Source organism: Podarcis raffonei, chromosome 11 (assembly GCF_027172205.1).
Source record: "Podarcis raffonei isolate rPodRaf1 chromosome 11, rPodRaf1.pri, whole genome shotgun sequence".
NCBI lineage: Eukaryota > Metazoa > Chordata > Lepidosauria > Squamata > Lacertidae > Podarcis > Podarcis raffonei.
In genome coordinates, this window is record NC_070612.1 from 48,959,290 (window position 1) to 49,247,647 (window position 288,358).

The 288,358-nt window shown below is 43.8% G+C and overlaps 2 protein-coding genes and 4 long non-coding RNA genes across 9 annotated transcripts; 4 read left to right on the plus strand and 2 right to left on the minus strand.

The window, feature by feature from the left end:
* Positions 1–21,352: 21,352 nt before the first annotated feature.
* LOC128423301 (uncharacterized) lies at positions 21,353–22,704 on the minus strand. Its single transcript, XR_008332720.1, has 2 exons — positions 22,131–22,704; positions 21,353–21,902 (listed from the first exon to the last, which is right to left on the minus strand). It is a non-coding gene; the product is annotated as an uncharacterized LOC128423301 (long non-coding RNA).
* Positions 22,705–25,944: 3,240 nt separating this feature from the next.
* On the plus strand, positions 25,945–50,023 carry LMNB1 (lamin B1). Its single transcript, XM_053407853.1, has 11 exons — positions 25,945–26,362; positions 38,015–38,171; positions 39,596–39,721; positions 40,760–40,930; positions 43,048–43,173; positions 44,735–44,955; positions 45,654–45,879; positions 46,834–46,938; positions 47,639–47,758; positions 48,020–48,136; positions 49,341–50,023. Exons 1-11 carry the CDS (start codon positions 25,992–25,994, stop codon positions 49,380–49,382), a joined length of 1,782 nt encoding a protein of 593 aa, XP_053263828.1. The 5' UTR covers positions 25,945–25,991; the 3' UTR covers positions 49,383–50,023.
* A 5,383-nt stretch (positions 50,024–55,406) lies between these two features.
* Positions 55,407–58,441, plus strand: LOC128423497 (uncharacterized). The gene is made up of 2 exons (XR_008332770.1): positions 55,407–57,117; positions 58,119–58,441. It is a non-coding gene; the product is annotated as an uncharacterized LOC128423497 (long non-coding RNA).
* Positions 58,442–60,224: 1,783 nt separating this feature from the next.
* Positions 60,225–234,998, minus strand: MARCHF3 (membrane associated ring-CH-type finger 3). Of its 4 annotated transcripts, XM_053407994.1 has the most exons (6): positions 234,801–234,998; positions 212,340–212,441; positions 117,711–117,954; positions 110,779–110,983; positions 84,891–85,100; positions 60,225–60,683 (listed from the first exon to the last, which is right to left on the minus strand). In XM_053407994.1, the coding sequence occupies exons 3-6, from the start codon at positions 117,896–117,898 to the stop codon at positions 60,525–60,527; spliced, it is 762 nt and encodes a 253-aa protein (XP_053263969.1). In that variant the 5' UTR covers positions 117,899–117,954; positions 212,340–212,441; positions 234,801–234,998; the 3' UTR covers positions 60,225–60,524. The 4 variants fall into 4 exon arrangements, with proteins under 4 accessions (XP_053263969.1, XP_053263971.1, XP_053263970.1 ...); XM_053407996.1 differs by lacking the exon at positions 212,340–212,441 and having other exon boundaries at positions 234,805–234,998; XM_053407995.1 differs by lacking the exon at positions 212,340–212,441.
* Positions 176,406–177,577, plus strand: LOC128423164 (uncharacterized). Its single transcript, XR_008332693.1, has 2 exons — positions 176,406–176,437; positions 176,975–177,577. It is a non-coding gene; the product is annotated as an uncharacterized LOC128423164 (long non-coding RNA).
* A 33,183-nt stretch (positions 234,999–268,181) lies between the features above and the next one.
* Positions 268,182–274,679, plus strand: LOC128423465 (uncharacterized). Its single transcript, XR_008332762.1, has 4 exons — positions 268,182–268,607; positions 269,614–270,818; positions 271,418–271,598; positions 274,100–274,679. It is a non-coding gene; the product is annotated as an uncharacterized LOC128423465 (long non-coding RNA).
* Positions 274,680–288,358: the final 13,679 nt, after the last annotated feature.

Sequence of the window (288,358 nt, forward strand, 5' to 3'; positions counted from 1 at the left end):
TGAAGCACCACTGTAGCTAATGGGTCTCCTGCTGTTGCCGTGCCGCCGGAGCACGATTTCTGTTCTCATCCCGAAGCAAAGTTCTTAACCCGAGGTACTATTTCTGGGTTAGCGGAGTCTGTAACCTGAAGCGTCTGTAACCCGAGGTACCACTGTACAGGCGACTCCCCCCATACGCAGGGGTCACGTTCTGGGCCACCTTAAGTGAAATTGCGTAAAGTGAGGAGCATGTTCTAAATACCCTTTCAATGCCCTCTCTGCTGCTCTCTCCTCAACCCATACCAAAAACACTGTATCAAAAAATATCCACACCCAGAATTGAAGCTCTGGGGCTGGCAGGAGGCTGGAGGACACGTGGGAAAGCAGCTGCTGCTGCTGTGCTACCCCACATGTCAGCTGTTAGACGGGGAGCGTGAGCAGCATTAAGAGGAGAACCTCTGCTTCTTAATGGCACTGTTGGAGGGTTTTCGCAAGGCGAAGTGTTTTTGCACCCAGCGCCTCCCTGCCTTCCACATTCCGTGCTGGAGCAAGAGTCAGGTTCCTGAGATGAACTGTGAGTGAAGCCCGTTCTGCCTGTCCCTGGGGAGAATTTGCAAGGATAATTACCCTCAATCATCCTTGTTTTTCCTTCGCCAATGATCTCCCGGTGTTGTGGGGGCTGCCTCCACAAAGTCAGAACATTTGTCCATCTATCTCTAGCCTCTCCTGGTATGTCCCACGGAGGACCTTACGGTCTTCAAACCAAAACATCTTGGAGGTTCTGGGCCACAGAGAGGTTAGAGCCAGGGCTTTTTAGGCTGTGGCTCCAATCTGGTGGAACGCTCTGTCACAGGAGACTAGGGCCCTGCGGGACTTGATATCTTTCTGCAGGGCCTGCAAGACAGAGCTGTTCCACCAGGCCTTTGGCCAAGGCACAGTCTGACCCCCTCCTTTGGTAATCCTCACAGAACTCTAGCCCAATGGTTGCCATCAATTTGAGTTGAACTGATTTTATAATGAATTGATTTTAGAATGCTGTATTATTTTACTGTTGTTAGCCGCTCTGAGCCTGGCTTCGGCTGGGGAGGGCGGGATATAAATGAATATTATTATTATTGTTGTTGTTGTTGTTGTTGTTGTCTCAGTATTACCTATGCTGAGGTAGGGAACACCTGAGGCCCTTCAGTCTGTTGCAGGACTGTGACTCCCACAATCCCTGGCTATGCTGGCTGAGGCTGATGGGCATTAAGAGACCAGCAAGGGCCATAAGTTCTCCATCCCTGGTTGCGCAGTTTCAGACAAGCATACCTAGAGGGCTAGAGAGTGAACCTGTGACCTTTTGCACCCAATGTCCTTATCCACTGTGCTTGAGTTCTTCCTACAACTACATATTGTGGCCTGCGCCAGGAATAGTTTAAATATTTTTTTATAGCATCGCAGCCAATTTGAATTTTGGCAGCCATCATTTTCATACTCCAACAGTGGGTGTAACAAAGTGATAAACTGAGGAATGTCTTCCCTGCAGAGGTGTGTCTAGACTCTTCATTGCTCAGCTTTCATTGAATGGTGTACCACAAACACTGGAAAACCCCAACAAACATTCTATTAACTGCATTTGTTGAGGAATAAAACCCTACTTTGCAAGGCATTCTCTTATCTTATGCAAGCTCATAAATCTCTTCTTTTGGCACAGGAATACAAGAACACAATGAAGCTGTCATTCCATATCTAAGCAGATGACATCCTTGCAAAGCAAACTCAATAGAGAATGAATTCAACATCAAGGTAGTTGTGAAGACTTGTATTAACTTGTTCAAGACATGCATAATACTCCCAGTATGTACTCCAACACAGCAAATACCTCTGTGTTAATAAACATTACAAAGACCAAAGTCTTTCATCAGTTGCAGGCAGGTCAATTTCTCCGAAAATACAGCTGCCAAACATACCACGATGGAATCTAACCCTTCATGAGATGCCACATTAAATTATATTCTTATCTGCTTAGCCACAAAAAGCTAATTTTTAGGATTCCAAACATTCTTTTGGCACCAGCAAAGCCTGAGTGTAATCCTTTAATAATTCAATGAAAACAGAAATATAACTCTGGCAGGGGAGGAAGCAGAAATATTAAAGCTGTATTTCATTAGCTGACCTAGTGTCAGGAAAACCTAGCAGAAACATCTGCAGAATGCTCTGCATACGAGCAAGATCAAAGCTCTGTAAGTAGACAGTTGAAGCAAATTTTGGAGGGGCGTACGGGGGGGGGGGAGAGTGTCCCATATTGATAAAAGCATCAATTCTTCGGCGATCAGCCTTCTTTATGGTCCAGCTTTCACTTCCATACATCACTACTGGGTCTTAGCCCCCTACAATTTCCAGAGTTCACTGCGAGGGATTGGTCGTTAAACACCCCGAGAATTGTAGCTCTACAAAGGGAGTAGGGGTCACCCATCAATTGTCAGCTTCCTATGGCAAATCAAGTTGATGGACTATGCCGAAATGGCAAAACTAACTGGGAAGCTCAAGAATCAAGAAGACAAGAAATTTAAAAAAGAATGGGAAATGTTTATAAGGTATATATGAAACCATTGTAAACAGGTCAAAACATTGGCAGGATTTTAAACACAGAACGTATAGATAACCTAGGAAGATGAAAAATTGGAGAAGTATTGATATGCAGTTGAAAACAGAATCAATAGGACCCATGGAAGGGATGGAGGGAATTCAGGAGATTCAGAGTAATTTCGATAATTAGATTGGGAATTGTTTTTGTTGTATGTTTATATTTTGGAAAATCAAATAAAATTTATTTTAAAAATAATAATTGTCAGCTTCCTTAACAAACTGCAGCTCCCCAATTTTTTTTGGGGGGGAAGCCATGATTGTTTAAAGCGGTAACATAGTGCTTTGTGATTATGATCTGGAAGGGGCAAAACTGGCTAATGAAGGAAATGGAATGACTGGAAAAGAGAAGGAGACAGATTTTTAAAATATAAATCTAGAAAAACAATCTAATTGTCTGGATAGTCACTTCCTGGTTCACATTTTGCTACAGATCCCACTTGTGAATTTCATTCCCAAGTAAGTGTGTCTAATACTGCAGCTTAATAGTGCAAAAGATTAGTAAAAAATTCCTCCTTGCTGCAGGATCGGAGAGAGACAATTTCCATTTTGTTTTAAATGGTTTGACTTATTTACAAGAGCAATGGGAGGAGGGATGCTATTTTGCATTTTTTAAGTTAATTCTCAACGGCCATCTAATCAAATGCAGAAGAGTTAATCTTTCAAATATGACTCTAAAAGCATAACTAAGCAGTTTCAAATTGCTTCATTAGACATACGCCTCAAAAAAATGGAAATTCTTAACTATCAATCTTTTATGAAGCAAGAACTAAAAATGGAAAATCCAGAGTGTCAAAAAAGGAAAGTTTGGAACATCAACATTTTGGGACATCCTTTTAAGATTGGAAATACATTACATTCACCATTTGTACTCTTCATCAAAGCATTAAGTATATTAATTTTGACACCTGATAACAGCAGAATCGTGTCTTACATGGGTCGTCCAATCATTTATTTGCCTGTTTAAGGCACTTCTGTACTGACATTTCTGTTGTCTATCCCAGAGCTGTATATGACACAAGTTAAATCAATTGTAACAGAAAATGTACAATTAAACCCAAATCCCAGCTGTTAATTGGAAAAATCTGAAAAGGTTTTCCATGCAAATTTGGGTAATTTGCCTAGAGAGATTGACAGTTTGTGCTGGAAAATATTTGGATGCCCTCCTAGAGAAAGTGACAAGGAGATAAGTAACTAGACAATCTTTAGGGAAGTTTTTAAATGTTTTATTATGTTTTCATATATGTTGGAAACCTCCTAAAGTGGCTGGGGCAACCTAGTCAGATAGGTAAAGGTAAAGGGACCCCTGACCATTAGGTCCAGTCGTGGCCGACTCTGGGGTTGCGGCGCTCATCTCGCTTTACTGGCCAAGGGAGCCGGCGTACAGCTTCCAGGTCATGTGGCCAGCATGACATAGCCGCTTCTGGCAAACCAGAGCAGCGCACGGAAACGCCGTTTACATTACCACTGGAGCGGCACCTATATATCTACTTGCACTTTGACGTGCTTTCGAACTGCTAGGTTGGCAGGAGCAGGGACCGAGCAACGGGAGCTCACCCCATCACGGGGATTCGAACCGCCGACCTTCTGATCGGCAAGCCTTAGGCTCTGTGGTTTAACCCACAGTGCCACCTGCGTCGCAACCTAGTCAGATGGGTGGTGTATAAATAATAAAATTATTATTATTATTATTATTATTATTATTATTATTATTATTATTATTGGAATAGGCCATTCCTATTTTCATTGGAGAAATGTTGTCAGGTTTGATATTGTATGTGTAATTGGTAGCCATTCATTATTAGTAGAGAACTTAGGAAACAGAAAACTTTCTGACCATGACACTGTCTACACCTGAGCCGCAGTCCTTCCGCTGAATTTACCTTGAATCGATCATCTTTATTGTTATGGAATAAGTTTGCATTATTTAGTTCAGTGTGATATTTTGTTAGTTAAATAAAAACAATGGCCTAGAACTTATGGTAAGCTAAGTTAAGGATCCCCTTACCCTATATATGCCTAGTCAGCTGCTTCAATCTGCGACACGGGCACTTTTACAAGTACCACATAATGCTTGTTCTGCACTTGCAAGAAATTGATCCTTCCACCTGGCAGACCGTACACGGTGGAATTCCTGTGCATTGATATCAGGAAGGTGCTTTCTCTGTACTGTTTACAGCGCCCTTTTAAAAAAATTGTTTAGGCAAGCCTCTCCAGACATGTCTCTTTCAATAAGTAAATTTATTTTATTGTGTGTTCCCTGTGACCATAGAAAAGGTTCTCCAAACACTTTGGATTGGGGCCATTCTTTATACAGTGGTTCCTTGGGTTAAGAACTTAATTCATTCTGGAGGTCCATTCTTAACCTGAAACTGTTCCTAACCTGAGGTACCACTTTAGCTCATGGGGCCTCCCGCTGCCGCCACGCCGCGAATTCTGTTCTTATCTTGAAGCAAAGTTCTTAACCTGAGGTACTATTTCTGGGTTAGCGGAGTCTGTAACCTGAAACGTCTGTAACCTGAAGCACCTGTAACCCGAGGTACCACAGTATCGGTTTTGCTTCCCCACACAATGAGTCAAATACTTTATTTTGTTTTATTATTGTTATGTAATGAAGTTCTCACCCTGGGCCAGCAGGGGGATACTGTAGATAGTTATGCAAATAAGGGATTGAAAGTGATGTTCAGTGATTGGATAGTTTTAGGAAATGGTTACTGTTGCGTCCTAGTGGAGTTCTATATAAACAGGCTGGCTGAAGCCTTCAGTTCAGTTCTGTCCTGGCCTGTGAATAAACAAGAGCTGTTTGAAGAATCCCTGTGTCGTCTGATATGTTCACCCACAACTGAACAATTATGTTTTTTATTCTGCATGGAGCAGGCCGCCACAATCAAGTGTAGCAGTCCAGGGCCAAAGGAACTTCAGCCTGTGTGGAGGCCTTGCAGTGCAGAGCACGCCTGCAGTAACCTTGACGCAACCACCACAGAGGCAAGCGAGAGCCTTATACTGCTTTCTCGAAGATCTTAGTTCTGGCTCCTTAGTTTGAATCACCTGGATCTAGATTGCCAAGAGCATTTTTCACAATTGGTTACAAAGAAATTCAGTCTTGCTCTGTCAGGAATCAGCGACATTGCTCAGCACAGCATAAGGATCATCCAGACATGTTGGTTATTCTCAGATTTAACTTCAGCCAGAATTGCGCCAGCATTCAATATGATACCGCTAGCAGTGAGAGATTGAAAAAGGGAAAGGACTCCTGGACGGTTAAGTCCGAAAGGCGACTATGGGGTTGCAGCGCTCATCTCGCTTTCAGGCCAAGGGAGCCGGCGTTTGTCCAGAGACAGCTTTCCAGGTCTTGTGGCCAGCAGGACTAAACCGCTTCTGGCGCAACAGAACACCGTGACAGAAGCCACAATACACAGAAATGCTGTTTACCTTCCTGCCACAGCAGTACCTATTTATCTACTTGCACTGGTGTGCTTTCGAACTGCTAGGTTGGCAGGAGCTGGGACAGAGCAACAGGAGTTCACCCCGTCGTGGAGATTCGAATCACTGACTTTCCAATTGGCAAGCCCAAGAGGCTCAGTGGTTTAGACCACAGCGCCATCCGCATCCCTAAAAGTTAGCATGCACTATGCTATACAGTGGTACCTCGGGTTACATATGCTTCAGGTTACATACGCTTCAGGTTACAGACTCCGCTAACCCAGAAATAGTGCTTCAGGTTAAGAACTTTGCTTCAGGATGAGAACAGAAATTGTGCTCCGGCGGCGCAGCAGCAGCAGGAGACCCCATTAGCTAAAGTGGTGCTTCAGGTTAAGAACAGTTTCAGGTTAAGTACGGACCTCCGGAATGAATTAAGTACCCGAGGTACCACTGTATAAAGTGATGTGCTTCCCCTCAAAAAAGTCATTTTTTTCAAAGTGCCCAAAGCCTTTCTTCATTTGCAAAAATGTTGCTGTAACGGGCAATGATATAGTCCTATAAAAGGCCAGAAAACACAACCGTTTCCATTGCCTATTGTCAACAATGAAGCTGAGTTAAAAACAACAACAATTAATCATTCTCTGAAAGTCTGAAAAACAGGGATAAACCGTTTCAGCAAAGAATTAAAAGTAGCTGAGACTAACATTCATATTGGGCTGTTTGCTGATATTTTTTAGTATCACAAAAGAAGGAAAAACAACCCCTTACTGAATTTCTGCTCCAGGAAGCTACCCAACCAGAAAGTGCCCTTAACTTTTTAAATGAATATTACCAGCTGCAGTGGAACCAAACATGCAGAAGGTTATTAATAGCAGGTGCATTTGCTTTGTTAGAAGTGGCTGATTGCTTCTGCACTAGCTATTAAATGGCTGCATTAACTTTATGTACTTCTTAATTAAAAAGCAAACAGGTTTTAGAAAAACTGTTTCACTGGATGCTGAAATGTAGCACTAATGTGAAGCCTGGAAGGAATGGCCTATAATATTAAATTAAGAATATACTGGGGATTAACATATCCATTTTTAATTAAAAGATTATAGTCTTGTGAGACTCCAGCACACGGCCAAAAATGCAGCAGAAGAAAAACCGCCATCTGCAAATATACTATTAAAAAAAGTGTTTAGCATTCCATAGATATGGTAAATAGCATCAGCAGAAACTCCATGATCAGCCTCATTTATCAATCAAATTCTAAATGTACTGTTGCAACCCATGATTCTAAACCTATACCAATTAGCAGTACTGAATATTTTATCCACAGTACAGAATTCCGTAATGCATACGATTGGATTTTGAATTCATTTGTGCATTGCAACAACAACAGCAAACATTGATGCAACTACTGTTATTCCTTTGCCTTTAAAGTCTCATGGCATAAAATATTTGTTCATCTTAACAATCTTCTTAAATCTTACCCATCAACTTTCTAGATTACTTAATCTGTTGGACAAAGTCGGTTTTAATCCGCACAATATTGTCTCACAGGTCAATTCTATTATTTCATTTTCATAATTTTATTACGGTCAAAGACCAGCTCGAAAAGCACAACTGGGACAGCTTTCACAAGAATAAAATATGCATTTAAAACATTGTACAACATCAGTTTAAAGATTAAAATCTGAGATAAATGCATATACACACAAAGACCTAAAATTTGGGCTACCATACAAATTGGCCCTGCCACCATGGAGACTGACTTCAACTGTTTTCCTAGTGAACTAATTTGTTTCAGGGGGTGGTCTGTGCCTGCAAATCTGCGCGCAGAATCTGGCAACCATCCAGGTTGTCTTGTGGTCTTTGCCTAAGAGGAGAAAATTGAGTTTAGACCTATCCGAAAGGTTAGCAAGCCTCCCCAGCTGAGGGTCAATGGTATCTCTGCGTATCTTGGGTCAATTCTGTTAGCCTTCACTTGGATGTAAATGGGATGTGCAATGCACTCCTAATCATATTTGCTGAGACTGCATACATACCATACATTTAAAGCACATTATTTCCTCCTACAGAATCTATGTATGGTGGGTACATAGCATAAGATGTGAACCGGGCCAGATTTAGGTTTGATGTGGCCCTAAGCTACTGAAGGTAATGGGGCCCTTTATATGTTCAACTCTGCTGCACTGCAGTCTGCAGCTGCATGCTGCATGTTGCCATGCAACCAGTCCATGCAGAATGTAAAGCCTGACCATTAGGTCCAGTCGTGACCGACTCTGGGGTTGCGGCGCTCATCTCGCTTTATTGGCCGAGGGAGCTTCCGGGTCGTGTGGCCAGCATGACTAAGCCGCTTCTGGAGAACCAGAGCAGCGCATGGAAACACCGTTTACCTTCCCCTCAGAACGGTACCTATTTATCTACTTGCACTTTGATGTGCTTTCGAACTGCTAGGTTGGCAGGAACTGGGACCAAGCAACGGGAGCTCACCCCGTCGCAGGGATTCGAACCGCCAACCTTCTGATTGGCAAGTCCTAGGTTCTGTGGTTTAACCTACAGCGCCACCCGCGTCCCATGCAGAATGTAGGCACCCTATATATAGAAATGAGCAAACCAGGGATATTTTAGGGAGCAGGCGGGGCCCATTACTTACATCATAGGAGCCTACACAACACAAAACACTGTTGCAGTATGTAGGTTTTATTTTATTTATTTTTTATCTTATATTTTGGAAATGTACATCCAGTTTTTTTCCTTTAAGTTTTTGGGGGCCCCCAAGAGAGTGGGGCCCTAAGCTAGAGCTTGTTTAGCTTATATGTAAATTCGGCATTGGATGTGAACTCCCACTGCATTCAGACACACTCTTTAGTTAAGTGTTAGGATTGCAGACCAAGGAGCTACAATGGTACCTCGGATTACAGATGCTTCAGGTTACATACGCTTCAGGTTACAGACTCCGCTAACCCAGAAATAGTGCCTCGGGTTAAGAACTTTGCTTCAGGATGAGAACAGAAATCGTGCTCTGGCGGCGCGGCAGTAGCGGGAGGCCCCATTAGCTAAAGCGGTACTTCAGGTTAAGAACTGTTTCAGGTTAAGAACGGACCTCCAGAACGAATTAAGTTCTTAACCCGAGGTACCACTATACTCCCAAGACAATTTGCAGACGGTCACAGCTTTTCAGCAAAGCTATTTGCATTTTACTCATAAGTAAGTCCCACTGAGTTTAGTTATTAATTTAATCTTGGAAGCCTTACTATACCACAGTGATATGCATCCTTTAATTAATTACATTCCTGCTATTTGAAATTTAGCACCGAACCATGAATTATGGGTTATGTATGCATTAGAGTCAGCCAAACACATGATGTTGGCACACTAGGAGAAGAGATCGTAACCTTTCCTACAGCAATGGATTAATGATTTGCACTCCCTGCGCTTATTTGAACTGGCAGTGTATCAATATGTATGCAAAGAGAACAAGTATGAAAACATTTGCTGGGCTTGTTTTGAGATGCATGTATCATAGAGGAGAGAGAAGTATAGGACAAAAAACAACGTAAGCCATTGTCACATCATGGGGTGCAGCCTGCACCACGAGAGGGAGGGAGAAAACCAGTTAACTGTGTTTTCCTTGGTTGCCTCCACTAAAACAGCCCTTAACCCTCTGTAACTTTGTCATTTCCTATCAACTTCCTTATGGACTGAGCCAATTCACTAAACTAGATAAAGAGGTGAGTAAAGTCCACAAGGTACGGAAATGAAAACAAAGTCATTAAGCGAAGGTGAAACCACAACAAATTTAGTTTTTATCAAAGGTCTTGAAAAGCAGCAGTTAAACAGTTGCTGTCTTAACATTTTCTAGCAAAAAGTAGGTCTTGAAACAGTTTAACCACAAGAGCAATTATAATATGAAAATCACAGTGGGGAAACCCACATCCTTTGAAATGTAGAACCAGATATCTTGGTTCACTGCAAATCCTACTCTGATCGAGCCAACTTTATTTCAATCTGGCTCGTATTACTAACTGGAGTTTGTGATCAACCACTCTCCCTGGTTCGCAAGAAGAGGCGAAAGGGAAACTAACCTGGACAAAGTCCTCCTGGAAGAGGCATTGTGTGACCCCAGAGCTTTCCATGGGTTCATTCCAGGTCGTGCATGTAGTTCTAGACTCAGGGGTGGCTTCTTAACCAGTGGCCCTTTAGATGTTGATAGACTACAAATGAGGTGAGGCAAGTCCTGGACCAATGTCTGGTGTTAGTGACGGGCTAAAAGGTAAAGGTAAAGGACCCCTGACCATTAGGTCCAGTCGTGGCCGACTCTGGGGTTGCGGTGCTCATCTCGCTTTATTGGCCGAGGGAGCCGGCGTACAGCTTCCGGGTCATGTGGCCAGCATGACTAAGCCACTTCTGGCAAACCAGAGCACGGAAACACCGTTTACCTTTCCGCTGGAGTGGTACCTATTTATCTACTTGCACTTAGACGTGCTTTCGAACTGCTAAGTTGGCAGGAGCAGGGACCGAGCAAAGGGAGCTCACTCCGTCGTGGGGATTTGAACCACCGACCTTCTGATCGGCAAGTCCTAGGCTCTGTGGTTTAACCCACAGCGCCACCCACGTCCCAGTGACAGGCTACATGACGGTTAATACAGAGCCGTCTTTCCCATTGGGCTTACTGGCGCATTGCGCCAGGGTGCCGGCCTGTGATGGCCTGGGATTCGGACTCGGAGGCTGAACCTGAGGGATCCCAGCCTGCACAGGAGTCCCCGCCTCCAGAACCAGCTGAGCCGGGGCTGGGGCTTGAGCCTGAAGGGTCCTCACCTGTGCTGGATCCTCAGGTGCAGGCACCAGCTGAGTCTGCTCTGGCTCCTGAGGTGATCGAGGACCCATTGCCTGCAGGTGCTCCTCTCCCAGCCCTGTCAGGGGAAGGTGAGGTTGCCTCTGGGTCTGGTAACCCTCCAGCCTCTCCTGAGCTGCAGAGGCTCAGGGCAGAGAGGCGGAGGGAACTAAGTTCCCGCAAGAGGAGTGCTCGCCTCCAGGCCAGGAGAGGCAAGTCACCTGAAGATTGGGGACACCCTATGCCTCGGGGCAGATAAAAGCCAGCCAGCCCCAGTCCCAGGTTGTGGGAGCAACATTGTTGGTAGCCTGTTCCTGACTGCACCCTGTCCTGCTCTTCTGCCAGAGTTCCTGACCTCACCCGACTCCCTGCCTTGGACCCAGCTTCAGCTCTGACGGACAGCCTCCATACCCCACCCTTGACCTCGGACTGGACCCATACCCTGCCACACGGTTAACCCTCGGGGCCAGCACACGACCTCTCAGGGGCGCCCCAGCGAGTGGGGGAGCTGTGCGGCTTTGCCGGCGGCCTCCCCTTTTCCTCCTGCACACCTGCCAGCTGTGCCCCGTCAACCATATGGCTGGAAGGCATGCAGCTTCCTTCCCAAGCCTCCACAGGAGGAGAGCGATCCCCGCAGAGGCTTGGGAAAAGGTCGACAACTCTGGGAAATGGGGGGTGGGGTGGGGCGCCGGAGGGATCTTTGCACCACTGCACCGGATATGCTTAAGATGGCCCTGAGTCAATCAATAAACTGAGGCTGAATTCTGGTATGATGTAAGCCCTGTGTGAGTTGTTCCCTGTTGCTTGCCTGTTCTTGGCACTGTCTTGTGAAGGAGCAGGTATGCAGCTTGGGAAATCTCTTAGATCCGTCACTGTCAACGGAGGCACAGGTGTCCTTAGTGCTGCTGAAGAGTCCTTGCCGTTTCATCTGCTACAGCTGTTCCTGACAGAGGCAGTGAGGCAGCAGGTTGCTAACCTGTAGTCTGAACTGCTGGCAATGTGCTCTACGCTGCGCTTGTCTTTCATTGATAAATTGTAGCTAGTGCAGAATGCAGCAGCCGCCGGTACATTCCTGAGCAAAGTTCAAGCGTATAAAATCCTAAATGACCTGGATTACCTTGTCCCTTAGGCAGATCACTGTGGTTATCTGGAGGAGTCATCCTGATTACCTAACATTGATTACATTTGTTTAGCTTCTTTCTACACAAACTAAACCTTTGCTTTGGGTTTTGTTATATTATTGTGTTTTTTTAAAAAACATTTTTATTAACCAATTTCCACATAACAATATTTTTTTCCTTCCCCCCCTCAACCCTCCCTCTCTCCCCCCACGGACTTCCCTCAGCTCCCCCTGCCTGATTTCTTTACGTATATTGTTTTCTGCATGTTATAAAATTCTACATATCCTTACTTTGTCTATCATAAGTTCAGCTAATAAATTTGTGAATGTCCAGTTCATTTTGTTGTCTTTTTAGATAGCTTGTAAAAAGCTCCCATTCTTCCTTGAAGTTGTCCTTTTCACATAGTTTATATGTCAATTTGGCCAAATTCCGCATAGCTCATCAATTTTTCTTGTCACAGTTCTTTCGTTGGGATTTCCTCATTCTTCCATCCTTTTGTTAACAAGACTCTTGCTACTGTCGTGGCATACATAAATAAGTTCTTTACTTTTCTTCGCAGATCTTGTCCTACAATCCCTATTTATTGTGTTTTAGGGGTTTTATGATTTGATGCTGTTTTAATGATTTTATTGTGGAGGTTCCATTATATTATTTATGAGTTTGCCGTTGAAACACACACAAACACACAAACGAATGAAGATGCTTGCTTGGACCTTACGAGTAAAAAGAGTCTCCCTCAGGGCTGACTCCCCTGTATCTGCTGGCTCAGGTGTTTGCCTCTTTCTGTCTGATAATAGTCATCCCTGATCTTCCTTTCCTTGGTGGGTAGAAGAAAGGTCCATGGCAGACAAGACATATTTTGAGGGAGAGCAGGGTTTGGAGTGTTTGTTGCAGTGTCCGTTTCAAGTGGAATTAATTTTAAATATATGCCTGATTCGCACATCACCATGATTGCTACTTCTGCTGATCTTGATTCCACAGCAAAACAGGGACATTTATGAGGTGAAATCATAATGTAAGTTTCCGCAACTGTGCCTCCAGCACCGATGGTGTGCGAAACTCAGCACTTAAATATAATTGATATTCTGAAACATGTTTAGGTGGCTGATTTATGGTTGTCAGGGTAGAGTCTGAAAACATATGAGGACACCACCTTGCTGAAGCTAAGAAGGTAGAGCAGCCGCTTACATACAGTGGTACCTCGGGTTAAGTACTTAATTTGTTCCGGAGGTCCGTACTTAACCTGAAACTGTTCTTAACCTGAAGCACCACTTTAGCTAATGGGGCCTCTTGGTGCCACCGCGCCGCCAGAGCACGATTTCTGTTCTTATCCTGAAGCAAAGTTATTAACCTGAAGCACTATTTCTGGCTTAGTGGAGTGTGTAACCTGAAGTGTATGTAACCTGAAGCATATGTAACTCAAGGTACCACTGTATTGCCAGAAAAGGAAGAAAACGCATCTCTGAAAGGAGGGACAGACGAGGATATGGATTTGCATATATTAATTTATATGTCATGGGGCAGATTTAGAGTTTAAAAAGAAAAAGGTAAAGGTAAAGGACCCCTGACAGTTTAGTCCAGTGGCGGACGACTCTGGGGTTGTGGCGTTCATCTCACTTTACTGGCCGAGGGAGCCGGTGTTTGTCCGCAGACACTTTTTCTGGGTCATGTGGCCAGCATGACTAAGCTGCTTCTGGCACAACGGAACACCAAAACCAGAGCAGCGTGCAGAAACACCGTTTACCTTCCCGCCGGAGCGGTACCTATTTATCTACTTGCACTTCGTGCTTTCGAACTGCTAGGTTGGCAGGAGCTGGGACTGAGCAACAGGAGCTCACCCCGTTGCGGGGATTCAAACCGAATAGGACAGTGTTCTGGGATTTTAAATTGGCCACAACTTTTATTGATTACAGATGTAGGTAGGCTTTTGATCAGGCATTGGGTGTATATCCATTTTTGTCCTCCATATGGAGGGCTGACACTTCAGCAGTGTCGCTTCTGACAGGGCAAATTCGAACCTTGCGATGCCGGCTGGCTGGGAGGCATTCTTGGCTGTGGCAAAGTCATTTCTCCCTCTGGGGATGTGAAGGGCTTCTGTGCCAGGCCCGTCATGGAATTTTACTCAATATTGATCCAGAGGAGATTCCAATATGTAGTTAGCAGAGTAACAACTTTAAACACATTGCAGAATTCCCAGAAAAATAGACCAGAGGCAATTAATATTTCATCCAGCAGAGCTTTACTGCTACTGAAAGCAAATGGGCATAATGGTCACAAATCCAGTACATTCAGGATTGGCACTGTCCATAAGAAATCCAGTTTCAGCAGATTTAACTTAAACTTACAATAACTTGTAATAAGTCTAAACCTTAACACTAAGCAAACTATGTACCAGAAGGAAGAGATAGAAAAAGAAAATGAAACCCAGGCTCCTTCTGGCCTATTACAGTGGAACCCCTACTTACGGACATAATCAGTTCTGGAGGTCTGTCTGTAAGTCGATCTGGGTCGCGGGTAGAAGTGCCGTTGTGTGCAGGCACATTTGGCGGCAGCACGCTTCTGCGCATGTGCAGACGGTGGCAGCCGCTTCTGCGAGTGCGTAAATCGCAGCAAGCCCAGTATTTTTTTTCTGGATTTGCCATGGTCACGACTTGGATTGGGCCCAAGTAGAGGCGGTCGTAAGTAGAGGTTCTACCAGTGAAACCTCTACTTACAACCGTAATCTGTTCCGGAAGTCCAGTCATAACTAGAAACATACATAAGTAGAGGCTCACTTTTCCATAGAAAGTAATGGAAAAGTGAATTGATCCATTTTAGACGATGAAAACACCCCCTAAAACAGCAATTTAACATGGATTTTACTGTCTAACGAGACCATAGATCCATAAAATGAAGGCAATGATCAATATACTGTACTATAAAATAAATAAGAAATTAAAAAATGAAATGTAAATGAAAAAATTAACATTTATTTTTTTTCTTACGTGCACTGAGGGTGGGTGGGCTTACCTGGCTACAACCTGGGGGTGGGGCAGTAAAGTGCTGATTCACTTCGGCCAGGGTCACTTTTTTTTCTTGCCAGGCCAGGTTCTTCTTTGGAATTCCTCAGGTTAGTTTCTCGGTGGGTTTTGGGGCTGCAGTGCACCCTCTGTGCCTCTTGCAGGTGGCACCTCTTCCACTGCTTCGGGGGTGGGATGGGGGCCCTCTCCCTAGCAGCAGAGGCCTCAGCGCTGCTCCACAGCCGGCAGGGCGAGCTCCGGGCTGCTGGCAAGGCCTCTGTTCGTATCTAAAGGAAAGTTCTTAAGTCGAAGCACCTACTGAAGGTCGTAACTGGAATCGTACGTAAGTAGAGCCATACGTTAAGTCCAGGTTCCACAGTACAGTGGTACCTCGGGTTAAGTACTTAATTCGTTCCGGAGGTCCGTACTTAACCTGAAACTGTTCTTAACCTGAAGCACCACTTTAGCTAATGGGGACTCCTGCTGCTGCCGTGAGGCCGGAGCACGATTTCTGTTCTCATCCTGAAGCAAAGTTCTTAACCTGAAGCACTATTTCTGGGTTAGCGGAGTCTGTAACCTGAAGCGTATGTAACCTGAAGCGTATGTAACCTGAGGTACCACTGTAGGCATAAGGTTAAAAAGGCAGCATATGCATAAAGAGTAAAATACATACATTGCAGAAATCAAAAGTTATGTAAAGTGATCGTGTTCAAAATGAACAAGATATAATATTGGCTATTGCTTTACTTTCCTCATTCCGGCTGAAAACTGGTTATACAATAAAGATGGAGAACTGGTCATTCCACTTGCTAAAGCTTGGAAGTGTTGTTTACGTGACTTTAAAAGTTCTTAAACTTTTTCTTCCTTACTAAGTTACCTCTGTTATAAGAAAAAAACTGCTCTTTTTCCCTTATGGGGTACCCAAGAGCCCATACAGAGTCCTCTTTTTAGGTTCTCTATCTATAGGAAAAAATAACAGAGGCCAACCAGAGAATATTGAGAAGCAAGGCAGCTAGTAAGCCTGATCTTTATTAAAGCTGTTGCAACAGGGTGCTCCCCCCATACACTGGGCGGTGGGGGAGGAGACCTCGAGCACAGGCGCACAAGTCCTTATATAGACATTTGAAATTGCCCACCCTGGAGAACAAGACCACCCCCAAAAGCATCATAAATACATCACAGAATACATCACAGAAGGGGTGTAGCCCAGACCACTCCCTTAACACATCAGAAAAGGAGCAGAAATCTGGGTGTGTTGTTTCTTCCTGTCTGGCAGGTTACCTGATCGGATGAAATGGCATCCTGGCCACTCTTTTGTTATGATAACGAATTCCTGACTCTAGGTCACAGGCTCACACCCTGATCATATCTTGAATGTGCCCTTAAGACAGGATTTGTGAGGGCAGGATTTGTGAGGAAAGAGACAATGGGGAGGTTTCCCACTTTGACCTTGCAGAGAAATATTTGAGGTCAATTTGTTCAGGACCTTTTCTATGGGGTTTCAGACATGTGGTTTATATATACAGTTATGAACATTTATTTTTTCATATACGATCTTAAAATTCTTATAAAACCTCCTACGCCTATTTATGTCTGCAATTGTTCATATGTGCAGTAGGCAAGACAGCGAGAGAGACGGGGGTGGAATCTAGACGCGTATTAAAAACGTTGTGAAAATGTTTCTTTAAAAAAAACGTTTTGAAAAAATATATTGAATTTGCTATAGCTCACCATCACCGTAAAGTGTCTCATTTGTATAATGCCCTTTACAGTACACTTAAAACGTTTTATTTGCAGCTGTGTAGCTGAGTCCTGGGACGCGGGTGATGCTGTGCTCTAAACCAATGAGCCTAGGGTCTTTATATCCACTCAGTTGCCAAGTGCTTTTGTGACATCATAAGAAACCCACAGCCAATGGCAACAGCTGGGGAGGCATCATCTTCATTGCTTTGAGCCTCACAATGGCAGGTGGACCTATCAGTGATTGTGTGCTTGTTTATTTGGGACATGGGTGGTGCTGTGGTCTAAACCACTGAGCCTCTTGGGCTTCCCAATCAGAACGTTGGCGGTTTGAATCCCTGTGACGGAGTGAGCTCCTGTTGCTCTGTCAAAGTTTCTGCTAACATAGCAGTTTGAAAGCATGCCAGTGCAAGTAGATAAATAGGTACCACTGCGGCAGGAAGGTAAACGGTGTTTCTGTGTGCTCTGGTTTCTGTCACAGTGTCCCATTGCACCAGAAGTGGTTTAGTCATGCTGGCCACATGACCCGGAAAAACTGTCTGCGGACAAACATCGGCTCCCTTGGCCAGTAAAGTGAGATGAGCTCTGCAACCCCAGAGTCGTTCACGACTGGACTTAACTGTCAGGGGTCCTTTACCTTTACCTGAGTCCACTGAAAGGGCCAAACTGAAGCTATACCTCCATGATAGCTGACACTCATCTATGGAAACAGATCCATTGATTGATTTCACTCCATTTCCCAATAGAGGCATTGCAGTCAGCTAACTGAATCCATCTAGTTTTGCCATGACCTGAAGATAATCAGCAGGTGCGCCAAGGGGGGTGGGTGGGTGGGGACAGGCCCCCCAAATTATGCAGTGGCTGTGCGCACACGCCACAGGGTGTGCTCACATCACATGTGCAAACACGGGGCATCCACATCACAGATAAGCACGCCCAGTGCTCTGAGATAGCCACAGAACCACCCACATTTCATATTTATTTATAACATTTCTCATCACAGCACGGTGTTTTCCTTGCTTCCTACTCCTCCTTCGCAGAAAACCTTGCAAAAAACCCAAAAAACAAACCCCATGTAAAAGGACTTTTATGACATCACAACCCCGTTGCCCTGGGAACCTCCTCCTCCTTCTAGGCTTGCCATACATGAGGAAAATTCCTGCCATGTCCTGGTTTTTGGGTGTAAAAATGGTGTCGGGGGGAATCTGCAAAATGTCCGGAAAAACTCAGGTGTATGGAAAAAGCAGCTTAAAATTACAACAATTTTGGTGGTTCTCTTAAAAAAAAGCCCAACAACTTTACGGGTGTCAGGAATTTTACCTTTTGAAATATGGCAACCCTACCTTGATTACCTGTTGGGCCTTTTGCCTTGTAAGATGGCTTAATGGCATGTTTTTTGGATATCCCCTTAAATTCTACTCAAGGAAAAAATGCCTTTGGTTTTTCCCAGGAAATAAATATTTGTTAAACTGTGAAACCTTTTATATATATGTACCCAGAAGTAAGCCCCATTGAGCCCGGGCGGCTGCCTAAGAAAGGGAATTGAAGCCAGCACGAAACATCTGGAGGGGACCTCAACTTCCTCAGCACCGCACACAATTTTATTCTTTTGGCTCTGAGGTTATGTGTGCACACAGACTCTTTCACTTCAGTGCCAGCTGCTACACAGAGCTGTTTAATGCTGTAATCCTAACTCTATGGCAACTTTATATTGTGGCAGGTGCAGCAAGGCAGCTTGTTCTGTAGCTCTTGTTCTTAAGGCATCCCTTCTGATTACAACAGACTGGGGAAAGCGGAGAGGAAAAACCTATATCTTTAAAGGCCTGAAATGTGTAAAAAAAGAGAGGACACTGCTCTTTAATGTTTTTATAAAGCACCAATAGGGTGTGGTATGAATGTATACTGTACATAGCAGCAGTTGCTACAGTTTTAAGTCTCCTCTGAGGTGTGCCTGGATTCCTCCTGAATATTTTTCCAGAAACTCCAATGATCAGACATGGTTCAGGTAGACTTTATTTCTTTACCTTTTCAAAGGACTACGTACATGCTCCTTTATTCAATTTAGCATTCATTGGTGCCTTGTCCTTCCTTCCTTCCATCGTCTTTTTCTTTCTTTCTTTCTTTCTTTCTTTCTTTCTTTCTTTCTTTCTCTTTCTTTCTTTCTTTCTCTTTCTTTCTTTCTTTCTTTCTTTCTTTCAAAAAGCACAGTGCATTTTTAATTTTCTCAAACCTCTCCTGGATTGAAGGATGAGGAAGACATTGTGACATCACAGAACCAACCAATCAGCATCATGTGCACCAGAGGCCAGCTTCTGCTGACAATGAGTCGAATTAGTTTCCTGAAGCTCAACTCTGGAAAGCGATAGGGATAGCTGACCAGAGCATGGTGAGTATGCTTTCAGAGTTGTTCTAATGTAAATTTGCAAATTCCAAACTTAAAAATGGAAAGCGTAATGCTGGTGGTCAACAAAAGAGGTTCAAAGAATCTCTCAAGGCAAATCTTTAAAAATGTAGTATAGACACTGACAACTGGGAAACACTGGCCTGCAAGCACTCCAGTTGGAGAACAGCCTTGACCAAAGGTGTCATGGACTTTGAAGACGCTCAAACTCAGGACGAAAGGGAGAAACATGCCAAGAGGAAGGCACGCTTGGTAAACCCTCACCATGATCAACTCCCACTCGGAAACCTATGTCCCCACTGTGGAAGGATGTGTGGATCCAGAATTGGCCTCCACAGCCACTTACAGACTTTGTTAAAAGCCTTTGTATTTCAAATTCTTTTTTAACATTCATCTGCTGGGGAGGAGGAATTTTCTCTTTTGATTCAGAATTGACCATGTTGGCTTTTCTTGGCAATTGGCCATGTACATGTATATTTCATTTAATAGCACTATGGCTACTGCTTCCAACTGGCTTAACAGCACTTCTTATACCTCGTGCCAGATTCTAGGGTCACCACCCCTTTGATCAGTTCCATGAGCAACTGTTCTAGGGCAGAGTCATATTAGGGTATCTAGAAATTTTTTCTTTTCATTGTGACTGGTGCACATATGTAGCCAATCTACGTGAGACTAGTTCTAGTAGCCTATTACCATCTTAATCAACATTTCTTCTTATGGATGCTTCCTTGATTTCATTCTTCATCCTAATATTTCCTTGAGCATTTTCATCAGTGATACGATAGCACACCCCCTGTACTATATTATTCTTAGGGCCTGGTTCACCACCCACAATGTTTCTGTGGAGTAGTCTGTCCCTTTTGGGATTTCTAGCATGTTGGGCTCAGTCAATGACCTCTTTAATATACAGAATGATACCAGCTACAGTACATTCTTCTCTGACCTTCCTAAAGCATTGTATCCAGATATAACAATGTCCCAGTGGTTTCTCTATTCCTCCAGTTTTGCATTATTCCTATTATATCAATGCAGTCCTCTAAGACTAAGCACTCTGTTTCACCCATCTTGGCTCAGAGGCTTCTAGCATTAGCATATAAACACTTGTATATTCTCTAAGGGACTATGTTTCTTGCTTTTGGACCTGTGGTGCTTTGGCCTTGCTGAATTACTGTCCTTTGCTCCTGCACTCACAATGCCTAGTTGTAGTCATTTGCCTCCAGAGGCATTTACTTATGAATTACATTCCATTTCTATTACTCCAGAACATGAGATGATACAGTTAATCTCGTATAATTTCCTGATTTTTCTCTATAACCAATGCTTCCTGACTTCATTTTATCTGCAGATTTCACCACTCCACATGTACTTTAGATTTCTAGCAAATGTTAAAGACTATATATTTCTGTCCGTGTTTCCTTGAAAAAGCACTCTCTTGAAGTCAGGGGGACTTCTTCCAAGTAAACATTCCTAGGTGCAAAATGTGGGTTGCCACAGCTCTCCTGAGGTTCTAATGCTGAGATTTAGATCAGGATTAGTGCTTGTGAGAGGAAGCTGGTTTGCACTGATGACTAACAGACGAAAGAGGAAGTCTACCAAATCAGTGTATGGTGAGTCAAAAATGGAAAGCTAGATTTATTGTGAGCAGTGTGAATAAGGAACAAAGGATTACCACCTTTTCCAATGTAGGGAGACCTACATTGGCTCCCAGACGTTTCTGAGCACAATTCAAAGTGTTGGTGCTGACCTTTAAAGCCCTAATCGGCCTCGGCCCAGTATACCTGAAGGAATGTCTCCACCCCCATCGTTCAGCCCAGACACTGAGATCCAGCTCTGAGGGCCTTCTGGTGGTTCCCTCACTGGGGAAAGTCAAGTTACAGGGAACCAAGCAGAGGGCCTGCTCGGTGGAAGCGCCCGCCCCGTGGAACGTTCTCCCATCAGATGTCAAGGAAATAAACAACAATCTGACTTTTAGAAGTACTTTATTTCAAAAATACTTTTTGAAAACTCTGTATGCTAAAATAGGAACTTCAAAAGAGCTTCAAAATTTTCAGTTATGATAAGGAAAAGCATAGTACATAAAATATTAGCCATAGCTCTTCTGCCTCATGAAATATTGTTTTGATTCATTTTAACCCAAACTAGTTTCAGTATGAATTGAAAAAAGAACTTGACTATATTTTAAGACCATAATGTAGACATGGCCTTATATGCCTATTCAGTTTGCCCTGAATTACTTTGCAGGTGCAATTATGTAATTCTTAATCCATATCATTTTCTGAATAAGCTGCCTGCCATTTCCTCTATGTTGCTACATTTCCCTTCAAAGTTCATCAAATTTGTAACATTAGTTTCTGAATGATGCATTATGCATCAATAAAACAAGTGATTTGTTTCAGTTACCTTTTCGTGTGTGTAGTCTTTTATACATACAGTACTGGGGTTATGCTTTACCCCAGGGGATGGGAATCTCTGGCCCTCCAGAGATGTAGTTAAGACTGCAGCTCCCATCACCCTTGACCAATGACTATGGTGGCTGGGGCCAACATCTAAAGAGTCCCAGGTTCCCCATTGATGTTCTACCCTCTGCCCCCATGCTAAAGTGCCAATTCAAACCCAGTTAAGATCTTTATTATTAAATTTTTACAACACCCTTCACCTAAAAATTGCAGGGCTGTTTGCAATATAAAACCATAAAAATGCATACCATAGCAACAAACAAAAACACCCCCCTACAGTTTAAAAAGCCATAGATTATTTGTGGGATGTAAAACTGCAGTCAAGTACAGTGGTACCTCGGGTTACATACGCTTCAGGTTACAGACTCCGCTAACCCAGAAATAGTGCTTCAGGTTAAGAACTTTGCTTCAGGATGAGAACAGAAATTGTGCTCTGGTGGCGCGGCAGCAGCAGGAGGCCCCATTAGCTAAAGTGGTGCTTCAGGTTAAGAACAGTTTCAGGTTAAGTACGGACCTCCAGAACGAATTAAGTACTTAACCCGAGGTACCACTGTACATTCCTACAGTAGACATGTGACTTGAAGAGGGTGTGGTCTGTTGTACTAGCATGGAGGAGCACACAGCCTCCATGTTCTGATCAGTGTGTGTGTTCTCCATTTTGGATGTTGCTGTATGTTTGGAGAAGTGACTGCTTTGCCACAGTCACTTGGGACTAACTTCTTTATGGAATAGTTCTAGTTGTTAAGTAACCTAAGCCAGCCTTCAGGGATATGTCTGTGAACCTGAATGAATCTGTGAGTAAACTATTTTTATATTAACGTTAATCAGATTCTTGTGTTTATTCTTTTTAAGAGGTAAAGGCAAGAGATTTTACCAGGAAGGAATCTTTAATAGTAAGACTCAGATGAGTCAGCAACAAGCTGATCGCTGCGTAATTTAAAAAGAGAGATGTTTGGAACTCTGCTAGAATATGGGACTTGCTAGCGCAAGTTCGGAAGGATATTATTAAATAATATATTCTCTCCTGCCTCCCTATTCATCCCATTATTTAGCGTATTTACTCGAGTCCAATACGCCATCAAATCTAATGCACACCTCAATTTTCAAAGCCAAAAAAGTATTTGCTGGCGAAAGTAAATGTGCCATCGAATCTAATGCACAACTTAAATTTTTGCAATGTGATTTGGCAAAAAAAAAAAAAGGTGTGCATTAGATTCAAGTAAATACAGTAATTAGTCAAAGGCCTGGGAGACGGGGAATGTTTTTGCCTGGCACCTAAAGATAATGAAGGCAGCAGACGAGCCACCATGGAGAGAGCATACCACAAATGGGAAGCCATTGTAGAAAAGGCCTGTTCTCATGTTGCAACCCTCTGGAGTGAGCGCACAGAAAGGGCCTCAGATGGCGATTGCAGAGTCCAGGTTGGTTCACATGCGGAGAGGCGATCCTTGAGGTATTGCGGTCCTGAGCCATTTAAGGCTTTATAGGTAAAAGCCAGCACTTTGAATTGGACCCGGAAACTAATTGGCTGCCAGTGCAGTCCGACTAGGATTGCTTAAACTGTCTTGCCCCAGTGAGCAACTTGGCCTCTGAATTCTGCATGTGCTGAAGCTTCCCAACCATGTTCAGAGGCTGCCACACATATTATCGCACGATAATACATTTCTCTCTCTCTTGGTTTTTAGTCTCCAAGGAAAGGTGCACAAGAGATCAGAACCCAGCTTTCCTATACAGTCATACCTTGGGTTACAGACGCTTCAGGTTGTGTTTTTTTGGGTTACGGACATGCCAAAACAGGTTACTTCCAGGTTTCGGCAGTCGCGCATGCGCAGAAGTGCTAAATTGCACTTTGTGCATGCGCTGAATCGCAACCCACACATGCACAGATGCGCCACTGGGGGTTCTGAACACTGCGGGTTGCAAACATGAATCCCGCCCAGATCACATTCACAACCCGAGCGTCCACTGTATGTCGTGTACAGGACAGCCGTTGACAAATAATGTTAGCAGTGGCTTACCAGCCCCTCTTCAGAATTGCATATTTTTTATCGGAAGAGAACCTGCCAATGAGTTTTTGTTTTCCTTACGGGGGATACAACATTTAGATCTGCTCAGTATTGACTTATAAATCTTAGTTCGTCTTGTGTCCATTGCCTCCAAGCAAAATGCCAAGAAAACTCCACCTGTTGCAGAATGGAGGCCTCTCTTCGCTGAAGCAAGGGGAAAATTGTAGCTTCGCAGAAATGGGAGTACATATTTACAGGGGGCAGAGGACCTGGTAGGCTGTAACGAAACGGCCACTTGCTCCCACTTTCCTGGCAAGGTAGGACAGGTGGGGAGGCACTCCCTTCACAGAATTTCCTAAATCTGAATACATGTCATCTGAATTTATTTGCGGAGAAAAGGCAGGCCTTTTTTTAGAAGACTCCCCTTTTCCTCCTCAAACCTTGGAGCGCGGATTGAAAGGCCAGTTAGCACTGCAACAGTCAAATACGTTTTCATTTTCTTTATGTTGTGAACTGCCCTGTGAGGTTCAGCTGAAGGGAAGTGTACAAACGTAAGAACTAACAAGACAGAGAGCAGCAAAAGGCGTCCCTGTCAATGGAGAGGTGTACGGCCAAGTGACTTTATCATTATCTTTATATTTATGATTTTCAGCTATTTCAATAGTCATTTTACATTCAGTTTAACATTTCGAAACCTGACTTCCTTCTTCCTCTTTGTGCCGTTCCTTAATTTATTTTATCATTTCCTGCCTATTCTAAATTCTTTTATTCATCGACTTTAACTATTTACTCTTATGAAACTGCTGGTTATTACAATAATCCTGCCAATGCCATTATCTGTCTGCAAATACATAAACCATTCCCATTCTTTCATTAAAAGTTTGCTATGTTGTTGCCGGGAATATTTCTTCATTCCACTTTTCGGGTGCCTGCAGAAGAACATCCTTGGCAGAAAAGGACAAGACCGTGTGTGTGTGTGTATATATATATATATATATATATATAGATAGATAGATAGATACACGTACATCTGTATACACAAATTTTCAGTTTTGCCATTTAAAATACTCATTTAAACATCCTTAAAATATCATTGACTTCCCTTCTTCTCTTTCCACTATTCATTTTGCATATCATAAATCCCAGCATATTTTACAAAAACTAAACCATTCAGTATTCCATTATTGTATCCATCAAAACGGGACGAGACCCTTTCGACGGGGCGCCTGAAGCCCTGTCTGCCCAACGACAGGGCTGAGCCCGCCTGTTTGAAAACCTTGGCCTTCCCATCCCCGCATCTTGGACGCCACCCTGAGCCGGCCACCGCAGCCCCCTCGGTTCCCCTCAGGGTTTTCCCGCCGAAAGCCAACGGTCCGCGCGTTCAAACAGACCGAATGGAAGAGGATGCGTAACAGCGGCCAGGGGAAGTTTCATGCCGCTAGCCCTCACATATAACCGGGAAAGACAAGTGCGTGTGCGAGGGGAAAGAAAAACAACACAGCGGCTCCTTCCAAGCGCTCCAGAGCCCGAGAAACAAGCAGCCCGCCCGCTCCTTTCCTTCGCCGCCTCCTCCACAAGAGATGGCGGAGAGCGAGGGAGAGAAGAAAGGAACGTCGGCGGCCTAACCGCGCACGCGCACTTGGGGGGTTCAGGCCCAGCGAGCTGTGGGTGGGTCGGTGTGTTTGTGTGTAAGAGAGAGAGAGAGCGCGCGCGCGCCGCTGCCTCGCCGGCAGTTGCGGGTTTTGAATTTAGCGTCTAGACCTCGGCGAAGAGCCCCGCTCGGCGCCCTATTGGTTGAGCGCGGGTCACGTGCGGTGGGGGCATAGGCGAGCGGAGGAGGAGGAGGAGGAAGGGAAGAGAGGGAGGGCCGGCGCTCGAGCGCGCGACGGCCATATTGGTTCGGAGCAGAGCCCGCCTGTTTTGTGTGTTCGGCCCGGGGAGGAGCGGCCGGAGGCGGGATACGCGAGGCTGGCCGGGCGGGCGGCTCCGCTCCTTGCAGCAGCGCCGGGTCCCAGCTGAGCAGGAGCCGCTTCTCCTCGCTCCCTTTCTTTATTTGCTTGGAACATCCATTTCGCCTCAGCGAAGCACCTGCAGAGCCGCCTTCGTTTCTTTTCGCTCCTCCTCTTTCCACCCCTCTTCTCCCTTTTTTCCCGCTCGCTCGCTTCCTCACCCTCGCGGGTTATTATCTTTATTCATTCATTTCCATCCTCGGTTCGTTCCTTTTCGCGCTTAACTTTTCCCTCTCCTCGCTGCTCGTTTGGCAATTTGCTTTTAGTATTCCTGTGGTGATTTTTTTTAACCTTTGCATTGCCAAGTTCTCCGCTTTTGAACCCCCTTCGGGCTCTTTTTTCCTCCTGCCTCCCCCTCTCCCCCCTTTGAGCTTCCTCCCCCCCCTTTCCCCGCGCGTTTTTTGCGCGCCATGGCGGCGGCGGTGGCGGCCATGGCCTCGACGCCGTCGGGGCAGCGCTCGCGGGGCAGCGCGGCGAGCACCCCTCTGAGCCCCACGCGCATCAGCCGCCTGCAAGAGAAGGAAGAGCTGCGGGAGCTGAACGACCGCCTGGCCGTCTACATCGACAAGGTGCGCAGCCTGGAGATCGAGAACAGCGCGCTCCACCTCCAGGTCACCGAGCGAGAGGAGGTGCGCGGCCGGGAGCTCACCGGCCTCAAGTCCCTCTACGAAGCCGAGCTCGCCGATGCCCGGAGAGCCTTGGACGACACGGCCCGCGAAAGGGCCAAACTGCAGATCGAGCTGGGCAAGATCCGCAACGAGCACGACCAGCTCCTGGGCAAGTAAGTGGACGACAAGGAGACGGAGGCCCCCTCGAATCTATCTTCCTTTCTTGGCTTCAATAAGAGTTCATAGGAGCCAATTCCTAGGGCTAGCCCCCTCCCCCCATCAATAAAATATGTGAGAGGGCCTGCCCCCCCTCCCCAAAGCTGATGGGCATTCAAATGTTGCGCGTGCACAGCATCATGTGATTGTGTGAGGCGGGGCTTCCCCCCCCCCCAATATTTCACTCCATTTGGCACTCGGTGTTCCAAACTCCCATTGTTCTGGGCGCGTTTTGCGTGCTGTTTCTGAGCCCTGGGCACAGCACTGCGCCTTAGATTTCCGATTAAAATTGCAGAGTGGAAGGAAAAGAGGAGCTTTTCCTGCCTCCCCACTGCCACCGGAGAAGAGACCCTCTTAAGGATATTAGGGGGGGTGGGCTAAACCAGCTGAAAAATGAACATAATATTTTAGCTGCCGTTCATTCATTTTCAGCACTGTATTCTTGTTATAGAAAGCATGTGCCCAGACATTCCCGTTGTTGCGCCTGTAACCTCGTTTTAAGGTGCCGTTTAGCTCCTAGCTTTCATATCCCACTTTCTAACACTGGCTGGCACCCTTGATGGGGTCATCAGGCCAGGAGCATGTGGCCTCTCTTGGTCCCCAAGAAGCTCCCTTCTCACATTGCACCACATGACTGAGGCTGACTGCCTGCTGGGGAGACCAGGGTCTGGGTCTTACTCCGCTGCTTGCATGTTGACGTCATAGACCCTCTTCCATTTCCTGCCTCCAACCCCACCCTGTCCCTTGGAATCTCCACACCATACTTCCTCATGCCTTCTCTACTCCTGCTTGGGGTGGCCACCTTAGATTTGCGTGCCTCCAAAGCAGTTAATATAGGTCAGCGTGGAACTGCTCCATGAAGCTCGTTTCATAAGAGGGTTTGATAACTTCCCCTCACTTTCATGTTTGGGGAGATACCATGTCAGAAGTTAGAATCATGCTATCTACGTAGAGATTTTGGTGTGAGAGAACTCTTTATTCATGTGTTTCCCTCGGCAACACTTTTCATCCTGTTTTATAGAGGTGCGCATGATGTTCAGTTCCTCCTTTCTGGTTCCTTCTGTTAATTTATTTGTATTTCTGTCCATGCATGTTCTCTATGCTCTATTTGTAAAGGTGAGCAGTAAAGTAAGAGCATGTTTTGTAATCTTCACTTTAAAACAAGGCAAAGCTTGAGCTAACAACAGATTCAAAATCCACATTTTACTCCATTGAGAGATGAGAATCAGGCATGGTTTGAGAGCGTGTTATTGTCTCCTCCCCTTTCCTCCCATTCATTTCTCGAGTAGTGAGCATATTAGTCTGACTCCTCTAGCTGCTGCCATGTGCTATAGCTAGTGTGGTAATATTTGAATGAATGAAAAAGAGGGCTGGGAGGTTTCTTCTTAAGAGCAGTTTCCGGCCTAACTGACAGTATGAGGTGTATGACACTGGGGTGGGCCATGTTTTCATCATCATTTCATATGTTCAGAATTGATCTAAATACACGGGTTATTAAGATGTGATACTTATTTACAAAGTTGTCAACTTACACAATTTGGCTAACTTTTTAAATAGCTTATCTAAAGTGGTAGTCCACTTTAGAGCTAAAATAGGAGGGGAAGTTTTTCTGTGTTTGCTTTTGTTGATTTTAGAAAAAAAAAACGACGAGATATATTGCAACAAGATAGGTACTTATTTTAAATGCAGTTCTTGAAAGAGAAGCACTTAATATGAATTTTTTCCTATTTTGATAAGAGCATTCCTGGTCAAGCATTAACAATACATGTGAGAATTGAAATCACTCCTGTTTATGTTCATGTTTACATTTTTGAGCTTTGCAGAGCTGCCTGCCTAAAGAAATGTGTGTAACTTTGGGAGAAGGCAGATAGCTCCTTTTCTCCAGTGCTCAGTGAATAATTTGGTTCATAACTCCATGGAACCTTTTCCATTTTGTATGCTTTCTAGTATTGGGTATGTTCCTTTTGCTGGCTGGCCTCGCTTCTTTGGAATGAGCAGGTGCTTGCTTGCACTGATAAGCTTGATTCATACACCTCCAGAGCTCTGCAAAGGAATGCTTTCAGGGGTGCTATTAAAATTTTCCTTTAACAGTTGTGTGCTGTCAGTTTGCTGTTGCTGTTGCTTTGCCTTTTTATTTTTTGTTAATGGCATCCAAAATTTGTTTCTTAGGAAGCTTCTACTTGTGCTATTCCATGGTTTTTTTAAACCATTTTCAAATGTGGTGTGTGGCCATATACTTGGGGTGAGAACACAATGAGACTTTTCTCCCTGTAGACCTCTGCCCCCCACTTATTCTGAAACAGAATGGGTGTAGTGGAGGGGGAGCGGAAAGGAGCTAGAAGTCCTGTTGCCTGCCATTTTTCCTGTTCTCTGATTCCCCCTCCCAAGCTCTGCATTTCTTTCTTTGTTGGCAGTGTACTGTTGCAATCGTTTAAGTGAAATTGTGTAAGATGTATTTAATTATATGTTCTAAAAGCTTTTTAAAATTTATTTAGGACAATTTTGTATTTAAGACAATTTTGGATACCTTGAAAAAATGGTTCAGGTGTTGCAGTTTTTGTAGTATATTTCACAGTGAAAAACTATGCCAAGTAATCATCTTTTGCTCACTTATCATCAAAGTTGGCCAACTTCTGTATTCTTATGGCAGTACTCCTGGAATTACAACTCTGAGGGGGCAGTAAACTACAGTTCCAGAATTCTTTGAGGAAAAGAATGTGCTGCAAATGTGCCTCTCCAGTGGCCTAGGAGAAGTAGAATGTTTTTCCCTGGTGCCTAACGATATGTAATGAAGGCACCAGGCAATGTTAGAAACTGGGATAGAAAAGCTAGGAGCCAAATGGCTTCTGGGATCTGGCTTGTGGGCACCAAAACAGAATGTCTAGTTGCGGGCGGGGGGGGGGTCGGCAACAATTTTTATTTATTATTTTGATAAGCATGAACTAATATGCAATTCACATAAGTGACACATTGTTAATACCACATTTTTAGCAGAAATTGTTAATACGTGTTTAATTTGGTGTTTACAATAAAAATATTGGTACCATGCTTTAGTTTTCAAAACACACTACAGTGGTACCTCGGGTTACATACGTTTCAGGTTACATACACTTCAGGTTACAGACTCCGCTAACCCAGAAATAGTGCTTCAGGTTAAGAACTTTGCTTCAGGATGAGAACAGCAGGAGGCCCCCATTAGCTAAAGTGGTGCTTCAGGTTAAGAACAGTTTCAGGTTAAGAACGGACCTCTGGAACGAATTAAGTACTTAACCCAAGGTACTATTGTACTCTTTATTGTGACACTCCTTAACATATTGTCTATCCTTAACGTATACTTCAAGGCTCCATACATTTCAGTAATCCTTGAGTGTCAGCCGGGGGGGGGGGGAATGGCACCCAGACTTTTTGAGGTGCTCACAAATGGAGAATCTTTAGGTGCAAAATGCTCCTGACACCCTTCTAATTTTGAACTCTGGTGCCAGGGGAGCCTCCCTGTGGAGATCATCCCACAAACAGGGAGCCACTGCAGAAAAGGCCCTTTCTCATGTTGCTACTCGCCAGGTGTCTTGTGGAGGGAGCAAAGAAGTGCCTCAGATGATGATTGGAACTCCTTGCGGTCTCTTTCTGTTTTTAATGCTCTGAATAATTTGGTGTCATCAGAAAACCTGGTCAAACCTGGTCAATTCACTGCTCACCCCAACTGCATATTTTAAAAAATATATATAAAGTACAGTGGACGCTCAGGTTGCGAATGTGATCCGTGCGGGATGCACGTTCGCAACCTGCAGTGTTCGCAACCTGTGTCTGTGCACATGTGGGTTGCGATTCGGTGCTTCTGCGCATGCATGACCCCCGAAACCCGGAAGTAACCCGTTCCGGTACCATAACCCGAAAAAAGCGGTTCATAACCCGAAGAAACGCAACCTGAAGGGGCTGTAACCCGAGGTATGACTACTGGTTCCAATACAGATTCTTGAGGGACCCACTTCTTACATCCTGTCCATTTAAGCCTACACTCTGCTTCTTGTTCTTTAAACAGTTACTGCTCCATAAGAGGTTCTGTCCTCTTATCCCATGTGTTAAGATCACATTGGTAAGGGACCCGATAGTAAAAGCTTTTTGAAAGTACCATGTATGCAATGTCTATTGGATCATCCCTGTCCACATATTTAAAGTGGATAAAATTGCTGCAGTGGTTGCATCTTACCTGCTGACTGATCCCTGATCTAAAAGCTTCTTCAAGAAGAAAGTTATGTTCATTTTGCTGTTATGCTTATGGCGTCCTTCTTTGCGTCTGCTTGCATGCTTTTCTTGATTCAACTTGCACGTTTGAACTGCTAACTGGTTTTTTAATGCTATAAATTAGAGTTCAAAGCTTTGTTGCCACCATATTCAAAGCTCTGTTTTACTAATTGTGCCTTCTCAGCAACATTTGCTGTGGTATAATTTGTGGTGGGCAAGTTTTAAAGCTTGGGAAAAGCTACTTCTAAACATGAGTAATAGTCTCAGATAACAGCCTTCTGGTTTTGTGAGGTGTATTAGTATATATAAATATTTGGGAGGAAGAATAATGTGTCTAGCTGCTGCAGCTTAGGGATTTTGTCTTGCAGTGAGGAAAAGAAGGTGATGCTATCATTCTTGTAGAGCCAGGTATGTATCTTTTTGTGTTAGGAGATACGTTGCACATCCATCAATCCATATGTGGTGGTAATGGAGTCATGAAGGATAGATTTGTAGAACCATCTATCTGTACACACAAAAACACACACTCGTTAATTTTTTGCTGGGCACTTTCAAATTGACTAGAGTGCTTGAGATAAAATTATGTTTTCATATGTTGGCAGTAGAATAGGAGAATCCACAATAGTTGGTTGGAGTTACGGTGTTCTGCTTTTGTGAAGACCATTGCTTGTGGCTTGGTGGTGGTTCTTAAATCTTGAGGCCATCTTTACTGAGTTTCTGTTGCCTTGCTCTTTTCATAATTAGGTTTCTATGTAGCAGTAACTTCTAGGGTTTTGTATAGCTGGGCTAAATTGTAAGGGTGAAATTAAGTGTGGGAATTATGCATGTGAAATGGCTTTTAATCCAGCAGAAGTGTCTGCTAATTAAAGAGATTTTTTATTACTTCTCAGTCCACTGCATTCTCTCCAATAATGTTCTAGATGGTTTTGGGGGACCCTCCTGTGGTAAGTGGCATATAGAGGAGGGATAAAGAGGGAATCAGCAAAAATGCCTCCTCTTTCCTTAAGTTAGCAGATGCCTCTGCTGGATTTTGCCCTAAAAACTGTTACTTGAAAAAGCAGTGGATGGGTCCAAAAATGATTGCAGGAGGATGAACTCATTCATTCCTTCTGTCTTGAGATAGAGCTCAATACAGGAGAGACATGTTCTATTGCAGCTGGGGCAGATGAAGGTGTCTGGTTTCACTGCTACAGATGCGTCATGACATCTCTCTGTGCCCCTCTAGCGGTCATTTCTTCTCTGGTCACTGCTGTGGATACATGACCTGACTGTGTGTCTCCAGGCACTTCATCATTTGTCAGTCAATTCCAAATTGAGTAGCTTTGTTAAATCTGTAGCAGAATGAAGTTGAGAAGTATTGTGCTTAACTGTTGCCCCTTTTCTTGTTGCTTCTGTTTCTAAATTACATTTATTCGTTTTTAAAAAACCGGGAAAATAAACTAGTGCTGTGCATGTGTTCGCTTGTCATAATTAGCTCTGAAGCATCTTATAGTAGAAATATGTGGTTTTCTGCCTAGTGAGTGAATAGTGTAACTCTTGATATGGATTCTATTTCTCTGGGAACTCCAGCTTACCACTGAAAAGCTGGATTTTCAAATTGCTAGAATAATTATGGTGAATGGGATACTTTGAGATCAAAGTAAATGTACATCTTTTGAAGGGACAGGAATTTCTGTGCAGACTACCCTCATAAAGCAAAGCAGTTTATCTGTTCCAAGCCCATGTGGGTTATTTAGATGTCATGTTCTAATTAATTGGATAGTGGTTGAGTTATTGTATTCCTACCTCAAAAACGAGTTGAAACCTTTTGGGGGGGGGCAAAGGTTTTGAGCTAGAAGCAAATTTTGTGTGATTTAGAAGTAGGGCTTGGATTAAAGTACATCTGTGGTAACTCCTGTTTGAGCTTGTGAAATGTGCACTTACACGTAAGTATAATAATTAAGTATAATATAATCACTGGTTCCTTTGTTACTTCTTATATTAGCTTATATTAATAGCCAGATAAAATGCAGAAATCTGTGATTCCTAATCTTGGATGGTGTGTTTTGACACATCTCTTAAGGTTGTATTCAACTTTAAGTAGCAGGTTGGCTTTCTGGAAGCTAAGAAGGGAAAAACCAATATTATAGAGAGCTGCTTTCTCCATTAATGTTAAGAACAATCTTGTTCTGGGTGGAATACTTAACTTCTGCTGTTACAATGAGTAACAACCCAGTGAGAAAGACCCTTGTAAGAGATATTACTGTATACAGGTGAGCACCCTGGAGAACCATAGTGGCTTGCGAGAAAGCCCACCTGAGATCCCAAAGAGGACCTCTTCGGGCCCTGGGGAGGATCTCCTTGCAAGCTGGAGGGCAGCGGGGCTTTATTGAGCTGCTCAGCCTCACTGCCTAGCCTCAGACGTGTCCCCAGAACCCAAAGAAGATCCCAGCGTGAGCTGGAGGGGCAGCAGGGCTTGCTCAGCTGATGCACTGGGAAGCGGCTGCTGCTGCGCTACCCTGCACACAGTATTACAAACTGGGATAGAAAAGATAAGAGCCAAATGGCTACTGGGACCTGGGTTGTGGGTGCCAAAACAGAATGTCTAGTGGCCATGGGGGGGGGGGGTCGGCCACACTTTCTATTTATGATTTTGATAAGCATGAGCTAATACACAATTCACATAAGTGACACGTTTTTAATATCACATTTTTAGCAGAAATTGTTAATACGTGTTTAATTTGGTGTTTATACTAAAAATATTGGTATCATGCTTCAGTTTTCAAAACACACTACTCTTTATTGTTAAACTCCTCAACATATTGTCTATCCTTATTGTATACTTCAAGGCTTCAAAGCACATATAGTTCAGTAATCCTTTAGTGTAAGCCAGGTGCAAAAAATGGCACCCAGACTTTTTTGAGGTGCTTGCAAATGGAGAACCTTTAGGCGTGAAATGTGCCTGGCACCCTACTAATTTCGAACCCAGGCTGCACATCAGTTGTTAGGCAGTGAGGCTGAACAGTTCAACAAAGCCCCGCTGCCCCTCCAGTTCACGATGAGATCCTCTGGGGTGAATTTCCTTGCAAGCCAGGAGTGTGCTCCCTATTTCCGGATACCCGGCACCACGCATGTGTGCAGTCACATACAAATAGATCACATGTAAATGGGAGTTGCCTGCATACATATAGCAGTAAATAGGATGGATTTGTCTCCTTGGTAAGTGTACTGCCTATTACCCTTGTGCATTCTACTGTAGGAAACAGAAACCTAGCTGCTTGTTAATTGTACCTCAGCTTTGCTTCATTCCTTGTGCTGCTACTGCATGATTTTGAATATGGTCAAAATAAGTTTGACAGGGTTGGAAAAGTGAAATGGATATGTGAAGTTCTGTGGTATAATACTTAATGCTTGTTAGTAAATCTCAAATCAGATGCTTGTAAAATCTGTATTGGGTGGCATTACCTGAAACCAAATACATCAGTTTCAAATTGCTTGCAAGATTGTGAAATCTTGCCTAAGAGTAAATTGTAAAGCATAGTACTTTTGCCATCTAAATATTATTGTGGAAAACTAGACTTCATATCAGTAACAGGGGCTTCTGTAATCTTCAGACTTTGTGTCTTAATTTTCCTCATATTATTTAAATGTGATGAAAAGTAACTTTTAAAACAGTTAAATAAATTAGAACACAATTTAAAAAGAATATACTGCATGTAGTGCCAATTTCACATTAATCAATACAGTAGTGTTTGAAAGTTTTGTGGTGAATAAGTGTATAGACTATATTTTGGAACTACTAGGTTGAGGATTGCCACAAGAGAAACTCTTAAGCACACAGCTGCAGACGTGAAAGGTTGTACAGTATCTATTAGCTGTCAATCATTTAGCTTGCATAGTAAGATTGCCAGCAGCTAAGAGGAACAGAATCTTGTACAATTTTTTTTTCTGTTACTATCATCCAGTTCCAGGAACAGAAAATTTCTTTTAAGGAAATAACGTTTTTTTCATTCTTACTTTCCTGCTTCCTTTTTAAAAAAAGGCATATTTATGAAAATGCATTGAAAATCTACATCCCTATGGGCCTGTTATTAAGACAATGACTTGATTGATTCAGCAAGTGTTAAGTATAGTTCAGCTGGTGCACAGGGCAACTGTTCAGAGGGTAAACATAGTTGAAACAGCTGTCCCAAGGCCATATTGCTGTGTTAAAGTATGGACCTCAATAGGAGAGTTAGTATAATCTGATTTAAATGAATGTTTCTCCCTCAGTTGCAATTCAGACTATTATCCAAATCATCCCTTTTGCACATGGCCGTTGTACTGTTGGCACAATGATTATTTTCAGTGTTTGAATCCTTGTGCTTATGAAATCAGACTATAGGTAGATGAAGCTCTTGTCTGTCATTTACTCTGATTCAGCATACAACTACTATAATTGTAAGCTTTTCAGTGATTTGCCAAATGTGCCATATGGTTACGGCAAAGTAAGGCAGCTGGGTCACTTCAAGTATTTACTGAAAACTGTCCAATTTGTCATGTGCTGGCCCCACGTGTTTGGTGTAACACAGTACTCTTAAATCAAGAGTTTTTGAACTTTCATGAATTTAATATGTCTCAGATACTCCTTGGCATACCCCCCCGCCCCCAAATAGGGCATGGATGTAGAGTGGCATTCTTTTCAAGATAAGATAGGGTGCACACTATCTGAGCTTTCTAGAAACAGAGAATTTACCAGCTGGGTGACTGGGTCTCTGCCATGAGTGTCTATTTTGTATTGTTTTGATTTAAATACATCTGCTGTTTTTGTGTGTTTAACTGTGTTTTTGCTGGTTTTATTGTACATCATCTTGAGCTGATGGTGTAAATAGCCATTGATAACTAAGGACAATAATAATGCAGAGAGAAAAAGCTAGTCAATATTATTCTCTTAAGGTCATTGATGCTGAATATTACAGCCTGTAAATAAGGTACTATACGTTTTTAAAGGCTGTGCTTGAAATCTTAAAACTAAGTTACTTTTCACTGTATTTTTTTTTACTGCCTTATCACTTTTTAAAAGCATATATGGGGTAGGGGTGGGGAACAAACTTAGGTTCCCAGGAAAGAGAGAACAAATCACCATCTACATTACAGTAATTGACTGTTTTTTGAATTGGGTGCCAAATTTAAAAAAGCAGTGAATTATACCACCAGCAGCAAAGGAAGACTCAAGAGTGCCCTTCGAATGCACTCCTGATGCTTGGTGATTAATTTGCCCCACAGGATTACCTGTGCTGCGCCTGATGCCAGGTGATAACAGGTGGGCATAGTTCAAGCCAAATCATGTCATGGTCCCAATGGGGAGGCCTGGCAGACCTAACCCTAATTAGGCTCCAGACTGGAGGTTTCCTAGTACCGAACAGTGGCTCGGTAGCATGTGTGAACCTAGCACCCCTACTGGTTTGTTTGGCCAGCAGCTGCCTGCTTCCTTTACATTCAGTCTAGCCCATTGAATTGCAAGCCCTAGCTGTGGTGAAATGGCTGTAGTGGCCCTGAAGCTCATGTTTTGTGAATAGTGTTGTGGCAAAGGGTTTGAGACTACTTGCATTTTTACCTAGGAGACTCAGAAACTGCCCTTTACTAAGCCAGACCATCTTGCTCAGTATTCTGGAAACCCATAAAGGTAATAGTAAGTAAAAGAAAAGAAACTCAGTTTTGCCCAAGAGGTAAACCAGGCTCCTGGTAAAAACGAATAAATGTGTGCGTTCTTAGTATGTTCCACCTTTTGTTATCTCTTCCGGGTCAGACTAATCTGTTCCTGAGCTATTGTATTTGGAAACCGCCTTCCTTGCTGAGAATGGAATTTCTGTTTCTTCCCTGTAGCCCGGACTCATCTTGGTGACAGTATGGAGAACAATGGATATTCCAGTTATGGGGTATGGCACCCCACAATAAGGAACTGCATTATAACATTACACAGCTTTGATAGCTTTAGCTGTGAAGTAGTTTATAAATAAACAAATACATAAAAGCCACAGTTGTACAACACTTAAGCAAATAAGCAAATGCTTGGAAAAGTGCTTGTTACATATAGAAACTCTCTAGTATGCTCTCATTAAGACGAGGATTTAATAAGCTGGCTCCCTATGAAACTTATGAAGGCCCACCTCAGTGTTTGCATTGGGAAGAATTGTGGGTTTTTTTGGTTTCTGCTGCAGGCCTGCCCACCAACTTACGTACTGTTGGGGTAGCTTCCCTTCTGGGGCCTGAAGGACCTCAAATCAAATCACTCTTCATCTAAGTTTTCTACCCAAGAGCTCTATAGATGTTGTGATTGTGTAGGACCAAAGAATGTGCAGCAAGGAGAGAGAAAATTATAGGTCATATCCAACCAAGTTTTACTCAGCGTAGACCCATTAAATTTATTCCAGTGGCTGTGAGTGGAGTTTTAGTAACGAGTAGCTGCTTGCCTTTCCCCCATGACTAGGAAAAGCAGAGTAGATTGTACAAATTTGTTCTGCTTATGTATTTTATTCGGCTCACAGAACTGCTTTCCCTGGCACATAATTTGGATTGTACCAAATTCAAAGTTTTTTGAAGATATGCTTTGGGCTTTTACTTTTTACAGTGCTAGTATCCCAGCTGCACAATAACAGTTTTATGATGGTGCTAAAAGCAGTTGAGTGTGCTGAATAACTTGAACTTCAGGTTCTACAGTCATTCAGCAAGTTAATATTGCACTTTGGTTTTTCTCTATAAAATAGAGGCTATACTTAATCTTAGCATCTCTGCAATCTTATTCTTCACTGTTTTGGCATAGAGTGCTTGCGTTGCAAAAATAGCTAAGTGTTTTTGATTGGTTTATATACAGCCAGCAAAATCTTAATCGCTTATGAAAATCTAGCTATGTACTATGATGAAATATTAGTTTAGTGTTACACTGGTACCTCGGGTTAAGAATTTAATTCGTTCTGGAGGTCCGTTCTTAACCTGAAACTGTTCTTAACCTGAAGCACCACTTTAGCTGTTGGGGCCTCCCGCTGCTGCCGCACCGTCGCTGCACAATTTCTTTTCTCATCCTGAAGCAAAGTTCTTAACCCGAGATACTATTTCTGGGTTAGCGAAGTCTGTAACCCAAGGTACCACTGTACTAGTTCTTCACTAGAAAGGATTGCACAGAATAAGGCTTTTATCTTCACATGGCTTATATATTAAGAACTGTAAGATGAAGTAAATTACATCTCACTAGAGTTTCAGTCTTTTAGCAGATTTTCCATTCCCCACAAACCAGTGGAATCCAACTATAGTCATACAGCTCTTTTTAAGTTTCAGATTGCATTGAAGAAAATATCTGAGGCACCCTATTGAACTTCGCTTTCCTGTTTTTTAATTATTGTTGTTTTTAGCTATGCAAAAAAAGAATCTGATCTAAATGGAGCAATGCTTAAGCTTCGAGAGTTTGAAGCTGCTCTGAATGCTAAAGAAGCTGCACTTGCCACAGCACTTGGTGACAAGAAAAGCCTGGAGGTGGACCTTGAAGATTTAAAAGATCAGATTGCTCAGGTAAATATATAAGTTACTACACAGTGTGCTTCAGGCCAGCTTGGAATAAGCAGCAACAGCATCTTACAAATGTGGCTACAGCTCGTTGAGCTCGTTAATAATGCTCACTATTTTAATTAAAACAAAACTGGTGAGTGTGTTGAGAAATTACAGGGTGGGATCTGCACACCAGAGCAGATTTTGGGGCGAACAGGAGGCTACAATGGGTGGGAAAGGAAGGTGAAGTCTGTTGTGCAACCTGAAGTCTATTGCACTTGTGACACCATAGGAAGCAACTTAGTTTCTCATAATAGCCTAGTTTGGATGTAATGATAATGGTTACTGTAATGTACAGTAGTCTAGATCTCATGCACTCGCACCTCAGCTGTTTTGGTGCAGCCAGGAGGCAATCAAAACCTTTAACTTTTGATTTAAGTCAACTACAGTTTAGCATTGAGATCAGACTGTAAGTTAGTTAATCCTAACTATGGTTATTTGAAGCAGATCCGTTTTCCTAAACTATGGGTTGAAATTTACTTGTTTTGGCCAATCATTGCTAAGACCAGTATTTGACACTAGCCAGGTGCCAGGCGCATTTTGCAGCTAGCTTTTACCACTTGCGACCATGTGAAGATTTTTGGGTGCCAGGATGGCATCTGGCATATCCACCATCTGGGGATCATTGAATGGACTGTTTTCACACACTAAGACCCCATCTTGTAGAATTCTATTAGTTATATGTTATCTGCACAATCAGAATGAATTTCTGGAACCAAATTACTTTTTCTGTGCACCCTGAGCAGGGACAGTCACCATTAAGAAAAAGAGGTTGGAATAGGCCAGTATATATGTGGACTGCTGCTGAATCAAGTGACTTTTCTTCTTTAAGTTTTCAATGCTCTTGACCTAGCCCAGAGTCGTCATCTGAACTAGCCATATGTTTAACTGATAATCACAGTCAGTCCATTTGAACAATAAGGCTATAGAGCTGTCTTGCCCCAAAATGGCAACTAGACATTCCATTTTGGTGAGTGTAATCTTGGTTTAAGGGGAGCTATTTGATGCCTAGTTTATATATGCATTTTTCACACTGGCTAAGACTAACTCTGGCTTGTCTGGGTTCACTTACCTAATGTTAGTTTTGAACTGAAGCAAAAACCTCCCAGCTCTTTATGCCAGGCAAAGGGGTGCAGTGTGTAAGCTCCAAGACTTCCCGTTGCTTGTTCCCATGATGATAAACCAAACAACAGTATGTGAGACATTGTGGATCAGTAAATGAGCAGTACTTAATGAAGAGTGAACTTAATTTCAGTGCATCAAATGTGCTTTATTCTATAATTAGCCAGCTTTATGAAAACTTTGCCAGATGGCACTTAGTTTTTACTTGTGATAATTATTTTATGCTGGAATTGTGTTTTTGCTAATTTCTAATTATTTCTTTTAAGCTTGAAGCCGCTTTAGCTGCTGCTAAGAAGCAGCTCGTGGATGAAACTTTACTGAAAGTGGATCTTGAAAATCGCTGTCAAAGTTTGATTGAAGACCTGGAGTTCCGAAAAAATATTTATGAAGAGGTAATATAGTTCAGGGTCTAAGGTAATGTTATGCAGTGACAAGCCAGTGTGCACCCTGGCTTCAAATCAGGTCTCTGTGTCTGCCTCCAAGTAGTGATAGATGGATCAGTCTATTTCTGATCTGTGTCAATTTTGCACATGTGTGTATCCCAAAGTCTGTCCTGTTACAGCACTAAACTTCGATTTTAAAAACAACAACACAAATTGGTGTTTTGATTTGAACTTAAATTTAGATGTGTGCTATGTCTCAATGTATGTATTTCTAAAGGTGATTTATCCTAAAATACATGTTTTATGCATTTTGGTAAAAAAATTGAGTAGAGAACTATCGTAACATTTGGGAAAGCATGCTGTCCGAAGGATTATTGTGTTTTGATCCATGTATAAGTATGGGAAGTGAGTATAAGGTCAGTTGTTTATAAAAGCAAACCAAATACATTTCTCCATCTTTACTTCAGACTCTCCAAGACTGTGGGTTTCTTGTGCTTGTATCCCTGTCTGTCTCAGCGTTGCTTCCAGTCAGTGAAGGAGGAGATATACCCTCCTTTTTCTATACCTGAAGCTTCTCCAGCTATTTCCTGTGCCAGCCCATTGCCCTAGCTTACATGGCGAAAGGGGGTGCTGAAGAGACATGGCCAGGACTGTTTACTTAACAGAAGAACTGGTTTGACCCTTTTAGCAATATTCTCAGATCCAGTCATACAAATAAAGAACCGTAAGACTGGAAGCTATCCCAAGAAGATACCCATTCTAATCCCCAAGCTCATAACAGTAATATATTGCAGCACATTTAGTAAGAAGATTTGGAGGGGGGGGCATCCTCGTAAAAGTGGCATATCCAAAAAAATATATTTGGAGTATTTCTCTTAAAAGCTGAGCCCCAAGAAACCTATTTAAGCGAGACTTTCCTTCTTATCAGTACACAAAGCAATTGCAATCTAGCTGGAAAGCCAGTGGGATCATACTTTAATATGCCATCCTTGCTTTTCTTTGCTTAGTGAAATTGTGTTATTGAAAAGTAATGTTATTCCTCCTTAGGAAATCAATGAGACAAGAAGAAAGCATGAGACCCGTCTTGTTGAGGTGGACTCCGGGCGTCGGATAGATTATGAGCACAAACTTGCTCAGGCGCTTCAAGAAATGAGAGAGCAGCATGATGTGCAAGTGAAAATGTATAAGGAGGAGCTTGAAGAGACATACCATGCCAAAGTATTAATATTTACTCTTGCATATAATAAAATCCTGATAGTTGTGTTACAAAAACTTTGTCTGAATAATTGAAATAGAAACTGTTTATGGGTGTGAGCTTAAATTTCACTTCTTCTAGAGATTGATAGGTAGTAATGGGTTAAACACCAACATTCAAAATAGAAATTTCCTTTAACGTGAATGCTTCTTTTAAAAACAGCTTATTTTGAACTAGTGTAGCTGTAGTGAATAAAACTCAACACAATTTTTTTTAATCTGGGCAAAGAAGCAAAGTGGAATATATATTCAGGTCAAGAAGGGTGCATGTTAACATTTCAGAAAAGCTTTGCTAATGTTAAAGATGAGTTATTGTAGACAATTGGAATGATTGAAGAGCAGGGTGTTTTCTTATAGTCAACCTGGGGCTGCAGGCTTCCCTGTGTCGTACTTGACTGATCTAGTACAGAAACCACTTGCTTAAGAAAAGGTAGTGTGGGTTCGCACCATTTAAGTGCTATCCAATCAGTGCAGCCAAAGTTACTGCTAGGCCTCCATATATGGCCAACATTCCAGGCTATCCCATTTCCTTGTCTTGTGCATCCTACTTATTTGCAGTTGAGCAGGAAGGGCCTTTGCTATGCACCTAAAGACTCCTGCTCGCATTTGTAGATTTACTTCTATGGAGATCCTGAAGGTCTTAACATGGTGAATACAGTGGTACCTCTGGTTGCAAATGGGATCCGTTCCGGAGGCCCGTTCGCAACATAAGCAGAACGCAACCCGTGTCTGTGCGGGTCACGATTCACCGCTTCTGCGCATGCACGTGACGGCATTTTGAGCGTCTGCGCGTGCACGATCAGCGAAACCCGGAAGTAACCCTTTCTGGTACTTCCGGGTCGCCGCAAGATGCAACCTGAAAATGCACAACCTGAAGCAAACGTAACATGAGGTATGGCTAGTTGCTTTTCCAAGATGGAGTCATTTGGCAGTCAAATGAATTTCCTGCTTACTGTGTTTCTCTCCTTCATATGTAGCCTTAAAACTTAGCTAGCCCCAGAAGGCCTTATTAAGATACTCTCTGTTAATCTTTGTACTGTCTTGTGAAGCTGAACTTCATTACATTGGAAAACTTGCAACTGTAGTATAGCTGATGTGGATGGTTTTCTTTTACAAGCATTAAGCAACAACACCATTACCTTCAATTAAATTGAGTTCACTTGTAGCTACTGTATTTTTCGCCCTATAGGACGGACTTTTTCCCCTCCAAAAATGAAGGGGAAATCTGTGTGCGTCCTATGGGGTGAATACAGGCTTTCGCTGAAGCTTGGAGAGCGAGAGGGGTTGGTGCACACCGACCCCTCTCGCTCTCCAGGCTTCAGGAAGCTATCAGCAAGCCTGGGGAGCTCGCGGGAGTTCCCGCAGGGCTCTCTAGGCTGCGGATAGCAGCCTGCCGCCCGGCACGCAGGGCGCCCTGAAGCAGAGCACCCCACGCGCTGGGCAGACACCCGCAGCCTGCTGCACGGAGCGTGGGGCGCCCTAAAGCAGAGCGCGCCGGGCAGACATCGGCCAGCCCCACAAGCTCGGGGGACAGCGGGGAGGCGCAGCGCCGCCATACAGCTGTTCCCCGACCTGGTTTGGTTTCCCCGACCTGGTTTTGGGGGGGAAATAAAGGGAAAAAAATAGGTGTGTCCTATGGGACTAAAAATACGGTATATGACTCTGAACAGTTTTGGATCACTGTTGAAAGTTATTGAGGAGCCATTCTATAAGTTCAGAAGGTCACTTTGATGGTTTTTCTAGTAAATCCTTGCATTCCTTTGAACATTATTTGCTATCTTAGTTCCTTTGCTTATTAAATGCTTCCATATTTAGTTGATAAAAGAGTTGAGGAAATGGCATGTGGCCTAAGGGGAAAATAAGGATAAAAGAATCTGAATACTTTTTGTGGTTGTCCCGGAGAAATATTACATATGTTCTTAGCTGTCAGATTTTCAGAAAAGCCTGCATGACAGGTTTCCTGTATTACACGCAATGTGTGCCTTACTTAATGTTGTTGCAGATATTTTAAAGTACAAGCACTTGCTTCTCTATTTGTTGGCAGACCAAATGTGAAGTGTGTTCTGCTTGTTTCCCTGCAGCTTGAGAACGCCAGACTCTCTTCTGAAATGTCTAGCTCTGCAGCCAACACTGTCAGAGAAGAACTTATGGAAAGTCGCATGCGCATTGACAGCCTCTCTTCCCAACTGGCTAATTTGCAGAAAGAGGTAAGGGATTCCACAATCCTGTCTTTATCACCTTAGTAGCTGGTAAGTACTTCTCAGATATTTTATACATTACATTACAAGTAGTTTAGTGGTTTTCCGGGCTACTGTTGTGTGTGTTGTACTTTAATCTTTTTATTCTTTTTTAAAAAAATCCTGCGTTTGAAATAGACTGGGCCAATTTGTTGTCCATTTTTGGGTCAATTCCACCTTTTGTTCCCCTCTTGATTTATGAAACTGTTACTATCCTTCAGTCTGACTCCATTGTATTGATTACCAAAAATGAACAAGTGCTTCTTTTTAGACAAGAGGAATTCATTGTGTGTTTGTGCTGTAATTCTGCTGGAGCATAAAATTCAGTTTCCTGAGATTCTTAGCTTTCATTTCTAATTTTTAAATAATAAACTGTGTTTTTGACCCTTACGTTTATGAAGATTTGCTGGAATGTTTGTAGGGAATACCCAAATTTTGGGTGACTTTGTTTGCCAACTAAAAACTTGTCGCTAGGACATGCCCAAAGGAGTGGGGACTTCTCCCTGACCTTATGCTGCATCTTTGAAACATAGCACTTCAGGAGCAAACAGAAACTCCTCTATTGTTCCTCTCAAACTTGCCACTGGGGAGGGGTGGATTTGTTTGTTTTTGCCTGTCAGTTGGTGCTGCAGCCCCTCAAGGTTTGGAGTCAGTGAGGGGAGGTCAAGGATGGTTTGGGATCTTGTCTTGTATCCAGTAAATACAGAGGTAAAACAAATGGCAGGCTTTCATCCCCCCACCCCATAGCTTTGGTCCCAGGAAGAAGCCTTCGGCTCAATCTCACTCAGCAGAGCCTGGTTGATTTCTCTTACCATGTCAGGATAGGAAGGTAAAATTGATAAACAGTAGCGAAATGTAGTGATACCTCAGAAGATTGGAGGGGCCCAAACATTATTTGCAGTGTCTTGGGTAGGTCTTCAGGGTCCTCCATAGCCCCTTCTTATAACTAGTAAAATAAAAATGGTCCTTCATAGCTCCCTCTTATAACTAGTAAAACCCAGACATTTATGCAAGCTTGCTTAATTTACAGAACTATATGGGTTGCAAAATTTAGATTATTTTGGTTCACTTTCCATTTTCTGTTCAGTGTGCACAACATCACTGATTATCATCAGCTGCATCTTAATGCCATTCTCTTTCTTAAGCCATGCCCTTGCCCTTTTCGTAATATGCTAGCAAATGAGAAAATATAAGAAGTGCTACAGCTTGTCTGTGTTCCAGTAATGAGCCAGTTCTGCAATTGTTCAGTGACTTGCTAGATTTATTCTTGCCCAACATAGGAAGTGTGTGTATGTGTGTGTTCTGTTTGTGCTTTTTTTCCAAAACAGATTCACAACCATAGACATCAGCTTTGTCACTTTAAAATATGAAGCAATAGACACAATAACTTGCACAACAGGCAATTTGTATTAAAAACAGGAATGTAACACTTGCATGGCTCTTCATATTCATTCTATGTCTTTGAATATTGGCTTTTAGAAATTAAAATTCCTGAAGTTGGTGCCTCTGCATTTTTTATTTTATTTTTTAGTCTAGAGAATGGCTAGAAAGGATGCAAGAACTGGAGGATATCCTGGCTAAAGAAAGAGATAACTTTCGCAGGGCACTGTCTGATAAAGAGAGAGAGATGGCAGAGATAAGAGACCAAATGCAACAGCAGTTGAGTGATTATGAACAACTCCTTGATGTAAAATTGGCGCTTGACATGGAGATCAGTGCATACAGAAAGCTCTTGGAAGGTGAAGAAGAAAGGTAAGAAATAGTTGTCATTTTACAGGAGAATGGAAGTTATCCTAAAGATTATGTACTCCAACTACCTGCCCAATTATTCCAGGCACATACAGTCCATGTTTAAAAAGGGGAAGGGATATTGGCTACATGTGAAGAGCAAAATGTTTTGACAATTAGAGATGAATGATGGAAAGAGCTTCTCAGTCAAGTGTAAAACTTTTTTCCAGTCGCTGAATGTGAACACTAATATCTCTCCAGGTATATAATGTCTTATGAAATAGAAGGCAATTAAATTAGGGTTTATAGGTATATCCAGCCAAACTACTCCTCTTACGCTTGGTGTTTTGCAAGGTAAATATTTTCTCTTGAAGTTTTAATGGTTGATTTAAATGTTGCTCTTCACCCTGGGCACTCCCAATTGAAATAGTATAATAATAATTTTAAAAGAAAACTTAATCCCTCATTCCCAGGCCAACCCTATCCTTGAAAACCCTTAGTCCCAGCCCTGGTTCTTCCCACCCACTCTAAATGGTGGGGAAATAATCCAAAATGCACATACTTGCTTGAAATCCAACCTTGCAGGTAATTAATATACTCAAAGTAATTATCAAAGTTCACAAAACATGTTACTAATCCATGCTGCCTGAGAAGGAGAGAGATGAAAGCACACTTGAAAAGTGTGTGTTGATGGGTTTCTTTTTTCTCCCCCCCTTCCACAGATTGAAACTTACTCCCAGCCCATCTTCTCGTGTGACAGTCTCTCGGGCATCATCCAGCCGCAGTGTGCGCACAACCAGGGGAAAGAGGAAGAGGGTTGATGTTGAGGAATCTGAGGCCAGTAGTAGCGTTAGCATCTCTCATTCAGCTTCCGCTACTGGAAATATCTGCATTGAGGAAATAGATGTAGACGGGAAGTTTATCCGCTTGAAAAACACTTCTGAGCAGGTATGGAAACCTGAATAATCAGATGAGGTGGTTAAAATGTAGATGACAGTTCCCTGGATGACCAGAGAAAGAAGCAGCAGCAACAAATAAATGTTCTCCTGTGACTGATGAGAGTGGATCAAGAGTGTAAAACTTGGTCTTACAAGATGTGTCCCAGGTGAAACAATAAGGGTTGCATAGTGATCGAGTTGATAGAAAGGGTTAGATGGCATATCTATTTCACCATCCTCCCTGTGTTTTGAATGGCTTAATGTTCAAGTGTATATAATGACTTATATGGTAAGCCAGCTACTTGGAAGTTCCAGGGATAGTGCCTAAAGCCAAAATCATATCTAGTTAAAAGAAACTGGGTGCCATGGCAGGTGGAATTGCCAAAGCCCTCCCCCTCCAAATGCCTCCCTTCTTTCCGCCCCATTTTTAATTAATATTTTTGCCAAGCTGAATGTGCACATGTTAAACGCATATAATTTGCAAGTGCACTGTAGTGACATCCTATACATTGATATTCAGAAGTACGCCCCATTGAATTCAGCAGGACTTCCTCCCAGGTAACCATATATAGTCGAAGTGGGGTACCTCTGGCATGTGGTCTTAATCATGCCCACCAGAGCATTTTGTCCCAAGCCATGCGCACCTGTCCTACATTTGACATATATGATGGGCTGGGGGGGGGGAGGTAAAAACCTTACTAACTGAAAGGGATGCCTGCAGGAACTGGCAGTTGGCAAAACCCTTTTCAATGTGCTGTGCAAGATCACAGGGATTTCTGAAGACCCCTGCAGGCAAAAAAGGTGATGTCAGGTGATTGACAGGTGGGCAGCCTGTCTGTGTCAAACTTTGCTCATAAGGGGTCGGGTGGGGATAAAAACAACCTGGTTTATAAGACTGCAGTCTTAATGTTCAGAAATAAGTACATAATGGCTTGACATGAAAACATCACCTGCTTTTGTTTAGGACCAACCAATGGGAGGTTGGGAGATGATAAGGAAAATAGGAGACTCTTCTGTCACTTACAAATATACCTCAAGATATGTGCTGAAGGCAGGCCAGACTGTTACAGTAAGTGAAACCTACTTTTTGAGATATCAAAATGTAACGGGATTAGCGTGTTGGAAATGTCCTTGGGGTCTAAACTTGGGTTCTTTGGTAATTGCCGCTACTGCTCCAATCTAGGTGTATTTCATTTTCTGTTAAGGACTCTCAGTGGCTTCCTAAAGAGTTGCAAACTTATTGTTTACACACAGTGATCCTAGTAAATTCATCTCTTGAAAACCCTTTGGTGGAATAATAGGAAAATGGTGGTAGAATATTTATCTGGTTGGAACAGAATGAGCTTTTAACCTTTTCCCTGTGCCAGTCTCGATATTTTTCTCTCAGACTTGGGCTGTTTCTTCTACTGCCAGGCTTTCTGGTGCTGAGCCTGGTTAGAAGTAAAAGGTGGAGATGGGTGGCTGTGGGTCCTGGGTCTGTTTTGGAAGGGCATGACTCCACCCTGCAGATATCTACATTATCTACAGATATTGCAAATGGGGTGCAACTTGTATGGTACTCTATAAATCGCTTTTTATAAAGTTCAGCTAAGAAAATTTAACTTATTACAAATGCAGTTATTATGGATCAATCCCTTTAAGCTGAATGTATTTGTCTAGGTCTTCCGCCATTTATTTGCTTCCAGAACTATTGCTATAGATAGAGCTTGCATAATTCTTTTCTGGAAGACGTATTTTAATCCTGATTGCCGTAACTTTCCCTTTCCCAGATATGGGCTGCTAATGCTGGAGTAACAGCCAGTCCTCCTTCTGACCTCATCTGGAAGAACCAAAACTCTTGGGGCACTGGCAAAGATGTGAAAGTTGTGCTGAAAAACTCTCAGGGAGAGGTAATGTTGGAAACCTGGCTAACCTATGCTCATCACAAACTAATTTGTATAGTGAGAATAGCCCCCAAAGTGGAACAGAACTGTACTTTTTGATTGGATATATAGTGTACTGGTACATGCCACTAGTACAGTCTGTGTCAGATTCTAGATTGACAACAGTCATACTAATATCCAGCAAATGGTCACTAAAAAATGCCAGATAGCTTAACATTACCTTAATGTTGCAGGCATTGAATAACTGAACAGCTGCATTTGTTACAGGAAGTTGCTCAGAGAAGCACCGTCTTCAAGACAACTTTACTTGAAGTTGAAGAGGTGGAGGAAGTAGATGAAGAACCAGCTGAAGCTGTAGAAGAAGAGGATCTATTCCACCAGCAGGTATCTTATAACTTACTTGCACTGGTATGCTTTCGAACTGCTAGGTTGGCAGGAGCTGGGACAGAGCAACAGGAGCTCACCGCTGTCATGTGGATTTGAACTGCCGACCTTCCGATTGGCAATCCCAAGAGACTCAGTGGTTTAGACCACAGCGCCACCCGCTCCCTGCAACTTAAATAGTGATATGGAAAATAAACCTATTTCCGTAGTTACCTTGGCAGGAGAACAATCCAGGTAATTGTTTTTAAAAAATCAAAATATTGGTATTTGAAAGAATTCTGCAACTCTTTCATATTGCCACAGTGAAGTAAAGTTATGTCCATAGTAACCTTCTGTGTATATAAAGGTCTTAAGATGTAGCAATTTTAGTGGCTACTATGAAGTAAGCATTATGTGAGTCCCAAGCAGAGCCCAAAGGTGGGGAAATTAGCCCTCCAGATGTTATTGGGCCAACTTCCATCAGCCCCAGCCAGGATGACTTAATGGTCAGGGATGATGGGAGTTGTAGTCCAACAGCAACAGGAGGACCATGGGTTCCCTATGCCTAACATAGGCTCTCATTGGTAATTTGAGAATCTCGGCTGCAGAGACACTGATGTGCTAGAGAACATGTGGGCCAACTCTGGCTAAAAGGGCTGAAACTAAATTGTATTGCTCATCACAGCTTTAAACATGCATGGCTTGCATTGCACTAGATCAAAATCATGGCCTAGAGCTGTGGCAGGCAATATTATGTTTAACTCATTGTGCGGCCTACACTTTTATACCAAGCATTACATTTTGAAACTTGACTTTCCAATAAGGCACTATATTGTGGAAAGCAGTGGTTTTGGTTCCTCTCTGAGCAAGATCTCTTTGCTCATCAGCCATGAATTTAGAATGTACTGGTAGTTATCCTTTGCACATGAACTCCTGCTCAAGCCCTTCAAAGGTTTCCATCCCTGAACATTGCTCATGCTGGCAGGGACTGATGGGAGTGAACAATATCTGAAGAAAGTACATGTTCTCCACCCCTGGCTCAAAGTGTTTCCTGCTTGATAAAACATGTGCCCATGAATTTGTCCACAAACAGTTCCCATGACAAAAAGCTCAGTGAAGAAGGCAGACGGTTAAAAACAGTTCATCAAACTACAATTATTGAAAGATACTTAAAATGTCCCTACTTTAACCTTAATTAAAGCTGTCTTTCCTCTCTTTGAAACAGGGAGACCCACGAACAGCCAACAAAAGCTGTGCAATCATGTAAACTCGTCATCTGTTTATCCTCAGTTATGTTAATCCCTTCCTGCAGAGGAGAACCTGCTTGGAAGCACAATATTTTTGTATTTCCTTTTGTGAATTTTAAAGCTGTGTCTGGCCTTAATTTCATTTGTCACAGAGATGGAGCTTTTTGTAAGTGAAACCCATATATATAGCTTTTTGAAATGTGAAATATTGACACTGAATAATGTACTGTTTTTCAAAAACAGCCCTCATTTTTATGCTGGTCCTTTTCTAATATCTTCATTTAAGAATAATAAACTACTGTGTGGGGGGGTTGTTAGTTAGATTAGCCATCTACTCTTTGTCCTTTTACATTATTAGATTTTTTTTTTTGAAGGGGAAGTAAAGGGGCACTCAACAAAACCTTTTGTACTGAAAACTTTTGTATTTTAGCTATCAGGTTATACAAGTTTTACTTGGAACATTTGTAAAGAACATTATCCAACAATTGCATCATAAATAGAAGGATGAAGGATTCAATAAAATTCGTTTGCTAGTTTTGCTTCACTTAGAAACTTTACCACAAATCAGGCTTATGATAATGTGTTAGGTGTGTTTTTTAAATTCTAGTGTAACCTGCATACCTTTTCATGTCAAATTAACAAATAAAAGTTACCTTAAGAAGGGACTTGTATTTTTTTTGGCGGGGGGGTGGTGGTACTCTTTTCCTTTAGAAATGAAATGTTGAACCATCAGATTTGTTGGTGAAAGAAACTGTCTTTAATGACTGGTGTACCGTTTGTGCTTAGACCAATTCTTTTTAGCTATGTACTTGTCTTTATTTTTATTAAACATTTATTCAAAAGTTACAATACAGCTTTGTCCACTGCCATAATATCACAGAATGATCACTCCTGTCCTCAATCCCAATTGTACTTGCCTTCAACATTTTACAATATGCTTGTCACTTACACCTTTAAAACATCAACCAGCTTTCAGTAACCACAACAAAATACTGCTTAGATTTTTCTTGGGGTGTTTGTGTGTTTGGAGTTTCACCACCTGATCTTGTACCCAGCCTAGAACAGGTTTTCAAGATGGGGAGCAGTCTTCCTGCTTTTGTCAAGCGACTTGTAGACTGGATGCTTCTGAGGTGCATTTCCCCACACTTTTCTCCAAGGCAAGGAGGTGCCTTGCACCCCGCCTGGAGCATATTTGGGAGACCATCCCTCTGCTTTGCAAACCGTCCAATTTTATTCAAGGTCCGAGAGATCCCTTGCTCCTCCCTGCTCTTCCAAGGCATGAGAACCTCAATGTCTTTCTCCCTTTAGCCTGTTTTCTAAAGGGAAGCAAGAATTGACCTGTAGACCAGGGATTCCTCACCCCTGTAAAGGGCCACCCGCATTTGATATTTAGAAGAAATTATTCTTTCATGCTAATAAAACACTCATAGAAAAGTTTGATATGTGAAGTAGGTAAAGGAGTGTTTTAGTCCTTTACCCAATCTTACACTGCCTGCATCTACCATGTCTCAACCAGACTAGAGATTCCGTGCTTACAGCTGGGTCAGCAAGCATCTCAGAACCATCTCTATTGTTCATAGATGCTTTTCATTTGTTCATTGGTCTTATTACAGATTGCCTTTTCCTTATTGAGTGGGTGTTAACCTTTGGTTATTAGCTGGATTGATTAGAGCTCCTTAGGTTGGCTACAGAGAAGCCTTGATATAGTTGGTTATAATTGGGAAAGTGGAATGTGCCCTTTTTTGTTAGTGTTATCAGTTAATGAAAGTGAAAAAACATATTCTGGCTTGTAGGTGCATTGTTTTAAATGTTTTGCAAGCAGAAATGTTCCTTTGCCAGGATCATAAAATCGAGCTAAATTGGCTTCCAGCCATCAAGAGGAATGTTCAGCGATACATATTTTGAGAAAGGATACGGAAATCAGAAATAGACATGACCTATTCTAAATGCCGTGACAGCCAAAAGGTTTCTCTGGCGATTCGTGTTCTACAGTGATCCATTCCGCCACAAGATGGGAGTCTTGCTATTGGAGTGTTCATTGAAGATAGGAAAAGGGCAATTCACTGATAAAATTGACTTCCACTTTGGCCAGGTTCATTACAGCACCGTATCAAACCCAAGAAATAAACATTTGAGCTGTGCTGAAGTACTGGAAATTAAAATTGCCTAATACCTGCTTAATGTCCAAGAAGGATGCTACATTCGTATGCATTATTAGCTATCATACAACAGTTGTTACCTAAGGATACGAATGTCGTTGAAATGAAATAACACCCCAGAACACTTCCCTTTCACGTCTGTTATCCTTCCCCACAATACCTTTTAATGTGTGAAGATTTGGACTGTTTATCCCCCCAAAGAGGATAAACTGGGTGGTGCTTGGTTCAAGCTGAGGATGGAGGAAAGTAGTCTGTGTTGAACTCAGGTTGATAATGTGTTTGAAATAGGCTACAAGTGTCTCATAGGGCGTGTGAAATAAAAAAATAATGTTGATGACAGGACCTAAAAGTGGCCATCCTCCTGCACCCTTTAATTCTGTATGAGTAATGTTTGGCAGGGAAGTGTGTAAGAAAGTTGGTAAATGTTAACAAAATTTAATGCCCATTTAAAGTTTAGTCTTGTAACAGAAATAGTGCTCTAGCTAAATAGCTCTGAGAAGAAGCCATGAAATTCAGGTTTGTAGACATTTGTTCTTGTTTATCAAAATAGTGTAATGGAGTCATGGGAAATTAAAATAAAATTGGATTTGCTTAAAGATACTTTGAAAATCATTCTAAATGATAGACTTTGTGTGCTGAGGAGCTGAAGTAGAGTTGCTTACATGTTAGATCTTTTGCTCTCTTCAGTACTGTTAGGACACCAGGAAAGGGACAGCTACTTACTGATTAGCATCTAATTTGATAATTATCATTTTTTGCAGTGTCATAAAATATTGTCAGATGGTGTAATGTTATGTAAAGGATCTTTATAGGACAAATTGCCTAATTCTGTGTCTTGGTGTTTGTGAGAGAATCTTGGCAAAAGTAGTATACCACCTTTTTCCACGGTAGAAGAAAGACCGCGATAAGCCAAGAGGTCACTTGACAGTATGCATATTAATAGGATTAAAAGAGATAGGCAGTCGCTAGGCCATATTTTGTCTCCCCCCCCCATATTTATGTACAAGTTCATCTAACACATGCAGGCAGTCCCTCTCCTGTTATAACAGGATACTGGATGAGTTGAACATGTAGTTGGGGAAAAATAAATATCAACCTAGATCGACCTTCCCCAGCTTTGTTTCCTCCATAAGCTTTGAGCTTGCAGCTCCAGCCAGCATATCCATGCTGACTTGGGATGATGGGAGTTTGAATCCAAAACATCTGGAGGGTAAAGGCTGGGGAAGCTGACATAGACTCTCAGAATCATAGAGTTGGAAGGGACCACAAGAACCCTTTTGTCCAACCCCCTGCGATGCAGGAATTCTTTGCTCAGCGTGAGACTCAAACCCATGACCTTGAGATTTAAGAGTCTCCTGTTCTGACCGAGCCATAGTCCCTCTTAGCTATTCTGATGGGTGTCTTTGATGTGCAATTAGGAAATAATTAAATGTACGATTGTATTTGAATGTCAGCTAAAGATGCTGTGATGAGACATGTTCTTCCCTTGGAGGAGAAAGTGTTACATATTCTATTGTCAGCAAGCTCTGCCTCATCTTATTTTTGAAATTTCCTGTTGGGTGACAAGCCAGAAAAGTGAACTTCAGCTGTTCTAATTTGGTTAGTTCTGGTCAAGGCATTTTCTTGGGAGAAATCCGAAGCCTTGCTTGTCAATAACTTCTATACCAAAGGCTGAAGTAGGATTTGCACTTTTGCTAAGTGTCAAGGTGTACAGATCTTACTGCTTTGACAAAGCATCTTGAGACAATCTGTGAATCTCCCTGCATGACGTAGGATGGGGAAGGGGCTTCAGTAGAAAGATTTTCATGCCAAATCAAGCTTGTGTTGAAATAGTATCTAGAACTAGGAACTGTTCATTAGGTTGATGGCTGCTGGTTCCTGTTAGCTGTAAAAAAAAAAAAAGATTTTTTGCTTTTCATATGATAGTTTGAATTCTATCTAGTTTGGGTTTTTTTGGCCAAATCTTGGCATCTTGTTCAGTAGCTGGGAGAAGAAGCTTGGGAAGAAACAAGCAACAAACTTCTTCATTGGCTTTTTAATTCCATTTGTTCTAGACAAATTTCCCTTTACAGCTGCAAGGAATAAATTTATCATAACCTGTATAATTTTTCATCTCAGTTTGTATAAAAGCAAGCCTTTCAAAAAGTGGCACAAAGTTGCTTTGGAATTTAACATGGTAACAAAAATTACAGGATAGGAAAAAAAAACCTTTTTAAAAGCATAGCTTTCTGCTGAGAATCTGTCAGATGGCACAAGCTATTTACCTGTATTAAATAACGCTGATCCTCTTGCTTGAAATGCCTCTCTATATTATATAACTTTCTGTTGGAAATTAATGAATCTGCTACTGTGAAAAGCTGTTTGCAACCACCACCATCCTGGTTTACAAACATTTATTGAAATTGAAGTTTCATTTTTGTTTTAGTAGTAATTTCAGATACGTGGTGGCGGCTAATATTTCGAGAAGGTTCCAATGTTACCTTTCCCTATATAATTGTGAATTGTAGCAAATGTTTTGCCCAAGCCTAGTAATGGATCATTGTGATATGTTTACAATATCTAGCTTCATGGCTTTTGCTCTGGAGGCTGTTTGCACAGAGAATTGGTTCTTCAAGGGAAGCCTAATTGCTTTTTAAAATTACCGTATTTTTCGCTCTATAACACGCACCCGACCATAACACGCATGTAGTTTTTAGAGGAGGAAAATCCGTAGGCATGCCACCCGTAGGCATTCCCTCCATAACACACACAGACATTTCCCCTTACTTTTTAGGAGGAAAAAAGTGAGTGTTATGGTGCAAAAAATACGGTATATCTTTCTCTGCTTTTTTTACTCGGAGTAGCTAAGATTTGCCTGGACTATAGACCCAAAACAATTGTTTTCTTTCTAATAATGTACTAGAGGTAGTTGTTTGTTTTGCATTCTCTCTTTCCCTCAATTAAATATCAGGGCTGTCTTAACGATACTCCGAGTTTCTTTGGATTTGGCAAGTCCTTAAACCTAACCCCATTTTTTTCACGCTAAATTGTTAATTAGACTTGTCATTGCAACATAAGGTGTAGTCTTCGTATCTCAGCAGGTTCGCTGCATTGTGGTATCTGCTAAGATTTTACAATAATGCCTGTATTTTATAACATTCCCGTTCCCAGTTTATTTTACTGTCTGAATGCATCGCAATGGCAAGTTCTGTATCTGTCTGCTTTTTGTACAAGGTTACAGCCAGGCATAGGCGGTAGTCAGATGATAGAGAAGTGGGAGCTACAAAACATCTCCCAAGAAGAAAGCCGTGATGCAGAACCCTTCATAGATAGCTCTAATAATAAGTTGTTTTATCTGAGACACTGTTCTGCCTGCTTTACACCCCAAAAACATAAATTGACCCCGTTGTGACTATATTACACACTTATGTGCTCCCCAACCATTTTATTCTCTGATCACCTTGCTATTTTGTGAAGCTACGAGGTTTTAAGACTTGTTTTTCTTTGGTCGTTCTGTAATGAAGTTAATCACTTATAATCTCCCCTATAATCGCCACACCTCCCCTATATTTATATTGGACAAACAGGCCAAACCCTACGCCGAAGGATAAATCTGACATCAGGAAGCACAAGACAGAGAAACCAGTAGGAGAACACTTCAGTCTCCCAGGACATTCTATACAAGGTCTCAAAGTAGGTGTCATATTACAACAGAATTTCAGAAATAGACTGGAAAGAGAAGTTGCTGAATTGCAACTTATTACCAAACTCAAAACCATGGAGAGACCTGGTGTGAATAGAGACATTGGATTCTTTTCTCATTATACATGATAAAGCTATTTTTAGCCATCTCACCCCTTGCTTTTTCCTGTCAGTCCAATTGCAGTCGTAACTCCAATTCCCACCACCCTTCTGAGTAATACCCCTCCCCACCCTCCCGCTATATATAAGGGTCTGGTGACTTCTGTTTCAGGTTATCTGAAGAGGTGTGCATGCACACGAAAGCTCATACCAATAACAAACTTAGTTGGTCTCTAATGTGCTACTGGAAGGATTTTTTAAATTTTGTTTCGACTACGGCAGACCAACACGGCTACCTACCTGTTACTGGATTACTGTTTTTACATCTTGAATAACGATCCTTCACAGAATGCAACTTCATGCATAAACCAATATCCCCAATTGAGAGCTTTGTTCTGCTTTCTCCCTGGGTTCATCTCTTAACATAATGTTGGTCATCCCCTTAGCTTTCCTGGACCATAAAACTGGTTATTTACCAGATTGGGGTAGTGAAAAAGCTTTCTTGTTGAACCTTTCTGTGTTCTCAGTGAAAGCACTCAGGGTACAGTCAAATGCAGCTATACTTTGAAATTAAGTCTCACTGTCTTGCTCGTCAAATGTATGTATTAGAACTTGAATTAAACTAAATTTGTGATTGCACATTGATCAAAATGTTACAACAGTATCACAAACTCCCTCATCCAATTTTGCATCAGAACTTTGCTACCAATGCTAAATATTTTCTCTTGGTTAGATGGCAAGGTACCCTAGAATAACTTTTTTTGTCACTTGGTGACACAGTTGCTGCTTGGGAAGCACTTCTTTCTGCCTTCTGCTGAGCTAAGCAATAATGTAAAACCTACTTCTTAGATCAGCTTTATTCTAGGATAAAAACCACACAGAAATGTTTCTCTTTTTGATTTCCCTATTGAATGTACTCCTACAATTAAACTGTAAAGTGTGAAGATTTTGGTATCTACTAAGATCAGCCTTTCGGATTCTGAAAGTTAAAAATGGATTTATCACATGTCTAAAATGCTGATATCGGAATTCTCACATTGCAAGGCTGCTGTCCCTAGGGAGCCGCAGGCAGCTGCTAAGGAGTGATAGAAATCCTTTCCTTATGCTTCTCTTTGCTGCCCCATCTCGTATTTTTGCGCCTGAGTTCGGTAGATGAGGAAACGGCAAAACCTGAAAAATGCCTTGCAAATGATTCCCCCCCCATTAAAGTATTTAATTGCATGATTCTCAGTTGCATTAACTAAACAATAGCAAGTTGTTTCTCAAATTGTATAACCCTGAGAGCCTTCTCTACCCAGGTACAAGTTGATTAACAGGTCAACACTCGCATTTGAAGTTCATGTTCCTGTCCTAAGAAAATGGACAGGCTTTTTTTAGTCTTCCCTGTATAGGTTGTGCACTGACAAACAGGAACTAGGCATTTTACCCCTTTCTGGTTTGTTGATTGCACTATTTATGCTTCACTAGGCCAAACACACCCAGAGTACCACTTCACACATTCTCAAAAGGAGTTGATAAAAGATACAGCTTTGCATAAAATTTGTGCATGCTGATTTATAGGTGCCAATCCACTATAAGAAATACACTACATTTTGCCATAGTGGGGAAGACTGGCACCAGGTAGCTTCTGTCCCTGCTAAGTCTGTTGCGCATGTGTTAAACGTTTCATGGGCATCTTCAGTTCTCCCTTATAGTTCCTCATCAACACTTGGATCCCTCAAAATAGAGACTGTCCTTTGAAAACTAGGATACATGGTGATCCTGAATACAACTCATCCTCTGAATATGAGAGCCTACCAGGGCTTAATGAACTTAGGTTTGTTGCTGCATATTATTTATTAGTAGTAGTAGTAGTCTACAACATACAGGGCTTCCTTCAGCTGTCTTCTAAAGGTTGTATAGTTACGCCTGACATCTGATGGCAGGGCGTTCCACAGGGTGGGTGCCACTACCGAGAGGGCCTTATGTCTGGTTCCCTGTAACTTCACTTCTTGTCCAGGCTGAAAAACGGGGTGCAGATGCTCCTTCAGGTATACAATCTAATCAGCGGGCCAATCTATGTGCTTCTCCGTCATGAAAGCCCCCCTTAGGCACCTCCTACCAGTGTTCTGGGAAGGGGCAAGAAACCCTGCATAAGACGTAAGAAGGCCTTCCAGTGCCAAAAGCCTGAGCAGGCATAAATCCTTGGCTCTGGAGTCTTAAGTCACATAGGTGCTATGATGAAGCTGCAGAGCTAATCCTTTGAATAAGCCTCGGGGGCTTTGGCACTCGTTGCTCACATACCAAGCAGGTATAGATTGGGCAGTGGGGGGCCATTTTAATTAGGGTTCTGAGTGAAGGACCTCAGGCTCTGGTGCACTGCTGAAATAAATGAAATACTGAAGTCCTAATATCGTAGCTTTTACTGGATTGTCATTTCGAAGAATTTTGCAGTATATAAAGGGCACCCATGCTCTTGTTTTGAATGTATTCAAAATTATGGAAGGATAAATTCATCTGTTCAAAAAGTCAGGTGGTCAAACTCCTTAGTTTAATTACGTGGGGTTTTTTGTTTGTTTGTTTTGTTTTGCCAAATAACAGTTGCTTATTCCATCTGAAATATAAGCCATATATTTTACATATCCTCCCATTCGACCCCCCAAATGCAGGGCTTGCCCCCTATATATTTGCCATGACTTTGAAAAAGGTACTAAATTGCACATAAGCTACATGTCACTGCCTTGCCAGCGGTAATTCTTGGTACAAGCAAGTCCGTTTGATAGCTTAACTCTAAAAAGGGTAAGGGGGTGAATAAAACAATTCTTTTTTTCTCTTTAGGAAGGGGCAGTTGTAAGCAAGGCGTACCACCACCCAGGAATTTAAAAAAAGAATTCCAAATTGGAATTGGCCACAATTACAAAGCTTGCTGTAAACATTTGTTCACAAATAGACCTGAAGTCTCACTGGTATGAAGAAGTACAGTCTCTTATACTCTCATCTAAATTTACCTGTCAAGCGGAAAATCCAGCAGAGAATTGTAGCTTTACTTGATTGTTATGCAACTCAGGCCCAGGCTTCCTAGAACATGTCTAATGAAGCAGTCCTTTATGTATGCAGAAGCTCCTCTTACAAAATAAATCTGGAGAACTAGGGCAAAACTCTGTTCTGATGTAACGTGGCTCACTCAAGATTTACACCAGTATTTACGGCACTGATACGTGCTTCCTCATATACCACCAGCAGCTTTTTGAAACCAAGCATGCAAAGGGTTTGATACGTGAGGTATGAAGTTACATCATTACTCCGGCCTTCAAGAGTAATGCCGCAAGATGTTCTTCTATGAATCCCGGAAGGAGGGGATCGATAGGAAAACATGCAGAATCTCCTGTATATCCCTCAAGGAAATTTCATCTGGTCAGATACAATATCGGATGTTTTAGACTACAGTGGAACCTGGGGTTACAGACGCTTCAGGTTACAGACTCCGCTAATCCAGAAATAGTACCTCGGGTTAAGAACTTTGCTTCAGGATGAGAACAGAAATCGCCCAGCGGCAGCGGGAGGCCCCGTTAGCTGAAGTGGTACCTCAGGTTAAGAACTGTTTCAGGTTAAGAACGGACCTCCAGAACGAATTAAGTTCTTAACCCGAGATACCACTGTACAACTGTCAGCCCCAGCTAACATTGCTGGGTGGTGTGGGAACTGTAGCTCAAGCTTCTGCAGGGCGTGAGGCTAGCAAAGCCTGTACTATACATTGCCTATTCTCTGCAAACTTGGCATTAATGGTTAGCTATAATCCTATTCCTACTTTCCTGGAAAGAAGTCTCTGAACTAAACAGGACTTATTTCTGACTAAACATGTACAAGATTCTGCTGTTAGCAACCAGTCCATTATCTTTAAAGGTAAAGGACCCCTGACAGTTAAGTCCAGTTGCAAACGACTCTGAGGTTGCGGTGCTCATCTTGCTTTACAGGCCGAGGGAGTTGGCGTTTTGTCTGCTCTGCAGACAGTTTTTCCGGGTCATGTGGCCAGCATGACTAAGCCGCTTCTGGCACAACAACACCGAAACCAAAGCAGCACACAGAAATGCTGTTTACCTTCCCGCCGGAGCGGTACCTATTTATCTACTTGCACTGGCATGCTTTTGAACTGCTAGGTTGGCAGAACCTGGGACTGAGCAACAGGAGCTCACCCCATCGTGGGAATTTGAACCGCCGACCTGATTGGCAAGCCTGAGAGGCTCAGTGGTTTAGACCACAGCGCCACCCGCGTCCCGTCCATTATCTTTAGCATGGCCAAAATAAGTGTTTTCTTCCTTGTTTTTCTCTGCTCTTAAGATGATAATTTTAAAGAAACTAATCAAAATATTTTAACCTTGCATGTGAGGCACATGAATGGAGCAGACCACCCAACATTTGGCAGATTATGCTAATTGCTACCTAATTTGCAGGTTTTAAGCATTTTAAAGCAGGGGAGGGCAGATGCTGGACTCCCTCCCAGCTTTCATCAGCTGCAGCTAACGTGGTCAATGGTCAGAGATGGTGGGAGTTAGAGCCCCATACTTGAGTAGCAGCTACCTTCTTCCCCATTAGCGGGGGAAAGGCACGCAGGAGCAGACTTTCATCTGCCATTGATTGGGAAGCTCTTGTTCCCATGGTGTGCATGTATGTATGCTAACCAAATAAAGGGTGATCAGTAAATAGACTTTCTTTTGCACATTTGGCAAGTCTTTGTGAGGCTTGAGCGGAAAATCTTAAGTCTCTTATGAGACCAATGTGCTGTGTGTGTCAAACCAATACTTCTCTCTCTTTTCAAATGGCATTTCAATTGCAGTTCAATTGCAGCACAACATCCTCCTATTCTTCTCGTTTAATGTGGGTGGGAGAGGAGGAATGCGGCAGGAAACCTGTCAGACCACTTAAAGAAATACCGCCACAGACGTGTTTTGCATTGTTTGCCATCATAGTTTAATAATCTTTAAACAACAATAAAAAAGGATTGCATCCCTAGCAATGCAGCTATCAACATGGGATTGAGGAATTTCATACAGTATCTGCTAAAGTTTAAGCAGGTTTGGCAGCTCAGCAAATATCATATGATTGCAGCATCCATGATTTCAATTCCAACAGTCGTGTCCTCTCTTCGGCGTAAAGAGTCTTGTCTTTTCATAATAACCACTATCAGGTTTGGATGGAATTAGACCCCCGCATGTAGTTCATGGCCCCAGCTCATGATTATCACAATTAAACGATTGTCTCTTTTGAGTTCCTTTTGACCGAATGCAGGCCCAGTAATGACTGCTGGTTTGAAGGGATGCTGACAGACTTTGGGATGAGGAGGATAACTCTTTGATTGGTCCGACGCCATTCATTATATAATCTACAGTGGTACCTAAAGGATACCTGCAGGAAGAACAAGGGGAAAGGGCATATTTGAGATGAGAAGAGCGAAACACGGAGAGCAAAAAAAGAAGAAGTGCATTTCATATAGTGCATCTTCACTCAGCTATAGCATTTCAAGGTCCAGCATTAATCTGAATTTATGATACGGTTTATCTCTATAGACCGTGGCATAAGTATAAGATGAACTCTAATATGACATGAGTCCCTCCATCATGAGCTTTGGTGATCCTGGAATAAGCCAGATTCTAACCCCCTTCTGAAAGGCATTTGGGCATATCCTGAGTTGACCCATAAATGACCAGAAGACAAAGACGTGCAAATTTAGTTTTCAAGTACAGTCGTACTTTGGAAGTTGAACAGAATCCATTCCGGAAATCTGTTTGACTTCCAAAACGCTCAGAAACCAAAGGGTGGCTTCTGATTGGCTGCAGGAAGCTCCTGGAGCCAATCAGAAGCCCCTTGGGAGTTCAGCTTCCAAAAATAGTTCACAAACCAGAACACACACTCCCGGGTTTGCGGCATTCGGGAGCCAAAACATTAGAGAACTGAGCTGTTCGAAAACCAAGGTACGACTGTACATGATACTCAACTCCTCAGTGAGATCTATCCCTACAATGGTAAGGTGATGTAAAGGCAGATCACCGACAAGAGATGGGCAGGTGCAGATACCATCAAAGTCTTTTGATCTTTTGTTAAGCAATCAGGAACAGGATGGCCAAAGTTGGGCAAGGTGAGAACTAGGCAGGAAAGTCTGGAAGGGATTGGGCAAATTGTCGGTCACATTCTACAGCCTCTCCCCTCTCCACTGGCATATCTTGGCAAAAAGGTATACAAAAAAACATTATATACAGGTAAAGGTGAAAAGGTAAAGGACCCCTGGATGGTTAAGTCCACTCAAAGGCAACTATGGGGTTGCGGTGCTCATCTCACTTTCAGGCTGAAGGAGCCGACATTTGTCCACAGACAGCTTTCCAGGTCATGTGGCCAGCATGACCAAACCGCTTCTGGTGCAACAGAACACTGTGACAGAAACCAGAGCACACGGAAGCACTGTTTACCTTCCCGCAACAGCAGTACCTATTTATTTACTTGCACTGGCGTGCTTTCGAACAGCTAGGTTGGCAGGAGCTGGGACAGAGCAATGGGAGCTCACTCCATTGCGGGGATTTGAACCGCCAACCTTCTGATTAACAAGCCCAAGAGGCTCAGTGGTTTAGACCACAGCACCACGAGGTTAGTTGGGTAGCTGCAACAGGACAGCACTTACCCAAGTGCTCCCCAGGACTCAGCATATTTCTGCTTCACTTAAAGGGTAGGTATACTTTCCTTCCCCCCCTTCAAGTTTATGCCCACGTTTTTGTAAGCCTTTCAGAACAGTTAGGGAATCTTCTACTCTTGAATCAAGGTGTGTATGTATCATACAGTGGTGCCTCACAAGACGAAATTAATTCGTTCCGCAAGTTTTTTCTTCTTGCGAGTTTTTCGTCTTGCGAAGCACGGTTTCCCATAGGAATGCATTGAAAAGCAATTAATGCGTTCCTATGGAGACCGCTTGCCAGGCTGGCGGTGCGGAGAAGGGCTTTTCTCCCCACCGCAAGCCTTCAGGACAGGTCCGGGAACAGAGGGGAAGGCGCGCAGCGCTTCTCCTCTGTTCCCGGGGCTTGCGGTGGGAGGAGGGTTTTTCCTCCCCACCGCCAACATTCAGAACAGCATTCTGAATGTTGGCGGTGGGAAGGAAAACCCTCCTCCCACCGCAAGTCTTCAGGACAGCCATCCGAAGGCTGGCGCGGGGAGAAGGTCTCTCCACCCCACCGCCAGCCTTCGGAGGAGCCTTCCGAAGGCTGGCGGCGGGAGGAGGTCTCTCCGCCCCACCGGCAGCCTTCCGAAGGCTGGCGGTGGGGCGGAGAGACCTCCTCCCGCCGCCAGCCTTCCGAGCAGCCTTCCGAAGGCTGGCGGTGGGGCGGAGAGACCTCCTCCCGCCGCCAGCCTTCCGAGCAGCCTTCCGAAGGCTGGCGGTGGGGTGGAGAGACCTCCTCCCGCCGCCAGCCTTCCGAGCAGCCTTCAGAAGGCTGGCGGTGGGGCGGAGAGACCTCCTCCCGCCGCCAGCCTTCCGAGCAGCCTTCCGAAGGCTGGCGGCGGGAGGAGGTCTCTCCGCCCCACCGCCAGCCTTCGGAGGAGCCTTCTGAAGGCTGGCGCGGGGAGAAGGTATGTCCGCCCCACCGCCAGCCTTCGGAGGAGCCTTCCGAAGGCTGGCGTGGGGAGAAGGTCTCTCCGCCCCACCGCCAGCCTTCGGAGGAGCCTTCCGAAGGCTGGCGCGGGGAGAAGGTTTCTCCGCCCCACCGCCAGCCTTCGGAGGAGCCTTCGGAAGGCTGGCGCGGGGAGAAGGTATGTCCGCCCCACCGCCAGCCTTCGGAGGAGCCTTCCGAAGGCTGGCGCGGGGAGAAGGTATGTCCGCCCCACCGCCAGCCTTCGGAGGAGCCTTCCGAAGGCTGGCGCGGGGAGAAGGTCTCTCCGCCCCACCGCCAGCCTTCGGAGGAGCCTTCCGAAGGCTGGCGCGGGGAGAAGGTCTCTCCGCCCCACCGCCAGCCTTCGGAGGAGGTCCGAGGACAGTGGGGAAGACGCGCTGCACTTCCCCGCTGTCCTGGAGATTTCCCTATGGGCTTTCGTCTTGCGAAGGAAGCCCATAGGGAAATTCGTTTTGCGAAGCGCATCGAAAAACGGAAAACCCTTTCGTCTAGCGGGTTTTTCGTCTTGCGAGGCGTTCGTCTTGCGGGGCACCACTGTAATTTGCTACCTGCTTAGAATGTAAGTTTGCTGTCTAAAGCAGCATCTTTATAGAATCTGTCGCTTCCATTTCATCTAATAAACCAAATGTCCTTTATTTCCTTGTGAGAGCATCCTGTGGGCATAACGTTAACACACGTCCATAACAAGCGTACACCATAACACCAGCTAAAGATCCCAAACCTCTCAGCAGTTGTGTATATGAACATACATGTGAGTCCAGGTGCGCACTCATAACAGGACCAGACCTATTAAACGTTACAGAATAAGGTTGAGGTCCAGCCATCGAGAAGCAGTTCTGAGGCTCTTGCAAGATTATAAAGAGCCACCCAGCTGTGCAATGTATAAGCTCACAGTAGGGAGGTATGATTATTTCATTAACTTATTTCCTGCCCCTCCTCTTCCCAAAGGAGCCCAGGGCCGCAAACACATCAATACTGAAAACACTGTTAATAGCATTCTAAAAAAGGGTTAAATACATTTTCTCAACCAGTGACTTCAGTGGGGCCAGGAACGATGGGTGAGATTCACTCAGCAAATCCTGTGAGTTGAAGCCCTGAGCAAAGACTTCTGCTTGCACAACAGGGCTTCCCTCCCTGTATTCCCCCCCCCAAATGGCTTGGGGGTGTTGGGGGAAGAGAGGGGAGATTTTTGCATCTGGCAAGCTAAAATGCTTGCACTGATGGGATGATTGTCTCAGAGCAACACTGAATTTCACCCAATACCTTTCAGCCACCAAATGCCTGGATGTCAGTAAGGGAGACAGATGCACTTCACTAAGGTGGGTCTCCACAAAAGGGGACCTACCACCCAATAGGCTCTGCCATGGGTCAATGCCTATTGGGCAGCCCCCAGTGATGGTACCACCAATCAAAGGTTGGTTCTATGCTCTATGTGAGGGATGGGAGATTTGGCTTTCCAGGTGATATTGGGCTCTAGCTCTCATCAGCTGCAACCAGCATGACCAATAGTCAGGGATGATGAGATTTGCAGTCCTACAATATTCCCCACCCCTGCTCTAAGTCTGTTCCAATCCCAGGTCAGCCAAAATTCTGGCAGGATGTATAGCCCAACTTAGCCCAACTTGTTCTTGTTCCATGTCCATGTATTTTAAATTATTTAATTTAACAACAACAACAACAACAACAACAACAACAACAAATTTATACCCCAGCCACTCTGGGCAGCTCCCAACAGAATATTATTATTATTAATAATAATAATAAAGAGATAAAACATCAAACATTAAAAACTTCCCTAAACAGGGCTGCCTTCAGATGTCTTCTGAAAGTCAGTTGTTTATTTCTTTGACATCTGATGGGAGGGTGTTCCACAGGTAGGGTGCCACTATTGAGAAGGCCCTCTGCCTGGTTCCTTGTAACCTCACTTCTTGCAGTGAGGGAACCGCCAGAAGGCCCTCGGAGCTGGACCTCAGCGTCCGGGCAGAATGATGGGGGTGGAGACGCTCCTTCAGGTATACTGAGCCGAGGCCATTTAGGGCTTTAAATGTCAGCACCAACACTTTGAATTGTGCTCGGAAACATACTGGGAGCCAACATAGGTCTTTCAGGACTGGTCTAATATGGTCTCAGTGGCCACTCCCAGTCACCAGTCTAGCTGCCATATTCTGGATTAATGGTTGTTTCTGGGTCAAATTCAAAGGTAGCTCCATGTAGAGCACATTGCAGTAGGACTTAGTATATTAGCTTTCTACTCCCAGTTCCACCTAACACAACCAATAAATGCGTATCAAGAAACGGAAGTACATTCAATCCATATTGTGGATTGCCACTAGGAAAAAAAATCCCCTCTGATGAGAAACAAATTTTAATTTGCTAGCAGCATCAAAATTGCTGATTATTAGATGCCAAGGGGAGGGGGGAGCTATATCCCTTGATATGATGGAAGGCTTCTAAATAACAGGGGGACCCTCCAGAAGTAGAAAACTTTCCACTTCGTAAGAATGATGGTCAACTGTTAAAATGGAGACTGACAGGCTGGAGTGGGGAGATTTTGCCAGATGTGTGGGGAAGGAATCTAAGAGAAATGAATATGGCTAAGTGGTGTCACTTGTGCCCACTGCTGCCAGTGGTCAGTGGTCACCACTGTCATTGGTCACCACTGTCATGAAACCCCCAGGTGGTGCGCCAATAGGCAATGCAGCACTCGGTTGAAAATGATTCCCCATTTTAAGCCAAAAAATAAAAATAAAAATTAAAGTGATTAGGGTTGGGTTAAAAAAAATATTCAGTGCTTGCAGCTGCTACTTCACAGTGGCCATTTGGCTTCCATGTTCACCATCATACTGATATCCTTTTGTAGGGTGGTGAACAACCACCTGGGTACAATTTAGGATGTAAAATTTTGGCTGGAAAAACCTAGTGGCGCCTCTTGAAAAAGCAGGATTTTCTCTTAAGATCACCATGCAAGCTCAAGCAAGGCTTCTCCAGGAATAGCTGCTTTGTTGAGCCAGGCTCCAAGTGGCTGCTCGTTTGTTTAAGACATTTTCACAGGATATCCTAGTTAAGCCTGACAGCTTGTTTACAACGGGTTCTTGCCTTCAGGCAATCTCCAAGTGATGTCAGCTACTGAAATTTCAGCAGCGGCCAGGACAGCTCAGCCTCGCGTTTTGCCAGCAAGCTCTCTGGGCAGCAGCTGCAACTTGCTCAAGTGTTAGAGAAGTAGTTCACAAACCCAAAACGTGAAGCCAAACCATTTCTAAATTCCCCTTTGAGTTTACTGAAACACTGTGCAGTATCATTGGTGAACTATCAGCCATTCTAGGGAGATGTAATTCTGTGCAATCTTGCTGAGGCGAGGCTCAATGAGCCAAGGAAGGATTTGCCCCTTCAATGCTTAAAAAAAACACACACCCCAGAATCTTGGATTCAAAAGCTTCCCTGTGCAGAACAGAGACGAGGTTTGTGTGTTGATCATAGAAACAATGATGAGATTCATTCAAATGGATAAACAGCAGTCTCTGTGGGAGACAGGATCTTATTTAAGGATGACGGAAAAGAGCTTCTCTGCAAATGTATGGGTCTCTGTTCTCAAAATAGTCACTTCCACTAAACTCTTAAGTTCAATGGGCTGCAGTAGTGCATTGCTTGCCCAGAGGGCAGCTTTTGATATATGCATACCCTCCCTCATACCCTCCAACATTTATCCAATGAAAATACAGTGGTACCTCTGGATACGAACCTAAGTTGTTCTGGGTGTCCATTCTTACCCCAAAACATTCACATCCAGAGGCGCGTTGTTCTGTGCAGGAGCTGCCAGTGGAAACCTTTCCTTTATTTCCAGGTTTGCCGTGTGCGTAGCCTGAAGCATTCACAAAAGGGGTGGTTCATATCCAGAGGTACCACTGTAGGGACAACCTATTCCATAACAATGATGGTGATGGTGATAATTTTATCATTTAAACCCTGCCCATCTGATTGGGTTGCCCCAGCCACTCTGGGTGGCTTCCAACAGGCAACCCTGTTTAGGGAAGTTTTTAATGTTTGATGTTTTATCGTATTTTTAATATTCTGTTGGGAGCCGCTGGGGAGTGGCTGGGGAAACCCAGTCAGATGGGCAGGGTATAAATAATAAATTACTACTACTACTACTACTACTACTACTACTACTACTACTACTTCTACAGGTTGTCTAGTTACTTATCTCCTAGGCTCGGGGGGTCACATGACTCCACACCCTCCAACATTTCTCCGATGAAAAAGTGGGACATTCCGGGATCAAATCAGAAACCAGGATGGCTTCTAAAAATCTGGGTCTGTCCCTGGAAAAAAGGGACCCTTGGAAGGTCTGTGCTAGGGACAAAGTAACGTAAAAAAACCCCTTTTAATGGCATGGTACCCAAATACCATAAATAACCACACCCGTAGTATGGCTATTAACAAATATTGGTTTTCTCTAGCATACCCTCCAACATTTCTCCGATGAAAATAGGGACATCCCATTCCACAATGATAATTTTACTATTTATGCCCCACACATCTTACTGGGTTGCCCACTCTGGGCAGCTTCCAACATATATAAAAACATAATAAAACATTAAAACACCTTCCCTATACAGGATTGCCTTCTGATGCCTCGGGGGTTCATACCATCCAACATTTCTCCAATGAAAATAGGGACAGCCTAAGAAAAAGCAGGACATTCCAGGATCAAATTGGAAACCGGGATGGATTCTCTAAATTAGGGACATCCCTGGATAATAGGGACACTTGGAGGATCTGCTATGGTAACCATTCCTCTAGGCGTTGCCATTACAAAACTCAGAAATGTCCTGAGCAAGTCCTGTGACGCGGCAGCTAAAAAAGCCAATGCAATTCTGGGCTGCATCAATAGGCGTATAGCATCTAGATCAAGAGAAGTAATAGTGCCACTGTATTCTGCTCTGGTCAGACCTCACCTGGAGTACTGTGTCCAGTTCTGGGCGCCACAGTTCAAGAAGGACACTGACAAACTGGAACGTGTCCAGAGGAGGGCAACCAAAATGGTCAAAGGCCTGGAAACGATGCCTTATGAGGAACGGCTAAGGGAGCTGGGCATGTTTAGCTTGGAGAAGAGGAGGTTAAGGGGTGATATGATAGCCATGTTCAAATATATAAAAGGATGTCACATAGAGGAGGGAGAAAGGTTGTTTTCTGCTGCTCCAGAGAAGCGGACACGGAGCAATGGATCCAAACTGCAGGAAAGAAGATTCCACCTAAACATTAGGAAGAACTTCCTGACAGTAAGAGCTGTTCGACAGTGGAATTTGCTGCCAAGGAGTGTGGTGGAGTCTCCTTCTTTGGAGGTCTTTAAGCAGAGGCTTGACAACCATATGTCAGGAGTGCTCTGATGGTGTTTCCTGCTTGGCAGGGGGTTGGACCCGATGGCCCTTGTGGTCTCTTCCAACTCTATGATTCTATGATTCATTTGGCCTCAACCTATCTGTGGGTATCTCAAAGCCAAAATTAAATGGGTGCCACTGGGTGGCAAAGTTTAATCAAGCACCCATGGATTCAGCTATCCTCTTGTGATCCAACTGGCACATGGAATGCTTCTCTTTGGCCAGTAGTCAGTTGTGGCAGCCAAAAGCACTGCAAGGCAGCAAATGGACTGCAACTATTAGAAACAGAAAAGCCAGCACATTTTGGAAGCTAGCAGACTGAGGTCACTACCAAACTTAAAGTTTGGCTAGCTACTTTCTGTGATTATTTGGCCGTGTGTGCGATTAGGCAGCGTGGATTATCGGAGCTGCACTCATGTCTTTCCTGCCGAAGAGTTTTTAATGGGCTAAAAATAAGCACCATACAACATTTGAAACCAAAGTGCTCAGGGAATATTACAGTTGAATGTTATGAGCGTTTGTCCGAGCAAAGGAACAATTAGATTCGCCTATAATGATCACTGTGTAGTTTGGGGTCACCTGCTGGGCCATTGTGAGTGAATCTAAGAACAATGATCTAGTGTCAATACTTTTAAGCAACAGGACCTAATGAAGCACACTGAAATATCAAAACTCGGCATGCTGCCGGGCAGAAATTGAGATAGGGCTTGAAAACATCTATATAGCATCCCAGGAGGTTAGTTGTACCGAGCCTTGTCGGTGAGAACGTGGTGCTGATAACGTCAAAGTCATAGGTTTGAGCCCTGTATGGGCATATATTCCTGCATTGCAGGGGGCTAGACTAAAATATCAGGGGTCAGCAAACTTTTTCAGCAGGGGGCCGGTCCACAGTCCCTCAGACCTTGTGGCGGGCCAGACTATATTTTTTGGGGGGGAAATGAACAAATTCCTATGCCCCACAAATAACCCCGAGATGCATTTTAAATAAAAGCACACATTCTACTCATGTAAAAACACCAGGCAGGCCCCACAAATAACCCAGAGATGTATTTTAAATAAAAGGACACATTCTACTCATGTAAAAAACACGCTGATTCCCGGACCGTCCTCGGGCCAGATTTAGAAGGCGATTGGGCTGGATCTGGCGCCCGGGCCTTAGTTTGCCTACCCATGGACTAGATGATCCATGGGATCCCTTTCAACTATGATTCTATGACTTTGGGGCAACTATGTTGACCCATTAGGGGTTCAGCTGGCAAGCAGACCAGAATTGCCTCCCATCTCAATAGTGAAGACCCCTATAACAGATCAAGGCAGGTCATTCCATACTCTGCTCAACAGTGCCTTACAGAACAAGACACATACAGTTGTACTTTGGATCTTGAACGCCTTGTGGCTTGAATGTTTTGGCTCCTGAACGCCACAAACCCGGAAGTGAGTGTTCCAGTTTGCGAACAATCTTTGGAAGCTGAACGTCCAATGTGGCTTCTGATTGAGTGCAGGAAGCTCCTGCAGCCAATCGGAAGCCGTGCCTTGGTTGTCAAATGTTTTCGGAAGTTGAACCAACTTCCGGGACGGATTCCGTTTGGCAACCAAGGTATGACTGTACTTGAATGCGAGGGTTGGTTTGCCTGTAGGGCAGCCTCTAGACTGGACAGAGAGCCAGCTGAAAGTAAGGCTCAGATTTGTACCATCTCCCATTATGTACAGAACCTTTAATGTGAACCACAGCCTTTATGCTTGGGCCTAACAACATCTGTGCCCTATCTTTTCATGGATGAATCATGCCGGCTGCCCCACTATGCACTAAAACTTCCATGTGCAGTGGAACGCAGGAAGTTGTCATACATGGAGTCGGGCAACGGGTCCATCTAGCTCATAATGGTCTGCGCACTAGTAATGGTTCTCCAGGATTTCAGCCAAGGGAAAGTCCCAGCCCCAAGGGTGTGGCATGGGGAAGGGGGCCACAGGGGCGGTTGCCCCAGGCACAAAATTTCAACACCGGGCGCCGCCTCAATACAGCTACATGCTTCCGTCTCTGGGCTCCACTGAAAACAACTTCTCAATGAGAACCAGGAATGACCTCTCCAGACAATACGACTCTTCTTTTCTTAACCCTGCACCTGTGATCTCCTGGGTGATGTGGACACCTTAGGCAGTTGCGTGTGCATGCATACTCCATCCATTTCCTTCCTACCCTGCTTCAGTGCAGCCCCGGGCACTGGTAACCCCTGCTACGCCACTGCCCAGCCCTACCAGGAAATGTTAGGCATTGAATCTGGGCCTTTTCTGCATGCAAGGAAGATGCTCTACCACTGAGCTATGCAGCCATTCAGTGGGGGAAGTGTGTGAGTTTGCAGCTTCCTCCAGCGCATAGGCCACATGCTCGGGCCACGTGTCGCATAGTTTCCTATGGAACTTGTTCCCATTATATATGTTTAGCACTACAGTGTACAAGTCCTCTGTATACACACTGTGTCCTCTTATTATATTGCCAGCTTTGTGTTCCAACAGTTATGTATGTTCCCTATTAAATTGAGCCCCTGCTGATACACAACGAAAATCTGAAATCTCTTCCTCGCCTGAACTGGAGAGCACATTGCCTCATTAATAAAGCCCCCTCCTGTTGGACTTAATAGAATAGGAATGGAATCAGATCTCCCACGTGGCAGCAAAGACAAGCTATAGGTTACCATGCAATTGATAATTTATTAGAAGTACACTCATCTATCTAGTATTCGTATCAGGCTTATGACCACGATATATAAAAATGGGAAACAATGCAAAAAATATATGCAGCTTATAGATATTTTGTTCCTGACTGAAAAATACTTTAACAAAAACAATCTCATGAGTTATTTTAAGATGCAAATTTTTTCTTAGGAGTTGCACTGATAAATAGTTGTTAGCATTCGCAGTTAAAATGCATATTCACCTGAGCAGCGATTAAGCATATTCACGGTGCAAGTTAAATACTGTGTTTCAGGAAAGAACTCCTCCTACATCACTCCAAGTCACTAGCAGCAATTTGGGAGACATAATAAAAAATAGGAAGCTTTCAGGGCCCAGAGAAAGAGCGGCCTGCACACTATAGTTAAAATGTCAACTTAAGATGACATTTACAGTCCATGGAGTGCAGCAAAGAAGCAGATGAACATTACTGGAAAATAGAAACCATCCGTGATAAAAGTGTTAATATGCTCTGTATGCTCTTAATGTGCACAGAGTAATAGTTCCACAGCCCTTTTCTTTGAACAGCTATTTTCTGGAGAGAAGAGAATCCGTTATGAAAGGCTGACCACCATGTAAATGCTTATTAAAGGAATATAATATACTAGAGAAATATGAAAAAGATCTGTATTAAAAAGAGGTATTACTTTCCCTCCTTTGTTACTTGCCTGTTTTTTCAGGGTCTATATGTGTTGTGTTGTGTTGTGTTGTGTTGTGTGTGTGTAGTTCAAACTTGAAAGTTGAACAGCTTAGTTCCCAAACATTTTGGCTCCTGAACATCAAAACGAGGAAGTGAGTGTTCCGGTTTGTGAACTATTTTTGGAACCTGAATGTCCAACAGGGCTTCTGCGGCTTCCGATTGGCTGCAGGAGCTTGGCTGGAGGGTTGGCTCTGCTATTAGCGGGGGCACGATCTATGGGGTCCGGAGGGCTGAGGATCCCCCAATTGTTTGTGTGTGTGTGTGTGTGTGTGTGTGTATACAATGGTACCTCGGGTTAAGTACTTAATTCGTTCCGAAGGTCCGTACTTAACCTGAAACGGTTCTTAACCTGAAGCACCACTTTAACTAATGGGGCCTCCTGCTGCCACTGCCGCGCCGCCGGAGCACAATTTCTGTTCTCATCCTGAAGCAAAGTTCTTAACCTGAAGCACTATTTCTGAGTTAGTGGAGTCTGTAACCTGAAGCGTATGTAACCCGAGGTACCACTGTGTGTGTGTGTGTGTGTGTGTGTATAATTTAGTTTTACAAATTAAAATTTACATTCAAAATCATGAATTATGAAAAAATAAACGATTCAACCAAATCTCTGGATTCCCTGCCCACCCCTCCATGGGTTCCGTCGATAGTCCTCTTCCGCTGCATATTTTAAGTCACTCCAATTTTTAAATATCCCATATATCCCTAGTTACATTACAAGTGTTATTCAAATCCTGCTAAAGAGCTCCGCTGTGTACAGTGGTCTCCAAGGTAAGTTATAAATTCCCCCCATTCTTTATTGAAATTCTGTTCTTTCTGGTTTCTGATTTTCCCAGTCATTTTTGCCATCTCCACGTAGTCCATCAGTTTGGTCTGCCATCCCTCTCTGGTGGGAACTTCTTCTTCCTTAGGACCCTCCAAATTTTAAGCAGAGAGATGGGCCTCCTCAATATTCCTTGGCCTATGACAGGCCTCGCCAGCCCCCCCCCACCGGCTATGACAGGCCCTACCGGGCTCCACCAGTGGCTGGCCCCATCAGACCTCCTCCTGCCACATGACGTCAATTATGTGCACGGGCCCCCCCCAAAGTTGGGAGGAACCCATCTCCTGTGGGTATGAGGCAAAGTGATGCAGGTGCAGATATTGGGGGACGGAGCCTTCTATGCCATGGGGCCCATCCTAGGCCCCCTAAGCTAGCCTACTGCCCTCAAGCGAGGAGGTTGTGGGGTGCTGTCACAGCAGCTGTGATGAAGCAAGATTCAGTTGCCAGCCTGATAGGATCCTGTACATGGAAATGGCGAGATAAGTGGTACCATCATGCCCATCATCTCAGGCAGGCCAGCCCTGGCAGACGGCACTGTTTTATTTTAAGAGATTCTGCGTCTCCACAAAAACCTTTCATATTTTGTCTGGGATCCTTAATCCACCCCATTCAGAGTCCCCGAGGTGAACAGCAGCTCTTAGCACCACTTGATATAAGGCAATTACAGAAATGGTGATTGCAGAATTTTCCATCCCTCTTAAGAGCCTGCTATTTTAGGGCATCGCAAGTATGATCTGCATTAAAATGTTGCAGCGAAGAGTGTTCTTGTTCATTGTTCCAGGCAGTCAGACCACACCCTCCTCCAAGACAATCCATTCCACTTCTCCCTCCATTTTCTATGTGCCCCCCTTCAAAATAAAACCACTCCATGGTTACTGAGCACATTCAGTTCTCAATGAGCTGTTTTCCGCACGCAGAATGATCACCCCCCTTTTAAAGGAGAGGTTAATTTCTGCAAACTTTAGGATTCCTGCAAGGCAGAAAATACCACCTGCTTGTGTGCAGATGGTGTCAATTTAGCTGCATAATATTTGTTTATAACCCTTTCCCTTTGTATTTAGAGGTTCTATTCCTCCCTCAGCTTGGCAGAAAGTGAAAATAGTTGTTTCCAGGAAAGCTGCCATTGTCTCACAGCTATATGGGTACTGAAGTGACAATAACTAATACCACAGCTTCCTTCCCTGAAAACCTTTGCTGGTTGCAGAGATAAGGCTGTTGTGTCGCAAGCTGCTGTCGTGTTTAGGTGTTGAGATTTCCTTAAGGGAGGGTGGACCAGGTCAAACTGAAGGCTATAAAGATTTCTGCAGCGTCACAAACTGGCAGAGGGAACAGGGCACCAGCCACCCATTGATTTATGTTGAGCATTATGAACGCTAGACAACACAAAGAAATAGCAGCCCGTCTAAAATTAAACGGTTTAACTTATGCAGAGGTTGCACAGCTGACAGGCACCAATTTCTTTTGGCTAGTTTGGAACATTTATTTCATTTACTTGGTCTTAAGGTAAATGCCAAAGATGCAGTTTTTGAAAATCAGACAGGAAAGGACTTGAAAAGCAGAGCAGGAAAAGTACAGAGCAAGTGAAACTAAATATGCACCATATATATATATATATATATATATATATATATATATATATATTGTTCACTCCAGTGGTTTCCTAACTGGGGGCAGTCAAAGAGCTACGCACATGGCATTTCTTTAGAAAGTTACATATTTGGAGGGGACCGAAGCAAATCAGGTTTCAAATCATTTGGTTTACTGACTGGAGGAGACTGCTTGCACTGTAATCAGAAAGCCGGTGACTTTCAAAGGCTGGAACAGATAACAAACAGTGGGGTGGCAGCAACAGAAAAATGTTAGTGTGAAATTGCAGACTATGAAATTGGGGAGGCAGATGGAGGCAAAAGAAAATAAGGTCAGAATTACACCTGGTAAGAGTCTTACAGCACAACCCAATAATAATAATAATAATAATAATAATGGTGATGTAAGGTAAAGGACCCCTGGACGGTTAAGTTCCGTCAAAAGTGACTATGGGGTTGCGGCGCTAATCTCGCTTTCAGGCCGAGTGAGCCGGCATCTGTCTGCAGACAGCTTTCCGGGTCATGTGGCCAGAATGACTGAACCACTTCTGGCACCACGGGACACCGTGACAGAAACCAGAGCACACAGAAATATCGTTTACCTTCCCACCGCAGTGGTACCTATTTATCTACTTGCATTGGCCTGCTTTCGAACTGCTAGGTTGGCAGGAGCTGGGACAGAGCAAGAGGAGCTCACCCCGTTGCGGGGATTCAAACCGCCGACCTTACAATCGGCAAGCCCAAGAGGCTCGGTGGTTTAGACCACAGCGCCATCCGCGTCCATAATAATAATAATAATAAAAGTAAATCCCTCCTCATCTGACTGGGCTGCTCCAGCCACTATGTGCAGCTTCCAACATATACAAAAACTTCCCTATACAGGGCTGGCTTCAGGTTGTCTAGTTACTTAGCTCCTTGACATCTGAGGGGTGGGTGCCACTACCAAGAAGGCCCTCTGCCTGATTCCCTGTAACTTCACCTCTATCAGCTGATTGTCTAATTTTTCAATGTGAGATACTTTCATTAGTTTATTGTTTACAGGACTACATTTGTTACATCTTCTGTTAGTGAATTACACAACATGTTTTGATGCCAGGAGCCACTTTGAAGATGGTTTACTATGGAAAGGCAGCATTCAAAGAAGCAACGATAGTGATAAGTTTTAAAGGTTGGATTTTCTGAGATATGGGGGGGAGAGTAGAGAAGAAGTGGAGTTGTGTTAATGACATTGAACGGATGCTCTGTAAAAGGCGAGTGGAACTCACTGTGGCTATTCTCCAGTAAGAGCCCAATGTAAAAGCTGCCAGAGTCTTCTGGCACCTTAAAGGCAAAACAGATTTATTGTCACATAAGCTTTTGTAGACTAAAGCTCACTTAAGCAGATATATGAAGTGTCATTCTCATTTGGCGGTGGGGGGGGGGGGAATGTGAACGGTGGTCCAAAAGATCACGAAACGCAAGAGGCACAGTCACAGAATGTCAGACTGTATCTCTCACTGCATGACCTTTTGGTCCTGCTGCTTACAATTTTCTTTGTAGCTCTCTCTCTCTCTCTGTAATTTCTCTCTCTCTGACAACTGAGGATAAGACTCCATGCATTTTTGAAAGCTTATGGCACACTAAATCTGCTAGACTTGTAGATATGCCCATAAAAATCACTAGCCTGTCCCCCCCAAATGCTAGCCAACTAAGAGACTTGTCACCTACATTCTCATCCTTCACAGCCAGTGTAAAAGAAGAAGAAGAAGAAGAGTTTGGATTTGATATCCCGCCTTTCACTCCCTTTAAGGAGTCTCAAAGCGGCTAACATTCTCCTTTCCCTTCCTCCCCCACAACAAACACTCTGACTACACAAACAAATACTGACTACTCAACTTGCGCTGGGTAGGATGACAGATGAGAGACACATCACTCTACATCCTGTTTGCCATTTCCATGCTGGTCATGGAAGAACTTTACTCCCTTGATGGCTAGCACAGAAACCAGGTGAGCTTCTGGGGGAGTTATGGAGATTCTTCTTCTTTGGCGATCACTTGTAGCCGAGTAAGATTGTCTTCCATAAACACGGTTTTAACAATGAGTCCGTAAGTGACTGTGGAGGCCAATGCTGGAACCACACGTCCTTCCACAGTGTTGATCACGGTGTGGATTTGCAAAGCATGCCTTCCTCAGCATGTTTCTCCCTTGCGTCCTGAGTTCAAGTGTCTTCAAAGCTCATGACATCTTTGGTAAAGGCTGTTCTCCAATTGGAGCGCTTGCAGGCAAGTGTTTCGCAGTTGTTGGTGTTTATACTACATTTTTTTTAGATTTGCCTTGAGACAGTCTTTAAACCTCTTTTGTTGACCACCAGCATTATGCTTTCCATTTTTAAGTTCGGAATAGAGTAGTTGCTTTGGAAGATGATAATCAGGCATCCGCACAACATGACCAGTCCAACGAAGTTGATGTTGAAGAATCATTGCTTCAACTCTGGTGATCTTTGCTTCTTCCAGTACACTGGCATTAGTTTGCCTGTCTTCCCAAGTGATGTGTAAAATTGTTCAGAGACACCATTGATGGAATCTTTCGAGGAGTTGGAGATGGCGTTTATAAGTGGTCCATGTTTCACAAGCATAAAGTAAGGTTGGTAGTACAATAGCTTTGTAAGCAAGCATTTTGGTTTCCCTGCGAATGTCCCGGTCCTCAAACACTCTGCACTTCAATTGGGAGAAAGCCCCACTCACAGAGCTCAGGCAATGCTGGATTTTCAGCATCAATGTCAGCCCTTGTGGAAAGATAACTGCCCAGGTAGGAGACGTGATTGACATTTTCCAATGTTACACCATTGAGTTGGATTTGTGGTGGTGCAGAGGGGTTATTTTGTACTTGTTGGTGCAGCACTTTGGTTTTGGAGATATCTGTGTCTCCGTCCACTAACCCACTCTTACTGCATGGAATTCCCAAGGCTACTTTAAGATGCCGTAATATTTTTCATTCACAAAACTCAAAATATCTATTTAATGCAGGGATGGGAAATCTCAGGCCCAGGGCCTGAATGGGGCCCTCTGTTCATTCTTTGGGACTCTTCACGCCACAGCCTCCTTGAGAGCTTCTGCCTGGCTGGAATGTGTCCTTGAACTATGATGATGCCCACTTGCTTCCCTGAATAGAGGCCGGGGAGATATGCGTCTGTACAGAAACTTCTGACATTTGCGTGGCTCAAAATGTAGGCTTTTGTGCACAGGTAAGAGTCACGACTGTTGGTCCACCTGCCTCTCGCTCTGCCCACCAAAGAGATCCAGTCCCCGCATGAGGGAATGCACCCAAAAAAGGACCCCACCCTCGATTTAGTGTGTCAACAGGTTAGTTATTGCACTGCTGAAAACCTGAACATAGATGGAACTCACTTGTTTCCATTACTACAACTTCGATTATTACAACAAGCAGGAGGGGAGGGTGCATGGAGGAGCAGATCAGGTACTGCAAAATTTCAGGTAAGGAGAAGCAATTTCAGGGATGTCAGTTTTTGCCTTTCACATCAGGGTATTTCAGATGTGATGTACACACAGTTTAAACTTGCTATCTCATAGTAACACACACACAAAAGTGCAAGTATTGCAAGTGCAACTTCGAAAGCACTTCTACTTCCATGTGAAAATGCCTGTGGGGTGCTGAACTCAGACTCTCATCTGCTGCAACCAACATGCCTAATGGTTAGGGCTGAGGGGGAGCTGGAGTTCAGAGAACCAGTGTGGTGTAGTGGTTAAGAGCGGTAGACTCGTAATCTGGTGAACCGGGTTCACGTCTCTGCTCCTCCACATGCAGCTGCTGGGTGACCTTGGGCCAGTCACACTTCTTTGAAGTCTCTCAGCCCCACTCACCTCACAGAGTGTTTGTTGTGGGGGAGGAAGGGAAAGGAGAATGTTAGCCGCTTTGAGACTCCTTCAGGTAGTGATAAAGCGAGGTATCAAATCCAAACTCCTCCTCTTCTTCTTCTTCTTCTTCTTAACACCCGGAGGACCAGAGGTTTCTCCATCCTCATCCCTGCTTTACAAGCTACTCCTTTCCCCAAATCCATGTACCACAATAAGACATCTTCCAGGCAAGAGAATTCAGTGCAATTCCTCCATGCCTGTGCATCAGACTGGCAGTCCCCTGGAAACAGATAAGGCCAACTTGACGTATTCATGTATTCTGTCTCCAACGAACTTGTGATCGAGCTGCCAACCTTTCCCACAGATTAGAGGAGCAAGTTCAGTCAGTGACACCAAGTCACAGATGTCTAGACGAGGAAACCAGATTGTATTTTTAAAAGTGCTAGAACTCAAATTAGTGCAGTAAAACCCCCCACAAAACCACCCTTTCAACACTGTAACAACATTATCGTTGTCTAACCTACAGTGTTAAGCTAACAGCTTCAGACTTGTTATTTCTGAACATCACTGAGCCTTGGAAAACGTTGACTTTTTGGCACTCCATATCAAAGGAATGAGAATGGTTCAGTTCTTTTCCACTGTAGTTCGTTCAGTGCATTCCAGATTGCTCCTGCCCAGGGTCAACAGAAGACCTATTTAGGGAGACTGAGAAAGGTCTTGTGAGCTTCTTGTCCTGAGGCAAGTTCAGCTGTCTTGCAGAATTTGCATTAGAATAAGAAAGCACACTTGTCGCAAGCGTTTTCTTCCAACACCCACTAACTGAGGAAAGGAATGTATGCTGGGTGGGATCCCTATACTCCAGATTTTAGTTTGCATTTAGCTGATATGAAAAGGTATTGTTCTGTAGGAGGGAAGCATCCACCTCTCCTTCGCATGTTCGCATCAGAAGCTGAAGCGCCCTGCCTCTTCAGCCTATTTTTCCAAGTCCATTAAACTTCTCCCTTCTCTAATTAGAGTTTGCCCAAAGTTCCTATGTTTAGAGGCTAACTTTACATCGCTCAGGTGCCAAAATCCCAAAGGAGCAGAAAATACTATTGATGTATGGGAGCACGGCTGCATGGATGTTATTGGCCCAGAGATGGAAAGAAGATAAAGTCCCTACCAGAGAAGAATGGTGGATGACGTTAATGGACTACGCTGAAATGGCTAAAATGACCAGAAGGGTCAGAAATCAGGAAGACCAAAATTTTAACAAGGAACGGGGAAAATTTATAACTTATCTTAAAGTGTGGAGTTTGGAACTGACAGGGTCAAAACTCCGTGGTGTCCTGTATCTGGGAGGAGGAGGAGCTTGTCGCAGAGTAGTGAGTCACAGCGTCTCTCTGCTTTCAGACTTGCTTTCGCTTCTGCCTGAGCAGCAGCTCAGCTCAGAGGCTGCGTGTGTGCTTTTGGAGCACGGCTGAGAATGTCACCAAGTTCCGATGGAGTGTGACTAATTTATGGCTTGTAAATAAACGCTTCTAGAGATAAGAACCGAACTGTCTCTGGACTTGATTTATCCCTCATCTCACACGGACACAGGACCGCTGCTACTCTGCTCTCCTGCCAGGTCAGCTTCCAAGCAGAGCCACGCAAGGGAAGCGTGACTGGACGCAGGGGTTTTATTTTCCCGCAAAGGTTATGGCGGTACGTGTTTCCTGACAAGTGTGAGAAGGGAGAAGGCTGCCAGCGGTGAGTTGCTGTCATCTCCTGCCAGGAAGGGCAGTGGGAGGATGCTGGAGAGCGGAGCCAAGAGCCAAGAGGGACGGCTGCTTCGAGAGTCCGGCTTGCTGGCAAACTTGTGAGTACGCTGAAGCCCCGGGGGGAGGAAGAATGGCTGCTGCACAGGCACAGCAGAGCCAAGAGAGCTACCCCGGTGAGAGACTGAATGGGGCCAACTGGGAGGCCTGGTCAAGAAGAGCAAGGGGGTGGTTTGTGGCCACAGGGCTCTGGAGTCCAGTCCAGAAGGAGCCGGCCCCACCCATGCAAGCTACTGCTCTGCTGAGTGAGAGAGAGCAGAGAGAGCTCTGCCTCTTGAAAGCAAGTGTGGACGCTTTGCTGTTGCCCCACCTGGAGGGCGTTAAATCGGCTCAGGCCGCCTGGCAGGTGCTGAGGAGTCTGTGCGAAAGCTCAGCAGGAGCCAAGGGCCGGGAGGAAGCCGAGGGCCAAGGGAGCAAGCCCTGGGTCGCGTGGCAGGCACTGAAGACGGCATGTCAGGCCGAAGTGGGAGCCAGACCAGAGGGGGCTGTTCCGGGAAGCTGTTTCTCTGCTTCGACACGTCTGTGTGATGGACTGTGTGCTGGAGAGCAGCTGAGAGCTGTGAAAGAGGGCACAGGCTGCACCCCAGGAAGGAGTGGGGGGGCAGGCCAGGCAGGCCATTCCAAGAGCTCTGAGAAAGCGAAAGGCTTCGAAAGTTGTTTGTGCTTTGAGGCGACGTCCAACAGCGCTGGGCAGCATCTGCTAGAGGCCCAGGCTGCCAAGGACACCGGCTGGCGTGGAATGTCAACAAAGCAGGTTCCCAAGGCCGGTTCCCAGCAAAGACGTGGGAAAGCAGCAGGCCAGGAGAAAAACAAAGACAAGGCGTCTTATCACCTCACAGCTGCGATGGTGTCTCTGAGAAAAGGCAAAAGCCTCAGTCGGGGGGAGGCTGTGGCCATGGCAACCGATGGGAGTGCGAGCAACGCCACGGCATCTTTGGAAAACAGCCAGAGACACTCTTTATCTCTCGTGGTCGATTCGGGAGCTTCGCATTGCCTAGTGACCTCTAGAGGGCTCCTGAGGAACTGCAAGACAGTTAAAATTGGACGCTATGTTACCTTAGCAGATGGGTCTCAAAGACCACTGACTGAATCTGGGTTTCTTTACTGTTCTTTTATAGATCATTGGGTGCAAGCTTATGTGGTTCCAGAGCTTGCCCACTCTCTTTTAAGTGTGCCAGCTCTTATGGCTGCTGGGTTCGATGTTCTGTTCTCTAACAATTTGTGTTCCTTCTACAGGGATGGGAAGAAGATCTACAGTGTCCAGAGAAGAGACAGGCTCTTTCTGGTGGAGATGCCCATTGAAGATGGGGCTGGTGGGAAAATGGGGCTGGTGGAAAATGGGGCTAGTGGAGAGTCCATTGACGATGCCCAAGGGCAGTGTGCTAATGTCCCACCACACCATGATTGTATACACTTATGGCACAGGAGATTTGGGCACGTAGGGTGGTCATATTTGAGGAAGGCCACAGGCAACACCATTGGGTGTAAGTTCAAAGCATGTGACAAATACCTAGATTGTCAAGCCTGTAAGCAATCAAAGGTCACAACATGCTCATACCCCAGGTCAGAAAGGAGAACCAGTAAACCCTTTGAACTTGTCCATGCAGATTTGTCGGGCCCCATGCCGACACCTTCGTTAGCTGGATCTAAATGGGTTTTGCTTCTGGTTGACGATTTTTCTAAACATTCTTGGGTTTTTGCGCTGCAACAGAAGTCAGAGGCAGCTGCATTGATCAGGGATTGGATCACAGCGGTAGAGCTACGGTTCTCTACCAAGGTGATTTCCTTTCAATCTGATCGGGGGGGGGAGTTCACAGGTTCTGCGCTGCAATCGTTCTTCAGGCAGAAGGGTATCAGTCATCGACTGACGGCCCCCCACTCTCCGCAACAGAATGGGGTTGCAGAGAGAAAATTTCGCACGCTACAGGAGTCAGCGAATGCTATGTTGGCAGACTCGGGTTTGCCACAGCGCTTTTGGGCTGAGAGTTATAAAACAGCATGTTTCCTGCAGAACAGGGTGTTCAATTCCAGTGTAGGGGACACACCGTACTTTCTGCTTCACCGGAAGCAGCCTAAAGTGGGTTTTCTGCGCACTTTTGGGTCTACGGCTTGGGTTCTCATTCCAAAGGCCATGCGCAGAAAAGGTGAGCCAAGGTCTAGGAAGATGATCTTTGTAGGCTATGAGCCGGGTTCAAAGGCGTGGCGCTTCGCATACCCTACTGGCAACCAGTCCAAGCTGCTTATTAGCGGCAGTGCTGAGTTTTGCGAGCAGAGTGGGTGGAAGCGTCTTCACGGGAACCCGGATGTTCTGTTAGACTCAGATGAGGAAGAGGAGGAGGGCGAGGCTGAACCTGTTGCTGAGGTGCACAGTCCACAGCCACAGAGTCCAGAGCCGGGATCTCCAAGGGAGAGGCTCCGTATCTCTCCAAAAGGGAGTCCCAGGACCCCTCCACAGGTCTCTGTCAAGTCTGAGCTAAGGAGTGAACCATCCTCGCCAGCAGAACCAGCTGTTCGCCCTAAACGGCGCAGCAGGTCAGAGGGGGATGTTTCTGACACAGAGGATAGTAGGGTTGATCCAGGTGAATCAGGCGCAGTTCCAGAATTCACGCTGAGGAGGTCAGCAAAATCAACCAAAGGGAAGCCACCTGAAAGGTATGAAGCCACGAGTGTCTGGGTTGGTGTGGCTAGATGTGAACCTGAATCCTTTGAGGATGTACAGAAGTTGCCTCGGGAAGAAGCCAGCAAATGGCATGAGGCGATGCAGAAGGAGATGAACTCAATGGAGTCTCTTGGAGTGTTCTCACTCACACAGCTGCCGGCTAACCAGCGAGCTGTAGGCTGCAGATGGGTTTACCGTCTTAAACCCACAGAAGCAGGAGAACCACAGTACAAAGCGAGGTTAGTGGCCCGAGGATTCACACAGAGAAGGGGTGTCCACTTCACAGAGGTATATTCGCCGACCTCAAGGGCGGAGACTTTGAGAACGCTTTTGGCGATAGCAGCACAGAGAGGTTGGAAGGTGAACCATTTTGATGTAGATGTCGCCTACCTGAACTCAGATCTCCAGGAGGAGTTGTACATGCTTCCTCCTCCAGGGTTTGAAGTCAGTGAGCCAGGCGTCGTGTGGCGATTGCACAAATCCATCTATGGATTACGCCAATCTGCCAGGAATTGGAATATGTGCCTACATGAAGCCTTGGAAGAGCTAGGTTTTAAGAGATCTCTTGCAGACAGTTGTCTTTACATTAGAGATTCAGGCTTGCAACAGCAAGTGGCTCAGGTGTTTGTTGATGACATCTTGCTCATGGCACGGACAGGTGAACAGGTAGAGAAGTTTGCTAAGGAGCTTGGTAAGCGGTTCAAGTTGAAGCAACTTGGAGATGTCAAGTCCTATCTAGGCGTAGAGATCACAAGAGCAAGTGATGGAAGCTTTTTGCTTCGCCAGAAAGGTAAGATTGAGCAGTTGCTTGAGAAGTTCAGGATGTCTGATTGTGCAGGTGCCAGATCACCCATGGAGACTGGGTACGTGAAGGAGTGTCAGCAAGTAGAACGCGTGGTGTTCGAAAATACTGAGCTCTTTCAGTCAGCTCTGGGTAGTCTGTTGTATCTGTCACAGTGGAGCAGACCAGACATAGCGTTTGCTGTCAATCTGCTCAGTAGAGAGGCTTCAAGTCCTAGTGTGCAGGCCTGGAATGGTGTAAAGCGGGTGCTACGTTACCTGCAAGATACCAAAGACTTTTGCCTCAAGATGTCAGCTGAGGGCGATGTCAAGCTGACCGCCTGGGTGGATTCGGATTGGGCTAACCTTGAGGATCGCAAATCAGTGTCAGGCCTAGTGGTGAAGTTTGGGGACTCAGTGATTGGGTGGAGGTCCCGAAAGCAAAGTCTCATAGCGCTTTCATCTACTGAAGCTGAGTTCAGTGCGCTATCAGAGGTTTGCAGAGAACTGGAGTTCTATGTGTGTTTGGTCGAGGAAATCTGTGGAGAGAATTGTCTGCCCGTTGTGGTGCATGAAGACAATCAACCATGCCTCAAATTGGCTGAGACAGGGCAATTCAAGGCGAGGACCAAACATTTAGACATACGGTTCCAGAATGTATGTCAGAGCGTTCATGAGGGGCTAGTTGCTCTGAAATACTGTCCCTCAACCAAGAACCTCGCTGATGGTTTCACAAAACCATTAACCTTCCAGAAGCACGAGGAGTTCTGTGAGGGTCTGTGTATGGGGAAAGCATTGATGGCTACTGTCCCCAGATGCAGGACAAGAGGGGGTGTGGAGTTTGGAACTGACAGGGTCAAAACTGCGTGGTGTCCTGTATCTGCGAGGAGGAGGAGCTTGTCGCAGAGTAGTGAGTCACAGCGTCTCTCTGCTTTCAGACTTGCTTTCGCTTCTGCCTGAGCAGCAGCTCAGCTCAGAGGCTGCGTGTGTGCTTTTGGAGCACGGCTGAGAATGTCACCAAGTTCCGATGGAGTGTGACTAATTTATGGCTTGTAAATAAACGCTTCTAGAGATAAGAACCGAACTGTCTCTGGACTTGATTTATCCCTCATCTCACACGGACACAGGACCGCTGCTACTCTGCTCTCCTGCCAGGTCAGCTTCCAAGCAGAGCCACGCAAGGGAAGCGTGACTGGACGCAGGGGTTTTATTTTCCCGCAAATAAAGACCACTCTAAACAGTTAAAATCGTTAGTAGGGTTGGAATAGCACTCATAGTTTAAGGTTGATTCTGGACATAATGGAAGAAGTAAAAGGTTTGGATTATCATAAAATAAGTGGGAGGAACTGATTAATAATAGGACCTACACTGGGCAGGATGGAAGTCCAGGAGATTCATTGGAAACTTCTTTTTATGATTTATGTTTGATATATTTCTGTAAATTTTTAAGTTGAGAAATCAAATAAATAAATTTATAATAACTTTACATCTCCGCAGGCAAAATCAAAGTTACAAAGCTGGATCCTCTTTTGATAAGACAAGAGTCGCGAGGGGTGATCTCTGAACACTGCTACAACATGGTGACATGAAAAAAACCATGGCTCTCCAATCTAAATGAAAGTTAACAACAAAACAACAACAAAAAGAGTACTTACTAGTGTCCAAAAGAGGTAAATTGTGAAGAGTGCGACAGTGAGTGCAATGAGGCCAACAGCTTCTAGCCTACTACTAAAGTGCAGGTGGTCCACTGCTCCCCGAAGACACAGCCAGCCAGAGATGGTAGCCAACGGAGTAATAAACAAGAAGCACACCATGTCCCCAAACAGAGTTCGTTTCTCGTGCTGGGGGCCGGGATTTCTTAGCCACTGTAGAAAGAATTAGCACAGAATAAGTCTCAGCAAAATCAATGCTTTCACCTGGATAACTTGGCTCCCTTCCCCTAACACAACTCACAACATTCCACTGTCTTTTTAGTTAGTTCTCTGCTTGGTTTGTAAAACGGATGGTTCAAATAACCCAAAACACAAGCCAGATGATTGCAAAGAAAGAAAGAAAGAAAGAAAGAAAGAAAGAAAGAAAGAAAGAAAGAAAGAGGTAAGGTTCACAGGTTATGGAGGACTTGCTCACAAATTTATAGACAGCTGCACGAATTATTATAGCTGGGAAGTGGAAAGGCCAAGCAGCATATAAAATGGAAGAATGGTATAAAGAGGTGTGGGATATAGCTATTAACAAAAAATTAACATGTGCCATTAAGGAAAGATGGGGAATATGCTTGAGAAATGATTTTGAGATGTGGAGGATGTTTGTAGAATTTGTACTGTTAAAACGGAAAGGTGTCAAGCCATCACAAGAGGTGTTGAAATTTTGGGAGGTTGGATAGTTTCGATGGAATGGTTTCAGTGGCGGGGTGCACATGTTTATTCTTATTTATTTATGATTATTACTTTGTCAAAACAAACAAACAAACAAACAAACAAAAAGGAAAAAGAAAATGCTATTAAAAACCACTATAAAAAGAGGTAAAGTGAAGGTGCTTCATCTGAAATAGGGCAAGTTGGGTTTATTTGCTATTTTCATTGACTTTTTTCAAATAGCTGATAATTCATTCAATGCTGTAAAAATTATTTAAGAATTTCTGTGTCACGTTGCAAAACAAAGTCCACACCCCCCACACCCTGCTCCAAGGTGGCTTACAATCAAATGGAAACAGATAGAAAATATAAAACCAGTATATAAAATGTTAAAACAGCAGCACGAAATTACTCAGACCAGGAAACTAAGTCAAATGTACTGTAATTTAAAAGCATATTAAAAGCAGTATCAGTTTAAAACCCGCCCCGCCCTCTTTCTCTCAAAGAGAGAAAAAAGTATTTAATGCTTATCTAAAAGAAGATAGGGAGGGAGCCAAACAAACCTCTTGAGGGAGGGCGTTTCAAAGATATTAGGTAACTGCTGAAAAGGCTCTTAGAAAAAAAAATCATACAGACCAAGTATACAGGACAGAAAAGCACTTATTCTCACCCTTTCCCAAATCTGGACATTTCACAGCTTATCCGGGGAATGCTGGCTTTTACAGGTGTGTTTTGGAAACTGAAGGTAAAACTAATTTAATGAAGACTAGTAATGGCTCTCTTGTTGAAACAGCATCAATAACCTGCCTATAAGCCTTGTGTTGTATTTATATATTTGTGAATGGATGGACATGGGCATAGGAACAGGCTGAAAAGATCACTCTTTTTATAATTTGGCAAACCTCTAGGCAGGGTCTGGGAGAGAGAAAACCACTACCGTTAGAGGTACCATGAAACCTGTTACTTACTTATTTCTTTAAAGAGGGAATAGCTAAAATGCAATGCTAAACAGTTTCAGATTACAATGCAAGAGTAGTGCATGTATTACAGTTTGGGACCAGGAAACCTAAAAGATCGTTTCCCCCCTTATATATCCAACCAACCATCAAAATTGCCTCCTGCGGATAACATCTTAACAGGAGATGCATGCAATGTGGGAATCTGGCCTTCTGTGTGGTGAGACCTATTTTTTGGAACTTCCTTCTGTTACATTAGACAGGTATCATCCATGTTGTCTTTTTGGAGCTTCGCCTTTCAACAAGGCTTTTAGGTGGAGATATTTATCCTAGCCTGCACATATATTGGAACTACAGTGGTACCTCAGGTTAAGTACTTAATTCGTTCCAGAAGTCCGTTCTTAACCTGAAGCACCACTTTAGCTAATGGGGCCTCCTGCTGCCGCCGGAGCACGATTTCTGTTCTCATCCTGAAGCAAAGTTCTTAACCTGAAGCACTATTTCTGGGTTAGCGGAGCCTGCAACCTGAAGCGTATGTAACCCGAGGTACCACTGTATTTTAACTGTTTACACACACACAAACAGAGTTTTTACACTTTTCCTGTTTTATGGTTGTAACTGTTTTGTTTGTTTTATAATCGTATTAAAAAAAATATGTACCCCACCCTGGGACGTTATGGTAAAGGTTAGCCAAGAAAGCTAATGAATAAATAAGTTGTGCTGCTTAAGTGCTGTGTCTCTCTTTTCTCAAACTAGCAGAGCCAATGCACTTAAAATCCTAAACTCTTAAAACGTCTATAGTATCCTTATTCACTTAGATCCCAGCCCCTAGAGAAATAACTGTAGAGGTCACTATCCCTGCTTATAGATCGCACGATTGTTGCTATTCAGTTAATTATACGTGCATCTTGCCTTTCAAGGCAACGTACACAGATATCCTCCCTTCAATTTTATCATTGCAGCCACCTTGTGAGGTCGGTTAGGGTGAGAGAAAGTGACAAGCTCAAGGTCACCCAGTGGAGCTATTACTACTACTTAAGAGAAGAGTTTTGACCACACTGTTTTTCACTGATCATTGTACTAGAGGTACAAAAGTATTACACACTCATATCTTGCCGATCAGAAGGTCGGTGGTTCGAATCCCTGCGACGGGGTGAGCTCCCGTTGCTTGGTCCCTGCTCCTGCCAACCTAGCAGTTTGAAAGCACGTCAAAGTGCAAGTAGATAAATAGGTACCGCTCTGGCGGGAAGGTAAACGGCATTTCTGTGCGCTGCTCTGGTTCGCCAGAAGTGGCTTAGTCATGCTGGCCACATGACCCGGAAGCTGTATGCTGGCTCCCTCGGCCAATAAAGTGAGATGAGTGCCACAACCCCAGAGTCGGCTACGACTGGACCTAATGGTCAGGGGTCCCTTTACCTTTTTTTTTTAAAAAAAAAATCTATATGGCTCATGACTTGTATTTTTTCCTGCTGAGTCTAGAGATTTTTCTAGCAACAAATCATGTTCCGAAGTGACCACTCTTTGATATTTGGAGTTGTGGCCAGGGTCTCCTCCTGCCTTTGAGCAAAGGATTTGACTAAGTTGACTCTTGTCCTTTCCAAAGTCCTAATTTGCAGTGCCGTATCTCAAAGCACTTTTCACAATGAACTAAGAGAGGGTAAGGCTGCAATTGAGTTTTCTAACCTAAGAAACTTCTCCTGTGTTACTGAGATACTAAAAGTAATATGAAGCCAGTAATAAATCTCAGCCGTTGAGAGGAGGAGGGAAAAGGGCAGAGGAAAAGAAGATGGGAAGAGCCGAAATGTCACCAAGTCCACACAAAATTGGAAGGAAGATTTGGAAAACAGGAGCAGAGAAAACAAATGTCTCAGTTCCTACAATTGTACCAAGAAGCATACAAAAACATAGCTCTAATGGCTACATTTCCCCCTCTAAAGCAGGCTTAATAATATCGCCACCACCCCAAGTTACATTGTATGTTACGAATCATGAACTGAGTAATAAACCAGAAAGGTAACTGTAGCAAAGGTCTCATATCTATAACCTAATTGTTTTTTATCTCACAGTTCACTTACTTTTGAAACCTAGATGGTAGCAAAATTTAACTCCTGTTAAAAAAATGAGAAGAATGCAAAATTCTCAAGTGTTAATAATTGTAAAAAATATTCATAAAAACCACCCAGATAAATGCATCTTTTAGTAGATCCAAAACAATTTCAAGTCATTTTTAGGCTGTGGTTATTTTGTGGGTGGGATTCAATCACATCCCATGCAATTCAAGCCGATTTGATGTCCTTGTGCAATAAACTCCCTTCTGTAACAACAAGAACAACTTCTGGGGAAATAGACAAGTGTGGAATAGCAATGATCAGTAAACAGTGGACATTGTCTAACCTCCCAACGCACCTTCTGCAAACAAATCAGGGTGAATGAGAACTGAGGCAAAACTAACAAAATGATTTTGACTAAACATCAGGAAGACCTTTTATTATTATTATTATTAGAAATTAGACTGGCCTCAACCAGAGTCAGGGCCTTTTTGGCCGTGGCCCCGGCCTGGTGGAATGCTCTCCCACAAGAGACCAGGGCCCAGTGGGATTTGACATCTTTCCGCAGGGCCTGCAAGATGGAGCTGTTCTGCTAGGCCTTTGCGCAGGATACAGTTTGACTCACTTTCCTTTGTATAAAACAAGCCTGAAGGAGGCCCCCAACCCGCTCACAGGTCCTTGTATAATCAGTGGAAACTGTTGGTCTTGGCAATTATTAACCACTCTCAATTCAACACTGATAATTGCCACCTACCCGGATTTTAACTTGTCTGAATTAATTTTAAGATGTATTTTAATTAATTGATGTCTGTTTTTATGCTTATTGTGTTGTTTTTTATGATGTTAGCCGCTCTGAGCCCAGCCTCGGCCAGGGAGGGCGGGATACAAATAAATTATTATTATTATTATTATTATTATTACCAACCCATCTGGCAGCCTCTCTGGGTGACTTCCAGCACATATAAAAACAGAATAATATTTTCTGATGGTAAGAGCTCAACTGTGGAATGGACTCCCTTGGAAAGTGGTGAGCTCTTCTTCCTTGGAGGTTTTTGGGTGGCTATCTGCCCTGTATGATCTAGTTGAGATTCCTGCATTGCAGGGGGTTGGACTAGATGACCTTTGGGGTCTCTTCCAGCTCCACACTTCTATGGTTCTATGAATGCTCAACCAACAGGTCACCTGGAAGCAACCTTTTCTTTGTACCTTTTATCACTGGGCTGTTGCCCACAGTGTCACTCCGGAGACAGTAAGGTTCCACCAGCAAAATAGGGGCAGATTCGGGGCAATTCCCTGTGCAACTCTCCTTAAACCCATTCCAGAAAGCTGGGGGACCCTCCAGACCAAACATGAGGGGAGCACGTGAATGGCTTCAAATGGTAAAATATTCAGTATGGACTGTCAGGAGTTCAGCCTACACTCTGGCAGAGACACATGCCCGACTGGCATGTTCCCTCCCTCCTGGTCAATCATTCGGGAGCTTCAAAAGCTTTCTTCAGCCCGAACATCACAGCGACCGATGCCAACCAACACTGGCACACTTAGGGATCCACAGAGTTTGCGCATCATGCGTAACAGACCTCAGCAACTCAGCATTTCGGCTAATCTACTTTATTTACATATAAACACACACGGAGCACTGCAACATGGCTCCCTCTCTCTCTAGCATCAGACAGCAAAGAGAGAAAGAACAAAGGACAATAGTCCCACTTCACGAAACACAGTAACAGAAACAGCTTGTTTCTGTCACTTCCCCCTCTGTGGAGTCAAAACATATACCGTCATGTGATAGACAACAATCCCATGACTGCAATCATGGAGCAGGAATTCTAACATTCATACAAGCTGAAAAATTGAAAGTGTGTGAGACTTATTTGTGGCTTTATTTGCTTCATTCTTCAGTGAAAAAATAAAGTCATGGCACATGTAGATTCCAGGAGTCTTAGATTCTTTGGCTTTAATGCTTTAAAGCACAATAGCTGCACAATTGTAATAACAGAACCAGGAAACCAGGCCTAGATGCAGGAAAGCAGACCTAGAACATTCCCAGAAATTGGCTGTTGAATTGCTCTTCAATGTAAGAGGAATTTCTCCTGATGTTCAGCTCATTCTACCATCCTGTACTTAAATCCTTAACACCTTGCCCTCTTAGGGCAGCAGTAAACAAGTCGTCCTCCCCTTTTTGTGGCATTCAGCTATTTGGAGATGCCCTTATGTTTCCCACTGCTACCACCACCTCAGTTTCCTCTTCTCTAGGCTAAACATACCCAGTTCTTCCAATCTTTTCTCATAGGACTTATTCTCCACATTGCTGGCAATCTTTGTTTCCTTCCTCTGAACCTGTTGCAATGTGCCTATGAGTCTGTAATCTATTTAACACACACACAATTCAGACGTCTTTCCTCAAGGTTGTATTTCCTTTGTGAGAATAATGGGTTCTGTGACCTGTCTAAATTGCATGTCTTCTTATTTTAATCCTGTAAGAGATTGCAGCAGTGATTTCTGGTGATGCTAACAAGGCCATTGCCTTCCAGAAGGCTAGAAATGCCATTTCACAAACATTCTATTTTGTTTTTCAATATTTCTGTTTCAGGCTAGGAAGGTGCAGCACCTGAACATTTCTCAGGGAAGTCTCTTGGGGTTGAGATTGCGAGATGTTTTTCTGTGCCCATTGAGCTGGCACCAGCAAAGACTATGATGTAAAACTTTTCCAAAAAAATTAAAAAAATTAAATAAAAATCCATACAGAAAATTCTTCACAATCTAGGATACATAATCATTTCCTTTAGGCATCACATCCATCCTGAAGCTCTAACAAAACAGGTAGAGATAAAGAAATTTCATATTCCTATAATTCCACTTACATTTCTTAACATCTAGTTGGCCTTTTCTGCCTCAACTAACACATAACATACCAGTGAACAAGGAATGCAACTCATACAAGTCAAACACCCCCCTTCCTTAAATGCAGATTAAACTGAACTAGTCAGATTTGTAGGGATGCGGGTGGTGCTGTGGTCTAAACCACAGAGCCTAGGACATGCCAAACAGAAGGTCGGCGGTTCAAATGCCCGCGACGGGGTGAGCTCCTGTTGTTCGGTCCCTGCTCCTGCCCACCTAGCTGTTCGAAAGCACGTCAAAGTACAAATAAATAAATAGGTACCACTCCAGCGGGAAGGTAAACAACATTTCCGTGCGCTGCTCTGGTTCGCCAGAAGCGGCTTAGTCATGCTGGCCACATGACCCGGAAGCTGTCTGCGGACAAACACCGGCTCCCTCACCCTATAGAGCGAGATGAGCGTGCGACCCCAGAGTCGTCCACGACTGGACCTAACGGTCAGCGGTACCTTCACCTTTACCTTAGTCAGATTTGTGCTGTAACTAACAGGTTGGGATAAGCATGAAATCTAAAGACCCCAAATCAATCGTGCACTTCATAACACTTTGCCCTCTGCTATCGAGCAACAGTACTTATGACTTCTCCTGTCTCTATTTCTTAAATTTTTCAGGATTTTTATTATTACTGGTAATACATTATGAATTTGAATTATTACATCTGTGTATTGCATCCATCCCACTACATGTCGGATGGCATTTACCAAAAGCAGGGGATGAGAAGTAGATGGAAGAATACCCTAAAGTAGATTTTGAAGAAGGTGGGATTCTACTGACTAGTCCCATCACTGGAAGCCTGCACAAGAACTTCCATTAGAACAATGGGGCTTCCCCCACTGCCATAAAATAGACTTTAGGGTAGGGTTCCCAGATGTCCCTGGTTCCCAGGGACTGTCCCCGGATTTGCAAATCTGTCTGGGAAACATGGCAGCGACAGCCTCAGCAGCCCGTAGTCAGCCTGGTAGAACAGTTGGCTCTGGCTGCCTTCAGGAGCTGCCCGCTGCCGTGACACCCGCCATTTTTCCTCTCTGGAAGTCCTCATATGATGTGTCTTGTGCGTAACACATCATATGGGGACTTCTGGCAAGGAAAAATGGCGGTCGACAATGCAGCAAGCAGTAAGCAGCTCCTGAAGCCAGCCAGAGCCAGCTGTGCTACCAGGCTGGTTCAGGGCTGCAGACTGCCGCTGCCACTGCCAAAGGGGAACCGGGGTCATCCGGCAGTACAGATCTCCTGTCTCCTTCCCCCTCTGTTTTGACTGATCAGGAGAGGCTCGGGAGTTGCAGGTGGCTTGCTGTTGCCCAGTTTTTTAAAAACTGTGAATATTTATGTTTCACAGGGTGCGTAAGAAGGGCTTTGCACCTTTATACAATATGCATGTGTGCTTGGGCCCAGGGTCTTTTGCCTCAACATCCCCACTACTGACCCCCTGTTGCTACTCAACTTCAAAATAAAAATAAAAAAGTGTTCCCAGATTCATTAAAAAAAACCTGGTAACCATACTTTAGGGGGGAACCAGGAAACTGCCCCCCCGAACAGTGAACAGAGGGAGGGGTCATCGTTCCATCTGGCAAGCTGAAAAGCTTGCATTTCCAGAACAACCACCATGGCACCTCTTTGAACTGCTTAGATTTAATATCAGCATAAAATGGATTAGTAGGATGGCAACGACACAGGAGAAATTGATACAGCACCTTTTCGAATGCAATGGCAAAAAGTTAACTGGCAGGACACAGTCTGGAAAGAAAATGGCTCTACTCATGAAGGATGAGAGGTACAACAACTGCCACTGTGGAAACAAAGTGAGACTTCGGCCCAGATAAATAATGAAGCTCTTCCATGAAATGCTCAATCTGTCAACCAGTAGCCATATTCCCTGCCAGAGACACAAATATCTGCCAAGCTCTCCTGGTCTGAATGCAGCCTCCATGCTTCAGAACCACAGAGATGATTTTTCACACACAGCATTATCTCTTTCGTGCCTGCCGTGCGCTACGTGTGGATATATTTTTTTTACTACAAGATAGGATGCATAATGCCAAAGATAAACTGCATATACGCGATTGGGAATAAAGGTTTTTTACATACACCGCTGGCCAGTTGAAGGAAATGCTGACACAGGAAGCCTCACCGGTGGCAACTTCTTGAGATCTCAACTCCTTGAGTCTGAATTCACCACTAGGCCCGTTGCATTTTCAGGCACGCTCTTTCCCTCTCTTTTTTAGAATATTTTTTATTGGTTTTCCAAATGATTACAGATCAGACCAAATTACTTTAATACAATTTCTTTTTTAAAAAATCAGGTTTCCCGCTTCCACTTCATCTCTTCTTTAATATCCACTTGATCCTTCACTTGAAGTTAGTCCATTATCACAGCTGACCATTATTCTCTCTTTACATACAGTGCCTCTGTTACTTCTCATAAATATAAAACCCATTTCACATGTGTAGTTCCTCATAAACGTTGTTCTTGGACCTGGTGTGTTCGCTCTTTACCTCTCTTTTTTAAAAAAATAATATTTTTTAACTTTTCCATTTTAACAATCCAGTAAAAACCACATCAAAACATTCCAAATTATAATACAATCAAAAAAGCCAAATATTCATGCCAAATTATATATCTTTTGGTGACTTCCCATGCTCTGAAGTTTGGGGAGTGATGATCCAGTATTGTACTGCATTCCTTAATTTGTCCAAACAGTCCCAATAAAACATTTCCAATGTTGATCCTTCATTTATTTTTAACAGTCTCTGAATTTGTTTAGCAAGAGGGTTAGGCCTTTGTGGTTCTGCGTGAAATATTTTAATTTTCTCCTTCTTAATTTTCCTGTTGTAATCCAAAGTTCTCATCGATGCTCATCCATTTTCGCTTTCTGCACAGAAAGGCAATTCTCAGTGCGTCAAATCCAAGACAAAGGGAGATCTAGCCTTTCGCCATTAGTGCCGGGCAGATATCCAAAATTCCCTTCTGCGATCTTGTTCCAGCTCTTTACCACTCTTTACCCAGTCAGATCCTGTAAACAGGAGTAACTATCTCAACATGCCTTCACACCAGCTTGCCTATCGATTGTTACTGTACAGGAGGAATGGGGAAACCCCAACGCACAGGTCTAGCTAGGCTTGTCAGGCACCTTCAGTTGACCCACGAGGACATTTTGTCCATGTCACAGCCACCTGCTCAACACCTGACATCATATATGACATTGATGGCACCAGGAAAGCGCGTTTCAAAGATACGGGATGTGCTTCTTGTCATCCAACCACGTCTTCAGAAGGTCCTCTCAAGGTGCTTCTAACTGGACTTCAGATCTTCAAAGTGGCTTCTGAAGATCCCTGTGGGCAAAAAAAGGCTTCCTGACATCATAGTGACATCAGGAGATGGACCCACCTGTCTAACATAGCCCATGAAGGGTGAGGGAGAGAAAAACCAGTCCCACCAGGCTTGAAAAGTTCTCCACTCCTGCTCTACTGATCATACAACTGAATGTGTGCAATGACTGCACTGAAACAATGTATTTTGCAGTGACAACAGGAGGTGTGAATACTCTCAGGGCAGCAAGATGTGCAACAGCTCATTTGTACATACAGTCGTACCTTGATTCTCAAACAGAATCCATTCTGGAAGTCCGTTCAACTTCTGAAAAAGTTCAAAAACCAAGGCGCAGCTTCCAATTGGCTGCAGGAGCTTCCTGCACACAATCGGAAGCCACGGAAGTTGCATCAAATGTTCGGATTCCAAAAAAAGTTCGCAAACCGGAACACTTACTTCTGGGTTTGTGGTGTTCAGGAGCCAAAACATTCAAGTCACAAGGCATTTTTGAACCAAGGTATGACTGTACATGTTTATCACCAGAGGTTGCAGTTATGAAGGAATGATTAGCATGTATTAACCATGGGGTATACTTTTGGAGGATTAATTCAATGGCATTTCCAAAGAAAATTCTGGAACAGAAGGTCTTTGCAAATGCCAAATTTTGCTTGAAGGTGGGGACTAAATGTTCAAATTTCCTTGCATATCACTTATTGCTGTCACCTCAAGGTTAGTCAAACATTTTGGCAAGGCAGTTGGGAAGATGACATTTTAGAAAAAAACACACACAAAGCGGCGTGTTAAATTACATTCAGACAAAACTCTTGCGCAGTTCTCGGGCATTTTATGCAAGGTTGAAGGGTTCTGTTGTTAGGATTTATCTCATTTCCTTAGAAAATACCGCTGAGGATAGCAGCTGGATGAAGGTGCTGTTGCAATCCCCGATTACAATTGGGCTGCTTCTAGACATGATTGATTGCAACCTACACCTTGTTCAATTTCCATGAATCCTTGTAATGAGAAACTGTAAGACAACCAAGAGGAACTTGAAAGTGCTTCTTTCAAAGCCAACTGCCAAAGAGTTGGAGGAAAAGTTGTTTGCTTAAAAGGTGACCTGCAGCGTTAGAGAATGAGCACCTGGACTTTTCATTGATTGTGGTGGGAACTGCAGGTGCAGAACCTGAGCTCAATCTACTGGGAACTTCTCTATGCACAACCCCACTGAATTTAGTTTGTTTTCTTTGATCCCTTGTTTCCAATTTTACTTTACTCAAATTAGATTCCTTAAACTGTATTTGGGATGCGGGTGGCGCTGTGGGTTAAACCACAGAGCCTAGGACTTGCCAATCAGAAGGTCGGCGGTTCGAATCCCCACGACGGGGTGAGCTCCCGTTGCTCGGTCCCTGCTCCTGCCTACCTAGCAGTTCGAAAGCACGTCAAAGTGCAAGTAGATAAATAGGTACCGCTCCGACGGGAAGGTAAACGGCGTTTCCGTGCACTGCTCTGGTTCTCCAGAAGTGGCTTAGTTATGCTGGCCACATGACCCGGAAGCTGTACGCCGGCTCCCTTGGCCAATAAAGCGAGATGAGCGCCACAACCCCAGAGTTGGCCACGACTGGACCTAATGGTCAGGGGTCCCTTTACCTTTTAAACTGCATTTGGCCAAGCCATCCTTCTACAGTGGCACCTTGGTTGTTGAACGGCTTGGCTCCCGAACAAATCGGCTCCCGAACGCCGCAAACCCGGAAGTATGTGTTCCGGTTTGCGAACATTTTTTTGGAAGCCGAACATCTGACATGGCTTCCATGGCTTCCAATTGAGTGCCAGAAGCTCCTGCAGCCAATTGGAAGCCGCACCTTGGTTTATGAATGGTTCCGGGAGTCAGAAGGACTCTCGAAATGGATTAAGTTTGACAACTAAGGTACAACTGTATACATGAACACAGGGATGATGAAACAGCATTCCCTGCCCTTCAAATAATTTTTTTCTGAAACAAGAAAATAAGACAGGACGCCAAAGTGTGGGAATAAGGTAGCATCTAAATTTGGACCTCACATTAGTGTCACAATGGCATCTGGATAAGTTCAGGTGCCCAAGACTAGCAATACAGTGGTACCTCGGGTTACATACGCTTCAGGTTACATACGCTTCAGGTTACAGAGTCCACTAACCCAGAAATAGTGCTTCAGGTTAAGAACTTTGCTTCAGGATGAGAACAGAAATCGTGCTGCGGCGGCGCGGCAACAACAGGAGGCCCCATTAGCTAAAGTGGTGCTTGAGGTTAAGAACAGTTTCAGGTTAAGTACGAACCTCCAGAACGAATGAATTACTTAACCCGAGATACCACTGTATTGCAAGACTGGATGTGACTAAAATAAATAAATAAATAGAAGTACACCACCCCCACAGAAATATATTACTGGAAAAACTTCACTATACACAGAACACAACTGAATACATTACATGTTATTTTACCCTCTGGTATAAATTAAGATGTATGATATTAAGCATCAGCAGTTACTGAAAATGGCATATGCATACATCCTAATATAGCATGCACTAATTTCTCCTAGACATGTTTCTGTTCTAAATGTAGTTTCCAGGCTGTGTTTCAGAAAAGTGCACCGTCAACCTACTCTACAGAGGAAAAAGTCAAGCCAGCAGATCCATTCATGGAGGCAAAGGCTGCACAATGATCTTGATAAAGTGCTGAATGGGCTTTTTGATGCAGACATATGGTAGGTGCTAGCAAGCTGTGAAAGACTCCTGTCTGGGGCGAAATGCCACTGGTGCATCTGTGGGGGTGACCATGCACAGAAACAAATTAAAGCTATAGAAAATGTCAGTGGGGAGAGATCTGTTAAGTGGATGGCTATTAACAACAGAGGCAAACAGCAGAATTATTATCCATGCTCCAGCGACCCTAAAATATCACATACTCTGGGGTTATTTTTTTCTTTCTCCATAAAGCCCTGCAGAAATGCATTTCTGTAAGTACGCAGTTTAAATGAGAAGATTCATCTGAAAGTTGCACGAGCCTGCTACAGTCTGAAACACTTGAGGTAGACAAGGATTAGGATAATTCTCCCATGCCCTTAATAAACTGGCAGTAATGTTTACTCATCAATCCTAGGGATATGGATGGCGCTGTGGTCTAAACCACTGAGCCTCTTGGGCTTGCTGATTGGAAGGTCAGCAGTTCGAATCTACGCGACGGGGTGAGCTCCCGTTGCTCTGTCCCAGCTCCTGCCCACCTAACAGTTCGAAAGCACACCAGTGCAAGTAGATAAATGGGTACCACCAGAAGTGGTTTAGTCCTGCTGGCCACATGACCTGGAAAGCTGCCTGTGGACAAACGCTGGCTCCCTTGGCCTGAAAGCGAGATGAGCGCTACACTCCAGAGTCGCCTGTGACTGGACTTAACTGTCCAGAGGTCATTCACCTTTTACCTTTACCCATCAATCCAGCTATCCAACTGTCTGGGATGTCACCTGTTTTCATGACAAATGACAATTACAAAAACATTGGGATCGGAAAAATGAATGGCTTCGTACATCTTTCTAATCATCCTGATTCTGAAACAGCAGTGACTTGGAGAGGATCTGCAAAGAGGAGTGGGACAAAATACCTCCTGAGATGTGTGCAAACCTGGTGGCCACCTACAAGAAACGTCTGTAATTGCCTACAAGGGTTGTGCCACCAAGTACTAAGACATCTTTTGCAAAGGGATCAAATACTTATTTCACTCATTATAATGCACAACGATCTCTGACTTTTGTCTTCTGGGTTTCTGGGGGTTTTCCTGTTGTTATTCTGTCTCTCACAGCTACAATAAACCTACCATTAAAATTATGGACTGGTCATTTCTTCGTCAGAGGCCAAATGGGCAAATTTAACAGGGGATCAAATACTTCCCCCCCCCCTCACTGTATACTACCAGATCTTAATTTATACTCACATATATCAATATATAGGGACGCGGGTGGCGCTGTGGGTAAAAGCCTCAGCGCCTAGGGCTTGCCGATCGAAAGGTTGGCGGTTCGAATCCCCGTGGCGGGGTGCGCTCCCGTTGCTTGGTCCCAGCGCCTGCCAACCTAGCAGTTCGAAAGCACCCCCGGGTGCAAGTAGATAAATAGGGACCGCTTACTGGCGGGAAGGTAAACGGCGTTTCCGTGTGCTGCGCTGGTGCTGGCTCACCAGAGCAGCTTTGTCACGCTGGCCATGTGACCCGGAAGTGTCTGCGGACAGCGCTGGCCCCTGGCCTCTTGAGTGAGATGGGCGCACAACCCTAGAGTCTGTCAAGACTGGCCCGTACGGGCAGGGGTACCTTTACCTTTATATCAATATATAGTCTTGAGCCTCTCTTGTTTTGTACAAAAGAAATAAATAGTTCATAGAACCATAGAATTGTAAAGCTGGAAGGGATCATGAGGATCATCTAGTCCAGTCTTGGGTCTCCAGCTGTTTTTGGACTATAATTCCCATCATCCCTGACCGCTGGTCCTGCTAGCTAGGGATGATGGGAGTTGTAGTCCAAAAACAGCTGGAGACACAAAGTTGGAGAACCCTGATCTAGTCTACCCTCCTGCAATGCAGGAATCTTTTGCCCAGTGTGGGGCACAAACCCACAACCCTAAGATTAAAGAGTTTTACACAGCTAACGAGAATGAACACTGAGCACTTCTTAAAGGAAAGTGTGCCATTTTTGTACAGGCACTTTTCAGAACAGAAGCAAATGTCAAGCAATCATTTGCCTTAGGTGGATTAAATGGGAACTCTTGACCTTCTCTGGATGAGCAATTAGCATATAGTGAACACATCTCATAAGACTCTGCACATATTCTAGCTAGCCTGAAGATCTAAGTGCAATTTCCAACACTCAGTCATTTAAATCCTTGGGGAATTTTAAATTCATCAGCTATTTAAATAGGAATGGATCCACAGCTAGAACTTGAATATTTGGGTTTATCAGTCCTATCCTAACCATGTTGATTCAGAAATAAGTGTCACTGACTTTAATAAGACTTTGGCCTAGCTACCGGTATATTTGCGTAGGATTACAGATGTACACACCTTGAATCTAAAATGCTGAGATGTTATACCACCATGTTCAATCAAAGGCACTCCCCAAGTAAGTGTGCATAGCATGTCAATCCTATCCAGAATAATTTGGGGAGCAGATTCCATGCACTTAGTGGAATTTATTTCCAAGGAAATGTATACAAAATATAAATCTTCACCAGTGAAAATCAGCAATGTTTAAGGGACAAAGTAGGCTCCGGCTGAACACACAAGCTGGATAACTTTGTAGATTTGGCTGTAAACATACGAGATCAGTACAGAGTCTTCCAGCAGACTGCAACAGCAAATGTTTAGCCTATCAGATATAAGGTTATAAAGGACATGGGATGACCACCATCGGCAACAGAAGCCATTTTAAAAGGTCACAGCATGTTTTCAGCTCGTGTTAAGAGAAATCCACATCCTAGAATCAATACACAGGCTTTATCGTAAATTGGTTTACTTCATCACAGGCAAGAAGACACTAAAGTCATTGTTTTGTACCAGCTGCCAGGAAATATGCAAGACAAAGAGTAGGATTTGAGAGATTTAAAAATGTCAAATTACAGTAATTGGATAAATATACACTTAATCTGGACTTTGAAAGCTGTCGGGCTTTTTCCAAAAGAGTACGCGGCAACAACGCTCAATGGAAGTTCATAATGAGAACACATAACAGAGTGTGTGCGTGAGCAATCTAGAAACCTAAGATTGGTGCAGGAGTAAATGGAGTGGGAAGTAGCCAGATTAGGAGTTTTATGCCACAGTGGCACCTGAGCTACATTGCACCAAAAAATGTTTTTGGGCTGCTAGCAACCATTTTTAAGTTACCACTCAGCTGAGGTATATAAGATATAGCTACAAGGCCTCATGTAGATTTCATGTTGGTACTGGGATCATTATTAAAGGTAAAGGTAAAGGGACCCCTGACCCTTAGGTCCAGTCGTGACCGACTCTGGGGTTGCGGCGCTCATCTCGCTTTATTGGCCGAGGGATCCGGCGTACAGCTGTGGCCAGCATGACTAAGCCGCTTCTGGCGAACCAGAGCAGCGCACGGAAATGCTGTTTACCTTCCCACCAGAGTGGTACCTATTTATCTACTTGCACTTTGACGTGCTTTCGAACTTCGAGGTTGTCAAGAGCAGGGACCGAGCAACGGGAGCTCACCCTGTCACGGGGATTCGAACCGCTGACCTTCTGATCGGCAAGTCCTAGGCTCTGTGATTTAACCCACAGCACCACCCGTGTCCCTAGGGGATCATTATTACCAGACCCCAAACATAGCAAGGTAAATGGCGTTTCCGTGCACTGCTCTGGTGCACCAGAAGTGGTTTAGTTATGCTGGGCACTTGACCTGGAAGCTGTCTGTGGACAAACACCAGCTCCCTTGGCCTATAGAGCGAGATGAGCGTGCAACCCAAGTCATCCGCGACTGGACCTAACGGTCAGGGGTACCTTTACCTTTACTATTTACACACAGAGCCCTTTCAGCATTTCCAAGCTGTTTATTCTAGCTGGACATCATCATTTTTATTCCGTCCTAATGTCTCTCACTGCTCTCGTTTCTTACTCTTTGAAATGAGCTTTTAAAAGAAAAAGATAAATCTTTCAGCACCGCCTTTAACCACCTCAGGAGAGTGTAATGAAGTTGTCCCCTGTTTGGCTTCAGCAGGGTGGATTGCCAGCTCTTGCCTCCGTTAGCCCTTAAAGCCAATGGGGCATTTCGTCTCGCTGATTACATGCCGAAAACCCCCTTTCCCTTCTAGCCTTGACAGTGATCTCTTTGTGAACTGTGTCGGAGAGCATCTGGCCTTCTGCTGCGGTAACAGGATACCAAACTGCTGCTTCACTGAACAGCGGAGGGCAGGGATGTACAAAAGGGAGGATGGAACGGAAGTCGGTTCAAAGCTTTACATGGAAAAACAGTCAGATGAGCTTCATATTTCAGTACAAGGCTTCAGAAAGCTTTCAATTACCAAGCAAGCTCATCTTAATCCTTTCATGCTTGAAGCTGACTGCCCATCCCCCAGCAACAGCTTCCTAGCTGCCAAGTGACTGGTTAAAAAGAGAGAGAGAAGAAAGTAACAAGTCCTAATCAATGATATTTATTGCAGGCCTCAAGACGCAAAGTTTAGTAGGAGCATCAAAGGATGGCTTGCATGTATTTTTATATTGCACGTTAACTTTTATTTTACTAGATTATAGCATTCCCTGCATTTTCTTTTAAAGTACATGTTCAATATGTGCGCAACTGTGTTGACGTGTAACACGCCAACCCAGAAATGTCATAAAGATGTCACTGAAATGCCACTAAAAGGGCAGGGCGTTCGCAGGGCGTTCGCAGGCTTTTTCAATGGGTTTCCATTATACGCGGTTTTACTGATGGGTGCGGTGCCTCAGAACATAACCCTCGCACACCAACGCCGGGTATAGGAGGCACTGAGGGCTCCAGCCCCCCTCAATATTTTGAACCAGGGGGCCCAGCCCCCCAATATTCAGGGGGCCGACATCCCCCACCACCGCCCTCTGGGTGCCTCACTCCTCACCCGGGAGGGAACAAGTGAGGGGGAAGAAGAAGAAGAAGAAGAAGAGGAGGAGGAGGAGTAGGAGTTTGGATTTGATACCCCGCTTTATCACTACCCGAAGGAGTCTCAAAGCGGCTAACATTCTCCTTTCCCTTCCTCCCCCACAACAAACACTCTGTGAGGTGAGTGGGGCTGAGAGACTTCAGAGAAGTGTGATTAGCCCAAGGTCACCCAGCAGGTGCATGTGGAGGAGCAGAGACGCGAACCCGGTTCCCCAGATTACGAATCTACCGCTCTTAACCACTACACCACACTGGCTCTCTGTGTGTACTGTCCCCCAGAGCATGCCCTGTGGCATGTCCCACTGGGTGGGACATGTCACATGACATCACATGGTGCGTCACACGATGCTTCCCCCTCCAATGTGGGGGGGGGCACAAGTTGTCATCCCTGCCCTCGCAAAAATGGGGGGCTGCCTGTATATAGTCCTTTATGATCTGGTAAGAGGTAACACGATTCTTTGTTACAAGAACACAGTAGTAACTTATAAAGTAACCCATGACTCTATTTTTAAATTTATGTGTACCTGAGCACTGGAAATAAAAATATCGACCTGGAAATTCATGCCCAAATTCCTTATATTACTGACACCCAGAGTATAATCCAGAAACCATTCACTCTTTACTATGTACTAAAATAAACCTTTTCTAGTCTTGTGATCCATGTCACTGAATTTAATCTTCTAGAAGTTCTACTGTGCTTTCCACAAGAAGCAGCAATGCAGAAATGGACTGTCCATTTCATATAGGACTCTATGATAACACACGTTTCTGTCATGTCTGCATGCAGTGTGTTTTACTCCTTCATATTATGTTTAAGCAGTTCTAAGATAACAGAAGAGAAAAAGAAGAAATGGCATTTATCAGATCAATGAATGATCAAATTTTGTCAGGATGGAGCTCCTCCAAGTCAGGAAAATCACTAGTTTCCCCACATATAATTAAGACAAAGCAAATTTGCCTGCAACACCTATTCACTCCTTCATTCATGAATGGATCGGCAGTTACTGTATATTTTTGAAAATATAAATTGTGTTTGCTGAGCCCGTATTTTATACAGTCTGTATATGATGTTTGTTTGTTAATGTGAGGTGTGATATGCCTAATAAAGGATTTTGAATTTTGAATTTTGAAAATACAGGAGTCATTCCACATATGCAAACTTAGCTAAATGTAACATGAAAGGGCAGTTTGAATTAAAGACAAAAATACAAAATCTGATGTGGAATTCTGGGCACGGAAAGAACTGCCACCTAAATAAACCAAGTTACAAATCTGTCCTTGGTCTGAGAGGGATGAGAACCTGTGGACCTTCAACTCCCATAATCCCTGACAACTATTATTATTATTATTATTATTATTATTATTATTATTATTATTATTATTTATATACTGCCCTATAGCCGGGTGTCCCACTACAGGTTCCCATCCCTGGACCAACACCATCAGCTTAATGACACTGTGATCTTCTTGTGCAGAAAATATAGGGTAACTCTTATCTATTAGTGTGTTTGAAAGTTTAAAAGCTGGCATTGCTTCATCCGGCTCAGTACGGTGACTGGCAGCAGAATTTCAGGTGGGTGTCTTTTCTCCTTGGAGATGCCAGAAATGGAAACTGAGGCCTGGTGCAGGAATTCCACATAAGGAAGGACATGAACTCACTTTTATTACTAGTGTGGCCAAATGTAACATCAAATAATAATAATAATAATAATAATAATAATAATAATAATAATAATAAAATTTTTTATTTATATCCCGCCCTCCCCAGCCGAAGCCAGGCTCAGGGCGGCTAACAACAATAAAACAGTACAAAAGTACAGCACAAACAACACTCTAAAACCATTCATTATAAAATTAATTAAATTCAAGCCACTGGCCACCACTGGGCTAGAGTTCTGTGAGGATTATCAAAGGAGGGAGTCAGGCTGTGCCCTGACCAAAGGCCTGGCGGAACAGCTCTGTCTTGCAGGCCCTGTGGAAAGATGTCAAGTCCCGCAGGGCCCTAGTCTCTTGTGACAGAGTGTTCCACCAGGTCGGAGCCACAGCCGAAAAAGCCCTGGCTCTAGTTGAGGCCAGCCTAACCTCTCTGTGGCCTGGGACCTTCAAGATGTTTTTATTTGAAGACCGTAAGTTTCTCTGTGGGGCATACCAGGAGAGGCGGTCCCGTAGGTACGAGGGTCCTAGGCCGTATAGGGCTTTAAAGGTTAAAACCAGCACCTTAAACCTGATCCTGTACTCCACCAGGAGCCAGTGCAGTTGGTATAGCACCGGGTCAATGTGGTCTCGCAGCGAAGACCCCGTAAGGAGTCTCGCTGCAGCATTCTGCACCCGCTGGAGTTTCTGGGTCAGTCTCAAGGGCAGCCCCACATAGAGCGAGCAAATGAAGAGCAAATGAAGGTTTGAGCCTGTTTTGCAAGGTAGCTGTCAGGCGTCAGGGAATCCTATGCCCTCCATGGTAGGCTGCCAGGAATAGATAGACAAGAAAGGCTCTTACCAATGTCTTTTATTCAATATTCACAGAGAGAGGCTTAGAAATGCAGCCTCTTGGAGTAATGGCGTTGCTCCGAGTAATCTCCACCCCCTTCTCTCCTCAATCGCCAACAGCAGGCATAGGCAAACTCGGCCCTCCAGATGTTTTGGGACTACAACTCCCATCATCCCTAGCTAACAGGGCCAGTGGTCAGGGATGATGGGAGTTGTAGTCCCAAAACATCTGGAGGGCCGAGTTTGCCTATGCCTGGTCAACAGCATCACACACCTTACAGTGGCCACTTAAGGCTGTTTGCTCTCCTACTTTCAGTGCTTGCCAGGTTCTGGGAGAAGAGGGATCTGGAATGCTTTCTAGTAATAACGTGTTAGCCAACTGCCCTTCTGGCTCCTCCTCCTCTCCCATTATTTCCCAACTTCGCCCCTCATCTACCTCTGAGCATTGACCTCCCGCAAACCACTGTTGTATATCTATACTGTCTTCCTCTTCTCTGGAAGGTTGAGGAAGCGGAGGCAGTCTACACCATTCCTCCTCCTATCCAGTCCCTGACAGTAGCACAAACCACACTTCGCTGGTTGGGAGAAAAGGCAAAGCATGATATGCCTCAAACCAGGAATGGAAGCAGGCAATTGCCATGCATAAAAGTCCAACAAGAAGGAGAGAGAATGTGTGCATCTGAGGCTCATCCCAGTCTCATGAACATGATGCTAGACCATAGTTTAGTGGTTGCTTCTGAAGCAAATCGGTGCTTTCTTGGGTCCAGCTGGGGGGAAAGAAGAGAGTTAAAATTCTACATGGGTCTGATATGTCAGAATAAAATATTATTAAAAAGTGGGGGAGTGCTGCGCTATATTTTGCCTAGTGAACTGCAATTTCCTTTGGAAGACCGAGTTTTGCAGCATTCCATAGCAGTAGATAAGGCATGCACCGTCAGCGATGCACATTGCAAATGTGGTTTTTTTTGTTTTCATTGTTGCAGTAAAATATAAACTGGTCCGCCTTCAGAATGCCTATTCACTATATCACTTCTGTTACATTTTTATGCCTGATCTTGTGAGAACAGAATCTCTGCTATTTGGTTAAAACTTCTGCAGCCTGCAGGAAACAAGCCTCTTTTATATTGCTCATACAATTCTTATCTATAGCACTGTGGTCTTTTAACAGGAAAAAGAAATGAGAAAAATCTAATCTCTCCCACTAGGGCCAAAAAAGAAAAGAAAAAGATGCCTCTTATCAAAAGGAAGATCAAAACATCATGCAAAGCCTGGCATCTGAATTTTCATTTTCCTGGTTCCATTTCCTCACAATTATAAAGTATGCAGCTGACCTCGTAAACTCCGCTCTAGGATTATTGTTCCACACGGAAAAAGATCTTAGGCTAGACTGTGAAATAATAAGAGAGGACCTATAATGACTGGCCTATGTTTAAAAAGCTATGCTCTAGGTTTACTCTGAAAAAAAGTAGCACAAGTACGTTGTGGTAAGATAAAAATAGAAAGGAAGCTGTAAACTAGGAGTAGGCAAACTAAGGCCCGGGGGCCGGATCCGGCCCAATCGCCTTCTAAATCTGGCCCACGGACAGTCCAGGAATCAGTGTGTTTTTACATGAGTAGAATGTGTCCTTTTATTTAAAATGCATCTCTGGGTTATTTGTGGGGCATAGGAATTTGTTTACCCCCCAAAAAAAATATAGTCCGCCCTTCATAAGGTCTGAGGGACAGTGGACCGGCCCCCTGCTGACCTCTGCTGTAAACTGAAGCCTTCAAGCCCACCTGCTTTGCGCAATGAATGAGGCATAAGGCTAATGTAAAGTCAAGGTTGATTCTGGCACAAATCCGTGTTCTCTGCAAAGCAAAACCAAAAAAGCTACAAGAGACTGGAGGTTAAGCATGTCACAGAAGTCGTCTTGTCCAACAGCTCATTGAAAGCTGTACCCAACGGAAACGTGTCTACTCTCTAATTTCATCAGTCGTATAAAGTATAATAGAACTCAGCAGTGCAGGGCTACCATCCATGAAGAATGATGGTGGGATACTTTTGGGCAGCCATGCTGACTCCTCAGTTTTTACACTAGTGAGAGGAGGGGAGTTTACTTTGGAAGGAATACTGGTAAAAACAGTGAAGCTATAGGCTTGGGGTGAGGGTCTGGAGTGGGGGTCAGCAACCTAAGACTCATGGGCCACAAGGGGCCCATGGGGGTGGTTTAACTGGCCCATGGACCCCGGCCGCCCGCTCGGGTGGCTCCCATGTGCCGCGCTAAACCAGCACGGAGCAGAGCGGGGACCGCCTTCCGTGATGCTGGCCGGCTTCCCATTGGCTGCAGGAAGCTCCTGCAGCCAATGGGAAGCTGCGCACGCCTCCTCTGCACCAGAAGGAGCACCGGAAATAGCATTTGCACTCACACATACTCCAGTCCACTGCGGTGTCTGCAGGACCGTGAACCGTCCCAAGCCACAAAAACTTTGCTGACCCCTGGTCTGGAGTGTCCATAGGCTGGTCTAGGATCAACACTTTGCTGCCAGGTTACAGCGTGCATGCTCAGTCCCCACATCCACCAAGGGTCATTTAATAGGGCAATGTCAGGCTTCAGGGAATCTGATCCCTCCCACGGTGGCAGCCAAGAAGGAGATAAACCAAAAAACAGTTCTTACCAAGTACCGTATTTTTTGCTCCATAAGACGCACTTTTTTCTTCCTAAAAAGTATGGGGAAATGTGTGTGCGTCTTATGGAGCGAATGCAAGCTGCGCAGCTATCGCTGAAGCCAGCACAGCAAGAGGGAGAGTTGTGCAGCGCCTCTTGTTGTGCTGCCTTCCCAGCGAAGTGGGTGGAGGGACGGAAGGGAGCTCCCCTATATTTATAATGAATAAAATCACCTGCCCTCACTTATGAACTGGCTCTTGATTTGCAGATCTTACGTTATGTTTCAATAAATATAACCATTCCACCAATATGCCAGCTCTTAAGTCGTAGAATCATAGATTGTAGAGTTGGACGGAACCACGAGGCTCATCTAGTGCAATCCTAGCATTGCAGGAAGGTTTGGCTTGAACCCGCAACCCTGAGATTAAGAGTCTCATGCTCTACCAACTTCTTCAGGGGATAATAGGAAAAAATGCCCATTTGGGGAGGAAATCTCATACTGTATATCAGTTCAGCGGCTTTACTTTTTGCATATGTTCCTGTTAACTGTACTTTGATATTTTATATACTTCCAGTTTCTAATGAAGCCTTAGTTCACTGGCTTTCTACAAAGTAACAATCTCTTACATCTAGAACATATTTTTTATTTAAATTAGAACAGGGGTCAGCAAACTTTTTCAGCAGGGGGCCGGTCCACCATCCCTCAGACCATGTGGTGGGCCGGACCATATTTGGGGGGAGGGAAATGAATGAATTCCTATGCCCCACAAATAACCCAGAGATGCATTTTAAATAAAAGCACACATTCTACTCATGTAAAAGCACGCTGATTCCCGGACTGACTGCGGACTGCATTTAGAAGGCGATTGTGCCGGATCCGGCCCCTGAGCCTTAGTTTGCCTACCCATGAATTAGAACTTTGTTATTGCAAGCCTTGCAATACCAGTCAAATGTTTATTGGGAAGGATCACTGAAAAGTCCGCAACGATAAAATTGTTACTAGTATTGTGAATTTTGTTTTCTTGAATTTGGTTACTACTGTTCCTTTGTTTTTCCCTCCATTGAGCAAACGAACACAAACGTATTTGTTGCTTCCTGATTTCGTCTGCTTTTTTCCTTTGGTCAGAGGGAATGTTCATATCTCCATAGGATGTTAAAAAGCAAAGCTTCTCCAGCTCTGGAAGGGTTAACGTTCAATTTCAACTTCCCCAGTCACTATTAATTCTCAAGAAATGTCACATTCCATTTGTGCAAAGAACATTTTCAATCCCAAAGGTGAAATTGCAATAAATTGGGCCCTAAAATCTATTTATTTACTCAATGCTATATTGTGACCATTTCTTTATCTTAGTAGACTTATAGTCCCCCCCCGCCCCCCCACAAAAGTTGCATTTACTGATAATAAAAAATGTTGATTTGGGGCTTCTGCTGTATAAGACGCCTGTTCAAGATGCCACTGTCTTGTTAGCCAAACTTAGCTGCTTAACTGGAATCTAAAGCTCCCGCCACAATGACTTTAGGGTACCACAAGACTTTGTCAAATTGAACTAACCATGAAACTCGTAACTGCCAGAAAGAAGACTTGGATCAAATTGCCAGTTACCTTCAGACTGCAGTCCTTGGATGGAAGGATCCTTTGGCAAGAGGTTAAAGGGCTCCTGGATTACTAGGCCACCTCCTTGCCAGGAAGAATATTGGGACAAAAAGATGACAGCGTGGCTCAAGCCATCAGTTGGAGACTGAACAGAAGAAGGCAGCTTGATTTCCTGATCCCTGACCGAAAGAATACTCTCCTTCAACTGCCATTTACCCTTGCACTACAAAATCCAAAGGGAAGCACATTCTGGACTGTCAGGGGCTGCTATGCTGCGCTGCACGTGCGTAGGGACTTCTTTTGCTGTATTACCAATTTGTTGCGGTCGGCATTTACATTTCAAATGGAAAGGGTAGTAGGTTAGTTGCAGAGTTTTGCACGTAGAAGATCCCAGCTTAAACCCCTGTCATCCACAGGAAGAGCGGAGAAAGACATCTGCCTATCAGTGCAGATAATAATAATAATAATAATAATAATAATAATAATAATAATAATTGTTGATACCCCACCCATCTGGTTGGGTTTCCCCAGCCACTCTGGGCAGCTCCCAACAGAATATTAAAAACACGATAAAAAAATCAAACATTGAAAGCTTCCCTAAACAAGGCTGCCTTCAGATGTCTTCTAAAAGTCAGATAGTTGTTTATTTCCTTGACATGTGATGGGAGGGCATTCCACAGGGCAGGCGCCACTACTGAGAAGGCCCTGGTTCCCTGTAACCTTACTTCTTGCAAGTGAGGGAACCGCCAGAGCTAGATGGGCCAAACAGCTCCCTATGAAAGAAGGCTCCACTGTTGTAGACAAGCACCCATGCAGCTTTGTGTGATCAGAATTATGCTGCCCCCACTGTGATTGATAGAAGTTATTTTTATGTTGTCATTTTCTCAACCAACTTTCTATAATTCATTGTATAGCTGACTCTGAATTCTCATCATCACGGCTCCGTTTTCAAATTCCTAAAGGAAAGAAGTGACCTGTAATAATATCATATTTCAGAAGAAAGGAAGAGACTGCGGCTGCAGCCCAGAGAGCAGATTGAAATTTTATGTGCAGTCCAATTTATTTAAAATAATTGTATCCACAACCTGCAAGTCTCAGACCGTAAGTAACCAGAAGAAGAAAAATTGGCTGATGTGACTAATGTTTGGCCAATAAACAAACCAGTGTTAAATCTATAAAGTGGCAATACAAAAAATCCGTCCATGGGGTGACTTTTAAAAACATTAATCCTTGATCTACATTTTACAATCTGCAGTAATGTGTTTTTTTTAAATAGTGTTCTGTAGATCTATGTCCCCCCCCAAGAGGTCTCCGTTAAAGCAAAGAACAAAATGCATGCTGTAAATATTCTCCCCCAAAGTATGCAGAGTCCTACAAAGGAGCCAAACCATTTGTCCTATTGTTCTCACCCATGTTCTTTGCTGAAAAATGAAGGTTTTAATTACGGTTGCCCTCTTCCTGCCCTTCACTCCCCGCCCCCCGCTTCTAAAAACACCCCAAATGTATAGCTTTTCTTTTGCTTCATCGAAGCTGCAAATCTGTTGTGATCCTGGTGTAAAAACAGACATCATTAAAGCAAGGCTTTGGAGGACATGCCCCGTTTACTGACCTCGACCAGCGGCCTTGGTTTGCGCTCTACTGCAAACCTGAAGTGGCAGAGTTCACAGTAAGTGGTATTTGAAGACGACAGCCAATGCTCCAGGCAGCTGCGATGTATAGTCCCCAGGGTTCCCGTACATTCACAGGGAGAGAGCAAGTCTTCTTGACTGCTGCCTTCGTGGCAAATCCTACACATTGGTCGGTCATTGAAAGGGCTGGAAGACAAGGAAGAGGGGTCGTGGGTTAGTATTGGAGTCACGGAGGGGAGGAAATGGGATAATTATCTGGCCCAACCGCATTGCCACGCCAACTCATCGCCACACGGTAACAAGCCTTTCCACAGTAACCGCACCATACAATAGTATACAAGGTAGCTTTGCTCATTGAGAGGACTCAGTCACATCCCACCCCACATAAGAAGGTGTAGCTTATTTTTCTGTGTATTGGATGAGGTTTTTTGACACAAAAATCATGTCAAAAAACTGGGGTCGTCCAATACACGGATAGTGGCATGGGGGGAAGATGCCGCTGCATGCAGGGAGCGATCTGGGGGTGCTGGCTAGTGGCACGCAGCTTCCCCCCGATGCTGCTGCATGAGGGAAACGCTCGCTACCTGCCCACAGGAAATGATCTAGGAAGTGTTTCCTGCCTGCAGCTGCGTGGGGGGAGAGGCTCAACAACGTTGGGCCATCTCACCTCATCTTCTTAAAATTGAATCCCCCAAAATAGTGTGTGTGGGGGGGTCTTATACACGGGGGTATCTAATAGATGGAAAAGTACGGTATCTCCTCCATCTCTACTAGCTAACCTGACCTGGGGTGACATTTTTTCTCACCCACAGATATGGAGAACAACCAACTGCAGAGCAAATTCTGAGGCACAAACTATCTAGAGAGGTGTAACATCTTTGGTTCCATAGTATAGTTTTTCTCAGTGTTTTGTTTCTGTGCTGCAATGTACACTGCAATTCAGCCGGGTAACAACAACAACAACAACAACAACAACAACAACAACTTATTATTTATACCCCACCCATCTGGCTGGGTTTCCCCAGCTACTCCCCAGCGGCTCCCAATAGAATATTAAAAACATGATAAAACATCAAACATTAAAAACTTCCCTAAACAGGGTTGCCTTCAGGTGTCTTCTAAAAGTCAGATAGTTGTTTTATCTCATTGACATCCGATGGGAGGGCATTCCACAGGGTGGGTGCCACTACCAAGAAGGCCCTCTGCCTGGTTCCCTGTAGCTTTACTTCTCGCAGTGAGGGAACCGCCAGAAGGCCCTCAGAGCTGGACCTCAGTGTCCAGGCTGAGGAAGAGAACTCTATTTACACTAGTTGCTGGCACAACTGGTATTATGTCCTTTTCTTTTCTCTTGTGCCTTAATGCAGCAGGAAAGGTTGAAGGAGCTGGGTATGTTTAGTCTGGAAAAGAGGAGACTGAGAGGAGATATGATAGCCATCTTCAAATATCTCAAGGGCTGTCACATGGAAGAGGAAACAAGCTTGTTTTCTCCTGCTCCGGAAGGCAGAACTCAAACCCATGGCTTCTATTGCAAGAAAGGAGATTCTGACTAAACATTAGGAAGAACTTTCTGACAGCAAGAGGGGTTTGACAGTGGAACAGTCTCCCTCAGGATGTTGTGGACTTTCCCTCGGAGATTTTTAAGCAGAGGTTGGATGGCCATCTGTCATGGAAGCTTTAGCGGAGATTCCTGCCGTGGCCTAGATGACCTTTGGGCCCCTTCCAACGCTACAATTCTATGACTCTAATACAAAACCACATTAGTTAAAACCACAGTTTTGTTTTATTTTGACCAAACCACAAGACTATGGTTTGTTTTTAAGAGACGTGGGTGGCGCTGTGGTCTAAACAACTGAGCCTAGGGCTTGCCTATCAGAAGGTTGGCGATTTGAATCCTCATGATGGGGTGAGCTCCCGTTGCTCGGTCCCTGCTCTTGCCCACCTAGCAGTTCGAAAGCACGTCAAAGTGCAAGTAGATAATTAGGTACCACTCTGGCAGGAAGGTAAATGGCGTTTCCGTGCGCTGCTATGGTTCACCAGAAGCAGCTTAGTCATGCTGGCCACATGACTCGGAAGCTGTACGCCGGCTCCCTTGGCCAGTAAAGCGAGATAAGCGCCGCAACCCCAGAGTTGTCCGCGACTGGACTTAACAGTCAGGGGTCCCTTTACCTTTACCTTTTTATGGCTTGTTTTTAGCCAGGTCTCAAGCTGTAATTTCTTTTGTTTTGGACTTTAAGCTGTAGTTCAACACACTCCTGAAGTGCTGCTTTAATGCTTAAGAGAGGAGGGAGTTTGTGGATACTGTTACATTTGAACCAGGCCAGTGACTTTCCCAAATTATGTTCATTGGGACACACCAACCTAGGTTTGTTTTCTCACTAGCACAGTTAGGCTATAAATGAACTAAAGGCATTGGGACCTTTGTGTCTACCACCCACCGACTGAACAATATATGCACAGCCTGCTCTCCCCTCTATAGCAGTAGCAGAGCATTACTGCGCAAACTTTTGCATGCTGTAAAAATGGCAGGGTATACTAAAGCCTTGGGTGGTAAAAGAACACTTCCTAGCCATTACTGTACACAAAACATGAATATTTTAAAAAAAGAAAATCTTTTGTTAATGTTCTTTGAGATCAGCGAGGTTCTTTGCTCAGATGACTATTTTGCAGTCTGTTTAATAATTTTTCGCCTCTTTTCCTTGGAAACCATATTCTGCTCCCAAGTTTTAATTTTTAATGGACCACGTATAGCCATTAGTTTTTATACCCATGGTCTTTCTCAGTCTCTCTAGTGTATTCGTAGTGTGCAGTTATATGCACTCTACAACTCCTTTTGGCCAGGCTGAACAGGCTAAGCGTTTTCAATCTGTTCTCCATTCCTGTATTCATTCTGGTTATTGCACTTGGTGTATGCTCAAGAAGAATTGCCGTATTTTTTGCTCTAAGACTCACTTTTTCCCTCCTAAAAAGTAAGGGGAAATGTGTGTGCGTCTTATGGAGCGAATGCAGGCTGCACAGCTATCCCAGATCCCTCTTGCTGTTCTGGCTTCTGAGATTCAGAATATTTTTTTTCTTGTTTTCCTCCTCCAAAAACTAGGTGCGTCTTGTGGTCTGGTGCATCTTATAGAGCAAAAAATACGGCAACTCAAAATTGCAACAAACATGACCAAAACTGCCTTTTCTCTTCCAAGTGAAACCTTCAGTGGTGCCCCTTAAAGATGGGATTAAACATACACTCTCTGACATTACCTATGCGTCATTTGTCAAGTACAAGGTTTTTATGATGCATGCTCTAGATACAGCCTCTGCAGCTATCAGATCTAGATGGAAACACAAGCTCTCTTGTCGTCTTTAGCAAGTCTACTTTCTGTGGAGTTAGCAATTCTATTTCCTGACAGAATTTTGCTGGCTAACATATGATCCCTAGCTGGTATCGATCCCTAACTTCCTTTCTGCTGTCTTCTCTTCCTTATGTCATAGCTAGCACCTCTCCTCTTCCAGGTAGAACCAGTTCCTGTCTCTGCTACTCTCTTCTTCCAAGTACATCGAAAGGTTCAATCTGTACTTCCAGGTTTTTTTTATGCTGGCTGGATTTGGCTTTGCCAAGATCAGGTGCACTGTCTCTTGTTCTTGTTTGGTGGTAAGCAAGGAGTAGGAATAGGAGGGGGAGGGGGTGGCACTGTGGGTTAAACCACAGAGCCTAGGACTTGCCAATCAGAAGGTTGGCAGTTCGAATCCCCACGACGGGGTGAGCTCCCTTTGCTCAGTCTCTGCTCCTGCCCACCTAGCAGTTCGAAAGCACGTCAAAGTGCAAGTAGATAAATAGGTGCCGCTCCGGCAGGAAGGTAAACGGCATTTCCGTGCACTGCTCTGGTTCGCCAGACCAGGACATGATCCAGAAGCTGTACACCGGCTCCCTCGGCCAATAAAGTGAGATGAGCGCCGCAACGCCAGAGTTGGCCACGACTGGACCTAATGGTCAGGGGTCCCTTCACCTTTAAGGAGTAGGAGAGGCTTGCTTTGTTGAGGAGAGGCATCCTGCCCTTCTAAGGAAGAGTTATCATTGGTGAATCTCAAAGGCTCGCAATGGCCTGGCACATTTAGCTCAGCACAAACAGGTGGGCACCATTGCTTTTCTAAGAGAATGAGGGAGGTGTTTACGGTGAGTTCTGACACCTATTTTTCTAGAAAAATAACACTGGTTAGGCCTGTGGTTGATTCTAGACCAGTCTCCAATCTTCCCTTCCTCAGCAAGGTGTTAGGAGCATGTGGTGGCATCTCAGCATCAGGGTTCCTGGATGAAACAGATTACCTAGATCCATTTCAATCTGGTTTTAGGCCTGGCTGTAAAACGAAGACTGCTTTGGTTACTTTGGTGGGTGATCTGCATTGTGAACTGGACCTCTCAGAGGCTTTGGAGACCATCAACCATGGCATCCCTTTGGACTGTCTGTCTCGGATGGGCCTTGAAGGCACTATTTTACAGTGGATATTGTCCTCCTTAGAGGAGAAAATTCAGAAGGTGGTGCTGGGGTGTGTGTCTCCCCTTCAATCCTGTGGTGGTTTAAATATGGGGTCCCTCAGGTCTTGTCCCATGCTGTTTAACATACGTAAACATGAAACCTCTGGGAGAGCTCACCAGAGTTTTGGAGCCATGCTGATGACACACAACTTTGTCTCTCCTTTCCATCAGAACCAAGGAAACAGTCTCCTTAACGCAACAGGAAAGGCTGAAGGAGCTGGGTATGTTTAGCCTGGAGAAGAGGAGACTGAGAGGAGATATGATAGCCATCTTCAGATATCTCAAGGGCTGTCACATGGAGGAGGGAGCAAGCTTGTTTTCTCCTGTTCCGGAAGGCAGAACTCAAACTCATGGCTTCCAGTTACAAGAAAGGAGACTCCTCCAGCAGAACCAAGGAAGGCCTGATCCAACTTTTGCCAAGCCAAGAAAAGGAGAGTTCCTGTGCATATTTTCAGACATTGTTTTCTTTCTTAAACATTACCGTTTGCTCAGCTGTCTTATTCCTAATACAGACTTACATCAATTAAAAATAGCTTAGCAATATGATCCTCTTCTGCTTATTTTAAATATTTCCATTTCGAGACAGTATACCGTAGTGTAGCTTCTCCCAATAGTGTGGCATTTTAGACCACCATTCTCATCGGTCTCAAACCAGCATGGCCAATGGTCAGATATTATTGTGACTGTAGTGCAAAACAGCTGGGTGGACCAAAGTTGGGGAAGGCTGGTGTAGTAGGTTTGGAGGCTCAAATTCCCTCTCAGTCATGCATCTTTCAGGGTAGCTGTTGTGCACAGCATCACCTCTCACTAACCCTGAAGGGAAGTTATTGCAAGGATTGAACAAATTTCATGAACCCTGCTTTGACCTCCTTGGAGAAAAAGCATAGGATACAAATAGGATGGATGGATAACTAACTAACCAACTAATTGCACTTTTTTATTTTTTAAAAAAGCACACACTGCTATAAAGGTAAAGGTAAAGGGACCCCTGACCATTAGGTCCAGTCGTGGCCAACTCTGGGGTTGCGGCGCTCATCTCACTTTATTGGCTGAGGGAGCTGGCATACAGCTTCCAGGTCATGTGGCCAGCATGACTAAGCCGCTTCTGGCGAACCAGAGCAACGCACAGAAACGCTATTTACCTTCCCGCCAGAGCGGTTCCTATTTATCTACTTGCACTTTGACGTGCTTCTGAACTGCTAGGTTGGCAGGAGCAGGGACCGAGCAACGGGAGCTCACCCTGTCGCGGGGTATCTGGTGGGAGGGCGTTCCACAGGGTGGGCGCCACTACCAAGGAGGCCCTCTGCCTGGTTTATTGCAAGGCAAATCTATGAATTTAAAAATGTAATTGAAGCACAGCTCTTCATACACAAAACTTTGAAGAAAGATATCAGCTCGCTCTAGGAGCTTCCAATCTACCCTTCTGAAAAGAAAAGCTACGGTTAAGGGCATGACAGGGGATTTTTTTGAAATCAGCACTGGTTGAACAACATGTCCCCCCCCCTTACAAAATATAAGTACTTTCCCAAATACTATATTCTACACGCATTGGCTGATTGCCTACCAATAGATATACCAAGCCATTTGACATTCTTCTGAATGGACTTTGAAAAATATATAACATGACCACTGCTTACTTACACCATCTCAAACTGCTGCCTGCCAGCAGTGAAAAAAATCTCATACAATACCACCCCGAAGACCCACTCCAGTCCACGGACATGAAAAAGAGCAGCAAATTCTGTACCTAGGCATCGGGCATCGTGTTGAATATCAAGTTTGCCCAGCTGCCCAGCTACACAAAACGTGGTCTAGAAGTATAAAAGATGAAAGTCCACAATACTCCACACAGAACGCGATAGGCTAGATAGGAGTTTTCCTCCCAATCTCTCTCACACACATGCAAACGTGAAACGACAGCCCTCACTGGGAAGCTGTGAGCACCATGCTCAAGTCAGCAGAATGTCACTCCTGAACTTTTCTCTTTCGCCTCAGGAGGATTAATGGCCTCTCCATCCCTTTGCCACCTGCCTCCCCCAACGGTCCCCGCACCCCCTTCCTTGCGCGAAGCGGAACGAGTTGAATCGCCGGGGATCGCGACAAAGTTGCAACACATTACGAACTCGAAGAGGAGTCGAGCTTTTGCTCTCTTTAAAGTGAGCAATGCCGTGCGCATCATTCAGAGAGCATGGCAGTAACAATACAGGAGAATTGAACGTGCAGCTTTCCATCTGCCTGCCCCTGAAACAGAGCTGTGACTTTGGAGATGAAAAACCCCCGAGTGCACTTAGGGAGGTTCGGGTCTTGAAATCGCAAACCCCCTCCCCTTCCTGACACTTTCTTCCCCGCGCTTAACAAGCAATCGGATGTTTCCTTGGCTCGGTACGACCGTACCTCTGTGTGGCAAGCGTCCGTACTACTGATGACAGCAGCTGCCCGTCCTTGGCCGAAACTTGCATGACATACTGCGGTTGCCCATTCGCGAGGCTGCTACAGTCCTCCACCGTCTTCACCACCGGAGCAGCCGAGCTGGTGCAGTCTGGTAAGACTTCGGGCAGGTGACTGCAGCGGCTGGTTGTCATGGTAACAGACAGCAATTACTCTGCTAATGGCTTCCACATTCATACAGGATTTCCATCTAGGAAAGAAAGATTAGAAAACAATTTATCGAAGGCAGGGGCTGCTGAGAGCGGACGCTGGGCAAGACACACATGCAACAAACCACCAACGTCTCCGTCATTAAAATTCAGCAGGACTCAAAGAGCATTGCTTCCCATTAGAAAAATATTCTAACACAAAGGTGAAGGGGGGGGGCGAAGAGAATAGAAAAGCAGGAATTGTTAATAACAATGCAGCAAGCACCTCTGTGTCTTATTGATTCTCTTTGAAAATGAGATATTTCTCTCTCTGGCCCCCCTGCACCTCCTATTTCTTTTTTTCCCTTTTTTAAAATTGCTCTTGCTATTTGCAGGGGATGGGCAGCCTCACAATTACGTGGAGTTGAGAAACTGCGTCTCTATGAAGTGTGTATTATCTTGAAAAGCAATTTTTCTCCCTTTACTTTTCTCCACAGACTTTAATGCCTTGGTGATAAATGGAAAGGCTGAAAACCTTTTGTCTCTCTCTCTCTCTCTCCCTTGCCGCCACCTTCCACCGCCCCCCCCCCCAGTTGTGAGGTGCTAAGGACACCTAGCCAGGGCTCGCTTCAGCTACACGTCAGCCTCTTCCCCATAAATGCAAGAAAAGTACCAAATAAATTCGCAATCTCTCGAGAAAATAACCTGTTATTACAAAGTGCGCGTTACACCATCAAATAGGGAGCACAACACCCAAATCAGTATTTAATGACAGAGGGGTTTTCTTCCCCCAACCCCACGACTCCGGTCCCTTAATGATAACCTGCATGCAGTAATAATACAGGCTGCAAGGTAAGGTTGGAGGGGGGTGGCGAAAAGAGAAATCATACTTGTATATGCCACGCTCCTTTCTCCCAAGCATTTCAAGTAAATGACATTTAAAATGTTTTGCTGGACAGTAATTGTACAGGAAAACAGAACTTGTGATAGGCAGGAGTGGGCACCGCCCCCAATTTAGGGGTCAATTTTGGACAGAAACACAAACAACAGAAATATGCGATGTTAGAAAATGTGGGTTAATTTACTGGGAAGTGTCATGCCCTGCTCTCCTCAACCAGCGTGAGAGTATAACAACACCTCCAGGCCTCATAGAGGATGTGAGTGTATTGTTGGTTATTATGCTACGTATTTGTGTGTGTGTTTATGCACATAAAAGACCACAGACAGATTGTTCAAATACGAACATCACAGAACAAGCCCTTTCCTTAGAAGTTAGCGGCCCTAATAGCGAAGGACGTTTCAAAGGCCTGACTGAGGCTAGCTGCTAATTCTGTAGGTTCACTCTACTGATTTAAAAACAGCCAATAAAACAGGAAGAATAAAATTACCAGATAATATAATCATCAACTTCTTCATCATCATCAACAACATAGAAAGCTTAAAAGAAAATGAATGGCATAAAATATATTCCACAGTGGAATACAAGATTCATATTTCTACCAAACATACCGAATATTCATGGACGTTGCCAAATGAACTCATATTTGAAAGGACTGAGGCAACCAGGAGAAAGATTGGTCATATAAGTCACAAATGGCCCCCAAGTAGAAGCAAAGTTGGAGGGGTCTGCATCACCTCTGGCAGTGTGCATTTTATGAGTCATTTTTCCGGAAAAGGCAATGAACACTACTTCTTTAAACCACTGAGCCACAGGAGAACAAGACGTGTCTTTCCATCCTTGAGAGATGAGCAGCAACCAAAGGATATAGAATTCCCTGTTGAGAAGTAAGGCCAGCACCACCCCAAATGGCTAAGAGACATAGCTTAGGGTCCAAGGTGGCCTGTTTGCCAGCAATAACGCCAATCTCAACTGTAACCTGCTTCCAGAACTTGTGTACATAATGACATCCACACCACATATGCCAGTATGTTCCTCATACCTTACAACTCAGTCAGCGTAATGGGGAACTATATCTTCCAATACATATTTTTATACAGTGGTATACAGTGGTACCTCAGGTTAGGGACGCGGGTGGTGCTGTGGGTTAAACCACATAGCCAAGGGCTTGTCGATCAGAAGGTCGGCAGTTCGAATCCCCGCGACGGGGTGAGATCCCATTGCTCGGTCCCTGCTCCTGCCAACCTAGCAGTTCAGAAGCACGTCAAAGTGCAAGTAGATAAATAGGTACCGCTCTGACGGGAAGGTAAACAGCCAGAAGCGGCTTAGTCATGTTGGCCACATGACCTGGAAGCTGTACGCCGGCTCCCTCGGCCAATAAAGCGAGATGAGCGCTGCAACCCCAGAGTTGGTCACGATTGGACCTAATGGTCAGGGGTCCCTTTACCTTTACCTCAGGTTAAGAACTTAATTCATTCTGGGGGTCTGTTCTTAACCTGAAACTGTTCTTAACCTGAAGCACCACTTTAGCTAATGGGGCCTCCTGCTGCCACTGCGCCGCGGCTGCATGATTTCTGTTCTCATCCTGAAGCAAACTTCTTAACCCTAGGTACTATTTGTGGGCTAGCGGTACCACTGTACTGTAAAATGCTCTGTGATCCTTGGATGAAGGGTGGTATGTTGGAGAAGGAGAAGGAGGAGAAGGAAAAGAAGAAGGAGAAGAAGAAGAAGAAGAAGAAGAAGAAGAAGAATTAAGAAGCCAGCCCCAAACTGTTGCTCCTTCACTGCCAATGGACTTCAACTCCCATCATTGTGCTGAAAATGCCATGGTTTTAGGTTAGATCCCTGTATGCGACAGCTGCATTGCAGGGGGTTGGAAGAGGGAATCTTCAGGGTCCCTTTCCAACTTCACAAGTCTATGATTCTTTGGTCTCTCACTGTTGGCTGTTGGAAGTTGTAGTCCAATACATCTGCAGTCACAGGTTGGGGGAAGGTGGCCTTAAAGCACATTAAAGGTAGAGAAAGAAATGTGTTTTAGTGCCCCTGACATTAATTCAAAAAATGCCACCAAACTGCTTATCTGGGGAATACTCCTATCCAATGTATTTTATTGATTTTCTCCCCCCCCTTTTTTAATGGCATTACACTGTCCTGTCACTGTTGAGGCTCAGTGTAGCAGCCACCGAAAACAGTTGCGCAACAGGAAAAGAAAGCTGAGAGTGGCTATGGGGCAACACATACAAAGAGTTACCGTATATGCGCTTGTGTGTGTGTGTACCAGCAATCATTTTCATACTCTCCCCCTTACCATTTCTGAGCCCTATCCTTTGATTCCCGTCCTCCCCAGAGTGAGTGCTTGTGTGATTCCTCGGGGATAGGTTTATTCCCTCTTTCTTGTAAATCATTTTTATAGTTTTTTGTGGAGCATAAAAAGGGCAGGAGAACACTTTGGGAATTCTGATTCCCCAGGGCTCTTCCCCACTCCCCCCCCCCATGTCTTCACAATGCTAAGGGCAGAACCAGGCATTATGGGAAATGCACTGCCGCTCCAGCAATCAGCTGCTTCTGGTACCCTACTTTTCTCGGTCTCCTGTAGCAAGTACTAAGATGATGATTTTGTCACATTCCAAGATTCTGCATTATCAGCTCTGCTCCAATGGCTGAGACCACAGGCAGAAGCCACCAATCTGGCCATACACACACACACACACACACACACACACACTGTATATATATATAAAGAACCATGATAGAGCATGGCAGACACAATCCAAATACTGTACTGAACACCATTCTTTTATTTGCGTCTTCAGACCCAGAGACCTCCCCCCTAAATAAACCCACATTTGACTCAAATTTTAGTTTTGGTTTAGAATTTAGGCCACAACTTTATTGATTACAGAAAGTGAGTGGTTGCATAGGCTCTGGTTTGACTAGCTCCCTGCACACTTGCAGGTAGCGCTGACCCAGGGCACCAGCATAGGCCAGCCTAGGGTGAACACCTGAGGTAGGTGGAAAGCCCAGGAACGGACTATGTCGACTCCCCAGATGCTCCCCTGGACTCAGGCATGGGCACAACCCCCTCTCGGGGGTTGACCAAACCAGGTTGAGTCCCTGGATTCCTTTAATGGAATATCCTTCACATAGGGATGGCGAGAGTCTTCTCCCATCCCTATCACCTGAACCAGAGCCTATCCGCAACCTTACAAGTTGTGACGAATTGCTATGCAGCAGGCGAAACCCAAATGGCAACAGCCAATCAGCCAAGTGGGGGAAATTCCTGCCGTGCCCCTGTCCCAATGACAGATGACACACAACAGCATAGCAAGGTCAATCACAAAATGCCCTAAATATAGGGAGGTGGGCGGGTGCTCCGATGCATGAGGCTAAAGAGGAAGCTCTGGGTCACGTGCATAGGTATATATAGATCCCTTGGCCCATTTAGACAGCTCCCCATTGGCCAGATTAAACCCAGCAATGAGGGACCTACCAATCGGGTGTTGTGGCTGTGCAATATACCCACCCACAACCAAGAGGTCAGTCTCCAGGTCTCACCGCAACACGTGCCCTCTTTTAGGGAGGACACACTTTCCTTGCCTTAACACCAAAATAATTTAAAAATTGAAACCTTGGCCATTCCTTTTGTTAGTTTGATAATCAACTGGCACAAAGCACTTTGTGGCACTTTCCAGAGTTAGCCAAGCAGGTGGCTGAGGCAAGAAAGCAATTGGATCTAAGCAGAGAGACATCAGGGATGCCATACCACTCCCACAGATCACCAGTGTTGAAGCAATGATTCTTCAACATCAACTTTGTTGGACTGGTCATGTTGTGCAGATGCCTGATGATCATCTTCCAAAGCAACTACTCTATTCCGAACTTAAAAATGGAAAGCGTAATGCTGGTGGTCAACAAAAGAGGTTTAAAGACTGTCTCAAGGCAAATCTAAAAAAATATAGTATAAACACCAACAATTGGGAAACACTGGCCTGCAAGCACTCCAGTTGGAGAACAGCCTTTACCAAAGGTGTCATGGACTTTGAAGACTCTCAAACTCAGGACACAAGGGAGAAACATGCTAGGAGGAAAGCACGCTTGGCAAAGCCACACCATGATCAGCTCCTGCCCGGAAACCAATGCTCCTACTGTGGAAGGATGTGTGGATCCAGAATTGGCCTCCACAGTCACTTACAGACTCATTGTTAAAACCATGTTTGTGGAAGACAATCTTACTCGGCTACGAGTGATCGCCAAAGAAGAAGAAGAAGAAGAAGAAGATTTACGAACAGGGCTGAGTGCTTGACGATACACCTATCATTGCGGGGATGGCTTTAGCTACTTTTGCAGAGAATACATTCCCTAGGGAGCATGCATGTTGCCTATGCGCTACTTCGTAGCAGTTCTGATGCTCAAAGAACAATGAAGAAAAAGAATAGCGTTGTGATCCTCATATACAATGACAATGGAGCAAATGACTAATTCCAAGACCATTAGCACACAAAGAAATGCAAAAGAATGCAGCCTTATGAGAACGGCAGCCACAGACTCTCAAAGGAGCGTGTGTAGGGACATGGATTATGAGCTACATTTTAGTTTTGAAATGCATGCTGAGACTGTTCAACGAGAGTATGCAGCAGCACAGTAGATGCCTCATTAAACTTAAATAGCCTAGACAGGGCTGTGCTTATAGACCCATGCTACAGAATTATACATTTCCTTGCTCACTGCTTCGCTGACCTCATTATGTACAGCAGGAAGATTATCATTCTGCATAAAGTGACCATCCATGCTTTGACAAAGGCATCCGTCAGTCAGTTGAGGAGTTTAAGGGTATTTCTTAACCACCAGATGATGCCGTTAAGAGCAAAATATTAATATATGCACAACTCTTTGCTTTAGCAGCTACTTAAAAAAGAGAGAGAGCTATTTGGGCAGCCCAGCAGAATATGTTTCTTCTTAGCAGCTTGATAACATATTTTTAAAATAGGAATATCTGACTATTAATTTCAATGGATATGGGATTTCTGCTATTCAAGGCACTTCAAAATCTGATGTGGGTCACTATCATTTGTGTTATAAGGAAAACAGAAAGTGAGGGAACAGCTTGGCCAAGGCAGCTGACGTTCATGGCCGACGTTGACATTTGAAAACAGGTCTAATCCCAGCATTTTACCGGTGCCACCCTGATTTCCAAAGTTCTGATTTTTAGAAAAGCTCTGACAACACAAAATAAATACCAGCCTTTTGAACATGTATTAAAAATCATAATAATTCAACCCTGGCAGAAGCCCTATAATGCAATTCATCCAATTCCAACAGTTGAGTTTGTTTTCAATATTCTCCCTCATAAAATGCAGCATGATATACACTTTTGAAAATGGTGTAAGTAATAAGCAGCGCGTATTGAACTCTGGAGGTAAATATCAAGAATGATTGTTCTGAGAAGTACCTATTGACGAAGGCAATGCCAGTGCATACAAAAGCAAAAATAAATCTTGCTACCTAAGAAAACCCCGGCTGAATAAATGCTGCTGTATTCTTTTTATGCGCTTTCATATGAAGCACATGGAAATAGCTTTTGACCATGAGCAGATATTGTTCATTTTCAGGGCCATAAGGTTCAGTCAAAGACGCTGACAAGGCCTATATTGTATCATTACAGCGGAGAGTCAGAAAACCAGGGGAAGCCAAGAGACTGAGTACTGGACCTACCAGAAAACAGTTGCCAAATCACAAAAGTCAGAATCCAAAAGACTACCACAGGGATCTTCTAGTCATTCACACATTTCATCATGGTTTGGCAGTTGTTAAGAGCTGTTAAGACATAGGTCTGAGGTGGTGAATATAGGCAGAAGACCTTTGCCGATTTATATGCTTATGGAATGATCTAAATTCTGCACCAAGAAATCTGAATTCTGCAACCTGCCTAAGTCATGCAAATGTACATGTATTTACTTATCTTGCATAATTTATTCTGATTCTGCTAATCATATTTTTTAGGGGATAGGGAGCAGAGAGCAATGTTGGACAGTGAAACATTGCTCTCTGGCCACTAAAAATCCTGCTAAGCTTCCTTCGATGGTTCCCATTAACCCATTGACACTTCTCATCTAGTTTCAAGGCTATCTTCATAACCTTATGAGCTAGACAACAGAAGCGGAATTTTGGCACTGAATAAATACAACACTGAACCAAAACGATCATGTAGGTGTCCCTAAAAGTACATTTTGGGGAGATGTTCCAAAGATGGGGTGCTGCAACTGAAAATGTTGGGCTGGCACTCATCTAATCTCCAAAATGGGGAGCCTCTGAAAAAGGTCGTCTTCAAGCCAGTCTTAACAAACAAGATGGCTGAAATGAGAAACAGTGGTCCCTTGCTATTAAAAACCATTTCTTCCTTCTGTAAGTCTGGTTAAACACATAAATGCAGAGCTGCATTTCTAGCCTTCAGTCTTCTTGTGAACAAGTTGCTCACCCAACTTCACCAAGTACTTTTGATGTGTTTTCCAATAAGCTCTGCAACTTGTGGGTTACAAGCATGATTCTGCACCTTGCCCAACAGAGGAAAGGGCACCAAATGGAAGTTGTTCCGTTTATCTGATTCGCCCCGTTCAGGTGACAGGTAAGTTCAAAATGTCATCATACCATTGCTGCATCTTAGAACGAATGCTTGCCATACTGCATTTTGTTTCTTGCAATGTAGAAGGCAGAGGTCTGGGGGGAAAGTAGGCAAAGGGAAATTAAAATTTTAATGGAAAAGTGATGAAATACCAACAAAAGAACAGTGGCAAGAAAAGTTGATGGAATATGCTGAAATGGTGAAAATAACTGAGAAAGATAATGACAACAATTGCCTTCAAAAAAGATTGGGAACCTTTTATGATGTACATACAGAAACAATGCATTGAAATGAACTCACTTGCAGGATTCGAGTAATACACTTACAATGGACAAACATAAACAGAAAATATAAATATGAGGTTAAAATGTTAACAACAGTTGGCAAGGTACAATTTTAATTTTAGTACATAAGGCATATAAAATTATAAGCAGAAGAAACAAGCACCGTATTTCTCGCTCTATAAGACGCGCCCGACCATAAGACGCACCTAGTTTTTAGAGGAGGAAAACAAGAAAAAAATATATGCTGAATCAAATGTTGTTGAAGAGGCTTTGCACGGCTATCTCTGAAGCCAGAACAGCAAGAGGGATTGCTGCGCAGCTCTCCCTTTTGCTGTTCTGGCTTCAGCGATAGCTGCGCAGCCTGCATTCGCTCCATAAGACGCACACACATTTCCCCTTACTTTTTAGGAGGGAAAAAGTGCATCTTATAGAGCGAAAAATACGGTATGCTATAAACCAGAAACGGAAGTTGGGAGAGCTGGGGGGGGGGTAATTGAAAATGTAAAATGTAATTTGAATTATGCTAAAAACCATAAAATTTTCTTTTGCAGAAGGAGGAGAAAGAAATCATGCTAGCTGCTGCAGAGAATACTGTCATTACAACCCGCTTGTTCCTCAAGGGAGCGTCACGGAGTCAGGCGAGTTTTTCCCTTTTGCATCTCTGCTGTTGATTTAAATGACAGGTGTGAAAAGTGCAGGGAGTCAGACTGCTCCCGACTGACTCCTCGTGTGGGGATGCTGAATGGTGATGGCACTGCAACACACACAACCGCCCCTCCAAGGAGCGCTAAAAATCTTGCAGCTAATGAATTGGCTCTCCTGTGAGGCATGGATATAGAAAAGCAATGCTACGTATAGCTAGAGTGTTGCAGAGACTGGGGAAGCAATTTTGGCAGAATGCAAAGAAGTTAGGATAGTCTTAAGACATAGTCTTCTGTTCTCGTATCCTCCAGGTGTAGACCTGTACTTTTAACAATTTGCTGGGAAGATCAAAGATTGCGTTTCAGGAAGGCTAGAATTAGAGCTGGGAAAATCCTCCTGTTTTCAAGGAGGCATTAATCATCTCATCGATGCAGTTTGTCAAATCCCCTCTTGCTACATGCTATCAACCAAGTAGGGCAAGGATGGAGCCCGCAGGTAGAAGGTCACGTTTCTTCTAGAACCGTATCTATCACTTCTTTATTCTCAACACGGGGTAATCTTTGTTTGGAGTACTTACACCAGTACTTCAAGCATGTTGGCTAGCCAGGTAATAGCTTGACCTTCACACTTCTAGTGGGCTTTAATGTTTCCTACTGAAAGAAACTGCCTTTTCCCCACATGACCCATTAGACCAACCTACAGAGTCTTCCAATTCACACTAGAGAATGGGAATCAGAAACAGGATATTTGTGGCTGACCTAAAGTTGTGTGATTCACTTCTCTTAGAAATTTGTCCGAGGCTGAGCGTTTACTGAAAGCTTTCCATTAGCTAAAAAAAGAAAGAGAGAGGCTGTGATTCAAATCTGTTGGGACTGGTGAATTTATATTAAGGTGTGGGTATTTTTGTTCATGCCTAGTTTTCTCCCAGCACTGTAATCCGTTTTCAGCCTGTAGGTTCAGACACCCAAAATAATACATTAAATTAAATAATATTAGTTCAATAAAATATTTTTTCTTTTCTTTATTCTGTTCATAGCTGTCAACTTTTCCCTTTTCTTGTGAGGAATCCTATTCGGAATAAGGGAATTTCCCTTAAAAAATGGGAAACGTTGACAGCTATGATTCTCTTCCATTAATCCACTTCAGGTCAATATTATTTTACATACACAGTGGTACCTCGGGTTACAAATGCTTCAGGTTACAAACTCTGCTAACCCGGAAGTAGTTACCTCGGGTTGCAAACTTTGGCCCAGGATGAGAATGGAAACCGTGCACCAGTAGCATGGTGGCAGCAGGAGGCCCCATTAGCAAAAGTGCACCTCAGGTTAAGAAAGGTTTTGGGTTAAGAACGGACCTCCGGAACAAATTAAGTTCATAACCCAAGGTACCACTGCAATTTTATCATGTCACTCGCTCTGTATGTGTTCAAAATTTGAATGTACAGTGGTACCTCGGGTTAAGTACTTAATTCGTTTGGGAGGTCCGTTCTTAACCGGAAACTGTTCTTAACCTGAAGCACCACTTTAGCTAATGGGGCCTCCTGCTGCTGCCACGTCGCTGCTGCACGATTTCTGTTCTTATCCTGAAGCAAAGTTCTTAACCTGAAGCACTATTTCTGGGTTAGCGGAGTCTGTAACCTGAAGCATATGTAATCCGAGGTACCACTGTATACAATATGGAGCTCAGGGGTTGCTCTCTTTGGTATCGTTCGAGAATTCAAAATGTCACTGCCGATCACTGTGGCGTTTGCCCTCCTAGGTGTGTGACATCATACTGGGTTCATAAGGAAAGGGTTAACTAATTGTAAAATGACTAGCCAATGGGAACCCAAGGGGAGGAGTTATTTAGAGTTAGGGTGGTTGAGAAGTCAGTCTGGAGTTAGAGAAGAGACAGAAAGGATAAGTCTGTGGGTTGGGCGAGTCTGATGTGAGAGAGTGAGAGAATCTGTTAAGAGGAGTCAGTCAAACAGTTGATATAATCAGTCAGAAGGTATTAGGAAGGTATAGGCCGGTAAAGAAACTAAAGTTAAGAAACCGACAGGAATAATATCTGAGAAACCATAAACTTGTTAATGCTTATAAAATAAACTTGTTTATTTGGTTCAGTTTTAAGAACTGTCTGGACTCAGTGTTTTACCCTGTGGTGGCACAGGGATCAATAGACCGTTAAACGTCCATGGACCCTGTGTGATCGCTGAGAAATTCCAAGGCAGTGAGGGACCCAATGTGTAAATTCTCATGCCAAGACAATGCCAACAAGGCAATATTATTGTCAACGTATTTGCAGGAAATTCTGCAAATGGTCCCATCAATGAAGTGCTCGTTTTCCATCGCGGAAGGACTGCATAGCAGGAGATGCGTGGCTCTGAAATCAAGGAAAACGCCAGGACTCCGCACATGCCTGTGAGCGAGGCCCAGGGATTCTTATTAAGTTATAGTCAAACATATGGAGATGTCAAACGGCAGCCTTGCCAGCCTGGAGATGAATTTCAACACGGGCTCATTTGCATTTACAACAGAAAGCCAAGTTGGAGCCCTCATTGCACTTTTGACTACCGTGCATAAATTGAGCTCGTTTCTCCACTGCATCAAGAACTACCATGTTGATGAATTCAATTACCAAAGTGGATCTCCCCCCCCCCGCCCATTTCAACAAGGAGAGATTCCCCTCAGAGCCGCTGCAGAAAACCCTGAGTGGTTTTTGATTCACATGAGACAAAAAAAGCTCTCATACTGTAAGCTGTGGGAGGCAGAAGTTATACAAATATTGAAGTAGAGCTCTTATGTGAATTTCCCATTTGTGCCTTTTCAGCACCTTTATTAAAAACAGCACAGAATGCATCCGCAGTCTTCAAACGCTTTCAAGCACTCAGAAACCCACACTAAACTTCCTATTTCACAGTATTCCCAGGAGTCTCCTATTAAGTTCCAAGAAATGCAACTCAAAAACTTGTATCCTGCAGCTTTGAGACTTTAAGACCAAGGGAAGAAAAAATACAACTAGCTTGTTACCAAGGGAAGCTGTCCTAACAGCCTGGCAGCCAGTTATTTAAAATAGGGAGTTAGGGGAGAATCACCCTTAAAATGAAAAAATATGTGTGTTGGGAAAGCAAATAATCATCCTTGGTTTTTATATTCTGTGCAAGAAACTATAAATTCTGCCAGCATGCGGTAAACATGCCACGTGTATTTTAGCTGACGTTCAAATATATTTAATTATTAAAATGCCATTGATTGTGGAAGTTAATCATTATCCACAGTTAATTATTTTCCAATTTAATATGAAGCTAAGGGCTTACAGCCTATTTATGACTCTTTAGAAACTGAGATACAAGTTTGCATAATTTCACGTTACTGCAAATCCCCCACTGCATGTAGAGACAAGGGGGTATTTTGACGTCCATTGAGAACTTCTGATGTAAAGGAAAGCGAGAGAAATGTAAAGTAGAATGAGAACTGATTTGACTAACGAAATTTAGCAAAAAACATTGTCTTATACATGGAAAAATACAGTATTTGGGGGGGGGCAGGTTCTCCACCCCAGAGAGAACCTGTGCACCCTGTTGCCCCAGTACATGGAATGTTAGGTTGTGGGAGAGAATATTTCTTATTTAGTTAACTGGGAGACAACCAAAAATGCCATAACACATGATCTCAGTGATCAAGGTGGGATGGAAGGGTTTGGGTGGCTGCTAGGCTATATTTAACGTAAACTTCCCAAAACATGATGTCATGCTGGCATTGCAACATCATCACAGCCGCACCAACACTATCTGCTAGCAATATGCTCAGTCTGCAGAATCCTTTACAAAGGTACATTGAAATCTCAGTTTGTAGACTGGAGGCACACCAAGGGCAAAACTATCACTGTCATTAATCAGAAGAGGGGGGAGCCAGGTTAAGTTTGAAATTAACCTTATGGGAGTTTAAATATGGATAGTTTCAGATGATAGGTATTAAGCAGTGGGTGGACATAGCAGACGACACAGAGATTTCTCTAAGTAGTTCTTTATAAGTAAGCTGGAACTGAACTGAACAGCAAATAGCTCAGCCGGCCTGCTTTTATAGGCAGCTGGCTGTCAACATTGTAACAACAACAACCCAGGGTTTCCTGCCTAAATTAACTGACGTGGACCTGAGTGAAAACTATATACACGATACCCCTGGTGGCCAGGGTGAGAACTTCAACATGTAACAATAGGGATGTATGCAGTAGTCCCCTAAATAAAGTTTACCATGCTATTCAAAGATTAGAAAGGATTAGTATCTTAGAATTTTAGAGTTGGAAGGGACCACAAGGCTCATCTAAAAAGGTAAAGGACCCCTGGACGGTTATAAATCCAGTCAAAGGGGACTATTGGGTGCAGTGCTCATCTTGCTTCAGAGCCAGCGTTTGATCGTGGACAGCTTTCTGGGTCATGTGGCCAGCAGGACTAAACCGCTTCTGGCGAAACAGGACACTGTGATGAAGCCAAAGTGCATGGAAACACCGTTTACCTTCCTGCTGCAGCGGTACCTATTTATCTATTTGCACTTTGACGTGTTTTCTAACTGCTAGACTGGTAGGAGCTGGGACAGAGCAACACGAGCTCACCCCATCACGGGGATTCGAACCGCCAATGTTCTGATTGGGAAGCCCAAGAGGCTCAGTGGTTTAGACCACAGCTCCACCCGTGTCCCGAATAAACAAGCACACAATCACTGATAGGTCCACCCGCCATTGTGAGGCTCAAAGCAGTGAAGACAATGCCTCCCAGCTGTTGCCATTGGCTGTGAGTTTCTTGTGATGTCACAAACGCACTTGGCAACTGAGTGGATATAAAGGCAGGCCAAGGGGAAAGCCCTTTTCTATTTCCAGCAGGACACACCTGGCAATGGATGTGACATTCAGCACTGCCCAGGTTTCTTCCACTTGGAGGAGGCAAACTGGTGAATGGAAGGAGGCAATCCTTTGGCAGTGGGATGCTAGGGAGCAATAATAAGGTAAGCTTCCTTGCTTGAAGGCTGCTGGTATCTGTGGTTGGAAGCTGGCGGACGTCTCATGATGGACCTAACAGTAGCTTCTGGCACAATGGGACACTGTGACGGAAACCAGAATGCACAGAAATGCTGTTTACCTTCCTGCCACAGCATTACCTATTTATCTACTTGCACTGGTGTGCTTTTGAACTGCTAGGTTGGCAGGAGCTGGGACAGAGCAACAGGAGCTCACCCCGTCGTGGAGATTCAAATCACTGACTTTCCAATCGGCAAGACCAAGAGGCTCAGTGGTTTAGACCACCGCGCCACCCGCATCCCTCACAAGAGTCATCTAACCTGCATTCTGGGAATCTTTCACCCAACGTGGGGCTCTTACCACAACCCTGGGATTAAGAATCTCATGCTCTACCAATTGAGCTATCCGAACTGCAGTAATATTGGGATTATGTCTGCATTTATTTTACCATTATTATATCTTTACCCTCCTTTCCACTAGAGAGCTCAAGCGGGTGTGCATGCCTATCTCATGGCATCCTCAAAGCAACCATTTTGAGTGTTACACTTCCGATTTGAGTGCCACACTTCCATTTTGACTGTTACGCTGAGGTCTGTCTGTTTTTGCTATTTATTTTGCGTTTTTGTTTTGTGGCTTTTTTGTTTTGTTTTTGTGACTGTGTGGAACCCAGTTCAGCTACTGATTGATTGATTGCATGACTGCAGTACATTGCTTATTGCTTTCATTTTATGGATCAATGGTCTTGTTAGATAGTAAAATTCATGTTCAATTGCTGTTTTAGGGGTTGTTTTTAAAAGTCTGGAACGGCTTAATCCACTTTGCATTACTTTCTATGGGAAAGTGCACTTTGGTTTTGGAACGGATTAAGTTTGAGAACCAAGGTACCACTGTATATTAATAAAGGCGATTTTTGCTGAAGAAATGCTACTCTGCAAATCATTAGAGAGCACCACTACTGCCACTGATATATAATAAGCTAAAAAATTACTTAGATGTCAAATAATATATCAATGGAAAACATAACATGTCACAGGGGTGGGGCATCAGGATTTTAGAGATGCTTAGGTGGGGCACGGTCAAAAAAAGGTTGGGAACCACTGGTGTAAAGTGTGAGGGGCTGTTTCTACTTGTGTGAGCTCCCTATATAATGCAGATGCTCGCAAAACCAGGATTCTACATCGCATCACCCTCCCCTACGTGTGGGTATTCTGGTTGGAGGATATAGGGCACTATGTCACAACATGATTTCGGACACCACACGGACAGTTTTAAATGATTGCACTGTGGTCATCTGATTCTGCCCTCTTGACGGGGACAAAAAAGTGTCATTTGAAAGTCTCGCAGTCCACAACAAGCAAACCATTGATTTTCCAGCTCAAATGGAGAATCAGCGAAAATCACTTGCTGCTCTTGGAAGCTTTTGCCATCGGATCAAAGAGCCTTCCATCAGTGGAGAGAGACAACTGGATGCAACCCACTGGATTTTGCAGTAATCTTTTACAACATATAGCCATGCCAGATTTAATCGATACAGAAAAAGCAAATCTATCTGGTTTTCTTTGGGCTCGTATCACCCTTGCTTTGGATTCTGGGGTATAGGAAATTTTCAGCTGAGTTGGTCTGAAAGTAACTGCACAGAGCTTTGAGGGTCTTTTATGAACATCTATATAAATTACCTACGCAGTGCAACTGGGGGAGCAAGGAGCTGTTCTCCCAGAATTAATGATGAGTTTTAGATAAAGGGGCTAAGGCAATCCATTGTAACTACTCCTCAATTTATTGCACACTTAAAAGAAAAACTTTCAGTGCACAACCATGACTCATGATACTTCTCAATATGCCTTAATTTCATTTTCAAGCCATTTGCTGCCAATGGTTTCTTCTTCTTTTTTTGCTTTGCAAAACCGAATAATGAAATCCATTCACTGGCAACGCCATTTCACTACATGCACAGTTCATGGAAGATTATACACTGCAATAAACGGGTAGCAAAAAATGGAAAAGATGATAAAAGTAAAATGCAATGATGGAAGTTGGTGTTTGGAATAAATGTCACTGATTTGGAATCTTCCAATATCAGGGTGATTTAAAAATATATATATTATTTTCAAAAGTTTTTTTAAACATGGAGGAGCAAACCGCACACTGTGTGCATGAATAAAATGATGCCTCAGGGAATTTTGGAAGTCTATGCTTGGATGTGCCATCTGATTTTGAGTGACTCCCCACCCCCGAAAGTCCCCTCACACCACCCCAAAGCCCCCAATTTCCCAGAGAAGTTATTCAGATGTGCCAGTGGCAGGGGATGCTTTTGTTCCTTAAGTAAACTTATCTTAGGACTGAAGCCATTGTATTTTCTTTTTTAAAAAAAAATATAGATATATTATTATGTGTTGCACTGCGAACATCCTGCTCAGTAGACGATGTTTTAACTTTCTTGTTTTGTGGATGTTGTGTTTGCTTTTTATTTATTTATTCTTGGCTCTCCATTAAAATGGGAACTGGTAATGTTTGGATAAACAGCTCTAGGTCCTTTGTATTTCGCGATAAGTCAATTCCATCTTGTAATGAACCGCTATCTCGCAACTTCAGCAGCAACAGCCTTCATTGAATCATGAATCTTGGCAAATCTCTCTTATCGCTGGAGGAGCCACAGAGCAAAATAATGGCTGGGTGGCTGTGGCTCGGAAAGGAATTGGAGGCGGCTTTCCTTATTTCTCGCAACGAGGGAGAAAGTCACAAGAATCCGTACTCTGCAGAAACGGTGACCTCCTATCTATGCACAGATAAAAAGATCCTTTCCTTGCAGTGTATTTTCAAAAATAGGGAAGGCTTAATTCGATCCTATGACACATTGATTTACTACAGCGCATCTTTTCTTCCAAGCCTGACCTCAGTTTGACTTTCACATTTACTGGCTAAAGTGAAAAACTAGACCACTGCACGTTAGCATGGCAGCAAAAGCCAAATGAGAAGGTGACAGAGTGTGCTCTGTGCAGCTCTTGGGCTCCAGAAAAAAAGACCCCTGGGTTGAACTAAAACATTGATTAGGTTTACACCTTAGCATTTGGCTGGTTTTACTAGTTTCCTACAAACTGGAAGTGCCACGCGAAGTCGTATCTCTGGGCCAGTGCCGGATTTACGTATAAGCTAAACAAGCTATAGTTTAGGGCCCCACTCTCTTGGGGCCCCCCCAAATTATGAGTCTTTGTAAATTGTGTTTCTAAAGGAACTTTTGTTATTGCCAAATGCCAATGTATTTGCATTATTAAGTCTGTTATGAATAAAAAATCATTTTAAGTTAGAGCTTAATAATTATTTCACTATGAATATACTTCTTCTTAATTATATTTCACTATTAATATACTTCTTCTTAATTGTATTTCAGTTCAGCAATCACTTCGATAAAATGCATATTTTGTTATGTGCAAATGGCTTTAGATTCCTATTAGGTCCATAAATTACCATATAGCATATATTCAACACAAAAAACAGCGACAATTTGTTGTTGAAAAAGGACAGCTGGACATATAAAGGGCCCCATTACCTTCAGTAGCTTAGGGCCTCATCAAACCTAAATCTGGCCCTGCTCTGGGCTACTGGAATACTGGCACTGTCTATCTTCTCAACTCCTAGCAGAATTTTTCTGCCTGATACCCAGCTCTACCTCTCTTTTGAAGAAGATCCAGTGAAGGTGGTGAAGGTCCTGTGTTGGGTGTCTGGAGGCAGTTGGAGGATGGATGGATGGCAGCTAACTGATTGAGGTTGAATCCTGACAAGGCAGAAGTACTGTTTTGGGAGGACAGGGGTGTGTGTGGGAGACTCCCTGGTCCTGAATGGGGTAACTGTGCCCCTGTAGGACCAGGTGCGCAGCCTGGGAGTCATTTTGGACTCACAGCTGTCCATAGAGGTGCAGGTTAATTCTGTGTCCAGGGCAGCTGTCTACCAGCTCCATCTGGTAAGTAGGCTGAGACCCTACCTGCCCACAGACTGTCTTGCCAGAATGGTGCATGCTCTGGTTATCTCCTGCTTGGACTACTGCAATGCACTCTACGTGGGGCTACCTTTGAAGGTGACCTGGAAACTACAACTAATGCAGAATGCAGCAACCAGACTGGTGACTGGGAGCAGCAAGTGGGAACAAAGGACTTTTTCATTTGTGGTTTCCCTGTTCTGGAACACTCCCCAAAAGACGTACACCTTTTCCAATCTCTTTTAAGAAGAGAAGAAGAGTTTGGATTTGATATCCCGCTTTATCACTACCCGAAGGAGTCTCAAAGTGGCTAACAATCTCCTTTCCCTTCCTCCCCCACAACAAACACTCTGTGAGGTGAGTGGGCTGAGAGACTTCAAAGAAGTGTGACTAGCCCAAGGTCACCCAGCAGCTGCATGTGGAGGAGCGGAGACGCGAACCCGGTTCCCCAGATTACGAATCTACCGCTCTTAACCACTACACCACACTGGCTCTCAAGGCCCCAGGTTAAGATGATTTTATCCTGGCATTTTAAATCACTGGCAATTTCAGAAATTTTCGAAATTGTTTCCCTGGTCATTAATATTTCACCATATATATTTTTATTGCTGCTGCTCTGGATTTTTAATTGTCTTGCAAACCATTCTGGGGGAAATGTTTATGAATGTCAGTGTACAAATGGCTGGAATGATTATGTTCACTACAGCTTTGTATTGCAACTTAATACTTCTTAATACTTTTTCATGGTTCCACTAAGCATGTGCTCTAGCCTTAAGAATTAGGCGATGTGAACACAGGTTGAAAGTTTCATTGTATGCCAAGCACACCTCTGGCACATCAAGTGTTGTCTCTTGCTTAATTAACACTGCTATTATTGAATTTCCTGATCACCGTGGAATAGGTAAGCAGGTCACGGCAGCTTAATCAAAACCGTGTAACAAACTCCAAATCCTGTGCCAAGAAGACCCAGGTTTTTGGACTGAACTCTGCTAAATAAGAAATGTGCATGCAGATTATGATTCATTTTCACGCTATATTCTGCTTAACTGAGGAACGAAGGAACGAAAGCACTTAAAGATCAGGGCTAGAAGCGCTTTAGAAACAGTGAGAAATGGAGTAAGAATGTTGGCCCCTAATGTCCCAGTAGTGATGTATGGAAGTGAGAGCTGGACCATAAAGAAGGCTGATCGCCGAAGAATTGATGCTTTTGAATTATGGTGCTGGAGGAGATTCTTGAGAGTCCCATGAACTGCAAGAAGATCAAACCTATCCATTCTGAAGGAAATCAGCCCTGAGTGCTCACTGGAAGGACAGATCCTGAAGCTGAGGCTTCAATATTTTGGCCACCTCATGAGAAGAGAAGACTCCCTGGAAAAGACCCTGATGTTGGGAAAGATTGAGGGCACAAGGAGAAGGGGACGACAGAGGACGAGATGGTTGGACAGTGTTCTCAAAGCTACCAGCATGAGTTTGAGCAAACTGCGGGAGGCAGTGGAAGACAGGAGTGCCTGGCGTGCTCTGGTCCATGGGGTCACGAAGAGTCGGTCACAACTAAATGACTAAACAACAACAACAACAATGTGTAGCCCAGGGTTTTCCAAACGGGTATCCAGCTGTTTTGGGACTACAATTCCCATCATTCCTGACCACGGTTCCTGCTAGCTAGGGAGGATGGGAGTTGTAGTCCAAAAAAACCAGCTGGATACCCAAGTTTGGGAAGCCCTGCTCTAACCCAATGGCTAGCAGAAGGCCTTCTCTTGCTTCCCAAGGTGTGTATACACACACACACACACACACACACACACACAGTGGTACCTCGGGTTAAGTACTTAATTCGTTCTGGATGTCCGTTCTTAACCTGAAACTGTTCTTAACCTGAAGCACCACTTTAGCTAATGGGGCCTCCTGCTGCTGCTGTGCCGCCAGAACACAATTTCTGTTCTCATCCTGAAGCAAAATTCTTAACCTGAAGCACTATTTCTGGGTTACCGGAGTCTGTAACCTGAAGTGTATGTAAGCTGAAGCATATGTAACCCGAGGTACCACTGTGTGTGTGTGTGTGTGTGTGTGTGTGTGTGTATATCTCACACATAAACCATGTGTATTATTACTTTTACATTCCACCTTTCCTCTAAGCACCTCAAGGTGGCATACATTGTGTCCCACTCCCCATTTTGTCTTAACAACAACCCTGTGCGGTAGGTTAGGCTAAGTGACTGACTGACCCAAGGCTACCAGTAACTTTGTGGCAATTAACATACACATCCTCCCATATAGGTAACAAAATTAATTAGGATTAAACGGGTAGGAATGTTTTATAACCCTTTCTTTTCAAGACAACCAGGGTTAGAAATCAATGGTTAATATTTAGTCCACTCTGAATATGAGTAATGTTGGATATCACCTAATGGGACTTACATTAGTGAAATTTCAAGGGGCCGACTCTCAGTACGATTAAGGGCACAATCCTGACCCTGTCTAGCCAGAAGTAAGTCCCATTGAGTTCAACCTGTATGGGGCAACTGCATATTCCTGCATTGCGGGAATATGCAGTTGAATATGCAGTTGATGTCCTGCCAACCTAGCAGTTCGAAAGCCAGTCGATAAATAGGTACTGCTCCAGCGGGAAGGTAAACGGTGTTTCCGTGCGCTGCTCTGGTTCGCCAGAAGCGGCTTAGTCATGCTGGCCACATGACCCAGAAACTGTACGCCTGCTCCCTCGGCCAATAAAGCGAGATGAGCGCCACAACCCCAGAGTTGGTCATGACTGGACTTAATGGTCAGGGGTCCCTTTATCTTTACCTAGTTGCTTTGGAAGATGATAATCGGGCATACCTTTATGCAGTTGATGATCCTTGGGGATCTCTATGATATAGAGCAAAATATGGTCAACAGGTCTTACTCCCAGGTAGGTGGGTCTACTATTGCACCCTATGTCTGAATGCAACCCAACTGACTTTAAATGATCTATCCTCTTGTATCCTTCAAGGGGTGGGTACCACTCGTCTGACATTTGCTTCACTTCCGAGCATGAAATCGTCTTTGTGTTATTCCCACCCACCCACCAAAATGAACATCCGTCCAGACAATAACAGCTCACTGTCGACGTAATATTGAATTCATTAGGAATAACTCCCATTTGAAAATTACAAGAACAACTACAGTATTTGCCAATATACGGACTCTTTGAACACTAACATTCTTCCACTCTGTTTCCGAAAAGTGGATATATGTTTGTTTTCATGTTTGTTTATTTTGACCATGTTTTGGCCATTTTCTGTCCATCATTTTCCACACTAAATTGCAAGCTGCAAGTGCTTTTCCCACCATGTAGTTCCTGTCACATGTTGGCAAGAGCAATACGATGGTTAATATTCAGGGAGCCTGACTGCAACAACTTCCTCCCATTATCATTAGTAGCAAGAGCAGTGATTTACCACTGATGTTATTTCACCAGCATCATTCAGTCAGGTCCCAAGCTTAATATCCCTTTTTAGAAATCTAGGCGGCTAACCAGATTCACACTGTATCTAAAGCTTCTCTTTCGATATACTGAAAGTGAAAAGAAAAAACGCACTAAACTTTCTACTCAAAGGTAGGTATTATTTGGCTATAATCCAAAAGACAAATAATTCCGCCATGTACTATAAATATTAAGTCAATGGGATGGCTACTTTGGATCATGTACATGGACATCCGTTTGTCGTAGGGGACACATGCATAGGGGACGTGGGTGGCGCTGTGGTCTAAACCACTGAGCCTCTTGGGCTTGCTGATCGGAAGGTTGGCAGTTTGAATCCACGCCATGGGGTGAGCTCCTATTGCTTTATCCCAGCTCCTGCCAACCTAGCAGTGTGAAAGCATACCAGTGCAAGTAGATAAATAGATACCACTGTGGCGGGAAGGTAAACGGTGTTTCCATGCGCTCTGGTTTCCATCACGGTGTTACGTTGTGCCAGAAGTGATTTAGTCATGCTGGCCACATGACCCAGAAAACTGCCTGTGGACAAACACTGGCTCCCTCGGCCTGAAAGCGAGATGAGTGTTGCAACCCCATAGTCACCTTTGACTGGACTTAACTGTCCAGGGGTCATGTTTATGGGCAACATGAAGACTTTTTATTAACATCTGGATAAGAGGTCAGTAACGAAGGGCAACTGAAACATTATTTTTAAAAGTATATAGTGGAAAAGTGGAAACACTTACTATTTTACACTGAGAGCCATCATAAAATTTGTGTGTTTTTAAATTAAATTAAACAATGGGATTTTGTAAAAGAGGGGCATACACCCATAATATTCAGGAACATAGCTGGTTACTACTCTAATCAGTACAAATACAGTGGTACCTCAGGTTACATACGCTTCAGGTTACAGACACTTCAGGTTACAGACTCCGCTAACCCAGAAATAGTAGCTTGGGTTAAGAACTTTGCTTCAGGATGAGAACAGAAATCGTGGTCTAGTGGTGCGGCGGCAGCAGGAGGCCCCATTAGCTAAAGTGGTGCTTCAGGTTAAGAACGGACCTCCTTAAGAACGAATTAAGTTCTTAACCTGAGGTACCACTGTAGAATATACCAGCAAGCCTTTAAAAGCAGGGGGTGGGGGGGGGTGGAGAGGAAGTGGGGAAAGAAAGACTTGAATTACATTGGTGACAAAATTTCAAGAAGCATTTAATGGGGCGTGTGAGGTTGCAAACTACTAAAGCCAGTATGTCTGCTCATGTACTTCTTAAAAAATAAAAACCTGCCACCTTTTCAGAAGGATGGCATTAGGAGATATGGGTGTATTGTACGAATAAGTCAAAGCAGTGAGAACTGTCTAGGTTAAATGAGATCACAGGGGCATGAACTGAAGGTTATAAAACTGACCATTAATACATTGAGAGGAGTCCCTGCCATCATTCGAAACTCTGAAAGATCCTCTTTTCATGACAGCAATCCCACTTATGTGCAATTATCAGGATCTCTCCCCCCCCCCCAAACTCCTCATGTACTTTTAATTCTTCAAGTTTTCTATTCACACAGTTGAGATGGCTGAATTGCTCCTGGTTAATTACAGTTCCCACACCATCTGGGCATTGTTCTGGGTTATTCATATGTGATGTCAATTTGTTTAATGGTCTGTCAAAAGCAACTCTGGTACAGCAGATTGTTTCCTCTAGAGTTTATACTTTCCAGTAATTCCCTCCTTCTAGGTTCGTTATATCCACAGCTGGGGAAAGAGAGGTGGGGCAGAGAAAAGAGAAGCGAGGAACTGTTGGATTTCAGACACAATAGTCAGGCTGCAATATAAACATGATGCGTAGCTTTGGTGCTTAAAAAAGTCCATTGTTTCTTTTTAAACTCCCCAAACCAGAAGGAAACAATGATCCAGAAGGATGTCTGCTTAGCATGTGTTCCCACACCATCTTTTGAAACTTATTTCCTAAAAAGAATATTCCCATCTGAAGACTATAACCAAAAACAGAACAGGGAATTACAGTGTATTCCTATAAATGTCTACTCAGAAGTAAGCCCTACTGAATTATATTTCAAGGCAAATGTGTATACAACTGCAGACACAGCAGTGATGAGATGCATACGGATGGGTAATGTAATCTATTTTTAATTGTCAGCCTACTCCAGCATTAAGCAGTATAATAAATAATGATCGTTTTTATTTTTTTTAGTTACAGCTTTTATAAACCCACCCGCCAGTTCATGGTCCCTGGACAGAAGTTCATATATGACATTAAAACAATAAAATAACTCAGCTGAAATCCAATACTCACAAAAAAATTAAGTCAATACTTTAACTGTCAGAAGCGTGCCCCACAGAAGCAGCAGGCAAATTGAATCAATAACCGAGGATAACAGAACTGACAGTAAACCTCACTCTGTCCCCAAAGCCTGGGCAAACAGGTGTGTCTTCACCTGTTGACAAAATGCCATGAAGTCAGAACAAGGCTTCAGCAGGGAGGTCGTGCCGCAAGTTCTCATACCACCAATCCTCTGTTGGAATCACAATTGGGGTTCCCTGGCGGATCTTAAGCCCACAGGCAGGCCAATACTGGAGGAGGAATGATTTTAAATATCCCCAAGAGGTTCCCAAGATGTCCAGGACTTTATATTTAGATATAAGCACCTGGAACTGAGAAAAAAATTGGTAACCCGTGCAGTTCGTTCCTTCCTTCATTTATATACATACGTACTGTATATACATACATACTTTTCAAGTTTATACATTTCACTAATTTTATACATTTCACTAATTTTACAATCATTTTGACATTTCAGAACTTGACATTCTTCCCCCACTTTCTGTAGTTCCTTAAATTTGTTTTTAATATCTTCTGCATATCCAAATTAAGTTAATTTACTCATTTATTCATCTTCTTTAAATATACAGTCGTACCTTGGCTGCCGAATGCCTTTGAACCAGGGGCGTAGGAAGGGGGGGGCGGGGAGCAGCAAGCCCTAGGCTCTGATCAGCAAGCCCTAGGCTCTGTGGTTTAGACCACAGTGCCACCCGCATCCCTTAGTCCTATGGGACCTTGGGCCAATTCCAATAGGGCCAAGCAGTCTTATTTCAAAGTTACCTTTCAGGAGAACCACTGTGTCTTCAATTCCCTAGGGAGAAGCTGCAAGGGGTTGCTGTGGTCAACAAGATCAAAAGCTGCTCAACAAGGTTGAACAACCCCTGCCTCTTCCCTGATGACCAAGGTAATTTCAAGGCAAGGGCCTGAGGCTTCCTAGAATTTGGTCCAGATAAACTGCTTGCTCCAAACATGCCAGAAGTTGAGCTGATACCACCATCGTCCCATAAACAATCTACAGTCCCTAACACCTCGACCTGCTGAAGCATCGAGTGAGGTAGCTGTATGAGGAGAAACAAGTACCACCCATTTAGTTATTTAATTTATTAAAGTATCAGCTAAAAGTGTAGCAAGAGCACTGCAGAGACTCTGTGTGCCAGGAGCTAAATTCATGGTGGTTAACTTTTGTACAGCTTCTGATTGGCCCGTGCAGAGCTCGTCTGAAGCCCAGGGGAGGAGTATTGTAAGAATAAGGTTATAAACTCAAACTCAAAAGGGACGTGGGTGGCGCTGTGGCCTAAACCACTGAGCCTCTTGGGCTTGCCGATCAGAAGGTCAGAGGTTCAAATCCGCGTGATGGGATGAGCTCCCGTAGCTCTGGCCCAGTTCCTGCCAACCTAGCAGTTCGAAAGCACGCCAGTAGTGCAAGTAGATAAATAGGTACTGCTGCAGCGGGAAGGTAAACAGTGTTTCTGTGCGCTCTGGTTTCCATCATGGTGTCCCGTTGCGCCAGAAGCAGTTTAGTCATGCTGGCCACATGACCTGGAAAGCTGTCTGCGGACAAACGCCGGCTGTCTCGGCCTGAAAGTGAGATGAGCGCGCAACCCCAGAGTCATCCGTGACTGGACCTAATGGTCAGGGGGGTACCTTTACTTTTACCTTAGTCAGATTTGTGCGGTAACTAACAGGTTGGGTGGGATAAGCATGAAATCTAAAGACCCCAAATCAATTGTACCATCATACCATCACAAGTAGATAAATTGGTACCACTGTGGTGGGAAGGTAAATGATGTTTCCGTGCGCTCTGGCTTCCATCACGGTGTCCCATTGCTGTCTGCGGACAAACACCGGCTCCCTCGGCCTGAAAGCGAGATGAGCGCTGCAACCCCATAGTCGCCTTTGACTGGACTTAACTGTCCAGGGGTCCTTTACCTTTAACCTATAAACTCAAACAAAAAAGCAGCCAGTCCCTGGTGGGGGCCCCTGACCAATTTATCCCTCCAAGGCCTGTGGCCTGTGTACATAACTGTCCCCCGTCCACTCTGCACATGCCTGGCCAAGGAGCTGATTCCTAGTGGTGACAAGCCTACAGAAACTCAGTTCCTAGCTCTCCTCTAGCAGGAAAGCATTGAGGGGCCGCAGTGGACAACAACCAAAGAACAACCAGAAACCCAGATTAAATCCCATTGTTAGAGAGGAGGAGGATACCACCCTGACAGAAGTTTTGTGGGAACGTTTATATAATTTAGCAGAGTTTAAACGATCCCGTTTGAGTTTATGCAACGACAAGCCGGTTGCTAACTCGTTTGAGTCCTATCAATAATTATACCTTCCTGGCTGATAATCTCTTTCTGTCCCTCTTAAAGAAAACACACATGAACCTGAATCATGTTAACATAAACTACTTTACTATCGTTTCCGTGCGCTGCTCTGGTTTGCCAGAAGCGGCTTAGTCACACTGGTCACATGACCCGGAAGCTGTACGCCAGCTCCCTCGGCCAATAAAGCGAGATGAGCGCAGCAACCCCAAAGTCGTCCATGACTGGACCTAACGGTCAGGGGTCCCTTTACCTTTTTACTTTACTATCAGATTCATTCAGGTTTACAGAGTTGTTTCTGAAGGCAGGCTTAGGTTACATAACAGATAAACTATATACTAGATAGTAGTGAGTCATGAGAAGACTGCATCCGAGAAGTTACCAGTTAACACTCCTAGCAGCAACTGACCAACCGAGCAACTGACCAAACTGCCTGCCACATAGAGGCAGTTGGTCCTCTTGGAATGTTGGACTTGACTGACAGCTTTGCATCCCACAAGTTTCACATGTGCCAATAGAAATGTCAGCTATAAAATGTAAGCTTAGCATTCATCTCAAGCTCATTGCAGGCCTTAGCTTTAGTTTAAAGGGGCAACGTAAAAACCAAATAAGTTTTATGCACCCTTTGCAGATCCAGGACCCGCACCTTTACCCCAGATCATTTCTTTCCATCAAAGCTAAAACTTCATTGCTTCATGATTTCTGATCCTGGCCATGTCATTCGTTTGGCTCATCTTGCCCCCCGGACCCCAAACTTTCGGAGACACTATTAAATTTATTAGGGTATATATGGATGCACAGATGCTATTGCACATTTAAAAGATTAACACATGTGTTTGTGGGATCTGATCCCTTTAAAACGACCCCATATAGCCTTATAAAAAGCATGCATAGATTCATGGCAGGGCAGTGAGTGACATAACGAGAATGAAATGCGGCAAGAGCGTTTGCCTTGATGCACCTCTTAACAGCAGCAGTGGTCCTCAGGCTTGTTTCTGTTGCTTCTCTTCTCCAGAGGCAAGGCTGTCATTTCTGATGAGCTACCACTGGCTATTAGCACGCTAATGTTTATGCAATAAAGAGCCTATGGCAAGTCAGGACTAACCAGCCATTGTGCTCCGTAGAGCTGAAAGGGGGGCAATTCTCGCTATTGCGATTTGTGCCTGAGCAGGTAGGCAACACATTTTCCAACTGCCTTTGGCTTAAACTGTACTTTGCTTTTGTAATACTTTGATGTTTGCATGCACTATTCTCGGAAATCTATTATCGTCACAGACAGATGATGGACCCAAAGAAGAAAGGAAGTTGGCGGTGTTTTGCAGAGTAGTTTGGACAGATTGCTAAAATAAAAGAATGATGGCCTCAGTAATTCTACATACAGTCCAATTGCTGAAGGTTTGGTGTGAAGGTAGAGGAGTGAGAGATTAGGAAGTTTTGTCACAATTTTAATTTTTTTAAAAAATTGCTAGTAAAGGTAAAGGGACCCCTGACCATTAGGTCCAGTCGTGACCGACTCTGGGGTTGCGGTGCTCATCTCGCTTTATTGGCTGAGGGAGCCGGCGTACAGCTTCTGGGTCATGTGGCCAGCATGACTAAGCCGCTTCTGCTGAACCAGAGCAGTGCACGGAAATGCCGTTTACCTTCCCGCTGGAGCGGTACCTATTTATCTACTTGCGCTTTGACGTGTTTTTGAACTGCTAGGTTGGCAGGAGCAGGGACCGAGCAATGGGAGCTCACCCCATCGCGGGGATTCGAACTGCCAACCTTCTGATCGGCAAGTCCTAGGCTCTGTGGTTTAACCCACAGTGCCACCCACGTCCCTTTTAAAAAATTGCTACTATCTTCCAAATACTCTGACATCGTCCCATAGGCACTATGACCTTGTTTAATTTTATGTCCTTCCCCTTTAAATCCAAGTGCAGCTGACAGGATTACATGCTGATACGATGCAATGCATTGTGAATCGTTGACTTCAGATAAAAAGCGGGAGCACATGCTTATCTGCTTCATTTTGGAGAAATGAGGACTCCAGTCGTGTTGCATATTCACTGATATGCCTCTAACATTACTAGGTACAGTCCACTGCTTAGAGGCCTAGGCCACAAATCAGGAACTTACGGTAAGTTCAGACTCTCCAAGTGTCCCTGTTTTCCAGCAAAAGCACCAGATTTACAGAAGCCGTCACAGTTTCTGATTTGATCCCAGCATGTCCTGCTTTTCCTTAGGACATCCTTATTTTCACCAGAGAAATATTGGGGGGAGGGGGTAATGGAGTTATGCAACCCCGAGCCAAAGAGATAAGTAACTATACAACCTTCAGAAGACATCTGAAGGCAGCCATATATAGGGATTTTTTTTAATGTTTAATGTTTTAATATATGTTGGAAGCAGCAAAGAGTGGCTGGGGTCCAGTGAGATGGGTGGGGAATAATAATAATAATAATAATAATAATAATAATAATAATAATAATAATAATAATTAATAATGGAATAGAACGTCCTAATTTTCATCAGAGAAATGTTGGAGGGTATGTAAGGTTCAGTTTCAAACCACCCTCTGTGACATCCGAAATACGGGGAGAAGGTATACCTATTTCACAGGGTTATTATAAGGAGGAAAAGGTCTGTCTGTGGTGCTTAGCTGCACAGTGCTAAGTAGTTTCTATTATTTTATCAATTACAAAAGAAAGAAAATAAATAAATAAATATTGCAATATTGGGGGCTTGTTGCATATCCTGTATGTTTACTCTTTTCATAGGGAGGCGGATGGCGCTGTGGTCTAAACCCCTGAGCCTCTTGGGCTTCCGATCGGAAGGTAGGCGGTTCGAATCCCTGCAACAGAGTGAGCTCCCGTTGCTCTGTCCCAGCTCCTGCCAACCTAGCAGTTCAAAAGCACACCAGTGCAAGTAGATAAATAGGTACCGCTGTGGTAGGAAGGTAAACAGCATTTCTGTGCACTCTGGCTTCTGTCATGGTGTCCCATTGTGCCAGAAGCTACTGTTAGGTTCATCACGAGACGTCCTCCAGCTTCCAACCACAGATACCAGCAGCCTTCAAGCAAGCAAACTTGCCTTATTATCACTCCCTAGCATCCCACTGCCAGAGGATTGTCTCCTTCCAATCACCGCTTTGCCTCCTCCAAGTGGAAGAAACCTGGGCAGTGCTGAATGTCACATCCATTGCCAGGTGTGTCCTGCTGGAAACAGAAAAGGGCTTTCCCTTTGGCCTGCCTTTATATCCACTCAGTTGCCAAGTGCTTTTGTGACATCACAAGAAACCCACAGCCAATGGCAACACCTGGGGAGGCATCACCTTCATTGCTTTGAGTCTCACAATGGCAGGTGGACCTATCAGTGATTGTGTGTTTGTTTATCTGGGACATGGGTGGAGCTGTGGTCTAAACCACTGAGCCTCTTGGGTTTCCCAATCAGAACATTGGCGGTTTGAATCCCAGCTCCTGCCAACCTAGCAGTTCGAAAGCATGCCAGTGCAAGTAGATAAATAGGTACCGCAGTGGTGGGAAGGTAAACAGCATTTCCGTGCACTTTGGTTTTTGTCACGGTGTCCTGTTGCACCAGAAGCTGTTTAGTCCTGCTGGCTACATGACCCGGAAAGCTGTCTGTGGACAAACGCCGGCTCCCTCAGCCTGAAAGCGAGATTAGCACCACAACCCCATAGCCACCTTTGACTGGACTTAACCGTCCAGGCATCCTTTACATTTACCTTTCCTCTTCTTCTTCTTCTTCTTCTTTCCTTTCTCTTTTCATATTTACTTTAAACTCCCTAGATCAGGGGTGGGGAACCTGTGACTTTCTGGATGTGGGTGGGCTTCAATCCCCAACAGCTCTATCAGCCTGGCAGATAGTCAGGAATGATGGGAGGTCTAGTCCATCTGGAGGCACACAGGTTCTCCAACACTGCTTTAGACCACCGGTCTTCAACTGGTGGGTTGGGGCCCAGTAGTGGGCTGTGGCCAGATCCACAATGGGTCACAACAGGAGCACAACCGCTATGCAAATATATGGTAAAAAGTTAAGAACTGGGTATCCAAAAGAGTGTTTCGATTAAAAGTGGGTTCTGTGTCATCTTGGGAAAAGTTATGGAGGGAGGACTGAAAATTTACAGCATGCCATGTGTTGAAGGAGAACTATATGAAAATGATGTATCGTTGGTATTTAACACCCACAAAATTAGCAAAAATGTATAGAACTGCTTCAAATGTATGTTGGAAGTATAAGGAGAAGGAAGGTGCGTTCTATCATATGTGGTGGGTGTGCAAGATGGCAAAAGCATTCTGGGAAATGATATATAATGAGTTGGAAAAAATGTTTAAAATAACATTTGTGGAAAAACCCGAAGCTTTTTTAGTAGGAATTTTAGATGCAGAGATACCAAAGGAACAGAAACGATTATTCATGTATGCGATGACAGCAGTGTGGATACTACTGGCCCAGAGATGGAAAGAAGATAAAGTCAAGATCAGAGACGAATGGTTGATGAAGATGATGGACTACGCCGAAACGGCGAAATTGGTCAGGGAAATCAGAAACCAGGAAGATAGAAACTTTAATAAGGAATGGGAAAAAAATACAATTTACTTCAGAGAACACTGTAAACAACTAAAAACTTTGGCAGGATTTGAGTAACACTTGTATTAAAAACTAAGGTAAAAATGGACTATTTTAAGAAAAACGGAGAAAATATATGATGCAGTAAAAAAAGTTTGATAATGGAAACCATGGAGGGGTGGAGGGAAGTCAGGGAATCTTAAATGTTGACGATTATGATTAATGTTTGAATTCAAATGTATAGTGTAAAATTGAATAATAAAAAAATAAAAGTGGGTTCTGTGTCTGAGGATGCCTGCTGTAGACTGAACAAGTGACTTGGGATCTTTCTTACGTACCATGAGTTGATAAGCAGAAAAGGACGACTGATCTTGTGCCATTCCTATGCCTTTATTCAGTCCTTCGAAAAGCAAACGCCTGCCCTGTAATGGACTTATGACAGCGAGGCTCTGCCAGCTCTCAGCTAGCTCAGATTTGCCAAGCATCTGGCATGAGTAAACAACGCCGCTTTCCAACATTTTAATGTGACAAATTCAGACGGCATTTGTATTTGTGCGTGCGTGAGAGACCACTGGCAGGAGAGAAAGAGTATACATTCATAAAAACCTCTGTCAATCACTGCATCAACTGCAGCACAGGAGGTGGCGGCAAAGCCAGCGCAGTTCGTTTAAGGGCTCTTCAACAGACACAAAGAGCTCTGCACTGAAGTAAATGGCTTGCGGATTTTAGCTGAAAACGACAGAACTGGTATTTGGTAGCTTAAATGCAGGTTATTAATTTGAAAAAGCAAACAATTATAGCAGAAAATAAAATGTTGGATGACAACTGTGGCTCAGTTTTGCACCGTCTTCTACTGCCGCTTGGCATTTATGCAGCACATTTCAAATGTTTGAAGAAGTTCATAGGCGTTATCTCAATAATCCTGCTGGGGTGGGGAGTTAGCAGCTAGCTTAAGGCCACCCAGCGAGTACACAGCGACATCTCATCACAACAGCAATTCAACTTGATTTTTAGTTGGCATCAAACTGAAGACTAATCGTTGAGAAAAAGAGATCTGTTAGCTTATGGAAGGAGAGGGAAGACTCAGTTAAATCTACTCACAGCTGCTGAATCCATGTCAATATTGGGTAGCTGCTAGATGAAAAAGACATGGCACTTGACTCTCACACGACACGCTCCCTACATTGGCTGAAATCATTGAGGTGGGCAGACACAGCTGGCTGCTTGAATGATAACTGTTTCTAGAGATGGACGAGTTGTCACAAGCTTGTTTTCTATCACTGGGGTTTTGTCACATGAGGACTAAAGCAGAAGACAATTTGACCAGGATGCCACCAATGGGGGAAATAACTGCATGGTGACTCTTTCACTAGTTTTTTATTGCAAATAAGTTTCAAAATGGAAGGGACTTTACCAAACCACAGACTTTGCTCCACTAGGTCTTATGTTTTGTTAAACTTGGGACATGGCCAGTGTTTCTCTGTGGTGAGGGATAAGCCATCATATTCTGAGGAGATTTTTTACATTTCATTTCCCTGTACACCATACTGTCACCCAGCAAGAACTTACTGCCATAGTGAGGAGGCTGGTCAGTAATAATCATAATCATAATAATTTATTATTTATACCCCACCCATCTGGCTGGCTTTCCCCAGCCACTCTGGGCGGCTCCCAACAGAATATTAAAAACACAATCAAACATTATAAACTTCCCTAAACAGGGCTGCCTTCAGATGTCTTCTAAAACTCAGGTAGTTGTTTATTTCCTTGACATCTGATGGAAGGGCGTTCCACAGGGCGGGTGCCACTACTGAGAAGGCCCTCTGCCTGGTTCCCTGTAACCTCACTTCTTGCAGTGAGGGAACCACCAGAAGGCCCTTGGAGCTGGACCTCAGTGTCCTGGCTGAATGATGGGGGTGGAGATGGTCCTTCAGGTGTATTGGGCTGAGGCCGTTTAGGGCTTTAAAGGTCAGTGCCAACCAGCGACGCGGACTTATAAAAAATATTGGGGGGGCCCGGGAAAGCTCATGAATAATAAATAAGCTCATGAATATGCAAATAAAGTGGCGCCGCCTCCTCGTGAGCGAATAGGGGAGAGCGTGCTGCGCCTATTAATCAGCTCCAAAGGAAATTGGGTGGAGCTTTTGCTCGGGAGGGAGGGCAAGAGGCATGCAGCCCGCCCCCCCTGTGCATTTTGGGCTGGGGGAGGGGCGGCGATGGCGCTCTGCTGGAGGGGCGCCGGAGATTATTGGGGGGGCGGAGCCCCCCCAAACGAATTTTTGAGGGGGCTCGGGCCCCCTCAAGCCCCATGGAGTCGGCGCCTATGGTGCCAACACTTTGAATGGTGCTCAGAAACGTACTGGGAGCCAATGTAGGTCTTTCAGGACTGGTGTTGTATGGTCTCGGCGGCCACTCACAGTCACCAGTCGAGCTGCCGCATTCTGGATTAGTTGTAGTTTCTGGGTCACCTTCAAAGGTAGCTCCACGTAGAGCATATTGCAGTAGTCCAAGCAGGAGTTAACTGGAGCATGCGCCACTCTGGCGAGACAGTGTACGGGCAGGTAGGGTCTCAGGCTGCGTACCAGATGGAGCTGATGGACAGCTGCCCTGGACACAGAATTGACCTGCACCTCCATGGACAGCTGTGAGTCCAAAATGACTCCCAGGCTGTACCCCTGGTCCTTCAGGGGCACAGTTACCCCATTCAGGACCAGGGAGTCCTCCACACCTGCCCACCCCCTGCCCCCACAAATCAGTATTTAGTCCAGATTCAACACAAATCTGTTAGCTGTCATCCATCCTCCAACCGCCTTTAGACACTCACACAGGACCTTTACCGCCTTCACTGGTTCTGATTTAAAAGAGAGGTAGAGCTGGGTTTCATCCACATACAGATGATATGCTATCTCAAGTCCAGCATCAATCAATAAAACAACACCTTAGCAAAAGATGCAACAGCTGAACTTGCTGGTACAAGAAATACAACTGATTAGAACCTTGTCTTAGAGGTTTAACCCCACTTAAAACTGCAGGTCCTTCCATAACAGGTGAGCACGCTGAAGCAATATCTCAAAGCAGAATCAGTGGGTTACCTGCTCTACCAGGTAACCCACAACTTCTGGAACAGCCCTAATCCTAACCTGGAGGGAATGTCAGCAAACATTAGGCAAAACATTGCCTTGCCTTTGGAAAGGCTAGCAATGAGTCATTGCTATTCAAGACCATCCAGTGATTAAAACCGGGTTACCACTCACATATTCAGAGCTAATCTAAAGTCCCTTTTTCTAGTTACATTTTCTCTTTTAAAACAAATGAGCCAGGACTTCATTAACATGCTCTTCTGCTCAGAAACTTTTATGAAATGGCTGCAAACACCATGACTGGAGGCTTTCAGTTCAAAGCAAATTCTTCTTGCTTAAAAAAAATAAATCCAACTATTTTGTCCTTAGCAGGTACAATGTTAAAACGGTATCTTACAAGTTAGAAGAGGTCAAGACAGCACATTTCTTTTCACTCCTCACTCTCTGCTAATAAAGCCTGTGACTGCATTATATGAAATTAAATGGGAACCGTTATCAACTTCCCTTTCCCCCTGGAAAGTGCAGCATCATTGGTGCTCAAACAGTCCTTTTAATGAACTACCAATTACTACAAAGCGCAAAGGACCCTGCAGGGGTCAAGAAGGAGCAATTCCATATGCATCCCAGTCCCTAGAAATCAGTGTAATCAGCTGAGAGAGAAAAAGGAAACACATAAGCAACTACAAGCAACAACTGATTTAGGCCCATCTGAATGACGCATAAATGCACATGTGCGCACAGCACCAAAGGCAGAATTGGCCCCCAAAGGGCAGGGCGGGCATATGCACACTCCCTCAACCTGCACAGGAGTCTAGAACATAAAACGAGTATTGCCTGTATAGACCCACAAAATATTTCAATGAACATGCAAATCCCAGCCGCGGTCGCAATGAACTCTGAAGACATCCTTGGTTAGGGACTTAAGGTACACAATTTATACAGGGCAATACTGGGAACAAAATAAAAAGAAAAGGAGATATCCTTACACAAAAAGCCACAAGACTCCTTTCATCCACCCGGTACTTTTCAATAGGGATTTCATACTATTTGGCTATCTAAAATCTATTCCGCATATACAGTGGTACCTCGGGTTACATACGCTTCAGGTTACATACGCTTCAGGTTACAGACTCCGCTAATCCAGAAATAGTGCTTCAGGTTAAGAACTTTGCTTCAGGATAAGAACAGAAATCAGGCTCCGGTGGCGCAGCAGCAGCAGGAGGCCCCATTAGCTAAAGTGGTGCTTCAGATTAAGAACAGTTTCAGGTTAAGAACGGACCTCCGGAACGAATTAAGTACTTAACCTGAGGTACCAATGTGCCTGTGTCTCAGTCTCTCTCTTGATGTCTGATCTTTTACAGATTGTGTGTGGTTTTGTGGGTGTGTTTGAACATTCAGAATCTTTCCTACTGCTCTGCAACACAAAGTTCATTGCCATGAATTATTTACGTAAGGAGAGCTATTTGTAAGGAGCGATATCGTCATGAGAACATCAGATATGCAATTAGATAACCGGACTTCTTGTCCTCGCTTTGAAATGGACCAGATGATTGAATCTGGGCCAAGACAATTTCCTGTGTCCCTCTATTTCCCCTCCTAAACGTTTGTTAGATTGTCTTCTGACATTACACCTACTTCATGATAAAGCATTGCAAAAGCACTCGATGTTCCAGTAACATTACCTATTTATTGTTGGTCGGTTGTTATCCGTCAATTGCCGAACCAAATGCTTCCATCCAAACCAGGAATATTGTGTTATTCTGTATAAGCCTTCAACAACCTGGTGCTCTCCAGGTGTTTTGGACTACAATTTCCACCAGCCCCAGCCAAACCCTTCCATATTATTGTGATGGTTTAATGCTGATGGAGCAAGCCTGCACAACTTGTAACTCAACAAACCCAAGACGGCAATGCTCTGCTGCTTGACGTTTCCTCAACATTTTGTGTTCCAGGGAAGCCGTAAAAAACAAAAGTTTATAAACCCACCTACCTAGCTGGCAGGTTGCCTTTGATCACAAGTTAGAAAAAGTGGGAAATTACACATTAACACATTATTATTTTTTAAGTACAGGGATGCGGGTGGCGCTGTGGGTTAAACCACAGAGCCTAGGACTTGCCGATCAGAACGTTGGCGGTTTGAATCCCCGCCACGGGGTGAGCTCCCATTGCTTGGTCCCTGCTCCTGCCAACCTAACAATTCGAAAGCGCATCAAAGTGCAAGTAGATAAATAGGTAGCGCTCCGGCGGGAAGGTAAACGGCGTTTCCGTGCGCTGCTCTGGTTCGCCAGAAGCAGCTTAGTCATGCTGGCCATATGACCTGGAAGATGTACACCAGCTCCCTCGGCCAATAAAGCGAGATGAACACCGCAACCCCAGAGTCGGTCACGACTGGACCTAATGGTCAGGGGTCCCTTTACCTTTGCCTATTTTTTAAGTATGAGAATAAGCTGATCTCTTTTCTCTTATTTGCTCTGTTCTCCCACACAGGCAAGGCTTGGGGTAGAGAGATTACAAATAATTTGGTCTGGTTAATGTGGAAATAACACCTCCATTCCTTTCAAATCTTTCCTTTCAACCTGCTATAGCATAGACAGAGGCAACCCCTCCAAGCCAACACACAGGAAGTCAGCATTTACCGTATTTTTCGCTCTATAAGACGCACCAGACCACAAGACGCACCTAGTTTTTGGAGGAGGAAAACAAGAAAAAAATATTCTGAATCTCAGAAGCCAGAACAGCGAGAGGGATCACTACGCAGTGAAAGCAGCAATCCCTCTTGCTGTTCTGGCTTCTGTGATAGCTGTGCAGCCTGCATTCACTCCATAAGACGCACACACATTTCCCCTTACTTTTTAGGAGGGAAAAAGTGAGTCTTATAGAGCAAAAAATACGGTAATTGTAGCCGTAGTTTGATATTTTAAAAACAATAACAGGGAACTTCCAGTTCCTTCCTCAAACCAGCCAAGTAAGTGAAATGTCTTTACACTTCCAGCACATTGTTTGGTATTTCTGAGATAGCCAACGATGCACAAAAGTTAAAGGAGGAAACAAAAAGTATTGTCATACTGAACAGCAATGGCTCAGTGGTCTGAGTTGGGGTCTCCCAGCCCAGCCCTGGAAATGACAGAGTCTAGACCTGGGGGTACCTTTGCATGCAAAGCACTGCACGTATCACTGGGCGATGACAGTTCTATTTCCTTGGTGATATCGCTGTTTTATCATGGTTTATCTCCCAGCCTTACATACTTGGGACTGAGGAATGACAACAAAGATAAGCATCAAAGGATCATCCTTGATTCTAGACTATACATCCTCACAGGTCAACCCATTCATCCCCCCATTTCCAGACTCAAGTTTTAAAAGGGATTTTTTTTTTTTGGAGGGGTAGGAAAGCATTGGGAGGGTGGGAAAGAGAAGATGAAAAGAAGCCAAAGAATGATGTTGGAAATCCAGGAGCACAACCGCTAGCCTCAGGGCTGAATGTTTTAAGTGAATATGACCTATTAAACATGGAGAAACGGAGCGTTTATAGTAGGTATCACACCAGCCCTTTTTAAACTAATAAAATATTTACAAAGAATATACAGTGGTACCTCAGGTTACTAACTTAATTCTTTCCGGAGATCCGTTCTTAACCCGAAACCATTCTTAACCTGAGGCGCGCTTTCTCTAATGGGGCCTCCCGCTGCTGCCGCACCGCCAGCGTGCGATTTCTGTTCTCATCCTGAGGTAAAGTTCTTAACCCGAGGTACTACTTCTGGGTTAGCGGAGTTTGTAACCCAAAGCGTTTGTAACCCGAAGTGTTTGTAACCCGAGGTACCACTGTATGATGTCCTGGCCTCGTGCCTTTTGGGATTACAGTTGTAATACACTTCAGGTTACAGACTCCGCTAACCCAGAAATAGTACCTCAGGTTAAGAACTTTGCTTCAGGATGAGAATAGAAATCAGGCTCCGGTGGCGCAGCGGCAGCAGGAGGCCCCATTAGCTAAAGTGGTGCTTCAGGTTAGGAACAGTTTCAGGTTAAGAACGAACCTCCGGAACGAATTAAGTACTTAACCCGAGGTACCACTGTATATGTGTACAACACACATACACCCATTGGAATGTGTGGGGTGTATACACATCAGAAAAGGGACAATAATCAGGTGCCAGATTACCTTTGACAACTGGGAGTATTGTTTAGCCCGTTGTGGTATTGATAAAAATGCTACATTTTATAAGTGATGTTGTGAAGAAAATCCTGGGCATCTGTTTCCATAGGAAGGATTTTAAACAGCTTCCCCATTCCCAAAGAAAGCTACTAAATCATCATATGGGGGTGGGGGGCAGTGTTCAAAGAATCATAGAACTGGAACAGACTCTAAGGGGAATCTAGTCCAACCCCATGCAATGCAATGGTTAGAGCAGGGGTAGTCAATATAATGCCTTCCATATGTTCTTGAACTGCAAGTTGCATTTGGCAGGAATGGCTAGGAATGATGGGAATTGTAGTTCACTAACATATGGAAAGTACCATGTTGGCTACCCCTGGGTTACGGTGTTGGATTAGGGCTGTGCTCACTGAGCTATCTTGGTCCATACTCACCCCATACCCTCCAACATTTCATTGATGAAAATAGAGACGTCCTATTCCATGCCTTCCAACCTTTCTCTGATGAAAATCCTAAGGAAAAGCAGGACATTCCAGGATCAAATCAGAAACCAGAATGGCTTCTGTAAATCTGGGACTGTCCCTGGAAAATAGGGACCCTCTCTTCCAGCCTAGGGTTTTCAGAAATCTCCTAGGGTTTTCAGAAATATAAGAAACTGAAGTTCTAAGTATTATTCAACCTTCCCCATCTGAAGTTTTGCTTTGTTGCATAATTTGGGATAGTAGGTGATTTTTCAGATCAATTCACTTGAATGCTTGCTATCTCTCTAGCTTGTCACACCATTTCTAGGCTAAAGCTCTTGGTATGTATAATTTCTTTTCATAAAAGCACTTCCAGAAATACATTCCACTCCTTTTAAGCTAGTGCATCATTACCTTTCCACTTTCTATTTCCGGCTACCAAAAAAAAACACACATTAAGAGAGAAAACAAGTTATTTTGAAAAATATTGCTACTCCTAAGTCACATACTGAGAATTTGAAGACTGGTGGAATGCTAAGGACATCAAAGGCTAGTTCTCTTTCTAGGCTAGTCTTCTCAAGCTTGGTGCCTTCCAAATGTTTTGGACTACAGGTCCCATCAACCATGCTGCCTCTGGCTGCTGGGAGTTGTATTTGAAACCATCTGGAGGTCCTCAGGAGAAGGAAGACTGCCCCAGAAGCACAACCAGCACCGCTCACCCAGCTTCCATTTTGTTTCAACAGAGGCTGTGCAAGAAAATGGTGCCCTGTTTTGCTTTCTCCCTAATTCTTCAAATGAACCAGAAGCGACTTCATGTAGTACCCTACAACCTTGTGTAGAAAAATCTAGACCGTTTGCTCTCACAACTTGACCTGAGATGGAGCAGTTCTTAACATTTTGGATGCATGTGCTTAAAATTGTTATTTTAGTCAGTTGATAGTCTTCATTCAAAAAATAAAAATAAAAAAATGTATCCCAAAGTCTCCAGAAAAACCTAAGCTGCATTTTCAGAGTCTTATCATTCCATTCCATTCTGCAGTTTCAATGCTCATAGGATACCAAAGCTCACCGTGTTCATAATTTTTTTTACTGCCCATAAGCCATTTCAAATGGAATGAATTTAGTGGCAGGCGATTGCAGTCATTCGCCTCATAACAGAGTCTTTTAAAGACGGGTCCAATTACCCCTTATATTACTCCACTATTTCATGCAGTTACTTATCTGCTCACATGGAAAATTTCCCCCTAGCAAGCGTACGTCTGTGAAGGTACTCCAACCACAGGATTCCCATAAAAGACAAAGGGACGAGCTGGATAAAAAAAGTGGCTGTGCTCCTTAGCCCTGCGCTGTTTTGTTTCTCTGAATAAAGAGTGACTTTCCTGGCACCTTGTGAGCTACTGCTGAGCTGTGCCTGAATCTTGCCTTGACGTGCTGACATTTCTGAGAAGGATAATTCTGGTTTCAAATCATTTCTTTACGGCAAATGTCGACAGGCAGGGTTGGTCCTAGAACATCAGCTTTGCATGTAAAAAGCTCCAGGTTCAATTCCAGGTATCTTCTGTTTGAAACCCTGGAGAGGGACTGCTGGTCAGTGTACAGAATACTTAGATGGACACTAGCAATGATTCTTCAACATTTACTTCGTTGGACTGGTCATGTTGTGCTAATGCCTGATTATCGTCTTCCAAAACAACTACTCTAGTCCAAATTTTAAAATGGAAAGCGTGATGCTGGTGGTCAACAAAAGAGGTTCAAAGACTCTCTCAAGGTAAATCTAAAAAAATATAGGATAAACATCGACAACTGGGAAACACTGGCCTGCGAGCGCTCCAATTGGAGAACAGCCTTGACCAAAGGTGTCATAGGCTTTGAAGATGCTCAAACTTAAGACGAAAGGGAGAAAAGTGCTAAGAGGAAGGCACGTTTGGCAAACCCTCACCATGATCAGCTCCCACCCAGAAATCTATGTCCCCACTCTGGAAGGATGTGTGGATGCAGAATTGGCCTCCACAGTCACTTACGGACTCATTCTTAAAACTGTGTTTATGGAAGACAATCTTACTTGGCTATGAGTGATCACAGAAGAAGAAGAAGAAGAAGAAGAAGAAGAAGAAGAAGAAGAAGAAGACGACGACTTAGATGGATCAATGGTCTGGCTCAGCGTAAGACAATTTCCTGTATCCTTGTAATATGCAAGTTTATCTTTGCTGATACCTGGCAAACAGGAGTGCTGCTGAATTCCGTTCTGGTAAAACCTTATGGGAAATAGATGGGCTGGAGACAAGAGAAGACATTTGACCCGTAGGTGTAGGCACAGGGCACAGCTCTCTTGACAGCCTGGTCCATACCCTCCAAGTGTCCCTATTTTCCAGGGACAACCCTGGAATTACAGAAGAGATACCGGTTTCTGATTTGATCACGGAATGTCCCACTTTTCCCTTTTCCTCCCCTCCATGTCTCGGAGAACAATTAAAAGTGGGGTTTGTGAGTAGGTGCAAAAATGGAGTTTATACTGAAAATAAAATACCTGCACCAAATGAAGGAAATGGTGAAGCAGGCATATGAAGCCCTTTCTATAATTTTGAAGGAAGAGGTCACCAATCCACTTGGTTATGATGGTGATGATGATACCCTGCCTTTTCCTGACAGAGACTCAAGACAGCTTATCACTAAAGGAATATTTCATTCCATTTATCAGTGGAAGATGTTGCACACAATCCCTTCCCATACACATTTTTTCTTTACAATAATTGTTAAGTTGTGGGTGAACATATCAGACGACACAGCAATTCTTCAAACAGCTCTTGTTTATTCACAGGCCAGGACAGAACTGTCTTATATAGAGCTCCAGTACAACGTAACTGTAACAATTTTCTAAAACTATCCAATCACTGAACATCACTTTTGATCCCTTATTTGCATAACTATCTACAGTATACCCCTGCTGGCCCAGGGTGAGAACTTCAGTACATAACAATAATCCTGTGAGGTAAGTTCAGCAGAGAGGTTGCCATTGGCCCACAGTGACTAATGTATATGTGTCTATGACATATACATATATTCAGTGAGATCAAATGCGGAAGAGGTTTCCTGATGTAGAATAGAACGTCCCTATTTTCATCAGAGAAATGTACGCAGCTGAACTAAAAGGTGACGTTATGTAAAAGCTGATGTTGTGGAGGTTGGGTGTATGGTTTTGTTTTTTAAAAAAATGCTAACTGTTATTATAATTATTCCTAATTGTATCTCATACATCTCCTGCATTGTTTTACTTTCCAGCCACTTAATATGCCGTGAATCACTTACAGAACAATTTTCTGGGAAAGTGGCACACGAATAAATAGACGGTGATTATCTCAGGCAGGAAAGCACTAAGGGTGGCGCTCTACTATGTTTTACTTGGAGTAAACCACTGGAATTAATGAACATGACTTAACTTTGGTCCATTCATTTCAACAAGTCCAGTCCGAGTAAAACCTAGCTGAAAATCACCCTAAGAATATTGGTTTAACTGCAAACATACCGGTAATTCCTTTTATTAAACATTAAACATGTGCTCCCATAGGGGAAATATCCAAACAGCCTTGAGGAAAAAATGAAAATCCTGGCTATTAACTACTACGTTTTTATTGCCCTATTAACAAACCGCCTTAAAAATCCCAACTGCAGACAGTGGGCTTGGTGTTATACAAGGGCCAATGCCCTTCCACCACTTAATTCTGCAGCTCTGTTTTGAATGCAAAGCTCCATCTTGCGCTGCCCATTAACAAAGCCATTTTTCTTCCAGCTGTTAAGGGTTAGATGTGCAACATCCATTAAGAGAGCTACTTGATGGCATGACTGGCAAGGATGCTGCAAAAGGAGAAAGATCATCGCAGGCCCGGAAAATTAATGCATCCTTCACAACAGAGCTCCCACCATCCATTATTACCAAACATTGATTAAGCATCAGTGTGATCAGCAGAACCAAATATTTTTTATTGCTAACATAGGAAGAAGTCATGTCCAGCGTTTAGGGCTGGGTTAGGGAATGGAGAGCATTACACTAGCAAACACATCACAAGGGACCAGTGGCGCGGCATTAGCATTCGACCTTTGGGCAGATGTTGGCAGGTCCCAAAGAGTGTGCGTGTGTAAATAAAGCACCTACCACTTTATTCCTTCCAGCTGAGCATAGGGTGGATTTTGAACTACAGTGGTACCTCGGGTTAAGTACTTAATTCCTTCTGGAGGTCCGTACTTAACCTGACACTGTTCTTAACCTGAAGCACCACTTTAGCAAATGGGGCCTCCTGCTGCCACCACGCCGCTGGAGCACGATTTCTGTTCTTATCCTGAAGCAAAGTTCTTAACCTGAAGCACTATTTCTGGGTTAGTGGAGTCTGTAACCTGAAGCGTATATAACCTGAAGCATATGTAACCCGAGGTACCACTCTACCGCTGAGCTCAGAAAAACTGGAGCTTGGAGCTGCAGTTTGTACGCAGGAGAAACACACAGGAAGAACGCCAAACCAGTGGAGGTTAAACCAACCCAATTCCAGCCCCATGAGGAGCAAGCGAGCATTTGCACGACACACCTATACACACTGCAGGTGTCGCAACACAGTTTGGAAAGCTCTGCCTTAAATGAAGTCTGGACTCAGCACCACAGGGGAGCAACTGGTGACCTTCAGGGAGACGAGGCAACATGGGTGACCCCAGTCCTCTCTCTTTTTTAAAAAAATATATTTATTGAGATTTTCAAATTTAATACAATAAAAAAACAAACAATTTTTTCTTTACGATACCAATTTCCGTATTACTCACGGGTTGTTACTTTTAGAGTCCAATTGTTCAAAAGAAGAAGTCAGCGCTCTCCGACCATGGCAATGCGGCTTCACTCTGCAGGAGAAGCAGTCAACTCTCAGCACCGCGCCGCTCACTCTGTCCCCTGTTCCGAAGCCTTTAAAAAAGCTCCTTCACAGGTCGGGGGGGCGCAAATGGTGCCCGCCGAGTCACCAGGTTCACAGGCTTCACCGCCTGTGATTTTTAAGGGTCCCCGCGTCACCGCAGCGGCAAGACCCGATCCTGCGGAGCAGATTCCCTCCGGAGCTCAGAGGGAATCCGCCATTAGTCGATGGCGCTAACCCAGAAGTCGACCCCAGTCCTCTCACGCCAAGTTTTGAGTAGCAGCAGAAGAAATCCTACTTACATTTTTAACATTATGAAGTTTCTCTGTACAACCACACAACCAAAACCCATGTTTTCTACCTCCTGACTCCTGGACTGGACACCTCTGGTTTGTGACTTTTAAGCCAGAATTCAAAAAGATGTCACAAAGGAGGGCAGGTCACTGTTACCTTGACAACCCACCTACCTGGGCACTGCTCCTCAGTCTTCAAAATTCTTCAGAACTTTGAGGCACCTGATACACCTTGTTGAAACATCTCTGTTCATATTCCTATCTCCATTTCAGATTATCCTGATTTCTAAGAGAACCACCCCATCTCCTTTTAAATACAATACGAAACGCATATCGATAACACAGCATTAGGCAATCTGTTTTACAACCAGGAGGTCTCAGGTTCAATCCCAAACATCTCCAGGTAGGGACTGTTATGTTGTGGGTGAACATATCAGACGACACAGCGATTCTCCAAACAGCTCTTGTTTATTCACAGGTCAGAACAGAACTGAAGTGAAGGGTTCAGACAGCCTGCTTATATAGAGCTCCAGTACAACGTAACTGTAAGAATTTTCTGCAACTATCCATTCACTGAACGTCACTTTCGATCCCTTATTTACATATGTGGACCTGAACTATCTACAGTATCCTCCTGCTGGCCCAGGGTGAGAACTTCAGTACAAAACAGGGACAGTGCTTTTTTTCTTTAAAAAAAATGTTTAGGGGTACTCTCCTTTTGACTCAAGAAAATCACCATTTTATAGTTCAGATCGGGGGAAATAAATACAGTAAATGGACCAAAGTACAAAGATTCACAAAATGTTTAGGGGTATGCGTACCCCCAGAAAAAAGCACTGCATACAGGAAACGCCTGTTTGGGGTAGAGGAAGGGTGGAGCTTTCTAGATGTAAAGTTTACAATATACAAAGGAAATGTACAGAAAAGGGAGCGTCTTTCGACTTGTCTCACTTTTAACCAGCAGGGAAGATTTACCACAGCTCTGCAGTCACAATGGTTTGGGGGAGGGATAAGTAAGTAGAAAGAAGTGGCAGATGAAAGTGATGGACTATATGGAGTTGGCGGAAATGACTGGCAGAATCCGAGACCAGGGAGAAGAGTTGGTGGAAGAAGACTGGAAGAAATTTAAAGACTATTTGCAGAAATATTGTAAAATTAATGAATGTTAAATGATGTTGGTTAGAAATTAAGTGGTCTTGGTAACAAGGTTAATAAGAATATGTAAAAAAGGGACGGATAACGGATGAAAATATAAGGTTATAACATGTTGAGATATTGAGTTAAGATAAAAGAAAGAGGGTAAGGATTTGCTGATTTAATTATGTGAATGGGAATACAAAAAAGGGAGGTGTGAGGTCAAGGAAATAAGCAAAGGAAATTTAAAATTTGAAAAACTGATTTGTTTTTAATTACTTTCTTGTCTTTTTATTTTTTCTGTATTTTAATTTTTATGTATCTTTGCATTTTATGTACTTTCTTATTTTTTTTGTATTTTTTCTATTTTGTAACTTTTTCTTCTTTATAAAACTTTAATAAATATCTTTTTTTAAAAAAGTAAGTAGAAAGAAGACCACACAGAGGAAAATGAATCCATTTTACTTACCTACAATCAACTTTAAAGCACAAAAGCCCCTGGATCTGTTTGTCTGCAACTTGATGCGTTTGTTATTCAGGAGCACCTCTCCTGTGTCTTCAGTTTTCAAGCCACAAAACGCTATGGGTGATTAAGCGATTCCTTTTTTCTTTTTACACATCCCAAACTGCAAAGCCTGTTCTTGCAGGAAAAGCATCACAGCCATTCTTCTGAAATTTGGCAGGGATGCCTTTGCTGCAAATTTCATCCGGTTCTTCCCTCCAACGAACAAGTTTGAGGCAATTCCTTTTTCTACAAAGAAACAAAATGTCCAGCCCTCCAGCCCCCTGGATGGATTTGCTTGTAATTTGGCAGTCTTAATCCACTCTGTGGGGCGGCTGCTATGCCTACAAATGTCATCCGCTTCTAGAAAAGAAGCAAATAATAATAATAATAATAATACGGCCACTTTTTATTCCCTCTAATACTGAATGGTGAGAAACAGAGCTTTGTTTTTAGCTAAACAGCTTCAGACCAGAAATAAAAGTATAATTGGATGGTTCAGAAAAAGACTCAGAATAGATCTGACTGCTTCCTAAAATGAGAGACAGATCTGAACCCAATCCTGTGGTCAGTGCACAATCAAACTAAATAGAAAGTTTTAATCTTTTGCCGTATGAGGGTGGGAGCAGAGGGCAGGATCTGAGTGCATAATATATTAGGAGAAGTTGACTGGGAGAAATCATCATGTGGGGAGAATATTAATTAGGAGGAATACAGTAATTTAAGGAGACAATTTAGAGGAGGTTTGGGGATAAGGTTTGAGCCACACAGCGGGACTTACTTCTGAGGCACCATGCATAGGATCAGTTTTTGCCTGTTGAGATAGAGGAGATATTTGAGTGCTTCATATTTGAAGTACATAAAGGACCCTCAGTAAAACCATTAAGTTAATTGTCTAAGATTTTTTAATATATACAGTCGTACTTTGGATCCCAAATGCCTTGTGAGTCGAACATTTTGGCACCAGAAAGCCACAAACCTGGAAGTGAGTATTCCGGTTTGCGAACATTCTTTGGAACCCGAAGGTCCGACAGGGGTTCTGCGGCTTCCGATTGGCTGGAGGAGCTTCCTGCAGCCAATTGGAAGCCGCTCCTTGGTTTTCAAACCTTTTGGTAAAGGTAAAGGACCCCTGGATGGTTAAGTCCAGTCAAAGATGACTATGGGGTTGCGGTTTTCAGTCTGAGGGAGCTAGCGTTTGTCTGCAGACAGCTTTTCGGGTCATGTGGCCAGCATGACTAAACTGCTTCTGGTGCAGCAGGACACCGTGACAGAAACCAGGGCGCATGGAAACGCCGTTTACCTTCCCACCACAGTGGTACCAATTTATCTACTTGCGCTGATATGCTTTCAAACCGCTAGGTTGGCAGGAGCTGGGACAGAGCAACGGGAGCTCACCCTGTCACAGAGATTCGAACTGCCAACCTTCTGATCAGCAAGCCCAAGAAGCTCAGTGGTTTAGACCACAGCACCACCCGCGTCTCCTGAGTCAGCCGTAGTTTCTTACCATCCCTTAGGAAACATGCAAAACCTGTGGGAGAAAAAGTGACTGCAACATCTCCCAGGTGGGACAGAAAATAATGGCATAGCATCAATTTCCAGACTGCAGCCTTGTATCCCCTTTGCATCTTAATCACCTCAACTGTTTCTTCTGTTGGCCCAAGTTTAATTTTAGGTGACTAATCTCAAGTATTTGTCCAGGATTCCGCCCCCCCCAAACGGTGTTATCAACAACTGAGATAAGCTTAGCAAGAACTGAAAATCAAAAGAGCACTCTTTGGAAGAGTTCCTTTCAAAATTGAGCCGATGCATGAGAGGTTGCTTGCAAGACGTTTTAGGCAAATTTGAACTTGACACATGATGTCTGCAACAGATTGTTGCAGTGTATCCTAGCCCTCTGACAGGAATGTTCCTAGTCAAGATTCCAGCCGGTCAGGTCCTCCTCCAGACTATGATAACCAATGAAGACATTGGTATGTATTTCAAAGTAAACATGCTCAGACTTGCCCTGAAAGACTAAAGAATCACAATGGATTTTAAGGGAACTGACCAATTAGCAAGAGAAACTTTGTTTCCCATGACGTACACACAAAGTTCACCAGCTCTCTAGTCAAATGCATTTCGGAGATTTTCAAAACCAAGGTGGAATCTACACACAGATTTTAAAAGTTCTGAAAATGCTTTGTTTTAAAAGCTTTTAAAAAAATACATTGAATTTTCCATGAGGCTCACCACCGCCATCTAGTGTCACATTGTATATTGCACTAAAAACATGCTTAAAACCTTTTATTTGCAGCTGTATAGATGAGTCCCAAGTGAAAATCTGAAGAACAGATTGTACCAGAGGCAAATGGAGGGGGCATGTAGACATTAGGAGTGATTATTCCTTTTCAATGCTATCCTCTACCCTCTGGAGCAACTACCATCTGTCTTCAGCCTAAGAAGTCAAGCAAATCATTTGCTATGTAAAGACATTAATCTTGCACTGTCCAATTCCAGCCCCTCTCTATACTGGGAAAGCATTCACAGTAAAGTTGGACATATTTGGACTGAGTAAATGAACCAAGGAGGAATTGTATCATCTCCACGATGCTGGGACCTAAGTATAGGAGATGCAGTGGATATTAAGCAACTGTATCTGAAAGCTTCAGCCAATGATATAATGCTTAACATATCAAGAAGAATCATAGGCAAACATAATTCAATTACCCAATTAGAATTTGAGTAATTTCCCTAAGGTCAGGATACAGAATAATTACCTTTTACCAAACCTATGCCTAGGTTTAAAATATAGCACAAAACCCAGAAGAAGCTTGTACAGTCGTACCTTGGAAATCAAACGGAATCCGTTCCGGAAGTCCATTTGACTTACAAAACGTCTGAAACCAAACCATGGCTTCTGATTGGCTGCAGGAAGCTCCTGCAGCCAATCAGAAGCCATGGAAGCCCCATCAGACATTTGGGTTCCAAAAGAACATTCGCAAACTGGAACAATCACTTCTGGGTGTGCGGCGTACGGGAGCCCAATCGTCCGAGTTCCAGGGCATTCAGGATCCAAGGTATGACTGTAGTTCCATTGAATGAATTCTGGCTTGCCATTGAGCTAGAGCATAGAAGACAACACAGAAATAATACCTGTGTGTGTGTGTGTGTGTGTGTGTGTGTGTGTAGGGGGGCAGGGATTGTATACAGACCTCTTCTTCCATATTGATTTTAAAATCAACAAATTGATTATTTTATTGAATTAAGATGCAATTATCACACACACACACACCAACGAAAGTGCTTTTAAGGATCAGGAAGGAAGCAAACAAACAGGCCTGTCTGTTTTGTTAACTGAACGTTTGCTTGCTTGCTTGCTTTTTGCAAAAGACCATTCTTTGCCTATATTTCAAATTTTGAAATGTATTTATATTTGTATTTCAAATTTTGAAATATAAAGCATGTGGCCGAATTAGAACCACATCCATAATGGGCACCTGCAAATTAACATGTCAAAGACCTATGCATCACTACTGCGGGAAATTCAGGTTTAAAGAATAGACTGGCACCTATTTCACCTGAACGTCAACAACACTGCTCAAAGCTATAGTGCAAAATGTAGAAAGCTATGTGGGAAACAAGAATGCATGGAACAAGACTCAGAATCACTTCCACCAGGGTAGGAGTAGCTAATAGGATGCTCTCCAGATGTTGACTACAGACTCATCATTTCTAACCATTGATCCTGGTGGTTGGGGCTGATAGGAGCTGCAGTCTGGAAGACACGTAGTCAGCTTGGTCTGCTCTAAGGAAGAGAAGTTTTAGAAATGAGTAATTTTGAGTAGAAAATTAGAAGAAAAAAAGAAATAAAGAAGGCTGATCGCCGAAGAATTGATGCTTTTGAATTATGGTGCTGGAGGAGACTCTTGAGAGTCCCATGGACTGCAAGAAGATCAAACCTCTCCATTCTGAAGGAAATCAGCCCTGAGTGCTCACTGGAAGGACAGATTGTGAAGCTGAGGCTCCAGTACTTTGGCCACCTCATGAGAAGAGAAGACTCCCTGGAGAAGACCCTGATGTTGGAAAAGATGGAGGGCACAAGGAGAAGGGGGCGACAGAGGATGAGATGATTGGATAGTGTTTTCGAGGTTACCAGCATGAGTTTGACCAAACTGCGGGAGGCAGTGGAGGGCAGAGGTGCCTGGCGTTCTCTGGTCCATGGGGTCACGAAGAGTCGGACACGACTAAACGACTAAACAACAACAACAACAAATTTTGAGTAGAGAAGCTCTGATTACAACAACAGACCCTCCAAGTGTCCCTATTTTCCAGGGACACCCCTGATTTAGAGAAGCCATCACAGTTTCTGATTTGATCCTGGAATGTCCCACTTTTCCTTAAAAGGTAAAGGGACCCCTGACCATTAGGTCCAGTCGTGGCCGACTCTGGGGTTGCAGCGCTCATCTCACTTTATTGGCCGAGGGAGCCAGCGTACAGCTTCCGGGTCATGTGGCGAACCAGAACAGCGCACGGAAACACCGTTTACCTTCCCACTGGAGTGCTACCTATTTATCTACTTGCACTTTGGCGTGCTTTCAAACTGCTAGGTGGGCAGGAGCTGGGACCGAGCAACAGGAGCTCATCCCGTCGCGGGGATTCGAACCGCCGACCTTCTGATCGGCAAGTCCTAGGCTCTGTGGTTTAACCCACAGCGCCACCCGTGTCCCTCACTTTTCCTTAGGCTGTCCCTATTTTCATTGGTGAAATGTTGGAGCGTATGGAGTTATCCGACCTCCAAGCCGTCTGAAGGGAATCCTATATTCAGGTAGGTAGTCGTGTTGGTCTGACGTAGTAGAAATATATAAATAAAATAAAAAAATTGTCACACACGAAAACTCATACCAAGAACAAACTTAGTTGGTCTCTAAGGTGCTACTGGACAATTTTTTTAAATTTTATTTATATATGAAGGCAATCCTGTACAGAGAAGCGTTTTTTTTAAAATGTTTAACGTTTTATTGTGTTTTTATATATGTTGGAAGCTGCTCAAACTGTCTGGGGCAACCCAGTAAGATGTGTGGGGTATAAACAGTAAAATTATTATTATGGAATGGGACGTCCTTATTTTCATTGGAGAAATGTTGGAGGGTATGCAACAATAATACAAACAACATGAGCTATTGTGTTATTTGTATTTTTAAAAGATATTTTACATAGCCTATATGGCTGTAGGTCTTAAAAGAGATGTAGGTCTTCACTTAATTGTCAGCTCCTCAGGCTTGCTCTTTCATGCAAGGAAGTAACATAACCGGCAACATTTATTTTTTAAAAAACAAAAACAGAAGAAGAGGATCATTTGGCCTAATCTTCAGGTAGGAAAATGTATTGTGCTGGCACTGTCAGCCCCCAACAATTAACCGCAGTAGGATGAGATTTTAATAAGATTTTAATTTCAATTGATTAGTGGGTGACATTAATCAACTAAAGTGTGCAACTTTCCACGTGGGTTTTCTTTTCATCACCATGCAGACATCTTTCCATACATTTTATTAGCAAGCAAAATTGCTGCGAAAATTAGCTTATGGGTTGCCGGCATTCCTCTCTTTCCTTTAAGCTCCCCGCTTTGCAATCGAGCCGCTGAGCCAGCATATATGGTAGTGACTTATATGAAGTACATGCAGCTGCGTGACCCAAATGCCATCCTCTGAAGTGTATACTCAGCCACGGAACGGATCTCTGCTGAGCTGGTATTTTGCCTAATCCATTGCAACTGCCCCAGAAGCTACTGAAATGTCATGGTGATAATGAAGCGCCTTGCCTTTGTAGACCTCCATTCTCAAATTAACCTGAATTGACTTTCAATATGCAAAAGAGCAGGAGCTTGTCCTTAAAAGCATCGCAAAAGGACTTAGCATTCCAGTAAGTGTTGTATGCTGCTAAGAAGGCACAAGTCCCTTTGTTTCGTGGTCCATTCAGCCTGCGTTTCGGAGAGAGTCAAAGCAGTCTTTCTGATCCTGCAGACCACAAGAAAACCAACCACATTCATCAATCACACCCTTGCTTTACTTGTGTCACTTTCCTGAGTGAACAATCGCAGCTTCCTGTAGTCCCTGCCGGCCATGTGATTGCAAAAGAGCAGTAGTTGCAGCAACAGCTGATTCAACATTTGCACCACCTAGATGATCCCAAACGGCGTGATGAAGATGGACAGAAGCAGCTGGAAGAAGCAGCCCCAAGCTCTGAGTGGTCAGCAGCCTTCAGATGACTGCTTTCTTTCTGCTCAGCTCCGGAAAGGATTCTTGTAAACTGGGATAAAAGTAAAAGATGGTGGGATTTTCCCTGGAGTCAGCATAGGATCTATTTATTTATTTTAAACTTCAATTCCTATAGAGTAATTGCCGTGGTGAACTTGTTCACTAGGCAAGAAAGATCTCCAGCCACAGTTCTGAGCAAGGTTAGGCTTCTAATTCTGGGAATTCGCTGGCAAAAGTGTAGGAGCTTAAGTAACTTCAAGGTCCAGAGAGAGTTTTCTATGGCGTGCAACAGATACCCAACTAGAAGAAATACTGGGTTTTTATCAAAAGGCAATCACATCGAGATTTGTCCAACAAATCTCTGCAGGAGCTTTTGAGAAACAGTGAGATTCCTTGTCAACACCTGAATCCTTATTTGCAACCACTGGAAAATGTTACTAGAGAACAAATAACAGTTGAGGAAGGGTGAGATAGCAAGCAATACTGAAAACAAACCTAGGTACATAAGGCACCAGCAAACCATGGTTTCAGACTGTGGTTTGTTGTCAAGCCATTGTTATGTGTGAACTTTGTCCAGTAATTTAACACAATGCCATAGTTTAATAAACCACGGTGTGACCCAGGCAGAGCAGCCAGCGTTTGTTGACCCCAAGATGACTCAGAACATATAGAGTTTTGTTTTGATTTTTTAAAGAACAGAAACTATGTTGGTGCCTCTATGATATTGTGTCATCTTTTGACACTCCGCTAAGACTGTGTTCATGGACGAAAATCTTATTCGGCTACAAGTGATCACCAAAGAAGAAGATTGTGATGGAGGGCCAAGAATTAATCTTTGAAAATGCTAACTAAATTCACCAGCAAACTTCATCAATTTTAGCAAATTCTCCTGTGCTAATCTGGTGCAATTCTTATTCGACGTTCTTTGAAATGAAAGTAAAGGCATGGTCATAAGAATTCTCCCATAATATGTCAGTTCTGTGGGGTTTTTTTAGGTACTCTAAGGATTATGAACACTTTAAATGGTGGGTCTTGAATGGCGAAGCAAAAGAATCGTCTGCAGCTTCATTATTTCAACAGTGAAACAAAGAACGTTTGAAACCATTAACAAACACATTAGTGTCTTCAAGCAAAATGACTGTTCAGTCTTCAGTTCTGATCCTGAATGCTAATTACATCCAAGAATAATTGCTTGGATAATCATCAAAGTTGTTTTTTTCACAACATATAATGAGTTTAGGTGTGATCACATTTTTTTCTTTGCCTGAGTATTTTTTGTAAAAATATTGAAGCAACTTGAGGCAAAAGAAAATGAACATGTGCCATGACATCCCATACAAATTTGCTCAGAAGTAAGTCCTGTCATCTTCAGTGATAGGCTGCAGCAAAAAAAAATAGACTTTGTTTTTTAAACATGAGTGCTCAATAAAGGGAGGCAAACTTTGCAAAAATAATAATAATACAGCTTTGACTCTTGGTTATATAACTTTTTACATAAACAAATCTCTTAAATTTCAGTTCCTTCCCCTTTCAATTCTTGAATCTTTTTCCAAAGCATGTTCTGGAAAAACCACCGGCAATCAAGGTTAATTTCCTTACTGCCAGTGCAGAATACACAGTAGAAGTTTCCTTAAAAAAACAGGACAGTTTGAAGAACTGTTTTAGTCATTTAACAGCATATCACACTTTCCCCCAACCTCGCGCTCTCCAGGTGTGTTGGTCTATAATTCCCATTATCCTCAGCCAGCACAACCAATGGGGAGGGACAAACATCTGACCAGCACCAAGCTGGAGAAGCCTGGAATACTATTTCCTATCCCAGCCTATCTATTGACTATCTATAGACTTCCAAGTCTCTCCGAGTGGTATTTTCAGGAGCATAAATTGGAAAAAACCAACCAAAAAAACTACAGTGGTACCTCAGGTTAAGTACTTAATTCGTTCCGGAGGTCTGTTCTTAACCTGAAACTGTTCTTAACCTGAAGCACCACTTTAGCTAATGGGGCCTCCCGCTGCTGCCGTGCCGCCGGAGCACAATTTCTGTTCTCATCCTGAAGCAAAGTTCTTAACCCAAGGAACTATTTCTGGGTTAGCGGAGTCTGTAACCTGAAGCGTATGTAACCTGAGGTACCACTGTATAGGGATTGGAGGAGAAAAATGGAATATGCCTCCTGTTCGTGATAATAACCCCCATTTTAAAACTGCTGTTTTGGTTGCCCATTCATTTCCAGACCCAATTCAGGGTTTAATTCATTGTTATCAGCCACCTTAGGAGTTGGAATCATCATGCCATAGCTACAATGATTCAACTTTATAAAAAAGAAGAAATATACAGTAGTTCATTGGATGAAAACTGAAGGGTAAAAACTGGATAGGGTACATTTCTTATGTCAACTGGCTAACTTCCTGACATGACCTCCTTGATCATGTTGCATCATTCTCACTTGCCCTGCACTGCTGCCATCTTAAGGATTACTGCCTATGTGCTCGCAGCACTTTCTCATAAGCTGCCCTCACCCAGTTTTACCCAGTGGCCTGCTCTCAATGCAGCCCTCCCAAGTTTCCAGCTCCTGCAAGTGTCCCTATTTTCTAGGAGAAGTCCCGGAGTTACATAAGCCATCCCGGTTTCTGATTTGATCCCAGAATGTCCCCGTTTTCCTTAGGATGTCCCTATTTTCATCAGAGGAATGTTGGAGGGTATGAAGTTATGCAACCCCAAGCCAAGGAGGTAACTATATAAGCTTTAGAAGACATGTGAAGGCAGCCCTGTATAGGGAAGTGTTTTCATATTTAATGTTTTATTATGTTTTTATATATGTTGGAAGCTGCCCAGCGTGGCTGGGGCAGCCTAGTCAGATGGGCTGGGTATGATGATGATGGAATAGGACATCCCTATTTTCATGGGGAAAATGTCAGAGGGTATGACTTTCATTCCTCAGGCTTTACCTGAAGTTCCCTGGATTCTTAGGAGAGGCCTAGAGGGCGAACAGGGTCTCCACTGGGGAGGAAGTAGCAGGAAATTCCCCCTGCACAATCATCCACGTGCCACATTGGATATTGATCGTTATGTACTACAACTTCTTGCCATTAGGCAAATCTCTTAACCATGTATAGTGGTACCTCGGAAGTCGAACGGAATCCATTCCGGAAGTCCGTTTGACTTCCAAAACATTTGGAAACCAAGGCACGGCTTCCAATTGGCTGCAGGAAGCTCCTGCAGCCAATCAGAAGCCGTGGAAGCCCCACTGGACATTCAGGTTCCAAAGAATGTTCACAAACTGGAACACTCATTTACGGGTTTGCGGCCTTTGGGAGCCAAAACATTCAACTTGCAAGGTGTTCGGCATCCAAGGTATGACTGTACAGTGGTACCTCAGGTTACAAACACCTTGGCTTACAAAGATTTTGGGTTACAGACTCCACTAACCCGGAAGTAGTACCTCGGGTTAAGAACTTTGCCCCAGGATGAGAACAAAAATTGTGCGGTGGCAGCGGGAGGCCCCATTATCTAAAGTGGTTAAGAATGGTTTCAGGTTAAGAACGGACCTCCAGAACAAATTAAGTTTCTAACCAGAGGTACGACTGTACTACAAAGCCGTGAAGACATTTACTAAGCCTTATTCTACAGACACGAAGTCAGGACTCCACATATGAAGTTTGGATCGACATTCTGACTTTTTTAAAAATGAGAACTTGGCGCCCTGAGATCCTAAGCTTTGTTTATCACTTGGTTTTATATTAAAATGCATACCAAGCGATAGAGCAGATGTGTTGAATGTCAGTAAATGACTGCCAGATAAACTCGGCAAATTGTAAAAACAGAATAAACCAACACTGCATTAGCCTTGGCTTGGCAGAGATTCCTCTTGTCTCTGGCTTGAGTGAAAACATTTGTCCTGAAGCCAATAGAACTGATCAAGCAACTGAAACCAGAAAGGATAACATAAGTGGGTGAAGGTGGAGACAATACAACTGGCCTGAAAATATCGTTGGCATCACTACAGGATCCTCATCTGCAGTTCCAAAGGTCCTCAGCAGGACTGGTTAAGCTTTTCATATACTGCAGTAGCATTAGGTAGCCTCTCTTGCAGAACAGCTCAGACAGCACTGACAGCTTCTTCTATAATTGGCCATTCCTTTCCTTGTATTGCATTATCATAGCTTTATTTGACATGTTCTCCGCAGAGACAATGGCTTGGATCCAGACTGCTTAAGAGCTGAACCCTGTTCACAGAAGGTCCCCACTGGAAGAAGCGGCGAGGCCCTCACAGCCCCCTCGACTCTCCAAAAAATCTACTCTAGAGACTCGCCAGAGCAGTATGGAAGGAAAGGAGAATTGGCAAAAACTGCCTTGCTATTCTGACAGTAGTAGCCTTCAGAGTCTCTTAATGGAATCCAAGCCCATTCATTGAGAGGAAACATTCTTAAAATGCGGGAAAGCAAGAGTTTCTTTACTGGATCCAAAAGCAACTTCCTTCCAGCGACAAATAGCTGATTGCATCGGGGCCAACTTGAACAAAACACAGTGGTACCTTGGATCTCAAATGCCTTGGTACTCAAACGCCAGAACCCAGAAGTAAGTGTTCCGGTTTGCAAACGTTTTTCAGAAGCCAAACATCCAATGCAGCTGTTGGCTAGAGTTTCGGGGCGCCTGTACCAATCAGAAGCTGCGCCTTGGTTTCAGAACATTTTGGATGTCAAATGGACTTCCGGAACGGATTAAGTTTGGCGCTTTTGTTTTTGCTATTTATTTTGCACTTTTGTTTTTGAGGCTTTTTCGGTTAATTTGTATTTGTGACTGTGTGGAACCCAGTTCAACTACTGATAGATTGATTGATTGTGCGATTGCGAAAATGGATAAAAGCACCCCATCCAAACAATGATGATCATCAGTGCAGGTATGGATTTTTTTAAAAAATTTTTTTTCATCATCTACAATACTGTCTTATTTATATTACAGTACATTCATTTTATGGATCAATGGTTAGATAGTAAAATTCATGTTAAATTGCTGTTTCAGGGGTTGTCTTTAAAAGTCTGGAACGGATTAATCCATTTTGCATTACTTTCTATGGGAAAGCGCACCTCGGTTTTGGAATGCTTTGGTTTTGGAACAAACTTCTGGAACGGATTAAGTTTGAGAACCAAGGTACCCCTGAATGGGGGGCGCACCACACTTCTCCCCCCTCCTCGCACTTCTGCGGCGCACACCTTCCGACACTGCTTGCGACCGGGCACAGGCCTCCCCTTCCACCCCTTGCTTGCCCCCCCGGCATGACTGCAACAAATTTCTGCCTGCACACCCACCTCCCGCACCTTGCCTTTTGCCCCCATGCCCACTCACCACCTACCTCTCCTACTGACCTCTCCAGCTGCCCCAGCTCAGATGTGCTTGGAAATGGTGCCAAACGTTGGTAGGCAAGTTGGGAAAAGATGGTGGTGTGTGGCTGGGAGGGGCGGGAAGGTGTCTGCCCAAGGGAGGGAAGAAGGCACTAATTTACAGGAAATGTTTTTTTGGGGAGGCCCCCTAAATATTCTACTGGGGGGTTTGAAGAGACCAGGGCCCCATAGATTTGGTACCTATGGGAGCTTGGGGGGGGAGAGAAGGGAGTTAGTGACCTCTATGGCCCTAACAAAAGAGTTGAACTTCTCCTCTACCAATCTGGACAGCTTCTCTAAAAAGAACCCCAAACAATCAGTTGTTACCACAAAAAAACACACAAACTTAGTGTAATGCGCAGTTTAGCACACTTGAACCTTGCACCAAATTAGTTTCCTTCAAGCCACCTGGTGACCAAATATTTGCTCTGTAAATACTAACAGTTCCAGGGAAAGTATTTGTTAAGCCCAAAGTGTGGGGGGGGGGGGAGGGTGGAAGTCGGATAGAAGGAGTCCTTAAGCACTTGTCCAAAGATTCCCGAACTCATCAGAATTCCTTCATCCAGTGATTTCTAAAATTTGTGTTGTAAAAGAGAAAAATGACTTGCATGGGCCCACAATTAAAGGATAACTGTTGGCTTTGCCTCTGTTCAAGCTCAAGACTTGTGAATCCAACACCATGATCTAAGCAGGCACCATCTTTGCAATGGCTAGGATGGAATTGGTTTTGAATGCTCCAGATACAGAACTGCCCACCCTCTAAAAGAGGGCGCATCTCTGCAAAGGTCTCTTCTTTGAACTCTCCTCCTTCAAAATAAGCAGGAACACCAAAAAGAGTAACTTATTTACTCATATATCTATACTTTCCAGGTGTAAAAGTCAAATGCATGACCAGATTTTAAGTTCAGGGAGGAAAAGAAAACGTTATGTCACAGAGGTCTTGCATCACCTCAGTTAACAGAAGTTCAGAGTGTCACGATGACCCTTTTACATCAACCTCAACTGACTTCAGATGCTACAGAGTCCAAATTTAGCCTGAATTATGACAAGGGGGTGGGGGACAAAAGGGGAGCTGAAATCAAAGGTGTTTCAAAATCCCCTGGCAAAATTCAGGGAGAAGAACAAAATTTGTGAGAGTTAGATCCCACTGCTATTCTTCCAACAGCTGCTGACTCCTTCATCCTCCCCACCCAACCCAAAAAATCCAAGGAACAAAGCTATGTGGCGATATAATATCACTGTGATACAGGATATTGGGGAAAAGATAGCAGCAGCCAGCCAGCAAGAGAAGGCAAGAAAGCACCAGTTTCATTCCCCCACCCATAATCATCAAAATGTACCCCATGTCACCATCTGCAAATGGGGCAGTAAGACATTGGGAAGGCAATTTCGGCTTGGTCCTGATTTTCATAAAACCTGAGGAGGATTTTCCAGTTTTTTCTCCTCCCCCCCCCCCCAGTTTTAAAAAATGCTTTATTGCAGTATGGTAAAATATCAGTAGGGACGCGAGTGGCGCTGTGGGTTAAACCACAGAGCCTAGGGCTTGCCAATCAGAAGGTTGGCGGTTCGAATCCCCGTGATGGGGTGAGCTCCCGTTGCTCGGTCCCTGCTCCTGCCAACCTAGCAGTTCGAAAGCACGTCAAAGTGCAAGTAGATAAATAGGTACCACTCTGGCGGGAAGGTAAATGGCGTTTCTGTGCACTGCTCTGGTTTGCCAGAAGCAGCTTAGTCATGCTGGCCACATGACCTGGAAGCTGTACGCCGGCTCCCTTGGCCAGTAAAGCAAGATGAGCGCCGCAACCCCAGAGTCGGCCACGACTGGACCTAATGGTCAGGGGTCCCTTTACCTTTACCTTTAAAATATCAGTATGGTATAATTTCCTTAACAGGAGGGTTTCGAGTGACGGTGACTATCATAGTGACAAACTTTATTCAAAACTCTTTTTTTATTATAAAAATATCCCTAATATATGTCCCACCATGTACCGAAAGGGCCATTTCATTAGTTGATTGTGAATATGTGAATACTGATATAAAAAATATCACCACCATTGGCTGAGAGCCAGGCCGCATATTATGGTTATCTTGAAGGTGTAATCTTATCACAAGGGGCTTGGTACTGCATTTAATGGTCTGCCTTCTCTCTTATGTACTTTCTCAACAGTTAATATAATTTTTTAAGACCTTTATCCGGGTTCCCACTTTTCAGAAATAAGGTGAGTGGGTTCTTTGTTTTGTCACCCAGATTTCAGAATTCTTTCAGAATTCTTGGTGCTGTCATAATTGTCACCATGGTATCAACACTAGTTTATGCTAGTTTATACTGTGTACGATACTTTAATTAATCAAGTTAAAACTGTTTTTTTATACTGAATTGTTTGTTTTGTGCTACAGTGGTACCTGTTTTCAAGCATAATCCGTTCCGGAGAATCGTTCCAAGTTCTGAAATGTTTGAAAACCAAATCATTTACTTACGAAAAACTCAATACGGAAACTGTGTTTCATGTTCGACTTCCAAAAAGCGTTCGAAAACCGAAGCATTTATTTCCAGGTTTTCAGCATTCAAAAACCAAAACGTTCGACTTCTGAGATGTTTGAAAACCAAGGTACCATTGTATCTTTTTTAATGTCTGATATAAATCGCCACCACATATTTTCACAATAAGAAGTCAGTGGGGAGGGGGATTGAATATATATGAAACAACACCTGGCAATTTTCATGGGGAAAAACCTGCCAGGTTTTTTAGGTTAATTTCTGAGCATGTTTTCTGTGGTAGTTAAGATTATTTATCTCAGCTGCCTTAACTTTGGTTTCCATTTCTTTTCTTTTGTGTGTACCAAACGGTGTATTTTGTCTTGTACAGATGATTATACAGATTAATAGGCAGAACAAAACAAAAAAGGTGATTTCTACAGTCATCGTTGCCGATTCAGCATCAGTAGGCAGATCAACAAACGAAGGCAATAGAGGAGGGGGAACCTGTTCCCTTTTATAATTCCTAATTGCATTGCCTTCCCACGGTCCGAAAAAGGTCAGTGGACGTGGTAAAATTGACCAGATGGAAATCAACAAATAGCCTTCGTTACAATCAATTTCGCTAGCGAGAGAGAGGAGGGAAAAGGGGGACGGAATGAAAATACTTTCCAACAGCAAGGCTGAGAAGGGTAGCCATACACAAAACACAATGTTTGTAATATTAGTCACATCATCTGAACAGCACGTAGGGGAAAAGACAGCGAGAAAACAAGTGCGGATCTGCTCTAATTCACAGACCACTCTTGTGGGATTTCTGTCTTCTTCTATAACGGTGCCACAAGCAGAAGACGGAGATGAAGTAGCAGTCACCTGTCATATCCCTTGGTGGATCCAGCTTTTGACTGAGCAGTGCTAACCATTATTTTGAAGTGCTTGTAGTGATATTTTCTATATCAGCAGCTCTACTTGTAACAGATAGATCAGATAACCACTTGCTCGCCTCTGTCTTTCCTTCTCCAATGACAGGAAAATAAAAAAAGCTACCACCCAAGCAACAAAGAAAAAGATTTATAGTAATACGGAGTCACTTTTCTTCCAGCTAGACAACTAAGTGGCTGTTATGATCTAACCCATATTAGCCCGTGACAAATTAGGAATGGAATATTCCAAATACCCTACTACAATGACTAAAACTGGAAGAACTCTCTCAGTTTCTGCGGCATTAAGGACACAGGACTCCACATTCTTGTGGTAGCATATTTACGATGTAACAATTCTGAAATATTTTAGAACTAATTGATTCTAAAATATTTTAAGACTTAACCAGTGGGTAATAAGTAGCTTCTTCTATCATTAAATTCTACTCTTATTGATCCAGAGCAGAACTCCGACGTATAGTTAGCAGAGTAAAAACCTAAACACATTGCAGGATTCCCCCAAAATAGACCAGAGGCAATTAATATTTCATCCAGCAGAGCTTTACTGCTACTGAAGGCAAATGAGCATAATGGTCACAAATCCAATACATTCAGGATTGGCCCTGTCCATAAGAAATCCAGTTGCAGCAGACTTGACTTAAACTTACAATAAGTCTAAAACCTTAAGACTAAGCATACTGTATACAGAACACCACACCAGAAGGAAAGAGCGATAGAAAGTAAACCCAGGCTCCTTCTGGCCTTATTAATATAGTCAGCATGACCTTGACAGAAAGAGATAACAGAGCCAGTTTAAGCCAGCTGTACTCAGCTTCTCTGAAGGAATAACCCAAACAACATGAACCTTCTGCTTGTTTCTTTCACACAGAGAAGCTTTCAGAACCCTCTTGAATTAATTAGAATAGGAAAGATCTCCACACATCAGATCAATACTTTCAGCACTAGGAAATGCAAACTGACATCTTCTTTAATTTATTATGAATATAAAAACATAAGAAGAACCTGATGGATCAGCCCAGTGGCCCTTCTAATCCAACAACTTGTCCCCACAGTGGCCAACCAGAAGCCCATGGGAAGCCCATAAGCAGGACCTGAGCACCAGAGCAATCTCACTTCCAGTGGTTTCCAGCAAGTGGTACTCAGAAGCATACTGCTTCCAGCCCTAAAAGCATAGCCATCATGCCTAGCAGGCACTGATAGCCTTATCCTCCATGGATTTGCCTAACCCTTTTTTAAACCCAACCATGTTGGTTTTGAATTATGGTGCTGGAGGAGACTCTTGAGAGTCCCATGGACTGCAGGAAGATCAAACCTATCCATTCTTAAGGAAATCAGCCCTGAGTGCTCACTGGAAGGACAGATCCTGAAGCTGAGGCTCCAATACTTTGGCTACCTCATGAGAAGAGAAGACTCCCTGGAAAAGACCCTGATGTTGGGAAAGTTTGAGGACACAAGGAGAAGGGGACGACCGAGGACGAGATGGTTGGATAGTGTTCTCGAAGCTACCAGCATGAGTTTGACCAAACTGCGGGAGGCAGTGGAGGACAGAAGTGCCTGGCGTGCTCTGGTCCATGGGGTCACGAAGAGTCGGACACGACTAAATGACTAAACAACAACAACAACAACAATGTTGGTCACCATCTCTGCATTTTGTGGGAGCAAATTCCACAGATTTAAATATGTTCTGTGTCTGAAGAAGTATACAGTGGTACCTCGGTTTTTGAACGTCTCTGTTGACGAACATTTCAGTTCCCGAACGCCGTAAACCCAGAAGTAAATGCTTCGGCTTTCGAACATGCCTCGGAAGTCAAACATGCCACACGGCTTCAGCTGAGTACAAGTGTCAGGAGCTCGTCCTGCACTTGAGTAGGACCCTGGCAGAGACACATGCCCGACTGGCATGTTCTCTCCCTCCTGATCAATCGTTCGGGAGCTTCCAAAGCTTTCTTCAGCCTGAACATCACAGTGACCGATGCCAACAGACATTGGCACACTTAGGGATCTGCAGAGTCTTCGCAGCTTGCGTAACAGACCTCAGCAACTCAGCATTTTGGCTAATCTACTTTATTTACATATAAACACACACACAGAGCACTGCAACATGGCTCCCTCTCTAGCACCAGACAGCAAAGAGAAAAAGAACAAAGGACAATAGTCCCACTTCATGGAACACAGTAACACAAACATCCTGTCTCCGTCACTTCCCACTCTGTGGAGTCAAAACATATACTGTCATGTGATAGACAACAATCCCATGACTGCAATCATGGAGCAGGAATTCAAACAGCAAGATCTGGAGGCATAGCTGTCGGCTACTGAGTTTTCAGTTTTCAAACGTTTCAGAGCTCAAACGGTCTTCCAGAACAGATTACGTTTGAAAACCGAGGTACCACTGTATCAGACTCTCCAAGTGTCTCCATTTTCCAGGGACAGTCCCGGATTTACAGAAGCCGTTCCAGTTTCTGATTTGATCCCAGAATGTCCCGCTTTTTCTTAGGACGTCCCTATTTTCTTAGGAGAAATGTTGGGGGGGTATGGAGTTATGCGACCCCCAAGCCAAGGAGATAAGTACAGTGGTACCTCGGGTTACATACGCGCCAGGTTACATACGCTTCAGGCTACAGACTCTGCTAACCCAGAAATATTACCTCGGGTTAAGAACTTTCCTTCAGGATGAGCACAGAAATCGTGCTCTGGCGACACGGTGGCAGCAGGAGGCCCCATTAGCTAAAGTGGTGCTTCAGATTAAGAACAGTTTCAGGTTAAGAACGAACCTCCAGAATGAATTAATTACTTAACCCGAGGTACCACTGTATACAACCTTTAGAAGACATCTGAAGGCAGCCCTGTATGTGTGTGTGTGTGTATGTGTGTACACACACACACAAAACGAAGCCCCGCAAAGCATCTGGGGCAGCCCAGTCAGATGGGTGGACTATAAATAATAAAATTATCATCATTATTATGGAATAGGATGTCCCTGTTTTCATTGGAGAAATGTTGGAGGGTATGGTATATTTTGATGCCTGTCCTGAATCTTGCAACATGCAGCTTCACTGGATGCCCATGAGCTCTCGTGTTGCGAAACAGGCAGAGAAACTTTCCTCTACCCACTTCCCCCATGCCAGGCAGCATTGTATACATCCTTTCTGCAGCATTGCTCCAGCTCCTTGATCACTTTGCTTCCCCTGTTCTGAACCTCTCCCAGTTCTACAATAACCATTTATTAGGTAAGGTGACCTGAACTGTACACACTCTCACTCCTGGTCAGTCGAGGCCACTTCAGAATCCATGAGTGTACATGTGAAATTAGGATTTTTGGCCACCAGCATGCCTCACTTTATGCTTGTTTACGTTGAATTGCGTTTGCCTTTTTATGGCCCATTTTGTCGTGTTGAATAGGTCCTTTTGAAGCAGTTTGCAATCCCTTTTTGTTGATCCTGAACAACTATGACCAGCATATGATGATATGCTTATACTTAACTCTAGATCAGAGTTTCCAAACGTTTCCATCTGTTTTTGGACTACAACTCCCATCATCCCTACCTAGCAGAACCAGTGGTCAGGGATGATGGGAATTGTAGTCCAAAACCAGCTGGAGAACCAAGTTTGGGAAACCCTGGTCTAGATTGTTTATGAACAAATTAAAAAGCACAGCTTCCACTATTGACACTTGGGAAGACTCAACTTTCTACATCCCTCTGTTGAGAAAACGGTGCATTTATGCCCATGATCTGCTTCCTGTTATGCACCTAGTTCATGACCTACAAGAGGACATTGATTTTATTCCATGACTGTAGTGGGTATTGGCTTACATGTAAAAATAAAAGATAAGCTGCTGTGTCTGGCATTGAGATTTTCCAAGCACTTCAATTATTGCATGCCAAGAGCAAAGAAGAACTTTAAAAGCTGGGCTATTAAAAATCTTATAATTTACTGCATCACATAGAAATGCAAGGATTGTCAGAATTTTTGGTGCATGATGTATTGGGACACAACAGCCATAGTAATTTAGTATAATTTATGGAGCATGGAGTTGATTTTACAGGTGCATGCTGGACTGAACACGCTAATGAAAAATGCTGTACTGGTGTTTTAAACTAATCATGCAGAAGGCCCGGGTGATGCAGACAATGCTAAAACAATATGAGAAATAAACAGGAAGGGAAATCAGACCTCTACAAAAGTATCTGCCTTAGGGATATTATTACTGGTTTATCTTGCAGGATCATTGTGCAAATTAGCAAGATAATATCTTACATACATTATTAAAATAGTCATTCAACAATACCATGATACTGAAGATTTATAAACTTTAATGTTTTAATAATCATAGACTAAATTCATTATTATTATTATTATTATTATTATTATTATTATTATTATTATTTAATTTATTAATCATCTTCTGTATAATTGCCTCAATGTGATATAAAACACAAAACAGATTTAAAACATTTAAAAACATACAAGGAAACGCAAGCAGATACATTGAAAACAAAACAAAAACCATGCAAAATACACACTTGTGGCAGAGACCAGTTTATCTAGCTGGGAAAACCAGTCAGAACAAATATATCTTAAATAGTTTCTGGAAAGTGCAGTTAGCCAACATATTCAGGACTTTTTTTCCCCCAGCCGGAGCTCAGTTCTGACACCTCTCATGTGGGCACCATTGCCATTCTAAAAGAACAAGGGTGAGCTCATGGTGAGCTCCGGCTCCTCTTTTTCTAGAAAAATAGCCCTGGATAAAGGTGTCCCTCAAGTAAGCTGGTCCTGACCTGTGATATACCTTATATATTAATGCAATGGGTGGCACTGTGGTCTAAACCACTGAGCCTCTTGGGCTTGCCAATCAGAAGGTTGGCGGTTTGAATCCCCATGACGGGGTGGGCTCCTGTTGCTCTGTCCCAGCTTCTGCCAATCTAGCAATTCGAAAGCACACCAGTGCAAGTAGATAAATAGGTACCTCTGCAGCAGGTAGGAAAACAGTTTCCATGGGCTCTGGTTTCCGTCACGGTGTCCCATTATGCCAGAAGCTACTGTTAGGTCCATCACGAGACGTCCGCCAGCTTCTAACCACAGATACCAGCAGCCTTCAAGCAAGCAAACTTGCCTTATTATCGCTCCCTAGCATCCCACTGTAAGAGGATTGCCTCCTTCCATTCACCAGTTTGCCTCCCCCAAGTGGAAGAAACCTGGGCAGTGCTGAATGTCACATCCATTGCCAGGTGTGTCCTCTTGGAAATAAAAAATGGGCTTTTCTCTTGGCCGGCCTTTATATCCACTCAGTTGCCAAGTGCTTTTGTGACATCACAATAATAATAATAATAATATAATTTATTATTTGTACCCCGCCCATCTGGCTGGGTTTCCCCAGCCACTCTGGGCGGCTTCCATAGAAACAAAAAATACAGTAAAATATCACAGATTAAAAACTTCCCTGAACAGGGTTGGCTTAAGATGTCTTCTGAATGTCAGGTAGTTATTTATTGCTTTGACATCTGATGGGAGGGCGTTCCACAGTGCGGGCGCCACTACCGAGAAGGCCCTCTGCCTGGTTCCCTGTAGCTTTGCTTCTCGTAATGAGGGAACCGCCAGAAGGCCCTCGGCGCTGGACCTCAGCGTCCGGGCAGAACGATGGGGGTGGAGACGCTCCTTCAGGTATACTGGGCTGAGGCCGTTTAGGGCTTTAAAGGTCAACACCAGCACTCTGAATTGTGTACGGAAACGTACAAGAAACCCACAGCCAATGGCAACAGCCGGGGAGGCATCATCTTCATTGCTTTGAGCCTCACAATGGCGGTGGGACCTATCAGTGATTGTGTGCTTGTTTATTCGGGATGCAGGTGGTGCTGTGGTCTAAACCACTGGGCCTCTTGGGCTTGCCGATCACAAGGTCAATGGTTCAAATTGGCATGACTGGGTGAGCTCCTGTTGTTCTGCCCCAGCTCCTGCCAACCTAAGAGTTTGAAAGCACACCAGAGGAAGTAGATAAATAGGTACCACTGTGGCAGGAAGGTAAACAGCGTTTCCGTGTGCTCTGGTTTCCATCACGGTGTTCTGTTGCGCCAGATGTGGTTTAGTCATGCTGGCCACATGACCCAGAAAGCTGGCTGTGGACAAACGCCGGCTCCCTCGGCCTGAAAGCAAGATGAGCGCTGCAACCCCATAGTCACCTTTGACTGGACTTAACCATCCAGCGGTCATTTACCTTTACCTTTATTAATACAACCACCTTGAACATGGCCCAGTAGCAGACTGGCAGGCAGTGCAAATTCTTCCAGCGGGGTGTTATATGCTGGCTGAAGTTTCCCGCCATAACGAAATTTCACCCTGCAAGATAGAAGAACTGCCTTTTACAGAAATTGAACTAATTGCTGCTTTCACCTACTCCTGTCTACCTTGAATGGGAGAAGTTTCTCTTTCAAGCACCCATTCAAGCAGGGGCGAAACTAGGCTTTATTTCCAGAGGTGGAAAGAAGATAAAGTCCCTACCAGAGAAGAACGGTAGATCAAGCTGACGGATTCTGCCAAAATGGCTAAAATGATCGGAAGAGTCAGAAATCAGGAAGACCAACATTTTAATAAGGAACGGGAAACATTTATAACTTATCTTTAAGATCATTGTAGACTGTTAAAATCGTTAGTAGGATTGGAATATCATTTATAGTTTAATGGCGAATTTTAGCTACAATTGAGATAAAAGTTTTGGATTATTATAAAAGATGGAGGAGGAAATGATTAACAATAGGAGCCACAAAGGGGAGGAGGGATGTCCAAGAGATTCCTTGGAATCTTGTTTATGTTGTATGTGGGATATGTGACTGCAAAATTTTAATCTGAAGAGCCAAATAAATAAATTTAGCCGGGTCAAAGACCTCGTTTGACACCCTCATGCACATTTGTGTATACACACACACACACACAGAGAGAGAGAGAGAGAGAGAGAGAGAGAGAGAGAGAGAGGGAGGCTGGGAGCCTCAAGGCAAAAAAACCCTGGCTAACTGGCTAACGCACCCACCCCCTGTAGCTATGGCTCTATTAACTTAAGTTCAAACATACAACACACACATCCTGCATGTGAGCTTGGTTCCATTTTAAAGGGAGGTAAAAAATCCAATACATTGGGTTTTTGTTTTTTATTAAAGATTTTCTTGTTTTACAGAAGTAAGTGTAATGTCTCTCGTATTTTTTCCATGTAACATTTTTACAAATCCGTTTCATTTGTTGAGACATTAGGGGGAGGGGGGAAAAAGTGGTGGAGGGAGGGAAGAAGGGTGGGGGTGGGGTCGGGGTGGCGATGTTTCTATTATGCTTAATTTATGTAGGGTTTGGTGTCAGCGTTGCTTGTGCTGTTCACTTGTGTTCCTTTGGTGGTGAGAGAGGTTGGGGTTGGCCTAGGGTGTGGTTGTTTGTTTGTAATTGGCTGTGGTGATCTTTGTTTTCATGTGGGGTGGGTGGGTGTTTTGGATCAGGTTAGCCATATTGATTTGTATGCTGTTGGTGGATTATTGTCATTGTCTTGCTGGGCTGTGTATGTGATAAAGGGGAACCATACTGGGGTAAAGGCGTCTTCTTCTGTTTGTCCCCATGTCAGTTTCAGTTTATTGGTTAATTTGTCTAGTAGGGCTGTTTCCCATACTATTTGGTACATTGTTCTGGACAAACTGCAGCATTCAGGATAGGATGGTGTGCCCCCCCCCTTGAACTACTGCTTGTAGCACCAGCTGTTATGCATTCGCAGCATCCCAGATACTCATTTCACCTGCACATCAAGTCATCATAATACTGGAACAGAACACGTCCCAATCTCTTTTCCCACACTGCCTGCGAGTCACGCAGTATTACAAAGGTTTTCCCTGAGTAGAAAAATCCGATAAGTACAGTAAAGACTGGTACAGCTGTGAAAACTAGGTGTTTCAACTCAAAACTGTTCAGCATTTGGAAGTGGTGCTCTTCTGACTCCTTGTGTGACACTACTTCATTTCCAAGAGGAGTCCTAGGAAGTCCCATTTTCCTTTCACGGTGGATTAATGGCTGCTGAACGGCTACCGAGGCAAAAATGGGCTGCAAAAACCAGGAAGATCTGTGGCAGTAGCAAGAGACCCCTGAACTACTGGGAGACGGGGAACAAAATCTAGGAGCAGCTTAAACAATATTCATTGTTTTAAGCATATTGCTCAGGAGATGTCTGAAGAATAAGAATAAGAATAAGAATAAGAATAAGAATACTTATACCCCACTCATCTGACTGGTTTTCCCCAGACACTCTGAGTGGCTTCCAGGGCATATAAAAAATTGTAAAATATCAGACATTAAAAATTTCCTGATACATGGAAAATTAATAAACGCTCTAACAAAAAAATTTAAAAATAAAAATTTCCCGATACAGGGCTGCCTTCAGAGGGGCACAATGCAGTTACATCCACAGTTACCTATAGCTGTAAAAAATCTTAGTAGCAGACCAGATCTTTTACACCATTGGAAAACTAGCCCTATTACCGTATTTTTCGCTCTATAGGACGAACCGGACCATAAGAGGGGGAGAACAGGGAAATTTTTTTTTTCTTGCTCTCCCCCTCTAAAACAAGGTGCATCCAAGGTGCATTCACCCTCGTGAAGAAACCAGAGGCCTTTCTCTTGGGCATGGTCGGCCAATTGGTGCCAAAGAAGGATAGAATTTTCTTTATGTATGCTACAACAGCAGCAAGAATACTCATCGCAAAGTATTGGAAGACGCAAGATCTGCCCACTCTGGAAGAATGGCAGATGAAACTGATTGACTGTATGGGATTGGCAGAAATGACGAGCAGAATCCGTGACCAGGGAGAAGAGTCGGCAGAAGAAAATTGGAAAAAATTTAAGGACTATTTACAGAAATATTGTAAAATTAAGGAATGTTGATGGTGTTGGATTGAAATTGAGTGGTTTCTAGCTGTAAGGTTATAAATGAATATAGATGGGGGGAAAGGGTTTGAAAAATAAGGTAATAATATAAGCTGTAATGCTTTAAATGAAGGATTTGCTGAACAAATAATTTTAATTGGAATACGAGGAGAAGTATGGGGAGGTCTGAGAAATTTGTTATGGAAAAGTACGTTTTATGAACTATATGCCTTTTTTAATGTTTTTGTTTGTTCTGTTTTTGTTTGTTTGTTTAAAAAATTGGAAAATTTAATAAATATTTTTTTTAAAAAACAACAAGGTGCATTCACCCAAAGCCTCTGGAGCACAGCGGGAGTTACTACCTTGGAAGCCTGGAGAGCGAGAGGGGTCGGTGCGCACTGACCCCTCTCGCTCTCCAGGCTTCAGTGAAGGCAACCCGAAGCCTCTGGAGCGTGGCGGGAGTACCCGCTGGGTTCCAGAGGCTTCAGGTTCCTTTCGACCTGCTCTTTGGGGCTGGCGGGGGGGGGAGCGCTGCTTCCCCCCCCACCAGCCCCAAAGAGCAGGTCGGGGAACAACGCACAGCGCAAAGGCTGCGTGCAGCCTTGCGGCTGCCTCCCGAGCTTATGGGGCTGACGGTGGGGGGAAGCACTGTTTTCCCCCACCGCCAGCCCCATAGAGCAGGTCGGGGAACAGCGCAAAGGCTGCGTGCAGCCTTGCTGCTGCCCCCCAAGCTTGTGGGGCTGGCGGTGGGGGGAAGCGCTGCTTTCCCCCACCGCTAGCCTCAAAGATCCCTGAAGCCTTTGGAGCACAGCGGGACCTCGTGCTGCGCTCCAAAGGCTTCGGGTTCCTTTTGCTGACCCAAAGCCTTTGGAGCGCAGTGCGAGTTCCAGCTGCACTCCAAAGGCTTGAGGCTTCGGGGACAGCGTTTGTAGCCTCCGCACTGCGCAGCGCTCCATCTCCCTGTTCTGGCTTTGGGCTTAGCCTACATTCGCTCTATAGGACGCACACACATTTCCCCTTAATTTTTGGAGGGGAAAAAGTGCGTCCTATAGAGTGAAAAATACGGTAATTTCCAATGATATTTTATTCTTATTAGCTCTTCCAAGAAAAGAAAAGAAAAGAAAAACATGTCCTGCTGACATCACTCTCCAGTCACCCACCAATTAGGTGCTGCGGGTGTTATTGTACTCTTGGTAATGGATGTATGTGAGGCTTTGTGATGGAGCGCAAGTTCTGCTCCGCTATAAACAAAAGTTCAGGTACCAGATGCTACAGGAATTACAGATGTGGGCAGATGGCGTAAAGCTCAAAGAAGTGCGAAATGGTTTGTGGTAGAAGAATGGTGAGCAAATTTGTATGACTCAACAATCATTTTATGATTGCCTGAAGTGCTGTTGCAGACCCTCCAATTGTCCCTATTTTCCAAGAACATTCTCCTGGATTTATAGAAGCCATCCTGGTTTCTGATTTGATCCCAGAATGTCCTGCTTTTCTTTAGGACGTCCCTATTTTCATCAGATAAATGTTGGAGGGTATGGCGTTATATGACCCCCGAGCCAAGGAGATAAGTAACTTTGCAACCTTTAGAATACATCTAAAGGCAGACCTGTATAGGAAAGGGGTTGTTTTTTAAAAATGTTTAATGGTTTATTATGTTTTTATGTGTGTTAGAAACTGCCCAGAGTGGCTGGGACAACCCAGCCAGATGAGTGGGGTATAAATAATAAAATTCTTATTCTTAGTTAATTGGACGTCCCTATTTTCATCGGAGAAATGTTGGAGGGTGTGCTATTTGTTGCAAATACTTCAACTGAACATTCTTTTAGTTTTGCTGCATTCATATGGGGCTTCTGGCTGAGGACCAGACATCATCATCACCATCATTTTGTCAGGAGCTTGTCCTACATTCGAGGAGGACCCTGGCAGAGGCACATGCCCGACTGGCATGTTCCCTCCCTCCTGGTCGATCGTTTGGAAGCCTCAAAAGCTTTCTTCTGCCTGAACATCACAGCGACCGATGCCAACAGACATCAGCACACTTAGGGATCCTCAGAGTCTTCGCAGCTTGAGTGACAGACCTCAGCAACTCAGCATTTTGGCTAATCTAATTTATTTACATATAAACACACACAGAGCACTGCAACATGGCTCCCTCTCTAGCACCAGACAGCAAAGAGAAAAAGAACAAAGGACAATAGTCCCACTTCATGGAACACAGTAACACAAACATCCTGTCTCCGTCACTTCCCACTCTGTGGAGTCAAAACATACACCGTCACGTGATAGACAAAAATCCCATGACTGCAACCACGGAGCAGGAATTCTAACACATTTATACCCCACCCAATCTGGCTGGGTTGCCCCAGCCACTCTGGGCAGCTCCCAACAGAATATTAAAAACACGATAAAAGATCAAACCTTAAAAACTTCCCTAAACAGGGTTGCATTCAGGTGTCTTCTAAATGTCAGATAGTTGTTTATTTCCTTGACATCTGATGGGAGGGCGTTTCACAGGGCGGGTGCCACTACCGAGAAGGCCCTCTGTCAGCTTGCTCCATTAAAGAAATGCTGGGTCCTAAAATGAGATTGCCTCAAATTTCATCTCAGAAAACACATACTGGCTCACTTGGAAATTGCAGCTTACGGTATGTATAAAGGACTTCACATGGCTCCAAGGCCTGTAGTTCCTGTGAATTCACGCAGATTAGGATGCAGAGCCATTTTATTTCTGCACTGATCAACACAACTATGATAGGCAGAAATGACGCAAAATGAGTTGGGCAACTGAATCAGCACAAAGCAGTAAGGAAGCAGAGCAGCTAAATGAACTAAATGGCCTGTCAAAAAAAGAGAGCATGCAAAATAAGAAAATATAGAACTTAAACGTTCCAGGAAGTTTGCTTATGATTAAGGACCGAGCCAAAGTGCTGCAGAATTGAGATGGCTCACATTGTTGCAACATGTTTTCATGCTTAAATCGTTTTTAGGCACAATAACAGATGGGAAAAGCAACACAATCCATTGCTATATGCAAAAATTTGAGCCACTGCTTTCAACTTCTTCATTTTTACTTCTTGTGCATCTCCACAAAGTGACATCATAGTGCCCTATATCATGCATGATCACTCTTTCTAATAGCAAACTCAGGTGGTTATTTTTCTAGAAAAAGAGGTGCTGGAACTCACCATAAACACCTCACTTGTTGTCTTGGAATGGCAATGGCACACACCTGAGCGGTGCCGGAACTGAGTTCGGGGGGAGTTCCGACTGGAAAAAGAGCCCTCACTATAGTTGAAACAGAGTCAATGAGAAAGAAGAGGAAGTCACTCAGGGGTACTTTGGTTTCGATATTGCTGCAAACCACTGTGATATATTTTTTAAGATACAGTCATACCTCGGGTTGAGTTGCTTCAGGTTGAGCATTTTTGGGTTGCGCTCCACGGCAATCCAGAAGTAACGGAACGTGTTACTTCCGGGTTTCGCCGCTTGCGCATGCGCAGATGGTCAAAATGACGTCAAGCGCATGCGCAGAAGCGGTGAATCGCAACCCGTGCACGTGCAGATGCGGGTTGCGTTCGCTTCAGGATGCGAACGAGGCTCCGGAACAGATTCCGTTCATATCCAGAGGTACCACTGTACAGTGGCATATAAATATTTTCATAATTAATAAATAACTAAGCAAAAACAGAAAGAAAAACAAAGAAAGGCTTATACAAGTGTTAAAAAAATATTTTCTTAAAAACTGCAAACCTAAAAAAGTGTGTGTGTCTGTGTGTGTGTGTGTGTTATAGGAAATCCCTGGGCTCACTTGGATTGCCAAACAAAGACACCAGCCAAGAATATAGGAGCGAAACAGCAGCCTGTAGGCCTGATCTTTATTCAAGGAACTGTTGCAACAGGACCTCCACCCACCACATGGAAGAAGCAGGAAGAAGCCCAGAACAAAGGATGGCTCCAACTTTTATAAGTTTCCCTTTTTACCCACAACACCCTTAGTGAAGCATCACACATACATCATTTATAGATCACAGCTATGTCACAATCTGGGAAGGGTCTCCTGGCAGAAACCTGAGTTTGCCCCCATCCCTCCCTTGACCTCCACTTCACACCCATTAAGTAAAACAAAAGGTGAGTACATATGTACATTTTCCTGTTCTCCCAGTCAAGTTAATCACACCCCTGTGTCTTGACCAAGATCCTAATCAACTGAGGCTGGGTTTACCATTGTTTCTGGAATGGCTACCTGTCTGGCACTCAGGGGCCAGGATGCCAACAATTTTCATCCAGGCAAGAGGCTGCTGAGTATGTGGTCTCAGGCTTGAGGGATTATGGCTGCCCACATTCCAGGCTTCCCCCTTGGTAGCCATTCCTTCCCTGAACAGAACAAAGTTGGAATGGCGCAATTCTGATGCCAGTAAAGGTAAAGGGACCCCTGACCATTAGGTCCAGTCATGACCAACTCTGGGGTTGCGGCGCTCATCTCGCTTTATTGGCTGAGGGAGCCGGCATACAGCTTCTGGGTCATGTGGTCAGCATGACTAAGCCGCTTCTAGTGAACCAGAGAGTGCATGGAAACGCCATTTACCTTCCTGCCGGAGCAGTACCTATTTATCTACTTGCACTTTGATATGCTTTCGAACTGCTAGGTTGGCAAGAGCAGGGACCAAGCAACGGGAGCTCACCCCATCACGGGGATTTGAACCACCAACCTTCTGATCGGCAAGTCCTAGGTTCTGTGGTTTAACCCATCCGCTTCCCTAATAAGCCAGTACATACATACATTTATCAGTGAACATTTGGTAATGTGGCAGAGGAGGCCCTTTGAATAGAGGGGGGGGGAAACTGTGTGATGAAGTGTTTTGTGGGGACATTTGCAGGAGTGATTGTGTTGATTTTGGTAGTCGTGGGGGGTGTATGGTATCGGCTGGAGGAGCAACACCCCCCCCCACCTTTCCATAAATTCCAGTAACAATATATATAACTCCCCTCAGAAAACAGTCCAGTGAGGTCTACAGAATGCAGAATGACTACTGGGAAAGAGAAAAGTGGAAGGTGGCAGAGGGAAATAATAATAATAATAATAATAATAATAATAATAATAATAATAATAATAATACCTTTATTGTTAACGTACAACCTGTGTACAATGAAATTAACCAAGCCCCCCCCCAAAAAAACACTCAATCTCATTGCACTCTGTGTGCTTGTCGCACAAAACACCAACCCCGAAAGTCAGTTGCACTATATTATTTTCCGTTCAGCAGCCTGATAGCCCACGGATAAAAACTGTTTTTTAGCCTGTTGGTACAACTGATTATACTTCTATATCTCCTGCCCGAGGGTAGAAGATTAAAGAGGTCTGGCCGGGGTGTGAATCGTCCCTGAGAATTTTTCTCACTCTCCTAAGGCATCGATCCCTTGTGATGTCATCTAGCAGGCTCAGGGGACAGCCCATGATATCATGTGCTGTGTTCACCACCCTCTGTAAAGACTTTCTGTCCGTGGCTGTTAAGCCAATGTACCACACTGTGATACAATATGACAGGACACTTTCTATTGTGGACCGGTAGAAGGAGGTCATCATTTGTTGTTTAACGTTGTTCTTTTGCAAGACCCTGAGGAAATGGAGTCTCTGCTGGGCCTTCCTAATCACCTGAGTTATATTGTTTTTCCAAGTGATGTCTTCACTAAGGTAAACTCCCAGGAATTTAAAGGAAGAGACTCTCTCCACACAACCCTCCCTGATATACAACGGGGCTAGTCCCCTTCTCTTCCTCCGAAAGTCCAACACCACCTCCTCTGTCTGACATATCTGCTGACATATCACTTGTCTCTTCAAAATAACATTCTTAACATTGTTTGATAGAACTACTAGTACCGTTGTTTTCTAGAAGACACTGCCCAGGAGAAGAGCCTATCTTGTTGCCATTAGTTGCCATAGCAAAGGCTGATAAAGCGCATCGTCAACATCACATCCTTTCTCAGGAAAACTTTACAAGAGTCAAAATAAAAAATCCAACATTTAACACCCAGATTTCTGGGCACAGCAGTTTCAGTTAAAAATGGTTCCCGCATGCCGCATTAACCACCTTTACAAGTGATTACGAAAATAAATTGAAGACAAAAGACCATATGGCTATGATGAGACAAAGGCATTTTATTTTTATCCCCCTTTTTAGACTTTCCAGGGTATTTTGTGAAGTTCAGATCCGGAACAATAGTGCTCAGCCAAATGCACGAGAGCATAAACACACATAGGAGCACCAATCGTCTCCACCCATTGGAAATGGAAGGAGATGGAGCAGTGGGCATGGGGATATGAGATGTCTGCACCCTCACACCTTTGACTGAACATTTGGAGAGTGTGACAACCCTTCCATATTACAATTTATGGAGATGAATAACTCACCTCCACACAAACACAGTGTGTGTTTGTATACCTATATCTTAATGGGAAACCAAAATGCTCGTTTACAAAGCTACGGCACTACCAACCTTACTGTATGCTTGTGAAATGTGGACCACTTATAAACGCCATCTCCACCTGCTTGAAAGATTCCATCAACAGTGTCTCCGAAATATTTTACATATCACCTGGGAAGACAGGCGAACTAATGCCAGTGTACTGGAAGAAGCAAAGATCACCAGTGTCGAAGCAATGATTCTTCAACATCAACTTCGTTGGACTGGTCATGTTGTGTGGATGCCTGATGATCATCTTCCAAAGCAACTACTCTACAGTATTCTGAACTTAAAAATGGAAAGTGTAATGCTGGTGGTCAACAAAAGAGGTTCAAAGACTCTCTCAAGGCAAATCTAAAAAAAGGTAGTATAAACACTGATATATTGTGTCCTCCCTTAGAGAGGGCACGTGTTGTGGTGAGACCTGGAAACTGATCCCCTGTGTTGTGGGTGGGTAAGATTGGTCAGCCACAACACATAACTGGTAGGTCCCTCAATGTTGGGTGCAATCTGGCCAATGGGGCGCAGTCCAAATGGATCGAGGGACCTACATATACCCATGCACATGACCCAGAGCTTCCTCTTTTGGCACGTGCATTTGGAACACCTGCCCACCTCTCCCTAATTTTAGGGCTTTTGTGCTTGACCTTGCTATGCTGTTGTGTGTCATCTTTCGTTGGGACAGGGGTATGGCAGGAATTTTCCCCACTTGGTTGATTGGCTGGTGCCATTTGGGTTTCGCCTGCCGTGTAGCAAATTGGCACAACTTGTAAGGTTGCGGAACGCTCTCACCATCCCTACGTGAAGGGTATTCCGTTAAAGGAATCCAGGGACTCAAATGGTTTGGTCAACCCCTGAGAGGGGGTTGTGCCCGTCCCTGAGTCCAGGGGGACATCTGGGTGGTGGACATAGTCTGTTCCCGACTTTTTGCCTATGTAGGTGTTCACCCTTGGCTGACCTATGCTGGAACCCTGGGTCAGCGCTACCTGCATGGCAGGGAGCTAGTCGAACCAGAGCCTATGCAACCAGTCACTTTCTGTAATCAATAAAGTTGTGGCCTAAATTCTGCCAAAAACCAAAACCAAAATTTGAGGCAAGTGTGAATTTATTTAGGGGGGAGGTTTCTGGGTCTGAACACGCAACTGGGAAACACTGCACTCCAATTGGAGAACAGCCTTTAGCAAAGGTGTCGTGGGCTTTGAAGACGCTCAAACTCAGAGCGAAAGGGAGAAACGTGCTAAGAGGAAGGCATGCTTGGCAAACCCTCACTGTGATTAACTCCAGTTTGGAAACCTATGTCCCCACTGTGGAAGGACATGTGGATCCAGAATTGGCCTCCACAGTCCCTTACGGACTCACTTTTAAAACTGTGTTTATGGAAGACAATCTTACTCGGCTACGAGTGATCGCCAAAGATGATATCTTAATACATATATCTGAAAGCACATTTCAGCCCAGGAAGTCGGCTTCCAAAAAGAACATTACTACCTGAAAGGTCCACAAAATGTAAGGTCAACAGTAGCCAGTGGCGTGTGGTGAAATGTTTCGCAGGGGAACAGACACAAGCTTCCAAGAGCGATGTGGGACATTGCGCGTCTGATATTGTGCATGTGAGCGTCACGCCTCCCTTCCTAAGCCGGGCAGGAGGGCAGTTGTGAAGGAGGCTACCGGCCTCTGACAGGATTCTGGAGCCGCCCTTTCTCCTTCCCAAATCCAAGCAGGCTGCAGGAAGGTGGTAGGAGGGACTTTGGACCCGTCAGAGCATCATGCCTCCCTCCCTGAGCTGGGCAGAAGCTTTTGGGGCTTTGGGAAAGAGACGCCAGGGGAACATTTACGGAACGAGCCCTTCAGAGGTTACAAAAGCTGCATGAAATCTGAATGTTTGGAACTGGCAGCACCCCTAGGAAAGGGGCACTGCCCTCAAAGAATGGCAGGATGATTACAGAGCAGATGCAATATGTGGATTTATTTCCAATCCGTGCGAGCTTTTATTTTTTGAAAAATAAACCAGAACTGGGAGACATTTCCCTCACAAGTCCCTGACTGCCTCCCCCAGGTGTCCCTTGGGCATCTTCCAGAATTATAAGAGCACAAGGGTGAAGTGGCCATTCTTCTTAGAGGCCATCTGGATAACATAAACATACAAGCAACTCATTTAATGAACCTGCGCATCTTGCCGACTTTATGAGCACTGCATTTCACAGCTGTGATGGCCACAGAATCTAACCTCTCCAAGGCTCAGCGCAGGAATAATATTGATTTGTATGAAAAGTATAACATTTCCATAAATCTCATTCTGCCTGTCGGAAGAGTAGCTTTCTAATGAGAGTGAATCTCCACTCAGAGAGAAAGAGCGAACACCCAGGGACTACGTTGATGCATTCATAGGATCAAACTGGGTCCAGCACTGAATGAAAAGAGTCAGTAAATTAAGTTCAGTTGTCCATATTTTCTGCTAGCCCTTTTATTGCATAACTTAGGATCCTTTGTGGGTTAACAGGTAAGTGGGATCTGTGCCAGATGTAAGGAGTTTCATACTCAACAACACTCTTGAGGCCTCTGGTAGAAGCACCAAGCTGTTCATATCTAGAGGTTTTCTTGGCAATAACAGAGGGAAATCTACTATTGTTTTAAAATGAGTGTTCAGTTTTTTGCATGATAGCTCCCAGATTCTGCACTAAGGATGCCTTCTGTGGCACAATTTCAAACCATATAGTTATCTACACTTCTTTGGTCAATGTGAGCAGTTCTGATCCTGCTATTGAACCTAGCTGATGTTACGAATAGATTGCCATGAACAATTCTGGACATAAAACCAGGCAGATGGAAGGTTTATTTGGATACAAAGAAGTAAAAATTGAGGTTGGTGAGGTGTGTTTTTTATATATAATTTTTTAAAAAATTTAATTAAGCATAAAAGGTTGGATTTGTTTATTAGATCTCTTATCTGAAAAAACAGCAACAGTATTTTGCAGGTTTGGCCAAGTGACTCCAGCATTCTGGCAAGAAATGAGACAGAAATCAATGCTGCCTGCTTTCATGTACTGCAACGTTTTCAGAGCCAATGCTATTTTCCCTAAAACTCCACATCACCACCTGGCTCATCTCAGACAGTTAACATAACTCAGTATTTATAGATTACAAGTTTGGAGAATTAAAGCAATTATTCTTCATGTCACACACAAACACAAGAAAGGAAATTTTGCAGTTAATTTTCAAAGCTGCCTAGAATGGGGCCTATATATACATATATTTAAAATACTTATATTTGATTTATAGGTTACTCATAAGCCTCTGTAAACAGGCTTTATCTTTCCCAATAAAAAGTTTTTTTAAAAAAAAACACACCTTCCATTACTTCAGGAATTTCTCATCATGACTAATATTAAATCAAATCAGGTTGACAAGAACACACACAAAACACCACAATCTACCCTCATTCATAGCTCACTGTCTTACACATGGTGACTAATGGAAAAAGGAAAATACACACTGCAATTCCACACTGTAGGTGCTGCATGATTTTTAATTGCATTTTTATTACTGTGTAGGGAAGTTTTTAATGTTTGATGTTTTATCGTGTTTTTAATATTCTGTTGGGAGCTGCCCAGAATGGCTGGGGCAACCCAGCCAGATGGGCAGGATATAAATAAATTGTTGTTGTTGTTATTTGGAGCGTCATACTTTACTTTAAAAAGGTCCGTATAGTTAAAGCTATGGTTTTCCCAGTAGTGATGTATGGAAGTGAGAGCTGGACCATAAAAAAGGCTGATCGCCGAAGAACTGATGCTTTTGAATTATGGTGCTGGGGGAGACTCTTGAGAGTCCCATGGACTGCAAGAAGATCAAACCTCTCCATTCTGAAGGAAATCAGCCCTGAGTGCTCACTGGGAGGACAGATCCTGAAGCTGAGACTCCAATACTTTGGCCACCTCATGAGAAGAGAAGACTCCCTGGAAAAGACCCTGATGTTGGGAAAGATGGAGGGCACAAGGAGAAGGGGACGACAGAGGACGAGATGGTTGGACGGTGTTCTCGAAGCTACCAGCATGAGTTTGACCAAACTGCGGGAGGCAGTGGAAAACAGAAGTGCCTGGCGTGCTTTTGTCCATGGGGTCACAAAGAGTCAGACACGACTAAACGACTAAACAACAACAACACTTTACTTTAAAAGGAATTCTACCTCCCCCATTTTTGAATACAAATAATAATAAAATCAACCCAGAAATGGCACCTGGAAAAGGCTCATCAACCAACATTTGGGGGAAACGCATGTCTTGATGTGCCTTCAGTGTTCCCATGTTCATGATCCATGCCTTAGTAGACAGACGCGAAGTATGAGGTTACCCACAGCCCCGCTGGCCCAGAGCGAACGACACAGACATTTCCAGCTTGCCTTCCCCGAGGGAGCAGAGCCTGTTAAATTGATTGAACAGTTTTTCCTATGTTGTCACCCTCATCTCTTGTGACACAGAGTCCCCGTTCCCCCCGTAACAATACATGCCTCTAGTCACTGAAGGCAGCTGTCTATTTTTGTGACCGAGGACAATGCAAGAACCCAGGAAAGGTCAAAACAACTAATTGGTTACAGAGATGTTTCTCCCGATGCAGAAGCCTGTGGTGAAGGAAGGGGTGTACTTATGAAGTAATCATCTTGACATAGCTGGATTAGTTGCTGCAGGTATTGCTGTCATTTGCAACTCTGAAAACGGTAATTTCTCGTTCACTTCTCAAATGGATTAAACACAATCCTGTCGCACATCTCTCAATGAGAACATTAGAACTATCTCACTGTAAACAAACGGCTTTGTCTTATCTCCTTTCAAATAATTTGCTTGTCTTCGTAGCCCAGCTTTCCTCCAAACCTCAGAGAAGCACATTTCCCTGTTCTAATTTATCCTCATAACAGACTAGTATGGTGATCATGGTCCTCATTTTACTAGGCAGGAAAACTGAGGCTAAAGGATGTTGTCAGAGGATTACGGTAGTTTCTGGTGAAGCGAGTGCACGGTAGTTTATTTATAAGAGATTTGCTGTGGAACATTCAGATGTCTTTCCTTAAGGCAGAATTTCTGCCCGAGTGACAATTGGTTGGATCTTAAAGGTTTGAGTGTCAGTGTGATGTCGTGGACAGAATTCTGGACTAGGGACTTGGGAAACCAGGGTTCAAATCCCCACTCAGCGAAGAGGCTTGCTGGGTGACTGTGGGCCAGTCACTATCTCTCAGGCTAACCTACCTCACAGGGTTGCTGTGAGGATAAAATGGGGAGAAGGAGAACCATATGTGCTGCCTTGAGCTGCATGAAGAAAAATTGGATACTTATGCAATAATGAATGAATGAATGAATTAGACAGCTGTAAGGCCTCAAGTGGATTGCCATCAAAGGAGTCAGTAGCCAAGGTGATATACATACCAGCACGTTTTCAATGTCCAGCTCTGTTAAGTATAGTAATTTAATTCACTGAAATTGTAAATGATTGCATGCTTTACTATGTGTTTAAATTTGACTGTTTGGTAACTGAATTCTAGAGAGTTCTCTAGTTGTTCTCATGTGTGATTGGCAAACGTTGGACACATAGGAGGTAACTAGTGATTTTATGTGAAGCAAGGTGACTGTGTTTTAGAATCCACTGTGAACACTGCTAAGTTGAGTAGAGTGTCGCAGTGCTTCTTCTCTGCTTGAAAGAGAGAAAGAGAGCAAAGATGCAGGAGAAGGAAAAAGTGGAAATCTCTCATAGGAGCTGCAAGGCATAGCCTAATTGAGATACAGAGGGCTGAAAGTGAGGAGCTCTGGAAAGAGAGGAAAATAGTGTTGTTTGGAAGTAAGAAGAAGAGACTCTAAGCCCATGCTTGGAGAAGCATGTAAATATTATGCTCTAATTCATCTATAAGTTTCTGCCAGTAAAGTCTTGGAATGTTAAAGTCTGGACATTGGTTTAATTTCCAAAGAAGAGTGTCAAGTCATATATTTGATTTAGCAGTTCAAAAGCACGCCAGTGCAAGTAGATAAATAGGTACTGCTGCGGCAGGAAGGCAAATGGCATTTCTGTGCACTCTGGCACTCGTCACAGTGTCCTGTTGCGCCAGAAACGGTTTAGTCATGGTGGCCACATGACCCGAAAAGCTGTCTGTGGACAAACGCCAGCTCCCTCGGCCTGAAAGCGAGATGAGCGCCGCAGCCCCATAGTCTCCTTTGACTGTACTTAACCATCCCGGGGTCCTTTACCTTTTTTTTTACCTTTATGATTTGAGCTTCTTGACTACATTTGCACTATCCTAACTTCATCTTGCCAAAGTGGTGCTGTGTGGATACATTGTCATTCTCCAGTGACGGTCTCCCAGAAAAGTAGCATTTCCAGTCTCGGTTACTTCTTCAAGTAAAAGCAACAACCTCACAGTCCAGGTGAGCATAAAGGTGAGCTCTGCTTTATTACCCGGTCACTCAGTTTTATCCTCATCGCTGGAGACAGATCGCTGGGACGCCTCCAGATTTCTTTTTAAAAAATACATCATTGCTGCTCTCTGCATGAACTAGGGGTGGGGAAAATATGCTGGAGAGCTGAGAATCTGGCATCTTCCCAAGAGACCAATCACGCTGCCCCATAATGTGCTTACAACTCCTTTCCCCCCACCCTCCAAACCCTTGTCTGGCACCAGAGAGAATGAAGCGAGACAGAAGGCAAAAAGAGCGATGCCTCTGTTTGCGGCAGCAGGGAGCAAAACCCTCAAGGGCAGAGCACTCTGCAGACCAATCTATTCCTTTCTCATTTAAGCAAAAGGAAGATGCTCCTGGGCTCAAAATCCTCCTGTAGCATCCTTCTTCCAAACATGTGTGATGCCCTGCTGTTTTCGGCAGGAACTCAACCCACCACAGTTTCTTTAAAAGAATTGGGGGAGGGGGAGGGAATACTAGGTCATCTGCCTTGGCCTTGAGTAAGATGATGGACTTCAAAAAACTTCAAAATAGTCCCTTGCCCTGGTAAGCTTCATGTCAGGTAAAATATGCCCTAAAAACTTCTTTGAAAGGAAAAGAGAGAGAATACGCATTCAGAAGCTGGTTTGATGGCAACGCATGTATTGCATGTGACTCTCTTAAGGGTGGGGGGTGGGGGATGGGGGGTTGGGGGAGGAAGCCTAGTAACAGCCTCTTAACTGCAACAGCTCCACAGCCATCTGTGCAGGGCACCCTATGTTCATAAGCTTAGGTTATTTCTGCTGTTTGGCAAATGAAGGAATACTTGCTCTCATAACAGATTCAAATTCAATCATCGCTGCATGCTTCCATCGGCGCATCCAAATAACCCCAGGCATTTCGGGCACGGATCCAAGTGCTTAATCTAGCACGAGGGAATGGTTTCCATCACAATCCAAAGCAAAGATTCAAAGTAGCACCAGCAAACACGGAATTAGAGGCGGAAGAGAGGGCCCACTCTCTCGTGATGAATGGCAATGTGTCCTGCAAGCGTTTCAAACAGCCTTTTCAATTTTGGTGTGTGCTTTTATCGATACACAAATACCTGACTTGGGGTTCCACCCTGCTTCTTAGCTTACTGCAGAAGCTTGCAAGTCACAGAAAGCCGACTCTTTCATTCCTCCTGTTCACAGTTTATTACCCACACAAATTTATTCTCCCCAAATGAAATGCTCCAAAATGTTCTTATTTTTTAAAATATGCATTAGAAGCAGTGCTTTTTTTCCAGGTGGTACCCAATGGTACAAAATACTGCCACCTCTTTTGTTGTTAAAAAGTGTGGCATTTACTGTACTGCACGGTGAGTTCCAGCACCTCCTTTTCTAGGAAAAAAAAGCACTGTTTGAAAACCACCCAGAGTCAGATGGGTGAAGTACAGATATAAATATAATAATAATAACCAATGAATAATTCTAAGAATAAGGTATTCCTCAGCAACGGGGAACAGGGATCCTGACAACCCAGGTGTCATTTTGCAGGATGGTGTTTGCAGTTGCTGCCGAGCCGACTCAAGCCTTGTCAATAAATACCCAGTGTTTATGCAACAAAGTGCTGCACAGTTTTCTATGGCATATGGTTATCTCAGGGCACATCCACATGGCAGCTTCCCACGCTGTTGGTTCAGTGCGCAAACAAGAGCATGGGAAGTGTCCTCAGAAGGCAGATGCTCTCCTCCAGGAGTGCCCGGGAACAAAAGCATCTCATCCACGAGATTTGGGGCTTGCTGCTAATCCATAACGAAGCACAGAAATCCGTACGTATTTTCAGGATTGATTAGCAGCTTTCAAACTGTTCTCCAAGAAACCCCGGGGTTTCTGACCAACTGCATAATTGGGAATTTCTCAATCTTTAGCAGCAGATTACAATTTCTCTAAAAGAGAGTTCAGCCACCACTACTTATCTTTGCCCTGTGCAGGCCCATTGCATGTGGGAGCGTTACAGTCCCAAGAGGTTGGAATGCATATACAGTGGTACCTTGGGATGCAAACGGGATCCGTTCTGGAGCCCTGTTCGCATCCCGAACAGAACGTAAGACGCGACGGCGCGTCTGCGCGTGTCACGTTTTGCTGCTTCCGCGCATGCGCGTGACATCATTTTGAGCGTCTGCGCATGCGCGAGTGGCGAAACCCAGAAGTAACGTGCTCCATTACTTCCAGGTTACCGCGGAGCGCAACTCAAACGCGCTCAACCCAAAGCACATTCAACCCGAGGTATGACTGTATAGCATTCTTAACAACACGAAGAAGAACAACAACAACAAGAACAACAACAACAATTTATGATTTATACCCCGCTGGCTCCCAACAGATTATTAAAAACATGATAAAATATCAAACATTAAAAACTTCCCTAAACAGGGCTGCCTTCAGATGTTCTCTAAAAGTCAGGTAGTTTTTATTTCCTTGACATCTGAAGGAAGGGCATTCCACAGGGCGGGCGCCACTACCGAGAAGGCCCTCTGCCTGGTTCTCTGTAACCTGACTTCTTGCAGTTAGGGAACCGCCAGAAGGCCCTCGGAGCTGGACCTCAGTGTCCGGGCTGAGCGATGGGGGTGGAGGCGCTCCTTCAGGTACACTGGGCCGAGGCTGTTTAGGGCAGGCATAGGCAAACTTGGCCCTTCAGATGTTTTGAGACTACAATGCCCATCGTCCCTGGCCACTGGTCCTGTTAGCTAGGGATGATGGGAATTGTAGTCCCAAAACATCTGGAGGGCCAAGTTTGCCTATGCCTGGGTTTAGGGCTTTAAAGGTAAGCACCAACACTTTGAATTGTGCTTGGAAACATACTGGGAGCCAGTGTAGGTCTTTCAGGACCAGTGTTATATAGTCCCGGTGGCCACTCCCAGTCACCAGTCTTGCTGCCGCATTCTGGATTAGTTGTAGTTTCCAGGTCACCTTCAAAGGTAGCCCCACATAGAACAGCGCATTGCAGAAGTCCAATGTATGGCAGAGGGAAAGGAAGTGCATGCGTTCTTTCACCACCCATGGTTAGAGCATTAGACTAGGACACGGGAGAGTAGGGTTCAAATCTCCACTCCGCCAGGAAGCTCACTTAACCTGCCTCATGCACACCACCTTGAGATCATTGGGAGATAAAGCTGGTATATAAACATTATTTTAAAAATAAATGAAAATAAATGCCCAAAGGCAAGATCCATGTTGTGCTCTGATCAAGACTGATTCATGCAGCACAGTTAGCCCAGCCAAGGCCTATCAGGCTGTTGATAGGAAGCATTTGTATGACATTTTAAAACTTTGTGGCGGCGAGGGAGAAAAAACCAGTAAATAAATAAATCAGATTACTCATTTATTATTAAAAAGCCATGCTGGGGGAAAATTTATTCTATGATCAACAGTTCACAGAATGGAAGCGGCCGTTCTAGTAAGTTTTTGGTGGCGATCATAATTATTAATTCCAATATTAAAGCTTACCTCCCAGCTTTGTTGCAAATATGAGAGGGGTAAAGATTATAACACAGAGAAAGTGCCTTATGAATACTAAGCTGTGTTTTTGGCATCCCCATTCTTAGAAGCAAGCACTACAATATCATTATGGTTAAAGATAAACTTAGATATTTCATCTTGTTGGTCTTGCGTAGCCTGCATGTTAAGAATTTGAGATTGCCAAGGACCTAAATAGAAACTGTGTCTTTTATCAAGCATAGCTGATTTGCAAGTAAGTTTCCTTGTGCAGGGGGAATGAAGGCTTGATATTTTATTTTCCTCAGTGAAAACTACTCTTACCAAAACAGCACACAGAGCAGCAACTCTGAAATAAATACCAGCATGCTCTTTTAGTCGAGTTAAACATATCTGATGATATAGCATGCACCACAGTCTCTGAGTGGCAAGAGATTTCAGTGGGTACGCCTCATGCCATGGGGTTTGCTTCCTTTGAACAAGGTTATTGGAGACCTATGGGGTTTCTGGGATAATGCTTTATTTATGAAAGCAGACCAAACAAATTATGGGGGGGGGGAGGGGAATCATAGTATCAACACTCAAATAGATTCTGCTCTCACATAAGGGACACAGGTGGCGCTGTGGTCTAAACCACTGAGCCTCTTGGGCTTGCTGATCAGAAGGTCAGCAGTTTGAATCCTTGCGACGGAGTGAGCTCCCATTGTTTTGTCCCAGCTTCTGCCAACCTAGCAGTTTGAAAGCACACTGGTGCAAGTAGATAAATAGGTACCAATGTAGCGGGAAGGTAAACTGTGTTTCCGTGTGCTCTGGTTTCCGTCACGGTGTCCCATTGTGTCAGAAGCTACTGTTAGGTCCATCATGAGACGTCCTCCAGCTTCCAACCACAGATACCAGCAGCCTTCAAGCAAGCAAACTTGCCTTATTATCACTCCCTAGCATCCCACTGCCAGAGGATTGCCTCCTTCCATTCACCACTTTGCCTCCTCAAAGTGGAAGAAACCTGGGCAGTGCTGAATGTCACATCCATTGCCAGGTGTGTCCTGCTGGAAATAGAAAAGGGCTTTCCCCTTGGCCTGCCTTTATACCCACTCAGTTGCCAAGTGGTTTTGTGACATCACAAGAAACCCACAGCCAATGGCAACAGCTGGGGAGGCACCATCCTCATTGCCTTGAGCCTCACAATGGGTGGTGGACGTATCAGTGATTGTGTGCTTGTTTATTTGGGATGCAGGTGGTGCTTTGGTCTAAACCACTGAGCCTCTTGGGCTTGTCAATCACAAGGTTGATGGTTCAAATCCGTATTAAGGGGTGAGCTTCCGTTGCTCTGTCCCAGCTCCTGCCAACCTAACAGTTCAAAAGAACACCAGTGCACGTAGATAAATAGGTACCGCTGAAGCAGGAAAGTAAACAGTGTTTCTGTGTGCTCTGGATTCCATCACGGTGTTCTATTGTGCTAGAAGCGGTTTAGTCATGCTGGCCACATGACCCAGAAAGCTGTCTGTAGACAAACACCGGCTCCCTCGGCCTGAAAGTGAGATGAGCGCCACAACCCCATAGTCACCTTTGACTGGACTTAACCATCCAGGGGTCCTTTACCTTTTGCTTACCCACACAAGGTTTCAAAAGTGCCTCAACACTGGGTTCTCACAGAGCGGCAGGCTTCTGTGTTCCCTTCACACAAGACTGCTAGACTGTTGTCCTCTTTATCTCTCATGCAAGGCACCTTGGGAGGGGAGGATAAGCCTAGATTCCCAAATGGCTCTGTCCTTTCAAGGAGAAACCATCCATTGAGACAAATCACCATAACAAAAGCAGGTAGTTGACCGCTCTTCCCAGAGCTATCAAGTCAAGATAATCTCCACCACTCCTCCTGGTTTTATTTATCCTCCTCTGATCAAACTTCTGTTTCACAATCAAGAATCACGGGGCTGTAAGGAACCCCTCAGGTGAAGACATCCAGACTAATTTCCCAGTGTGAAAATACAGAAGATTTAAGTTTCAGATGCACATATTTCTAAAGTCAATCCATGCTAAGTGCCATCTACAGGCAGGCTTCTCATTTCCAGCTGTGTACCATACAACATTAATCTGATGAAAATAGGGACATTAATAATAATAATAATAATAATAATAATAATAATAATAATAATACACCTCCCATCTCACTGGGTTTCCTCAGACACTCTGGGTTGCTTCCAACATGTATAAAAACATAATAAAACATTAAACATTAAAAAACTTCCCTATTAAACATTTTTTAAAAATCTTCTAAAGGGTGTACAGTTGCTTATCTCCTCGGCTTGGGGGTTGCATAACTCCATATCATCCAACATTTCTCCCATGAAAATAGGGATGTCCTAAGGAAAAGTGGGACATTCCAGGATCAAATCAAAAACCAGGATGGTTTCTGTACATCTGGGTCTCTGGAAAATAGGGACACTTGGAGGGTCTGCAGTCGGTTGCCATTGTGAGAAGAGGATGTTAGATTAGATGGGACTTTGGCCCAATCCAGCAGGTCACTTATGTTCCTAACTTATTCTAAAGCTCCTTTATTCCCCCTCTTTTTCCCTCTTTCATATCAAAATATCCTATGTTGGGCTGGTCTTGCATATGCGTTGAGCCACTTTCCAATTTGCCCAAACTTGGTTTCCCCAAAACAGCAATTGGTGGGTTATTACTGTGCTATAAAATCCCAACAGAAAGAGGTTCACACAAAGCTAGACCTCAGTATGTGTATACTGCAAACTGTTACAAACTAGAAGATGTAAATGGATTTTTGGCAACTAATTGAGAGATTGGCTTGGGGTGGGCAGATGATGGTTCCATTTGTCTGAGAGAAAAGCATCCATCTACTGTATAACTTTGAAAGACTGTACTAGGAGATACACAATCTAATAACGCCCTGCACGGAAGATCAAATACCCTTAACAATAGCTGAAAAGGAAATAAAAGCAGATGTGTCCCACACTATGGGTGCCCATGGTGCAAGATGGCACCAACATAAGAAAGAGCTGGCATATTATTAAGGAAATCTATAATGTCCTTCATGTTGGAAATGGCAGCACAGTTTTCATGACAATACGCTCTTAGGATATATGTGCATACTCTGTTCAGTAGCAGAATAAAAATTTGGAACTGTTTCTTAACACTGAATTAAAGAAAATAGCATGGTTTTTTAAAATTCTCTAAGACAATTTTGGCAATTTTATTAATTCCAGAAAAATTGAGAGGGGAGTGGTATCCACTGATTATAATTTTATTATAATAATAACTTTATTATTTATATAGCACCCATCTGACTGGGTTGCCCCCGCCACTCTGGGCGGCTCCCAACAGATATTAAAGACATGATAAAAGATCAAACACTAAAAACTTCCCGAAACAGGGCTGCCTTCAGGTGTCTTCTGAAAGTTAGTTTCCTTGACTTCTGGTGGGAGGGCGTTCCACAGGGTGGGTGCCTCTACCGAGAAGACCCTGGTCTCCTGTAACTTCGCTTCCTGCAGACGGAACTGCTAGAAGGCCCTCAGAGTTGGACCTCAGTGTCTGGGCTGTACGATGGGGTGGAGATGCTCCTTCAAGTATACAGGGCAGCCTCTGGGCTTTAATATGAGCACAATTTACTGGAAAAGTGGAATACAGTAGTACCTCGGGTTAAGAACTTAATTCGTTCCGGAGGTCCGTTCTTAACCTGAAACTGTTCTTAACCTGAGGCACCACTTTAGCTAATGGGGCCTCCTGCTGCCACCGCGGCACCGCGGCACGATTTCTGTTCTCATCCTGAAGCAAAGTTCTTAACCTGAGATACTATTTCTGGGTTAGCGGAGTCTGTAACCTGAAGCATCTGTAACCTGAAGTGTCTGTAACCCGAGGTACCACTGTACATAGTTCGCAAATAAATATACACAACAAAGTGGTTAAAGATGATGGCTGCAATTTTCAGAAAATAACTTGTGGGTTATCGCGAAGCAGATGAAGTCCCTTCCTATGGAAGAATCACAGCAAATGGGTGGCCACGTGAACTTCTAAATCTTGACGTTTATGGAAGCTGGTTTTAAAACCGAGGTCTTTGGCATCCTTCTCATTTTCCTCTGCAGAAGGAGACGCTGCTCTCTCATGTGTTTTCAGCCCTTCTCCTCCACCCCCACCCGCAACAAGCTTATTTCACATTCCTGCTACACCACAGCAATTGCTTCTTTATTACAGCAAAGACATTGATGTCTCGCATGGTTCTAAGATCACAGCAGCAGACAAGCCCAAATACTTCAGTTACCTTTTCCCGAATGAAAAAGGGTATTATCCGAATTGGGGGAAAGAGGGTTCCCGCTCATTCTTTCTGACTGGTATGAATTCAGATAGTTCAGAAACTCTTTTGGATGGCAACAATGTACAAAGAGGAGTGTCAGGGCTGGTGGAAAATGCATCAGTTCGGCTTACCATGACATTTCCTGTCTCGTGTCTGATATGAGTGATTTCCTTGTTCAGCTCTATAGGATTGTCGGAGCTTTTAAAAACCTCAAATCTGAAACGCTAAATCTTTATTTTAGATCTGCCCACCACTGGTTCTGAAAAGCACTGCCTTCTTTGTGTGGTTCTTTTATATTCTTCTGTCCGTTATGATACAAAGCCACACTCTGTGATCCTAAACATATTTGTGCGAGGGGAACCATTGAATAAGAGTGTTCCATCTTTCCAATATTGCTTGCATTGTTCCCTAGCTGCCCCTTGCCTTGATCTCATCATTCTCCCTCGTCAACATTTAAATTGTATGCTTCTTTTCACCTACGATCTTCTGTGAAATGCCATGTACATCTCTGGTATTAATATAAATGTTAAAATATACTAATGACACTGTAAAGCAGGGGACTGCTGGCCACCTCTGCCAGGTGGGTGGGGCTGCCTGCCTGCCAATCACCTGACGATGATGTCAGGTGACCCATTTTTGCCCCTGAGAGGTTCAAAACTTTGCACAGGGTCCCCTGCAACCCTGATTATTAGAGCCCTGTGCAGTGCTTTGAAGCCGTGACAATCAGCTAATCATTGGGGCTTCTGAGAATACTAATTTTCAAAAGGTTACAAGCTTAATACACATACATCTTCAATTCCTCCATAATTTCAACTAACATTTGACTTCCACTCCACTCCTCCGTGGTTTCCCGTAATTTCTAATATTGCTGCATATTATGACACACTTTGCACCCTATCGTCTTCATATTATTACAAAAGTCATAGTTCACGGCTGTTCGTTATTCAAATCCTACTTGTGTTTTAGTATATTTACGATCACTTTTTAAGTATTTTATAAAAGGTTTCCAATCCTCCTTAACTACACCACTCTCTTCAAGCACTACAAATCTTCAAGACTTACAAAGGACCACAAACAGCCTGCAAACCCCTTTTTTGTCTTAGCCATTACTTGACCCAACCCATACCTGATATAGGGCAAGTGGATGTGTTGTTGTTGTTGTTTAGTCGTTTAGTCGTGTCCGACTCTTCGTGACCCCATGGACCAGAGCACGCCAGGCACTTCTGTCTTCCACTGCCTCCCGCAGTTTGGTCAAACTCATGCTGGTAGCTTCGAGAACACTATCCAACCATCTCGTCCTCTGTCATTCCCTTCTCCTGGTACCCTCCATCTTTCCCAACATCAGGGACTTTCCCGGGGAGTCTTCTCTTCTCATGAGGTGGCCAAAGTATTGGAGCCTCAGCTTCACAATCTGTCCTTCCAGTGAGCACTCAGGGCTGATTTCCTTCAGAATGGATAGGTTTGATCTTCTTGCAGTCCATGGGACTCTCAAGAGTCTCCTCCAGCACCATAATTCAAAAAAGTGGATGTGCGCTTGACCAAATAAGGAGACCAGCCATGCCTTAATTGGGCCTGCTCTAAATCAAGACTGAATACAACCAATCCTTAATATTTTATAGAATTTAATAGCAAAAATATCCGTTGCTCTAATGTTTGTTATAATAATCTTAAGAGGAGCTTCTGATAAAAACTATAATTGACGGGCAGGTTCAAGGTAAAGGTAAAGGACCCCTGACCGTTAAGTCCAGTCACGAACGACTCTGGGGTTGCGGTGCTCATCTTGCTTTACTGGCCGAGGGAGCCGGCGTACAAGCTTCCGGGACATGTGGCCAGCATGACTAAGCCGATTCTGGCGAAAACAGAGCAATGCATGGAAACGCCGTTTACCTTCCCACTGGAGTGGTACCTATTTATCTACTTGCACTGGTGTGCTTTCGAACTGCTAGGTTGGCAAGAGCTGGGACCGAGCAATGGGAGCTCACCCCATCGCGGGGATTCGAACTGCCGACCTTCTGATCGGCAAGTCCTAGGCTCAGTGGTTTAGACCACAGCGCCACTCATGTCCCTATAGATAGACTTTAAAGCTCTAAACCAGTGTTTCCCTACCGTGACTCTCCAGCTATTTTTTGGACTACAACTCCCATCATCCCTAGCTAGCAAGACCAGTGATCAGGGATGATGGGAATTGCAAGACTAGCACTTTGGATTCCACCTAGCAGCAAACTAGCAGACAGCAGAGATCATTTAGGCACTGGTGTAAAACGTTCTCAGTGGTCAGCGGAAATGTACCAGCTATAGTTGCAAAAAGCTTTTTAAAAGCAGCTCCATGGGTGATGGACAGGGATGGAGCAATCCAGCAATCCTGGTTTCTCATTTCTCCAATCTTATATCCAGTTCACCGCATTTCTGCACCAATTTGCCATTTTTAAATAGCAGTATCTACCTCAGATATGCAGATGACACAACCTTGATGGCAGAAAGTGAGGAGGAATTAAATAACCTTTTATTGAGGGTGAAAGAGGAGAGCGCAAAATATGGTCTGAAGCTCAACATCAAAAAAACGAAGATCATGGCCACTGGTCCCATCACCTCCTGGCAAATAGAAGGGGAAGAAATGGAGGCAGTGAGAGATTTTACTTTCTTGGGCTCCATGATCACTGCAGATGGTGACAGCAGCCACAAAATTAAAAGACGCCTGCTTCTTGGGAGAAAAGCAATGACAAACCTAGACAGCATCTTAAAAAGCAGAGACATCACCTTGCCAACAAAGGTCCGTATAGTGAAAGCTGGACCATAAAGCAGGCTGCTTGCAGAAGAATTTATGCTTTTGAATTATGGTGCTGGATGAGACTCTTGAGAGTCCCATGGACTGCAAGAAGATCAAACCTATCCATTCTGAAGGAAATCAGCCCTGAGTGCTCACTGGAAAGACGGATCCTGAAGCTGACGCTCTAATACTTTGGCCACCTCATGAGAAGAGAAGACTCCCTGGAAAAGACCCTGATGTTGGGAAAGATGGAGGGCACAAGGAGAAGGGGACGACAGAGGATGAGATGGCTGGACAGTGTTCTCAAAGCTACCAGCATGAGTTTGACCAAACTGTGGGAGGCAGTGGAAGACAGAAGTGCCTGGCATGCTCTGGTTCATGGGGTCATGAAGAGTCGGACACGACTAAACAACAACAACATCTATCCAAAACCTCATAAGCATTTTCATGCACCTTACTCCTCTTTCATACATTTTTGTACACATTGTTGCCCGATATACACATTTTTGCAAGCCGTTTCCCTGTGATATAATTAATTTTCTACACATTGCTTTCACTAATATACACATTTGTGTACACACTTTCCCCAAACATACATTTTGGTCCCTACTTTGCTCGGCAAACTACATTGCAAAATGCAGAGAAGTGCAAATTTCAAAGGATTGATGCATTTTAGTTTATGTGTAGGAAGCTGGAATTAAGAAGTGAGGACATTCATGTGAACCCTAACCAATTTATGGCCTATTCCATAGGATGTCATTGGAGATGGAATAACTGTGACCGGAGTATATCTCTCCAAGGAGTGGTGCAGCTGGCGTACATGCCAGAACCGATGAAAGGCAATATGAGCTATGAATGCCACCTGTGCACTGATCAGCAATCAGGGATTTAAAATCACACCCAAGCTGCAGACCTGATCCTTAGGAGGGAACACAATCCCATTCAGAACAGGTTGAATATCCTTTCCCTCAGCTGACAAGTGAATGACCAACAGCACATCGGTCTTGTCTGTATTAATCTGTATACTAACCAACATCCAGCCCATTACTGACTCCATCTACCTCTTATTTATTTACAGTTACACCAGGTTCCAATGAAAAGAAGAAGAAGAGTTGGCTGTCTTCCACATATTGATAGCACCCAACTTCAGATGACCATTCCTATTCCCAACAACAACAACATAATAATAATAATATTATATTTATACCCCACCCATCTGGCTGGGTTTCCCCAGGCACTCTGGGTGGCTCCCAACAGAATATTAAAAACATAATCAAACATCAAACATTAAAAACTTCCCTAAACAGGGCTGCCTATCTTCTAAAAGTCAGATAGATGTTTATTTCCTTGACATCAGATGGGAGGCGTTCCACAGTGCGGGTGCCACTACCAGGAAGGCCCTCTGCCTGGTTCCCTATAACCTTACTTTTCACAATGACGGAACCACCAGAAGGCCCTCAGAGCTGGACCTCAGTGTCCGGGCAGAATGATGGGGGTGGAGACGCTCCTTCAGGTATACTGGGCCAAGGCCGTTTAGGGCTTTAAAGGTCAGCACCAACACTTTGAATTGTGCTTGGAGTAACATGGGGACAGAACAGAACTCTGTGGGATACCATAAAACAAGTACTATGATACCCTATTCCAATCTGGCAACATCACCTTCTGGAACCAACTTGCAGATCTTTTGAGAAACAGTGTTTCCAATTTACTTTCAGTCATGAGATCCAATAGAATAATCAGGGATGCACTCCCCATCACACATCTGGCATAGATCAGTCATCGGGGACAATCAAAGGGATTTCCATTCCATAACCAGGTTGGAAGCCACAATGAAATGGGCCCAGAAAATCAGTATTGCACCTGAAGCTTTTAAGTACACTTGCTCAAGCATCTTGCCCCCAAACGGAGATTTGCTACTAGATGATAGGCAGAGAAATAATGAGAGTTCAAGAGAAGTTTCTTTAAGAGGAGCATTACAACCACCTCTTGAAGAATTAAGGGAAGAACAATGACCAGGGGTCGGCAAACTACGGCCCGGGGGCCGGATGCGGCCCACCAGGTTCGTAAATCCGGCCCGCGGACCCTGCCATCCGCGCGGTCAGTCCTCGTGCTGAGCTAAACTGGCGAGGCGAGACATCCACGGCTTCTTTTCGGCCATCTGAAAGGTCGGTAGAAAGCCTGAGCACAATCCTCATTTTGATGGGTTCCAGAGGGCCTACACACATGCAAACGGCGAATCCATATGCTCTGCACAAGGGGCTGCTGAACACACCTGTGTCACAGTTCCCCATGCTCTCAGCCTGATCACTCCATGTTCCTGAAGCAAAGGGAATGAACAGGCTAGCATGCCACCACCTGCGTCATCCGAGTGGCAAAGGGGCTCGTCTCACCTCCCCAAAGCGCCAACGGAAGAATGGACAAAGACAACCCCCTTCCCCTCAAGCGTTCTCACTGGAGTATCGGAAAACATCTTTCTGCTACTTGTGGCGGAGGCCATACCTTTGACGCTGGTTGTCATTTTGGCAGCAAGCTTTAGATTAACGGTGGTGGTGGTTAAACGCTCCAACTTGGCTCGCTGGGACCAAAGGCGACCGGCCAAACCTGAAATGTAACGAAGAAACAGAAAGACGTGTTGAAAAAACCGATGCTTCTTAGCTATGCGCAGAAAAGAAAAGTCACTAACTCACAAGTTACTACAGTGGTACCTCGGGTTACAACATATGCTTCAGGTTACATACGCTTCAGGTTACAAACTCCGCTAACCCAGAAATAGTGCTTCAGGTTAAGAACTTTGCTTCAGGATGAGAACAGAAATCGTGCTCTGGCAGCGCAGCGGCAGTGGGAGGCCCCCATTAGCTAAAGTGGTACTTCAGGTTAAGAACAGTTTCAGGTTAAGAACTGACCTCCAGAACGAATTAAGTACTTAACCCGAGGTACCACTGTACTGCCTTTTCAAAGATGCTTAATCGGCGCTAGAAACCCAAGATATATCAGCTAGGTGCTAATGGCTCCTGAAACCAAGGTTACAGTCGCCAAAACAGAATGTCTGGTTGCCATTTGGGGACAAAACGGCTCGATAGCCTTATCTTTCTTTCTTTCTTTCTTTCTTTCTTTCAATTTTTATTTATACTTTCTAGGTTTATACATTTTACTGATTTTACAATCATTTTGACATTTCAAAACTTGACTTCTGTGGTTCCTTAAATTTATTTTTAATATCGTCTGCATATCCTAATTAATTTAATTTGCTCATTTGTTCATCTTCTCTAAATATATACTCTTACGAAACTGCAGGTTATTACAACAATCCTGTCAATGTTCTTATCTGTTTACAGTTTGTTTGTAAATACTCAGTAAACCATTTCCATTCTTTTATAAAAAGTTTGTTATATTGATTTCCCATTTTTCAGGTAAGTTTCGCCATTTCCGCATATTCCATCAGTTTTTGTATCCAGTCTTCCTTTACTGGGACATCTTCTTCTTTCCATTTTTGGGCAAGTAGCATTCTTGCAGCTGTAGTCGCACACATGAATAAATTTCTATACCTTACAGTTTGGGTAACCCCCTTAATATTCTTAAGAGGGTCTCTTCTACGGTCTTCAGGGAGCGGCTGGGAGGCAGAAAAAGCTCCTCCTTTCCTTCCACTCTGCAGTTTTAATACGAATCTCAGGCGCAGTACTGTGCCCAGAGCTCAGAAATGGCTTGTGTTAATGAAATCCCCTGTCGCAAAAATACGCCTGGAACAATGGGAGTTTCGAACGCCGTTGAAGACGTCAGGTGTCATCCTGGCACCCAGGCATCTTCGCTTGGTCGCAAGTGGCCGATAATCAGGTGTAAAATGTGTCTGGCTAAGTTTGAACACTGGTCTTAATATTGTGTTAAAGGTAAAGGGGCCCCTGGCCATTAGGTCCAGTCGTGGCCGACTCTGGGGTTGCGGCGCTCATCTTGCTTTATTGGCCGAGGGAGGCAGCGTACAGCTTCCGGGTCATGTGGCCAGCATGACTAAGCCGCTTTTGGTGAACCAGAGCAGCGTACGGAAACACTGTCTACCTTCCCGCCGGAGCGGTACCTATTTATCTACTTGCACTATGACGTGCTTTCAAACTGCTAGGTTGGCAGGAGCCGGGACCGAGCAACGGGAGTTCACCCCGTCGCGGGGATTCAAACTGCCGACCTTCTGATCAGCAAGTCCTAGGCTCTGTGGTTTAACCCACAGCGCCACCCGCGTCCCTTATATTGTGTTACCATGCATCTGTTCTCACCTTTTCCTCATAAAATCCAATGAAGACTCTCTCCATTTCAAAATCACTGGGATTTTTTTTTTTAAAATAACAACATAATGAAGATTGTGACCCTGGTAACTGGTATGTTTTTAAAATACACATTTTGCTTTTTACTACACTTTTTAATGGCACTACCAGCCACAGCTGCATTGTGACAAAGTAGTCCTGTTTAAACTACAGCCAGGTGCGGAGCTAAATCTTCTACTGAGGTTTATCTGCATTGCAAAATGTGGGCGAACACCATCACTCCCAAGGCTCAGCTCCACCAAATAGCCTAGCACAGATGGAAGTAGTCTGTAGCATACCTAGTTACAACGGTGTTTTAAAAAGCCTGGTGCCATTTCAGCTCCAAAACAGCTGCTTCCGTGCATCATAAAAGAGCTTTCAAAATACAGTGTGTGCACAAGGGGGTGGGGAGAGAGAGGAAGCAGAACATGCCCGGCTGTGGTTTTACCCAAAGAGCATTGCTCAGATTACTTGAGAAATATTCCAGCTATGTGTGCCCATTCCAGAATCTTAAAAAAAAAAATTAAAAAATGCAAAAACTTATGCTATACATTTTGTATGAATTCATGCTGCTTTGCTACCCGGAGAAGTTACGAAGTGAAAACACATGCCTGCCCTGTTCGATAGACAAGCCAATTGAACCTGGTATTTTATCAATCAATCAGATTTTTCTTCTCCTTCTTGCCTTCTCCCCTTGTATTATTAATACGGCAAGTCTTGGCATACCGTGTATATTGACAGCAGTCAGCTGCTGCCAAGAAATCACACGAGTTTCTCTTCTAATAGCTTTGTTTTTCAACTCGCCTGAGCATAGGAGAAGGTATCGAATGCTGCAAGACATTTGCAAAAGTCTTCTGAATAAACAAGGTCTCCCCCAATGAACTTGATTTACTGTGAACTGTTCGGTACCTGGGGAAATGCCAAGAGAGGCTTAGAGCTCATGATTGCTTTCCACTGAGTTCCGCACAAACTTAGCTGTTACGGAAGCTGAAAACAAACCAGTTGTGCTAAGTGCAGGGGTCGGCAAACTAAGGTCCGCGGGCCAGATCCGGCCCAACTGCCCTCTGGATCCGGCCCGCAAACGGTTCTGCAATCGCCATTTGGATCGGCGCAATCACCATTTTTTGCAATTTTTTCTCCTCCCTCCCTCTTCCTGGCTTCTCCCCGCCCTGCGGAGGAAAGGGGCTGAGCTTTGATAGGAAGCCTCACCGCTCGCCCGCCTGCCTCTCCCCATGGCTGTGCTGTGGGCTGGAGCTTGGTGCTGGCCCCATGCCTGGTGTCTGGGAAAACTGGCCCAAAAAGGAAAGGCGCTTTTGTTAGGATACGTCCAGGGAGATGGAAGAAGAGAAGAAGAGTTTGGATTTGATATCATGCTTTATCACTACCCGAAGGAGTCTCAAAGCGGCTAACATTCTCCTTTCCCTTCCTCCCCCACAACAAACACTCTGTGAGGTGAGTGAGGCTGAGAGACTTCAGAGAAGTGTGACTAGCCCAAGGTCACCCAGCAGCTGCATGTGGAGGAGCAGAGACGCGAACCCAGTTCACCAGATTACAAGTCTACTGCTCTTAACCACTACACCACACTGGCTCCTGACCACACTGGCTCCACACTGACGGAGGCATCAGGCAGGCTCCCAGTTGTCTCCGGACGATCACCGGTCTCCCGTGGAACAACATCAGTCAATTAGCGACACGAGCCTCAGAGACGTTCCAAGACCCGTTCACACCCTTTCAGCAGAGTGTGTAAGTCTCCACAATGAAAGATGCAGACACAGAGAGAGCATGTTTCAGCTTTATTCAACATAGTTCAGAACAAAGGAAAAACATGACTGCTTGCCTCCGTGTCCAGGAAAAACAGCAGCAATACAAAAGCTATATACAAATGGAAGTTCCCAGCGAGAGCTGGCAGTAAACAGGCATGTGATACACCAGCCATGCCTGCTCCTTTTAAGGTGGAATGGAACTATATCCTAAGAGCGCTGCCACTGCCGCCAGCTCCCAACTGCAGGCAGAGTGGTGGAGGAGGTAGGCAGGGGGAAGGGAGGGGCTGGGGGAGAGAGAGGGAGAGACAGAAGCCCCCTCCATCAAGTGTGCACATGCCTGTGCAAGCAGTCCGGCCCGCCACTAGGTCTGGGGGACGGTGAACCGGCCCCCTCCCCAAAAAGTTTGCTGCCCCCTGTGCTAGTGGCTGTTTTTAAAAAGTTAGCATTTTAATATGGTGTTATTGGATCAATTTTCCTAATGGGGGCGATGGGAATGGATGGAAGTCAGCCATGAGGGCTTGTTTGCAACCTTGGTTCTCAAACTTAACCCATTCCGAGGTCCGTTCCAAATTCAAAGTGTTCCAAAACCAAGGCGTGCTTTCCCATAGAAAGTAATGCAAAATGGATTAATCCGCTCCAGACTTTTAAAAACAACCCCCAAAACAGCAATTTAACATGAATTTTACTATCTCACAAGACCATTGATCCAAAAAATGAAAGCAATAATCAATGTGCTGTACTATAAAATAAATAAGACAGTATTGTAGATGGTAAAAATTATCATCCACAAAGTCAGAAGAACCAATTAACCGAAAAAGTCTCAAAAACAAAAACGCAAAATAAATAGCAAAAACAAAAGTGCCAAACTTAATCTGTTCCGAAAGTCTGTTTGACTTCTGAAATGTTCAAAAACCAAGGTGCAGCTTCTGATTGGTGCAGGCGCCCCAGAAACAATAGCCGACAGCCGCATCAGACATTTGGCTTCCAAAAAAAGTTCAAAAACCAGAACACTTACTTCTGGGTTTTTGGCGTTTGGGAACCAAGGCGTTTGAGAACCAAGGTACCATTGTATATGCGTTTCTCTAACAGTAGAACAAAGTTGATCGGTTTATAGGTCTAATTATTTGCCAGTGTTCACCTATTCATTTTCCTTGTTCAGATTTAAGATATTGCTGTACAACAAACAAATGCTTAGGATAGAGCACATGTATCACTGGGCAACTGTTCTTGCTCTGTGGTAATTTTAAAGTATGGATTTAGTTGGTCTCATCGTTTATAACAGATCATTAATATATCACTAGGGCCGCTTTGCCTTTCAGCAAGAACACAATCCATTTCTGGCAACGAGATTAGGGAAAGGACGGTGTGTGCTTGTTACTTGCCTCTCTGGGACAATGGCTACTTGCCCTGGTAGAGGACATTGTTATTGTCAAGTTGTTATTTTTCATAAAAGAGATGTTACAGCATTCCTTGTTACCAAAATGTGAATTAATCCAAGCCCAGCTACACAAGCACAACAACTGCTTCTTCCCATTTTTGATTACAGGATTACAGGGAGAAATATCTGGGTAACCAAACATGCAGTGGTTGGTCGCTGTGTTACAAAAGTTGGGTTCCACTCCAACTGACTGTTGAGCTGCAGCAAGATCTCAGGGGGTTCCAGGCACTCACCCAGGGCCTGTGGTCCTTTGGAGAACTGCGACACGGTGGAGACTGTCATAGTTTTAAGAAATATGGTTTCTTCACCTTCAGTCTGCATGGAGGGAGTCCAGATCTTACAGCACGGTCATTTCATTGTCCTCCACAGCAGTTCAGCCATGGCGTCCAAGCCATCTCTCCCAGCCAGCCTTCAGCCAACCTGCCCAAGATGGATCCCAGTCTTGTCTCTTCCTGCTTCTTCCTCCCAGAACAGCCTGTTAAAACCTCACACCCAGTTGCCCTGGCAACCTTTCAAAGCCCAGTCTCTGTTGACACTTCAGGACAAGGGGAGAAGGACAGTTCTCTTGCATTGCCAATGGCCTTCAATGGTTTCTTAACGGCCCTAGCTTGGCCAGGTCATTTTGCATAGGCTTAGCCCAGGAATGACTTCTCCCTTCATATCCCAAATAATCAAAACCCTACCATTTATTCATTTCTAGGGTTTTGATTATAGAAAGAAACAGCTGGGTGACCAAACAGGCAGTAAAGGTAAAGGGACCCCTGACCATTAGGTCCAGTCGTGACCGACTCTGGGGTTGTGGCGCTCATCTCGCTTTATTGGCCGAGGGAGCCAGTGTACAGTTTCCGGGTCATGTGGCCAGCAGGACTAAGCCGCTTCTGGCGAACCAGGGCAGCGCACAGAAACACCGTTTACCTTCCTGCCAGAGCGGTACCTATTTATCTACTTGCACTTTGACATGCTTTTGAACTGCTAGGTTGACAGGAGCAGGGACCGAGCAATGGGAGCTCACCCCATCACGGGGATTCGAACCGCCGACCTTCTGATCAGCAAGTCCTAGGCTCTGTGGTTTAACCCACAGCGCCACCCGTCCCTTAAACAGGCAGTAGTCGGCAGCTATTTCCATGATGGAGGTGGACTGGGAGAAAACACTACTAGAGAAAGCACTTCTACAATGGCAGAAGTGATTCTAACACAGTCCAGATTTCCCAAACAGGTGAGCCAGTGAGCATGGTCCCTTTCTCCCCTCTACACAATTCTTAAAATCATATGAATGAACACCCAAATAAGGTGAATAAAATACATAGGCGGACATACTTATGTGCCAACATGCTCCCCCCCCCCCGGCCTCGTATGGGACCTCCCCTACGGAATTTGAATTTTGTTTTATTGTGGTTTCATTTCCTTGGCTGAACTGACACCCGAGACTGGATTCACTATGCACTATTACTTCCATAATCTTTCTTTACTCTGGGTTGAAAAATTGGAACGAAGTAATCGTAAAGTAACAGGCAACGGCTAAGGCTCACTCAGCCTGGGTCCCTGCTGTTCGTGAAGATTACCGCAGGACATTTATATAACAGATTGCTAATCCTGTATAACAATGGTGAACTTTGCCATTTGCTTGCTGCCTTGTAAAAAAATAAATAAATCACATTCCAACTTCTGCACTGAATTTCCAATTTCCATCAGTATTCTAGAAATACCCCACAGTGAAGCGAAGCAAAATAATTTTGTGCATACCATACTTCTGTCAGGGAATGCCACAAGAAAAGCCTAAAACATGTCTAAAGTTTGCGATATCTTATTTATTTTGCACTTCGCCAAATGGTGGTTGAGAAGGTACAAAAACATCACAATTAAAATAACAAAATAGAACCACACAAACAAACTGATATTGGAATAATGAAACAGTAGCACAGCATTATGGAAATTGGGCTCCCTGCAGAAGTAGGACCTAAACGATTTCTGACACTTCAATGAAAAATGAAATTTCACTGGTGGCAATGCTGTAGCTTTATTGGTAGGCAAACTGGAGAGGGGAAACGAGGCGGCTTCTCTTTCATATCTCATTATAAAACAAACAGAACCCAATATTCGCAGGACGCATTGATCCTGATGATCTTTCAGGGATGCCATTGGGTGGGCCTCTTAGGAAAACAACAGGAGAAAGGCCCACATGACCAAGAGATGAAGATGTCATGGTTATGAATGTCTAGTTGCAAGGCAAAAACAGGATTTGTTTACTGCTCAAGGTCTCCTACGATAGTTTCTATTTAAAATTCTGAAGTGCAGTGCTTCCAAGGTAGACGGGTTTTTTCTTTTCTTTTTTAAACTTCTAGGATCAGTAGAGACAACATTTGTATGAAATTCTGTATCTGAATATTTGGTGCGGAACAATGATTTTAAGACAAAGATGCATATAATTGCCTTTTAAAGGGGACATTTGCTTTCCAAAGTTATTTTTTAAATTTCCCAGAGTATGGCAATAGCTGTAACTAATGTTCATTTAAATGTGTGCACAGGAACCTCAGACCCTCCAAGTGTCCCTATTTTACAGGGACGTCCCTGATTTAGAGAAGCTGTCCTGGTTTCTGATTTGATCCAATAATGTCCCGCTTTTAGGACATCCCTATTTTTATTGGAGAAATGTTGAAGGGTATGGAGTTATCAGACAATTGTGCCACCTGAAGAAAATCCTGTAAAGGGATTTTTTTTAATGTTTCATGTTTTATTATGCATTTACAGTGGTACCTCGGGTTACAGACGCTTCAGGTTACAGACGCTTCACATTACAGACTCTGCTAACCCAGAAAGAGTACCTCGGGTTAAGAACTTTGCTTCAGGATGAGAACAGAAATTGTGTGGCAGCTGCGGGAGGCCCCATTAGCTAAAGTGGTACCTCAGGTTAAGAACAGTTTCAGGTTAGGAACGGACCTCCAGAACGAATTAAGTTCTTAACCTGAGGTACCACTGTATATTACGTTGGAAGCCGCCCCAAGTGGCTGGGGAAATCCAGACAGATGTGTGGGGTATAAATAGTAAAATTATCATTATGGAATGGGATGTCCCTATTTTCAGCGGAGAAATGTTGGAGGATATGGAACCTTCAACACCTTTCACCCCTCAGGAGGTGCCGAACTCTTTGCCCTTCCATTGTGATGTAGACTTTTCACCAGAATGATTGCTCTTCACCTTTATGACTTCCTCAGACCACTGGCTTACTCTTTTTAAAAAAGTTTTACAGACACTTGCTTAGCACTATTTTGAAAGAAGGACAGGACCCAATCCTGAAGGGAAGCCACATTCCTTGGCATGGAATCTATTTTTGATCCAGATCACAAGAGCCATGAATGTGAGTGACTCAGTGGCGAGGTCAACAACTCTATCTGCTCATATCTAGCCATCTGATTTCACATGATCCAGGATTGCACCTTGTATTAAAAACCAGAGATGGTGTAGCAGAGTGGCCGAGAAATTGGACTGCCAATCAGGAGGTCCTTCAATAAAATTTCATCTCGGCCATGAACTTACTAGTAGGCTTAGAGATGCCATTTCAGCCTCAGTTCTCCCATCTGCAATATGGGGAATAATACTGATTTACAGGGTTGCTGCAACCAGAGATGGCATGTGAAAGGCACTGAGAGCACTGTATAAATGTTACACACTGTTATTCTACTAGTAAATCGGGTCCTCCCTTAAAGAGGGAACATATTGCGGTGAGACCCGGCAAACCGACACCCTGTGTTGTGGGTGGGTACGAATGGTCAGTCACAACACCCGATTAGTAGGTCCCTCGAAGCTGGATACAATCTGGCCAATGGGACGCAGTCCAAACGGTTCAAGGGACCTATTTATGCCCATGCACGTGACCCAGAGCTTCCTCTTTCGGCGCGTGCATTCGGAACACCCGCCCACCTCGCCCTACTTTTAGGGCTTGTTGCGCTTGACCTTGCTATGCCGTCATGTGTCGTCTGACGTTGGGACAGGGGCATGGCAGGATTTTCCCCACTTGGCTGATTGACTGTTGTCATTTGGGTTTCGCCTGCCACGTAGCAAATCGTCACAATTCGTAAGGTTGCGGATAGGCTCTGGTTCAGGTGATAGGGATGGGAGAAGGCTCTTGCCATCCCTATGTGAAGGGTATTCCGTTAAAGGAATCCAGGGACTCAATGGTTTGGTCAACCCCTGAGAGGGGGTTGTGCCCGTGCCTGAGTCCAGAGGGACATCTGGGTGGGGGACATAGTCTGTTCCTGGCTTTCCGCTTATCCAGGTGTTCACCCTTGGCTGACCTATGCTGGTGCCCTGGATCAGCGCTACCTGCGTGGAAGGGATTTTTCGAACCAGAGCCTTTGCAACCAGTCATTTTCTGTAATCAATAAAATTGGGGCCTAAATTCTGCCAAAAACCAAACCAAAAATTTGAGTCATGTTTGCATTTATTTAGGGGGGAGGTTTCAGGGTCTGAAAACACAAACCTTGGCTAAAATTAGGCCTCCAGCTAACAGTGGAGGATGTAACGTAATAGTTATCTGTCCAAGTTGTGGTGTCTGGTGTTATTTATCTGGGATTTTCATTTTTATTTGTCAGAAGTTATTTGGAAGCTGTTTGTGCAAGCTGTTTTACTGTTAATAAATGTCAAAAGGCAGATCCAGTAAAAGAATATTACTTCAGATAAACAGGATGCTGCCTATTAATGTTGCCTTTCTAGAAGACAGTAGTTACTGCAGGATTGCTAAACAAGCAAGAAGGAGGATGTCATACGGAATCTATCCTGAAACAAGTATATTTTGGGCAGAGCTTTTACTAGTTACCATATTTTTCGCTCTATAGGACGCACTTTTCCCCCTCCTACGGAATGACAATATGGCAATCGAGCATGCTTTGGTTATCTCCTGCTTGGACTACTGCAATGTGCTCTATGTGGGGCTACCTTTGAAGGTGGCCCAGAAACTACAACTAATCCAGGATGTGGCAGCTAGACAGGTGACTGGGAGTGGCCACCGAGACCACATAACACTGGTCCTGAAAGACCTACATTGGCTCCCAGTATGTTTCCAAGCACAATTTAAAGTGTTGGTGATGACCTTTAAAGGCCTACATGTCATCGGACCAGTATACCTGAAGGAGCGTCTCCACCCCCATCATTCAGCCCGGACACTGAGGTCCAGCTCTGAGGGCCTTCTGGCAGTTACCTCCCTGCGAGAAGTGAGGTTACAGGGAACCAGGCAGAGGACCTTCTCGGTAGTGGCACCCGCCCTGTGGAACACCCTCCCATCAGATGTCAAGGAAATAAACAACTATCTGACTTATAGAAGCCATCTGAAGGCAGCCCTGTATCGGGAAGTTTTTAATGTCTGATGTTTTATCGTGTTTTTAATATTCTGTTCAGAGCTGGCCCGAGTGGCTGGGGAAACCCAGCCAGATGGGCAGGGTATAAATAATTTACTATTACTATTACTACTACTACTGCTGCTGCTATTATAGAACTGTCACTTCAGCACCCTAGTGGTGAAAGTCCTCTATTTCCATTAAGGCATGTAAAAGGTCACCTATATTTCCATTGCCATTGCATGGGATGTTTTGGAGACACAGATATATTCTTTCCACATATCCATGAGCATACAAAAAGCTTGCAAGAATGCATTGTTCCTGCATCTCACTTCTTGATGAAAGGCTTTGCATGGCTTTTAACTTTATATATGTTCACGAGCAAACATCTGATTCTGCAGAATTCAACTTTACAATATTGTGAGAAAGAAGTTAACATTCACCGTAATTCAAGAATTAAACTTTTCCTTGGCCTACAATTGTTTTGGCACTCGTGCTCTGAAGCATATGGCTTCTAAAAATGCCTCCAAATCAAACTCCACTTCTTATAACAGCTAAATACATAAGTTGCGTAAAACTGGGAGATATTCAAGACACACACTTTAAACATTTGTTAAAAAAACCCTAGAAGCTTTTCTCTTGGGAAAGATGGGATTAGAACTACCCAAACAGTATAGACATTTATTTCTGTATGTGACTAAAGCTGCAAGAATGTTCTTTGCCCCAAAGTGGAAGGATGAAGAGGTCCCGACGAAAGAAGAATGGATACGGAAACTAATGGAGTACGCAGAAATAGTGAAACTTACTGAAGAATAAGAAATCAAGGCAACAAACTTTTTAGAAAGGAATGGAAATGGTTTATTAAGTATTTACAAACAAACTGTAAACAGATCAAGACATTGGCAGGATTATCGTAAAAGCCTGCTGTTCTATATATATATATATATATATATATATATATATATATATATATATATATAGATGATTAAAAGAATAAGTTAAGGCTATTTGGAGTATGCAGGAAAGGACAAAAATAAATGTAAGGAACCGCAGAAAGAGGGGGAAGGGACTCGGAATTTAAAATGTTAAAATTATGGTTAAATAATTGTCGTAATGCATATAAATGAAAATTACAAATATATATTTTTTAAAGACATACACTTCAATAATTTAGACACAGCAATTCAGAACTCAGAATGAGCAATCTTTCCATTTTGCTTTGCTCAAGAAGTTCACAAACAGATTTCCATTAACTGATAATATTTGTTAGTTTGCTAAAAGCAAACATGGCACTCGCAAATTAATATTAAAATATTAATAGTTTTTACATATCAAAGTAAGGTGACATCACCATATACAACTAGAGATTACAGCCAATTTGTATACATGAGCCTTCCCCAATCTACATGGCTATGCCAATTGGAGTAATGGTTCGAAACATCTGGAAGGCGGAAGATTGGGGGAAGCTGGCATACATTAAGAAATCAGCTAAAAAGATCCCGCATAGCTCCCTCAAACTACCTGAATTTTGGGCTTCGGGCATTCACTTGTTCATCAAGGGCCAATTATGATAGCGATGGGTATTTTGTGTTGCCATTTCCATTGTTGATCAGTGACCATATGCAGATACCATCAAGGATGCTCAACTGTTGGTTTAGAGCTAACCTGAAAACAAACCTCTTGTCTATACAGTGGTGCCTCGCAAGACGAAATTAATCCGTTCTGCGAGTCTCTTCGTCTTGCGGTTTTTTCATCTTGCGAAGCACAGCTATTAGCGGCTTAGCGGCTATTAGCGGCTTAGTGGCTATTAACGGCTTAGCGGCTTTAAGAAAACAAGGAAACAAAGGAACAAAGGAAACAAACTCGCAAGAAGTCGCAAGACGTTTCGTCTTGCGAAGCAAGCCCATAGGGAAAATCGTCTAGCGAAGCAACGCAAAACCCGAAAAACCCTTTCGTCTTGCGCGTTTTTCGTTTTGCGAGGCATTCGTCTTGCGGGGCACCACTGTACTGGAAAGATTCCTAAGAAGTTGTTGCTAAAGGCAACAAAAGAGTGTATCAGACCACTGTGTGTTTGCCCATTTTTACCTATATATACAGGGTAATGTTATCACAACAGAGGACAACATAGAGCTTATCATCATCTAGGGATACTTCCTCTTGCTTTCAACATGTATAACTCAGTCTCTATAGTGTAAACAAACCTGACTGGAGCAGGTGAAGGTACTATAGTCATAAAATGAATTGGAAATTGTTTGAATTCCATGCATGATCATATTAAGGTTGCCATATGTCCTCTTTTTGCAGGACACATCCTCTTTTTCATGGGTATGTAACACAAGAGTCGTCATGGCAATCCATAGTTAAAAGTATTATTATGATTATGATTATGATTATGATTATTATTACCCCACCCATCTGACTGGGTTTCCCCAGCCGCTCTGGGTGGCTCCCAACAGAATATTAAAAACATGATAAAACATCAAACATTAAAAACTTCCCGATACAGGGCTGTCTTCAGGTGTCTTCTAAAAGTCAAATAGTTGTTTATTTCCTTGACATCTGATGGGAGGACGTTCTACAGGACGGGTACCACTACTAAGAAGGCCCGCTGCTTTGCTTGTGTCAGGGAACTGCCATCGGAGCCTAGGGTGGAGGTAAGGCTCCCTGACGATGCAGGAGAAGGAACCAGCAGGGAGAGAGAGAGCTTCCTTGGAGGAAGGAAATAGGAGGGACACCAGGAAGAAAGAGGGGGCTGCAGAGGGAGGGCTCCGAGACTCTTCCACAGAGAGCAGCAGGGAGAGCCCAGGACCTCCGTTGGGCACGCCCACTCTGCGCAGGAGACTTCCACGCAGAGAGGCTAGGCGGAGACTTGGAGTGAAGGAATTTTTATGTTGGAAGAAGTTCAGAAAACGCCCACTGACGGATTCTGCCAGTGACTGAGACAGTCATGGAGAAAGGGCTGTCCAGCCAGGGAAAGTTTATCCAGGCAACGCTGTCTAGAGCTGCAGCACCCTTTACGCACAAGCAACCCCAATTCCCTTTACAGCTTGGTTCCCTGTAACCTCACTTCTTGCAGTGAGAGAACTGCCAGAAGGCCCTTGGAGCTGGACCTCAGTGTCTGGGCTTAACGATGGTGGTGCAGATGCTCCTTCAGGTATACTGGGCCGAGGCCATTTAGGGCTTTAAAGGTCAGTGCCAACACTTTGAATTGTGCTTGGAAACGTACTGGGAGCCAATGTAGGTCTCTCAGGACTGGTGTTATGTGGTCTCAGCAACCACTCCCAGTCACCAGTCTAGCTGCCGCATTCTAGATTAGTTGTAGTTTCTGGGTCACCTTCACAGGTAGCCCCAAGTAGGCAAATGTGTCCTCTTTTCTGCTCTTTGAAATGTGGCAACCCTAGATCATATGGAATTTTCGCTACTGAAGTTATACCTAAAAAAAAATTCATCTCCAGATCTGATCAGATATTCACACAAACCCAGTGTAAACACTCAGGCCTTTTTTTCTACAGGAGCAATGCTCCTTGCGCCGTTGTTTTCACACATTGACCTGCGCATCCCTGTTTCATGCTGAAGTTGCCATTATTTCAGGACAGGTGAACTTTTGCCAAGGTGCAAGTTTGAATGTGTTGGTGAACGGCAATGAGACGGTTTAGATTTTATTAGGAAAGTTACCCCGTTCATTTCAGCACTGCCGAAAAGCTGCAGCTTCCAGGACTAAATTAATTGGGAGTCCGGTCCGGTCCCCGTTCTTGTGCATGCTTCACTCGGCATAACATTATTCAAGGTCAGTATTACAGGCTCATCATTTCTGTGTCGGATGACAGATGAGGCTGATGGCTTCTGCCTCAGCTGTCATCAGAGCACCCATGAAGAACTAGCAAGCAGTCAGAGTTCTATTTTAAAGACCCAATTCTCCTCACTCGCACAGGTCTAACAGCACACGTGTCCCTCAAATCTAATTCACTCGGGCTGCTTTCAGATACTGCAGTATAACGGCTGAGAAGCCGAGCTTGGAAGCAGGGAGCCACGAGTTTTAGTCTTGCCTCTGTCAAAATTTGGTGGCCTTGAGTAAACCTCTCTGTCTCTCTGTCTGTCTCTCTGCCTGCCCTACCTCCTCATATACAGTGGTACCTCAGGTTACATATGCTTCAGATTACATACGCTTCAGGTTACAGATTCCGCTAACCCAGAAATAGTGCTTCAGGTTAAGAACTTTGCTTCAGGATGAGAACATAAATTGTGCTCCGGCGGTGCTGCAGCAGCAGGAGGCCCCATTAGCTAAAGTGGTGCTTCAGGTTAAGAACAGTTTCAGGTTAAGTACGAACCTCCGGAACGAATTAAGTACTTAACCCGAGGTACCACTGTACAGAAAATATAATAGGGATCTATCTTAAGGGGTGGTTGTAAGCAGGGCTATTTTTTATAGAAAAAGAGGTACCGGAACTCACCATGAACAACTCCCTTGTTCTCTTATAATGGCAATGGTGCCCACCTGAGAGTTGCCGCAACTGGGTTCCGGTGAGATCCAGCTGAAAAAATGCCCTGGTTGCAAGGATTAAACATTAAAAGTTCAATGTAAGCAAATGTGAAGTGATGCATGCTGGGGCAAAAACTCCTAAATTCACATATACATTAACAGGGGGTGAACCTTCAGTGACTGACGGGGATCAAGACCTTGGGGTCATGGCGGATAGTCCTCTGAAAATGCTGACTGGCTATGGGGAGATTGCAACATTTGGGCCTTTGTAGTTGATTCAGGGACGAAACATGTTAGACGAGAATATCATTGTGCTTCGCGTGGAGAAAGGGGACAGAGAGATGTTTTCCTCGCTCTCTCACAATGCTAGACTGTAACACATAGTTAAAATCTATGGCATTTGATACCACAAGATGCAGTGATGGTTGCCAAATTGATAGCTTTAAAGGGGGATTAGGCAAATTCATCTCAGGTAAGACCATTAATGACTACTAGGCATTGTGGCTATATCTCCTTTAATATCACTAATTATTATTATTATTATTATTATTATTATTATTATTATTATTATTTATACCCCACCCATCTGGCTGGGTTTCCCCAGAGGCAGGATACTTCCATATACAGTGGTACCTCAGGTTACATACGCTTCAGGTTACATACGCTTCAGGTTACAGACTCCGCTAACCCAGAAATAATGCTTAAGGTTAAGAACTTTGCTTCAGGATGAGAACAGAAATCGTGCTCCTGCGGCACGGCGGCAGCAGGAGACCCCATTTGCTAAAGTGGTGCTTCAGGTTAAGAACAGTTTCAGGTTAAGAACGGACCTCCGGAACGAATTAAGTACTTAACCCGAAATACCACTGTACCTGTGAAGTGTTTTGAACTATATGCTTATTATAAAGGCAAGAAACTCATACCCTCCAACATTTCTCTGATGAAAATAGGGACGTCCTATTCCAGAATAATAATTTTACTATTTATACCAGGGGTAGGCAACTTAAGCCCCAGGGACTGTATGCGGCCCAATCACCTTCTCAATCCGGCCCACAGACGATCCAGGAATCAGCATGTTTTTACATGAGCAGAATGTGTGTTTTTATTTAAAATGTATCTCTGGGTTATTTGTGGGGCACAGGAATTCGTTCATCCCCCCCCCCCAATATAGTCCGGCCCACCACATGGTCTAAAGGACGGTGGACTGGCCCATGGCTGAAAAAGGTTGCTGACCCCTGATTTATACCCTGCCCATCTGACTGGATTGCCCCAACCACTCTGGGTGGCTTCCAACGCATATAAAAACATAATTAAACATTGACAAACTTCCCTAAACAGGGCTGCCTTCAAATGTCTCGGGGGGTCGGATAACTCCATACCCTCTAACATTTCTCTGATGAAAACAGGGACATCCTACCATGCCCACCAACATTTCTTTGATGGAAATAGGGACGTCCTGAGGAAAAGTGGAACATTCTGGGATCAAATCAGAAACCCAGACGGCTTCTGTAAAACCAGGATGGTCCCTGGAAAACAGGGACACTTGTAGGGTCTGGAAACTGTACCAGAAGTTCTCCAAAGACATTCAACGCTTGTCATTATAAAAAAAGACTTCAAACACTGAGAAGAAATGAAATGAAGCTGGGTGAAGGAGGCAGCTCAAATTGAAAGCTGTAGTACGGAAATAACTGTGAGCTTCATCCACATAGAAAATAGTTTTAGCGCTGGCCCTACTGTAAAGCAGGGCGAGGCAGATGCCTCAGGCAGCAAATGCTGGAGACAAGGGAAGGGGTGTCCAAGAACTGTGTGTGTATACACATACCAGACAGTCTGCCCTGTGCCCACAATGTGGCAAAGAACATTGCCCCGTCATCAGTGTTGAAACATGATGCAACTTCCAGTCTGGTCAGCTTCTGTGTACAGAAGGATAGTTGCCACATTGCCTTTTAGCTCAAGTAGCAAAATGTCTTGGGTCTGCTGTTCCTTCTCCCTCTCACATTGGTTATTTAGCCTAATCTTGGCTAGGCCATTTGTGAGGCAGGCTGAAGGCTCCAGAAGAGCTAATGCTGGATGATGAATCTGGGGTATAATTTAGAGGTGACAGATGTGGAACACAAGCCCTGAATTTATGGATTCCAGTCCTTCCTAGCATCAGCTCTCTTAGCTAGACTGCTCTGGGAAGTATGGATGAAGCCAAATGCTTGGTCCTATACTGAGGTACTTCTCCCTTCTAGAAAAACCACATGAAGATCAAGGACAAGAGACTTCGCTTTTTTTGTCATAGGTGAGAGAAAGGTCTTCCTTAGTACAAAGTGCCATCATTAGACATTAGACATTTCACCATTCATTCTCAAATCCAATAATTTATCTCACATGTTCAGATTCATCCCTCAGTGCACTGTCAATGCTGTACCAGTGTGGTGTAGTGGTTTAGAGTGGTAGACTCGTAATCTGGTGAACCGGGTTCGCGTCTCCGCTCCTCCACATGCAGCTGCTGGGTGACCTTGGGCTAGTCACACTTCTCTGAAGTCTCTCAGCCCCACTCACCTCACAGAGTGTTTGTTGTGGGGGAGGAAGGAAAAGGAGAATGTTAGCTGCTTTGAGACTCCTTCGGGTAGTGATAAAGCGGGATATCAAATCCAAACTCTACCAGGAAAGACTATTGCCAGAAAGCTTCTGGCAATCAGAGTTGAGGCTGGATGAACCCTTGGTCCAACTTGGTTGGAAGCCAAGGCCAAGGTACTTGGCAATTCACAATTGTCAAAGGCCACCTAGGACCAAACATCCATGACTGAAGAGAAATGTGAGCCCAAGTCAGGTATTCCTGAACCTAACGTCTGCCTTTTCTCCAATGAAAACAGCCAGGTGATCTTGCCAGCAATTTCTCTGGATTCATTATAATTTGCCATAATGGCTCTTTGTACATTTGTCTGTGTGAATCAGCACCTACTAATATGCATTTAGGGCTCAGCAGAAAACCAAGCGATGCTGTGAGATATAGATTAGCTTTAGTTCTTTGAAAAATTGCCAGCGAGGATTTCGTCCTCATGGTCAGCATAACACAATAATTAAAAATAACATCAACAATACGACGCAGCACACAACAGTACGTGGGACTATTAAACTCCACTCAAATTGCAGACCAAAGGCCTGAACAAATATGTTTTAAATTGACAATTACATGGGGTACAACAAAATATCCACAGGGTAAGTGTTCCCCAAGCAAAGTACTGGCACCAAGAAGGCCCTGTTTTGTGGTGTGGTTCCATGGGCTGCGGGACAGGAGCAGGGGGCTACAAGCAGGGCATCTCCTCATCTGTGCCCCTGACCTTCAAGGGACTGCAAAGGATCCAGAATTACCCCAAGCTGCATACCTGCTCATTCAGAGGGAGTGTAACCTCATCAAGAACGGGCAACCTCCCATCCACCTGGTCTAAGAACCACGCACTAACAGAGCCTCCATCTTATCTGGATTGAGCTTCTGTTTATTGGCTCTCATCCAGTCCATTACTGAGGCAAGACAATGGTACAGCACTTCCACTGCCTCACCTGCAGATGCAAAGGAGAAGTAGAGTTGTGTGCCATCAACATATTGCTGACAATGTATTCTGAACCTCCTGATAACCCCACTCTGCAGCTTCATGTAGATGTTAAACAGCATAGGGGATAAAACTGAACCCTGAGGAGCCTCACATTGAAGGTTCCACAGGGCTGAAGCATCACCCCCTGGAAACCTCCATTCAAGTAGGACCAGAACCACTGCAAAGCGATGCCACCCATAACTTGGACAGCTGCTCCAGAAGGATAACATGGTATTGAACAATGCTGAGAAGTTGAGGACAATTAACAGGGACACACGTTTCCTCTGCCTCTCTCTCGACATGGTGATCAAAGCAGTTTCTGTGCTGAAACTGGGCCTAAACCCCAATTGAAATGGATGTAGAAAATCAGTTTCCTCCAAGAGTGCCTGGATTTGGTCCACAAGAACTTTGTCCCAGACGGGGAGATCAGAAAGTGGGGAAGGTTTCTTGAGAAGTGGTTTTACTACTGCCTCCTTCAAGCAGGTGGGAACCATCCCCTCTTGCAAGGAAGCACAAATCATCTGCCTGGATCAGTGACACATGATCCCGTCTTGCTGCTCCTCAATAGCAACCTGGTACTGTGGGTTAAACCACAGAGCCTAGGACTTGCCGATCAAAAGGTCGGTGGTTTGAATCCCTGCAACGGGGTGAGCTCCCATTGCTCGGTCCCTGCTCCTGCCCACCTAGCAGTTCAAAAGCACATCAAAGTGCAAGTAGATAAATAGGTACCACTCCGGCGGGAAGGTAAATGGCATTTCTGTGCGCTGCTGTGGTTCGCCAGAAGTGGCTTAGTCATGCTGGCCACATGACTCGGAAGCTGTACACCGGCTCCCTCGGCCAATAAAGTGAGATGAGAGCCGCAACCCCAGAGTCGGCCATGACTGGACCTAATGGTCAGGGGTCCCTTTACCTTTAGTGGCATAATTCACCAGCGGCAGGTTCCGGAGTGTCTTCAAGGTGGCCCCATGGATTGCTATAGTCCTACGAGGAGTCTATTACAGCATGAATCACTGCAGTCAGATTACTCCGATACAGGAAAGTCCATAGCTAGCTGGACAGACAGTCCTCACAGCTGAAGCTACTTGGGCCTCAAGTGACAGCTTATGCACCTGTTCTCTGGGGGTGGGGAGTTCTATGCCACCCAGAACAGGAACTTTCCCTGATTCCTGTAAGCCAATGATATTCAAGGAATAAGTCATGCACCATAGTGAATGATGGCATAATGGAACCAATAACACTAAGCCTGAGGTACAAGACAAGGATATCCCCTTTCTCCAATTTTATTTGTATTACTTATTGAAGTTTTAGCCAACGTAATTAGAGACAATGAAAATATAAAAGGGAAAGGTAATAAAGGAAAAGAGAAAATGAGCTTATTTGCAGGTGGCGCCTTGCTGATAATTGAAAATCGGGTGGAAAATACACAGGTAATAGAAGCATATTTGAAGGAATTTGGAGAAATGACAAAGTTGTGGATTAATTGGAATCAGGGAAGTTTCCCCAATTCTTGGACTGAGTAACCATCTACCAAAAGAATCTCCACCTTATTGATACTGAGTCTGCGTTTATTGACCCACATATGGACTAGCCTCTCCCAGTACAGATTTGGGTATCTCTCTTACAACAAAAACAAAACAATATTTGTGCTTTGCCTTAATCCTCTTCCCCCACTTTTCGAAGTTTGTGCAATATCTGTTCAACACAGATCTATCTTGTCTATAGAATTATATTTTTAAACAAATATTTCCTATACACAAAGCTGCTCCTTCCAGTAAGTGAACACAGACAGGATTGTTTCTTGTGCAGCTAGTGCACACACAAAACACACACACAAAATCTAGAACATGCCAGCAATGTGTCGTTTACCATCACCTAGAGGGATTCTGAGTTTTCCACAGAACCTGTTGGTAAACCATTTAGTTACTGAGGTGGAATACTCACTTTAATCACTGTGCATTTATTCCTCTCAGGTTACCATTGTGAGCATATTTACTTCACGGTAAGTGCTACCGAAATCTATTGGACTTACTTCTCAATAAACCTCAGGGTCATCAGAATGTCTGTGTTTTTAGCACCAAATGCAATAGTTTTTCCTGTTACAGACACAGCACAGCTTTGGATTGACAAACGGTTAAGGAAAACGGCATGCAAGATTTCCTTAACCAGCTATGGTTTGGCGCAGACTAAGATGTGAAGATTTTCCATTAATTAGATAACTCTTCATTGCCTCTCAGCCTCAAAATAGCCCAAACAAACCAACCATTCACAGAAGCCTATCATTAAAAAGAATTTGGCAAGGAACCAAAAAACAACAACAACAAAAGCCCTCCAGACCGTTGATTTGCCAGGATGTTAACTCAGTTGTGCTCAGGTTCTCAAAACCACCATTTCCAAAGCTACACACCAACATGCCTAATTTCATACTGTGTTTTAAGATTCAGGAAAGGCAGTGTTCTTTTTGCGACTCTTTCCTGGATTCTTGAGCTCTGTCTGGAGTGTGTTTTAACAGATGGGCTGGCTGGCAGACTGTGGGCTGTAAACCAGCAAGCCGTGTGGAATCTGCACTGAATGATTTGGAACCGAGCGCTCGTAAAGTTCACGGACACAGGCAGACTCAGACTTGTACGCAATCGCACACAGAGGAGGTCACACACAGAGTACACATCGCTAGGCAGTCTGCCTCCATCCCCCAACCGCGCAGGGGAAGTTCAAGACTTGGCATTCGGCTTTACAATCCTCTCACATACATTGCAGCTCCTCATCTGGCCAAAACAAAGGAAGGGAAACAAAAAAATACTACATATACAGTCTCCAAAGAAATTAGCATCTCTTAACACAGCCTGCAAACAAGAGATGCAGAAAGAGGCATTGGGCAACTATCATGGACGGTGACTGGAATTTCCCCCTGTTGTCAAATCCAGCACATAGGAGGAAAAGAAATTAAGGGTAGGATGGCTACTATTTGTTTGCCCTAAGAAAAACTATTCCCATCTCTCGCTATTCTAAGACAGGAAGAAAAGATAGCCCAAGTGGAAATTTAGTCCAAGCCAGCCAGCTTTCGTTAGTTTGTGTTTACAACCAAATAGTTACCATGGCATGTGTTATATTTGTAATAAACACACATACACACAATTCTGACATGTACAGCAACTGCACCCTGCATTAGAGATGGCTTACATACACATTAATTTAGAACATAGGCTCTGTATTGCACATCTGTATTACACATAGCTCCATGTGTGCTCCATTAATTGCTTTTTCCGTCTTTACACAAGGTAATTATTGCATTATAGTATGAAACACCATCAGGGAAGCTTCCCTCGCATACTCTGCCCTTTGGGTGGTGGAAACAGAAACCAAATACTGCGAAGAAAATTACTGCCAAGAAAGGATGACAACTTTTTCCCAAACGCCATTGTCCCCAATTTTAAAGACCTATTTTTAAAAGTCCGTGGCTCTCAGCAGAGCAACAACTCTGTGATCTTACCTTAACGGAAGTTTCTCAAGCAGATGGGCAAATACTGGGGGACGAAAGGTAACAAATATGAGAAACAGGGGGCCTTTCTTTTTTTCCTCCTCCTGCTCTGGAAGATGGGACTCCAATGGCTTCAAGTTACAAGACTAAACATCAGGAAAAACTTTCTGAGCTGTTCGACAGTGAAACAGATTCTCTCCTTCCTTGGAGGTTTCTAAGCAGAGGTCGGATGGCCATCTGTCATGGATGCTTTGGCTGAGATTCCTGCATTGCAGGGGGTCAGTCTGGATGACCCTTGGGTCCCTTCCAAATCTACGATTCTCCGGCTTCCTGTATTTTAGGTTTGCAAAAGGAGACTCGCTGCTCAGTGCCAACCTCTTCTTAAAACCATCGTCCTCTCCTCTCTCTGGCTGGTATGAACTAAGTTGGGGGGGTGGGGGATAGGGAAGAGCCCAGCCCTTCCTTGCAAACTGGGGATGGGGGTCCCTATGCAAGCTCTTGCCTGGAAGAAGGGAATCACGCGCGGACCTGATGGAAGACTCCACGTCCCCACCGGGTCCAGCCCGGCTAGAGAGAGAGAGAGAGAGAGAGAGAGAGAAAGATCCACTCACCCTTTTTTCTTTCTTTCTTTCCTTCTCCGGAGGGGTCCCGCTTCTCAAGGCGCAGCTTCCCCGGCACGGGAGGCGCCGGGCAGCCGCGTCTCTGCCCTTGGGGGATCCGGGGACGGGCAGGCGAGCAGCCGAGTCCGCCCCCCGCGCCGGCAATTCATGGACCTATTTGCTTGCGCTGGAAAGAGAGAGGCAGCCCAAGCGGGGCGGGAGGAGGGGGGTGCGGGGCGGGGCCAGCTCTCCTGATTGACAGCCGCCTCCTCTTTGCCTTCCTCGCCCTGGGAAAGGGAACCGGGCGGAGGAAGCCGCGTTTAAGGAGGACAAAGGGCGGCGGGGAGGACCCCTAGTGGCCACAGAGGGGAAACCAGCCGGGAAAAGCGTCCAGGTAAGAGCGCCGGAAAGATGCTCCAGGTAGATGCGGATGCAGCTGGCGCCGCACACCTGCCCATTAACCCCTCCGTCCCCGCGTGGCGGCGCTGCGGTCTGAACCACTGAGCCTCTTGGGCTTGCCCACAGGAAGGTCGGCGGTTCGAAAAAGTCCGAGAAAGCTTTCCATTCTTCCACAAAACGTTCACCATTAGGTACTTCTCTTATTTTATTTTCTCTCCCCCCCCCCACTTATTTATTTCTCTTATTTTAGCTGGTAACTCTGCGGATTCCGCAGGGTCCCATCACTTTACTTATCCATTCTTCTTTGGTGAGCACTACTGGTGCATCCCACCAGATGTCAAAGAGAAGAACAACTACCAGACTTTTAGAAGACATCTGAAGGCAGCCCTGTTTAGTGAAGCCTTTAATGTTTAACAGACCACTGTATTTTAATACTTTGTTGGAAGCCACCCAGAGTGGCTGGGGAAACCCAGCCAGGTGGGCGGGGTATAAATAATAAATTATTATTATTATTATTATTATTATTATTATTATTATTATTATTATTTTATTACTTCCTGTGGGAGCAGGTGGTGCTGTGGTCTAAACCACTGAGCCTCTTGGGCTTGCCAGTTGGAAGGTCGGCTGTTCGAATCTTCATGGCAGGGTGAACTCCCGTTGCTCTGTCCCAGCTCCTCCCAATGTAGCAATTTGAAAGCACACCAGCGCGAGTAGATAAATAGGTACCACTGTGGCGGGAAGGTAAATGGCGTTCCCGTGTGCTCTGGTTTCCGTCACGGTGTTCTGTTGTGCCAGAAGCAGTTTAGGCATGCTGGCCACATGACCCGGAAAGCTGTCTGTGGACAAACGCTGCCTCCCTTGGCCTGAAAACAAGATGAGCGCCAGAACCCCATAGTCGCCTTTGGTTGGATTTAACCGTCCAGGGGTCTTTACCTTTACCTATAGGGCAAACCACTTTCTTTGTAGTTGTAGAGTTTAAAATAACCAGGGATTTTTCAGCCGGAACTCAGTTTAGGCACCTCTCAGCTGGGCACCATTGCCATTATAAGAGAAAAGGGGAGGTATTTGTGGTAAATTCTGGCACCTCCTTTTCTAGAAAAATAGCACTGAAGATTAACAGAACCTTTTTTTATCCCCAGCCGTGGCTCATCCTCTCATGGCTGATATGAGACAGGTACCTTAGCTCACAACCAGAAGCAGAACTCTCCCAGAGAGAGAGGGGATGCCTCAACACATTCATTTCTCACCAAGAATGGTAATCTGTGCACCTGTATATCACCTCCTCATTTAGGTCCCATAGGTAAAGGGTAAAGGGACCCCTGACCATTAGGTCAAGTCGTGGCCGACTCTGGGGTTGCGGCACTCATCTTGCTTTACTGGCCGAGGGAGCCGGCGTACAGCTTCTGGGTCATGTGGCCAGCATGACTAAGCCGCTTCTGGCGAACCAGAAGGGGTCCCTTTACCCTTTACCTATGGGACCCAGCGCATGGAAACGCTGTTTACCTTCCTGCCGGAGTGGTACCTATTTATCTACTTGTACTAGCGTGCTTTCGAACTGCTAGGTTGGCAGGAGCCGGGACCGAGCAACGGGAGTTCACCCCGTCGTGGGGATTCAAACCGCTGACCTTCTGATCGGCGAGTCATAGGCTCTGTGGTTTAACCCACGGCGCCACCCGTGTCCCTCAAGTGGGTCCCATGGGTAAAGGTGCTCAGTTGGGTAATACCCAACCATACTCAGGACTCAGAAGTGCACTCCCCACTGCCATGGACAGATGATAATTCCAATCACATGCTGGTGGCGTGGGAAGGCTTGTTCCAATCACTCCAAAATTCCCACTTTTGGGTGGGATCAGTGCTTGTCAAAGTTGCCAGCGCCTAATTTGCTATGCCAGAAGAATAGTTTGCATACAATCTGCTGCTGCATAAATGCCTGGATCAGGGCCACGGCGCTGAAGTTCAACTCTTTAAAGCCACTTACTTTCTGCACAATTGTTTTTGGACCGGAGCCTCCGTTTCCCTGCTTGAACAGTGGGCATTAAAAATCTCACTCACAGCTTGGACCAGTTATGAAGATGAACGAGTTCATAACCATAATAAGCTCTCGTTGTTTAAAGCAATATGCTTTAGTCGTTCAAAGTGCGAAGCAGAAAGAACACAAATTGTAATCAAAGCAACCAGAAGCATCAAAGACTGGGGATGAAGGGGGGGAGGAAAAGATTTAAAGAGCGGGGCAGAGAAAGCACATAAAGGGAATATTAATCTCCATTTACCAAAGATCTATTCAGAAAGCTAACAACTAAACTGACGACTGAAATATTTAATTTTCGGCATTAATGAATAATTATCCCTTTTTAAAATGCTCTTGAGTTTGCTGGGAAAACAGTGTCCTTCAAGCAGTTTTCTTTAGAAGAGAGATTATAAAAAGCCTTCTATCAGATTGAGTTGACTGGGAAGGCCAGCTTGAATATCACTGTGTACAGAATCTCTCAATCCTTTATTCAAAGTAAGTGCACTTACTCTGATTGTGATAACCTCTCAACTCATTCTGTCTACATCTCCATGAGAGTAAAAGCAAATCACATCAGGGGCTTTCACTCAGGGCTGACGCAGGGGCCTTGCTTTATGGGCGCTCCTTATAATGATATTTAATGAGGCATAAGCATACTAATAATAAAGTATTACAGCAGAAGGGAAATTATGTAGAAACAAGGTTAGCAAAGAAGTTGGATGTGTGCTTCTTCCACCATAAATGCGTATTCTTTTTCAAGGAAATATGGAAGAGTGCAGCTTAGCTTTACTTTGTTCCTAGATAAACGGGGTTTTCAGATGTGAGGAAAACACATATACAGTGGTACCTCAGGTTACATACACTTCAGGTTACATACGCTTCAGGTTAAAGACTCCACTAACCCAGAAATAGTGCTTCAGGTTAAGAACTTTGCCTCAGGATGAGAACAGAAATCGTGCGGCGGCGGCAGGAGGCCCCATTAGCTAAAGTGGTGCTTCAGGTTAAGAACAGTTTCAGGTTAAGTACGGACCTCTGGAACGAATTAAGTACTTAACCTGAGGTACCACTGTACTAATAGCAAACTCAGGCCGTGTACATACTTTCATCTGCATTCACACACCGCTGCGGGTTTGAAGCTGTGTGTGCACATTAGCTGCAATTCCCATCTATCCTACACTTTATTGCTTTTTAATACGTTTCCTGCCAAACCCAGGCTTGATCCGATTTCAAAATGTAAGCCATTGGAAGGCATCCACACTCCCTCTGTGACTACTGGGGTGGACGGACCATAGGAGACAACTCCTAGGGGCCAAGGTCTCTTCACCTCCCCTAAAATATTTGAGGGGGCCAGGGCACCCCAAAGTTGATGGCCATTGCCATTCAAATGGCATGTGCCGCCATTCTACCATATGTGGTGGACGTGTATGGTAACAAAAGCATTCTAGAAACGATTTACAATGAATTGAAAAAAATGTTTAAAATAACTTTTGTTAAAAAAACACACACAGAAGCTTTTTTATTAGGAATTGTAGGTACTGAGATCCCAAAGGAGCAGAAAAGACTTTTTATGTATGCAACAACAGCCACACGGATGTTATTAGCCCAGAGATGGAAAGAAGACAAAGCCCCCACCAGATAAAAATGGCAAACTAAGCTGTTGAATTATGCCAAAATGGCAAAACTGAACGGAAAGCTCAGGAACCAAGAAGACCAAAACTTCAATAAAGAAGGGGGGTGTTATGTACTGAGTTGAATAGGATCCAAACTGCAGCAGTCTGATTGGTCCTAGAACAATAGGATCCAAAAGGCAGCAGTCTGATTGGTCCTAGAACAATAGGATTCAGAATGCAGCAGTCTGATTGGTCCTAGAACAATGCAGCAGTATGATTGGTTGGCAGGAACTACCCAATCATGCCCCAGATAGAAGTGAATCCACAACCTGATTGGCTTACAGTAGAATTCCGGAATTAGCCAATCATGTGCAGCCCATTGTGTAAATAATGTATATAAAGCAGATACTTTGAGGGGACTTTCATTCATTCCTCCTCACCACTATGAGCTGAATAAAGAGCATGAAATCACTTCGCGACTCTGAGTATATTTCAGGGGGGGGGGGAATATAATTTACTTGAGAGACCACTGTAAGCAAATGAAAACATTAGCAGGATTACAATAATACTTGTAATGTGGAAGATATTAAGGATAAAATGGAGAGACATAAAATTTGGATGATGAAATAGTATGTAGTTGAAAAGGTTTATAATAGGATCCACGGAAGGGATGGTGGGAATTCTAGAGATTTGGAGAAATCTCTAAATATGGATATGCATTTTGTATTGTTGTAACTCTACACCTGTAAAATCAAATAAAAATTATTTCAAAAAAGCAACAAATGGTGTGTGCCACATCTTATGATCAATTTTGCGCAGTGGGGCTCAACTGGCCCCCCACAATACTTTATTTAAATTGGCATCCCTGGGGCAGTCAGATGATTTAGAAATACTTCTAATTGCACATTAGCAACAATGTGCAAATGTGCTGTGAAACACTACAGGGAGAAACAAGTTAGCTACTTTTTAAGCTGGCAATGTGTTCACAACTGATCAAACTCTGCCAGCACTGCCAATGGTCAGGCTATGACGGAGAAATTTAATAAATGGTGATGATGATGATGGGACTTGTAGTCCAAGTTGGGGAGGCATGTTCTATGCATGCCCATGGAACTCATTTCCAGGCTCGGTAACATTTACAGATCCCCAGCTCTAACAGGAGTGGATAACCTTTGGACCTTCAGTTATTGTTGGATGATGGTTCCATCATCTCTTACTGGCATGTTGGCTGGAACTGTTGGGATTTGTAGCCCAGCAGTGTCTAGAGGGCCACAGGTTAGCCAACCGCATTTAACAGAAACGCAAGCTCTTTTTCAATTGTTTGAAATGGCTCTCCTATCCAATAAATCCCAAAAGCCCTTAAGCAAAAACAATGTTTCAGCACCATTAGAAAACTGTATATCCTGCCCTTAGTAGCAATTTAAAAGAAGAATGTGAGCATCCCTAATCTTTTGCTAGCAGGCTTGTGAGGAAAATTGTATCGCTTTTGATAACGTGGAGAGAAAGGTGGCATACAGAAGCATAGTCAGTATGTTCCATTTTATTTCATGGTCAAGTCGCATTATGCTGGTTGACTTTCAGCAAAGGCACTTATGAGCTGATGCAGGTGGTATTAGCAGGAACTCAAAAGAGCTTAAGATTTCCCCAATAAATATAAATGATTACATAGATATTAGTGCTGTGTCACATGTCAGGTATCCAAAAAGCTGCAATGATACTCTACGGTCCCAAGCAACTGTATTTCATCATCTAAGTTGCATTCAATCTAAAATATGCCTTTTCTCCTTTCTGCTTTGAGCAAAAGAAGTTGAAGTGCATTGTTAAATCCCTAAAAGCACAGAAATATGCAGACATAATCTTGCCATTTCTTCATTTGCAAAGAACAGCATTTTAACAACATGGAGGCCAACGTGATGGTGACAAAGATTGTTTTTTATCTAAAAGTCAAGTTGTTTGGTAGCCAGAAACAGGAATAGAGCTGGGTATGCATTGCTCTGCAGGGTTTTTATCAAGGTTGCAAAACCAAGTTAAACATATAAATTTGAATTTCAAGAAATTCATGCAGTTTATTTGTGAAGAAGGCGATACAAAATGATCTAATCATTCTTCTGCAGCCCACAGCTGAACTACAAATCCTGTCTTCACCCGCTGCCATCATCTCGCAGCTCTAGGTTCAACAGACGATACTCTAGTTATTGTGTATCCACACGATGTTTCATTAGAAATTGCCCATTCAGTTGAAAGACAGGAATGTCATACTTGTACTTTCCAAACCAGGATGAGCGATTTGGAACAGTGATGTCCACTTCCTGCAAAATAAACTGTTAAAGACAGCAAAACTCAAATAAGAAGCATACTTAGCTGCACTGAAGTAACTGGAATGGCCTCTAAAGAAAATACATTTACAATCAGAGTGTAGAGTTGGTGTATTCTAAAACAATAGTTTTTCGTTGCATTTATTATGGGTGGTTCTTCTGTGGATGGAAGGCACTCATCAGTGCAATAGGATGCAAGACCATTTTGGGTCTTGCATGGTGCCCAAAATCTGCTCAGAAGAAATGGAGGACCTTGTGGGACAGATTTTCAGAGGACACAGGAAGCTATAGGGGAAGGAGGAATCACTGAGAATTGCCTTCTGACCCATTCCAATGAAAGATGCTTTCCTTCAGCAGACAAACACTCATTGGACACAATCCTGTGCACCCAGCAATAATTTCTGAATGAGTTGAGCAAGCAGATGTTGGCCCTTCAATGAGAAGGTGCACTACAGATCAATTGGCTCTTGAGAAAGAATTCTTGTGCCAGTTTAGTTCCAGAGAAATGTGCAATTTTGAAATTGGCAGCTTGCGCATTGAAAAGTAATGTAATTTTCAGCTGCCTCCTCTGTAGACATGCCTGTTGGCTTTCTAAGTGGCAATCTTAAGCTGCCTGCATATAACAGAGTGCATACCAATTAGGTATGGGAGAGTATGGGACCACTTATAAATGCCATCTCCACCTCCTCAAAAGATTCCATCAACGGTGTCCCCAAAATTTTTTACACATCACTTGGGAAGACAGGTGAACTAATGCCATTGTACTGGAAGAAGCAAAGATCACCAGTGTCAGAGCAATGATTCTTCAACATCAACTTGGTTGGACTGGTCATGTTGTGCAGATGCCTGATTATCGTCTTCCAAAGCAACCACTCTATTCCGAATTTCAAAATGGAAAGCATAACAAAAGAGGTTCAAAGACTCTCTCAGGGCTAATTGAAAAAATGTAGTATAAACACCGACAACTGGGAAACACTGGCCTGCAAGCGCTCCAATTGGAGAACAGTCTTTACCAAAGGTGTCATGGGTTTTGAAGACACTTGCACTCAGGACAAGAAATGTGCTAAGAGGAAGGCACGCTGGCAAACCCTCACTCTGATCAACTCCCACCTGGAAACCTATGTCCCTACTGTGGAAGGACGTGTGGATCCAGAACTGGCCTCCACAGTCACTTATGGACTCACTGTTAAAACTGTGTTTATGGAAGACAATCTTACTTGGCTATGAGTAATCACCAAAGAATAAGAATAAGAATGCATGCATTAGGTATGGGGGAACTCCATTGGTTCCACTTTTATAAAACTGGTGTGTGTGTGTTTTCCCCAAGACTTGGATAAAAATCAGCCAGATCCCATAACTACATGCCAGATTTCATTCTAGAATAATAAGTTTCATGCCTAAAGGCTTCTGTGATTACAGCAGCATGCACAGCAGATTTGGGAGTCCTCCTGCTCCCATCCCTCCAAGGTCATGCCACAGTTTGGCAATGCACAGGCTACAGTCACCCCAGATGCCTTTCAGCACCAACATGTCTGGATGAGGCCCTTTCTTGGAGGCATTTGGGTGGGCCTATAAGTGCTGGTAGGAGTCAGACACCCACAACAAGGTAGATGCAGTTGATATGTTCTAGTAAGTGAAACAAAAAATCTAGCCACGCAACCCGAGGCTACCTGTGGGTCACTTTGCCACTTCTTGAGGGCTACCCAGTGGCTTCTGAATCTCATAAAAAGAACCACCTTGCATTTGGCAAGACACAGAGATGTTTCAACAAGATGTTTCAGACAGACTATCAGGTGCCTCAAAGTTCTGAAGAACTTTGAAGATTCAGGAGCAGTGCCCAGGTAGGTGGGTTGTCAAGGTAACAGGGACCTGCCCTCCTTTGTGACATCTTTTTCAATTCTGGCTTAAAGGTCACAAACCAGAGGTGTCCAGTCCAGGAGTCAGGAGTGGTAGGAGCAGTGTGAGAGTGTGTCCATGGGTGTGTGAGAGAGGAGAAGAGGATTTATATTTTGTTTTGGTATTTACACATTTTCATTCTTCTTTTTATTTAATGCTTCCCATAGCCTTGTATATTTTTAGATTGATATTTAGGGGTAGGGGTTGAAGTAGCTTACGTGGGCTTTACAGAGGTAGAAAACATAGGTTTTGGTTGTGTGTGTTAAATTAGCTTTCTGCAGAGAAGCTTCATAATGTTAACAATGTAAGTAGGATTTCTTCTGCTGCTAACTCAAAACTGGCTTGCTGCGGTCATCCATGTTGCCTCGTCTCTCTTGAAGGTCACCAGTGCTCCCCTGTGATGCTGAGTCCAGGCTTCATTTAAGGCAGAGCTTTCCAAACTGTGTGTTGAGACACCTGCAGTGTGTATAGGTGTGTTGTGCACACGCTCGCTTGCTCCTCCCAGGGCTGGAAATGGGTTAGTTTAACCTCCAGTTTGCTAGTAAATCTGAATTACTGTGTCGCTAAATGATGTATATCTTAAAAGTGTGTCACCAACATGAAAAGTTTGGAAAGCTCTGATTTAATGATTCACACAAGGCCTGCCTTCACCACCTGCTGAGCTACAGAGACCAGTAGAATTACAATGGTACCATGGTTTTCAAATGCCTTGGTACTCAAACAACGTAGAACCCAAACACTGCAAACCCGGAAGTAAGTGTTCCAGTTTACGAACATTTTTCGGAGGCTGAACATGCTCTGTTTTGAGTGTTACACTTCCGATTTGAGTGCCACACTTCAGTTTTGAGTGTTAGGCTGAGGTCTGTCTGTTTTTGCTATTTACCGGTACTTTGTGTTTTTGCTTTTTTGGCTCTTTTTGTGTGTATGTGTGTGACAGCGTGGAACCCAGTTCAGCTACTGATTGATCGTGTGACTGCAGAAATGGATAAAAGCCCTCCACCCAAACATTGACTATCATCAGTGCACGTAAGAATTTTTTTTAAAAAAAATCATCTACAATACTGTCTTATTTATTTTATAGTACAGTACATCGATTATTGCTTTCATTTTATGGATCAATGATCTTGTTAATCCATTTTGCATTACTTTCTATGGGAAAGCGTGCCTTGGTTTTGGAACGCTTTGGTTTTGGAACGGACTTCTAGAACGGATTAAGTTTGAGAACCAAGGTACCACTTTACTCCACAGAGTGGGGTAGGAGAGTTGAAAATAATGCCAATATAGTTCATGTCTGGCAACCAATGTGCCTCTTTGGTTTCAGATTGTACGATGAGTCTAAAAAGCCCGGGACACAAATTTTCACGGCCCTCTAGAATCTATGGTGGCTCATTTACCAGAAGTAATGTATTTAGTGTTAACTCTGAAACTATGTAATTGTTCCTGACCAAAGTAAGCTTCTTAGAGCACAATATACATCAGGAGGCTTGGTTCAGTCAGATTCGTGTATACACTTCCAGAGTTAACACTAAATACATTACTTCTGATAAATGAGCCACCGTAGCTGCTAGAGGGCAGTGAAAATTTGTGTCCTGGGTTTTTTAGACTCATCTACCGATGTACTGGGGGAGGCGGGTGGCGCTGTGGGTTAAACCACAGAGCCTAGGACTTGCCGATCAAAAGTTTGGCGGTTCAAATCCCCGCGACGGGGTGAGCTCCCGTTGCTCGGTCCTGCTCCTGCCAACCTAGCAGTTCAAAAGCCCGTCAAAGTGCAAGTAGATAAATAGGTACCGCTCTGGCGGGAAGGTAAATGGCATTTCTGTGCGCTGCTTTGGTTCGCCAGAAGCGGCTTAGTCATGCTGGCCACATGACCCGGAAGCTGTACACCGGCTCCCTTGGCCAGTAAAGCGAGATGAGCACCGCAACCCCAGAGTCGTCTGCGACTGGACCTAATGGTCAGGGGTCCCTTTACCTTTTACCCATGTACTATCTGAAACCAAAGGGGCATTTGGCTGACAGATGTGATTCCTCCCCAGGTGCTGTAGCCCACTAACATCAAGAAGAGCCTCCTCTGTATGATATCTCAACCGTAAAGCATCTAGCAGGAAGTGAATCCAGCAATTGCCATCCTAATTGCAGTTTTGTGTGAGTGATTTGTATCATGTTCGTGCTGCACCTGACAAGGTGCTCATCTTCTCTGTCAATGAGTGATGGACAGCTTTGACCTTGACACTGCTGTATCTTGATTTTCATCCATGCAGCTAAGTGTGCAGATACCCCAGATATAGGTAGAGCAGAAGGATACAAAGCCGGGGGAGAGACAAGAACACCAACGCTTTCTGGGAATTAGTATTATGGAACTCGGCAGCGCAAGCCTTTCAAGGAAGTTGGAGAAAGAGCACGGAAAGGTCAACCCAATCAAAGTCCTCCTCCAAAATGTTGCCATTTTAAATTATGTGTTTTATTGCATGCGTCCAAAGAACTATAGCTCTGTTACATTACCTCGTGTTCATATGGGTCATGTGGGATGTAACATCACTGAAGCAGTCAAAGACAACATTTCCTGTTTGCCCAGAGTGGACACACAGGGTGTTATGTACTAACCTTGGATCCTAGAACAATAGGCAAGCAGGATCCTAGAATGCAACAAGTGATTGGCTTGCAGGAGAAGACCAATCAGGCTCCAGGAAGAAGTTAATCAGCCTATTAGGCTGGTAGGATCATAGAATGCAACAACTGATTGGCCTGCAGGAAAAGACCAATCAGGCTTCAGGAGGGAAGCAGAATCAGCCAATCAGACAGGACTCGTTCTGTAAATAATGTATATAAAAGCCTGAGGTTTGGGGGGCAATTCAATCACTGTTTTACAAGCTGCAATAAAGAGCATGAAATCACTATAGGACTCCGAGTATATTTCACAGGGGAATGTTGCACCAGCCAGGAGGACTTCCTGTCACACCTGGTCTGGAACTTACTCTACTTGCATGTGACCAGGTAGATGGGTGTGACCCTGGCAGACCCTGTAAAGGGGCTAGTCATGAAGCCATCTCTCACTCTCTTGATCTGATCTCTTCTTGATGCTTTTGCTGTCTGCTGGCTCTCAGCCAGCAGCACATGGGCTCATCCTTCACAAGAGGATGAACCCACACTTTTCTCTGTAACTTGTAACTACAAGCTAAAGCCTGCCTTCAGGATCATACTGTGAACTGAATGTAAGTAAACCTTATCATTACTTTTAAAAGAAGGCTGCTGTGTCATTATTGTTTTTAAGAGGGAACTAAAGGGGATTTACCAGGAACACTCCAATCTGGACAAGCCAGACTGGATTGCTTAACTCAAACGGTTCTCACGAATCCATCAACTAGCTTCCTGCAATGTACAAGGGAATGTGCTCTGCTATTAGCTCACTAGCGTGAGTGAGGAAGGATAATATTTAATCAATATATCCTCTCCTACCATCCTCAACATTCCCACAGTTGAAGCACCGCTTTGGCTTCATCATACAAGAAGTAGATGCTTCAGGAGAGAGGGGGAGACAGACAGCAATTAAATGAAACTGTGAGACACATGAAGCTCCCTTGCTAACATATTCTCAGACAACTGATCCCTCAAGATCTTCATCACTGTCATATCCTGCTCCATATTAAGATGCCGCTGGCTTCTGTGGCACAGAGCAAAGGAGTTAACATGCCAGGTTGGGATCTGCAAGCCAGTGTGCAGTGTGTCACAATTATTATTTATTAAATAAATAATCAAAGGATGACAGGGCTCCTTACAATATAAAATGCAAACCGGAATGTAAAATGCAACGCCGTGAGAGCAAGTGGGAAGATGCAGGCAGCATTTCCATTTCTTGGAATCAGCCGGAGCAGAAGAGAACAGGACATTGTGGAAAAGGACCTCGATTATGGTTACAATACAATACTTTTACATGCACAAAGATGGAAGGACCCAGCAATGGAAGGAAGGCTGTTCAAATCAACAGACTTGGCTGAGATGGCAAAATGGACATGCTTCATCAGAGAAAAGCCATTGTTAACACTGGTTAAGGACTGGAAACCTCTCATGGGCTTTTGGTGTGAAAAAGAAAAAGAATTAACGGTGGGGTCCCTTATATCAGCACCGCAAGCCCCTCCACCTCCCGTCATGGTAGACGGAGAGCAAATTCTAGACTCCAGGATGCAAAGAAAGAAGTTGCAATACCTGATTGTGTGGAAGGGTTATGGCCCTGAAGAAAGATCATGTGAGTACGCAGAAGATGTCCATGCGCTAGACATGCAAAGGGCATTCCATACATGCCACCCCAACCGACCGAAACCACAGGGTGGGAGGGCAGTGGAGAGGGGGGTGATGTCAGGGGCTGAGCAGAGGAGGAATGGTGGAGACCGCCTCCCCATCCTGACCCTTTCAGGGAGGAGGAAGAGGAAGACAGTATAGATTTACAACAGGGGTTTGAGGGAGGTCACAGCTGAGAGGCAGATGAGGGGGAAAGTCGGGAAATAATGGGAGAGGAGGCACAGGCAGAACCCAGGGCTGGATTTAGGTTTGATGAGACCCCAAGCTACTGAAGGTAATGGGGCCCTTTATATGCCCAGCTGTCCTTTGTCAACAACAAATGGTCGCTGTCTTTTGTTTTGAATATATGCTATATGGTAATTTATGGACCTAATAGGTCTCTAAAGCCATTTGCACATAACAAATAGGAGCCCACACAACACTGTTGCTGTATGTAGGTTTTATTTTATTTGTTTTTATCTTTTATTTTGGAAATGTACATCCAGGTTATTATTATTATTATTATTATTATTATTATTATTATTATTATTATTATTAAAACTCATGGGAGGAGAGGGAGATGAACACAGAACACAGTTAAGTTTAGAAGAGTTCATACTCCAGAGTCACGGGACATGGACAGTTAAGTAGCATGGCACTTTCCCTTACAAAGAACTAAGCCAACTCAACAATAGTCCATTTTTGGAACAGGGATGTAGCTCCAGTAGGAGACCTCTCTGAAAATAATACTCTTACGGGTCAGATTCTCAGCAGCCTAGCTTTAAGCAGCTTTTTTTTATGGGAAGCCAAAGGAGATTTCTCAAAAGGTAATGCCTTTCCGCAGAGCACTCAGTTGCTCCCGTCGCAAATGGAAAGCCAAATCTTCCACAGAACGAACACACAGACCTGCTGGGCACCAAGAATGTGAAATGGCGAGTTTTATCCCTTCCCTGCAGCCTCACAGCACACTTCCCTCCTGACTTAAAAACATAACTGAGGCTGGACTGAGTGGACCCAAGCTGGGAACACGAATTAGGCTATTAAAAGAAGCCTGCACTTTAGGGAGATAACTTTGCTCTGCAAGTCCACACATTCCCAGCAAAAAAAGAGAAAAAAATCAATCCCACATTCACATAAGCACACGTTTAACAAAAGAGGCCAATCTAAAATACTATTTCCAGTTTCTTGGTGACAATTTGCCTTAACTGCTATGACTCGGCATGTGCTAAAGCATCACAAAAGACTTTCCCATCACCCAATTATTAACCTCTAAAAGTAATCCTGTTATTCACTACCTCATTGCTTTTTTGATTATAAAACCACATGGGCAGCTGGCAGAGAGAGGGAGAGATTAGAGAAACCAAATATCCCAGGATCAGGTTTATTGTTAGTTCTGCGGTGCCCATTACACCTTGCATCAAACATTTGCTTCCATTTCCCTCCCCAAATCCTCTTTACGGCTTGGCAGGAACATTTGTCTCATGGTGAGGGGTCCACACTACCAACCGCAGGAGTCATCCACTTAAAAATGGTAGGCATTGGAGGAACTGAAATAAGTGTAAGATGTAGGCATAGACTTGATCATCTGTCATAGGAAGTTGGGATAATGGCTAAATCCCTTTAAAACAAACATCATCATATCAATGTTATCTATCTATTTAATTGATTCTAACAACTTATATATGACCGAACTACAAACGCCTCCAGGGAAGGAAGGAAGGTCTGTCATTCCTTGAACTACTGCAATGCATTCTACATGGGGCTACCTTTGAAGGTGACCCAGAAACTACAATTAATTCAGAATGTAGCAGCTAGACTGGGGACTGGGAGTGGCCGCTGAGACGAAATAACACCGGTCCTGAAAGACCTACATTGGCTCCCAGTACGTTTCCAAGCACATTCAAAGTGTTGGTGCTGACCTTTAAAGCCCCAAACAGCCTCGGCCCACTATACCTGAAGGAGCGTCTCCACCCCATAGTTCAGCCCTGACACTGAGGTCCAGCTCCGATGGCCTTCTGGCGGTTCCCTCACTGCAAGAAGTGAGGTTACAGGGAACCAAGCAAAGCAGAGGGCCTTCTCGGTAGTGGCACCCGTCCTGTGGAATGCCCTCCCATCAGATGTCAAGGAAATAAACAACAAGACATCTGAAGGCAGCCCTGTTTAGGGAAGTTTTTAATGTTTGATGTTTTATTGTGTTTTTAATATTCTGTTGGGAGCCGCCCAGAGTGGCAGGGTATAAATGATAAATTATTATTATTATTAAAACACATATCTGGTCATTACTATGATGACGACTGGGGCTTGACGATATCTGGTTTACAACAATATATCACTGACTAAACATCGCGATATATCAATATATCACAATGTCTGAAATAAAGATGGAACTAAGTCGAGGGGAACAGTAAGGCTGGGTAATATCTGGTTTTCAACATCGCGATATATCACCAGCTAAACATTGTGTTATATTGATATATCATGTCTGAAATAAGGATGGATCTCTGTAGAGGCATCAGCTGGCTTCGCGGGTTTCTCCGTGCCGTGATTTTTGCCAGTGCCTGCTCTTGTGATTTGCTGCCTCCAAGGTTTTCCAAACTACATTTTGAGTCATCGTGTTTGGTTTATTCAGCAAAGTTGTGCTTACCTTGGCGAACTGGTAAACTGGCACTTGCTTCCCCCGCCAGCCTTTGCAATGGACTTGAGCATTTTGCCAGCTGCGATGTCAAGCTCTGAAACCAGAACCAGAAATACCCTGTAGAAATGATAAAATATTCCCCTGCAATTATACGCATGGCACATTTTAATTGGGGGCCGTAAGTTATATATCAGCAGACAGTCACCAGATAGCAAGGATGCTTCAACGAAAGATTTGAAACATAAATGCAATTATAAATCATTTTCACATCGCTCCGAGAGAAAAAAAAGTTTACTACCAGACAAGCATAGTAATTTAATGCAGCACAAGAGGCACTGTTTAGAATTTACATTACATTTTCTTCCTGTAATGCCTCTTTTAAATTCACTAAAACAACAGCTGATATAAATACATTACACAGTTTCAAGGAGACACATGCCAGTAAGTATTAGCCAGTATTAGCAGAACACAAAGTGCTGTGCTTTGAACCTCTGATAATCTTACTGCATTGCTTGGCATAAAATATTCGTAGTTCTTCAAAATTATTCTAATAAACAACCGGTACTGTAGGCTGAAATGTTAAACTAATGCGTCCTGCAGCAAACATGAAAAAGAGTCAAGATGATTTAACTTTGTAATGTGACTTAAAAGCTTGCAAATTACCTTGTGGATTTTTTAAAAAAGCAACAGTAAATTAATGTATGAAATATTTTATTGCTGGACTTCTTTAAAGCAAGTTTTACTTCCAAAAGAAAAGTGCAGTTTAAGTTTTATTTGGGAAGTTTATAAACTATAACTTGGTGCACATATTGATTTGTAACTTTATTGATTAATGCTGACTTTCCCCCTCAATGTGGCTCCTTTTCTTGCTTTTTTATTGGGGTGGGGGAGAAAGACAGTATCAATGATACCGTTGCTGCATATAAAGAGTATGGGTTTTACCTGACTTAATGAGTAGACCCATTGAAATAAGTGAATTTAAATTCATTATAACTAATTGTCTGTTGACTTCAATGGGTTTATCCAGAGTATAGTGCTTCCACACCCCAAAAAAAAGAATGTTTAGGGGTACTCTCATTTCAACTCAAGAAAATCACCATTTTATAGATCATATCAGGAAAAATAAATACAATAAATGGACAAAAGTACAAATATTCGCAAAATGTTTAGGGGGTGTGTGTGTTACGATATGGATGCAATGCAGCTGCAAACTGCTAGCTTGAAAGCATTACATGATGGAATGTTGGGACTGTCCGTGGGAAACAGAGGGACAGTCAGTTCACAGGGCAATGCACCGGAATAAGCTCAGAGTGTAATATGAGCTCTTCCTCTTACGTATGTACAGGAAGAACAGGAAGTCTTTGTCACTTGACTGCTGGAGTTTGAAGAGTACAGACATGTTTTCTGTAATGCTGCAAAGACAGAAATAAAAGCATGTAAATACGTTTCTGTCTATCTCCTTTTCCCTGCCGGGGGAGCAGGAGGGAGGGGGTGTGTTCTTCCCACGTTTGGGAAGAATCGCCTATCGTGACCTAGCCTGGATCTTGCTGGGGAATGCAGCCAGGGAGGTCAACAGGAGACCAAGGCGGGTGCCTGGGAGAGTTGCCAGTTACTCCCGATATAGGCTTGATTTTGGACAGTGTGTACCCCTGCGTACCCCCCAGAAAAAAGCACTCAGTATAATTAAGTTTGATACAACTCCATATATACAATCCAACAGGTAGGCACACTTACAGTACAATCCTATGCATATTTTCTCAAAAGTAAGTAATGCTTACGAAAGCACACCCAAAAGTGCAAGTAGATAAATAAGTACCGCTCCGGCGGGAAGGTAAACGGCGTTTCCATGCACTGCTCTGATTTCGCCAGAAGCGGCTTAGTCATTCTGGCCATATGACACGGAAAAACTGCAGACAAATGCCAGCTCCCTCGGCCAGTAAAGTGAGATGAGCGCCACACCCCAGAGTCGTCTGCGACTGGACTTAACTGCCAGGAGTCCTTTACCTTTAAAGGACCCCTGGATGGTGAAGTCCAATCAAATTCAACTATGGGGTGTGGTGCTCATCTCGCTTTCAGGCCGAGGGAGCCGGCGTTTGTCCACAGACAGCTTTCTGGGTCATGTGGCCAGCAGGACTAAACTGCTTCTGGCACAACTGTGACGGAAAACAGAACTCCCAGAAACGCTGCTTACCTTCCCACCACCGTGGTACCTCTTTTATCTACTTGCACCGGTGTGCTTTCAACTGCTAAGATTAGCAGCAGCTGGGACAGTGCAACAGGAGCTCACCCCGTCATGTGGATTCGAACCACCGACCTTCCGATCAGCAAGCCCAAGAGACTCAGTGGTTTAGACCACAGCGCCACCTGTGTCCCATGTCTCCTTATATAACTAACACTCAGGAGTTGTAGTCTTATTACCGTGATTGGTACAGTCACATGCTGCTCCTTCCCTTTGCACCATATCTTGATTTGGTGTTGTTATTTAATTTAATTTGCCACTTTAAAGGAAAAAGTACAGTCAGATAAACCCATAAGAGTCAAAACAGGTTAAAAGTATATCATCAATCTCAATTAGAACATATACTGATACAGTGGTACCTCGGGTTAAGTACTTAATTCGTTCCGGAGGTCCGTTCTTAACCTGAAACTGTTCCTAACCTGAAACACCACTTTTGCTAATGGGGCCTCCTGCTGCTGCTGCGCCGCCGAAGCAAGATTTCTGTTCTGTTCTTATCCTGAAGCAAAGTTCTTAACCTGAAGCACTATTTCTGGGTTAGCGGAGTCTGTAACCTGAAGCGTATGTAACCTGAAGCGTATGTAACCCGAGGTACCACTGTATATAACACCAGAATTAGAGTGTTGCTACCCTCATCTTTCTATGAAGAAAGGTTCAAAAGCAACAGCAAAACCACAACTTTTCTTTCTAAAAAACTGGGCCATGTGAACAGTCTGTATTTTTCAGAAATGATATTATTTGGATCAGGAAAATTGCATGGTAAAACATTGCTCTCTGGATCACATTTGGCCCAATGCACTTTGTCCCAGTGATTGAGGAGCTATAGTGGACTGGTTATGTGACATTATTAAAAACGGCATTAAGAGCAAATTAATTTTCGCTTATTTAACACGATGCATGGAAGTAAAATTATAATGAGACATCATTACGGGCTAGAAGGAAATAAAAATATACTGCAGCATAATTCTTGTTCGTGTTGTCGGCACACTAAATGTGACACTTTGACTGCCAGTTCTTTAGCCAGAGAACTTTCAACAAAGTTGAACGCTCCACTGCTCAAACACTTTGAGACATATTTAGAAGTGGAGAAGAGAGCAGACGCCATAGTGGTTGTGTTTTCACATAATGCTAAGCTTTGTTTTAAACCATGGTTGGTGGAACAAACCAAGCAACAGTTTTATACACAAGGAAAGTAACCACACCTTGTTTTGCCTAATGTGGATCTTATCTTTTAAGCATTCCCATGTTCTATACCCAGGTGAGACAGGGCACAAAAATAAGATTAGCTCCTTCAGTAGCCCATAAGACTTTTAACCTCAGGCTCATGGAATCGAGCCCCACCTTGGGTGAAAAATTTCTGCACTATGTGGTCCTTTTCAACTCTACAATTCTATGAAACTAAGATTAAGCCAGGATAGTGTGTTGGCATGTGACATGACATTGCGGTTAACACAAGTCAAGATTCATAAGCTGCCTTCAAACCATGGTTTCATAGTCTAGTTTGTTGGTCACAAGCAAACCACAGACCATTTCCAGAGGCGGATTTGGAAAGACAAACCAACCAAAGTGGAGCCAGTCAATGACTAGCAGGGTTCAGGATTAAATATCAGTAATCATCTTTGCAAACCTGTATCCCACAAATATACAACATTAGGCCTCATTTAAGTGACATGAACTATACAAGCACTAGGCCATTCTGTGACCATTGGAGATTTTTGCAAGATGGGCATGTGACATTGGCAGAACTATATTCAATTGTGGCCTCAGTGGCCCAGAGTACCTTCCATCAGCTTCGACTGGTGGCCCAGCTACGCCCCTATTTGGACAGGGATAGCCTAACTACTGTTGTCTATGCTCTGGTAACTTCAAGGTTAGATTGCTGCAATGTGTTATACGCCTCTGAAGACAGTTGGAAACTTCAGCTAGTGCAGAATTCAGTGGCCATGTTGCTCACCGGAGCAAGACGGTTTGAGCATATTGCACTGATCCTGGTCCGACAGCACTGGCTACCAATTAATTTCCAGGCCCAATTGAAAGTGCTGGTTTTGACCTATAAAGCCTTAAATGGCTCAGGACCACAATACCTCAAGGACCACCTCTTTCCATATGAACCTATCCGGACCCTGAGATCATCTTCTGAGGCCCTCCTTCGTGTGCCTCCTCCTTGAGAGGTCCGGAGGGTGGCAACATGAGAAGAGGCCTTCTCTGCATTGGCCCCCCGTCTGTCGAATGCTCTCCCCAGGGAAGTTCGCCTGGCGCCTTCACTATACACCTTTAGGCACCAGGCAAAAATGTTCCTTTTTAACCAATCCTTTGAATGATCTGATTGACATCCTATACCCTTTTAAAATGTGGCTCTATTTGTGTGTGGGGGGGTGTTATTGGGTTATTATTCTTATTTTGATTTTATATATTGTGATCTTTTCTGTGAACAGCCCTGAGACCTCCTGGTATAGGGCGGTATCTAATTAAAATAAAATAAAACAAAAAAACCAGTGTGGAAGTAGAGTAGAGGAAGTCAATGTGATGTTCTCCAGAAGTCTCAGCCAGCATGGTCAATGGCCAGGATGATGGGAGTTGTAGTCCAAAGCATATGGAGGGCACCATGTTGGCAACTCAAGGAGCAGAGGAATACTGCAGTTGTGTGCTGGGATGCAATATAAACTCAATGAAAGATGTGTGGTCCACATTTATTGTACGAATAATCCAACTGTGTGAAATAGACCTTACTGGCTGAGGACAAGTAAGCGTTATTTTAGTGAGATTTAAATAAACAATAGCTTTAGTTTTCTTTATAAGGTTGTTAGCCACTCTTAGCCTATGTGGTTAAAACATGTTATAAATCTAAAATGTAATGAAATAAAACCTCCTAGAGCTCCGGACACTCCTCTCTCCTTCACCATTTTGCAAAATAGCTATAATAATCACACAGAATGCCCAAACTTGGCCAGTGATATGTTCCAGGAAGCAGAACAGAGCAATAAATCCTCAGCTACACTATAAATAAGCCCCAGCATTAGAACCAAGTATAATTTAGACCAATTAATTGCTTGTGCATAAAACTAAGAGATAAATATGTCTCACTTTTCAGTTGCCCATTTTTAATAACGGCAATTTCTTAAATAATCCCAGAGTGTCAAGCTAATGGCTGCTATAACCATGGGGTATCAAATGATAGGTTATTAAACACACTTATGAGTATCTGGAATCAGCTGTTAAGATCTATTTTCTGCCTCATGATCTCTTTATCTGCCTAATCACATGTGCGTTGTTAAAAGCCAAAGGCTTGCCTGACAGAGCAACTATGAACCGATAGAAAAACAGAAATGTATTTTGTATTTTATACTAGCTGGCCAGGAAACCAGAAATAATATATTCCCTGTGGTACAACCATAATTTCTGTTATGATATTTTAGCTTCTTAAATCACCCGATATATTTACTACCCAGGGCTTTCTTCCAAATTGCCCATTCCGTAGTCATCCAGTGGCATCACAAAAGGGACCAATAAACTCACGAGAATTACATTCCCCAGTCAGAATGGAAAGGCAAAAAGTCAAAGGGTTTCCGTTGACTGAAAGTTGCCGCATTGGCTTTGGCCAACAGAACAAGGCTCAACTCTGGTAGTCCAAAGATGCACACCAAAGAATCCAAAATGGAGAAACTTGCAATGATCCCTTTACTAAAGTGGCAGGCGAACTTATGCCAGTGTACTGGAAGAAGCAAAGATCACCAATGTCGAAGCTGTGATTCTTCAACATCAACTTGGTTGGACTGGTCATGTTGTGTGGATGCCTGATTATCGTCTTCCAAAGCGACTACTCTATTCCAAACTTAAAAATGGAAAGCGTAATGCTGGTGGTCAACGAAAGAGGTTTAAAGACTCTCTCAAGGCAAATCTTAAAAAACAATTGTGGGATAAACACCAACAATTGTGAAACACTGGCCTGTGAAAGCCAGTGTGGTGTAGTGGTTAAGAGCAGTAGTCTCGTAATCTGGGGAACCGGGTTCGCTTCCCCGCTCCTCCACATGCAGCTGCTGGGTGACCTTGGGCCAGTCACACTTCTCTGTAGTCTCTCAGCCCCACTCACCTCACAGAGTGTTTGTTGTGGGGGAGGAAGGAAAAGGAGAATGTTAGCCGCTTTGAGACTCCTTCGGGTAGTGATAAAGCAGGATATCAAATCCAAACTCTTCTTCTTCTTCTTCTCCAATTGGAGAACGGCCTAGACCAAAGGTGTCATGGGCTTTGAAGACACTCGAACTCAGGACAAGAAATGTGCTAAGAGGAAGGCACACTTGACAAACCCTCACCACGATCAACACCCACCCGGAAACCTATGTCCCCACTGTGGAAGGACGTGAGGATCCAGAATTGGCCTCCACAGTCACTCATGGACTCACTGTTAAGACCGTGTTCATGGAAGACAATCTTACTCGGCTACGAGTGATAGAGGAAGAAGAAGAAGAAGAAGAAGAAGAAGAAGAAGAAGAAGAAGAAGAAGAAGAAGGCTTTAGACATAGTTTTAAAATGCACATTCATTTTTTAAAAACTGAATTAAAATTCGGAAACATTTCCATGCTTAGATGCAGGTTTGGTGCATACACTATGACTGTAATATGACGGTCCTGGTTTTTTAAAAAGGACTCCGGTGAAGAACATTGCACAAACCACTGCATGCACTTGGCTCCTCCATGCATTAAGCTACTGCATGAAACGGCCACCTGTGTTTTGAAAGCTGTCATAAATTAAAGTAGCATCCAAATGATTGCTCTGACACATGCCTCAGTATTGGCTGCAAATCCTGGAAGACTTGTTACCTTCCTTGTGGGCCTTTTCCTACCTGGCCTGGCAAGGTGGGGCCTTGACTGACTCCAGCTACAAAAGCTGAGGCTGCTGAACAGACTCTTGAGTGGGAATATTGGGGGTTTTTTTGGGGGGGTGAGAGATGTTGCTGTTGGTTTTTTGTATCTTTATTTTACATTTTGTTGTGATTTATGTGGGAATTGTTCAGTTTGGTTTTGTATTTGTTAATGTCTGATTTATGGTTTATGACTGCTTTTGTTATGCTGTAGTTATGTGTTTTTCCCCAATAATGTTTATTAGGTTTCTTACAAATATAACACATACTAAAAAACCAATAAAGAATAGGAAACAAATAAAACAAATAAAGCAAATAACAGCAAAAGATATAACAACAAGTACACAAACACAATACAAATTAATAATTGATTAAACTTCCAGCCTCATAAACATATTACTTGACTTACTCCAGTCCCTCCCATCTGAATTTCCTTGTAACTAAATGTAGCAGTTTTCCAATATCATTATTCAAAAACAATATTCCAATTATAGTCAAGTTTCTTAACTTTTCTTAACCTTCTAAATCTCATTTAATAATGAAATCCTAATTTAATCCTAGGCCTAATTGATACTTTCAGGTAACTTCTAATTTTCAATGTTGCAATCTCTATTCAAATAGTCTTTAAATTTCTTCCAGTCTTCTTGTTATGCTGTAGTTATGTATTCTTTTCATGTCATAAGATGCCTTGAGCATGGTTTGACCTGCGCAAAGGTGGCATACCGATAAAATTATGTTTTTTATATACGTATATATTAGATTCCCCCCAAGTGTAAGCCACAAATGAGGTTGTGGGCACAGGTGTTACTGAGAAGCTTGATTCCATTGGAACTCTGCACATGGCCCAAAACCATGTGCATAATTTGGCTTCCCTTTGAGCTCTGGAAACAGAAGTGGATCCTTCCATTCTCCCCTTTGTGCTCATGCCAAAGGAGAGGGGAATGAGAAACGCAATGCTAAACTGTGGTTTAGTGCCATGTCTGAACCAGGTCTAGAAAAAGTTGGCTTGAAAGTAGTGCTTTGGTTTGGGTGGCATTTTCTAAAAGAACAGTTATTTTGATCCTGCCCTCTCTTGCACTGAAGTGGAAGCATTTTATTTATTTATTTTATATATATATAAAATTTTTATTGGCTTTTCAACATACATTATAAGACAATACAAACAACAAACACAAACAAACAAACATAAAAACATGTATAATTTCATGAATTTTTTCATGTACCCAATTTCAACGACTTCCCCATGCCTCCCTTTTCTGCATCCCTATTTTAAACTTTTTCAGCAACCCCTGATCTAGATTACTTGAAAATTCCTTTCTTTAACCCTTTTCTTTCCTCTTGTCCAATCATTTATCTCTGCAAATCTGCTATGCTTTACCCATGACATTTTAACACTCACTAATTTTACAACAATTTTTAAGATAAAGTTTAAATTTCTTCCAATCTTCTTCCACCGTCTCTCTCCCTTGGTCACGGATTCTGCCCGTCATCTCTGCCAGTCCCATGTAGTCAATCACCTTCGTCTGCCACTCTTCCAGCGTGGGTAGTTCTTGTGTCTTCCAATACTTTGCTAGTAGAACTCTTGCTGCTGTTGTAGCATACATAAAAAACGTCCTATCTTTCTTTGACACCAATTGGCCTACCATGCCCAGGAGAAAAGCCTCTGGTTTCTTATGAAAGGTACACTTAAGCACCTTCTTAATTTCATTATAAATCATTTCCCAGAAGACCTTAATCCTTGGGCACGTCCACCAAAGGTGGTAGAAAGTACCTTCAGTTTCATTACATTTCCAGCATTTGTTATTGGGCAAATGATAAATTTTTGCAAGCTTGACTGGGGTCATGTGGAAGCATTTTAACCATATCAGTACTGTCTCTTTGTTTTCTACAAATTGTGACATAGGTGATCCCAGAAAATAAGGCATCACACACAGCTAATCAGAATTGGCGATGTGACGAAATGAGAACTGCCTTCACTCTAGCTGGGGGGGGGATACTCCCCCCCTTTTTTAATTTAAAAAATTCGATTTTACAACATACATTTGTATTCAAACAAGAATCATAATCGTCAACATTATTAAAGTTTCCATCTTCTTGGTTTCTGATTTTCCCAGTCATTTTCACCATTTCGGCGTAGTCCATCAACTTTATCAACCATTCGTCTCTGGTCGGGACTTTATCTTCTTTCCATCTCTGGGCCAGTAGTATCCGCGCTGCTGTCGTCACATACATAAACAATCTTTTCTCCTCCTTTGGTATTTCTGCATCTAAATTTCCTAGTAAAAAGGCTTCTGGTTTTTTCATAACATTATTTTAAACTTCTTTTTTTCAACTCATTATATATCATTTCCCAGAATGCCTTTGTTATTTTGCATGTCCACCACATATAGTAGAATGTGCCTTCCTTTTCCTTACACTTCCAACATACATTTGAAGCAGTGCTATACATTTTTGCTAATTTTATAGGTGTTAAATACCAACGATACATCATTTTCATATAGTTTTTCTTCAACGCACAGCATGCTGTAAATTTTAAATCCTCCCTCCATAACTTTTCCCCAGATGAAAACTGAATACTATTGCCCAAAATCTTTTGCCCATTGTATCATGACCGATTTAACTTCTTCATCTTTAGTATGCCATCCTAGCAACAACTTATACATTTTGGAAAGTAGCTTCACACTGTTTTCCAATTGAGAAAAAAAACAAACTTTCACCCTCTTTTCAATCAATACATTTGTACCAATATATAAATAAATTGTGGAGGGCGCTCTTGTTTGCATTGCTAAGCATCACCAGGAAAAGTGACCCCAACCTTAAGACTTCCACTTGCTTGCAATGCAATTATACGAGACAGACAGTCTCCTGGCTTCACATTTCGGACATCAGCAGAAGACAGGTGTGCCAATGAACAGGCTGCACCCGCAACATTTCTTTATATTTTTAAAAAAAGATTATTGCAGGCTGTCAGAAGCAATTGCAATAAAATCAAATATAATAAGCTATTTTAAAAGGATTGAAACGTCTTCATTAGAGCAACCAAAGGAAGCAGTTATGGTGTAGTAGCTAATCGATCACCCTTTATTTCACAGAGCATGAAAACTGCTTTATAATACAGGGGACAGTGATTTACTCCAGTTCAAAGGGCAAAATCATCATCATCATCATCAAACCTTTATTGGCATCACATGGCAAAATCTCAAGTGCTCAAGGAATTCAAGAATCTACCCTATTTGTGGATTAGCTGCATACCCCTATTTCTGCCTGCCGTTTCCTCTTTCCTGGGTAATAATAATAATAATAATTTTATTATTTATATGGTGCTCATCTGACCAGGTGGCCCAACCACCCTGGGCAGCTCCCAACAAAATATAAGGTGTGACTGGAAAGTAGGGTGAAACACCGCTATATGTGATAATGGGAACTGCCGGATTCGCAGAGACACGAGAGAGGCATTTGTCCATATCTCAGCTAACATATGTGCATGTGTCTCGGCATTTGTTGACAGGTCTACGTTCACGCGATAGCATTTAGTAGCTGTTAATAGTGCAGTGTGTTGCAATTGAAAATGGAGCAGAGAGTCAATATGAAATTCTGTTTCAAACTGGGTAAATCGGCGTCAGAAACCCACGAAATGCTGACAGTTGTGTACGGAGATGAAGCTGTAACTCGAAAGACAGTGTATGAGTTGTTTGAGCGTTTCTCTGAAGGGCGGCAAACCATCGAAGATGACCCTCGATCTGGCAGACCGTCAATGAGCAGAACAGCGGCAAATGTCAACAGAGATCGTGAGTTATTGATGTGGGATTGGCATTTGTCCGTCTGAATGGTGGTGGAAGAATTGCACATTCCACGTGAAATCGTTACTGAGGTTACTGAGTTGTCCCACTGTGCTGGTCCCAGGGGGTTACCGTGTGGTGTGGTCCGAGTCCAGTCCGAGGTCAAGGGTGTGGTATGGAGGCTGTCCGTCAAGGCTGAAGTCGGGTGAAGTCAGGAACTCTGGCAGAAGAGCAGGACAGGGTGCAGTCAGGAACAGGCTGCCAACAACCTGGGACTGGGCTGGCTGGCTTTTATCTGCCCTGAGGCATAGGGCGGCCCCGGTCCACAGGTGACTCACCTACCCTGGCCTGGAGGTGAGCACTCCTCCTGCAGGAACTTAGTTCCCTCCGCCTCTCTGCCCTGAGCCTCTGCAGCTCAGGAGAGGCTGGAGGGTTACCGTCCCAGAGGCAACCTCGGCTTCCCCGACAGGGCTGAGAGTGGAGCACCTGCAGGCAATGGGTCCTCGATCACCTCCAGAGCCAGAGCAGACTTAGCTGGTGCTTGCACCTGAGGATCCGGCACAGGTGAGGACCCTTCAGGTTCAAGCCCCAGCCCCAGCTCAGCTAGTCCTGGAGGCAGGGACTCCTGTGCAGGCTGGGATCCCTCAGGTTCAGCCTCCGAGTCCGAATCCCAGGCCATCACACCCACCCTCCATATTCTCCCGATCTGGCCCCACCGGATTTCTCCCCCCCCCAATTGAAATCTGCAGTGAAAGGGCACAGATTTTCCAACATTTCACATGTCCAAGCTGCTGTGATGAGGGAACTGAAAGCAGTACGAGAAGATGACTTCTCCAGAAGTTTCCAACAGTTCTACAAACGTTGTCAACGGTGCATTGTATCAGAGGGGGTCTACTTTGAAGGCCTGTAAGGTATGTATGTTCAAATATTTCTCGCTGTCCGATTTCTGTGACCATTCACCGAACTTTCTGGTCACACCTTGTACTAAAAGCACAAAGAAAAAAAACCTGCCATTAAAAACTTCCCTGAACAGGACTGCCTTCCAATACAATATTCATCCACAGTGAAGATCTTGATTGCTCAGTGCTGGCAAGATTAGCTGCATTGGATGTTTTATGCTCACAGGCAGGATTAAAAAAATGTTCCACATTAATAAATAAAGGTTATTGATATGAAAGAAAATGATAATTCCTTAACAGAAATATTCAGCAAATTTCCAAACAAGAGCTTTACATAGCTGAACAATGTTTGGACGATTCCTGCTGATTCCAGTGTCTAACTTCACCCCCCAAAAAAACAATAGAATCATAGAAACAGTGCTTTTTTCTGGGGGTATGCAGGGGTATGCACACCCCTAAACATTTTGTGAATCTTTGTACTTTGGTCCATTTACTGTATTTATTTCCCCTGTTTTGAACTATAAAATGGTGATTTTCTTGAGTCAAAAGGAGAGTACCCCTATTTTATTTTATTTTATTTTATTTTTAGAAGGAAAAAAACTGTCCCTACCTAGAGATGATAGGGATTAAACCTGGGACCTCCTGCTTGTAAAGCAAATTGCCTAATGCTGTGTTATTGAAATGCATTTCATACTGTATTTAAAAGGAGATTTAAAAGGAGGGGTGGTTCTCTTAAAAATCAGGATAATCTGAAATGGAGATATGAATATGAACCAAGTGTAGGGGCAATTTATCCAGAAGACAATTGTATTTCAAGGAGATAAGTGATCTGACATGGTCTTCTCTTCCTGCTTCTGTTTACTTCCCCACTATCTGTTGTTCTACTCTTTGATAGCTGAGAGCAACCTTTAATGTATAATCTGGTGGAAGGAAGAAGCGATAATGCAGGGTACCTTCTGACCTTCTTTGATGTTAGACATTGTTTGGAGTAACGTGCGGTATTGGAAGAGGGGGCTAGCTAATGAATAATCTGCATGTAGGCAGTTGGGCAAGCCATACAGGCTAGATATCAATAATCTATAAATTAGATTATTTTGAGGCATACCTCAGATGCGCATGTACAAACTCATGGTCAGGGGGTCGTACAACCTGGGGGGGTCACTTCACCACTTCTTGAGGGCTTCCCAGTGGCAGATCAACGTGCTTGCTTGGTAATGTATATAAAGCTTGCTGTTTAGAGTAAAATCTTTAATTTTCTCACTCACTCGTGTTTGTATTGCTTCTGAATCTCATAAAAAGAACCACCTCACATTTGGCAAGACACAGAGATGTTTCAACAAGATGTTTCAGACAGACTATCAGGTGCCTCAAAGTTCTGAAGAACTTTGAAGATTCAGGAGCAGTGCCCAGGTAGGTGGGTTGTCAAGGTAACAGTGACCTGCCCTCCTTTGTGACATCTTTTTCAATTCTGGCTTAAAGGTCACAAACCAGAGGTGTCCAGTCCAGGAGTCAGGAGTGGTAGCAGCAGTGTGAGAGTGTGTCCATGGGTGTGTGAGAGAGGAGAAGAGGATTTATATTTTGTTTTGGTATTTACACATTTTCATTCATCTTTTATTTAATGCTTCCCATAGCCTTGTATATTTTTAGATTGATATTTAGGGGTGGGGTTGTGGTAGCTTAGGTGGGTTTTAGGGAGGTTGAAAACATATGTTAGGGTTGTGTATTTTAAATCACCTTTCTACAGAGAAACTTCATAAAGTTAAAAATGTAAGTAGGATTTCTTCTTCTGCTCACTCAAAATGTGGTGTGAGGGGACTGGGGTCACCCATGTAGCCTTGGCTCTCTTGAAGGTCACCAGTTGCTCCCCTGTGATGCTGAGTCCAGACTTCATTTAAGGCAAAGCTTTCCAAACTGTGTTGTGACACCTGCAGTGTGTATAGGTGTGTCGTGCAAACGCTCACTTGCTTCTCCCAGGACTGGAAATGGGTTAGTTGAACCTCCAGTTTGCTAGTAAATCTGAATTACTGTGTCACTAAATAATGTATATCTTAAAAGAAATGAAACATGAAAAGTTTGGAAAGCTCTGATTTAATGATTCACACGAGGCCTGTCTTCACCACCTACTGAGCTACATGGTACCTTGGTTCTCAAATGCCTTGGTACTTAAACAACTTGGAACCCAAACACTTCAAACCCAGAAGGAAGGAAGTGTTCCAGTTTGCGAGCTTTTTTTGGAAGTCGAACATGCTCTGTTTTGAGTGTTACACTTCCAATTTGAGTGCCACACTTTAAATTTAAGTGCCGCACTGACTATTTGAGTGCCACACTTCCGTTCTGAGTGTTAGGCTGAGGTCTGTCTGTTTTTGCTATTTTGTGTTTTTGCTTTTGCGGCTGTGTGTGTGTGTGTGTGTGTGTGTGACTGTGTGGAACCCAGTTCAGCCACTGATGGACTGATTGTGTGACTGCAGTACATTGTTTATTGCTTTCATTTTATTGATCATTGGTCTCATTAGATAGTAAAATTCGTGTTAAATTGTTGTTTTAGGGGTTGTTTTTAAAAGTCAGGAACGGAATAATCCATTTTGCATTACTTTCTATGGGAAAGTGCATCTTGGTTTTGGAACGCTTTGGTTTTGGAACGGACATCCCAAACTGGCAGGAACTGGCAGGCTGCCGGCTTAGGTAATCAGCACTCAGTAGTTGCATTTACAAGAAGATTTATAATACACATTAATTAACCTCAGAGTCACTTATACAAGCGGCTGTATTATCATGATGAAGTTGAGGCATCTGAGCTCAAATTATGCCACCAACAGGAAACACAAAATCCCCCCCTTCTTCTTTGATTGACACCTTTTCTTAACCTTTGTTTGTCTGCGTGCCCTCGGACTCTTGGGGTCAACTCCGACCTCTTCCTTTGAACGAAGAGTTTTCCCTCCCCATTAGGTGACTAACAGTTGCTCCTTAGAGAATTGGCCTCCGTCCAGTCCGCTCTTGCTGTACTGATAAAGTACAGTCTCTCCTCCTCCTGAAAGGGTTGGGGTTTTTTTTTAGCCCACTGCCTTCAGCTGACTGAGAAAGAGGCAAGTCTCTTTCTTCCTCTTCTGACTGACTGCCCCCTCACTCATCCTGCTCATCTTGACTGTGGGAAGCCATGTCCATGACAGGAACTGATTACCGTATTTTTCGCTCTATGAGGCGCACCAGACCACAAGACGCACCTAGTTTTTGGAGGAGGAAAACAAGAAAAAAAAAATCTGAATCTCAGAAGCCAGAACAGCAAGAGGGATCGCTGCGCAGTGAAAGCAGCAATCCCTCTTGCTGTTCTGGCTTCTGGGATAGCTGCGCAGCCTGCACTCGCTCCATAAGACGCACACACATTTCCCCTTACTTTTTAGGAGAGAAAAAGTGAGTCTTATAGAGCAAAAAATACGGTAAGTTTGAGAACCAAGATACCACTGTATCTCACTATCTTTTTATTTGAGGTGTAGACAAGACATGTGGTGCCGAAATCCCAATGGAGCGGAAAATATTATTTATGTATGTGACCACAGCTGTACAGATGTTATTGGCCCAGAGATGGAAAGAAGATAAAGTCCCTACCAGAGAAGAATGGCAGATCAAGTGGGTGGATTATGCCAAAATGGCCAAACTGACTGGAAGAATCAGAAACCAGGAAGACCAAAACTTAAATAAGGAATGCGTAAAATTTATAATTTATCTTAAAAATAAATGTAAACAGTTAGAATCATTAGCAGGATTGGAGTAACACTTGTAGTTTAATGGTGAATTTTGGATATAATGGAGATGTAAAAGATTTGATTATAAAAGATGCAGGAGGAAATGAGTAACTATAGGACCCACAAACAGGAGGAGGAAAGTCCAGGAGATTCTTTGGAATCTTGTTTTTATGATGTATATTGGATATGTGATTGTAAAATTTAAATTTGAAAAACCAAATAAACATTTTTTTAAAAAAAGAATTGATGATGGTGATCAGGGAAGAAAAATGTTAATTGCTGCTGTTTCAAGAAAACCCCTGTCAGAACCTCATAGTCTGAGATTAGCTGCACCACTGTCTGGTTTCAGCACTTTTCCAAAAATAAGTGACCCCCCTGTTAAGTTGTGGGTGAACATATCAGATGACACAGAGGTTCTTCAAACAGCTCTTCTTTATTCACAGGCCAGAACAGAACTGAACTGAAGGGTTCAGCCAGTCTGCTTATATAGAGCTCCACTAGAACGCAACAGTAACCATTTTCTGTAACTATCCAATCACTGAACGTCAATTTGGATCCCTTATTTGCATATGTGGACCTGAACTATCTACAGTATCCCCCTGCTGGCCCAGGGTGAGAACTTCAGTACATAACACCCCCCACAAGCAACAAGCACAGGGCATGAGCCTCTTAATCTGAGTTGTGGGTTCGATCCCCATATTGGGCAAAATATCTCTGTATTGCAAGGGGTGAGGCTGGATGGCCCTCAAGGTCCCTATCAACTCTACAGTTCTCTGATTCTGTGAAAACTTCATTGGGACTTGATGGGCCATTGGCTTGATGCAACAGGTGCTTCTTAACCTGTTTATGTTCCGTGTATGCCTAAGGACTATAGCAATACACCTGCTGTTACTTTTAGCTGAAATGGACAGTGTATATTTTCCCATGAAGCATAGTGCCAAAAGAACTAAGATTCTTCCTGTTTCAAGCAACTCCTTTGTCTTGCTTGAACAAATTTTGCTTGGATTGTTCCAGCTTTTCCTGTGATAAATCTTGATATGATATCCATGATATCCAAATAACATAACTAACAGGAGCCGAGGGAATGGAAACGATGATTGCTTCCTTCCTGCTGCAAGAGAGGAAAGTACTAATTGCTCCTCATGGGATACAAATAGTTCCCTGTTCAAAGATGTTATTTAGGATATTGTACAGTTGTTGCACTTCTTCAGTGGCGAAATCGCAGCCAACCTCCTCACCCAGAACCCACTCCCAGCATTGTTTAATATCTAGCCTGGTGAAGAATTCTGGAGCATCTGGAAATTTGCACACTACTTTGTGACGTTTTTCTTGCCTGAAAAACATGTTGCCTCACCATGGATTGATGGATAAACATGGCTACCTTCTGAATTTGAAAGGAAAGACTTGATAGTGAGACAGCTATGAGCACAAAGCTTTCTACCAGAATGTCAGAGGACTTCTGGTGGAACTAATGAGCAGAAGTTTTCAGATACCTGACTGCAAAAAGAAGATGCAGCAGAATTTTTCATAGATGCTCCAGAGGCCAGGACTAAAGCCAAGGTGTGGATATGGCGGGAAAGCAGATAATAGTAGAAAAAAGACAGTCACGGAACCGAAAATTATACAAAACAAATGAAATATTGTGAAAATCCCTGAAACGATAAGTAATCAACTAAAAATTATCTTATAGAATTAAACTAAATAACAAAAATCACAAAGTTTAAGGAAAAAATTAGAAAAACCTAGAATTACTTCTTGTTTCAGGGATTTTCACAGTATTTCATTTGTTTTAGAAAGCAGATAATGGCTGAGGATTAGGAGGCACTTCATAACAGCAAGAGTGTTTGGAGTGGAAGTCATGAGTTCTCCTCGATGGGATCAGAGGCTTGTCAACCATCTATCCTGAATTTTTCAGGAAAATCTGGATGACCTTCCAGGTCTCTTCTATCATTAGTGTTATCCTGCCAACAAAGCTCTAGCTCCATCTGCAAAGCAGCACCTATGCTACTCACAGGGGATATTAAGTAATTGCTACCAAGGACACTTCTTGGGCTTGCTGATTGGAAAGTCGGCGGTTCGAATCCCCGCGACAGAGTGAGCTCCCGTTGCTCTGTCTCAGCTCCTGCCAACCTAGCAGTTCGAAAGCATGCCAGTGCAAGTAGATAAATAAGTACCACTGTGGTGGGGAAGGTAAATGGTTTTCCATGTGCTCTGGTTTCTGTCACAGTGTCCTGTTGTGTCAGAAGCAGTTTAGTCCTGCTGGCCACATGATCCGGAAAGCTGTTTGCAGGCAAACGCCAGCTCCCTCGGCCTGAAAGCAAGATTAGCGCCGCAACCCCATAGTTGCCTTGACTGGACTTAACTGTCTAGGGGACCTTTACATTTACCTTTACCTAAGTAATTGCTCCTTTAATCTCCCCTTTTTGGGGTAACATGTTTTGAGTGAACATCCAGGATTCAAATCTTTCCCCTTTCCAAACAAAACTTGTGACCGTTCCATGTCGTGGGAAGAATTGAGCACAATGAAATTTAATTAAAATGCCTCTAGGTAAATTCAGCCTTTTTTTGCCCTCGCTCATTTCTGCCTGCTTAGTCTCTGTGGCACAACGGTCACGAAGGCCCAAGTAGATTTTAATTTTTCTTCTAAGAATATATTCAAGCCATCATTATGATCTCCCTCTGGCAAGTTCCTTAGCTTAACATGGTTCCTTCTTATTTTCCAACCTCTTTCTTTTCCATCTCTTCTTTCCTTTCTTGTTTGCTTACTCGCTTGAATTTATTGTACTGATACAGAATGTGTTTTCTTTCTTTAAATCTAGGATGCTTTAGATAAAGGTCAAGCCTCCCTTAATTTGCCACTCTATCTAGAGACCCATTTCATGAATTGTATTCCCTTTGCTTGCTAGAGTTCTTTCTCATAGTTGCACTTGAGGCTCAACCTTTTACTGACCTTTAAGGTTTCTTCCATTTTTCTCCCTTACATAGAATTGTAGAATTGGAAGGGACCCCAAGGGTCATCGAGTCCAGCCCTCTGCTATGCAAGAATCTCAGCTAAAGCATCCCTGACAGATGACCACACAACCTTTGCTTAAAAACCTCCAAGGAAGGAAAGTCTACCACCTCAAGAAGGCATCTGTTCCACTGTTGAACAGCTCTTACTGTCAGAAAGTATTTCCTGATGTTTAGTTGGAATCTCCTTTCTTGTAATTTGAATCAATCGGTTCAGATCTGAGCCTCCATGCCCATCCTTCATGTGACAGCTCCTTAGATATTTGAAGATGGCTATCATATCTCCTCTTGGTCACCTCTCCTCCAGGCAAAACATACCCAGCTCCTTCAACCGTTCCTCATAAGGCTTAGTTTCCAGACCCTTGATCATCTTGGTTGCCCTCCTCTGCACACATTCCAGCTTGTCAACATCCTTCTTGAATGTTGGTACCCAGAATTGGACACAATATTCCCAGTGTGGTCTGACCAAGGCAGAATAGAGCGGTACTAATACTTCCCTTGATCTGGACCCTAGACTTCTGTTGATGCAGCCTAGAATAGCATTAGCTTTTTTTGGTTCAGCATCAGACTGTTGAGGCATGTCAAGCTCATGGTCTACTAAGACCCCTAGATCCTTTTCACAAGTACTACTGGCAATTCAGGTATCCCCCATCTTATATCTGTGCAACTGGTTCTTCCTGCCTAAGTGTAGACTCTTACATTTGTCCCTATTACAAATTCATTTTGTAAGTTTTTGACTAATGTTGGATAGCACCCACTATGTGCTTTTTCACAATTTGATCATTATTTTCCCCAATAATTGTCTTCTGAAACTTGCTTGCTGCAAATTTTAAAATATTTGTTCCTATCAACTGCCTCCCTGAGGCATCCAAAATACCATGTCTGGTCTTGCAGTGAAAGCGGTATTTTCTGCCTAAGATAATGGATGAAAAACCGCTAGGAATATAAATGACCCACGATTCATGAAACATGAGTTCTTTGCATGGTTTGGGGTTGACATCAGCATAGAGCAGAATGCTGGTGCCCTTAATGGCTATTAGTTTTTGTAGAATGTTTTTATATATAAAAAGAAATGAATTTACTTTAACCCCTATAGATTATCTGCTTCTCTGGTATAGCATTTCCTTGATTAATCACTCTTCTCCCCTGATCTCTTTCTTTGCAGATTTCCTGTCTAGAATTCTGCCTTCCTCTGTGTTTAGCATTCCTTATCTGGAAGCATGAGTATAGGCTCCGAATCAGCTCTCACTACTCATATCCACCAAGAAGCAACGCAGTAAGACAGACCCTGAAGGAACAAGTCCTGATCTTGTCCCCATAGCAAGCAAAATTAATCACCGAGCAAAGCACCACGTCTACCGGTACTATCGAGTCTGGAACCTGCTGGCTCCCTCGGACTCATTTGTAACTGCTCTGTTAAACTGGGCTTTTTGAACATAGGATCTAATGCAGGCATTTGAACGGCGCTGTCTGGCCAGGTGACAAACCAAGCTCCCAAGACCCTAATTTCATCAGCTGGGATGTTTCAAATTATGAAGGGTTTGCAATACATATTCAGTAAACAGAGCACTCGTCTTGTCACGATGATGCAGTACTCTGCATTGTTCGTCTAAGTGGCTTGGCTATGGCTTCCATATAAGAGGGCTGATGTCAGCTGTATTCAGCTGAAAAATGAGAATGCAAGGGTCAAATATGACATGATGGAATAGCAGCTAGGAGTATTCATTCCCATGACTGCTCTATTCACACAAGGGGGGGTATTCTTTATGTGACAGAGAGCAAAATCTCTCCCTTCCCAACATTACCTCACCCTACTTGGAGCAGTTTCCTCACAGTATTTAATGGCTGGTGTTTTACTGTGTTTTTAATATTTTGTTGGGAGCCTCCTAGAGTGGCTGGGGCAACCCAGTCAGAAGGGCATATAAAAATTGTTACTACTACTGCTGCTATTACATACCCTCCAACATTTCTCCAATGAAAAAAGGGACATCCTATTACAGTGGTACCTTACTTCTCAAATGCCTTGGTTCCCAAACACCGAAAACCCGGAACTAAGTGTTCCGGTTTTCGAACTTTTTTCAGAAGCTTAACGTCCGATGAGGCAATTGAATATTGTTTCTGGGGTGCCTGCACCAATCAGAAGCCATGCCTTGGTTTTCAAACATTTCAGAAGTCAAACAGACTTCCGGAACGGATTAAGCTTGGCACTTTTGTTTTTGCTATTTATTTTGCGTTTTTGTTTTTGAGGCTTTTTCAGTTAATTTGTTTTTGTGACTGTGTGGAACCCAATTCAGCTACTGATTGATTGATTGTGTGACTGCGGAAATGGATAAAAGCCCCCCATCCAAACAATGACTATCATCAGTGCAGGTAAGAAAAAATAAATAAATTTTATTTTTTCTCATCTACAATACTGTCTTATTTATTTTATAGTACAAGTACATTTATGACTGCTTTCATTTTATGGATCAATGGTCTTGTTAGATAGTAAAATTCATGTTAAATCGCTGTTTTAGGGGTTGTTTTTAAAAGTCTAGAACGGATTCATCCATTTTGCATTACTTTCTGTGGGAAAACGTATCTTGGTTTCGGAACGCTTTGGTTTTGCAACGGACTTCCGGAACGGATTAAGTTTGAGAACCAAGGTACCACTGTATTTGACCTGCAGCCTTAGGAATTCATATATACTCCCCCTCAAAATAATTAGTAACCCACTAGGGAAGCAAGTATCGTATCCATTTCAACAACTTGTGTCTAGCAACTAATCAACAACAAACCCTGCCTCATTTTTGAAACACCATCTGGTCTTCCCTGCACCACTGAGATTTGGTTGGATGCCAAATGCTACTTTGTTCTAGTGTAAGTGTATGTGATTTTCCTCCAGCAGGGATTCTCATAGTGAAGAGCAATATGGTGGCAGCAGCCTCCTCACAGCCTTATCAATACCTTCTGTTTATGTCATTGCATAGGACTGTTTTGTTCCATCTGCCTGCTCTCATATTTACGGCTTCAAAGGCAAAGTCAGAACGCTGTGGAGATATGGAGGCATAACTTGAGTAGGCAGGAAGAATGTGGTCAATGTTGTGGGACTGGAACTCAATCCCAGCCTAACCGCCTCACTTGCTCCTGTCACTGTCTTTGTTCTTCAAGGTAAGATAGCTGGCATGTCCAATTATTGCTGATCTGGAGCTCCTGTGCAATGCATCCAGTCCATCCAAAGACTGGTGTTTTTGCGAAGAGAAAAGTGATGACGGAAAGCATGGAATGATGTCTGCTTTGATGTAACATTGTCTAGCTTCCCTGCAAACAAATCAGAGTGAAGGCTCATAGTCTGCAGCGGGTGTGTCCCTCCCCCCGACGAATCAGGATGAATACTCAATGAACAGGTTATCTGGAAGTTGCCATAAGTGCCATAGTGTGGTGGAGGCCACAGGGGTGGTTGCAAAATTGTTAGGGAGAACAAAATTTCGGCACCTGGTGCTACCTCAATAGGTAAAGGGACCCCTGACCATTAGGTCCAGTCGTGGCCGACTCTGGGGTGGCGGTGCTCATCTCGTTTAATTGGCCAAGGGAGCCGGCGTACAGCTTCTGGGTCATGTGGCCAGCATGACTAATCCGCTTCTGGCAAACCAGAGCAGCGCACAGAAATGCTGTTTACCTTCCCACCGGAGCGGTACCTATTTATCTACTTGCACTTTGACGTGCTTTTGAACTGCTAGGTTGGCAGGAGCAGGGACCGAGCAGCGGGAGCTCACCCCGTTGCAGGGATTCAAACCACCGACCTTCTGATCAGCATGTCCTAGGCTCTGTAGTTTAACCCACAGCGCCACCCGCGTCCCTCAATACAGCTGTGCAATTCTGTCGCTGGGCTCCATTGAAAACAGCTTTTCCATGCAAACCGGGAAGTCACCTCTCCAGACATCGGAACAACTCTTCTTTCTCATCTCTGCGTCGGTGATTTGGGTGATGTGGATGTCATTAGGCAGTTGCATGTGTGCTCCATCCATTTCCCTCCCTCCCACCCCTATCTGAGCAGCCCCGGGCAGAGGCAACCCATGCTACGCCACTGGTTCCCAGTGTCAGACGTGATTTACTGTCCTGACTAAAGAGGCAGGGGCTAGATGAGAGGGCAAGTGGAGCCACTTCCGATATTAAGACTCTTCACTAGTTATACAAAGACTGAGCGAAAAGTAGAGATGTTAACACTTGACTTCTGGCACACAAAACAGAGGAAACTGCCTTTATGCAGAGTCAGAGCATAGATCTTGTCTGCACTGACAGGCAAGGGTTTCAGAATCTTTCCCACCCCTCCTTAGAGCTGCTGGAGATTGAAAATGGGACCTTATTCATGCAATGTAGTTGCTCCATTACTAGTAACAGGTGCTTGGCTCTTGATGTCAACAGATTTCTTTGTGGTGTCCTGGGTGTATCTGTGCTGCAATGGAGCAAACAGCAGTCACAGAAGAGAACATAACACGCCAGGCCAATCCGTAGACTGGAAAGGAAATGTTGGCAAACACCAGGCTCTTCGGAATAATGTGAAGCACAGCTGGAATGTGACTACAAATTGCGAAGCCTTCTGAATAATACAGCAGGGACTTGGCAACCAATTCTTTAGGACACATGCAGACATTCCTTACTGCATATTACGACTGTAAAGCACAATCTCGGCTGGGTGATTTTTATATTTCGGAGAGAGACATTTATGGACAAATAACGACTAAATAAATAAAGGGCATATTTAATTAAACAAAAAGTATAAGAGCACGACTGCAAATGAAGTTTCATCTGCATCAAACCTGCCCACTTCCGTCAATAATTACATCTGACTCTATAGAGTGGCATTCACATCTACACTGGCTTATTACAGCCTGCCTACCACTGCATGGATTGGTGAAGATTCCTTCTTTCCTTGCAATGTTTGGCAGGAACAAACAGCTTGCCAAGTGTCCACCTAATCTTCTGCATGCAGATGTGATTGTATTTCTCTACTTTCTCTTCACTCTTGCACTTCACACACAGTTGAAGGATGCTTCTCGACGACCTGCTCACTGAGCGTTCATCTCAATCTCTTTGCGGGAAGACTAGATGACATTAAATGCACTACTCTCAGAGACCAGGCTGAGGAGTACTGCTCTGATGAGGAATGGTGGGAGCCTCCCCCTCCCCTGACCAGGATCCTGAAGCTGCCCAGGAGCAGTAGAGCAGTATAGATCTGGAACAGTGGTTTGCAGAGGGACATCGTACAGAAGGCAGAAGCTGGGAAGAACTGGGTGGTGAACAGCAAAGTGAAGAAGAACAGGAAAAGAGAGAGCTAACAGACTCTGTCTCGCTGGAGATGGCTGAAAAGAGACAGCCCAGCTGGGGCTAGCCAACTGGCCTTTCGGCCCTCTGCATGTTGACATGTTGAACACAGACCTGGAATAGATGCCTAGATTGGGGTGTGTAGGTCTTCAGAGCTGCAGAAGCGACTGCGTTATCTTTGACAATAGAGAGTTAACTCTCTGCTGTGTGCATTTCTTGGCTGGGAGGCATCCTTGATGGAAGGTCTTCCGACGATAATAAGACTACATAAATATTATAAACTATTTCAAATATTAATAATTGTAATGTCTGAACTTAAGAACCTAACGTGGCTTTTCTTCAACTAGATGCAACATGGCCACGGACTTCAAGGTGATGTGAAATGTTATCTCAAGGCAATTTCTCTATCTTCGCATGGCTGTCAGAAAGGATAAATATTGCCCTTTGGAGATTTCTTCTATTTGAAAGTTTGGCATGGACTGTATGTCTGTTTACTCAGAAGTAAGCTCCACTTCCTTCAGAGGGATTTCTTCCCAGCTAAACATGCATGGGATTGAAACTTTGACATACTGTGACCAACGAAAGATGCAAAGATGTGGCAATCACATTTTTTCCGGCTTAATATTTCATTTTAATTAAGGGAGGATGGGTCTTAATGAGCCATGGAATACGTGCCAACATTTGCATGCTCTTCTCAGAGATGTATAACTTTTAAAGTGCAGTGACTATTAATAGTGGGCTTAATTAAAGCTTGCTTACATAGATAAGAAATTGCATCAGCTTCGCATGAATTGTGTCTTGTCTTAAGTTATTGCAGACGGAATATAAAGGTTTGGGTGATGGAGCAATATTTTATTTCTTTTTTAATTAGGATTTTCAGGTTTCAGTATTTTTTTAAAAAAATAAGTTTCCTCTTTTTTTTTTTTTTTTTTTAATCATTGACATCCCAAGGCTAAGACAAGCATGAAGAAAAGCTGTAGAACATCCCACCCTGGACTATACAGAGTGTCAAACTAGGACCTGCGAGACTTAAGCCAGGAAAGGTGTGATAGAAATGTAATACTTTATAAATAAAGGAAGGGGGAGATCTATTATGTCAATAATAATAAAAACAATAACAAATTATTTGTTTCCTCAGCTCCTCTGGGCTGCTTCCAACAGAATATTAAGAACATGATAAAACATCAAACATTAAAAACTTCCCTAAACAGGGCTGACTTCTGGTGTCTTCTAAAAGTCAGGTAGTTGTTTATTTCCTTGATATCTGATGAGACGGCGTTCCACAGGGTGGGTGCCACTACCAAAAGGCCCTCTGCCTGGTTCCCTGTAACCTCACTTCTCACAGGGAGGGAACCACCAGAAGGCCCTCAGAGCTGGACCTCAGTGTCCGGGCAGAATGATGGGGGTGGAGACGCTCCCTCAAGGGTACTCAGAAATGACTAAAAGTTGTATATACCCCTCCACCACTCCCACCAGGTGTAAGGAAACCCTATTCAGATATATCGTTTCTGAACAGCCATTTCACAACTTTTCTCCATAATAACTGCTTTTTTAATGCTGTATTTTAAGCCCAACAGATTTTGTGCTTGATAGTGAGCATGCAAATATATGTAGTCCTGCTCCTCCGGGAAATGGCTTCCTGTTGCAGCTCACACTTTGCTCTACCTCCAGATAGGTTGGGCATACAGCAATAGTTTAGACTCTATAGAGGTAGATTGGTATTTCCCACAGCGGAATCCAGCATGGGTTCCCCGAAACTAGGTTTTACAGTGACGGAGCAGGATCCGCTCGATCCTAGGCCAGGCCAGTTCCCATAGAGGGATTCCAACCTGGAGCTCATGTAGTCAAAAATGGCAATGCACACCAACTTCCTCTGTTGCCAGTGCCAGCTTGCAGGTCTTTAGATGTCAGAACTGATCCTCTGCTCTGCTCTGCCCCACTGCTCCCAGCCAGGGTTTAAGATTATTCTATAAAGTTGCAAGCCTATACAGTGGTGCCTCACAGGACGAAATTAATTCGTTCCGCGAGTTTTTTCTTCTTGCGAGTTTTTTTGTCTTGCGAAGCACGGTTTCCCATAGGAATGCATTGAAAATCAATTAATGCGTTCCTATGGAGACCGCCTTCAGACCAGGTCCGGGGACAGCGGGGAAGACGCGCTGCGCTTCCCCGCTGTCCCTGGAGATTGCGGGGCTGGCAGTGGGGAGAAGGGCTCTTCTCCCCACCGCCAGCCTTCAGAAGAGGTCCAGGGACAGCGGGGAAGACGCGCTGCGCTTCCCCTCTGTCCCCGGAGCTTGCGGGGCTGGCAACGGGGAGAAGCGATCTTCTCCCCGCTGCCAGCCTTCAGAACAGGTCCGGGGACAGAGGGGAAGCGCAGCGCGCCTCCCCGCTGTCCCCGGAGCTTGCGGGGCAGGCAGCGGGGAGAAGCGCTCTTCTCCCTGTCGCCCGCCTTCGGCTTGCGAAGCAAGCCCATAGGGAAATTCGTCTTGCGGAACGACTCAAAAAACGGAAAACTCTTTCGTCTTGTGAGTTTTTCATCTTGCGAGGCGTTCGTCTTGTGAGGTACCACTGTATAGGTAAAAAGGTAAAGGACCCCTGGACGGTTAAGTCCAGTCAAAGGCGACTATGGAGTTGTGGCGCTCATCTCACTTTCAGGCCGAGGGAGCCGGCGTTTGTCCGCAGACAGGTTTCCGGGTCATGTGGCCAGCAGGACTAAACCGCTTCTGGCGCAACGGAACACCGTGATGGAAGTAAGAGCGCATGGAAACGCCAGTTACCTTCCTGCTGCAGCAGTACCTATTTATCTACTTGCACTGGTGTGCTTTCGAACTGCTAGATGGCAGGAACTGGGACAGAGCAATGGGAGCTCACCCTGTTGTGGAGATTTGAACCGCTGACCTTCTGATTGGCAAGCCCAAGAGGCTCAGTGGTTTAGACAACAGCACCACCCGCATCCCTATATACCAGGCATAGGCAAACGTGGCCCTCCAGATGTTTTGGGACTACAACTCCCATCATCCCTAGCTAACAGGACCAGTGGTCAGGGATGATGGGAGTTGTAGCCCCAAAACATCTGGAGGGCCACGTTTGCCTATGCCTGTTACATACCTTACCTATATACATTACCTGTGAATAAGCCTCACCAAACTCCATGGGGCTTACTTACGAGTAGACATGAACAGGGTTGATTTTTAAAGGAAGTTTTTGATTTTGCCAAATTTTCATTGACACAAGCCCCTTACAACGGTGATTGGTTAATCTGTGGATCTTCAGGTGTTGTTGGACTACAACTCCCATCATCCCTGACTATTCACCCTGCTGGCTGGAACTGATGGGAGCTTGAGTCCGCATTTGGAAGGCCACAACAGGATAGTCACCCTTGCCTTGCAACCTGCCTGATTTCAGAAGTCATGGTTATAAAGAAGGCAGAATTCAGCATGATGTTATATATTTTTAAACCAATGCTTTCTATAATGTCAGGGGTAGAGCATGTGGCCTATAAAGATTTGCCCTTATAAATCCAAGCACTAAAATCAGTTTACTGAATTTTGTGGCACATGATCCAAGCTCTAGCATTCAAATCCTAGGAACAAATTGACCGAGGGTTGTATCCAATGATGTGGGAGCAGAGTTCTGCTAACGTAATTTCCCCTACCTCTCCCCACATGCTCCGAGAAGTTGCCTCTGCAGCAGATTTTGAGGGTGCTCCGACGGCTGCAGGTAAGAGGAGGGGAAATCTCCTTTGCGCAAGTTGAAGTCTGCTGTGCAAGTGGAACTGCAGTATTTGGTACAATCAGGCTTGACCCAAGCATGAGACATCAGACTCCACAAGGACAGCAGATCCAGACTCCAAGGAATGCACAGCAATGGCTGTGGCATGCTCCTTGGAGGTCGGATCTGCTTCTTCCTTGGCAGTCCCCTGTTAAGGAATGCAGCGAATGGGTTAGTTTTCAATGTGCAGAGATTGCACATGCCCTACAAGGCACCTACAGGCGTTTGTTATCTGTGTTATTGGGCAGATTTGGCAAGTAACTCTGTGCATAAAAGGGCTCAGGTTACAGCATACCATGTGGGTTGTGGTAGGGGATTGCAGGAATTGTGGTAGGCTATATGTTGGAACTGTGGATTCGAGTGAAGACTTTTTGAAGAGATACCGTCTGAGAAGCTGGAAAACAGCCGAACTTCAGAACTCAGAGAACTCTATCAGTTGTAGGACTTTGCAAGCAACTGAATTAAGGACTTCGCTGCAGACTTCAGCACAGCAAGGACTTTGATGCAAAGAACCCTCTCTGGGCTCAGAGAGAGAAGACTACTTGTAACATCTGTAAAAAGTGTGTCTATGTTGGTGTTGACCTAACAGAGACAACTCTGCTAAATGGCTGTTTGCTGTGGTGAGCTTAACCTCTTGACTGAGCACATACATCTGTCACGGGCCAGGAGTCGACTTCACCAGCTGAGCAGCAGCCTGAAGGAGCAGAAGGCGAAGTGACTCCACTTGCTGCTGATCAGCCTTCTTGCTCCTGATGTGAACCAGCTGGCTCCAGGTTTCTCAAGCAGGGTTTCCAGCCTCAGTCAGTCGCTGGAAACAACATTTGTCGTTCCTGGCCAGACCTTGCTGCTTCTTGCTTCTCGTGACCTTGGTCCCTTGGCTTACTTGACCCCCGGATTGTCTGACTATGTGAACTGAGATACTCCTAACCTTAGGACTGGACTGAACCTTGCATGTGAACTCTGCCCCCAGGCAAGTACTCCTCTGAGACTTGGCTGGTTGGCTGGCTTCTCCCTTCACTGAGCTCTGCTGTGGCTGGCAGGATGGGACTACTGCTGGATCAATCTTTCAACCTCTGATGGATGATTTAGAAGGACTGGGTAACTTTCACTGTGTGTGTGTGGCAGTATCCATACTCAGCAGAGTTGCATCTCAACGCAGCTCCTTCCTTGGAAGAATCTTTGGGGTTGAAGTTTCACACAGTCGGCAATAAACACTCATGGATGCCATAAAGATTCAGTCAAGCGTAGAGGCATAAAAGCACATTGGTAGCAAATATATACAGACATTCACCATGGCTGTGGTCAAGAAGAAGAAAAAGAGTTTGGACATGATATCCCGCGTTATCACTACCCTAAGGAGTCTCAAAGCGACTAACAATTTCCTTTCCCTTCCTCCCCCACAACAAACACTCTGTGAGGTGAGTGGGGCTGAGAGACTTCAGAGAAGTGTGACTAGCCCAAGGTCACCCAGCAGCTGCATGTGGAGGAGTGGAGACGCAAACCCGGTTCACCAGATTACGAGTCCACCGCTCTTAACCACCACACCATGCTGGTCATGGCATGCTTAGAGTTCAACAAGGCTTCAAGGCTCTCTCTTTGCTTCTCACCACAAGACGCAAGCAAGAGACTCACAACAAGTTACAACAAGTTACACAGAACCGCTGTTACCAGTACATCCTGTCACACAGTGTATGTCCAAAGAACAGTTCCCACAGAAAACATCCTTGCATAGACAAAACAACCTCAGCCTTCTGCTGCTTCTTGAAACTTCTCTGTTCTTCTTTGTTTCTGGAACAAATGATTCTAACACACATAGAGAGAATATCCAACAACTACGACAACATCCAAATCACAGTTGTACTCTTCTGGATGTGTGCATGGGGCAACGGCCCCTGCTGCCCTCCCCTGCCACACACAGTCTATTTAAGGTAAAGACATCTCGAACCTGCTGTGTACACAAACAGAAATTAATCTGCCGCTAATGAAAATGTGCTGATGTGAACAGCTAGAGGGGAATGAAGCCAAAAAAACAACAACTTTGCCATGCTCTAGGTTGGTAACGTGAACACTCTTAATGGTGCAAAAACGGGTCATTTGTACAGTGGTACCTCGGGTTAGAGGGACACGGGCAAGCCTAGGACTTGCCGATCAGAAGGTCAGCGACTGGGTGAGCTCCCGTTGCTTGGTCCCTGCTCCTGCCAACCTAGGTACCGTTCCGAGGGGAAGGTAAACGGCGTTTCCATGCGCTGCTCTGGTTTGCCAGAAGCAGCTTAGTCATGCTGGCCACATGACCTGGAAGCTGTACACCGGCTCCCTTGGCCAATAAAGCGAGATGAGCGCCGCAACCCCATAGTCGGTCACGACTGGACCTAATGGTCAGGGGTCCCTTTACCTTTTACTTTACCTCGGGTTACAGACGCTTCAGGTTACAGACTCCGCTAACCCAGAAATAGTACCTCGGGTTAAGAACTTTGCTTCAGGATGAGAACAGAAACCGCGTGGCGGTGGCATGGCAGCAGCGGGAGGCCCCATTAGATAAAGTGGTTAAGAACAGTTTCAGGTTAAGAACAGACCTCCAGAATGAATTAAGTTCTTAACCCGAGGTACCACTGTATATCACAACCAGGTTGTTGGCAACAGTGGGGCTTTTTAAAAAATGTATTGAACTTCCCCACATACTGTAAAGGGTAAATTTGGATTAAGGTGGGGGGTGGGAATATGGACTGAAATTTTGATGATGTTGTTTGGACTCTGAAAAACTTGCACATGTATGCAGAACTCATCCCACAATAAACGCCAGTCTGGAAGCATCCAGGAGAAACACAGAATCTCTGAACAAAGAATCTCTCTATTTGCATCAGAGAGGCAATATTAAGAGGAGTAATTGGGAGCATTGGTGTCAAACATCAGTCATAAACCTTGTGAACTACCCCACAAAGCAACAGTTCTATTTCACCTGCTCAATTGCAGAAGACTAAGAATGAACTAGGGACGCGGATGGCGCTGTGGGTTAAACCACAGAGCCTAGGACTTGTCGATCAGAAGATCGGCAGTTCGAGTCCCCGCGACGGGGTGAGCTCCTGTTGCTCGGTCCCTGCTCCTGCCAACCTAGCAGTTCGAAAGCATGTCAAAAGTGCAAGTAGATAAATAGGTACCGCTGTGGTGGGAAGGTAAACGGCGTTTCCGTGCGCTGCTCTGGTTCACCAGAAGCGGCTTAGTCATGCTGGCCACATGACCTGGAAGTTGTATGCCGGCTCCCTTGGCCAATAAAGCGAGATGAGTGCTGCAACCCCAGAGTCGGCCACAAGTGGACCTAATGGTAAGGGGTCCCTTTACCTTTACCTTTATGAATGAACTACCGTAGGTATATTTTCACAGGTACACTACACGGTGCCTTAACTGTTCTGAAACAATATGTGAGCCTGGATGATAAAAATGGAAAGCAAATATGCGCCAATCTCTCAAAAGACAATTGTGCAGACGTGCCAGGATGTCGACAAGGAAGCTTTATGTAAATACAGAAGCCAACAGCTACAGAAGCATCTGTCTTGAGTTTGTTTTGCAGAAGAAATTTTTAACACAAGATTTAAATAACATCTTCAGTGACCATAATGAGCCATCTGGCTTTGAGTGTAAATAGCCTGGTGGTAATAAATAATTTCACATAATTAGAGAATCACTACAAGCTCACACAGAGAGGAATGTAGCAGCAATTTACACATTATTTTTCTTATCCAAGCTGGACACGAATCTCTGACCACTCCAGATCTCTAATATTACAAGAGTATGTAGTAGCATATCTAATGTGCCTTTGTTTTAAATAATTTCTTCTTTTTCTGAGAAGGAGGATTAATTGCATGGTTGGTTTAAGTTTACAGTTCAAATAGAACAATCCCAAATCACACTTTCCTTTAAAAATAAGTACGTAATGAAAAAGGTACCAGATCTTTAAACTGGATTAATTAAATCCTCTACACTGTTTAAATAGTGGAGTACCTCTTTCTATTTAATCTCTGGGCTGTACATTTGAGAATTTATTGCAAACTTCTTAATACAAGTAGGTCAGCATTCTTGCCAATTCCTCTTTAGTATCTCAGCTGGGTTCAGCAGAGCTAGAGTAGCGATAAGACATCAATTTTTTGCTCGTGTTACAAAAGTTGCATGTCTCTGTTTCTCTCTGCTAAGCGGTGGCAACAGCCCAGGTGTTTTGCAGCACTAAAATTGTATATTCTGATCTCTTTTCTAAACACAGTGTAAAGAATGTATGTGTTTCCTATTTGCCGAGGAGGTTCGGGGCCAGAACATGACAAGATGTTTTTGTTAGGCTGGTGGGGCGTTGGAGAAGATAGCACTGTAGACTTTATGGTGCTTTTAAATATTTCCTGCTTTTTTCAGATAAACTAACAGAACACAACCTTCAACCAATCTTGACCAGAAAAAAGCAAAAAAGCACACCAATAGTTTTGGAGGTATTTGTAGTGTCTCAATGAGATTTCCAATGAGTGTTGGGGGAGATTTCAGGTGCTGGGGAAGAGGTGGTACCAGAGGAAATGGGCTTGACGAAACCAAAATACCTAGAGCCATAATATAATTAATCCAGAATATAATACTGCCACTGCGTACTGAGTGAACGGCGCATCTACACATGCATGGTGGCTGTCTCAAATGTACAAACCATTCAAAGGGATGAATTGAGTATGGCTTATGTTTTCTAGTTTTTTTTAAAAAATGTTTTTTATTAGGTTTACACTGCAAATTTAGATCGAAACATTAAACATCAGTATCATCATTTAGGATCCCCTGAATCCTTTGACTACCCTCTACCCTTCCATGGTTAGCATTATCAATCTTTTTTCAATTGCTTCACTTATTCTATTTTTAAAAAAAATAATCATTTTTTACGATAGTTTTCCATACGTTATAAGCATTACTCAAATCCTGCCAAAGTTTTTTGTTGTTTACAGTGTTCTCTTGAATACATTGTAATTTCCCCCCATTCCTTCTTAAAGTTCTTCTCTTCCTGGTTTCTGATTTCCCCGGCCAATTTAGCCATTTCAACAAAGTCCATCATCTTCATCAGTCATTTGTCTCTGGTTGGGACTTTATCTTCTTTCCATCTCTGGGCCAGTAGTATCTGCGCTGCTGTCATTGCATACATAAATAATCATTTCTGCTCCTTTGGTATCTCTTACGTTTTCTAGTTGGATTGAATCTGATTTGATGGAGGGAAACGTATTTATCCATGAACTACAAGATCAATATGGATTGTGACTAATGTTGTGTGAGTTTGGCTTCTAAAACCAGCAGTGGGAGCGCACTGGATAGGCAGTAAGCAGGGATGTGAGCAAACCCTTAGTTCAGCCATATGAAAGAGGACTTTTAGTTAAAGGTTGACTTGGAAAAAAATTGACAAAATTCTCTTAAGAAATGGTGCCACTCTTTTCAAATGTGAGAAGACGGCGATATAGTAAGTGCGGGTTGACATTTCAATAAAGCAACACATTTATCTTCATCAGCCATAGCAAACAGGTTTTTTTTTCTATTTTTGTTCTTGAAGAAATGTTCAGATAATTTTTAAATATCACAGATAGTCTGTTATCTCTGGCGCCGAGACTTACACCTTCTTTCAGATTAATTTTATTTTGATGGGATGCTCTTTTACAACAGGTAGCTCTTGCTGTGCATGAGAATGCCAAGCAGTTTTACCTTAGCAACTGCAGGTATTGTTTTTTTGCCCAGTGATGTTGCTTAATATTACTCGAAAGCCTCCCCGTTAATTCGCTGAATGTCATTTTCAAAGCAAAACACAGCACGTCTCTTGTGGAAACAAGCAAGCAAGCAAAAGCTAGAATACTAGCAGAGGTGGTTCATCCCAATTCATTGCTGCTGTGCTGCCACCTCTGCCAGCACTGACACTATGCCACCTTGCTCCGCTGGCACCGCTGCCCGCCCTGCCTCTTCTGCCACTGGGAAAAAAGCGGGGGGGGGGGGACACACAGAGCTAAAACAGGCTACAGAGACAGAGTGATTTTTGCAACTACGTAATGTTAAAATAATTTTGAATTATGGCGCTGGAGGAGACTCTTGAGAGTCCCATGGACTGCAAGAAGATCAAACCTATCCATTCTGAAGGAAATCAGCCCTGAGTGCTCACTGGAAGGACAAATCCTGAAGCTGAGGCTCCAATATTTTGGCCACCTCATGAGAAGAGAAGACTCCCTGGAAAAAACCCTGATGTTGGGAAAGATTTAGGGCACAAGGAGAAGGGGACGACAGAGGACAAGATGGTTGGACAGTGTTCTCGAAGCTACTAGCATGAGTTTGACCAAACTGCGGGAGGCAGTGGAAGACAGGAGTGCCTGGCGTGCTCTGGTCCATGGGGTCACAAAGAGTCGGACACGACTAAACGACTAAACAACAACAATGTTAAAATCGTATTGTTGGAATCACATCGAGATATTTGCTCTGCTCAAGGCATGACGACTTTCAGCAAAATCCAGGGGGGGAAGAGACTGATAAAGACAAGAAGAGATCTCAAGAACAGAATAAATCTCCACACAGGAAGAATAATGATACAGTATGATATCTTCACTTGTAGTGTTTATAAATTACTTAATGTGCTAACACAAATAGAAGTCAAAAATATTGCAGCTGGTGTACAGTGGTACCTTGGTTTACAACCATAATCCGTTCCGGAGGTCCGGTGGTAAACCAAAACAGGTTGTAACTCAAGGCGCGCTTTCGCCAATGGGGCCTCAAAAAAAAAATGGTTTGTAATCCAAAAAAAAGGACATGCACTTCCGGGTTTGACATGGTTGTAATCCAAAACGGTTGCAAACTAAGGTACCACTGTATAAGGGATTAATATTATGACGGGAAGGTAATTGAAATTACTAAGATTTTGGAACGCATCGTCAAACCAGCAGTCCCAGCATGCGGAGGGCCATCTAAATTATATACTGTAATTTGGTATCGGAATGATTTGTATTTGTATTTTAATTGGCATTGTTATAATGAGGCTTTGTTACAAAATTGGATATAAAAAATATTATCCAGAGAGAGAGAGAGAGAGAGAAATGATACTGATTTTGGGTGAGAACTTGAGAGATCTTTCAAAAACCACTTGAGCCCTCTTGCATTCCCTGAGATCTTGTGAGACTTTGGTGAGACTTTGTGAGACCCCACAGGAAATCGGTGTTAATCTGTCACCGGCAGAGGCAAGTGGGTGTGTGGACCCTCCAGGGGCTTCTGCCACCTGAGGCTTCACCCTGCCTCCTGGGTGGGCCAGCTCTGAATGCGTTGTGTGTTGGCATCTATTTGTCTCAGGAGACAATGGAATAATTTGCATTCCAGGGTAGAGTGCAATTCAAGAGGAGGTGGCACTCCTACCACCTTCGTTCTGATAAACAGATTTTTCAGGTTTTGCATTGCTTCAAAAACTTTAGGTCTTGTTTTGCACTGCTGCTGTTCATATTTTATTTGATGATTGCAACTATTGTTTTATTGTACTTTTATATGTTGTTATTTGTTGCTTAGAAGACTTTGGGGGGTTATAAGCAGCAAAAAGAAACCGATAAGTCAAACCCTTTAAAAAGAGATATGTTTAAGAAGAAACAGCAGTTGGCTTGGGACCCTAAAACCAGAAGTGCATCTCCCAAAACTGTCCTGCAAGTGCTTTGAGATTTACCAAGGAGGTCCTGTTAGAAGTCCACTTGATTGGCACCTGAAGTAGCAGCTTCTTAGTAAAAAAAAAGGGGGGGAGGTAAAGGTAAAGGTAAAGGACCCTTGGATGGTTAAGTCAGTCAAAGGCAACTATGGGGTTGCGGTGCTCATCTTTCAGGCCAAGGGAGCTGGCATTTGTCCACAGACAGCTTTCCGGGTCATGTGGCCGGCATGACTAAACTGCTTCTGACACAACAGGACACTGTGACAGAAACCAGAGCACATGGAAACACCATTTACCTTCCCCACCATAGTGGTACTTATTTATCTACTTGCACTGGCATGCTTTCAAACTGCTAGGTTGGCAGAAGCTGGGACAGAGCAATGGGAGCTCACTCCATCACGGGGATTTGAACCGCCGACCTTTCGATCGGCAAGCCCAAGAGGCTCAGTGGTTTAGATCACAGCGCCACCCACATCCCTAGCTTCTTAGTAGTGACGCCTTGGCTTCTGAATGCTCTCCCTCCTGAAATTATATAGGCACAGATGCTGGACAAGTTCCAATGGCAGGTATAGATGTGTCTTTTTCAATGGGCCTTGGATCAGCAGAAATGATTTATGAATATCTAAATAAAAGGAGTCGTTTTCCTTTTAAACTGTGGTTTATGCTTACCAGTATATTCTGTAGTCTTGTATTTTTTGCCTTTGAACTTTAACTCACTCTATGACCATTGGGTTGAGCGTTGAATATGAATAAAAGAAACAAAAGAAATATATGCGGGGATCCTAGGACGTGAAGGATCTTTTACATCACTTTCAATGGGCTTGCATGCAAGAAATTCAGTTGATTTGGTTGTTCCATTTATTTTCATCTTTAAAACATTAGTCATTTTGTTATTCATTTGTTGATATCCCATTATTTTCTATCATTTCTATCATTTCTGCTATTCCCATTTGTTTCCTTTTCTAGGGTTGCCATATTCCCAAAAGTAAAAATCTGAAGTTGCACAAAGTTGTTGAGCTTTAGGGGGAAACATCTCCCCCCAAAAATGAAGTTTGGGGGGCTTTGGGGGAATGTTTTTAAGCACCTTGCTTGCCGGGTTCTCCTCAACATTTTGCCAATTCAGCAAAATTCCACCCAGACATCATTTAGCAGCCTGATTCCCGGACGTGTCTGGGACAACCCAGATGTACGGCAGCCCTAGCTTTTCTGCTGCTTTCAGCAGGATTCCCAACTGCTCTTCTGCTGCTTATAATATTTGTGTTTTCCATCCAACTGCCATGAGACTTCCAGACATTTTCCTACTGCTCCAAGCCTCCATCCGAATCTACTCTCCCTTTTTTTCAGCTTCCAGAAGTACTATTAAAATGCTAATACCGTCCCTCTTTTTCCATTATCGTAGGGAACAATGTAAAGAAAATACAATGAAGTCATCACTTTAAAAGATTATTGTTGGTTCATAGGCAGTGTTTGAAACTCCCATTGTTGCAGGCGCATTTTGCGACAGGGGATTTCATCAGTGCGAGCTATTTCTGAGCTCTGGGCGCAGTACTGCACCTAAGATTTCAAATCAAAACTGCAAAGCAGAAGGAAAGGAGGACCTTTTTCTGCCTCCCCACTTCCAGCTACTCTCTGAAGACTGGAGAAGAGACCCTCTTAAGAATATTAGGGGGTGGGCAGGGGAAGGACTAGACCGTGTGAAAAATGAACATAATATTTTAGCTGCAGTCATTTTCAGTTTTGTATTCTTGTTTTTTTTTAAGGCACCTAGATGGTCCATTGTTGTGCCCATAACCTTGGTTTAAGGTGCCATTTAGATCCTAACTTTCATATCTCTGTTTCTAACACTGTTCATAGTTATTCACTACAAGGGTCAAAGTGACTTAGAAATTCATAACCATACAGCTACATCAGAAAAGAGTATGACATCTGCCTTCATAAAAGGCTCTGGGCAGTTGAAAAAGCTTCTGCATCTGCAGCGGTCTCAGTTATGATAGGAAATGCCTGGAGCTCCCCAGGAAGCTATGGAGATTATACTGTTAATACTTGTAGGGTGTGTGACTGCTTATAAGGGGATTACAGACGTCCTAAAGACTTTTAGGAATGTGAAAAGGAAGTGGTCAATGAGAGCATTGTGCACTCTGTGAAGCACAGGAAGTGGTCAGTGAAGGCATTGTACACTATACAAAACAGAAGAAGTGGTCAGCAAAGGTGGGTTATTAGGTTATTGTTTTTATTTTGATTATATATATTGTGGTTTTATACAGCGGTACCTCAGTTTTCTAACATCTCCGTTAATGAACGTTTCGGTTTTCAAACACTGTAAACCCAGAAGTAAATGCTTCTGTTTTTGAACATGCCTCGGTAGTCAAACAGCTTCTGCTGAATGTATATGTTATTTTTCTCAATTTTCTCTATTAAATTTGCAGGCCACCCTTTGCGCCTCGGTTTTCAAATGTTCCAGAACTTGAACAGTCTTCCGGAACGGATTTCGTTTGAAAACCGAGGTACCACTGTAATGTGTAGAACAGGCACCCCCAACCTGCGGCCCTCCAGATGTTTTGGCCTACAACTCCCATGATCCCTAGCTAACAGGACCAGTGGTCAGGGATGATGGGAATTGTAGTCCAAAACATCTGGAGGGCCAAAGGTTGGGGGTGCCTGGTGTAGAAGAATTCTCCTCATGTTCTGCCATCTTTACACTGTGCATTTCCTTCATTCCTGCTGTCTCTCCTTGGCAGTTCCTGATAGGGGCGAGAATAAGAGCAGTAAAATTATTTGAAGAAAGACATGAGCTAAGTTATAATACAGATTGCAGAGAGTGTGGGATGTCAGAACTATAGATGTTTTTGCCAGGTACACATTTCTTCTCTCTTTCTGTCATTTAAGCAGATCCATTCTACACAAGTTGACAATGTAAGGTTATTCTGCAAAAATGTACCATAATGTATTTTTCTTTCTTTGCAATAAGAAAAAATGAGACTGATATTCTCTCTTGCTGCCTTGTATTTTTGATTATATATAGTTCTATCCTGAGCTGCGCCACAAAAGACATAAGAATAGAAATGAAATACAATGAATGAGATGCAAAGTATCAGAACATGCCACTGATATTTCCTGAAGCATTTGCCAACAGTGTTGAGATGGTCATTATATTCAGTCTACAGAAATGCAC

Coding starts and splice junctions, on each gene's coding strand:
- MARCHF3 (XM_053407996.1), bottom strand. CDS start 117,898: ATGACAACCAGCCGCTGCAGTCACCTGCCCGAAGTCTTACCAGACTGC. Junction 85,101..110,778: donor AACCAAGGCCGCTGGTCGAG/GTCAGTAAACGG, acceptor TTCTTTCTACAG/TGGCTAAGAAATCCCGGCCC. Junction 60,684..84,890: donor TTTACCTCTTTTGGACACTA/GTAAGTACTCTT, acceptor TTCTTCCTGCAG/GTATCCTTTAGGTACCACTG.
- LMNB1 (XM_053407853.1), top strand. CDS start 25,992: ATGGCGGCGGCGGTGGCGGCCATGGCCTCGACGCCGTCGGGGCAGCGC. Junction 26,363..38,014: donor CACGACCAGCTCCTGGGCAA/GTAAGTGGACGA, acceptor TGTTGTTTTTAG/CTATGCAAAAAAAGAATCTG. Junction 48,137..49,340: donor AGGATCTATTCCACCAGCAG/GTATCTTATAAC, acceptor TCTTTGAAACAG/GGAGACCCACGAACAGCCAA.